This window comes from Denticeps clupeoides, chromosome 19 (genome assembly GCF_900700375.1).
Source record: "Denticeps clupeoides chromosome 19, fDenClu1.1, whole genome shotgun sequence".
In the NCBI taxonomy this organism is placed as follows: domain Eukaryota; kingdom Metazoa; phylum Chordata; class Actinopteri; order Clupeiformes; family Denticipitidae; genus Denticeps; species Denticeps clupeoides.
In genome coordinates, this window is record NC_041725.1 from 7,336,080 (window position 1) to 7,562,403 (window position 226,324).

At 44.3% G+C, this 226,324-nt stretch overlaps 14 protein-coding genes and 3 non-coding genes across 38 annotated transcripts; 4 read left to right on the plus strand and 13 right to left on the minus strand.

Moving 5' to 3' along the window:
- The first annotated feature begins 304 nt into the window (after nucleotides 1–304).
- On the plus strand, nucleotides 305–27,976 carry myo7aa (myosin VIIAa). Of its 7 annotated transcripts, none has more exons than XM_028962921.1 (48): nucleotides 305–322; nucleotides 6,319–6,432; nucleotides 7,139–7,291; nucleotides 8,565–8,749; nucleotides 9,033–9,154; nucleotides 9,242–9,384; nucleotides 9,529–9,642; nucleotides 9,731–9,884; nucleotides 9,974–10,050; nucleotides 11,842–11,961; nucleotides 12,100–12,242; nucleotides 12,515–12,725; nucleotides 13,134–13,269; nucleotides 13,364–13,470; nucleotides 13,745–13,795; nucleotides 14,305–14,442; nucleotides 14,543–14,701; nucleotides 15,439–15,531; nucleotides 16,053–16,147; nucleotides 16,376–16,460; nucleotides 16,543–16,761; nucleotides 16,949–17,266; nucleotides 17,660–17,863; nucleotides 18,020–18,196; nucleotides 18,296–18,385; nucleotides 18,590–18,717; nucleotides 18,790–18,916; nucleotides 19,035–19,154; nucleotides 19,274–19,447; nucleotides 19,588–19,815; nucleotides 20,025–20,195; nucleotides 20,315–20,432; nucleotides 20,507–20,633; nucleotides 21,060–21,229; nucleotides 21,642–21,832; nucleotides 21,933–22,057; nucleotides 22,221–22,378; nucleotides 22,619–22,772; nucleotides 23,134–23,289; nucleotides 23,576–23,681; nucleotides 23,991–24,104; nucleotides 24,311–24,398; nucleotides 24,498–24,604; nucleotides 25,141–25,326; nucleotides 25,420–25,536; nucleotides 25,798–25,881; nucleotides 25,974–26,093; nucleotides 26,606–27,976. In XM_028962921.1, exons 1-48 carry the CDS (start codon nucleotides 305–307, stop codon nucleotides 26,696–26,698), a joined length of 6,588 nt encoding a protein of 2,195 aa, XP_028818754.1. In that variant the 3' UTR covers nucleotides 26,699–27,976. The 7 variants fall into 7 exon arrangements, with proteins under 7 accessions (XP_028818754.1, XP_028818755.1, XP_028818757.1 ...); XM_028962917.1 differs by lacking the exon at nucleotides 305–322 and adding an exon at nucleotides 2,333–2,572; XM_028962918.1 differs by lacking the exon at nucleotides 305–322 and adding an exon at nucleotides 2,333–2,572 and having other exon boundaries at nucleotides 20,028–20,195.
- On the minus strand, nucleotides 27,971–47,492 carry gdpd4a (glycerophosphodiester phosphodiesterase domain containing 4a). 5 transcript variants are annotated; one of them, XM_028962927.1, is made up of 17 exons: nucleotides 47,218–47,492; nucleotides 40,140–40,231; nucleotides 38,315–38,549; nucleotides 37,570–37,673; nucleotides 36,880–36,973; nucleotides 36,498–36,557; nucleotides 36,287–36,385; nucleotides 36,112–36,205; nucleotides 34,856–35,001; nucleotides 33,890–33,972; nucleotides 32,970–33,120; nucleotides 32,167–32,391; nucleotides 31,697–31,854; nucleotides 30,511–30,658; nucleotides 30,217–30,299; nucleotides 29,930–30,009; nucleotides 29,521–29,724 (listed from the first exon to the last, which is right to left on the minus strand). In XM_028962927.1, exons 3-17 carry the CDS (start codon nucleotides 38,495–38,497, stop codon nucleotides 29,588–29,590), a joined length of 1,845 nt encoding a protein of 614 aa, XP_028818760.1. In that variant the 5' UTR covers nucleotides 38,498–38,549; nucleotides 40,140–40,231; nucleotides 47,218–47,492; the 3' UTR covers nucleotides 29,521–29,587. The 5 variants fall into 5 exon arrangements, with proteins under 5 accessions (XP_028818762.1, XP_028818760.1, XP_028818759.1 ...); XM_028962926.1 differs by lacking the exon at nucleotides 47,218–47,492 and adding an exon at nucleotides 44,201–44,232; XM_028962929.1 differs by lacking the exons at nucleotides 29,521–29,724; nucleotides 40,140–40,231; nucleotides 47,218–47,492 and adding exons at nucleotides 27,971–29,509; nucleotides 44,201–44,332.
- Nucleotides 47,493–52,100: 4,608 nt separating this feature from the next.
- pak1 (p21 protein (Cdc42/Rac)-activated kinase 1) lies at nucleotides 52,101–90,831 on the minus strand. Of its 5 annotated transcripts, none has more exons than XM_028962699.1 (17): nucleotides 90,707–90,831; nucleotides 82,442–82,501; nucleotides 67,928–68,141; nucleotides 64,683–64,777; nucleotides 63,144–63,291; nucleotides 62,998–63,035; nucleotides 61,908–62,021; nucleotides 60,104–60,287; nucleotides 59,896–59,919; nucleotides 58,872–58,935; nucleotides 58,727–58,775; nucleotides 57,852–57,964; nucleotides 57,439–57,556; nucleotides 56,416–56,515; nucleotides 55,804–56,000; nucleotides 54,560–54,697; nucleotides 52,101–53,250 (listed from the first exon to the last, which is right to left on the minus strand). In XM_028962699.1, exons 3-17 carry the CDS (start codon nucleotides 68,115–68,117, stop codon nucleotides 53,164–53,166), a joined length of 1,659 nt encoding a protein of 552 aa, XP_028818532.1. In that variant the 5' UTR covers nucleotides 68,118–68,141; nucleotides 82,442–82,501; nucleotides 90,707–90,831; the 3' UTR covers nucleotides 52,101–53,163. The 5 variants fall into 5 exon arrangements, with proteins under 5 accessions (XP_028818532.1, XP_028818530.1, XP_028818535.1 ...); XM_028962697.1 differs by having other exon boundaries at nucleotides 90,700–90,829; XM_028962702.1 differs by lacking the exon at nucleotides 59,896–59,919 and having other exon boundaries at nucleotides 90,700–90,829.
- A 1,862-nt stretch (nucleotides 90,832–92,693) lies between these two features.
- On the plus strand, nucleotides 92,694–95,657 carry aqp11 (aquaporin 11). The gene is made up of 3 exons (XM_028962201.1): nucleotides 92,694–93,436; nucleotides 93,939–94,055; nucleotides 94,583–95,657. Exons 1-3 carry the CDS (start codon nucleotides 92,842–92,844, stop codon nucleotides 94,693–94,695), a joined length of 825 nt encoding a protein of 274 aa, XP_028818034.1. The 5' UTR covers nucleotides 92,694–92,841; the 3' UTR covers nucleotides 94,696–95,657.
- A 1,796-nt stretch (nucleotides 95,658–97,453) lies between these two features.
- On the minus strand, nucleotides 97,454–101,720 carry clns1a (chloride channel, nucleotide-sensitive, 1A). Of its 2 annotated transcripts, XM_028962143.1 has the most exons (7): nucleotides 101,324–101,720; nucleotides 100,229–100,365; nucleotides 99,957–100,079; nucleotides 99,006–99,116; nucleotides 98,637–98,810; nucleotides 98,262–98,328; nucleotides 97,454–97,713 (listed from the first exon to the last, which is right to left on the minus strand). In XM_028962143.1, coding segments are annotated over exons 1-7 (732 nt in total). In that variant the 5' UTR covers nucleotides 101,443–101,720; the 3' UTR covers nucleotides 97,454–97,712. The 2 variants fall into 2 exon arrangements, with proteins under 2 accessions (XP_028817976.1, XP_028817975.1); XM_028962142.1 differs by lacking the exon at nucleotides 97,454–97,713 and having other exon boundaries at nucleotides 98,258–98,328.
- Nucleotides 101,721–103,105: 1,385 nt separating this feature from the next.
- rsf1a (remodeling and spacing factor 1a) lies at nucleotides 103,106–112,233 on the minus strand. 2 transcript variants are annotated; one of them, XM_028961829.1, is made up of 16 exons: nucleotides 112,055–112,233; nucleotides 111,091–111,182; nucleotides 110,879–110,971; nucleotides 110,244–110,449; nucleotides 110,007–110,152; nucleotides 108,149–109,911; nucleotides 107,822–108,055; nucleotides 107,532–107,636; nucleotides 107,353–107,432; nucleotides 107,179–107,233; nucleotides 106,998–107,095; nucleotides 106,178–106,245; nucleotides 105,909–106,098; nucleotides 105,369–105,631; nucleotides 105,110–105,292; nucleotides 103,106–104,792 (listed from the first exon to the last, which is right to left on the minus strand). In XM_028961829.1, exons 1-16 carry the CDS (start codon nucleotides 112,206–112,208, stop codon nucleotides 104,317–104,319), a joined length of 4,206 nt encoding a protein of 1,401 aa, XP_028817662.1. In that variant the 5' UTR covers nucleotides 112,209–112,233; the 3' UTR covers nucleotides 103,106–104,316. The 2 variants fall into 2 exon arrangements, with proteins under 2 accessions (XP_028817662.1, XP_028817661.1); XM_028961828.1 differs by having other exon boundaries at nucleotides 111,067–111,182; nucleotides 112,055–112,215.
- A 437-nt stretch (nucleotides 112,234–112,670) lies between these two features.
- On the plus strand, nucleotides 112,671–113,733 carry aamdc (adipogenesis associated, Mth938 domain containing). Its single transcript, XM_028961815.1, has 4 exons — nucleotides 112,671–112,779; nucleotides 112,986–113,137; nucleotides 113,271–113,366; nucleotides 113,467–113,733. The coding sequence occupies exons 2-4, from the start codon at nucleotides 113,006–113,008 to the stop codon at nucleotides 113,605–113,607; spliced, it is 369 nt and encodes a 122-aa protein (XP_028817648.1). The 5' UTR covers nucleotides 112,671–112,779; nucleotides 112,986–113,005; the 3' UTR covers nucleotides 113,608–113,733.
- Nucleotides 113,681–123,030, minus strand: ints4 (integrator complex subunit 4). The gene is made up of 23 exons (XM_028961814.1): nucleotides 122,881–123,030; nucleotides 121,612–121,809; nucleotides 121,411–121,528; nucleotides 120,982–121,088; nucleotides 120,355–120,555; nucleotides 120,215–120,265; nucleotides 120,018–120,106; nucleotides 119,784–119,904; nucleotides 119,633–119,704; nucleotides 119,367–119,541; nucleotides 119,067–119,272; nucleotides 118,744–118,886; nucleotides 118,544–118,659; nucleotides 118,283–118,416; nucleotides 117,944–118,110; nucleotides 117,325–117,418; nucleotides 115,490–115,570; nucleotides 115,210–115,340; nucleotides 115,038–115,097; nucleotides 114,792–114,951; nucleotides 114,545–114,688; nucleotides 114,309–114,429; nucleotides 113,681–114,070 (listed from the first exon to the last, which is right to left on the minus strand). The coding sequence occupies exons 1-23, from the start codon at nucleotides 122,932–122,934 to the stop codon at nucleotides 113,883–113,885; spliced, it is 2,931 nt and encodes a 976-aa protein (XP_028817647.1). The 5' UTR covers nucleotides 122,935–123,030; the 3' UTR covers nucleotides 113,681–113,882.
- A 745-nt stretch (nucleotides 123,031–123,775) lies between these two features.
- Nucleotides 123,776–128,341, minus strand: kctd14 (potassium channel tetramerization domain containing 14). 2 transcript variants are annotated; one of them, XM_028962425.1, is made up of 2 exons: nucleotides 128,243–128,341; nucleotides 123,776–125,355 (listed from the first exon to the last, which is right to left on the minus strand). In XM_028962425.1, exons 1-2 carry the CDS (start codon nucleotides 128,297–128,299, stop codon nucleotides 124,684–124,686), a joined length of 729 nt encoding a protein of 242 aa, XP_028818258.1. In that variant the 5' UTR covers nucleotides 128,300–128,341; the 3' UTR covers nucleotides 123,776–124,683. The 2 variants fall into 2 exon arrangements, with proteins under 2 accessions (XP_028818258.1, XP_028818257.1); XM_028962424.1 differs by lacking the exon at nucleotides 128,243–128,341 and adding an exon at nucleotides 127,305–128,069.
- Nucleotides 128,342–128,625: 284 nt separating this feature from the next.
- rps3 (ribosomal protein S3) lies at nucleotides 128,626–131,025 on the minus strand. Its single transcript, XM_028961850.1, has 7 exons — nucleotides 130,943–131,025; nucleotides 130,404–130,534; nucleotides 130,225–130,318; nucleotides 130,048–130,142; nucleotides 129,586–129,773; nucleotides 128,976–129,178; nucleotides 128,626–128,684 (listed from the first exon to the last, which is right to left on the minus strand). Exons 1-6 carry the CDS (start codon nucleotides 130,970–130,972, stop codon nucleotides 128,979–128,981), a joined length of 738 nt encoding a protein of 245 aa, XP_028817683.1. The 5' UTR covers nucleotides 130,973–131,025; the 3' UTR covers nucleotides 128,626–128,684; nucleotides 128,976–128,978.
- Nucleotides 128,762–128,905, minus strand: LOC114769801 (small nucleolar RNA SNORD15). Its single transcript, XR_003743261.1, has one exon. It is a non-coding gene; the product is annotated as a small nucleolar RNA SNORD15 (small nucleolar RNA).
- On the minus strand, nucleotides 129,258–129,407 carry LOC114769802 (small nucleolar RNA SNORD15). Its single transcript, XR_003743262.1, has one exon. It is a non-coding gene; the product is annotated as a small nucleolar RNA SNORD15 (small nucleolar RNA).
- LOC114769803 (small nucleolar RNA SNORD15) lies at nucleotides 129,845–129,996 on the minus strand. Its single transcript, XR_003743263.1, has one exon. It is a non-coding gene; the product is annotated as a small nucleolar RNA SNORD15 (small nucleolar RNA).
- A 1,220-nt stretch (nucleotides 131,026–132,245) lies between the features above and the next one.
- On the minus strand, nucleotides 132,246–139,061 carry LOC114769432 (NACHT and WD repeat domain-containing protein 2). The gene is made up of 7 exons (XM_028962438.1): nucleotides 138,701–139,061; nucleotides 138,313–138,401; nucleotides 137,758–137,865; nucleotides 137,358–137,531; nucleotides 136,680–136,788; nucleotides 136,097–136,602; nucleotides 132,246–135,979 (listed from the first exon to the last, which is right to left on the minus strand). Exons 1-7 carry the CDS (start codon nucleotides 138,738–138,740, stop codon nucleotides 132,260–132,262), a joined length of 4,746 nt encoding a protein of 1,581 aa, XP_028818271.1. The 5' UTR covers nucleotides 138,741–139,061; the 3' UTR covers nucleotides 132,246–132,259.
- Nucleotides 139,062–139,558: 497 nt separating this feature from the next.
- fchsd2 (FCH and double SH3 domains 2) lies at nucleotides 139,559–193,564 on the minus strand. Its single transcript, XM_028962029.1, is given in 21 exon segments — nucleotides 139,559–141,971; nucleotides 141,973–142,020; nucleotides 142,110–142,201; nucleotides 142,296–142,464; nucleotides 143,169–143,389; nucleotides 143,628–143,805; nucleotides 144,167–144,250; nucleotides 144,609–144,743; nucleotides 146,774–146,935; nucleotides 148,754–148,858; nucleotides 149,086–149,202; nucleotides 153,490–153,585; nucleotides 153,786–153,908; nucleotides 158,349–158,477; nucleotides 159,030–159,084; nucleotides 160,296–160,429; nucleotides 161,084–161,228; nucleotides 162,334–162,413; nucleotides 180,846–180,891; nucleotides 191,770–191,867; nucleotides 193,390–193,564. Coding segments are annotated over 21 exon segments (2,448 nt in total). The 5' UTR covers nucleotides 193,411–193,564; the 3' UTR covers nucleotides 139,559–141,761.
- A 2,229-nt stretch (nucleotides 193,565–195,793) lies between these two features.
- p2ry2.1 (purinergic receptor P2Y2, tandem duplicate 1) lies at nucleotides 195,794–203,302 on the plus strand. Of its 2 annotated transcripts, XM_028962511.1 has the most exons (3): nucleotides 195,794–195,849; nucleotides 198,956–199,773; nucleotides 203,280–203,302. In XM_028962511.1, exons 2-3 carry the CDS (start codon nucleotides 198,973–198,975, stop codon nucleotides 203,283–203,285), a joined length of 807 nt encoding a protein of 268 aa, XP_028818344.1. In that variant the 5' UTR covers nucleotides 195,794–195,849; nucleotides 198,956–198,972; the 3' UTR covers nucleotides 203,286–203,302. The 2 variants fall into 2 exon arrangements, with proteins under 2 accessions (XP_028818344.1, XP_028818343.1); XM_028962510.1 differs by lacking the exon at nucleotides 203,280–203,302 and having other exon boundaries at nucleotides 198,956–200,853.
- Nucleotides 201,079–223,690, minus strand: relt (RELT TNF receptor). Of its 4 annotated transcripts, none has more exons than XM_028962507.1 (12): nucleotides 223,494–223,690; nucleotides 214,267–214,341; nucleotides 213,540–213,632; nucleotides 212,461–212,645; nucleotides 212,174–212,226; nucleotides 211,788–212,039; nucleotides 206,983–207,063; nucleotides 206,822–206,900; nucleotides 205,585–205,821; nucleotides 204,912–205,083; nucleotides 204,092–204,142; nucleotides 201,079–203,022 (listed from the first exon to the last, which is right to left on the minus strand). In XM_028962507.1, the coding sequence occupies exons 2-11, from the start codon at nucleotides 214,309–214,311 to the stop codon at nucleotides 204,095–204,097; spliced, it is 1,245 nt and encodes a 414-aa protein (XP_028818340.1). In that variant the 5' UTR covers nucleotides 214,312–214,341; nucleotides 223,494–223,690; the 3' UTR covers nucleotides 201,079–203,022; nucleotides 204,092–204,094. The 4 variants fall into 4 exon arrangements, with proteins under 4 accessions (XP_028818340.1, XP_028818338.1, XP_028818339.1 ...); XM_028962505.1 differs by having other exon boundaries at nucleotides 201,079–203,025; XM_028962506.1 differs by lacking the exon at nucleotides 223,494–223,690 and adding an exon at nucleotides 215,757–215,886 and having other exon boundaries at nucleotides 201,079–203,025.
- Nucleotides 223,691–226,324: the final 2,634 nt, after the last annotated feature.

Here is a 226,324-nt window from a genome sequence, read left to right on the forward strand (position 1 = left end):
CAATTTTTAAGACAACAAAGGCAATGTTTTGCCATTACAAATTAATATTTATTAATCATACAAAATACACAATACACTAACATTAAATTGCAATAGTAAAATAGTGAAATACTGCAATGAATGAATGAGGAATTCAAGCTTGTTCATGATTATTTAAAGTTCCTCAATCAGAATTTCTTGGTTCACACACAAAGGCTGTATTTGTTTAAAGGCATCTTAACCGTACCTCATCTCCCTCCTCTGTGTTCCTTCAGGCCCCCTGCTGACATCTGATGACCGGGATTAAGGATCTAAAACCAGAAACATGGTCATTCTGCAGCAGGTCAGGTCAAATGTTTTTCCTTCATGCATTTTAAAAGAGTTAACAGGTACATAGTGGGATCTGCCCTGGTCCTTAAAATTGTGTTAATGGGACAGTGTGGTTTTTGTAGGGTCGTGCAGAAGGCTGTAAGTAGTCCACTCACTAGTAAACACCAACACTCTGGCCTGCTGGAGTCACCTAAACAAGGTTAGCTAATTATCATTAAGCAGATCAGAGTTCAGCCACTGACATGGTATTCTGTCTGTCCTGCTCATTAACGCTGCTGCTCCTTCACTCTCCATGTGTCCATCCGTTTCACCTATACCCTCAGGCCACTTACTTTTATATATATTGTTCAAAAAAATAAGATCTGAATAAAACATATTCTAGTTTCTTCAAAATAGACGCCCTTTGCTCTGATTACTGCTTTGCACACTCTTGAAGGAGTTTAGCACTTGTTGGCCCCTTTGCCTTCACTCTGCGGTCCAGCTCACCCCAAACCATCTGGATTGGGTTCAGGTCCGGTGACTGTGGAGTCCAGGTCTCCACTTTTTGTTAAGTACATAACTCCACGTGTTCATTCATAGTTTTGATGCCTTCAGTGAGAATCTACCAACGTAAATGGTCATGAAAATAAAGAAAACACATTGAATGAGAAGGTGTGTCCAAACTTTTGGCATGTACTCTAAATCTGGGGAACAGGCGGGCCAGTCCATAGCGCCTCCATGCTCTGGACACTATGCTGACAGACACAGCAAACTTTCTTGCCACAGCTCGCATTGATGTTCCATCCTGGAGGAGCTACACTACCTGAGCCACTTGTGTGGGTTGTAGACTCCGTCTCATTCTACCACTAGAGTGAAAGCACCAGCAGCATTCAAAAGTGACCAAAACATCAGCCAGAAAGCATAGGAACCACGCCTTTATTGGGGATGTCTTGCTAATCTATTCCATTTGCGCAACAGCATGTGAAATTTTTTGTCAATCAGTTTTGTTTTTTAAGTGAACAGTTTGATTTCACAGAAGTGTGATTGATTTGGAGTTACATTGTGTTGTTTAAGTGTTCCCTTCATTTTTGAGTAAAGGACTAAGGACTAAGTGGTTTTATAAACTCTATTTTATAAAATATCTTATTTTACCTTATTTGTATTTACTAACTCACTCATTTTATAAAACCACTTAGTCCTGTTACTCAGGATTGCACCTCTTTGAGTTCATCCCATACACTGGGTGCAAGGCGGGACTCACCCAGGATTGGGCGCCAGACCACTGCAGGGCACACACACATACACACAAATAATTTACTTAAACTCCTCACCGTCTGATCTGGATTCAAACTCACAAGCTTGTAGGTGTGAGGCCATGTTGCTAACCACAGCACCACTATGCTGGTTCTTTATTTAAAACTCATTGTGCACCTTTTTATGCTTCTGAAATGAACTGAACTGTTGTCTTGAGTCCCAGTCTCAGCCACTACACCATGGGCACCAACTGAATGCATTCGTCTTCTTCCAAGGGAACCCCTCCTGTTTCATTCAGGAACTTTGCCAGTTGTGGCTGGTTTTTAGCACAGCTGGCATTCGCCACAAAACTGTTCCAATGAAATAATTTAACCTGCATGGATTTTTTTTTTTATAATTTATAATTCATTGCTCAAACACATACGCCATTTAATCAAGGCATGGCTCTGGTGGTTCCTTTGATGAAAATGCACAAACCATGAATAGAGGGATGCAAACACACACACACTCACAAAAACTCAATCCCAGATTTGTTTCTGTGGACAAACAATAGTTGAGATTTTCCGCCTGGTCAGCCGTGTAGCTGCAACGCTGGCCTCATCAGTGTTCCCTTCATCAGCACGACACTCAGCCTGTCAGCCTTTCTAGGCATCTAATCGCCCCTGACAACAGCTCCTTTTCAGAGCAGGGCTTCTGTGTCCGGAAAGCAGACAAATTATGCTGAAGGGATGAGCCATAGGCCCATATTTTGCATCAGCTGACTTTCCAGCTTTCCATGCGTGGCCTTTCCCACCTCACAACAGCCTGAAAAGGAAACAGAAGAAGATCTGACGAGGATCTTTTGACGAGAACCGGCCCTCAGAGAGTTAAGAGAGACAGAGAGTTAAGAGACTGTAGATGTCAGATCCACATTGGGATGAGAGATGTGGGTGCTGGGACGCTGAATTTGAGTATGGGAGAACGTAGGGCATCGGACGCCTGGGAGCGTGGAGCACGCAGGCTGAGCTACAAATGCTCCATCCTCATACAGGTACAGTCTGAGCTCATATAGTGGTCCGCTCACCGGAGACCACCAGGGGTCATATGTATCTGAATTGGTACTGCGGACAAATGTAAAAAGAAAGTTTCTGGAATTAGCTCAGAATATTTTGCAGGTATTATATGCATTAAAGTAGTGTTCTTAAGATATTTACACTGTAGGCTACATATTTTTTTCAGTCAAATTCTGACAGAACCAAAATGTAGTTTAACATTGACAACAGAGTGAATAAAAAGATTGTATTTATAGTTGGTGGTCCCAGTGAACCAGAATTTATCACTTCATTGATTGTAACATGGAAGAACGTTGTAAGTCGCTCTGGATAAGTGCGTCTGCAAAATGTCTTAAATGTAAATGTAAACATCAGTGTGACCTGTTGGTGACAACAACACAATTATTGTTGCTTTATGGTGTTTTTATGACGCTGTTAGGCTGTCCTTACAGCACTGTAATCTGCTGGTCATTTCCCCATGAATCACAAGTCCCAACGATGAGGATAATTTGTCCGTTCGGTCTCGCTGGATGCACACATTCCACTGCGATCGCAGCTCTCTTCTGTCCCAGTTTGGAGCAGGACATCTTCATCGTTCTTGTTTTAAATTGTCTCAAGTAGCAAAAGAGAGCCTGTTAGGATAGGATCAGTTTAAACCCAGTTGCAGACCAGTATTCAGTTCACCTGATTCTGATATTTACTGCCAACAATATTAAGTCTTATTTACTGTCAGTATTTTGAATGCAATGTTTTGTAATACAGCAGTATGCAGCAATATGGAAATATGTAAAATCCATATTTTAAACAGACACAGGAGGTGGGATTGTAAAGCAGCCAGTGATAAAATGGAATAGATCCATTGATCCAAAGTCATAAAATCAGTGATGCAGACATGTTTACTGCGAGGGAGTGGTTGGTTGTCAGATGTCATCTCAATCAGCCAGATTCTTACCCTGATGATGACCTTTCAGTCTATCTAAATGCTAATCAGAAGTGTCTCCATACCAGCCCCTCCTACTATACACACAATGCAAATTATTTCTTTTATTTTACTTTTTATTAATGTCAGGTTGCCTTCCTAATCGAATGTTCAGTGTCTATATGTCAGTATTGATGTTGGATTGATGGTATATTTACATTTAAATTTACAGCAATTGCCAGACACCCTTATCCAGAGCGACTTACAATCACTAGTTACAGGGATGGTAGTAATGGTAGTTACAATGGTAGTAAGTGGGGCTTGAACCTGGGTCTTCTCGTTCTTAGTATATATGTGAAAAGTGTCCAACATCAATAATAATCTTCAAATACTCGTGGAAATATATTTTGTAGTTTAGTGTTCCTTATAATATAAATAATTTTGTGGTTATGTTGCCATACTTTCTTTTACATCTTTAACAATCACTTCACTTTACACTTTACTTTCTTTTATTTGAATATGTATGTATCAGGCTGAAGTAGTTCTTAAAGTGGAACACTTTCACAGCAGTTTTTTTGGAAGGTGACATTTTTTGGCCTTAGGGACAAATACGTCAGGATATTAAGGGAAATTAAAGGAAACGTCGTATCAGCCTAGTGGGTAAGACACTCGCCTATGAACCAGAAGACCCAGGTTCAAATCCCACTTACTACCACTGTGTCCCTGAGCAAGACACTTAACCCTGAGTGTCTCCAGTGGGACTGTCCCTGTAACTACTGACTGTAAGTAACTCTGGATAAGGGCGTCTGATAAATGCTGTAAATGTGAATGTATCAATCGTCGCGGCCACGCAGCGCCGTGCCAGCATGGGGGTGGAATAGCAGCGGTCTGCCGGCAGGGGGCGTCACGTCACCGCCGCTTGACCCCACGGCCGTGAAGCGCCTGGGGTGATTCGTGACGTCAGCTGAGACACCGGTGCTTGTCAGAATTAAACCTCGATGGCCTGTGAACGTGCTAATTGTTCCCTGTTTTTGTCTTTTTGGATGGCCTTCTTAATGGCGTGGGACCAAACAGATCACCATTATCGTGCAGAGTCCGTTTAAAAGCGTACGCTGTGATGGTTAGTGGTGACGTTTGACCCGCATGGTCACGTGAATAACAGGGTCGCTTTGCGCCTGTTGGTTGTCATGTGAAACCGCAATATTTCTGGACCGGCGCAAACCGAGACGCGCGGCGCGCTGAATAATTGAGTGGGGCGGACACGAGCTCGCGTGGCCGCCAGACTGCACGCGAGATCCGTCTCGTCTCCCCCGCGGGACTCGTGCGTTGTCGTCAGCGCCGCCGTTCGTAAAGCCAGCGGCCAACGGCGGCTCTGGACCCGGGCGTGTTGGTGCGTGGATCCACGGGCCCCTCAGTCTTTATGGTTCTTCCATAGGGTGGTAGTGGCCTAGTGGGTAACACACTCGCCTATGAACCAGAAGACCCAGGTTGAAATCCCACTTACTACCATTGTGTCCCTGAGCAAGACACTTAACCCTCAGTGTCTCCGGGGGGGACTGTCCCTGTGATTATAAGTCGCTCTGGATAAGGGCGTCTGGTAAAAGATTCCATGTAAATGTCTTGTTTTAATAGAGTGGGTGTGTGGGGTTGGTACAGTGGACATATGGTGCCCAGCGCGTAATTGAAATTACTGCCTTACTGACCTCACTGCACACACAGTAGGGTCATGTCAGGTTTTCCCTGCTCTTGTAAACGTGACAGATATGTCTTGTGTGATTTGTGTGACAGAATAACTGGGTAAAGGGGGGGAGATGCGGTCTTTGGATGAATAATTGAGAAGGTGGTTGGTAATGTTGCTGGCCGATGTCTCATTTGGACGTGACAGCTGTGCCGTTGTGGTGTAGGGTTCACCCCATCTCTTCATTGATTAAGCAGTCAAGATATCTAGCTAATTAAAAAGCAGTAAATTTGAAGGGGATCCCCAGTGACCTCGGACCTTGAGTCTGAGCAGGTCTTGGAAAAGGGGATGGACGGGACGGCTGGGAAGCACAGAGCCAGAGGACAGATAGAGGGATTGTGAGGTGAGACTGTCCCCGGGAATGAAGCGCAGTGCATGCTGGGTGCAGGAAGCAATATACGGCCAGCTACCCAACCCAGGCCCTGAGATTTGGTTTCCTCCGGCTGCAGCCAAGGAAGGGGAGGGATGTGAATTGGTTCCCAGGTCTGGTTTCATCACGTAGGACAACGTGAGCCTGAGGACTTCGTCCAGACAGATCAGACCAGAGCTCAGGTTCTGTTTGCCTTTAATCCCATTGGAGGACTTCTGGGAATAGCAGCATTCTGCATGGAAAGCGTTCAGAAACACACCAGCTGAAGGACCAAGGAGGGAGTGAGTAGCTGTGGGGTAGAGGCGCGTTGTGTGTATGGACAAGAGGTCCCTCGATGCAGGATGTACAAACGACGGGATTATGTGGAGCTCTATGAGAAGGACCAGGCAAAATGGGTCCTTCTGAGGAACGTCAACACGGTTTTCAAGCAGTCCACGCTCCTGCCGGTACGTGCGTGTCTGTGTTACTCGGTACATTTGATTTCCTAAATAAATGGGCATGTTCTCTTCATATATTGTTTGTTGAGCTGTGTCTGCAGACATGGCTTTCCAGTATTGCTTTTCGCCTGTTTATATTCACAGTGTATTGTCTCAGCCTGTGGGACGCTTTTGTCTTACATTGTGTGTGTTGTTGCTATCCATGTTTTTTTTTCCAGCATTGTTCAGCACACATTCGGTACATCTGGCATTTTTCATGTGAAATAGTTTTTTTCCACCAGGGGGACTATGTCTGGTTGGATCTTAAATCCGGTCGGGAGTTTGAGGTTCCGATTGGTGCTGTGGTCAAGCTGTGTGACTCAGGACAGATCCAGGTGCTGGACGATGAAGGCAATGTAAGTTGAAAGGCAAAATTGCCAGCTTTGTGTGAATAAGGGAATTGACTACATGTGTGTTTTGGATTATGCAATAGGTGCATTTCATTCAAACACAGTAGCGTACAGTGCATGTTAAAATGTATTTTTTAACATCACACATGTCGTTTATTTTCCAAAACTAGCAGTTCACAACTTAATGCTTAATAGAGTGATGGTCTTATTAGTACAGTATTTTTATAAGCACAACAGGTTGTCCTGTATCTATATTTAGCAGACTCTCTTGTCCAGAGTTCTTTGTAGCCTATATCTGATCTTCATACCTACAGAAGTTACATAACACCACGAGACCTATTAAAGCCCAAACCAAATCCAAATCTAATGAAGTTAAAAGAGACAAAGTGAGAGCAGTTGCAGAACTTTCCTGCACAATATTTTTCTTTACCATTGTCAGGACATAGCCAACATGCACATCACAGAAACATGCCACGAATGCCTCGAGAAGTGCTTCAGTCGTAAAGAATGTCAGCCTGTGCTTAATGACAGTATCTTACTGAGGAGCCCGTAAAGTAATGTCCCAGGGGGACATTGGATCAATAAAAAAGCAAGACGAACAGTGTAGTAATTATTACTGTTTTTAGTAACTGGCTGCTGGCCTGATGGCGTGTACTTGTTCATGGTTTACTTCTATTTTCCAAATTTCTCCATCACCCTTCCTCCACTGCAGGAGCACTGGATCTCACCACAAAATGCAACCAACATCAAACCCATGCACCCAACATCCATCCATGGGGTGGAGGACATGATTCGCCTGGGAGATCTGAATGAAGCTGGAATCCTCCGAAACTTGCTCATCCGCTACCGGGAGCATCTTATCTATGTGAGTTGGACGTTCAATTGGTGGGACAGATTTTGTATGTTGCGATTTTACCTAGCTTGTTTTATTTCCTGTATAGATCAGTAGAACTGATGAATTGGAGATTTTGTTCGTTGTGTTCGATTGGATGAAAGTAAATACTATGAACAGATAATATTGTATCAGAACCAGAAAACTTTATTAATCCCGAAGCGAATTGCTTATGCTATAACTGCACAGAGGGAAAAGATAACAATTACCTACAATTGTTTCGTCTACAGTTACCATGGCATTTACACTGTTTCACCACAATGTTTGTAACCAGTTGAACATTTTCCTATTGAACATTTTGCGCAGTATCCGTTACTAAGACGTTAGCAGCAGATCTGTTAAATCCTTACGGTTAAAGCCTCCTTCGCCTTGACTTGTTTTCTTGAAGAACACCATACTTCTGGGCTATTTTTGCATTATGTATTCATTATGTATTAAGGATATTAAAGCGGTCACTGGCATCAAGGAATGGCTGTGAAGGGCTGTGCTTGTTCAGCAACAGCGGGTGGTCCCACAGTGCCTTGATAAGCAATGCACACACATCCAACCATCCATATGATGTAAAGGAAAACAGGATTTGTCAGACCAGGCCACATTTGTAGTGGTGGACACAGGTCAACATGAGCACCGTGACTGTGGTGGTGCAGCTCCATACACAAAAGGTGTTTAACGATTAACGTTTCGAGTGACACTGACCACTGCAGATCATGTAATGCATCTAATTAGTCATCCTGGAGAAGAAATCCAACAAAATGTGATAGTGCTTTTGAATGCCAGTTGGCACTGATGTACAGGACTTCTGTCCTTTTTCAATCGGACTCCTTATTCTATTTCATCTTCTTTATTGCTCTTAATGAACATCATCCCCTCTTCTCTTTCTGTCTCTTTGTCAAGACTAACTGTGGAGGAAGGGTAAGTATGTGGACTATATGCATGGTTGGGCTCCATCCATCTCCTCCTTATACGCATTTGTGTGTGTTAGCTACTCCATTTCAACATGGCCGCTGTGAGTACAGTATCAGGACACTGATACACCCAAGCCATTGTCACAAAAACATCTGAAAAGTGAGAACACGCTTCTGTCACGGCCCTGTAAAAGCTCCACCCCTGCACCCCTCTTTCATCATCTCCATCATCATGAGCTGTTGTCATAACCAGCATAGCGCAATGAAAGGCACGCAAATGGAAACAAGATGGCCTCCCCTTCCGTACATTGTAATTTTGATACTGTCTTCAAATCCCTCAGACCTACACAGGGTCCATCCTGGTCGCTGTGAACCCGTACCAGCTGCTGCCCATCTACACAGCAGACCAGATCCGCCTCTACACCAACAAGAAGATAGGCGAGATGCCGCCTCACATCTTTGCCATTGCAGACAACTGTTACTTCAACATGCAGCGCAACAACAGAGACCAGTGCTGCATTATCAGGTAGAGCCATGGGCCGCGCGTGTATCTGTTGCTGGGAAATGAATGTGTGAGAAGTCTTATGAAAATGTGGCTGCTGAGGAATGTGTCGCTCGGTGCGTCAGCTCATACGGTGAGTTCCGTTTACGTACCAGTCCTGTTTCATGCAATCTAGACTTTTCATTAAATGGATCGGCGTGTTTTTACTGAGCTCCATATTTTTGTGTCTTGCTGAATATACAGTATGTACAGTAATATCTCATCAGGAATTGGCCCCTTTCCCTCTGTCTCAATTTTGTTGATGCAGTGGGGAGTCAGGGGCAGGGAAGACAGAGAGTACCAAGCTGATCCTGCAGTTCCTGGCGGCCATTAGCGGCCAGCACTCCTGGATCGAGCAGCAAGTGCTGGAGGCCAACCCCATTCTGGAGGGTAAGGGATTCCCAGCAGTCTCCCCGGTGAGAGGAGAGAGGCAGATTAAAGCCTGATCCAATTTTCTGTTTTCTATTGGTCCTCCAGCTTTTGGTAATGCCAAGACCATCAGGAATGACAACTCCAGTCGCTTTGGAAAATACATTGACATCCATTTTAATAAGAGGGGTGCTATTGAGGGCGCCAAAATCGAACAGTACCTGCTGGAGAAGTCCAGGGTATGCCGCCAGGTAAAACGGTTTTATACCGTCAATCAGTCGCTGTTTTATTATATTTTTGAGACTCATTTACAATGTACTGCATGTGTTCCTGACCATTTCTTCTTGATGCATTTGCCCCTTTCCCTTCCTTTCCCCTTCTCTCTCCACTGTTAGGCTCAGGACGAGAGAAACTACCACATCTTCTACTGCATGTTGAAAGGCATGACTCCAGACCAGAAGAAGAAGCTTGGCCTGGGCAAAGCCACAGACTACACCTATCTCACAATTGTAAGATGAAGTTGCATTCGTCCCTACAACAGAAACATGACTGGACTCCACTCAGACACTGTGATTAAAGGTTTTGTCTTTCACACAGGGAAAGTGCACCGTGTGTGACGGACGAGACGACCAGAAGGAGTATTCCAACATCCGCTCTGCCATGAAGGTGCTCATGTTTACAGACACAGAGAACTGGGAGATCTCCAAACTGCTCGCTGCCATTCTGCACCTGGGCAACCTGCGGTACGAGGGTGAGCCAGCCAGAGAACTGTCTCCATTCTCTATATCCCGTCAGCGGTCCGGTCATGATGTCGTGACGTTTGGCCCATCTGTCACACAGCACGCACCTATGACAACCTGGATGCATGTGAAGTGGTGCGATGTCCTGACCTGACCACTGCAGCAGTGTTGCTGGAGGTAAGCAAAGCCACGTCATTTGCGAGTAATTTTAATGATCAGAAATGATAATAACAACCTCATTATGCATCAAAAACAACAGGATAGGCCTATTAAACGAATTACTAAAAAGCATGCAAGGCAATAGGATAGTCAGTAGAAATAATCTACTAATATAATGCTACACTTTTTGTGTATCTGTGTTTTGTACCACTCATTGTTCATTGTACATTCTGAATGTTATGCTTAGTCCATTGAATGTTCACCGGTACAAATGCCCTGTTGGTGTAACACGGGATCCAGAGACCTTGTAGAACCAGATTCATCCATAATTATGTAGTGAACCCAAAGATTATTCTGCTTTCTCTTTATTGCAATATGGTGTACTATTAATTCTAGACTATAGAGTGCACTTGTATGTAGGCAGCACCTACTAAATTTTAAAAGAAAAAACAAGTTGTACATAAATAAGCCACACTTGTCTATATGCCATATGTGTCGAAACATGAGATTTTAACAAGAGAATTAGAGGAATGTTACAGGAAAGAGTTGCGAGTAATGAATCCACAACTACATACATACCGCAAATGCTTTTTTAAAAAACATTTTAACAGTACTAAAGTTGTCTACTTCGGAATTGAACAGCCTGAATGTATGCCATTACTTTGTCACACACTTTCTCTGTGAGAATACAGGAAAAGCAAAAGCTGTTGATCATTATCGCCATCGTCTTCCTGTGCACTCAAGCTTACATGCAGCAGCTCTGGTTTCTTCTTCGACAGCCAGACTGATTGCTTTTAACTTGAAAGTTGCATCATATGCATTTCTTTCTACAGGGTGGGCCATTTCTATGGATACACCTTAATAAAATGGTAATGGTTGGTGATATTAACGTCCTGTTTGTGGCACATTAGTATATGTGAGGGGGCAAACTTTACAAGATGGGTGGTGACCATAGTGGCCATTTTGAAGTCGGCCATTGGATCCAACTTTTGTTTTTTCAATAGGATGAGGCTCATGTGACATCAAATTATTGGTAATTTCACAAGAAAAACAAGGGTGTGCTTTAACGTAACTTTATTCTTTCATGAGTTATTTACAAGTTTCTGACCACTTATAAAATGTGTTCAATGTCACCAACCATTCCCATTTTATTAAGGTGTATCCATATAAATGGCCCACCCTGTATATTGTCCATGATAATGGTCTATGCATGAAGCACAAAATGGCTGATCTGAAGAATTAAGTGTGAGTGAGTTTGCCAAAACACTGTTCAATAATTTCATTAGTTTGATATGGTTAACGTGTTAGTGGCAGGAAGCTAGTTATCCTATAAACATCCATAAATTAGGTGTGTCGTTGAAAAAGCTGCAGTTTTCAAATCGGCTTAAATGCCATAATTTAGGATAATTTATGTTAACTTATTCATTAATTTGTGCTGAAATATGTGAAATGTGAGATATGTGAAATTTGAGATCATACCAAAAACATGCTTTTCTATTTTATCAGATTTCTGTCAAAATGTAGTTATCTATTCAAAACTGATGCTAGTTTATGGCCAGTTCAGACTCATAGGCTTCTTCTGTTTTGTATGGTTGCTGGTGCCCTCTGGGAAGCACCATGACCATCTTCCTCCCTGCCTGTCATCTATTTTGAAGGGATTGTGCTCATGCTATCTGTCAAATGGTAGTGCCCCCTAGTGACTCTCTGCAGAATTGGCAGAACACGTTTAGCATCATGAATCGAGTACAAATCAGCTTTGTTTTATTCATGCGTTCCACTGGATGCATTAACATGTTTGCCATTGACAAGGTGGATCCCAAGGATTTAATGAACTGCCTGACCAGTCGTACCATCATCACCCGAGGTGAAACTGTGTCCACCCCTCTCAGCATGGAGCAGGCTCTGGATGTGCGAGATGCTTTTGTAAAGGTGAAAAAGAGAAATTTCACTGGCCATTTTTTTTGTCACTGTCTATATCATGGTTTGTCATATCTGGCCAAATCCTCGTACCTCGTCTGTTTTCCCCCTACGCAGAATGTTAATAAACATGTTGTATGTGTGATGCAGGGAATATACGGGCGGCTGTTTGTGTGGATTGTGGAGAAAATTAATGCTGCCATCTACAAGCCCCCGTCCAGCCAGCCCAAATCAGTGCGCAGATCCATCGGTCTTCTTGACATATTTGGATTTGAGAACTTCTCAGTCAACAGGTGAGGCATATTAATAAAATTTACATTTACGGCATTTATCAGACGCCCTTATCCAGAACTACTTACAGTCAGTAGTTACAGGGACAGTCCCCCCCCGGAGACAGTCAGGGTTAAGTGTCTTGCTCAGGGACACAATGGTAGTAAGTGGGGTTTGAACCTGTGACTTTGTGGCGAGTGTGTTACCCACTAGGCTACTAATTACAATTTCAGAAATGGGGCATTACACAGTTTCACGGCTTGGATGAATAAGGCTTTCCTTCCTCCGTTGGCAGCTTTGAGCAGCTGTGCATCAACTTTGCCAACGAGAACCTGCAGCAGTTCTTCGTGCGCCACGTCTTCAAGCTGGAGCAGGAGGAATACAACCTGGAGAACATCAACTGGCAGCACATCGAGTTCACCGACAACCAGGACGCTCTGGACATGATCGCCATCAAACCCATGAACATCATCTCACTTATTGATGAAGAGAGCAAGTTCCCTAAGGTAAAGTGAAAGTCCCAAAAAGAGAGTACAAAACCTGGACTGCCATTTACATTTACATTTTACATTTATGGCATTTGGCAGACGCCCTTATCCAGAGCGACTTACAACGTGCTTTCATGTTACCATCGATGAAGAGATCAATTCCGGTTCACTAGGACCCCAACTATGAATACATCTATTTTATTCACTCTGTTGTAGATTCTGTACACAAAGTTCGACAACAAGAAAATTACAATTTAATCTAAATATGCCATGAATTCATTGGTACAATCTGAGTTCTTTTTAAGGTTCTCTTATTGTACGCACTCCCTGGACAGGAAATGTTTGACATTTCGTGCAGATTTCAGCCATGCGCTGAGTACCTGCAGTAGAAGTCGTGACTCATGCGGCGTCACCTCTTTCCTTCAGGGCACAGACACCACCATGTTGAATAAGCTGAATTCTCAACACAAGCTCAACACCAATTACATCCCGCCGAAGAACACCTACGAGACGCAGTTTGGTATCCAGCACTTTGCTGGCGTGGTCTACTATGAAACAAGGGGTCAGCTATCGAATGCTTATTAAGTATTTCTATTATAAAAATGAATAAGATGCAGAAACGTTTCCTTTTATTAATAACAGACGACTGTCCACAGGCTTTCTTGAAAAGAACAGAGACACTCTCCACGGTGACATCATCCAGCTGGTCCATTCTTCTAAGAACAAGTTCATTAAGCAAATCTTCCAGGCTGACGTTGCTATGGTAACACCCTCACGACAAAAGCAATCTTTCACCTTCGGCATTAATGGAATAGCTTGTCTATTTTTAACACATACCTGACTAAAATGTTCTCAGATCAACAATACTTATCTTTTAATAATACATGACAATGGTAGCAATTCACCGTTATTTACTGATCAGAATTGACCAAGCACTCATTAATGATTTTTTTATTAGCTTTAGGAACATTGGGCGTGGCATCTGTTTTATTTGACGGTGTGTGTGTTTCCTGTCTCTCTCTGTGTGACGTACGTAGTTTCTGAGTGGCTATGGCATTCTTGGCCAGCCAGGCACACCCCCACCCAAGGTAAAACAAAACCAAAAGCCAATAGCATTATCATCAGTGTACCACCCGTACCACCCTGTGTGCCCATGTGTCATGCTGTCTGTGTCTCATGCACCGTGTGTCACCATCTAAACAAACAGTGTCACTCGTGTCTGGTCTGGCGCTCGCTCTTTGACCTCTGTGCTGTGCAGGATGCCAGGGATGAATGAAGCCATGTCTCCTCGCTTCTGTCCTTTTTTTTTTATGAGATTTATGAGGACAAAAATGTTTTTGGGGCCTCGAAGTCCTTTGTCCTCCATTGGAGACCTTAACTGTTTTATGAATACTTTTGTCCACCACGGCTGTAATCAAAGCGTTTCCTGTTTAATGAATAAAAAGGCGGCTCAAATGAAAAGGGGGAAAAGGAAGAGGGAGAAAGTGGAATTACAAAGCAAGACTTAGGCAACTAAGGATAGCTGGCAGGAAGTAAAAGAGGGGATCCTCTTAACCTCCTGCTTCCTCCTGTTCCTGGCGGCTGTGCCGGCACCCAGGGGGCGGAGACGAGGAAGCGCTCCCCGACGCTGAGCAGCCAGTTCAAGCGCTCGCTGGAGCTCCTGATGAGGACGCTCAGCGTGTGCCAGCCGTTCTTCGTCCGCTGCATCAAGCCCAATGAATGCAAGAAGCCCATGGTGAGTGGAATCGACTGGGGCCCGGTGGACCTGCCGACCAAGATCATTTGAGAAAACCGGAGAGTCTAGAACAACGCCGTGCCTCTGTCGCCTTCTGTAGCTGTTTGACAGGGAGCTGTGCGTCCGGCAACTCCGCTACTCGGGAATGATGGAGACCATTCGGATCCGCCGTGCAGGATATCCCATCCGCTACACCTTTGTGGAGTTTGTGGATCGGTACCGTGTCCTAATGCCAGGCGTCAAACCGGCCTATAAACAGGTGAGGCAGAGCGTGGTTTTTATAATACGGCATAGACGCTACCAGGTTATGGGGTTTTGGTGATTTACATTTACATTTTACAGCATTTATCAGACGCCCTTATCCAGAGCGACTTACAATCAGTAGTTACAGGGACAGTCCCCCCTGGAGCAACTCAGGGTTAAGTGTCTTGCTCAGGGACACAATGGTAGTGAGTGGGATTCGAACCTGGGTCTTCTGGTTCATAGGCGAGTGTGTTACCCACTAGGCTACTACCACCACTGATAAAAACTGTTTCATGTTTGAGACTCCTCAAAGCAGCAAACTTTGACTGTGATGTCAGTATCTGACAGTCATCCATCTTCAATTTCCAACAATCCTCAAAGGGTTTCTGTGTTGAGCTCCTGTTGGCCGCTTTTTGTTCCCTGGTTGATGAGCTTCTAATGTAGCTCCTTGTGATGATGAGAAGTCATGAGCAGTCATGAAGGTAAAAAGAGGCGACTCCTGTTTTTTATGTCCTTCAAATTGTCACAGTCTCCATGCCGCCATAGAGTAGGTGTGCCAAAGCTGAATTATGTCCAGAACCACTGGTCTTATTGAGCAGCTTGTATAGTGGAACAAATCACTGGCTCTGGCAGATATATTGATTTGTGTAATGAATTACTTCAGATTGATACTGATAAACAGACCTGCTGCCTCGCTTCATTTTGTTTGATTTGTGATTTGTTTCTGACATTAATTTTGTCCCTGCTTCTCAGGAGGACCTGAGAGGAACTTGTCAACGGATCGCAGAAGCAGTTCTGGGACGTGACGATGATTGGCAGATGGGCAAAACTAAAATCTTCCTCAAGGCGAGTACATTCTGGATCTTCGTTTGTATTATGAAACAATACGCAACTATGGGAGATCAGTGACCTCCTTGCCTGGAAAAGCTGTGGTGCAGTGTGATAATGACCAGACAACATGATCACTGTTATTCTATCCAGTTGGTCACTAGTCAGCTTGTTGCTCTTGGTCATCATGGATTGAAAAGGTCTGTTTTGATTCGCTGGTCAGCGGAAAGACAGCCTGGAGGCAAAGGTTAGAGGGCCGTGTCCATCAGTGGTTGTCCACCATGCAAGGCTTATCACAACATCCAGCCCCTGGAACAGGAAGCAAGGGCAGTGACAACACATCCCAACAGGAAGTGACTCCAAGAGTAAAGAGCATGTGGAGATGTCATGAAAAACTGTTGCTGCCTTTTTTTTAGAATCTACATTTGATGAGCGCTTTTGATATGTAACATGGTCAATCTGCACAGCTAATGTCCCGTTTTTCAGTTCAGGGACAGAGGTCGACCATCTAAAACTATTTGCAACGTCTTATTTTTCAGGACCACCATGACATGTTGCTGGAGATCGAGAGAGACAAGGCCATTACTGATAAGGTCATTCTTATCCAAAAGGTCGTCCGAGGATTCAAAGATCGGTATGAAGAACACATATAAACATGTAAAACATACTGTAAAACTTTCTCTCTTTTTCATTACAATGTTACCCAGATTCAGAATACAGCTGCCGCGGTATAAAAATGTATATAAAACCTGGACCACAAGATCACTGTAATTTAAATGTTCAAAATCATCATCCTTTACATCATATCCGACAGTGTGCTTTTTGACATCTGGAGAGTTGATTTTTCCTGCCTTTTCCTCAGATCCAACTTTTTGAAGATGAGGAAATCAGCCGTGCTCATCCAGAAGACATGGAGGGGTTACCACTGCCGTAAAAACTACGATGCAGTATGTCCACTCTTTCAAACAGCCTCATTAGTAATCACAGTACCTACAGGAGTTTTATTCTGAAACGCTGCTCTCTCTGCAGATGCGTGCAGGCTTCTCACGTCTCCAGGCTCTGTATCGCTCTCGGAAGCTCTACCAGACCTATCACGTGGCCCGCCAGCGCATCACCCACTTCCAGGCACGTTGCCGGGGTCACCTGGTGCGAAGGGCTTTCAGACACCGCCTCTGGGCCGTCATCACCATCCAGGCCTATACCAGGGGCATGATCGCCCGCCGGCTTTACAAGCGACTCCAAGGAGAGGTCAGGTTTTATCTCACTCTGCCAAGTTCTCAGTTCCTTCCTCAGGCTTTTAAGTGTAAGTGTCTGATTATGACTGGAATTGAATTCTGTCCTAATATAAACCACACCCTTGTACATTGAGATCCAGCAGAAAGCAAACTTGCCAGATCTCCATTGACTGAATTTATTTTTCTCTGCACTTCTTCAGTATCGACGAAGGCTGGAGGCAGAGAAGATGCGCCTGGCTGAAGAGGAGAAGCTGAGGAACCAGATGAGTGCCAAGAAAGCTAAAGCCGAAGCTGAGAAGATGCACCAGGAGCGTCTGGCCAAGTTGGCGCGAGAGGATGCCGAGCGGGAGAAGAAGGAACGTGAGGAGGTGCGCAAGAAGAAGGAGATGGTGGAGCAGATGGAACGAGCACGACAGGAGCCCGTCAATGACTCTGACATGGTGGACAAGATGTTTGGATTCCTGGGCACCACCAGCTCTTTCCCAGGCCAGGAAGGACAGGCTCCAGCTGGGTTCGAGGTAGGTGTGCAGCGACAGCCTTCCATTCCATCCAGTAATTCATTCAGTGAAGTTCAGTGGACTTGAGTGTCACAGTGTCACTTCGACCAAAAACTGCTGCGTTAGTTCTGACTACTGCATGCCACACAAATAATATCTGACTTCATTTAAACCTAGTCTTGCCATAGCTAATTTAAATATTATGCATAAGTGTGGTTATATTTATATCAATAGATCGATTATGAGACATGATATATCGTATCATTTCTCATGGTGGACAAAATACAAAGTGTGACACCTTCCTTACTTCAGGGACATTTTGCAGTTGTGTACTCCATAGTGCTATGATACAATTGCAGATAATTGTGAGAATTTATATGAGTGTGTGTGTGTGTGTGTGTGTGTGTGTGTTAGGACTTGGAGCGGACTCAGAAGGAGCTTGAGGAGGAAGACCTGGACGAAGCCCTTCCTCTTCCTGAGGAAGAGGAGGAGGATTTGTCTGAATACAAGTTTGCCAAGTTTGCTGCCACTTACTTCCAGGGCACCACAACTCACACTTATGTGCGCCGGCCACTCAAACAGCCCCTGTTGTTCCATGACGATGAAGGCGATCAGCTGGTATGAGCTAATGAATCCACTTCAGTCCCAGAAATGACCTGTTCATAAATATTTCATGCAGATTTCAACCCGATCCTGAATTCCCACTTCATTTCACAATCTGTAATGACTGATGTCATTTTGTTTTTTCTGTCACTCTGTCCACCGGGTCTCTAGGCAGCATTAGCTGTCTGGATCACAGTGCTGAGGTTCATGGGAGATCTTCCTGAGCCAAAGTATCACACGGCCATCAGCGATGGTAGTGAGAAGATCCCAGTGATGACCAAGATCTATGAGACACTGGGAAAGAAGACATACAAGCGAGAGCTACAAGCCCTGCAGGGGGAAGGCGAGGTGAGTCACATTTGGCACTGTTGCTAGAACATGTAAGGGTGGTTTTCTGGTGTAATTCAACAATCACAAAGGTGTCTCTATCTCATGTTGCTCCTGCAGAATTCTCATTCTGACAGTAACAAGAAGAGTAGCGTCCGTCACAAGCTGGTGTCCCTCACGCTGAAGAAAAAGTCAAAGATCACTGAGGAGGTGAGCTGAATAATGTAGTGTTGTGAAAATAGTAGTAGCAGAAAATTATAAAGACTTTTACTACTGATTTCAACCTTGTGAATTCTTCACTTGGCACAAAGTTCTTTTTCAGTCATCAACCCACTATTGGGTTTTTGGGATTTACATGTCCCATTGCTTAGACTTCGGGTCCTTGTATTATGAATATGACTGATTTCCTTGCAGGTGACCAAGCGTCTGAATGATGGGGAATATTCCCTGCATGGTAACAGTATGCTAGAGGACCGGCCCACCTCTAACTTGGAGAAGCTACACTTCATCATCGGAAACGGCATCCTGCGACCCGGCCTCAGGTCTGAAGCGTCAGGCCACTGCTTACCTTACACACCACAACCCACTGAACACGCTGGGTCTTTTGTCCACAGAGATGAGATCTATTGCCAGATCTGTAAGCAGCTCAACCAAAACCCATCTAAGAGCAGCCATGCCCGTGGGTGGATCCTCATGTCGCTCTGCGTTGGTTGCTTCGCTCCTTCAGAGAAGTTTGTCAAAGTGAGGCGATCCTTCTACTAAAACATGTGTATCAGGTTTATCAGTTTTCCCATTAAAACCAGTTTTAAATGTTCTTTATAATGTTTTTATTCCAATAAATCCTGTCATCTTCCTGCAGTACTTGAGGAACTTCATCAGCGGGGGTCCACCAGGCTACGCACCATATTGTGAGGAGCGGCTCAGAAGAACTTTTGGAAATGGGACAAGGACTCAGCCGCCCTCCTGGCTGGAGCTGCAGGTAACCAGTCTCAGCATTTTCCCACGAGGGGATGTCTGGACCATCAACTGGAGCCTTACTTTTCTGATTAACCTTTTATTAATCTCATGTCAGTTCCCATGCCAAATTTCTCCACACAGGCCACCAAGTCTAAAAAACCCATCATGCTTCCTGTGACGTTCATGGATGGAACCACTAAGACCCTGCTGACGGACTCGGCCACCACAGCCAAGGAGCTATGCAATGCGCTGGCCGATAAGATCAGCCTCAGAGATAGATTTGGCTTCTCACTCTACATTGCCCTGTTTGACAAGGTCTGGTAACTTGACATGTTCATGCGTCATGCTGTAGCTCGATGGATGTGTTGACTTGTCTACTTTTTGAGGTAGTATGACCAAAACAAATTTCTCTTCAGACTGTTCAGCCATATGCCCCCCTTCCTTCCAATCAACAGGTGTCGTCTCTGGGCAGCGGGAACGACCACGTGATGGACGCCGTGTCTCAGTGTGAGCAGTACGCCAAGGAACAAGGGGCCCAGGAGCGCAACGCCCCATGGAGGCTGTTCTTCAGGAAGGAGATCTTCACACCCTGGCACAATCCCTCCGACGACAACGTGGCCACCAACCTCATCTACCAGCAGATCGTGCGAGGGGTGAAATTTGGGGAGTACCGCTGTGATAGGGTAAGAGCCATATGGCCTCACTGTATATTAATATATTTCTGGCTGCTGGAGACTATACTGTTTCATACAGTAACTAGTACTAGACATTTTGCAATTTTAAGGAGGGAAAATCTTTCTCTCTTTCTCTGACTTTTCTGTCACTTTCTGTCTTTTGCCGCTGCTTTTCTTTTTCTACTGTCCTTTCCCATGCTCACTTTCTCACCCCGGAGGAGGATGACTTGGCAGAGCTGGCATCTCAGCAGTACTACGTCGACTACGGGTCTGAAATCCTCGTGGAGCGCCTGTTCAGCCTCATTCCATCCTACATCCCAGATCGTGAGATCAGCACAGCCAAAACGGTGGAGAAATGGGTCCAGTTCATCATGGCTGCCCATAAAAAGGTGAAATGCTCTTCGGATAGACCACATATATGCATCCTAATTTGCTGCATGTATGTTTTTGTTGAGCTATTCCTTTTCGGCATAAAAATATAGAAATAACAAATGTTTTTGACACACAGGGTATTTACGCTCAAAACAGGATGGACCCACAGAAGGTCAAAGAAGAAGTTGTGGATTTTGCACGATATAAGTGGCCTTTGTTATTCTCAAGATTCTATGAAGCCTTCAAATTCTCAGGCATATATATTTTACATTCATTTTTTTTTTCCAAATGTGAAAAACAAGAATGATTAAAAACTTTCTAAATTCAGGCCCCAGTCTACCGAAGAACGATGTGATCGTGGCCGTGAACTGGACGGGCGTGTACTTTGTGGACGAGCAAGAGCAAGTTCTTCTGGAGCTTTCTTTCCCAGAAATCACTGCGGTTTCCAGCAGCAGGTAACATCAGTCGTAGACCTGCCAGTAGTTTGCGGTTGTTTATTAGGATGGCAACTTATGACGACTCCCACAGGTCATTATTTTCCTGCCTGTTTTCCTCCTCAGTAGCTGGCAATAGTAGAGCCTGTTCCCACAGAAATGCTAGAACTTTCATTTCTAAAGCGGCTGAATTTATTAATATTCATTTTGTTCTGGCATGACTGCAGAAATGCATTAAGAGGATGCCTCATCATGAATATGTTAGAATGCAATAAAAATGATGGGGACTGTATTAGTTATGCATGAGTTACTTGTGTGGAACGGTATTTGAGAAAGTCCTCCTGAGGTCAAACTCAAAATAAGAAAATGAGTAAATATTCAAAAGCTTGATAAATAACTATGATTATATTTCATCTGCTCTCAAACTGCATTTTAATCCGTTTTCAGAGGAGGAAAACTCCAGGCTCAGAGTTTCACCTTAGCAACCATAAAGGGGGACGAGTACACATTCACCTCCAGCAACTCCGAGGACATCCGAGACCTGGTGGTCACCTTCCTGGAGGGTCTCAGAAGCAGGTCAAAGTTTGTGGTGGCCCTACAGGACAACCCAAATCCTGGTGAGTTGGACAGACTGTGAAATCAGTTTTATCTTTAATGTAAAAATCATACAGTATAAATACTTTCCCATTCATTAGTACCGGGTTGTTTAATGCACAGCTCTCAAGGTCCAATACTGCTGTTTTCTATGCCTTATTATGTCAGTTAGAATCATGACATGGCCTGTATTTGGTGTCAAAACTGACATTTAGAAAATTATTTTTGGGTCAGTATTCTGATTGTAAACACCTATGCCTGCACATGACTGTAGTAATGCATCTAGAAACTAGAATGACTAATGATATAATTAAAAAGGTCTTCTGCTCTGAACCCCTCCAATTATAGTTTTGTTTATTTACTTCCCATCATGTTCAGAGACAGTTTAAAAATCGAATGTTCTGGTTATTTTTCGATATTTGTGGTTTATTTTAGTTGCCGATGACTCCACCTTCCTGAGCTTCATCAAAGGTGACCTGATTGTCCTGGACCAGGACACAGGGGAGCAGGTGATGACTTCAGGGTGGGCGCATGGCATCAACGACAGGACCAAGCAGAGGGGCGACTTCCCAGCCGACTGCGTCTACGTTCTGCCCACCGTCACCAGGCCCCTGCCAGACATTGTGGTCAGACTTCATCCTGATTTCTAAAGAAATGATGTTCCTGACTCAAGCCAACTCTGTCTCACTCTCTCTTTCTCTCTCCTGCTCCTGCTGTACGACTCAGGCTTTGGTTACGATGACACCGGACCAGCGGCAGGAGTCCATGCGGCTGTCCCACAGTGTCCTGGTGGAGAGTGAGGAGCGGGTGAAGCCGTACACACTGGAGGAGTTCTCCTACGACTACTTCAGGTGACCAGACCCTCTATCCAGAACTGAATTTGCTCTACCCTCTTTTGAAGGGTGTTGTGATACCACCGTGAGGGGAAATATTGTAAAATTAATTAAACCAATAACATTCATGCAATAAAAAATTTAAAATGTAAATGTAATTATGTCATATTTCTCTGGCCAGACCTCCCCCAAAACACACCCTGAGCAGGGTGATGATCACCAAGAACAGAGGTAAGGACAAGATGTGGAGCTGCACCAGGGAGCCCATGAAACAGCCTCTGCTCAAGAAGGTGTTGGGCCATGAGGAGCTCTCTCAGGAGGCCTGCATGGCCTTCATCGATATCCTTTCTACTTCATCAGAACATCAGGGCCTTGGGACTGGTTGATCATGCTTAGGTAAAGCAGGCATTTTAAGTGTGAGCTGTAAACTCCCCATCAGTGGTTCTGTCCTGCAGATGGAGCCCCATAACGTAGCAGTGTATGCTGGAAACATCAAAATGTCCACATCCTCAGGCAATTCTTCAAAGGACAACATGAGACCGCAGCTCCTGAATCATTTTTACCTTAACCTGTGTGCACCAATAATGAAGTACATGGGCGACTACCCATCCAAACGAACTCGTTCTGTTAATGAGCTCACTGACCAGATCTTTGAAGGAGCACTGAAGGCGGAGCCTCTCAAGGATGAGATCTACTGTCAGATTATCAAACAGCTGACAGACAACCATGTCAAGTAAGAAATGCACACCAGAGCACATGACCACACTCCCAGTAAAGTCACATCAAACTAAACTGAGGCCATTGGAGAAGAACAGAGTCGTTTTTTGGACACATTCTATAGGACTCTTTAAAAACAACCACATGTAAAAACGGAATGGTGGTAATCTAGTATGTAACACAATCACCTATGAACAATAAGAACACAGTCACATGTTCAAATCCCACTTTCTACCATTGCGTCCCTGAGCAAGACACTTAACCCTGAGTGTCTCCAGGGGGACTGTCTCTGTCACTACTCATTGTAAGTTGCTATGGACAAGTAAATGTAAATGTGACTTGACTGCGAATTCTGCTGAACTGCCTTGTTTCTGCAGGTACAGTGAGGAGAAAGGCTGGGAGCTGCTCTGGCTCTGCACCGGCCTCTTCCCTCCCAGCAACATCCTGCTGCCCCACGTCCAGAGGTTCCTGCAGTCCAAAAGACACCACTCGCTGTCTCAGGACTGCATGCAGAGGCTGCAGAAAGCTTTACGGTGCTTGTCACCCTTCTCTTCCCTCTCCGTCACCGCTGTCCTCCACACAGTCCTCCATAGCCAAGCTCACATGCACAGTGAAGCCATTTGCCTGATTCACTGGCCTCAGTAAAGCTGTCTGATGCCACAGCATGACTTATTTTTTTGTCCCTTTTGTACAAAGGCTCACCTCATTTTGTTTCTCTCCCTTTCACTTCTTCAGCTCAGCATCTATTCTTGTGGTAATTGATTCCTCTGGTTGATACGGACTGATTACCCGTGTTACTGTATTGTCTTGGTGAGACAGGAATGGCTCCAGGAAGTACCCCCCTCATCTGGTAGAGGTGGAGGCCATCCAGCACAAGACCACCCAGATCTTTCACAAGGTCTACTTCCCAGATGACACAGATGAGGTGTGAGGACCTATACACTTTTTTCTAATGTTTCTACAGTTTCAATACAATACAATCATTTGGTATATGATAAGGAATGAAACACACTCCTTTTATATTTTGCATTTTATTTCTGCAAGATTAGTTATAAATTGTAAAAGAAAACTATGAAATTGTGAGCTGTTATATAACCATGCACCATGGTTACATAAAAGAATGCAATCCAGTGCACTGTAAGATGAATTGTGTCCAGGTGTCCGGGTCAGGTGCTCCAGTCAAGTTACATAACACACTTTTGTCAGTGATACAGTGTCTTGTTTTGTCCTCAAGGCTTTTGAAGTGGAGTCGAGCACCAAGGCCAAGGATTTCTGCTTGAACATCTCCACCAGACTGCTGCTCAAGTCACCTGAAGGCTTCAGCCTATTCGTCAAAATCTCAGACAAGGTGCGAAATCACCTTTAAACCCTGGCTCTGATCTGCCTGTGCCTGGAGAGCAGGTCTACTATAGGAGAATCCCAGTGCCCCATCAGGTCTTGTTAATTAGCACATGAGAAGATATGGTGGGCTAATGACGCATAATTAACCTGGAACAACGATGGTAATTCGGTTCATGTCAGAGGGGCAGGAAGTTAGATCATTTTCTTTTTCAGGTGATAAGCGTGCCTGAAGGTGACTTTTTCTTCGACTTTGTAAGACATCTCACTGACTGGATCAAGAAAGCCAGGCCTGCTAAGGATGGTAAGTCGTAATGGCTGAAGCTCAGTGCTCTGTTTAGTTATTACATTAAAGCGTACCTCAATTTTGTGATTTGTAGGTGATATTACATCTTTCTTTCAGGAATTGTACCTTCCCTGACCTACCAGGTGTTCTTCATGAAGAAACTGTGGACCAACACGATCCCGGGAAAAGATTCCTTTGCAGACTCTATTTTCCACTACTATCAGGTGAGCAGGGGACGACTTATTTTAGCCTTTTATGGGGGTGTGTTGCACTGAATGGATGGACGCATGGGTATAGGTGTATATTTACAAGGGCCTGCACTTTAGTTGACAAGGTGTGGATGGTGGAGGAAACGCGGTTCTTACTGCAGCCGCAGTGCAGCTCCAGCACATCACAGGGGTTACCAGAATGACACAAGCATGGATTTTAATGCAGCTAAAATATATTTAGAATAAATGGGAACTTTACCAAAAATTGCATTACAAGCATGGACAGTATTTTGATTAAGCTGCGTGTTGAGAACTTTCTAACATCCAACCCAGAGGCTCAGGATCTACAATGATGCTGCTGACAGTCTTTGTATGATTTATTGCCTTAAAATGCGGTTTAATAGGAGTTACATAAAGTATGTGTTGGCATGTTTATTGACACACATTGTTGCAGTTACATGACACTTGGTGCTGTAAAAAGATTTGACTGAAATAACCAAAATATGTTTTTTCTTAAGCTAAGTAACAGTATTTTCCTGTTTTGGCCTTAGGAGCTTCCGAAGTATCTCCGTGGGTACCACAAATGTTCCCGTGAGGAGGTCTTCCAGTTGGGGGCACTAATCTACAGAGTGAAATTCGAGGACGACAAGTCCCATTTCCCCAGCATCCCTAAGATACTGAAAGAATTAGTTCCCCAGGACCTGATTCGCCAGCTCTCACCTGATGACTGGAAACGGGTAACAACTCCACCAAATGTAGATTTTGTTCCTATGTGGTTCCAGTGTGGTACAGTGAACTTACAGTGAAGTTTTTTTCTCTGCTCTTTGTAGTCTGTTGTAGCCTATTTCAACAAGCATGCTGGGAAGACGAGAGAGGAAGCGAAGCTGATCTTCCTGAAGATCATTTTCAAATGGCCCACGTTTGGTTCAGCCTTTTTTGAAGTGAAGGTGAAACATTATCTACAGTCAAATATATTTTAGTTTGATTATAAAATCACAGTTTTGCATGCTGCATTGCAGTTTTCTGAACCAACTTGGTATTTATGGAAAATGCTCAAGGGATTTTATGTACAAAAACACAGCACAGATGACCCAGGATGATCCAAATTTTTTTGACAAATGACTGTGCCTGGGCTGCTCCTTCGGGAGCTGAGTGGGAAGATCTGCAGGAATCGGATATCATTTATTTTCATTGCTTTTTCTCCCCAGCAAACCACTGAGCCCAACTTCCCAGAGATCCTTCTCATAGCAATCAACAAGCATGGAGTCAGTCTGATAGACCCTAAAACAAAGGTGAGAGTTCTTATAAGGCTGTGGGTTCAATATTTGTATCCTGTCCTGAAGATGCATCCGAGTAATTTCCTTTCTGTAATCTCACCCACCAGGACATTCTAACCACACACCCATTCACAAAGATCTCTAATTGGAGCAGTGGGAACACCTACTTCCACATCACCATCGGCAACCTGGTGCGAGGAAGCAAACTGCTGTGCGAGACGTCATTGGTGAGGAACATGAGACAAACTAATCTTTCACCATTTTCTGTAATGCACACAGAAAAAAAACAAGTATGTATGAGACAGAACCCCAATTACTCCAAAAGTGTGGTCCGATTGTCCACTTTTTAACATGCTTTTCTGTGGTTTGAGGCCACTCATTGTGCTCATCAGTAATTTTTTCAGCTTGGAAATATATGTGTGGATTTTAAGGTTTAAGCAAACAGATAACAATACCTGATAATTCTGACCTGGCATTGTGATTGGCTGAGAAGCATATTTGGAACCATTCCTCTTATCCCTCATCCCTCTCCCACATATTCATATATATATATACACACAAACACACACCATGGCACCATAAGAAGTCTAATTTCTGCAACAAACTTCACTGCTGACAGCTTTGTTGTAGATTAATTCTCTTTTCATTTGTATGCTTATTATCACAACAGTATATAAAATGTACATCTTTGTGTTTAATAGGATATTGTGAAATATTGTGCACTGTATCTGTAACACAGGGCTACAAAATGGACGACCTGCTGACCTCTTACATCAGTCAGATGTTGACCACCATGACCAAGCAGCGCAGCTCAAGGGGCCAGAGCAAGTGAACGTCTTACTGGCAGGAGGCGGCAGAGCTGCTGCGCCTCCTCCGCCCCATGGGCCAGCCCTGCAGCTGGAGCCGCACCTTCGCCTCCCACGTGTGGAGGATGAGCCGGACCCCGTCCACCAGCACCGTCTGCTCCGAGTACCCCGGCGACGATGTCTCGTCCCCCTCCAGCGAAGATGACTACCTCTGAAAGCCACCCCTCCCCAGCCCAGATACTAACCTCTCTTCAAGCATCCGGGCACACGGGTGCCTTGGTGCATTTCCTCCCCCAATATAACATAGATCTGGGGAAATTACTTGTGACATCTCCTGTGGTTTTGTGAAAAGTGGCTTTGGATGGACATTTACAAAATCCGTTGTTAACTTTTTTTGCATTGTTTTTGAATAGAATTGTAAAAAGCTTTAATAAGTTGTTTTTATTGTGTATCTGTTTTCTTGTGTTGTCATCTGTTGAATGGCATTTCCAGAGTTCTGCTGAAAGCCTTAAAGTAGATTTTCTTGTATAATCACCCATTTTTACGGTCTGACATTCGGCATGATTTCGTTTTTTGTGGCACTGCCTTTGGAGTCTTTGAGACTGTTGAAATGGAGACACTGATGCTCCTGCTGGCCTTAATTTCGACTGGCATCTAATTTCACAGTTAACAGTGTGATGTATTCATGGAATATTGGGGCGCTCACTGACCTATTTGTGGGGAGCCATGTTTGTTCTGTTTTTATAATCTGTGTGGTACTGTGTCCCTATGCATTGCTGTAGGTCATCTTATGTTGCCAGCACAACAATAACAAAAAGCTGGAGTAGAAAATTCATTGCAAAGGCACGCTATGGGAACAATGAAGGAAAAGAAATCTGAACCTATATATGAATTATATATATTCCACTGGTTGATGATGTTTCTGAAGGGACCCTGATTTATTTTCCCATGCCTCTCATTTTCTGTACGTGAACCAGAGGCCAAAAGTGAATTTTTGCGAATCTTAGTTTTCCATGAAAAATTATGTTCATTCTGTAGGTATGTTCATGTATTGCTATTTTAATAACGGATGTTAGAACTACATTAAAAACTGTAAATATTGTTAAGACAATTGTAACATATGGTCTTGGATCAGAATTTGAAGTGTGTTTCATGAATGGGAAGTTAAAACCCCAAAACGTACTTAAAAGAGATTTTGGTGAGAAATCTTTTTGTCACCTACTGAAAGAAATTAAACAAAGATGGTGTGAATTACTGAAAATAATATGCATTTTTGAAGTAAAATACCAGTGGTCTGCTTCAAATGAACTTGTTTTATATATCAGTTCATAATAAAGCACAGTCATAAAATAGTTACAGGAAAAGAACATTAAGACAAATAATAAATAAACTGCCCGCTATGTTTCGCACAGTCAGCAATGCTAGAGAAAAACAACATGGGCACTGAACAGAGGCAAAAGTAACAAGTCGGAACTATGACAACTGTATCTGATTTCAGGTTTAGCAGCTTAATAGTAGAAAGTGCCTTCGGTGCAGCAATACTCCTGCAGGAAACGACCCCACGACCACACTGCACGGCTGCTTGCATTTTAGTCTGTGAGTGTAGTCATTATTAAAACGCCAGTAGCTCACCTTTTTTTTCCACAGCATGGACAGGTTAGCACACTGCACAGTCGGAAAGGACAGCATGGACATTTTCAAATAAAAACTCAACGTAAACACTTCACTTCACAAGGGCTGCATCCATAATGCAAACGTCTTTGTACTGAAACTGCAGTATAATGCATTGCTGGAAATGCTCATATGAATTATAAATCGTACTAGCCAATAAAAAAAAAAACATTACAAGCACTATCGTCGCAACACAGACAATTGTGTTGCATTATATTTTCATTGCACAATGCTTATAACAATCATTTAGTGAAGTGTTTGTGAGAAAGTGCTGGCAGTTGCTTGTCTTCTGTCAAAATGCCACGATTGTCCTCTTGTTCGGCTCGCGGCTCCATCCATGCGTGCGGTGGCTACACCATATCTAGTCTCTTCATGAGGAAAATCTTCGGATATCCTTCAGTTCGGGGTAACATTTAAGCTGGGATTTTGGCCCCAGCCAGCCATCTGATTGTAGCAGAAGCATCATATAAGGTCTTGTGAGACCACTGGTTTCATATGGCACTTTGTTCTCAAAGATAATGGCATTTATACTTAAAATTGTGCATTTTCAACTCTAATTAAAGGTGCAAATGAATTCAGAGTAGTTGGAGCAGGAGGTTCCACATGTTGAATGTACATTCATAAGAAATGCGAATTACTTCTCTATAAAACTGGTCACTGCCAGCTCAGTTGCACATAAAATATTGTCTCTCTCTTGTGCACGTACATGATAAAAGTCTGAATATGCAGAAGAAAAATAGATGTTTATGTCCAGTCTTTTAAAATTCCTTTTCAGCTGCAGTGCGCCGTGCAGTCTGTTAAAGAGTAAGAGCTCTGAACCTCCTATCTGGCCAAACATCGAGGCCCGAGAGCTCAGTGGGCTAAAAATGACCCCTTTAGTTCCACAAAAAAAGAGGGAAAGGGCATCCGAAGCTTGTGCAAAATAAATAAATAAATCATGAAAATGTGCTCCTCACAGTCCTTCAGATACACACGTGTAACACCACACCTTCAGGCCACACCAGTAAACAGCTGAACATGGGAGCGCAGCCTGTTAGAAGGCGGAGCCCCACGAGATCATCAGTCCTGGGGCTCCTCTGTGATGGTGGGCAGGTTGGGTGTGGCGGGCAGGTTGTGAGCCTCTCCCCGGACGCTGACGCTGGAGACGGACCACACGTCACTCAGCTCTGCCGGGAGGGAGGAGGAGGAGTAAAGGAGTCAGTTAAAGAAAGTGCGCATGAGGCAAGGCGAGGGGAGAGCAAAGGTCACACAAGCACAGGGTAGCCATGCAGGGGCGGAGCATGCAGGTGGAGGGGTGGGCCCAGGGGCATGGACATAAGAGCAGGAGTGGGCGAGTCAGGGGACAAGGGACTCCAGCGAATCCCACAAACCTCTGACTTATCTGAGTACAGAAACAGAACACACTTTTAAGCATGCAAATCACTCCCCACTGTTTCCATTTTCTGACTTCTTCATAACGTTGCAATAAATTATTATTGATTTTAGTAAGGGCATGCAGTAACTTCTGTAATGAATTTGAGCAAGCAGGGAAAGCATACGGGCAAAACCACTGAAACATGCCGCAACACCTCTACAGATCTACTCACCAGTCCTAAACTTGCTGTAAAGGCCGTTCTCATGGGCCTGCCTGCCTCCCGACCAGAAAGGCAAGCCTGTCTCTCGCCACCTGAGGACAAATTGGTTTTCTTTTTTACATTGAAAGCACCCAGAATGCCACTTCTGCCTCACTGTGTATGACGTTATTGCAGTAGTACCGCAGGCAAAATGTATGCAGGAGAACCACAGGATTACAGTTCTGCAATGCTGCGCATTATCTGTGGCAGTAGAGCTTTTATGTTAAATGATTTATGAAGAGATCTTAAGGAACACTCACCAGTGGAACACGAAGACCACGGTAATGAGGACGGCCGAAATCACATCAGTTAACATCCACATTAGGCCGTACTCTTCTGGGGTCTGGAACAGAGGAATTAGAGACAGAAATATCATGTTCTGGCCACACAGTACGAACCGCCTTTGCCCTGTAACCTCAAATTAAGGCCACAACTTTGAGTTCATTGGGTGTTACATGCTACATGAAAGAATTCAATAAAATGTCACCAGTGTGGGAACATTTACTACCATCTCTCAACTACTCGACTCTCACTCATCACATGCTCTCACTCACCATGAGGAACAGGGGGCGCTGAAGGTTCCTCAGGATGTGCAGGGCATTGGTGGTGACCGACTGAGCCCCAGCACACCAGGCCAGAGAGTACAGCCACGGCTGGCTGATCACATACAGGTTGGTGGAGATGTTCACAGACGCGTACTTTCTGAAACGACAACACACATGATGATAACAAAGAGCCTCTGCAATAGTGCGTATGCATGAGATACTTAAAAAGCACTTCCTTCTATAAAGTTAATGAGCTTCTGCCACAGCAGCTCATAATTTGACTGAGGAGGCTCCCCAGCAAACTCTCAACACAGATGGAAAGCTCAGGGAGCAAGAAACCAATCACCGGAGCACCCTGGCAGACTCCACTTTATAGCTCAGCATAAATTTCCAGGCCATTTGGGTCTTTGATAATGTTCCAGGGGGGTGGGGGTAAGGGCGTGATCAAGATGAAAGGCAATGAAAGAAAAAAGCTTTTTATTATCACCACACAAGCACTGGTGAACTAACGCCCAACACTTCCAGCAGTGAGGTGGTGAGGAGACCCGGGTTTGGTTCCAGCAGGACTGGGCTCGGCATCATATAGAGTAAAGAAAAACGTGGGTCGGACCGGAGAATAGCGGTGGTGCAGGGACCATTTCGCCTTCATTCGGAGAGGCTCTCAGTGTGATCCTCCACACCGGGGGGACATAATTACACATGGCACGTCCTCGTGTTTGTGAGTGGGTCTACGTGCTAATTGCTCCCGATGCACTGTTGTTGCCGTGATTGCCATAATAATTGGGATTATGCAACTCCTCATTCTGTTCTGCCCCTGTGTAGCCCCTCCCTCGCCCAGCTCAGCTTCTCAGCTGTTCTCTTCTTTTTGTTCCAGATCCTCTGTGAACCCATTCTTGTTATGGTTCAGTCTGAGAAGGGGAAACCTGAGGAAGTCACCATGGACGAGCTGCCATCTGAACCGACCCTTACACAACACCAGAGAGAGTGAAAGAGCGAGAAAGTGTTCCTCAGTTCCACACTTTTCATCCATATCATTTAATACTGGTGCCGAGCAGGACATGCACAATAACATCCAAGTGCCTAATGGAAGGCAGGTAGAGCTGGAGAGCTTGGAAATTTCAATGAGCAAAGTGCCTGTTCTTCTACAACAACCAAAATGACAAAGATTGATTTGACTGTGCAAGAATGAGCTAACCTGATCTGCCCTTGGGACATGGAGCTGTAGTGAAGATTGAGTCTGACAATACGATCTTCCTGCAGATTTTCAATGGAGTCCCGGCTCCCTGACGTCTGCTGCAGATCTGGGTCCTGCTCCTGCACCTGGTCTCTCTGGTATGAAGGCAACCAGAGGACCTGCAGAGAAACAGAAAATTTACAGCGTTTCATTCATCAGACGTTTCTCAATGATTTAATACAGGTTCAGCCGATATAGAAAACATTGTGAGTTAAGTATGAGTTGGAGGGGGTGGAAGACAGCATCTGCCAAATGCCATGAATGTAAATGTTTATTGATTACTGGGGTTCTAATACCCTCACATGTCAATAACCAGTTTGTAAGCAATAAATGAGAATAAGATCTCCAACTAGTCCCAAGCCTGTAAAATTAGATCAAACATGGACAAATGAAATGACCAATTTGACTCTGATTGGTCTTGATAAGAGTACCTGGCTCGAGTTGATGGAGGACTCGTTGTGGAGAACCTCCAGGATGCGTTGGATCCATGTGTACCGGTAAGGGTGACCTACTGGAGGCTGCCGCAGGTCAAAGATCACCAGCTGATCATGCCGGGCAGCCAGGTCCAGGAAGTCCTTCAGGGTGGGCACTGTCTGGTTCCTCATCTGCACCTGTTCTTCTGGAGGCAGTGAAGAAGCCATACCGAATGGATCCCTCTACGAGTATAACCAGACAAAGGAAAAGTTCATATGCAGGATATTTTAGCTCAGATATGACTCAGAGTACAATTAAAGTAGACTTGAAGATATGTCTACACGTAATGGAGTTTAGATATGTCCCCCATTATCTCTGTGTCTTCAAGCACAAACAAATATCCAGTTAAATCTCTTAATCCATATTGATTACCACCAACAGACTTCATATGGATTTCCAGAATTTATTATATATGTATTTGAAAGCACTGGGGCTACAGTTGTCATACAGGCCATGAAGAGTCAACATTCCAGTCAAGAGCTTCTCAAAGACAATTATTATACATTATAATTATTCATTTATAATACATAATACATGAATTGTCTAAAGATTAAAAAACTAAATCACTACTGTTTTTTTTATAAAAAGTGGTATAGATGAGTCTATATTTATACTGGAAATTATTAACATAATGTTTTGTCCCTAAGGGTCATGAGTCTTGTCTTCACATGTCTTTGGATGATGAGTGGATAATGGAGAAGTATTGTGGCTATTTTCACCATTTTCCCCATTGGGGAAATGAAATGTTTTTTTTTTTCACCTGCAGGAACCAGGATCCAGCGTTCAGCATCTCCAGCTCAGACCAGCTAAACATGTCAGCCAGCATGTTGGTCCGGTTGGGGAACACGTCCCGCACATTAGTGGTCCTGTGGAGGGTGCTGTCATGCATGAGGAATGGGACCCCGTCATAGCTGAGGGAGGTAACCAGACGGAGAAAAATGGGATTGTTAAAGTGACAGACTGTCAGAGAATGTTGATAAGCAACATGTACTCCAACATAAATCTACTGTACTAGAGACCTGAAAGTCCAATCTAAAATAGTTTCCAGCCTTATTAATCTAAGCAACCAATCTATAATTTTATTGTGCTCATGCACATCACACAAATCATCCCGGCAAGGTTTTGGTGTACTGATGAAAGCAGGGTCACACGGGTCACATGCCTCTTTCCGCAAAGTCATGCTGTTTTGAACGTCTGCGTAATGCTGTGGACAAGTATAGGATGCCTCGCTCTGGCCTGAGCTTCTTCTGCAGAGATGAGGTCGCTAACAGGATTAGCCTGTTCATAATCACCTTAGCTGGACAGGGATGAAGCTGCGGAGGAGCGGGAGATGCTAACGTCTGATTTCTATAAATAAGAGGCCCCACTGCCTGGTAACGGGCTCGGACCCAACTTCATGCCCAATGCCCAATGAGCACTGGGCTCGGACAAATCAAAAGGATCAAAAGCAGCTTATGTCCAGGACACGTACTGGAACAACTGCATCAGTGGAGCACACAGCAAGGCGACTGAGGCGATAACAATATCCATCAGGCCTCTCTCTTCTAATCTCAAAAGATGTTACATTTTAAAACTAAATAATTGATGATTTGATAACCGACATGCTATTTTTAATTTAATAATAAAAACAGAATAGAATAATAAGTGGAAAGAATAGGCCAGGATCATCTGCCAGGTTACCTTATTGTAACATCTGTTTCCAGGCCTTCTGCCCCATCTTCCACGGCTTTCTCAAAAGACATCTGAGTGTTTTCTGGAGCAAGCTAGTTTCAGAAAAATAAAAAAAATTCTAAGTGAAAGTGAAGTGATTGTCATTGTGGAACACTGTGTACATAACAAAATGTGTCCTCTGCATTTAACCATCACCCTTAGTGAGCAGTGAGCTACCATGAAAGGTGCCTGGGTATCAGTGTGTGGGGATGGTGCATTGCGTAACAGGACCTCAGTAGCACCTGGGGATTTGAACTGGCAAACTTCTGATTACGGGTTCGCTTCCTTACCTGCTAGGCCACAACTGTCCCTGGAATATCTGATTGTATTTTACACACAGCCCAAAGTAATGGGACACCTTTACACACACACACACACACACACACACACACACACACATATATATATATATATATATAAAAAAACTTTGATTGCATCCCACTCTTAATCCGTAGGATTGAATATGGAGTTGGTCTGGTTTTTACAGCTAAAACAACTTCAACTTTTCTGGGAAGGCTTTCCACAAGGGTTAGGAGTGTGTTTATGAACTTGGCTTTTTGCACCGGTGCGCAGTCATGTTGAAATGGGAGGGGCCGTTCCCAAACTGGTCCCACAAAGTCTTGCATGCTGAGATCCTTTCACTGAAACTAAGGGGCCAAACTCACACTATATGTCCCCTTCTCCAAACTCCAAGTACGGTTTGCCTGTGTGAGTGGGTCACGTGTGAGCAAACATTTAACAAACGTTTGTCAGTCTGCATGCCTAGGTGCTTGATTTTACACATACGCGACCATTAAGTAATTGGAATACATAAATTCAATGATTTGGCAATACTTTTGGCAACATAGTGTTTATATGATCGTTATTCTCTGTGTCATTACTAGTATTTCAGTATAGACTTGTTGAATGAAATTGAATGGTAATTGTCAGACCTACCATCGGGGCACCTCTGTGTCCAATGAGGGCTGGTGCTGGGCCCAGTGTGCCCTCCTCTTTGATGCAGGGGGAGTACATGCCCAGGGGCACCAGGTACAGAGCAAAAAGCACCGCCAGGTACAGCCCTAGGATTGCTACCTGCCTCACTGCAACACAAACAGAGGAATACAAATCGCAGGTCACCAATACAACAGAAGCCATGTGGGAGTAAGCTTGTGAACCTGCGATCTTATCTGCAGCCATCTTGGGAATGAGGCACAGTCATTGCGGTGGACTGTAGGTGGGACACGTTTGACTATGAGGAATTGATCTTATGTAAGAGACATTTATGAAACCGTGCTGTTTCTTTCGAGGTGGTCAGAGAAGCACTGGGAACGAACCGCGCATTAAAAGGAATCCCAGCGTGAGGCCAAGGTTCAGCTAGAGGTCGGTCAGTCTTTTGTACCTGCAGCACGGCCATCGCATTCTCTCTGTGGCATGTGCTAACAGTTGCATAACCGAGACAGCTGGGAAAACTGCCAATATTTATTTACAAGCTTCTCTCCTCACATTGTGTTCACAGAAAGCAACACCTCGACTGGAGAGATCTGACACTCTGAAATTACTATGTAAAATAACTATAAACTGTTAACCCAAAAATGTATTTGGCAAGAGTTTTTGCTCTGTTACTACACGACATGTGAAAACTCTGTATGAGGGCATCTGCCAAGGTTTGTGTGTGGTGGGTCATAATTATGACCCATAGTCTCCTGGAACACTGTAGCACAAGACTGTGTTTGTGTGAGGTGTTCATGGACAACAGCTGTGTGTTTGTATAGAGACGGGTGTCAAACGCAGCTGGTCGGGACTGGGGGAGGTCACCCCTATCCCTGCCTCTCACTCACTCTCATGACTCAGCCTCTCTCTCTCTCGCCAACACCACCACCGGCCAACACCAGTGACCACAGCAATGAGAGAGAGAGAGAGCATGTTGGGCCATGGGAATGAGGAAAGAAATGCAGAAACAAAAGGCATTATGGGAGATACAGAACGAGAGAAAGATGTGATGCTTTGTTGAAAGACGAGTCACGCGGGGTGTAATAAACGTGCAACCCAGTGACTTCACACTAAATGAACTGCACAGAGCCTGACAAAGCACTCATTATGGCCTCGTTACAAGCAGGATATTAAATAAGAACACTATGAATCATCACATCAGTCTTAGGAGATATTAGCTACAAAATATTGGCAATGTTTATATATATGTAAAGACTCACCTCTCTTATTCATGCGAAAGAAGTGCAACGCCACCGGCCATGACAGGAGAGTCAGGAGAGAAACTCCGCCAACGTGCAGAAATGGTGCCGTGACCTGAAAGGAAATGGAAAAGTCATAAATTCAAGACTCACAATAACCATAGCACAATAGGAAAACTTTCCATGAGAAACTAACCTGTAAGGAGAGCAGGAGCGTTTTCCACTCTTTGCTCCAGAGGTCAGACAGCACAGCTGTGGCGCTGATAGAGAACGCGAGGGTCACCAGGATGCCAATCTGTCACCCGAGCAACAAAAACAGATGTTTACAGTGCAGCTGACTGACTTTTCTCTAAAGGTTCTGCACATGACAAGACACAGCTGATGTTGGGGCAGGTGGAGATTTTTACCTTGTGGCTCCAGTGAAGGTAGAGCCTCTGTCCTTCTGAGAGCAGACACACTGCCAGCAGCTGCACACACACACACACACACACACACACACGCACACACAAGTGGTTATCAAAGGATAAAGAGATAAAAACTTGTCAAGATCAGCACACAATCATGACCAGCACCACAGAGCAGCAGGCACCCCAGATAGTACATTATGTCATGTCATTTACTTGACTAATTTATCCATCTCATATAAATTTAAGTTACAAAATATGGAATAGTTAAATCTATGAGAATACAATATTCTGATCAGTTGTGTGGGTTATGGCAGCATGTCTTCAAATATGAGGAAGTCATGCAAATAGAAACACAATGCAAATTCACATCAGAAGAGCTCACCAGTAAAAGAGCGATGTAGGTGAAGAGGGCTGCAGCCACCACCAGCAGCACCACCGACCAGGGGAACCAGAAGCCCAAGTTCCCAAAGTTAAACCTGGTGAGAGGAGATGGTCAGGACTTTATTTTAGAGCTAGAGAATTGCTATTAATTAGACTTTACTAACACCACATCAGATCTCACTGTGGTCCTCTGTAGAGCAATCTTGTTAACAAGAAAAGTAATTACAGAAAGGTTGTTCTTCTGCCTTTCCAGTACCACTAACTACCAAGCCCAACCTTGTTTCCATTTATTCCTGAATACCCAGAAGACATTATAATGACAATAGTAAACCTGCCAACTTGCTTTTGTAAGTTGGAACAAAAATCTTTTGACAGCAACACCAATTTGCTTTAAAACCGAAGTATTAATTGTGGAATTGTGCGATTTTAAACCTAAATTAAACAATACTGTTTTATTTAGGGGGATGTTTTAGTGATGCTATATAATGCTAAACATTATAAAACATAATCAAGTTCAAAAAGGACTATGTGAGTACTTTCCTGTCAAATATACTGATAACTAACCATAATTTCTTGTTACATTTAATATTTTATTTATTAACATTTAACTGGTTAACATTTAATATATCATATAAATCTCAGACATACAGGACACTGACTGTGTGTCAATTCCAGTTCAGCAGGAACCTACCAATCAAAATCATTGTAATCGTTCTGAGCCTCGCTCCAGAAGTACAGGAACACCAAGGACAGGAAGAACGTCACTATCAGGACACCAAAGCTGCCACACTCCAACTGGAAGTCAAGAGAAAATGGGGAGCATCAGCACACAGTTGAGGTTGCGCCATAACTCAGCAAGGGGGAGAACAACCCAAGGAACTGTCTCCAACGTAGATCTAATCAATAGGATGTGTCAGGCGCACGGTGCAGAGCGGGAGAAGGGGAATGACTTATGTCCCCGCTGATGTAACGACTGCGTAAATCTGTACGCTGGGAGGCTATGGAAAAAAAAAAAAAGAGACCTTCGCTTTAGTAAGCAACCATTCAGAGTTTACTTGTCCCGTCAAGGCGGGCCTGATGGGCTTTGCCCTGCTTTTCCCACTGCGCCTCTGAAGTCAGCACCACAAGGCGGAAATCAATGCGCCGGTCAGCTGACATCCATGCAGTCAATTCAGCAAAAGCAGGAAAAAAGTGATCCCGGATTTTGTTCGCGATGGGTCAGCTTGGGTGCGTAAAAGAAAAAAAATACGCCTGTGGCTATGAAAAATACTGAGCGTAAATGTGCTAATGCATGAATGCAGTGCCAAATGGCATTTCTGTGTGAATGTGAGAGCCTGTGTGTGTGAGAGATGTCGTTTTAGTGAGCTCTGTGTATGAATCTTGCGTATGTGTCTGCATGAAGCGGCGGAGATGGAGTTTAGCGAGCGCGTGGTTACCCTGCTGCAGCAGCACTCTCCTGGCTGGGCTCTGGCCCGCTGGTAGCGCCGCCACTGGCAGCCGTAGAGGCCGGCCAGGCAGGAGACAAACGGCTGGTGCTCATAGCGCTGCAGCAGCTGCCGCCGCACCACCTTCAGCTTCCCCAGCTTCAGTCTGGACAGGGTCACGGGCGATGGCCCCATGGGTCAGTCGCACAGCAGCATCACAGACAGAGTAATCGCTCAACACGATAACCTACGGAGACAGAGAGAGACGGACAAATGTCCGCCAGTCAGTCAGTCTAATTACCTTAGGCTACCTGTTCATAACTAAGTTAAGATACTGTACTCCATATTCATGTATACAGCTGTATACTCTTGTATACAGTGGAGAGGACGCTTATAGGTGTGTATAAATATTTATTTGCATATAAGACATGCATATGCAATATTTATATGTTTGTTTGATGAGAGCCAGTGTGTCATTTCCCTCGATAATACGACCTTGAGGCAGTGCCGTACAGTCTGCACTCTCCGTTTTTTTAGATTTCTCAGAGCGGCAGCCTGCAGTGTGGCCTGACGTCAATGCTGAACTCTTTGGTCTTTGTTTTTTTTTCTTTAGGTGGGTGTACCACAGTCCCTGTTCTGCAGAAGACATGGTGGATTCTTCTGTATCTGGTTTCAAATGATATTGCAGCGCGTGACTCAGATGCACCAGTTAACACCAGAGTTACGTATAACAACATTTGCAGATCTGGTTCACGAGCAGTGTTCAAGCTTTAGCTTTCCCCTCACACCTGGACTTCTCTTGCAGACCCCAGAGATAGGAGGAGCCGCACTGCCCCCACCTTCCTCTGACAGAATGAGGCCTGGGTACAAATGCTTCCGTGCTCCTGCGGAATAAACAGCCTATTTCCCTCCCTCCCACCGCCGGCTCTTCCCCTGCACACACTTCCCCGGAGACCGCAGTTTACCACCTGTACCTTCACACACACACACACACACACACACACACAATCACGGTTCATTATCCTTTCTATCACCGAGAGAGGGAGGAGAAATGTGTGTGCTGCAGGAGTAGGAGACCCAATTTCCTTCCCTGAGGTCACAGATCTGCTGCCTCAGCAGGGAGGGGAGAGCTCGTCTGTGTGTGTTGTTAAAGGATTCCAGAGTTGTGTGAGAATGTGTGTGTTGTCTCAGGCCAGGTTCCAACCCTCCACAGCAATTAATACACAGCAAAATATCATGATTAGTATTAAAACCTAATGAGACGAGAGCTAGCAGAGCGTGTCGCAATCATGCAGGCCTTCATGCCGTATCAAAGTACTGCCAGTCATCTGTTTGTGGGTTTATGTGTGAAATAAGCACTCTCATTCATTATCCATTACCAATATTATCAATATAGTATATTGAGTATCCCTACTGTGAACAGACATAAAGAATCAAATATACATATATCTTGATGATCAATACTACTGATCATCTACCCAACTCTACCAGAACCAGCATAATGTCCCTCTGACTGCATACTTTACAGGCAGGACAGAGGGTCTGTTCTGCTAATGAGGGTACTGATACAGAAATCGATCTCAGATGCAAAACGGTGAGCCAATCCTCTCACTGCCTTTATCGTGAACAGCAGCTACATGCTAGAGCAAACCCTGAGTAACAAGTAACTGCCGCGGTTGGGGACGTTACACAGCAGCTGCTTCCCACAGCAGAGGAGACAAAGGGAGGTGAGCGAGGAGGGTAGGAACTATGAGGGGGGGCAGGGGGGGTCGTCTGGTTTATTAATTAGCAATCATTCAGGGATTAAAGTCCCAGCAAAAGAGTAAGGTGATCTCACCAAGGGACAGACACCAAATGGCGCGACGGGCAGCCAGTAACATGAAGGGCAGGAGTCAGCGATGGCCAGACATTCACAAAATGTCTCTGTTTCTACAACACATAAACAAGAGGAGTCGAAGCGTCAAGTTCCCTTACTCTCAAATTACAGACACACATAATAATCTACAATACTCCACCCTGAACAATATACAAACAATAACAATATACTATATATACATACACACACACACACACATATACAGAACAGACCAAAAGTTTGGACACCTTCTCATTCAATGTATTTTCTTTATTTTCATGACCATTTACATGGTAGATTCTCACTGAAGGCATCAAAACTATGAATGAACACGTGGAGTTATGTACTTAACAAAAAGTGGAGACCTGACCTCCACAGTCACCGGACCTGAACCCAATCGAGATGGTTTGGGGTGAGCTGGACCACAGAGTGAAGGTAAAGGGGCCAACAAGTGCTAAACACCTCTGGGAACTCCTTCAAGACTGTTGGAAAAGCATTTCAGGTGACGACCTCTTGAAGCTCATCGAGAGAATGCCAAGAGTGTCCAAAGCAGTAATCAGAGCAAAGAAACTAGAATATAAAACATGTTTTCAGTTATTTCACCTTTTTTTGTTAAGTACATAACTCCACATGTGTTCATTCATAGTTTTGATACCATCAGTGAGAATCTACCAACGTAAATGGTCATGAAAATAAAGAAAACACATTGAATGAGAAGGTGTCCAAACTTTTGGCCTGTACTGTATACACACACACACACACACACTTTTTATATATATATATATAGAGTCAGCTGTATGCTTATATAAGAAAAAGATGCAGGGAGGGACCACTAGTAAGTCTGAGGATGACCACTCAGGCCCACGAGGAGGCTGGCACCACACGGCTAAAATGGCCATGGAGGGTTTTACAGGCAGGAGATTACGATATAAATAGGAATCTTTTTTTTCTCCACGCATAGCATGGCACCTACAGAGCACCGTGAGGCTAATGGTCTGTGGTGCATCTAAGGAAGTGATGATGACAGGACACAGATGAGCTGAGGCCAACTTCATAAAGCAGAAAAGAAGAACACCATATGCTCCGAATGGAGAATCGCTGTGGCTGGGAGATAATTAACAGTTCAAAAACACTGAGATCTGCGACAGTGAAAATGCACTCTGTGCATTGAAAATATAAGTATCAGACCTCAAAAAATAATAATAATGCACAATGTGAAAATGTGAAATATGTGCTTTAAAATGGGCTGATTCTTTTCCTTCATTTATAAGTGTGTCCAAAATCCTGATCATTCAGCAATAATAACAAGTTTAAGAATCAGGGTTATACTGTTATTCCTACATATTGATGCAGAAATAACATCAAATAAACACATTGGAATGGGCGTGATCCTTTCTGGAATAAAAGGTTGATCAGTAAGATTGGACGGACTTGGCATCGCTGTTAATCCAGGCATTTAGCTGCGGTCATATTTTAGAGACAGAGTGACCGCGGCTCATGTGCCCACGTTCATATATGGCTAAATGGATTTTGTCATTGATACACAGCAAGTGCAGCACACAATGAAATGTGTCCTCTGCATTTAACCCTCATCTTTAGTGAGCAGTGTGTTGGGATTAGGGGTGTTAAATATCAATACAGCAATATGTTGTGATATTCTATTCTATATTGTATCAATACAGTGACATCAAACATTTATACAAACATACAAACATGTATACAAATTTTGTCCAAAAGGCTGAATTATTAGTATATCAGCTCAGTTTTTTACATTTTTACAACTTTAGAATATCACAATATGTACAATATCACAGTATATTGTGATATAATTGCATGGTGACCCATGTATCATGACACGTATGGTACGCGAGATCCACACCCCGAGTGGGGATGGTACCTTGCACAAGGGGACCTTAGTGGCACCTTGACAGCCACAACGGCCCTGATGAGTCTGGTTAGTTTAACGATAATCGAAATATAAAGCCTTTAATTTTGTACAAGATGGAACCCGCCATGGTGAAAGGACTGTGGATTGCTCCCAGGCTGCGTGAGAGCTTTTACCAGAAGAGAGAGCTACAGAATAAGAACGTGAGATGTGTTTTTTTTGTTTTAACCAAGGAGCTCTGAACACATCACTTCATGCTGCAGACACTCTGGCTTCCCATCAAGGTCACCCTCATCACCCAGTGCGCCAAACAACAATCATCATAAGCACAGCATTTAGAAAAAGAACGAACTAGAATAGAATAATAGAATTATACGAGGAAAGAAATAACCTTCTGACACCTAATACAGCCCATATCATATTTTGAAATGTAAAAAACCTGAAAACAATAAGTAAAAATTCATTCCCATGGATTATTTCCCATGGATTGAGGTCATAGGTCAACAAAATTAAAGGTTGAATTTTAACTTTCTACCATTGTGCCAAGACGGTGGTAGTGGTGGTAGTAGTGGGTAACACACTCGCCTATGAACCAGAAGACACAGGTTCAAATCCCATTTACTACCATTGTGTCCCTGAGCAAGACACTTAACCCCGAGTGTCTCCAGGGGGGGACTGTCCCTGTAACTACTGATTGTAAGTCGCTCTGGATAAGGGTGTCTAATAAATGCTGTAATTGTAAATGTAAGATATTTAATTAGTGATTAGTAAAATGTAACTAATGGAAATTCTAAGCTAAGGGCTGTTGGCCGATGGCAAGATATATGTGGTACCAAAACCCACTGTCTGACCCACTGAGGCTTGTTTTTAACTTCAGACTGGTTCCCAGTCACGTTCTGTCTGTTTTTTTGTTTTCTGGGCCACGCTAAGAAGAATTAAGAGGTGCCACGGGGTTTAGCCCAGCTTTAGTGCTGGCGCTCTCTGATTACTCATTAGCTAAGAGAATATGCCACTGAACCACCTTCATGTTGTCAGGCGACTGCAGATTTCTAAAGCTCCTTCTGCTCCACTGACCTAGGAGTGGTCCCTATGTCAAACTTTACTCACGGGAACGCGGTTCTGAGCCCAAATAATCACGCAAACGTAACCTGCCGACTGTGCTACATGCCAGTGTGGTTTTAATACAGTTACCCGATAACGAAGTAGAACAAGCGGCATCACGTGGCTGTAACACAAATATTCCTGCTGCTGATGAGGTGTGATGTGTGGGGCAAATTATGAAGCAGGAGTTGGGACCTTTGCTCCTCTGTAACCTCAATAAACCAATAAACCCCGTCAATGAGACGCCAGAAATGCAGAAGGAGACGTCACAGGAGGCAAGACCTTCCGGTGCATTATCTGCTTGCGCGTCTCATGATTGCACAGGTCAGCTCCTCCACGGCGGGTCCACAAATATCAGCCAACAGCATCACATCAAGGGCAATAAAATGTTTCACACCATGTTAGCTCCTCCAGTGATACCATTAATGGAGAACCAATCAGACAGCAGTTACGTTAACAAAACATCTGCAGTACGCCAACAGTAAACCCGACCTGCTTTAGAGAACGCGTGTCTCGGCCAGACCAGGATCCGAGCCGGCAAATGCCGGACACCCAGGGGAGTCAGGGGTGGGTGGTGGACAGAGAAATACATTCTGGCCACAATGGATCACTGTGCTGGGAACTCTCTGTTGTTCATTCATTCTCCCCGCATTACAGGGCTGCTGCAGGAATCAGGACTCGACCAGAGGCCCTCCTGATCTCCAGCATGTCCCCCCTGTCCCCTCACGTCACTCTGCGTGAGCAGCATCTCACTCCTGGTCGAGTCTCACGGTGTCTCGTATCTGAAACGCATCCGTCAACATACCGAAACAACAGAACGGAACACAACACGTCCAGCCGCACAAAAAAGAACAGCGACGACGGCGACAAACGCGACAACAGCAACAGCCTGTGTCGCCGCTGTTACCCCGTAGTTCCAGAATGGTCCTACTGAAGCGGAGCAAGACCCGGCTCTTCCACTACAACTATTTACATATATTAATATATCTATATATATATATATATATATTTAAAATAAACGTAGAAACACCGAGTGAAGCTGTTAAACAACACGCACCTTGTGGCGGCTGCGGACGTCGTGGCTGCGGCGCGGACCGAGTGCGGGGGCGCGCAGCGCGAGGCGCGCGCTTTATACAGGTGAGGCGGCGCGCGCTCCCGCGTCCGCGCGCGCCCGCGCTCCCGCCCCGAGCCCCCACCTGTTGCTGCCTCTCTCTCTCCCCCTCTCTCTCTCTCTGGGAGCTCCCACAAACACGACAATTCCGAGGCAGCTTCAAAGCCACAACAACCCGTCGTTCGGGGGACTCTCGTTTTACATTCACGAAGACATTTCGATGTTATTATCGTTAAGGGTGACATGCTTCGGATCTGGGACTAGGCGACTAGGTGGTGGATTTGAATGCAGGGATGAAAGGGGCGAGGCTAGACAGGCAAATCACAACCATCAAATCTCTGGACATTCAAGCTGAGCCGTGTTGTTTGGTACAGGCTTCCATGGCACACACATTTCAGGGTCACGTTGAGTGTGTTGTCGGACATTGGGGACCAGTGGTGTCCAGACTGCGATGTGACGCAACCTGCCCTGTTTTCACCCATTTCAGGGTTAAGGTTGGTCTGTGGTAACACCGAGTTATGGCACCAGACAGCTTAGGTCAGCCACCAGTCACACTAGTTTGCACTGGCTGATACATTTCTGCTGTGTCTGACCCGTCTGGGTCAGCTGCGAGGAAAGTGCACAGGCTTATAGCTTACGTGTACGTATCTTCAATATATGATTCAATATATTCACTATATATATGTATATGGTTAGATACAGTCTTAAAAAGTAGTTTTAAAATAAGACCTGAATATGTTTAACAAGGCATTCATCCATTCATTGCTTTAAACATTATCAATATTTATATTTATTTCCCAAACTTTATTATATTATATTATATGTTTGTATAGACAAGTGCCATACTGAATGGTTTCTGACAACACATGCACATTAAAACCTTCACACTGCCCCCTAATGGTGGGCGCATTTTCATAACATTGGAAAGTGCAGCAGTATCAGGAGGTCAAGCGTTGAAAATACACTTTCACAAGCCTCTTAACTCGGACTGCAAGGACCGTTGAGCCTTTTATTGTGGGCAGACATCACACAGTCTGCTCCACTTCCCATGTCTGTCTACATTGTTCAGTACATTATCGCATTGCTCAGAAAAATCAAAATGACTCCCACTTGTCTAAAGCACAGGACTGTGTATAGTTTCTTCAACCCATTGGGAACCCAGATCCCTATAAGAAGGGCCAGTATTGGTTGTTTCATCAATGTTGCATTCTGCGTACTCGGACCCTTCATACAGGCCAAAGGGCCTGGTAGAGGAACAACTTCAAGAAGACCCAACATGGTGGGAACGCTTGGGACGTCCTTGACAATTGCAGTTGGGTAAACAGCTGCACAATTGTTGACAGATAGCTTATTCCCAATTAAACGCTGTCAGTTAGGTAGAGATAATTAATGGGCATACACAACCGAAAACCAATTTATGCTGACAATTACATTCACTAAGCACACGCACAAACATTTCTTCTTTTGGGTCAGATTTCATATGTGTATCTATGAGCAGTAAAGGCCTGCATGGCAACCTCTGTGTTTTGGTCACCTTGAGAATATTAGTGGCCAACCTAATGAGTGATGGACTTGTGCACTGGGCAAATCAATTCTTGAAATATTGGGAGAATGCCCACTGTACGGTAAACCTGCGCTAATTAATATTATATTTAAGGTCCAGGCTGGGTCGAGTGAATTCCCTGCAGAATTCCCGATTAAAGATGCTTGCTGCACTCTTTTGACTCCGGTTATTTTATGACTTAGTCTACTATCTCAAACATTTCTCAGAATTTGAGCACTTAGTTTCTCCTCAACACTACCTAGGTCTGAGAAATACTCAAGTAATACACAGAGGAAAAGTAAGTCTGGGAGCGCTGAGGTGAGATCACTTGTGTGAAAATGAATGCACAATGTGCAAGAAAACACCTACTACTGGAGTTGTTCACGGACCAGGCCAATCGATCACATATGCCATTGGAGAACGAGGGTTACATAACACAGGCTCCAGCAAGGGCACACGTGCTCTTTCCCAGTTTCACCGTAAACCTTATATGTATGTAATGAAAAGAGCAACCTAGATAGATAGACACTTGTATTGGTGCATGAAAGTAGCCTAAAATGAAGATATCAGTCTTAGGAAGGAGGCATTAGGGGACCTAACAGGATGCAAAAGTGTATGGAGGTGCTTTCCCGCAGCTATTTTTCATGTCCTTCAAGTGTCTAAGAATACAAACGATCTGGGCCCAGCCGAACAGCATCATTTGTCAAATCATTCAGCTCTCAGCTCTGGACTGTCTCCCTGGAACGGTGCAGCTTTTTTGCCTCTGCAACCTTGACCTGTGCCCAACAGGACACGTCGCCTGCCTGACACATACTGTATTTAACATCTTTATTTGCCTTTATTCAGGGTTCCAAATGACTTTTTTTTTATTCTGAATAACCAAAATGTCATAGCTATGGATATAATATATAAGCAGTGCCTTACCATATAGCTGGATCAGAATTATTACTAATATAACTACTAATATTTTCTGAATATGTATCACCATATTATGTTACATATTGTACTATACACACACACACACACACACACACTCATCACAATTGCCACCAAATATAGAATAAGAAACATTAAATGCAGGTTTATATATTGGTGATATAACCATAACATACATATTCAGAAAATATAAGTGCCTTCTTCTGTGTTCATTTCACCGTAGATTGTTCAGTACATTATAGACAAATCCTTACTGTATTCAGAATAATATATTGTTTTTGTCCTGTAGAGGAATACATTTCTGAATACATTTATTGAACGTTATCCAGTATTCAGACATCACGACTTTTCCAAGTGTGTTGCCTGGTCCTGCTATTTATTAGAATTTAGTTGCGCTATGCACTTCATTAACATGATCTTTTCTAATGCAGCAGATCTCCACACACACACACACACACACACTTGCGTGAAAAACAGCTCTCACCTCCGATCCCGCGTGTGTGTGGATTGTACACGACGTCCCGCCGTCAGCTCTGCCGGGTCTCGGCGCTGCAGGGAACGCGCACCGGTACACGCGGTACACACACAGACACACACACACACACACACACACACACACACCATGTACCGTCACATACAGACCGGAGAGGAGAGGCGATTCTGAGCGCGTCCTGCGCTGCGGGGAGGAGGCGCGTCGGATCGATCGCGTTACGTAATTTCTCGCTGAACTTCGATCGAAGACGGTTATTAATCTGCACCCCGCATGCAAACGTTGAAGTACGCCAGTGGTGATGCGAGGTAGCTATAAAATGTAGCCGATGCTGGTTATAGACTGCCAGCCCCACTCTGCCCCTATTCTTCAGTGGTTTCTGACCAGTGGATCCTTGTTGGCAGGATGTGGGGGTCAGGACCTTCATACATCAGTCTCATCATCCTCAATCGGCAACCAAGCATGAAAGTACAGCTGCTGCAAAATCCGTTAAACATGCTCCACAATCAATGAGGTTTCTGATAAATAAAATTCAACAGATTGCAAAAGCTGCTTTAGCTGCTTTTTCATTGAAAGGAGCAATCCTGCAGTGATGCAGTGACGCACCTGTTTCAACCTCAAAAAGAGGGATGAGGGATGTGGCGCCCACCACGCTCAGCATTAATAAACAGATCATAACCAGGTTCTAATCTGCTGTAGTCCATCAATCTGACAACAACCTTGTGTCCAGACAGGGATATTTGGCCTAAACTCGTGTCAGATAAAGGGATTTGTCCAGGGGCAAGGATCAAAAGCACTCAGAACATCTCATTACAGAAGTGTTAAGCGGAGATTTGTTGCCACTGGAGAACCTTTGGTTCTGGTCTGTTCGCACAAAGGATGAATCGCTGTGAGTTGAACTTGTCACCCCAATCACCCTGAGTGCAGCGTCTGCACTAGTTCAGGCTGGAAAAAGGAAAGGGGTGGAGATGCAATCCGTGGTGCAAAGGTCCCTCTCCGACGCCACGACACTCTCAAACCATGACTCGCTGGTGGCAACGCTGTCTCCGAAATAGTGTTCCTTGTAGAATCTCAGACAGTCAGAAATAGAGACGCTTTCTGAACCGGCATTTCGAAGACAGCCGCAGTCTGTCACTGCACAAAATTGGCCACTTTGCAAGTCGTGGCGGTGCCGTGTGGATGTGCTGGTGTCGTAAATTAAATGTTGACCTTTAAAACGACGATGAGACGTCTTTCTACCGAGGATCATCAAATATTGTTGCAAAACTGTTCCGGCGACGAGCAGCCGTCTCACCCCGGTTATTAAACCAGGGCTTTATAATCAGGGCTACATAATAATAATGTTCATTCAGTCCATTTGCTCTCAACTTGGTTTGGTGTGTTCGTGACATTAAACATTTTTTTTTTTAAGGAAAAGAAAACGAAATTCCAGCACCCCTTTTCCCATCATCAGGAATCAATGGGTTTTCATTTCGAGATGACTGACTAGAAACCCAGACTATTTTGCCATTTTGTGTTCGAGTCATTTCCAACATTTGATGTATAAAGTTCTATGCATTATACATCAAATGTACTTCTAGACCAAAAGTCAAGTCAGTTTTAAAACATATTAAGACAAATAACACATGACCTTTTTCTTCAGCATGAAACACATCTTGGTAAAAACCTCAATGCATTGAATCGTCTGGTTTTGTAGCATTTTCCTTGACGGTTTCCCCTTTCATGATCAGCCCACCTCGGATAGATTCTCCAATATGGGCACAAACAACAGAAGGGTACCTTGAGCAGCACCTGGGTTTCCCATGGCAACAGTGACATCACAGCCCTGCAGACCTGAAACACAATGCCTGACAGCCAACCACACAAGGATGACCGAAAGGCATGCAGTTGGCAAATGACGACAGCAACACTTGCAATAATGGCCAAATAATTCATAAAAATACAGAAAATTTTTTTTTTATGAAGACGGAATAATTTACACTATTCATCCAGGGGTTTTCTCAGGCTTCTCTGCTGCATGAAGGCTGCAGTAAGAAGGCTTTGTGCTTCTTATTTCCCCAGCCAGCCATTCCAAGACGTTTTATGGGTTGCAAAGGGCTGGAAGAGGCCCAAATAACACAGCAATGGAGATAAGCAGGTCCCGCCACGGTGTTTTATGCAGGGGGACATCCCTTCTCTCCTGTTAACGGCGGGGCGGGGGAATGCGGCGTCTCATTCCTGCTTCGCACATTCATCCTTGCCAGCGGGTCACGCCTTGGACAACATCCACAACACTGGCAAAGCCTCTCCAGTGCTGAGTCGGCAGGATTTCCACTTTGGAATTCATCACCCGGACAGGCAGTGAGGAGACAAAGATGGAAAGCTTCATTATACAAAACCCGGCAGCCGCGGGGAATAAAAAAAACATGCACGTCATTATTTTCCAAATCTTTTATTCATCACCATGGATAAATACCAGCTGACAGGCTTCCAAATGGGAAAGCGATGTAACAGAATAATTGCACTTAATGAGCAAAAGAAAATGTACGTGCATTAATACAGAACGGCCATAATATTAAGATGTGAATGGTGAAGTGAATGTTGTCCTGTAGGTAACCTTGCTGAAAATAGCTCATGCTGGGTTCATGCTGTGGCCAGGGTTCCCAGTGGTGGCCTGGCGAATAAGGAAACGAACCTCTAATCACAAGGCTGCCAGTTCAAATCCCGAACCGCCAAGGTACAACTAAGGATCCCGGACGGCTGTCATGGCTGCCCACTGCTCACTAAGGATTACTGGTTAAATGCAGAGGACACATTTCATTGTGTGCTGTGCTGAATCATGTCCACCTCCAGAGGTCTCCAATGGTCACTTGAGCATCAGAATACAACCACTGAACAATCCAAGAAAGTGAGTGAATGGATCATGCTGCCCTTTACATCACGTGGATGACCTGGCGTGTGTGGTTTGTTTACCTGGGCAAGACTCCAGGATGCATTATGGGAATAAGCCAGGCTGGTAATGTTTTGCTGAGGAAACTTGTGCCCTGTTTCAGCAGGATAACTGTTTTTAAATAGTTCACAACTTACAGGAATAGCGTCTGGTGCCAGATACAACAGCACGTCACCACTGGGTGGCAATAGGGAAACCTATACAAGGTGGCTGGTGCTAATGTTATGGCTGATCAGTAATTGGACACGAAAGAATGGCTGCCTGATCTCCAGGAGTCTCAGTTGCACAAACAAATCATTTCTATCAACTCAGAAATTACATAACTGCATTGTTATTATGATTCTGTATATGTAAAATCAGAACAAGGCTTCGTATGTGTGTGTGTTTGAAGCGGCATGGGTTAGAAGAAAGATTACAAATATTATTTGTGGGGTGCGCGATGGGGAAAACAAATCATGCTGGTCTGGCAGGACACCCGGGAGGGTCTGGCTGTGCATCTGCAGGATTCGTTCAGGGGATGCATTTGCAATTTCAGCACCTTCCCAGACAAACAAGTAAAGCAATCTGCTGCATTACATAAGGAAGAGTCAACACGGGGGGGGGATTTTGTTTGTCAGATCCCTTCCCCACCCCCTTCCCCAATCCATTACTCCACAAAAAATCTAATCCCCTGCCTCAAAACCAGCTTATTTGTCTGGGGGGCTTTAATCAGCTTAATTATTTGAATAAGAAAAAATGAATCTAATTTCACTGGCGAGAAAAAATGAGATGAGAAAAACGAAACCAAAAAAAAAAACAGCAGAGCTTGCCATGTTCAAGGACATTTGGAGGCAATATTTTGCAGCAGAGTGAACATTTCATTTGAGGCAGAAGCTGTTCAAGCCATAGCTGGACCATCATAATAAAATCTTGAAATGAATTGGTTGTATTATGAGTAAGATAGAAAAAACTTCACATCCTGTTTTTTTTTAATCTGATCCACATTCATTGTGAGTTTCTGTCACACTTCACATATAACAGCTCTTCAAGCCATGCTCCACAAGGTGATTTATCTGCCTTCCTTTGCCTGTTGGGTTCATTGTGAAGCCTCAGTAAATAATCAGTCAGAACTGTGTGAAATTTTAAGGAACTTGTTTGACCGTGGTAATTCAAAGCATTCCAAATGTTCATGAAAAAAGCCCATTTTTACTCCTAATGTACCGACTTTCAATGTATAGCATCTGTGGTGCTCCATTTTCCATCTGAAAAACACATTATGAAAATTGCTCTGTCATTATCCTGACCTAAGAAATGAGTAAGAACAAGACCCGGTGAGCCAGTGGGTTCATGACAGAAGGCGCAAGAAGCTCCATAAAAGGAAAAAAATGAAAGAAATGAAGTATAGTGAAGTGGCCTGAGTCACAGATTGCTCGACTGTCACCTCAGAAAAGGTCGACATGGGCATGAGCTAATATAGCTCCTCACACGTTAAATGTCACTGGTGAATAAAAATCTGCTAGGGCACCATGTCAGTCAGGCATGGCAATGCAGGGTGCAGGAAGACGTACGGTTAGATTAGAAAATATGTGAGTGTGTATTTGAAGCACACTGTAGTGGGTAAACAGAAACAATGCACATAACCAGACAAAGTGATGACTATACCAAGTGTAATGAGGTGAGGACAACGGCACACGAACATATTTCGGCTCTCTGATGGGCTGGAGGGAACGAGGTGGTCGGCCAGCTGAGCCTCTCCCTGCTGCTTCAGCCGACATACCGTGAGTGCGATGGAGGCGAGAGGAGCATAACTAATTTGCTCGAGTCGCCAGAGGGATTGGTGACCTTAAACAGAGGGAGCAATGACATAATGACAACATTTGCATCGCAAAAGTCACAATTCGGTGAATCCCTAATGAAGAAAAGCACGAAACCGAGGCACAGCAGTGAGTAAAGTTCAAAAAAGCACAGGGAGGCTTCCAGGGACTTTATTCATACCATTTTTGGAGAATTTATTTTCCTTTTTCTTAATCAAAATGACTTAGAAACAGATTTTATGGCTCAAGAACACAGGATAGACAAGACCATTTATCACAGGATGTCCATCAAACTCCAACCTCCGACCCCACCCCATCAGAGTAAACTGAAGGAGACAGAAGGCAGCAGCCTGTGCATTTACTGTAATAAATAAAGTCTTGCACCCGTGAAACAGTTTTAAGGCCAAAAGGTACACTGATGCTACATAAAAAAAGAAGGTGTTTAAAGCGTTTAGATCAGAAAACAAAAAAAAATTGATTTAAATTTACACTCATACACACACACACAGACATACACACACGCATACCCACATACACATTCAGACATATTAGAATTGTGATTTTTTTTGTTGTTGTTTTGAGCCTTTTTCTTTTTTCGGAGGGGAATGGGACGGTCCAGGCAGTACATGAAAAACATTGCATTAATGGACTCTGTACACAGCCATCTTTCACGTTTTATCATCATCCTAAGTTAACATTTTTTATAAAAACACATGCGTATCACTTTTCAAAGCAGTACCAGCATCATTCCCTAAATTTGCCTTATTTTTATTGTCTTAGAACAGTACCAGAATTTATATTTCCTCATCTACTAATCTACAGCTGAACCCAGCAAAAATATTATTATTCTTTCTTTAATAGCTGTAAAACAAACTAACAAATGTACCTTCAACACAGTACATAAAAACAGACTAACCATGTACAATGAGACATTCAGGCATACAGAGGAATAAAAACCAACAACTTCAACAATTTCAATTTCCGGAAAGTCAGCAACAGAGCAACATAAAGGCGTGGGGCCCAGGTGATCCTGTCTGGACTACTGTTCACACCTCAGACAGGTCTTTGGTGACCTCTGTGACGTCAAGGGCATTGCTTGGACCCAAGGCTCAGTCAGTAAAAAAAACAAAACAAAAAGAAAGAATGAAAGAAAATGCGGGGTTCTGCTGAACCAGAGGTGGTAGGGAAGAAGCAGGATGAAGGAGGACTCCTGGGCGATTAGCGATTGTTCTTGGCTGCCTCTTTTGCTGCCAGAATAAGGGGGGTGAGGCTGGACAGAGGTTTGGCCACCTTCAAGAATTGGTGCTGAGAAAAAGACAGAGAGAACAAAAAAATATATAACATCTTCCATTTAAAAAACAACCCTATTACCAATAATGCAATATGTTAATAAGGACAAGTTAAGCCGTAAGTGACCATAATTCTTAACTGTAATTTAATTTGAATAAACTTTTTATTGGTGGGCGAAAATGCGCAAATCATGAAAATGCACAAATCACGGCTGCCCTCCTTCTTCACAGAAGATGAATTAAAAAACGATATAGCGCAAGTACAGTCCGTCTGGCTTTACCTTGGAAATAATTCACCTTCCTTTGAAAAGCCTTCTTCCTCTTCCCCAGTACTGCAGTAATACATCACTGACCTTGGCATTAGTGCCACCCACACGATCTGTTCCCTCCCTCCCTCCAGCCCGACTCCTACACAGCAGAGCCCCATTACGCCCGCGCCCATTTAGTGACATTATTCAGTTTCTTCACAAGCCACTGCTACCTGGCTCTGCAGTGTCCACTTTATATTAAAATCCATTCTACTCGGATCCTTCAGTACATCTTTCATTCACGGCCCTGTTCGTCTACAAGCTGTTATTGTAGAAACATCAGGATCTACCGTCTTCTGATTACTATGGTGTGCAGGAGACGAGACCAAAAGCTGTGGCCAGACAGAAAATCTGTTTGAAAATGTAGTGCACTAATGTCTTCATTTTAATTATGGGGATCCCATGCTTTGAGGGTCTGCATTAAGTATTCTGAATCAACTTGTTAAAACAAAAACAAAAAATTGATATTCAGTGGAAGGGCGAGGTTTGAGAAACGGTCCGAGACTCCTGATCTGAGTCCTTGAACTAAGTCATGACTGAACCAAATAGCAAAATATCAGACAAATTTCATTACACGCTTTCTGGGGGAAGAGTAAAAAAAAAATCTAATTTTCAGCTGAAGTCATGCATATTCATTGCAAAATTACAATGCTGAACATGACTGATTTTCCAAAACAGTTTGTCTCATCTCATTTTCTCACACTTGATCGAATCTGAGCAGCAACAATTAATGGGACCCCAAATCACTGTGACACGGCTTTCAGCTGAAGATCTACATTATTTTCATTGCTTTTGGGTTTAGGGTCTTGATGAATGACGATTGGTAAAAGCAACCGACACATGAACTTGAATCATGGGTCATGATGTCAAATGATGCTCTGCATGATGAGTGACATTTACATAAAAAAGGCTAAAAAGGTTTATAAAATAAAAGACATGTGTTGATTAAATCCACATTTAACATTTTAACACAGGTTTTGTATTATATGTAAGAAGCCTTGTTTTGCCAGCAGCTACCTGTAGAAGCTCTTTGGCTGAGCCTCTCTTCTCCACATCCATCTCCAGACAGCGGTTCAGGAAGTCCCGGAATACTGATGACAACTTCTCAGGGTTTTGCAGTTCTGGGGTGCCATTGGTTGCAATGAGATATAAAGCCTAGAATGCAAAATTACATCAAAAGTGAGGAACTGTAGCGGAAAACTAAGTAAACTACAAAAGTAAAAAGTTAAACTAAAGGTCGACTTATAAACTCTAATGTATACATTATAAAGAAGTCAAGACTAGTTGGTGGTTTTAAGTCTTGGTTCAATTGGTTCAATTGCTTTAAACTGATGTTATGAACCATCTACACAATCAGTCAAAAGTTTGGATGAGCATGAAACATATTTAATGTTTTTTTGGTATCAGGAGAAAGTGAAATATGTTTGAAAAATCTGTTTTTTCAGAGTCGCCTCTTTTTACCTTCATGGCTTTATTGTCAATTCTGCCACATGTACAGGACATACAGAGAATTGAAATTACGTTACTCTCAGACCCATGGTGCTTACAAGTAACATTAAATACAAAACAGTAACATTGAATACAAAGGTATAAATACTATTTTAAAAACCACAATATACAATTTTAAAAACACCATATTCAAATAAGGGCACATGGTGGAGAGTGCAAAACCATGTACACGTGAGGTAGTTGGCAGACCAAAGCTGCACAGAGTGACTGGTGCACGGTCAGTTTGTGCACCAGTGAGTGAATGATAAGAATGTGTTCAGCATAAACCTTCAGGACTGTTGTCTAACTTAAGTTGGTGGAGAGAAGCCATGTGGTACTGTATTATCATGTATCCATATCTATGGAGCAGGGAAATGTACAGTGGACTTGCCTTTCGATTCAGGTTCTTCCCACCATCAAGCCAGTTTCTGCTTCTTTTAATGTTTTTGTTAAATCACAAGTGATTTGACTGATAATGCAAGATCACATAATAATGCAATTCCCTTTAATAAATGCTCAATCCCTTTCAGAAAGGTTTTTCAAGGATGGAAACATGTTTTTTAAAATTCAGAAGTAATTAAGATTATATATACTTTGCCCAACTTATGTCATGTATAGACAGCATATTCTGAGCAACATCAGACGTTAATTTCAGACCACAAAAGCCCTATCACCCCATTACAAATAAATGCAGAGTTTCTTTGGTCATGAACACAAAAACTGATTATTCTGACAACAGCATCTGTTATGAGGCAAATAAAACAAGCTCTCACCCTCAGAGGGTTCTCGTTGAGGTAAGGTGGCTCCCCCTCAATCATTTCAATCGCCATAATACCCAGGGACCAGATGTCTACTTTGGGGCCATACGCCTTCCGGGTCACCACCTCTGGAGCCATCCAGTATGGTGTTCCGACCATGGTGCTCCGTTTACTCTGCTCTGGAGTGATCTGGGCGCAGAACCCAAAATCAGCTGTGGGGCAAAGACAGGAGTGTCCATGTTAGCCTAGATCAATGGTTCCCAAACTTTCTCTGCGGGGACATCCTATTCTTAAGCAGAACATTTTTGCGCTCCCAAGTGGGCATGGTTTGTCCTGCAAATCCCATTGGTGCGCCCCTCTGCAACACCTCTAGTTTGGGAAGAGCTGGACTACAGTATGTTCATTAAAAGAAGGATATGAAAGGACATTAAGTACACTTGTATATATTTAGGTATGGGCAATAATGGCAGAAAAAACATCATAAACACATTTATGATATTGTTTTTTAAACATGACGCACACACTGGGTGTCAAACTAAATGGAGCTACATCGCCATCTACTGGTACAAAGCATGCATCACACTATGATTCACACAGATTGCCTTACTTCATACTGAAGACACTTACTGAGCTTGACAGAGCCATCCATTCCCAGGAGGATGTTATCACTCTTTATGTCTCTGTGAATAACCTGGTTTGAGTGTAGGAACTCCAGTGCTTGTAGACACTGAGAAGAAAGAGATGGTTCAAGGTCAGCGCAAGATGCAATTTATTAGTTCATTTGAATAATTATTATAGGCAATGTTTCTGTGCAAAATAACTGCATACATGTCAAACGTACATTCATAGATATTCCATTTACATGATTAATATGCCATTACATTTTTATTAATGACACATTAAATGAATACAGTTTAACACAAAATGTTCCTGATGTAAAGCCTCACCATTTGTACCAGCTTGTGTGCATGTGTATCATTCTACACTAAACATGATTTAATGATCTGTATTCTTAGTTGTTGTTTTTGACTGATTGTAATTTGTCCCCTAAAACATTAAGGATCTACACCTTGGATGACTCATATTTATTAATGCAGTGACTATAGACTGTGATGGGGATCCCTAACCGGGTATTTCTGTCATCCAACCAGTTGAATGAGTCATGAGTCAAGTGCTTTAACTGATTCAAAAGTCTGGATTCAAAAATCTGCCCAAAACTGATTACAGAAAACATAAAATGGGAGTTTGTACCCCCTTACCTCGCGGAACTTTTAGCACCTTAACCCACAAATCCAGAATTAACAAATTCTGGAAACGAGGCAAACAATCAAGTATGAAAGGTAATGGTAAATTAGTCAATTAAAATGTAAATTAGTAACCCAGATGTGGATCACACGATTAATGAATGGTGAGTCTAATACAAAGTAACATATAAGCATTACATTCATTATTCATTTAATAATTTATTTCAATATTTTAAATTCATTATAAAATTGAGCACAAAATATCAAAATCAATCATATAAATTATTTGCAGCTTGTGTTCTCCACACCTTACTTCCAATCATGCAGACTGTAATGATGAAGATAATGATTGCTATTGCCTGCTAGACATTTTTGTTACTACAAATGAGAGAGCCCTTTCACTCACTTCCCGACAGACAGCGGCGATCTGGGCCTCGTCCATACACGTCTCCGTCACCACGTCGGTCAGAGACCCTCCGGCGAGGTACTCCATGACCACCCACAGCTCATCTCCCACGAGGTAACTGCAGCAAGCAGACAGCCACATTCACACATGATGGACTGCTACTGGAGGAGAGGGAGTAGCTATGGCAACCAGACAAATCCTGCGCTTGCGTTACTGAAGAGCAAAAGCAAGTAACTACGGACACAAAACAAAGCCCAAAAAAAAAAATCTCCCAGATGTAACATCGTGGATCGGGCGAGGGGGTAGCTATGGTAACAAGAGAGACTCCCAGCAGACTCATGCATGCATAATACATTTACCTTTTGTGCAAATGATGCAGCTGTGACAGGTTATGTGGGTACAAGTAAACTCACCTGTCCAGGTAATTGACTATGTTTGGATTCTTGTTTTCCCTCATCACTAAAATCTCATTAATGATCAACTCCTTCTTAGGCTGCTGCTGTAAATTCATCTGTTTGATGGCGACCTGGAAGGACAAAAGATGTGACCAGATTAGAATTGTGTGTAATCACTCAACTAAACAAAATTACAGAGTTACACGGTAAACCTGCTTTTTTATTCCATATACACACCTGGAAATTTACCAACCAAAATTGTCTTCAAGGCATACTTCTCATTATATAATATGATAAAAACCTTGACTCTCCTGATTTTAAATGGTGGGAAGCTTGATGTAAGCTCTTTTAATTTTCCTAATCCATTTGTTAAGCATGCATTTCCTTGTACTTGTATTGCACGTGTATTGTTACACTGTCTTTTTGCTAAGAGAAAGTTGCTTAGCAACAACACCAACTGCTGGATCCACATGAAAAATAATAAAGCAATATTAGATTACAGGGCATGTTTTTACATAGGATTTTAGCACTGGTGTGTTGTACTAGGTTACTCCCTCTTGTTTAAATATTCGGCAGAAATCGGTAAAAGGATTTCAAAACAGCTTCACTTCAAGCAAGCGGCCCTTTAACCCAAGACACTAATCACAGTTTATGATGAAAAGCCCAGGTCAGAGCTTGATCAGACAATCAAACTGTGTGCCTGCCCACTCTGATCCTGCAGATTCATGCAGCTCCATATAAAGTATCCGTCAGACTGCCAATCTAAGACATCTGCGGCTAAGTGGGTCAATATCTCCCTCACAGTTTGCTAATAGAAGCCTTGGAGGGCTACAGGGTTTTGCGGTCCACTGACTGCTTCTGCTGCTGAGACAGATAATGTTTCAGAATCTTACTTCCTGGCCTGTGGCGATGTCTATTGCTGTGTAAACAGTTCCAGATGCTCTAAGAGAGAAAATACAGGGGGTGGATTAGCATGAGTTTAAAATTATTTAACAGCAACTTGAAAAGCTTCTAAAATTTGTATAGTTGAAAACATACCCTTGACCAATCTTCTCAAAACGTGTGTATTTCTTCTTGGGATCACCCACACTAACAATGCTCCCTGAGAGAGAGAGAGAGAGAGAGAGAGAGAGAGAAAAATAGATGATAATAGAAATGGAAATGAGGGCAATGAATGGCTATGAAGTGATCACACTGGCCAGGACCAGACTCTACTGACTACATCCAACCTCAATGCCACTCAGCCAATCAATAATATCCGCTGCTCTGAAAGTGTCTGCCATTTAGAAAACCAAAATAATGGGCTCTTTGCATAAATGATAAATTATTATCATTTTAAATGATTGAAATTATATCCTGACAATGGGACAAATATGCACCACAGATATAATGCCTCACAGGGATGGGGAAATTCGGGGTAATAGACAGTAATCGTAAAAGGGCGGTTTCCACAAAATTTAAAGTGATCTCACAAAAAAGATCCCACTGCCAAAACTCATACAACTGAGCAAATATATCGTTTTAAGTTGATGTGTTTTAATTGTATAACCGAAGGGGCCCCATAAAATGTTCCAAAAAAACAGACTTGTGTTAAATGGATCATAAAAAATATCTCAGTGGTATGGGTCATGTAGTGTGCGGATATCTGAGACTGTAAACTCGTTCATGAGAATCACCCAATGTGACACGGAAACAGGGCATATCAATAGATAAAGGAGGCATCTACTCTGCCCAGCACAAACAAAAATCTGTCAGATCAGGAGCATGCAAACTGTGGAAAATAGCACAAATTTTTTAAGACGGTCAAAAATAAATGTAAATTAATGAGAGGAACTGTGGGAAAAATGTGGTATTTGTAAGACCCCATTTTCAAAAGAAAGCCACAGAAGGAGAAGTCAATGCAGGAAGGTTCTCGGTTCAAACGGGTCACTTGGCAACCGCTGACAGGTGGAAAAATTTGGTAGGGGCATGACCAATCAGGACAAGAGAAACAGAAAGAGCAGAGTCGGGGTGGAAGGGGCGCTGAATGCCTGCTATGGGGCAGACAGGATCCCGTTCTTACCAGTAGAGGGCGACCTGAGCACGTCTGGAGCATGAAGCATTTGACAAAAATACAGTTTCTTAACAAGCCGGTTTTCAGGAGATCCTCAGGCTTGTTTAAAAATGTCTTATTAGAGGATTATTGACAAAATGTATGTAATGCAGTGAGGGGGTATTAAATTGGTCAGCGAGAGACAAGGTGCCATTGAGGCTCAGAGGACAGAACATACTCAGTTTCTCCAGAATCTCTTCATCGGACATCTTCTTCTTGCGGGTTTTGTCTGCGCTGCGGGGGACCGTGCTCGAGGGTGTGGGAGTGGGGCTGCCACTCTCAGCTGCAGGTGGGGAGATGGGAGAAGTGGCGGCATCTTTGGTGGGAGGAGGAAGGGGTTCGATCACAGAACGTGTGTATATCTGAGGGAACATAATTCAACACATACGTGCTATTTATTACATATATGTACAATATATGTAATTTATATCACTTGATCATTACACCCCCAGTGCATTTTGGGAAGGAACATGTGTCAAAACTGTCTATGGTAGTCTCCCACTTTATAAAGTTTTTTTCAATTATATTACCACAGTGCGTTGCATCTATAGTCTGGCGTAACTGAGTGGTGTTCATTACAATGCTGTCTGCTGAGCCGCAGTGTCAAGGCCTTAATTTCCCTCTCTTGGATCACTGAATTTCCCTCAGCGGCTCAGTCGGTACCAGATATCCGGCCGTCTGGAGGTGCTGGTTCTGCTGTTTGCTGCTCTGACGGTCACTCTGCATGGCTTTCCCCTTACGGCGCTCCACTCAGGTATTCAGACTAACTCCCTGTGGCACAGAGAGCTCCAAACAGAAGCGGCCCTTCCATGTGACCGCATTAGAGCAGCACAATGAACAAAAAATAGCCTCCAGAATTTCAGAGAGGGCAAACAGTGTTCAGTCATGTTGCAGCTATTTCATCTCATAACATAAACCCATAAGCAAAGTAACCCAGGTTTTTAAAAAATGTGGTGGGTATTTAAGACTCCCAACCCCATTCTTGACACTTATGACAAATACAGGTACAGATTTTGTACTATTTTACGTGTTAACAGCTATCTGTGGAATGTCATGTTCTGGCCTATTCTGCAAACTGTAGAAATGCAGAAACACACAATAGAGCCTTATGTGCCGAGCTGAGGGAAATGTTTATGAGCTGAATTTACAGTAGAGGATAAAAATATCTGGCTGCAAGCTGGAAAATCTTCCTGCATTCTTTAAAAAAATGAACAAAACTGCTGGCAGTTCATTGTTCTGTGACCACACACTGCATTGCTCTATTAGCTGGGACGAAGGGTAAAATATTACCCACGAGTCTGCTGTGGTGCTGTGGGTGCTGTTCGGGTAGAAAGAAGGCGACAGATCACCTCAGTCCCAGCAGGTCAGCCAGCCCCAGTGACAGGGCTTCACACGACACACTAATGAGTGTGAACCTACCTCACGCACGTCCAACCCTGCCCCTCACCCACCCCAAACATCAAGAGCCACCTCGGCTCCGGCTCGAAAGCCACACCTGTCAGCCGCAGACACTACAAAAAGCACCTTGTTGATGTGGCGGGAACGTCAGTGGAACGTCTGCTGTTCCGTATCCCTCCTGCCACTCACCATGCAGATGAAGCAGAAAACCCAGACATCCCCCTCATCCTGTTAGAAAAGAAGCTCCTTCATCAGTGGGTGTTTGAACCCACTGATGCCTGCATTCGATTCAGGGTGGCTCTAGGCTTCTCACCGACTCATTAAAACAGAGAACTATCAGAATTCACATACCGGTAGGAAAATGAGACAGGATTTTTACCCACATGCCTCCAAAACTGGGCGCTATTTTCAAACTGGCACTAAACACAGAGCTACGCACTAAGAATGCTGTGTGTTGGCCAGTTTAAAAACACTGGCCAACCGTATTTAAAAGAATGTAGCATACTGCATATGGTTTCAATAAAAAAAGTTGTGAAACAGAAGTCCTGAAATATTTTTTTAATATTTCGAGAGAGATCACTCACAGATTTTGTGTGCTCGGGTCGGGGAGCGATCATGGGTGGCGGCGTGGCCTCATCTTCGTCGTCGTCTTCAGACACAGTCGCCACAGCAGGGGTCTCCGATACGGTTTTAGAGTTCTGCAGATCGCCGTAAAGAAGGCAAAAAGAAGATATATATTATCTTCATCGGTTTCTCTACAAGCTACATTTAAATTTGATCTACCAGGCATTTACAGTTGCCGTACAAAAAACACTACACCAAACGTCCTCTACGTGGTGCATTTCAAGGGAATTAGAAATATTAGAATTGTGTTATTCTACAGTTATGCACAGTAATGAGAATTTCAGCTCCAGATTAAATTCAGCCAAACAGAATATTATGTAGAGGTGGAATATCAATGATTTTATACAAAAAGTTGTTTTTTGATCTGTTCATTGTAGCTTGTTATGCAATCTTAAAAAGCTAACTACTATAACATTAATTATTTGCTACGTTTTTAATGAATCCAGTTCATGACGTTCAACATGAATTCATTGTCATTAACAACCAAAATAGAAATAAATCCTGTAACTATTTTTATTCAGATTTTTTGATATATTCAGCCAAAAAAATTTTTAGCAGCTATCTTTCTACTGCATCTCTACTCTTCGCCCAAACCAAACACTGTCCACATTAGGTAATAGTCATTGGCCAGTTACACAGAAATGCAAAAAAGATGCTGATTCACAAAGCCGTGAATGGAAAGTCAGAGCCGCCTAAAAAGAAACAGGACTGTCTCAGGGACTGGCAGGAGAGACGACGCCACTGGCACCCCTCTCAGTTCCTGGCATCAGGCCTGTCCTCCTGTCATTCTGCCAGCGGGAGGTCACCACAACAAAATTCACCCTCAACCTCTCTACTCTGCCTCCAACAGCGTACTGCAACTTCATTCTTGAGGTTACATGCTATTTCCTTCTTCTGGCTTGACGGCCGTGCTGTTGTTCCCATCTGTCTTTGGTTGGGGAGTTTCTCAGTTCCTCATCTACTCAGCATCAACCCCAAGCCTTCATCGCCATACCCCACTTTCTGTCTCCTTCTCAAATTCAACAAAACGCTACATGAACGGTTCCTTACCCCGACAACCGAGGAGTTGTAATTGTCTGAGTTCTTATCTGAAATGGAAAGAGAGGCAGCTGTTTTCAACATTTGTGTTGAATGGGAAAAAAGATTTTTAAAAAATCAAATCCTGGTGTAGGTCTGGCTGCCACAGCGCAAATCACCTGTGAAGCTCATGTACTTCTGACTGTTGCCCGTCTCTTTAGAATCATAGAACTTGAGGACGTCGAGAACCGCCTGAGGGTTCTTCTTCTGCTCCAGTTTGGTGATGTTGGAAGTCTGGAGGAGCCGTGCCCATTGTTCTGGCATACCCTATAGAGAAACACACACACACAGTCAGGACGATGAGAAATAATGAGGGCTGATGTCTGTAAACGAAGTGGGTCAGAGCTCTCGTCCTCGTTCAACATGCTACCATGCTCTATTTTTTTTGCTGTATGTTTTTTGATTAATTTATATCTGTGGTCTCCAACCTTTTTTATGACAGATGACTTTCAGCGGACAATTTCCCACAGACTCAACACTACCGATCCCTGTTCTCTTGCTCGGTCCAGTATGCGGGCATCAAGTGTGGGAAAAAGTCACCCAACTGGGAGTGACTGGGAGATGATCTGGCTGTTTACACCACAGGTTTACAAGAACATGTTCTCACGTTAAATGTTTTTGCTTTCTGACATGGAAAGGTTCTAAGATAAATGTGTCCTTAGATAAATAAGTGGAGAGCGTGTGTTGTAGGTTAGCTGTGCTTAGATGGGCTAATTCATTTAAGTCCTGTTCTGCAGGCTGGTGCTCCTCTCTGATCTGCAGTGAAATGGTTCCAACCGCCTCATTTGCGCTCATTACCCTTGGTGCCAGAATGGCACCACACCTTAATTTTATCCAGAATGGCCTTTTGGACAGAGGAGTCTCACAGAAGACCTGGCACAGTTGCTACTGTTTCGAATCCAGGCAGTACAGACAATGATACTTTTTGTTATTAGATAACTTTGTTACATCTTAAACCTTTGCCAAAGTTTTTGACTCTCATTGGATGTGAAGAACCTAACTTTACATCACTTAGGCAAAGAAGAGAATTAAACCTGTTTTTTCCAAACATGGAAAAAATAGTGATAATTAGTGGAAAGCAGCACAAAGTCTGACTGCCTAAGATCATTTACTGTAGAGACCCTCATGCTGTACCACTGTACCACGTAAATTATCAGAAAAACCTACGTGATTTGTGCTAAGAGCAGGGTTCACATAAGCAGTGGTGGCCTAGTGGGTTAGGAAGCGGACCTGAAATTACATGGTGCCACTGAGGTGCCCACTCAGGGTATGGGTTAAAAGCAGAGACCACATTTCACTCTGTGTACTGGGTGCACTGGGTGCTGTGCTGTGGTGTGTCACATGGGATGAATAATCAATTTCACTGTAAAAAACAGTGAAATGTCACTACAGTGTGTTTCGTTTCTCTAACTCTACTCTACAAATCTGTTGGTACGTCATTCTTGACAGATAAAACCCCTGGTAGAGTGAGACTTCACTTTATTCCAGTGTAAACAAACAGCAATATAGTGGAAAAAGAGAGGAAGCCTCAAACCATGATCTTCGGGGTTCCAAACCCACAACTTCACACTAGCTGGAATAAGAAAGTGACCCCAATGCGACCCCAAATGCCTTGGCCTGTCTTCATGAAATGGTTAAAAGCAGGATTTTTTTCTTACCGTAAATTCCCCAGTGACAGCGTCGAAGCCAACATGGATAGTGTGTTCAAAGTCTGAAGGGAGAGAGATCTCTGGACGCTCCTTTTTCAGTTTGGCTATATGAGACAGAGAGAGGGTAGGTTATGAACATAAAAACATCAACTGTGACTCAACTACCACACATAAATAACCGAAACCATACACAAGAGTGAGCAAAAGGCTGCAGTCACCACGCATTGTTAAGTGAGACGGTCTAGTCTACGGATTGGGTAAAGCGAGACCCGAGTCCAATTCTCTGTGATGCATCAGTGATGCATCATTACTTTTGTGTAATGACAAATATGCGTACCAAACCAGCCAGCAATTCATTAAATCTGTTCTGGCCCAGTAGCACACATAGTAAACAGGCATAAGATATAATGTAGCCAAACGTGTGGATGAACAGCGAGTGGCCTACCAGAGAAAGCATGGTCCACAACAACCACAGTTTAACTGGTTTCTAATTCCCCTTCATTTACTCTTAATCTCCATTCTAATTATTTAGCCACAATGAGCTCCCAGGATGAGTTACGGAGAAGCCAGTCTCCTTTCTGACTCACTGGTGCTCTAAGGCCCCATGTTGGGCATAGTAATGAGCTGATAATCAACAACAAAATATAAGCTCTTAATACAAACCGTCCCCACAGAGAACTCGGGCAGGGAGCGAAGCCAACTCAGAAGCAGTTACTCATACTGAACTTAAACATTCTTCTTCAATTAACAAGAAGCATACATCTGTAAATCCCAAACCGCCGTTTCTCTGTCATTATATCAACGCGGTGATCAGGAAGCACACGTGCGGAAGCAGAAGGACGAGGTGGCATGGCCAGAGGGTACAGTGAGGATGTTTGCCTTGGCTTGGAGTGCAGAAGAGCAGTAGCAGCTGAGAGAGGTGTGTGGCAGCGCGGGGCTTGGTGGAAAGTGGCTCCACAGTGGGAGACAAAGCACACGTTGAGACTGAGAGAGCTAGATTTATCGTGGCGTAGTTGTACTGGAAAGTAGCGGGTTGGACAAGTTGAGGGTATTTCACATGGATTGTGCATTACAGGACAGGACGTTTTCAGCAACAGGGATGGCACAGTGTTTCAGACGAGCCTGATCGGAGAAGCACGGTCGAGAAACTGGCAGTCATACACAAAAGTCAGGAGCAAGGGTATCAGGACAGAAAGGCTATCAGCAGCGAGGGATAAACCAACGATGAGCAGGCAGCATCTAAGCTGACAGCTGGTTCTTAGTTGTGGTCTCCTCCTCTTCCGGTTCTGCGATTTGACTGTTGTTGCGAATGAAATTACCCCACTGGAGGACGGTGCTGGTGGTCCATTGGATCTAGGGTTCATGGAGAGTCAGTCAGGGGTCATGATGGTGACTGAGAGGTACAACAACACCATCTCCTCGTGGTCATTTCCAATGCTTAACTGCAGAGGCTGGGTCTGGAAAACCTGAGAGAGCGTCCATCCAAACCAATCACTGCGCAAGGAAAGTCAGGAGGGTGATAGGCAGGAGAAAGCAGGTTGCCACGCAATCAGATTCATAACTGCACCGGAATCCACCAGAGCTCTCCCTGGTATTGGCCAGTGGTAGACCATCTGAGGGTGACTGCTAGAGAGCAACTGGTGGCAGAGCAAGGGAAGGGTTCAAGACTTCCCCACTGGCGTGGGTTTGGGTCGCCGATTCGGGCAGTTGAGCTGAAGTGGTTATGGTCACTACAGTAGTAGCAGAGACCATGTTCTTTGCATTGTTGTCTCGTTGAGTGAGAGGACGGGCTCTGCCAAGCTGCATGGGTTCTGCAGGCATCGGAGGCTGTGAGGACTGGGGTGTCTCTGGGGCCCACTATGGGGCAAGGTGGTGGTGCTTGTTGTTGCTGTTGGCGGTCCATGATGCATTGGTCAATGGAAATAGCCACTGTGCCGCCTGTTGGCCGGCTCGTACTGTCAATACCGTGATCAGGAAGCATATACCGTGCTGACACAGAAGAACAAGGCGGCATGGACGGAGGATATGGCAAGGATGTTTGCCTTCGCTTTGAACACAGAAGATCAGCAGCAGGTGAGCGACAGCACAGTAGAGGTGAAGGGCGCATGGCAGCATGGGGCATGGTGGGGGGTGCCTCCACAGCGGCAGACAAAGCACACGGTGAGACAGAGAGAGCTGGATTTACCGTGGCGTAGTTGTAGTGGAAGGTAGCGGGTTGGACAAGTTGTGGGTGAAGTGGGTCACTCACATTCGACTCAGTAAAGAGCAGACGAGGCTGATCCGGGAAGCGTGGTCGAGAAACTGGTGGTCGTACACAAACATCAGGAGCAAGGGTAACAGGACAGAAAGGTTAGCAGCAGTGAGGGATAAACCAACGCTAAGCAGGCAGTGTCTAAGCTGACTGCTGGTTCTTTTATGCTGGGTCTTGTTTCTGGTCTCCTCCTCTTCGGGTTCTGGGTGGGCTCCCTCTGAGATGTCCACGCCCCCCATGGGGGCCTGGCAATGCGGTGGTGGCTGTGATACAGTAGATGTGTGCCATATGTATACATATATACTAAAATCATTTGGCGATCCTTTTTCTTGTTTTTACTATGATCAATGGCTCTTTACTGTACACATTAAATAGTTACAATACTTCAGGTTTCCATATTCAGCTACGCTTGCGTAAATGTGTACAGTCAGCTCGCCAAGGACCCCTGCTGACCAGATGTTGTTTGGGGACTCCTGTCAACACTGCAGTGACATATACCTGTTATGTTGGTAGGAGTGGATGAGGCACATCAGAAGGATCTGTTCTGTGGTCATATGCATAGCACTATTGAAGGCCTAGAACAATCTGGGCCTTGCATCCACTCCAATGTACAAAGCATTAAAGGCATTAGGTGCCTGATCAATTGTGGCAAAATTGTGGCTAGGACTGCAATTTTTTCATAATTTGTCACCAAAATTGTTTACAAAGCATTTCCATTCCAGGCTTCTCCACTTGTAATGTGCTAGGGTGGTAGTAGCCTAGTTGGTAAACACACTTGCCAATGAACCAGAAGACCCAGGTTCAAATCCCGCTTACTACCATTGTGTCCCTCAGCAAGACACTTAACTCTAAGTTGCTCCAGGGGGGGACTGTAACTACTGATTGAAAGTCGCTCTGGATAAGGGCGTCTGATAAATGCTGTAAATGTAAATGTGCCTTTGTTGGACAAGAGAGCCCTTTCCACCCCCATAATCCCCATCTCAAATTCCCATCTTTCACTCACTTTTGTCCCCCCCGCCAGTGAGGATGGACCGGATGGAGCGGTCTTTCTTCTTCTTGTCCTCAGGGTTGGGGGGCAGCGGCTTGGAGCCGTGGTTGAGGGGGGTGTCTTTACTGCAGGCTCCGATCATGGTGCTGGTGTTTCTCATTGGTGGTGCGGGCGGCTTGTCCTCCACTTCTCCATTATCAGACATCTTCAGCTGTGGCAGCTTCTACTGCTGCAAAAACCAAGGACAAAACAAGATAAAAAATGTATCTTAAAATTTGCAAAATAACTTTTTTTACAACAGATAACAGCTAAACCCAGAAGTGAACACAATTCCTTAAACCAATTATGTGAAGGACCAATCTGAAAATTGTGTGCCACAGACTTTATACCAAGAAGACCAGCAGAGGATTACACTATGATGGGCTGAGAAGTAATATTTTTGTTCTCAAAAGGAAAGTATTAGGACAGCACCAGATGGCATCCCTTCATGGCCTCCAAAGAAACATGCTGAGCGTCCTCAGCCCCCGTCCACCCTCATCTCCTCACACATGTAGCTACAGCAAAATGCAACAATCCCATCCAAACTGTGCGGGACTAAAATCATGGGGGGTTTAGGCTAACAGTTCACACCTAAACTAACAGGGACAAATTAGAAAGCAACAAAACAGAAAAAGAGGAAGATGAGTGACTATAAGGTCAATATTTTGTGACTGTGCAGTATTACTAGGACAGTCTGTGCAATCTTCCATTAGATGACATAATTGAAAAATATTTGATGTTGTACTGAGTTAAAGTCCTATTTTTCAACTGTCTATCCATATAAATGTCAGATTAAACAAGATCACAGTACGGTACAGAGTTTTAGTGGATGGCAGTTCAGATAAGGCCTTTGATGTTATGTTACAATGTCACAGAGGTTTTCTGAGCTCACTTCAGAGCTCGCAAACAAAAAGACACAGATAACACACGGGCCCTCGCGGAAGTGTTTCTTATTGAAGACTATGCTCTCTTTTGATGAAAAAGAGGGCAGTGGTTTAACATATGACAACAAATGTGTGTATTTTTAAAAAGAGAGGTGTGCCACCAGGAAAAATGTGCACTCCACAACATTAAACTCTGGCTGATGGTTCTGGTGGCCCTGACGTGTCTTCTCTGACCTCCAGATCAGATCGGATCAGGGTCAGAGGCACATTCTGGGTGGATAGACTCAAGTGCTGCATGAAGATTAAGAATGAGGGCAGCAATAGAAGCAATTCCCCCCATTTACAACGAGGAATAGTACCAATAATGAATATAATCAAAGAAACAATTTTGAATAAATAAGATATGAGGTAGGTGAACATAATAATAAAAACAATAATTACGCCAACCATGAAGCGTCAGGCACTAGCTACCAGTGTCTACATGAAAGAAGGAAAGAGAGTATTATGAGCCACTCCCTTCATCCCCTGCTCCTGAGCCCGTATATGGACAGCAAACAGTAGCAGGTCACTGTGAAGTTGTTCTGTTCTCGCCTGGATCCCAACGTCAACATTTAAGGATTCAGCAGGTGGCAGTGTAACTACCCCTCAATGCGTAATTGAGGATCGATCACATGAGCAACAAAATTTCACAGAGAGTTGTGAATCATAAATGAGGATTATCACCAAAAAAAGGATTTCCGAGTCCTGAACACATTTTAAATTTGAATCCAAGGAACAACAACAAAAAATAATGCATATAAACTGTAAACAATTTGGATCAATGCTGCCGAAAATTTGATTTGTCTCATTTTTCTGTATCACCAGCAGAAAACTGAATTTTACAATTTTCTCGCCCCTGTGTGGAGAGGCGTGGGCTGCAGTGGTGCACTGATAACACTGGAGCTGGATGAGCGGCCACTTCAATCAGAGACAAACACTCAGATGAGCAGAGAGATGCCAATGCTTCCATACTCTCAGTCATGCATGCCAACACACACACACACACACACACACACACACACACACACCTGAACACCAGACAAATGAGGAACTGTGACAAATATAAAACTGATATCTGTGTCTTTGATTAAAGGTCACTGACCAACCCATTCTGTTCTCAGGTCAGTGTCTTACAATAAAATAGGCCAGAAAGGCCCCAACGTGGCAGGCTCCAAATTACCTTAGCAGACGCTGGTCGACATGGTACCAGGAAGTCTGTTGCTTTGCTGAAACTTGTCTGATGATACCGTTCCTCACAGACTGAAGTGTGTGTGACTACGTGTGTAAAGACCCGACCTTATAAAGCAAATGGGCCGTCCCAGACACATAGTCACAGGAGTCATTCACTCCCCCGTTCACTCTATCACACTTACAGACACATGCTTTTCACAGAGGCCATCTATATTTACACAGTAAGGATGAACACACACACACACATGCACACACACACATCTGGAGTGACAAAGGGCAGCAGCTGGCCACACTGTGTGACTTCTGTTGGTGTGTAAGTGTGAGAGGTGTGGTGCTGCATTCACACTCAACTTCACCCTCATTAACACACATCTCCTCTCAGCCCTTTCTACAGAGTGCAAAGACACACACACATACACACAAACAACGGCACTACAGCTGAGCACCCCAGACAGAGCAGAGGCTCACATTTCAGACACCAACGTCACTTTTAGCAGAGGCCTGTCACCACACAGACACACTCACACACCTGGGTCCTTACATAAAATACACCCACACACCCCACAGACACAGTACTTTCCACCGACAAGAAAGCTGACATGGTTCACATTCTGTACAAGTACTATTGTATTTATACAGGACATTCATGAACAATATTTAACATTCCCAGTACTTAATATTATTTAACAAAGAAAGTAAAATACATCTCCATTCTACACTGAGCATTCTACACATGATGAACTGACTGAACTGTATTGGAATGTCCCACTGTGTTTTGACAATGAGAGCAAAATACTTTTTACATTGCCTTGTCCTATACTACAAAAGCATGGCATGACACACACACACCTTACTTCTCAAGAGTAATAAGCGGAGTGAATCAGCAGACCCGGTCTTGAGTACAGAGACCAACAAACCCCACAGACACACCTCTGGAGATACTGGATATGTGTCCATACACACTTCCTTCTGTGAACGACAAAGCCTGTGCTCATGTCCGAAACAGGAAGCCGCAGCGCCACATCACAGGCGGGGCCAGACGCCGTCACTCAGCATCTGTCTGCCGTCTCTCATTACCCCTTCAGCACTTCCCAACACACACAATTACTGTTTACTCCGGATTGTCTTCTGTTCTGCTCAGCACTCACATCAGGAAGCACCACTTCAGCGTTCCTCTACCTGTTTCATGCTTGAGACAGTGTTGAATCCAATGGCTTAAGGCTTTCCAGAGTTCTGCTGCAGCAGCTGGAGAGCTGACTGGTACCACTGCTGGTTTGTGGGCGGAGCAGTGGCGCAGCGTTCCTTCTCTTCCTTTCTCTCCCTCTGGAGAACATCTGACTGATGTGGACGCCGGCAGGGAGCTTATGGTTATCTGGTGCTGAGTCATTTGTTGCTCACGCTCTTTAGGGGAGTGCTTCTGCGCCCACAGTCCATCCCCGGGCGCTCGATGTGACTCAACAACGACCCTCCATAAAAATACTTGCATCTGTTCTCCTCCAGCACGCTACTCAGACATCACTTTCTCCCTTGGATTCTTCAGCCTCTGATTCTTGTCCCTCCAGTCATTTGAACGATGGTATCCAGTGGTGGCTGGCCAGGTTGGGGTTCCCTAGACAAATGTAAGCTGAAAGAACAGAGACTTCTTTTGTAGGAGAAAGCGTCACCCTAGTTTGTGCTCAGCAGGGTGTTGGCGTGGGTGACCACATGGGCCCCTGATTCCAAACCAAAGACGACTGGAATTTATTTTTATGTCTTTATTGAGTTTAAATGCTTAAGGAAGATTAAAGTGATTTGAATCACATGACAGCTCAGTTGGCTGGTTGCAGTCTCCTGTGGTGATTCGCTGATTACACGACTGAATGAACCCTGTTTCGACAGTCACAATCTCACAATAACATATTGGTTCAAGTAACATATTTCATCAATATTAATAGTGAAAATGAGATCATACAATATCATTTTACATCATCTGATAAATGGAACTTAGTTTCTGCAACACAATTGAATGCAACTCATACATTATAATCTGATTTTCAATCAATGTGAGTTCTCACTTTAGGTCATTTTGCACATTCTCACAAGCCGGTGGGTCCCTGGGGGAAACTCGACTAAGTACACTTGCTAGTTTCTCAAGTCAGTGTCAAGCACTAAGCACAGTCCAGATGCTGCTTCATCATGATATTGAACCAAAACACAGCACAGCATGATTTCTTAATGTCCGAAAATGATGCATATCATTACAGAGAGCGCAGTGAGGCACACGGCCTCAGACGCTGCTTCACACGCCACGAGTGAGAACGTATAAGAGTGCCACACGCAGGCTATTTTCAGCTATGACGCAGTCTAAAATCACATTGCTCTCCATCACATGCAGTGATATTACACAGATAGAAACACCCTACGCTCCCACCCCATAAAAAGCAGGACTGCCGCAGCGGGCCTGATGTGGAGATGTGCAGCGATTGCCCCGCGTCGCCCTACCCATCCCCCACTGCCCTGCATCTCTCCACATTATAATCCTCCTCTCCATCCCAGTCCCAGTCCATTCCTCCCCAGTGCGCTGAGAGAAACAAGATACCGTGCAACTATAGCACGGCTCTAAGAAGGAAATAACATTTCTTCTGATGGCGGGTTGGAAGTCTAAAGCTGTGTACGGCCAGGGGGATGGGCTGCGAGAGTAATGGCTGCGTTCTGCGTCAGCGCTCACTCCACTGTGGAAAATGCCACAACAACAACAACAGAAGGAAAACTTACTGTCATCTTACAGTGGTTCTATTTACTGGCTGGTCACTAGTGGGTACAAGTTGCTAGTCGCCACTTAAACGATTGGGGAACATGTCCTACAGTCAAGAAGTTACCTTGATCACCCAGCAACTTGCTTGCACGCTCACAGTCAGGCAGCTATTTGTGGTGCTTCCTTATTTAACACATTTAACACTGAATAGTCAGGGCACTAGAGTTAGGCAAGTCTGTGTACTTCTATTTTTTATAACTTTAGATGAATTAATAGTCTGTCTATTAATCTTGGTATTTTCACTTGTAATCATATGCATAAGCATAATGTATACTCAATTTTCATAAATTTCCCTTTGGAATTAATAATGTATATACCTACATTATATCAAAACATGATTGATAGTACAAAATTAGCAATCCATTAGCAATCCAACACACAATCAAACAGCAGTTTTATGGAAAAGAGAGCAGCTTTCTTAGATGGAAGACTGAATGCCTGCAGCCTTCAGGCATGAAAGTAGTTTCTCCAGCAGTGTGGAATGATAAAAAATTCAGTCGCAATAATCTGGTGACTCAAAATAGATGGAGATGGAGCTGACTGCAGAGCTAAATAGAGCAGGCATTTACAAAAAAGGTACCCTACACTCAGTGTTTGGGAGTAACAAGTTAAATGTAATTTACTGGAGTTAATGGAGAAAATTGTGTAATTTAAGTATAGTTACTTATTGAAAGATTCATGTTTACTGATTATGAAAATTGTTAACAGTTAAGAATATTCACTCATAATTTACAAAAGTAATTAAATGTCATTTGTATAAATAAAATGTGTATCAAATACATTTCCAATGTAATCTTCCCTAAATGGCATACACACTTACTCAGACTTATATTCATTTACCAATTTATTGTGGTGCAGAAATCATATTGATTATAATTCATTATGGCCTTGAAATACTTGTTCATGGTAAAAGCCAAAAGCAAGGATAAAAAAATCATTAACATTCATGAATAACATTCATTATTCTATTTTGTTTATCAGATTGTTATATAGATCCATTTGTGCAGTTTGAGATTTTGAGCTTAAACCAATTACAACTTACATTTATATTTATGGCATTTATCAGACACCCTTATCCAGAGAACCTTACAATCAGTAGTCACAGGGACAGACCTCTGGAGATACTCAGGATTAAGTGTCTTCAGAATCAGAATCAGAATTGGCCATGAATGTGATCGAACACATACAAGGAATTAGATTTCCAGACGATGGTGTCTCTCAAGCACAGTGGAATAAACAATGACAATATACAATATAAAGATTATAAAATAAAAAATACAAAGATTACAGTTTGCTGATATAATACAGGTGTACATAAAGTGCAATAGTAAATAGTTCCTTATAAAATTGTTCCTGTTTTGGCTGATCCTGGTCTGAAGACATCTGTACTGTCTGCCAGAGGGCATCTGACATCTTAACATCTCAGGTAGAAATTGGGGTTTGAACCAGTGACTTCTGGTTCATATGCGAGTGTGTGTTACTAGACCCATGGTCTTGTTTTGTTTTGCCCCATAGGAATGAACACAGTTCCTCAATTGGACACACCCACCCCCACCCATGTTCCACACAGCCATTCATCATGAAGCACACAAATTTTCCACACTGGTGCAGAAGTCACACTGGCATTTTTCTTGCTACACATAGAGACCCCCTGGAGGGTCACTGGTAGTCCACAAGCTGTGGACCCCCAAATCAAGCTGTGGACCCCTAAACTCACCAGTATGCACTGTGCTGGGCTGGCTGAGGCCCGTCATGAGATCATGCGGCTGTCAGAGCAGTTCATTAGACTGTGGCCCTCTCATCCCTATCTTCAGAGGATGGCAGAGAGAGATGCAGAATAGACAGCATAAAAGAGACTGATGGGCTGATATAAAAGATCACATTTATATCACTATAACACAGATGGAGAGGACAAGGGGTCCAGAACCCATCTTTCTGTCGTCCTGCCAGCCTGTCTGCCAGTGTGTCTGCCTGTCCGTCTCTTCCAAACACACATAGACGAAATCTATCCTCTGCTTCATCTCTAAAGCACTTACGACTGTACAGAGGCATGCCAGCATGCTGCCCGACTCCCACAGACAACATTCACTACACAGAAACAGAAATAACACACACACACACAAAATGAGGTCCACTGCCTGCTATTCCAGGAAGAAGCCCCAGTGGACGCTTGTTTGGTGTTTGGGTTACTGGCACAACCCCAGCAGTCCCAATCCACACAGACAAGGAATACCAGAGAGAGAGAAAGATGAACGGCACAAAGATCCCACAATGTCAAGTTTATTTACACATCAAATGTGTCATGAATGAAATTTTAAGACCTTTGCATGAAAACAGGGACCCCAATTTCCCACAGCCATGCCAATGTTGCCCCCTCCACACACACACACACACGCACACACACACTTACAGACAAAGGCACACACAGACACACACAAAAACCAGCCAAATGCCCATAAGGCAATTTTCTCTACTTTATGGTAATATCTGTACTTGAAATAAATCACCAAAAGAATGACAGAAGGAGAAAACAAGAGAAAAGAAAGAAGTGAAAAATCACCACCAGCAGCGGGAGGGATGATTACTACTGATGGAAAAAGTGTTGCGCTATTATGTTCATGATAATGAATCTGCCATGAGGGGGAGATGGAGAGAAACTTCAAATGTATATTTTATCATATTTTTGGGCTACAGCAGTCTGCCTTCTTGCAAAAAATGTCAACCTAAATTCATCTAAGAGCACACACACACACACACACACACACACACACAGTTTTCTCTGTTTATGCTACAATGTAATTTAATATGTATTTAAAAATATAATGCACAGCCACAGAGAATTTAATGAAGCAGAGGAATAATCTGATGTCTCTGATATGAGTTGATGTGACAGCATGACAAACAAAAAACCTCCCAATAAATGTCAAACCCCTCAGCTACACAAATCCACATTACACAGTGTATCTGTTGTTTTAAAATGTAGAGTTTTCTAGAACGTACTGAGCAGAAAACTCAGTAAAAGCCACCAAAAATGAACATACTGGTCAATTCAGCACAGATGTGGCTTATTTAATTATTATTAGACATTAACGTTACAGGAACGTTTGTGTGTGAGGGAGAAAGAGACCGAATGAGAGAAAGAAAGGGATGGCAGAGAGGGGTCCCAGGGGTCCTGCGTCACCGCAGAGCAGATGGCGCAGATGTTGGCACTGCCAATTTACATTCGAATGCAGCGGGCAGGACAGGAATGGAAAGTTCACACACACGTATATATAAAAATTAAGAAAAAAAATTTGCCCATTGAGTATAAAGTGGTGTATGATATAATATTGGGATATAGCCTCTTGTGAAGCAAGTATACTGGTATCCAGTACAAATATTTATGGAAGTTTTGATTAAATGAGTTTTTATTGTGAAAAAAAGTGAAAGTGAAATAGATTTCTTTTCTCTACACAGACTAAATGTTAAAATAAGGATCCAGTGCATTTGTGATTATCATAAATCACTGTATTTTCATACTAATGTTCTGAATTTAAACAACAAAAACTACTAGTCAAAAGTTTGGATGCACCTACTCTGTGGCAGTTGTACAGACTCATTTGCAAATACCATTAAGTACCACAATTTTTTAAAGGTGTTTTTTCCTGCAATACTGAATCGGAAGTGTGGTGATATCATCATCATCATCATGGGCCAATGACAATAGGGCAGGCCAGAAATATAGTTATAAAAGCTGAAGAGTAAGCTCACTCTATCTCCGCACCCAACTGATTCAGCTGAATGCCTGAAGCTGCAACTTTGCACTCTGCTGCAGATTGGACAGATGGATCAAGCTATTTCCACCAACACCAACACGACCACGGCCAGGAGCGCCACAGGGGACTGCGCAGACCTGCCGCATCTCGTCAGCACGATCAACGGGAGCGTGGTCACGCTTCGCACTGGACACACACTCTATCACACAAGCACGGGGACAGACATCGGAATACATGGAAATACATATCTGTGTTATGTGGTAGTAGCCTAGTGGGTAACACACATTTTCCCATGAACCAGAAGACCCAGGTTCAAATCCCACTTACTGCCATTGTGTCTCTGAACAAGACACTTAACCCTGAGTGTCTCCAGGGGTTAGGGTCCCGGTAACTACTGACTGTAAGTCGCTCTGGATAAGAGCGTCTGATAAATGCTATAAATGTTAATGTTAAATATTAAAAAAGTGCAAGGTAAGGCCAGGGTTAACTGTTGCAACAGGGGCTAAGCTGAACCAGAATGCCTCTATTCAGTCCAAAATAGCCCTGGATGAGATCACCACCTCACCCACTCACACAAACACCACCAGTCCGGTGTCTAGGTTCCCCTTCCTGCTGTCGGCATGCAGTTTAACTAATGGATGCTGACGGCTCTGATCACAGGAGAAGCAGAAGCCTTTAATCTACCAGCTACTCGTTACACACCACACACACAGCAACGGCTAACACACGGGCATCATTCAGACAAAAGACAAAGACAAAACACACTGATCTCCGACCTCACCTTCCCTACACACTCTTACAGGCAGGAGCCCAGTTCTCACACAGAGACACGCCTCTTTCATCAGCTAACACCAAATCCACCCAAACCAGCTCCACCCTCAGACGTGGAGAGCCAGCGGCTAGGACCTCCGTCCCACTGCACCTAGAACCCATCAACCATTCATTCGTGCTCACTTGCTTGCTCGCTTCCTGGGGGACGGGTGGGTGTTTCCCTGGGCTGAAGGGAAGAGACAGAGGGAGGGTGGAGCTCTGTAACAGACAGCAGAAGAGCTTCCATGGTTGTCATGACCTAAATGAACATCTCAATTAGATCAGGTCTTCTATGCTTCATTCAGGTCTACCACTGGCATTAGCATTAGGTCAGCTGTGTTAGCGTGCCAGGCTGGGTTGTAACCCCTCGCACCCGGGGTGCTTACTCCCAGGGGCTTTTATTGGGCCGGTGTTCATTGGTTGTACTATGAGGGTTTAACCTGAAGTCTTCCTGTCTGGAGGCTCTTAAAGTCTCTAATATACAGAGGTACACTGTGTACACACACACACACACACACAGAACATCTATTACATGAAATCATGGCCTGCAGCGATGAGATTACTGCTAATCAGAAAAGTTTGAGAACAGAAATTATGCATGAAAAGAGCTTCAGCAGCATTTCAGGAATATGCTGTGTGCTGCACCTCTTGTTAACCCCCCACTGGCCACCTTGATGTACATTCTTGTCCGCTAACCTTCCTTTTGGAACGATTTTTGCACACGTTAGGGCATATTTTACAGTGATTAGTGTCTTGTTTAATTAATTAAATGTCTTTAAATGTTTAATACACGGCTTTTTGCAACACCACACTCAGGGAACTCCTGCAGGAAGAGCTGATGTTATTTAGGGCAGGAATCATTTCAACAGAGGTCAAATGACCTAATGGGATCTGAACTAGGAGTGACTTTCACTAGAACATACTTTCAATTCCATCGGGAGTCATATAACCATGGTAATGGATGTTCTTTTTTTTTTTATCCTTTCCAGACGCAAGATAAATGTTCTGGTTTGTCGATAGACTGTAGTAGAGACACAATCCAGAGTCTCCCATTAATGTTCAGATGGGTTAGGATCTGGTGACTGAAGGTCCTATTGTGTGGTTTACATAATTTTCATACCCATCAACCACTGAGTGATGCTTGTCTGCAGTGGGTGGGGGCATCATGTTTCATCGTAGCATCAATCTGTATTGGTCTGTATTGATCTTTAGTCTACAGATTCAAGGTCTACCAAATGTCCCCCACAAATCTGCATTCATTTATTCAGATTTATCCCTTCAATTTGTCACCTGTATCTATTGATCTAAACTGTTTAAATATGGTACAGAAATCATGACCTTTAGAACCCCCTTAATTTGACAGGAAAGTACTTGGGTGTTTCTAGTACCCCCTATCAAGCGTCTGCTTCCACCCCAGACATGTAAATGATGCCTGCAGTTCACGCTGGACAAGTGCAGCTCTGACAATGATTACTTCGCTTCAGGAATTCCCACATGTGCCAATTAGTCCAGCGCTGACGATGATCCACCATGATCTAAACAAACCTGACATCTCCCAGCACAGCAGGGACAGTTCCAGGCTCTGCACCCCAAAATATTAAATCTCACAGGGTTTTGTACTTTCTCTCCTGTGGACATTGGTAAATGTTGTTTAGCACGAACACACACGCCACAATAAATCAATCAATCTGTGACCCTCAACTAGTCCCCAGTGAGCCCAACTCTTCTGCAGGAAATTGGGGAGTGTGTTACCTCCATAAACCTCAATCTGCAGAATAGAATGTTCAAGAGCAAACTCGCAATTAAAGAGAAATTAAAACTATATAGTGCAATGTGAAAAATAATGTCAGGAAGGGAAACAAGAAAGGGGTGAGGGGGGGTCTACTGCTTCTAATTTCATATCGCTCTCTCTCCTCATCGCTCAGTCGCTCAGACATTAATGTCTTCAACAATTCCCTACTTCATAGCAGCCCAGGCACAGAAACGGGAGCTTCATTTCATTTAATGAGCTAAGCCTAATGCAAACTTAAGAGTGTAGCAGGATAAATCACAGCATCTGCTGGAGTCAGGCAATTTCAGTAATGCCTCTGTGTACATGCAGGCGCCTGCGGGTGTGCACACACACACACACACACACACACGCATACACACCAATTCATAGACTGCCCCCTAAAAGGCTGTAAATAAAAAAAAATGAACCGGCCTTCCTGTCAGGCATGCATTGTGCCTTCCATGCATTGTGACTGGAATAACCACAATAATGCACTCGTTCATGGATTAAGCCTATCCATCCATTCTGTATGAAACATTCCCAACAGTCCTTGGGTGCAAGGCAGGAACAAGCCTGGTCTGAGGGTCCATCCACCTTACTACGTTCTCAGAAGCATCCTCTTCATCCTCTTTGTTATTCTCTTTGGATAGAAGCATCTGTCAGATGAATCAATGTAAATGTAAATTTAAACTGTATGGTCACACAGATTCCCAGAACTATAAAAGCCCTGATTAATCCCTGCAGAAACTTTTAATGTGTCAAGCCATTTAAACATCATCTCTATTGTCCCATCAGTGGCAATGTCGGGAATAATGGGAGGAAAACAAAACAAAATCTACTTCTATGGTTGCCTATTCTTTTATATCAAAGCAAAAAACAAAGGACTGCAAACATCTTTTCTTTTTTTTATGTGTGTGTGCATGAAAGAGAGAAAGAAAGCAGGGCTGAGAGAAAATAAAAGAAACAGGCCTCTCCATTATTCATTTGGCCATTTGGGGCCTTATGCAGTCGTGATTATCAGGTAGAGCTGTGTGTGTGTGTGTGTGTGTGTGTGTGGTGTGTGTGTGTTAGATGGAGGAAAGAGATTGAGGAAAGATAGAAATAGCCAGAAAGGGTGGGTTAGACATGTCATCATGTGTTAACCTAACCCAAAAACAATCATCCCCTTCAGACTAGAGCTATGTGTAGACATACACAGACACAAAGTGACGAGATTATACGTCAGATGAGGATGTTCTGGGAAGGAAGGCATCCTACTAGAAACCTTTAACAATCATATTGTACTCCAGTAATATTATTTTTTATTTAAGAATCCACCCCACTCGGTTGGATAAATGAACCCTCCCCACCTACTAGTCTGTGGGGTTGGCAGTATCTAGGAGATCTAGAGCTTCAAGGAATGAAGGCGATGCATTAAGAGATGCTAACTCAGAGGGGGAGGGACGGGGGTAGAGAGAGTCTTTTATTTGATGGATAAATAAGTTTTCCCACAATGCAGTAGGGTGCTCCATCGTGCTTAAGAGGAGGCCTATGTGTGAAACAAAGGAAAAAGAAAAGGGAAGGAGGGGTAAAGAGACAAGGGGTGAAACGGTGCATAATAGAGAAACAGGGATACGGAGAGAAAGAGAGAATGCAGAAGGAATGCTGGCTGTCTCCCTGATAGATAGAGTACCTCAGCGAGGAGTGGTGTGTGTGTGTGTGTGTGTGTGTGTGTGTGACTGCTGTTGGCACTGACAAACATGTTCTGCATTTATCAAAGCCAATATCAGACTGGAACTAGCCCCCTCCCCCGACCTGATCCATGCACCTGCCCACCCCACATCCCAGTTGCCCTGAACCAAGTTTGGGCCTGCAAGTCTCCAACCTTCCATTCCTTCCCACCTTTCACCTCAGCCCCTCAAAGTGCTAACTGTGGGCTGGCTGACGGGTACATAACATCATCACCAATGAAAGCTATTATATGAATTGTGCATCCTGGCCACAATGGAAATTAAGGCCATTGTGAAATTTTAGCTCACAACTATCGGTCCTCCAAATATCGGCAATTAACTATTCAATTGTTTTTGTACATTTTGTCATCATTTTGGGGAATGCCTCATCGGTTCAATAATACCTTACCTATTTATTTGCAGTGAGAACTGTTTTGCCTTTTGATTCACAGGTGTGTCTCATACTGCTGTGCTGTTTGGCTTTGCAATGAAATTATCCACGATTCTACAATTGTACAATACAAATGGAGTAGTGCTACGAAATGTCTTCATGAAACAAACACCTGTCAAATTATATTACATATATAATGTTGAATATATGAAATAAAAATTATAATATTATTTTTCTGTTTGTAGACTACATAATAAGTGCAAGAGCGCTATAATAAAAGCTACAATTATATTATGTTAACATTCAAATGAGTTTGAATCCCGGCTCAGGAATCTCCATGCCCTTCATGTTGGTGCAGGTTTCCTCCTCCCACCGTCCAAAGGCATGTACACTAGGTGGATTGTGACAGAATGGTGTGTGTGTCCTGCGTTGGGCTGGCACCCCATCCTGCACCCAATGGGGATGGGCTAGAAACACACACCGAAGTTCCCAGACCTCCTATAAGCAATGACACAATGGCAGATGCACACAAACCACCTCCACACCTACAAATAAATCAGCAGGTTTTAGTAGCCTAGTAGGTATCAAATCCGCCTATGAGCCAGATGATCACAAAGTCCCAGGTTATCACTGTGTCCCTGAGCAAGAGTCTTAAGCCTAAAGGTCTCCTGGGGGACTGTCCCTGTATCTACTGAGTGTAAGTCAATCTGGATAAATGCTGTAAATGTAAATGTAAGCATGCAAACACACATTCACATAGACACAAAAGGCCCTTCTCAAGCCCTCAGTCCAGAGTAAAGGGAATGTCTGCTGCTGACATCATGACTGAACGGCATACTGGGGCCACGTCTTCACAGAGAGATGGGACAGTAATGAAGTGACATCTCCCCTGAAAGAACTTCCACAGGCACAGCAGGGGGGCAAGACACCGTCCCCATCCACCAGCTGTCAGGCTACGCCCCATGGGCATGTGCACTCAAGCAGCCCTGATCAGCAGAGCAAACACACTAAATAATGTACAGCGCTGAGCAGGCTGGACACCCCCCAGTCAACGTGTCCCACGGAACTCTGATTTATTCTGCTTTTCTCAACCATGCGAAGCTTGACCATCACCTCAACAGAATCTAGAACACAGATTCGCCTTACCTCTTTCTCTCTCTCTCACTCTTCTGTCAGGGTGCTGCACTGGGATCCAATCGAGACAACCTGCAGAACACAAGGGACAAGCGGGGTCTAGTTTTATTTTCAACATCAGATTAGGTGTGGCCTGTGAGCAACAGCCAATCAGCTTCCACCCCACATTTATGAAGCCCTATACCTACATTGTTACACATACTAATAAATAGATATGTTGACGTACAAAGGGACATGGGAGGAGAATTTCACAGATTACAAAATATTTTATACACTGACAGTACTAAATATCACGATGATTTTGATCAAGTTTTCTGAAAGCTGGTGCTAAACATCTACATTTTTCCCTGTTTTCTTAGTACTCTTAACACAAACCAGTGCTGCTTTAAACGATTATCTGTTTAATACCTCATGAATCAGTACCTCTCGAGATTACCACAGTGTAGCAGCTGTACCTGGATAAAAGAGCCCCCATTCATTTCCTCCTGGCCACTAAATTGGTTTAGAAACGGCACATAAAAAGCTGCTACCCCAGATGGTAACATAAACCCAGATGAGTCACAGAAGCTTGGACAATGGGGACTGTTGTCCCTCTGTGGGCAGGGTCATGTAGGAGGGGTGGTACATAACCTGGCAATAACTGAACTGGGACTCCCTTAGGAGTAATGGGGTCGGATGCCTGCCCTCCTGCTTTGCCTCGGAACCCTAGTCGGATGTGTGGAACACCCCGCATCTAGATGACATCTAGAATAATGTCATCATGAAATTATGGCTACAGAATGACAAATATGAAACCCTGGGCAAAGAAAAAAAGATATATTAAAGAATACCATTATTGTACAATGAACATTCCTTTTTTCTAACACTTCATATCTAACTGCAGACGTTGCAATCATACATGTAACAGCTATTCATTGGAGAAGAAATTGCAGTCTACTGACAGTTTTATTTTTTATGTCATATTTATTAATATGCCACTTCACATTGGCATTTTTTAAACAATTCTTCTGACCCACCCACCATGCTTTAATTAACAACACTCATTACAGATCGGAGCAGTTGTAAAATGCTAGATTTAAAAGAGGATGTAAAAAAGGTCATGTGGTCTTAAAAATTAATGGTAAACAATCATTAAGCATCATTAGGCTATTATGCTGACAGCACCACAAGTCCCATTTTGCCAACTTATTGTCCAGACAGAAATGATAAACTGCATGCCCTGTCATTTGGTCCTCCACTTAATTATGCTTCGATGCAAAACAAGGTGCAGACATTATATCACTATTTTAAACATGAACTTTGTTCTAAAGTAGTAGTCTGGAAACGATATGTATATGAACAAGGTGGGTGGATACCAAGTCCATGTGAACTACCATATGATTAGTCAGTCTCTTTCTAGTCCAGCACATCACAAACGGTATTGCAAACTGAGTCTTTCAATCAGTGAAACAAACAATCAGTCAAAAGAATTGAACTACAGGGAGTGCAGAATTATTAGGCAAATGAGAATTTTGTCCACATCATCCTCTTCATGCATGTTGTCTTACTCCAAGCTGTATTTGCTCGAAAGCCTACTACCAATTAAGCATATTAGGTGATGTGCATCATAGTAATGAGAAGGGGTGTGGTCTAATGACATCAACACCCTATATCAGGTGTGGATAATTATTAGGCAAGTTCCTTTCCTTTGGCAAAATGGGTCAAAAGAAGGACTTGACAGGCTCAAAAAAGTCAAAAATAGTGAGATATCTTGCAGAGGGATGCAGCACTCTTAAAATTGCAAAGCTTCTGAAGCGTGATCATCGAACAATCAAGCGTTTCATTCAAAATAGTCAACAGGGTCGCAAGAAGCGTTTGGAAAAACCAAGGCGCAAAATAACTGCCCATGAACTGAGAAAAGTCAAGCGTGCAGCTGCCAAGATGCCACTTGCCACCAGTTTGGCCATATTTCAGAGCTGCAACATCACTGGAGTGCCCAAAACAACAAGGTGTGCAATACTCAGAGACATGGCCAAGGTAAGAAATGCTGAAAGACGACCACCACTGAACAAGACACACAAGCTGAAACGTCAAGACTGGGCCAAGAAATATCTCAAGACTGATTTTTCTAAGGTTTTATGGACTGATGAAATGAGTGAGTCTTGATTGGCCAGATGGGTGGGCCCGTGGCTGGATTGGTAAAGGGCAGAGAGCTCCAGTCCGACTCAGACGCCAGCAAGGTGGAGGTGGAGTACTGGTTTGGGCTGGTATCATCAAAGATGAGCTTGTTGGGCCTTTTCGGGTTGAGGATGGAGTCAAGCTCAACTCCCAGTCCTACTGCCAGTTTCTGGAAGACACCTTCTTCAAGCAGTGGTACAGAAGAAGTCTGCATCCTTCAAGAAAAACATGGTTTTCATGCAGGACAATGCTCCATCACACGCGTCCAAGTACTCCACAGCATGGCTGGCAAGAAAGGGTATAAAAGAAGAAAAACTAATGACATGGCCTCCTTGTTCAGCTGATCTGAACCCCATTGAGAACCTGTGGTCCATCATCAAATGTGAGATTTACAAGGAGGGAAAACAGTACACCTCTCTGAACAGTGTCTGGGAGGCTGTGGTTGCTGCTGCACGCAATGTTGATGGTGAACAGATCAAAACACTGACAGAATCCATGGATTGCAGGCTTTTGAGTGTCCTTGCAAAGAAAGGTGGCTATATTGGTCGCTGATTTGTTTTTGTTTTGTTTTTGAATGTCAGAAATGTATATTTGTGAATGTGGAGATGTTATATTGGTTTCACTGGTAAAATAAATAATTAAAATAGGTATATATTTGTTTTTTGTTAAGTTGCCTAATAATTATGCACAGTAATAGTCACCTGCACACACAGATATCCCCCTAAAATAGCTTCCAAAAACATTCAGCTTTGATATTAATGAGTTTTTTGGGTTCATTGAGAACATGGTTGTTGTTCAATAATAAAATTATTCCTCAAAAATACAACTTGCCTAATAATTCTGCACTCCCTGTATTGAGCCGAGCAGAGGAACCTTTCCATTTTTCCAGTAGTTAGTAAAATCAAAAGTATTTCCCCGACCTTCAACTTGGTGGCGGCCATAATCCAGTCTGACTACCCACTGTAGTGCACAAGGTGCAGGACTACCAGCTACCAGTCACATAAGGACCAGACATAGCATGAACATTCTTATTCCATGGAAAAGCATGTGAAAACTGGGAAGGATTTTTTTTTTTTTATAAATTTGAAAATTGTGGTTTTGAAGTAGACTTTTCCTCATAATATTTATTCCGTTTTTATTTAAATGAATCTTCTGTTTAAACAATGACAGCCCACATAACTTAATTTATGAAAAATCTCATATTATCATATAATATTATAAGAGAGACATTTTACTGATGCATGTTCAGTCTCAAATGCATTTTCTTTCCCGTTTTTGTGAAAATGTCCTCTCATTGTGGGAGAAGAAGGCCAGAGGAGAAGAAGGTGTAAGTAAAGCTGTTCACGCAATCACTCACGAATGTGATTTCATCTCAGTACAGCAGCTCAGTACCACCCACAGGCACATAAAGATCTGAAGAGCAATGGAAAACACACAAACGCATGCACGCACACACACACACACACAGTACATCACCCCACGATGAACCTCCACACACCCTCCTCATAATAGCTTGGCTACACAATGCATGTATTACCTCACAGCATAACAGTTCAGTTAGCGAGCGACTTAAGCCTTGACCCAAATGTTTCTGTGGTGCGTTTGGATGCCTCAGTCAAACGACCCCGCCCCCACAGAGCCACCGTGTGGCACGCCCAATCAACATAGCCTACTGGGAACACTCTGGGGTGTTGTGCAAAGGATTTTTGGCAGGTTTGGGATTTGTATCTGTGAGATGCTTAGAAATGTTTTAACACCAGAGATTAGGGCTAATGCAGGGATCACTGTCACTCTAAGAGAGGAGCTCTGCACTCTTTACGGCTCAAATGATCAATGGTCTAAGCTACTGTTTATACCAGCTGGATGAAATGAAGCATCACAGCGCCCCTGGCCATCACACATATATAAATAATATCTATATTATGTGTATGGGTTATATGTGTAAACTGGTCCAGTGTCCAGTTTGGACATTCCTTTTTTTACATTATAGATCAAAGACACAGAACACAATAAATAAATAAATAAATAACAAAGTGAGGTTATGTAAAACGAACAAACATCCTTCACTTTCTCCTGATCCTAAATATGTTTTTACATCAGATTTTTCAAAATGGCTCCATCTTAGTCTCCATAACCACCACAGAGTAGGTGTGTCCAAACTTTTGACTGGTAGTGCAGATGTTCAGTGGATTTCTGACCTAAACCTAGTTTGGTCACTACTTTTGAAAGTGAAAGTGATTGTCATTGCAATACACTGCAGCACAGCACACAGTGACACAACAAAATGTGTCCTCTGCATTTAACCCTCACCCTTAGTGAGCAGTGGGCAGCCATGACAGGTGCCGGTGCTTTGCTTAGTAGCACCTTGGTGGACCAGGATTTGAACCGGTAACCTTCTGATTACGGAGCCACTTCCTTGACCGCTAAGCCACCACTGCCAGAAAGAGGTCTGTTTCTGCTCGGCATCGAACCGAGCACCTTTCGTGTGTTAGGCAAACGTGAGAACCACTACATTACAGAAACTGTAGTGTTTCTGGTCACTACATGTACTTTTACCGCTGGGTTTAGGCAAAGTGATGACAAATAAATGAATCAAATAAATGAATTTTAAGATTAATCTTAAAGTCATAAAGTCTTGCAGAGGCAACACTTCAAAAGCCGGGGGGCACGGCAGAATGAGCAGAACAAAATGAAGACACACAGTGGTATTTAAGGTTAACAGTGTTGCTGACGCTTGGCTGGACACGTTAACAATGATGACAGAGCCTGCTCCACTTGGTGAGGGGACAGCAATGCAGGAACTGGAGGAAGACCAACGAGAGGAAGACTTGCTTCGGCGCATCGCTTCCGAAGATGTATAGAGATGGTGCAGAGTCAGAGGCGATGATGTGGAGTGACACGTGTTGCGTAAGGCAGACCGAGAGAGGTGAGGAGGAACTGAGCAACATAAATATTCATCCAACTGAATAATACACCGTTACATCACACTGGAACAAACACAAATGAACTAGGCAGGACATGCATTAAACCTTTTTACCAATATAGTTCTTTAAAAAATGCTTGGACATCATTTATCATCTTTTGGTCTGGTCATCCAGTCACGAGGAAAAGAACATGGGACAAAATACATACGGTGGGGAAAAAACAGAAATGCACAGTTCAGCTCGAGAGGCTGATTACGGAGACAAGACAAATGAGAAGAGGAACCGTTTCCTGTGTGGTGCCTGCAGCCATGGAGAAAGCTTTGTAGTCCACACCCCGCCACCCGCACTCAGGCCGTGTACTCTGCAGGCATCGTTAGAAGCTTTCACTGCTGAACAATGTGCAGTGTATTTGTGCAAGGTGAGCCAAAGCAGTGTAGAGCACAGAAAGGTTTGTGAATGAATGCATAATTCTAAATTTGCACAGTTCTTACCCTTATATATAAAAAATACATTAACAGAACCCATTGAAATGTTTTTGTCTATAACTCTACTATATAAGTTAGCAAAATACAAACAGCAAATTCTGTTAATATATAGTAATTACAGTTCAGAAAAAGTACAAATGTATTAACATCCCCTTCTGGGTTAGATACAGTACGACACAAATGCACAGATTCAGCAGGGGAAAAAAATGTAATTACCCACAGATATGAAACAGAACCAGAATTACCCAAGTTGTCAGTAAATATTTTGAACTTGCATGACCTCCTCACACACCCACCCATTACACTCTCTACAGAGCAGCGTTTTGGATCTGGATAAAGGTGGATCGCTTTACACACTTCATATCTCATTTTTACCTTGATTCAAATTCAAAAAACACCCCAGTTGCTGAAAGCCCATCCTGCTCTCTGGGCCAAGAACACATCTGGAGGGTGTGCGTGAGTTAGTGAGTGTGTGTGTGTGTGTGTGTGTGTGTGTGTGTGTGTATGAGTGGGTCAGGGAGTGTGTGTATGTGTGTGAGTGAGTGAGTGAGTGAGTGTGTATGAGTGAGTGGGTGTGTATGAGTGTGTGTGTGTGTGCGCGAGTGGGTGTGTGTGAGTTAGTGAGTGTTTGTGTGTGTGTGTGTGTATGAGTGGGTCAGGGAGTGTGTGTATGTGTGTGAGTGAGTGAGTGAGTGAGTGAGTGGGTGTGTATGAGTGGGTGTGTGTGTGTGTGCGCGAGTGGGTGTGTGTGAGTTAGTGAGTGTTTGTGTGTGTGTGTGTGTGTGTGTGTGTGTATGAGTGGGTCAGGGAGTGTGTGTATGTGTGTGAGTGAGTGTGTATGAGTGAGTGGGTGTGTATGAGTGGGTGGGTGTGTATGAGTGGGTGTGTGTGTGTGCGTGAGTGTGAGTGTGTGTGTGTGTGTGTGTATGAGTAGTTCAGGGAGTGTGTGTATGTGTGTGAGTGAGTGTGTGTGTGTGAGTGAGCATGTGTGCATGTGTGCATGTGTGCATGTGTGCATGTGTGTGTATGTGTATGAGTGGGTGTGTGTGTGTATGAGTGGGTTGGTTGGATCGGTCAGCTGCTCTGCCGCTTGTGCTGCTGTTATGACCATATGGTGGAATTATGGCCCTTTGGGCTTCTCACTTCCAATCCCTGACCCGCCTGAGCCCCCTGGGCAGCGTTTTGTCACTTTGGAAGGTGATGCCACCATGTCAACATTGAAGTGACTACTGGACTACATAATATATGATAAGCGCATATGCTTTCTAAATCAGTATAAAATACACTCCCCTGGATGCTCACATTACAAAAATTCAATAGAAAATTGGGGAAAAGCAAGTTCCTCAGACATTACTGGCCGGCTAATCCATTACAGATTATAATTTCTATTCTGGAAATAAACTGAATGGTGCTTAGAGATCAAAGGTCACTGTTTGCCAACTTTACTGCCCTGGTAGATGAACAGGAAGTCTGACGAGACATGGGAAAACCAGAAAATAAGTAAATGTCCTCTTGGTCAAATGATGACTTTTAAAAACAAATGCCCTTAGCAAGACTGTATGATTATTTACCACCATGTGAAATGTTCACAGTTGACTCCATTAAAATCATTAATCTTTTGCTGTCGTAATGGATCGAGGAACCAGTCGCTTACTCGGTAACAATAATTAAGGTAATCATATTCACACACGGGGTTGTATTATAAGGGCGCAATGCACGGCATGAAAGAAGTCTTGCTCCACAGATATACTTGAAACCATTTCAGTGTCCAGCCCTATGCCAAGCTTGACTAATTTACCATTAAATACCGCAGCGTAAGAGGATAGCAGCAGGCCCTCCAGCACCGGTGCAATCCGGTGACCGCGGCGGCGTGCCCCGAAAATCGCAGTTTATCTTCCACGCCACCACAGAACGACAAAAGTCCACAAGCACACCAGCGGACAGCAGTACGGTACAAACGCCGGCCGCATGACCCCAGGTCTCTGATGATACATTTTGGAGGGTAATTTGATAAAAAAAAACAGAGAGCCAAAGAAAATATATCTAGGAACAAGCAGACGGTTCTCAGGGCCGACAAAAAATATTCAAAATATTGTTAAAATACACAACTGTATTATTTTTATGGTTTTTAATTTTTTTGAGTTAACTTTAATATATGTGTGTGTGTGTGTGTGTGTGTATTTCATACATGCATGACGTGTTTATTATCATATACACACAAACATACCATATAAGAAGAATAAAACACAGATAATAATTCAATTAATTGGGTATCTCATGAAGAAATGTAATAAAAAATAATAATAAATAACAATTGCGGGGGGTCAAAATATAATCAGCTAAGACTGAGACGTCCACGGCTGAATGAACACTTCCCAGCCCGGGAAGGGAAGCCGGGAAAAAAGCCCGAACCGCGTTCCAGGTCCGGCGGGCCACCCTGACACGCGTTCATTCAACACGTCGATGAAAGAATATACATTTTCATTATGATGTGGGGGGGAACTGCATTAATAATACGCGCTCTAATTTTAAACCCGGGCTAAGCAGTGATATCCAGGGGCTAGACAGGTCTGACTCGGCTCTTCTTACCGCATGGACGTGCTGGCTCTACTTCGTTAACATTTAAGGGGCAAGGCAGTGAGGTCTTTCTGACAGAAATTTTTTTTTTATATTTATTTTTAATTAATATTATTAATTCGCTCACCTTTTACCTTGTCGCTGCAGAAAAATTCCCGGCTGAGATTCCCTTTCCCCGCTCCCGCATGCGCTCATCCGTCCCGCTGGCGCTGTCTGCAGCTCTATTCTTCTGCCGCTGACTTGCCCGTCTTGCCCAGCTATTGTGAGCCTCACCCCACCGTGCTGCTGATCAACGCCCGCCCTGCCCGCGTACCATTGGCCACTTCCGAGTCTGACACGCCCGTAATTGGTCCAAGCGTCCGTCCGTCGCGCCGGGGGGCGGGGCTTCGAGTCACCGCTTCATTTTTTTCTGAATAGGTAGCGGATTCCGCGGTGACGTTATGTGGTCGGTGTCACTTACACAGCAGTCGTACAAATTACACTTAGTCCGAGCAAAAAACGTTGAAATATGACAATGTCGCGATCATTTACACATCAGTACAATTCACTTCTTCAGATTTAATCAATGTATTAACTGTACGCGTAATCTGTGCAATTTTATCCATTCAAACTAGTTTTCAATCTATCCAGCCCGACACAAACCTGCCATCATGCTGCCACCTGAAAACGACAATGGCGACCTCTGGCGGACAATAGGACGTACCGACCGATTCGAATGGTTGTAAATTTCTCATTTGCATAATCCATTTGCTTAACTGCATAATAATAATAATAATACATTTATATATATATATATATATATAGTTAGACATTTTATCATGTAATGAAAATTTGTTTTTTTCTCTGACAGAAACCTACCAATAAACTATTCTGATCAATTCAAGATCACTGACTAAGGTAAGAACAACGAGTTTACAATTACGTTTTCAGCAATTGAAGGGATTTAAAGCCCGTGACCGAACTCGATTTGACAGGTTTCAGCTCCAAACTGCAGCCTGTAATTGTATGAATGCTTGTGTAACAAGAGCCGAAGTAAAAAGAACCGAGTTCATATGAATTTGCTGTCATTGCAGGAATAAAGCCACAGAGATGGAGAGAGGCAGGCAGAGGGAGTTCTTTGTGAGTTCTTTGTTTTTGCTGGTAATAAGAGTCCAATGCAACATCAGCCTCAGTCTTCAGCTGGTGAATTTTACAGATTTTATGAAGGGCTCCTCGCCTGAAGCCATTAAACGAAATTTTATTGATTTAAATCAGACACAACTGAAAGGTGCACTTTTAAAAATGTACAAAACACTAAATGGTTATTACAACAATAATAAAAGGAAACAAGTACAGTTACGGTTATATAGCTGTAGTACCTTCCTGAATGTCAATTTAGTTTCAGAAGACGTTTTATGAGGATTGCATTGGGTGATCAGCATGCAGCAAGATACATAAAGGAAATATTAAAAGTCGTTCAAGTATTGCAAAATATTTATTTATAACATACATTCAATAATGACATACAGTACAGGCCAAAAGTTTGGACACACCTTCTCATTTAATGTGTTTTATTTATTTTCATGACCATTTACATTTGTAGATTCTCACTGAAAGCATCAAAACTATGAATGAACTCACAAAGTGGAGATCTGGCCTCCACAGTCACCGGACCTGAACCCAATCGAGATGGTTTGGGGTGAGCTGGACCACAGAGTGAAGGCAAAGGAGCCAACAAGTGCTAAACACCTCTGGGAACTCCTTCAAGACTGTTGGAGACCCATTTCAGGTGACGACCTCTTGAAGCTCATCGAGAGAATACCAAGAGTGCAAAGCAGTAATCAGAGCAAAGAAATTAGAATAGAATTTTTTTTTCAGTTATTTCACCTTTTTTTGTTAAGTACAAAACTCCACATGTGTTCATTCATAGTTTTGATGCCTTCAGTGAGAATCTACCCATGTAAATGGTCATGAAAATAAAGAAAACCTGAATGAGGTTCTCACTGAATGAGAAGGTGTGTCCAAACTTTTGGCCTGTACTGTATATTCAAAAACCATTCGAAATTAGTCACTTATAAGCGTACTAAAGAAGATCTGTTCTTTTTTAAAGAGTCGTTCAAAGGAGTCGTTCGGAAAGAATCGTTCTTTCACGCGGTGGGACAATCTCCGCCTGTGGACTTCCGCGTCACATGGGATCCCCCACGGAGAGCGGCTCGCTGCGGCTGAGCCGGTCAGACACGTTACCCTCGAATCAGATGAGGACCTGAGGGAGGGGAACGTTGCCTCCGGGATGGAAGACCTGGTCGTGTCGCTGTCGCTGCTGGCGGGAATCGTCCTTTTGTGCGAGGCGAGCCGGAGGGCGGCCACGAGACTCCTGGCCAGATCGGATTATTGCGCGTACGCGGTGGAAACCATCTCGACCTTCCAGCTGTGCGCCTGCACGCACGAGCTGAAGCTGCTGGGCGACGTGGGCCACGTCGGGCCGCGGGTCGGCCTGACCCTCACCTACCTCATCACGGTGGTCCACGCCCTGACCTTCCACGGGGCCGTCGGCAACCCGTCCGGCGCCCTGGAGCGCGCCTACCGGGGCTCGCTCACCGGCGGGCGCGCGCTGGCGCGGATCTGCTGCCAGCTCGCCGCCGCCGCGGCCGCGCGCGCCGCGCTCCCGTGCGTGTGGGCGGCGGCGGCGTCCGACCTGCACCTCCGGCACAAGGCGCAGGGCTTCCGGTGCGCCAGCCCCGTCCGCGCCGCCCTGCTGCGCGCCGCCGCCGTGGAGCTGGGCTGCGCGTTCACCGTGCACGCCGCCGCGGCGCGCGCCCAGGCGCTGCAGGAGAAGTACCGGATCCACGCCGTCGCCGCGGTCATCACGCTGCTGGTCTATGCAGGTCAGACCTCTCATGCTGTTCTAATCAATGCAGATGCATTGATTCATTGATCTTGTTCGATTCGTGTGTCATCTTAAGAGTTGTGGGCTGTGTGTATGGTTTTTGCAAACCTTTTTACGACTTTTACCAGACGCCCTCATCCAGAGCGCCTTACAATCAGTGGTGACAGGGACAGTCCCCCTGGAGACACTCAGGGATAAGTGTCCTGCTCAGGGACACAGTGGTAAAGTGAAGTGATTGTGATACACAGCACAGCATATGGAGGCTTGGGATTCAAACCGGCAACCTTCTGATTAAGGGGCCGCTTCCTTAACTGCCCCTAGTAAGTAGGTAGTAAGTGGCACCTAGTTTATAGGTGAGTGTGTTACACACTAGGCCAGTTCCACGCAGGTCACTTCTGATTGTTGCTGTGTGGGTGAAGGGTGACAGCGTTGGGTGTGACTCTGTGTTCTGCCACATTAGGTGTTTGCAGTATGAACTAACCGCAGCGTTGACGTTACAGGTGGGAGTGTCACTGGTGCCGTCTTCAATCCAGCACTGGCGTTTTCCACCCAGTTCCCGTGCAGCGGCAACACCTTTGCCGAGTATGTAGTCGTGTACTGGCTGGGCCCCGTGTTAGGTGAGACCGGTTTATTCCAATGTCCATTTGGAAGTTGCCTCACCGCTGTCACGTTGTGTCTCTCCACTGAAAGTCCCCTGTGTTATCAGACAGCAGGGCAAACATCTAAGTGCAGTTACCGTACTATTTGTGTGCACATCAATTTACAATGCAAATATAATTTAATCATGAGCATTAAAGTAGTATCTGTCCGGCCTGTCAGTTCCAAGGTTTGTATTTCAGATCTCATCTGGGTGGACTGGAGAACTGTGAAATTTCAGTGTAGGCTAAAGGTCCCAGACAAGTTGTCTTTCAAGGGGCATACCTTGCCATGGCCAGTGTCCCTTAAAAAGTTGAAACCATTTCAACTATGACACTTAAGTTCAGTCGTTTTCAGAAATGAAATTTCTGAAATAATGTATGAGTTTGAGAATGGTACCCATGATTCATTGCAATGCCAAAATGATCACAGCAAATCATTTATAAGTCTGACAGTGAATATTATGTTTTATTTGTGCAACTTTCCCCCATCCCTATTTTCTTCATAGGGATGATGGGCTCAGTTGTGCTCTTTGACAAAGTCCTCCCCTCGCTGTCAGGAAAAAGCACATTCCGAAAGGACCTGAACTTCAATGCTGTGCAGAAAAAGAAGATGAAGTGAGATCGAGCTGGGCAAGTCTCACAAAGTCTAATGACCTTCCAACAGGGACCAAAATCTTCAAGATGTAGGTTGCAGCAATGCAATTACAGAAGGCAGCATCGTGCAGCTCCAGTCCTGGGATCTGCTGTCCGGCAGGGTCTCAGGTTTTAATTCAGCCCAGGATGGATTAGAAGATGATCTGATGAGCTGGACCTGATTTGTTTGGGAAGTGAGAACCTGAAACTGTACTGGACAGAGGGTCCCCAGGACCAGACCTCTTCCGTTATATTTTTCCCCCACTTTTTACTATGTGGATCTAACCAGTGAATTCCTTTTTTTAAATGGGGGCTGCTTTAATAGTCTTATAGTATTAAAATGTCTTAAAATACCACATTTGTCACTGTTAAGGTACCAAGAGATTAATGTGTTATTGAATGTATTCATGAAGCTCTTTTGCTGACACATTGCCAGCAGTTGAATGTGAAAACTGGAGTCATATGTCCGTTTTAAATTCCGACAGAAATGAACTGTTCATACTTTGTTGCAATAATTATAATTATTTTATTTGCAAGTTGCTCTTTTAATTGCTAATGTTGTTTGTAAATGTGCATGGACCATTTCTCCTTTAAAAACACATAGAACTGCACATTATTGTATGAACCTATAATAGATAATTGTTAAAATAAATCAAAGTGATTGCATTAAAGCACAGTATTAAATGTGTGCCTTTGGATCAAGTCTCAGGAAAAGCTGACCAGGAACAAACCTGTGATAAAGCGTGGCACATCTGGGTCAGAAGGCAATCCAAAGGTTTTTTTTTTTTTTTTTTTTTTGAGACTGTGAATATTAAACAGAGGCCAGGACCCAAGCACAGAGTACATATGCACAATGTTTAAGTGATTTTGAGCTAACTGTTAACATTCTATACTGGTTACACTGGACCATGCTTATTGACATTGAAATAAATACTTAGTCCTGAAGTGCATTAAGTTTCTTAATTCTATTTTTTCATATAGAATATCCCAAAATGCTACTGTGTGTATGGATATATACAGTACAGGCCAAGCGTTTGGACACACCTTCTCATTCAATGTGTTTTCTTTATTTTGATGACCATTTACGTTGGTAGATTCTCACTGAGGGCATCAAAACTATGAATGAACACATGTGGAGTTATGTACTTAACAAAAAAGGTGAAATAACTGAAAACATGTTTGATATTCTAGTTTCTTCAAAATAGCCGCCCTTTGCTCTGATTACTGCTTTGTACACTCTTGGCATTCTCTCGATGAGCTTCAAGAGGTCGTCACCTGAAATGGTTTTCCAACAGTCTTGAAGGAGTTCCCAGAGGTGTTTAGCACTTGTTGTCCCCTTTACCTTCACTCTGCGGTCCAACTCACCCCAAACCATCTGGATTGGGTTCAGGTCCGGTGACTGTGGAGGACAGGTCTTTGGAGGCCAGTGTCCAAACTTTTGGCCTGTACTGTACATAAAATTTTAGGTTACCATTTGCTTGATTTTAATGCCTTTGTGCAAAATGATCTTAAAGACATAAAAAAAATGTATTGGCTGAAGTGTTGTGTTTGTTTTTAAAATCTGAAATCGCATAAAAGCCCTTTAAAAATTGAGTAAAACCTGATGTGGATGAATTTCTGAAATAATTTAGCATTATAATAATATACTCTGTTTTCTTCACTCTGGAATCTGCACGGCCAGAGAGAGAAAGGGCGTATTTATTTTAGCAGGCGCTGAACTGAAATTACAAGTAATCCTTTGAGGGACAAAAATAACTCGCCCTCTGCCCACGCTGTTCGTGTAACAGACACACTGCTGGTCTTGGCACGATTAAGCAGCCGCGGCACGATCTGCTTTCCCTGCCAGGACCTGACAACTCATCATTTAACGAGTATTCAGCTCAGGATGGAAATGTAATGAATACATTTACACCAAGTCTATGTTCAGTATGACGTTGCAGTCCATTATCTCAACTATGTGGGATTGTTTTTTTTTTTTTTTTTTTTTAAATCCTACACATGATGAAATGATTTCCAATCCAAACAGTACAATGCAACTAGATTCATTATTTGTATGTTTAACAGAAGTTTTCTCATGCAGAGTTCCTAAACAAACAGCTTTTTTTGGCTCAACTTCAAATTTGAATTTATCTCCATTGAGCCTTCCTGCACACGACCTATTTCCAAATGCAGTAAAGGGACAAGGACAGGGGGATCCTAGGTGAGGTGATATTGCCACATCAAAGTTCTTCAGCCGTGTTCCTAGATCGCACTTGTGTAAAGTTCATGTGACAAACACCAATGACCAGAAGATTTGCAGGTCTCCTGGAACAGGGTTGAGAACTCCTGATTCACATTAGCTGGAGTAGAGTGTGAACACACTGGAGCATTTCACAACTGAAACCAGCTTGTCCGAATCCTTGTCCATTTCCAATTGTTGTGGCTGAACAACAAAAGGAAAAAAACACTCTTTAGTAGTCAGGATCTCATGATGCCCACGGTGTGCTCTAATGAGTCATCCAAAGGCACACGGCAGCATATAACGGGGCAACCTTCCAGTTACAAGTCCACTAGGCCACCACAGTATCAATGCATTAATTACAAGGACCTCATCCTTGTTATAGAATAAAATGGCATTTAGCATCAACTAGCCTGTTTGAACAGTCAGTTTTACCGACAGGACACATATTTGTGTGTGTGGGAATATACTCGCGCGCGCACACACACACAAAAAATTTTTGTAAAAAAAAAAAAAAGTACACATATTTGCTTTGTACAAAACTATGTATTTATTTAATTGTCCAATGGAAAACGTAGGACACTTGACCGTTGGGCAAAATACAAAAACACAGAGGACAAATGTGGTCAACACCAAAACAGTGGCAGTGCCGAGATCAGGCTGTACAAAGCTCTGCGATGGGGAAGAAAGCTCACACATGAAGGGTGGAGGGCATAAGAGCTTTAAGAGGTGGGCGGGGTCTCCAGTTCCTTTAAACCCACAAGTGCATCCATTAGCCGTTGGAATCTATAAATACAAGCAAGTGTACAAGTTATTCAGCGCAATTCACTTTCCCCCTCTAATGCTAAGTGTCATGCTTCACAAACAGTACATGTGCACTTTATCTACATGTTCTACAACAAATCATAATTTATAGAACATACATTTAAAAAGCATGCTATCAGATACCACAAATTATCACCAGAAGTACCTCACAAGCACAAGTACACTGGTTCCTTAGTGTGGATGAAAACTGCATTATACAATGACACCACCATGTAAAATGTCAATTACAAAAAAGCTAGAATTAATTAAACAGGACCAAAAGTGAAAACTTAATCGGGTCAGGACCTTTTAATCCTTTTCACTTTTGGTCCTGTTTAATTAATTCTAGCTTTTTATTATTATAGTATGATTATTATAAAATTAATCATACTGATTAACAGAAAAGTAAACATTATTTAATTTACACAAATGCCAGAATTGTGTGACCATATTACATATATGGTTTTGTGAGCAATGAAAATTATGATTTGAATACCCATCTTAAAGAAGAAAATATACAAACTGCTTACCAGTGATCTACATCAGCATCCTCAAACTGGCCAGCAACCGCTGAACCGGTGTCTACGTCCATACCATCTGGAGAAATGAAATGAAAATATAATACAGATCCTCACGAAATCAAGAAATCATCCCACAGCCATAAGCCAAATAAGAATAAATTATATTCAAGCATAAACAATACTACACTAGATGAACTAGAATGATAAATAATTTAAAAGATTGTGTGTGTGTTTATCTGCAAACATATAACTGGCACTAATATCCTGATGGATCGTCTGTGGTGACTCAGCCAGCCAAGTATGTGCAACAAACCTGACAACATCTATCCACATGCATTTACCTGCAGCAACCAAAGCACACCAGCACCTCAGCTGCTTCTTTACCTTCGAAATCTGCAGAAGCCTCTTCAGTCCGAACCCCGGCCATGTGGAACTGCTGGGCGACCGACTGGGCCAGCATCCCCTCCAGCCTCTCGAGGGTGGCCTGGCCTTCGGCGGTCAACTGTGACAGTCCCTCTTCATACGTACAGAACGTGGTCACTTCCGGCTGGGCTTGCTCTGAGAAGAAGGACTGAGTCAGGAAACATTCGTAGCTCAGATACTCAAGAGAAGCTGGGAGTAAGAAATCCCACTGCTGGAGAGTACATTAAAACGCACCCTGTTTTAAATGTAAAATGGCCTTTAAATACACAGAGCAGAAGGCAGCGCTAAAAGGAAGTTTCACGAATAAACATATAAACGTTCTTCACTCACCAGCTTCCTCCAAGTCATACTCCTCCCCTTCAAAATCATTGTCAGAGTCACTGTCCTCAGGGTCGGGGTGAAGGGCTTGACATTCACACATAGCTGAGAACATGCACTCCACTATAGAAAATGCAGAACGTAGTTGGCGTTATAGGTCAGACATGGCACAGATTTTCACAAGTTTATTCATGGAGAAGAATCGGCCAAAAAGCAACTTTTACAACGGATTCAAATGAAAGCTGGACAAGATGTATTACAAGTTCCATTCAAATATTTTGCTTATTTTAATAGTTCAAGTGAAAACATCACATTTTAGGATAATTTCAGATGGATTCCCATTCCAATAGTTAAAATTACTTTTCAGTTCTTCTTTCTATGTTCAACTTTTGACTGCTCCCGTTAGCGGGCGCCACAGTGGATCAGTCGTCCCCATTTCCCCCTGCATCTCTCTATCTCACTCCAACCATCTACATGTCCTCTCATCACTTCCTCTTTTCCTCTTGCCTGGTGGCTGCATCCTCAGCTTCCTTCTCCTTCCTACTCAGCATCTCTCCTCTGTTTCCAAACCAACGCAGTCTCCAAAACATCCAACCCTTACTGTTCCTTTAATGCATTTATTCCTATTCCTGTCTATCCTCGTCACACCAAACATAAATCTCAGCACCTCTGGCCCAGCCATCGTCGTCTCCAACCCATATAACATTGCTGGTCTCACTATGGTCTTGTAAACCCTCCCACAAATCACCCCTTCCACTCTTCTCTACCCTGTCTGCACTCTATTCTTCACCTCTTTCACACTTCCTCTTGTTCTGGACTGTTGAACCCACGTATAAATACCACTGTGTCAGCATAATTGATTTGGTTAAAGGTTTTAGACTGGATGACGTAACCCTCCCCATTTACTTACTAGTAGCTGGTGGGGCTTGCTTCCTGTCTACAGTGTTGATATTCAAAACTCACATGCAGCCTTATCACTGGGCACAAAGCGAATCTCCGTAATAGCCCCCTCCCCGTCACTGTCCTCTTCATCATCTTCGTCATCCTCTCCACTGGCTCTGTCATGCATCTCTTCATCCTTTTCTTCTGCGATAGAAAAGATTACAAACATTTTGGACAAAACCAGATGAAAATGCCGGATTGAAATGAAAAAGGGACCGGACCTGCCAAATCAAATTAAAATCCTGAAAGTAGAAGGCCATCAAATACAGGCCATGAATTGTCCTGTGTCTCACCATTCAGGTTGCCGTTGACCATCACGTACAAGTGCTCCTGTGGGTAAGCGCTCAGGTCTTTAGAGATGGCATGCAGGCTGATGGTTTGGTATTCCAGATCAAATCCCAACCCAGATCCGTCAAACCAAGACAAACGCCTGGAAAGCAGGGATACTGAAATCAACGGCAATATTAACGTCATAACAGCAACATCCGCATCTGTACCACAGATCCATGGGAATAATGAGGTAAGTTGTAGCCAATCATAATCAATTCATATCTGAGAGAACCTAGAACCAGAACTGGGCTTCAGAAGGAAAACTTTTCACAAAATGCTCATAAAAGATAGGACATCTTCTCATTCAATGTGTTTATTTTCATGACCATTTACATTGGTAGATTCTCACTGAAGGCATCAAAACTATGAATGAACACGTGTGGAGTTATGTACTTAACAAAAAGTGGAGACCTGGCCTCCACAGTCACCGGACCTGAACCCAGTCGAGATGGTTTGGGGTGAGCTGGACGCAGAGTGAAGGCAAAGGGACCAACAAGTGCTAAACACCTCTTGAAGCTCATCGAGAGAATGCTAAGAGTGTGTAAAGCAGTAATGAGAGCAAAGGGCGGCTATTTGGAAGAAACAAGAATATAAAACATGTTTTCAGTTATTTCACCTTTTTTTGTTAAGTACGTAACTCCACATGTGTTCATTCATAGTTTTGATGCCCTCAGTGAGAATCTACCATGTAAATGGTCATGAAAATAAAACATTAAACCTTTGGCCTGTACTGTATATCAGGATTTTTAAACACTACCACCCAAATGTTCGGGGCATTAAAATGGAAAATATGCATGTTTGAAAGCTTTACTGTTTTTTAGAAGACATTTAAACCATTTTTGTTCAGCTGAAAACAAGCCACAAATTCACACTTGTACAGAATCTAGTGACGATATGGGTTTGGATACATAAATCACCCCTTTGTCAGCTATCACTATTATTTTTGTGTTTTTTCTCCCAATTCAATCCTTTGTCATAGGAAATTCCTAAATAACCACCTATTTTTGAAGCGAACATATTACACGCGTTTTCAAAGCAGCGGAAAGACGTGAGCTCACGATTCGGCGACGTAGAGCGTCCCGCGGCCCAGAGTCCTGCCGCCCAGCACGGCCGTGGTCTCCGCCTGCTCCAGTCGGACTCCCTCGCTCGGAGGAGGGACGCTCTTCAGCAGGACCATTCTTTTTATGCAGATTTACTAATGTTTGTGACACCAGAGACGCCGAGGCTCTAAATTCAGCCCGAATCCCCGCCGCATGTGGCGCTGGCCCTAATTCTATCCGCTAATTCACCCAGACAGAAAGAATCAAATGAGTGAGCTTAGCAGCGTCACTAATAAACCTTAAATCCAGCGTGAATAGCGTAACTAAATATCGTCCAAGTTCCACCAAACGCGTCAATACTCGACAGGCACGTCGTGCGTCGCTGCCATTCCGCGTCTCTGCCGCCAGCAGCAGCGAGAGGGACAAGCAAGAGGGCAGAGCGAGGAGCGCGGGGTTCCGCCAAACACTCGCGCCCCCTGCTGGTCGGAGGCCGTGTCCGTCACGGTCAAGAACGGCCATACAATTTAACATTTACATTAAAAGGCAGACGCCCTTATCCAGAGCGACGTACAACGTGCTTTCATGTTACCATTGATGAAGTGATTCTGGTTCACCAGGACCCACAACTATTAATCTTTTTATTCACTCTGTTGTAGTTTCGAAACAAAAGTCAGAAAACAAGAAGGTTATAAGTTAATCTAAATATTCTCTAATAGGTCTTGAGCTGCCGTTTGAAAATGTGACTGTGCTGTTCTGACCTCGAGGGGAAGTTCATTCCACCACCGAGGGGCAAAGACGGAGAAGAGTCTAGATGAGTGTCTTCCTCGTACCTTCAGAGATGGAGGGACCAGGCGAGCAGTACTGGAGGCTCGGAGTATACGAGGTGCAACCACATAACAACCACATACTCTAAAATAGAGAGGTCTTCTTTCCGCCATCGTCCATGAACTGGAGAAAATTGAGTGTGGAATAAAGAGGACAATGACACCTGTATTGGGAGGCTGGAATTGGCATACTTGTTGCTCTAGGTTTGATTAATTAAATAATTAACACATGTAACATACAATAAAAAGACACCCCATTTGTGTACAACCCCACCTTTGCACACAAAATGATGTTTCTTTGGGCTAGAATGGTCACCATTTTTTCTGCTCTCCACTCTGACTTTATCAGTCAGCTGTTAAGTGAAGTTTCATATTTTCAAACAATTAACGCAAATTGAGCTCCAGCTTTGGCCAAAAATTTCCTTTGCAGGGTTACTTTTTACTTCATGGAAAAAAACAAGGAAATTCCTACATGACCACTAACTTTTGAAGCAAACATATAACGTGCATTTTCATTTGCTTTTTGGTGTTTTTTTGCCACCCATCGATCCTTGTCTCAGTCGAAACAGAAGCAATCTTCATCATACTTCACAGATGACCACTCAAAATAGCCCCCAAACACTCTAACAACAAGGCCTGCACCATTCTTAATAAATCCCATTCCCCAGATCTCTGTAGATCCACATGTCACTTCCTCCTGGATGAACATCCATGAACTGGGCAGCTCCCATACAGCAATGAACTTCTTGCAGTCACCTCTGGCCACCTGGATGTCAGGGGACCAGCTCGTCCTTCTTGGCATGTTTCTTCTCATCTTTCTCGCAGTTTGTCATAATTGCATCAGTGCATCACACTATTATCCCACTTACACGTAACGTCTTCGTCCATAACATCATTTTTTTCAAGTCAGATTGCATATATAGCAAAGTCAGACAAAAATACAGGATTACACACACACAGACACACAACTCAAGACGGCAATTTGATGTTTAATTACAGTTTGAACACATTATTGTACATTTGAAAGGAATGCACATTATTAGTGGCATGAGCGGATTATATATGAACTAAATTCAGTCGTATTCCCCAAACATGTTAGTACATAACAGTAGACAAAGGCTACCTTCATAGCAAGGCATGCAGATGTGCCACCTGCAACTGTATTTTTGTAATATTTCATGGACATAAGGGTCCGGGGTGTAATGGGGGGGCTTTCTGTGCTTTTTTCCACGACACCAAAGGTGCTTGAACAAAAGTGCAGTGATGGTGAAGGGCTTTTCAGATTCCGTTCCGGTCTTGGTTCAGCGCTCTCTCGCCTCGTGAGTATTTTCTGCTGAGGGTTAGATCTGAAATGCAAGTTTGATTTGCGAGAACGGTGGGTCTCGCATGGCGGGATATACTCATGTGTCATTCATGCACACATTACGGAAAGTTGTTTTTGGAAAGTGTACTAAAAACTGCCTTCAATACTACAGAATCACAAAAGTTAATGAGCCTAATGAACTGCCATTTTTAGTTACAATAAAATTTGTATAAAAAAAATTACCAAACTAAATCAAGCTTTAGACGACTATAGTTGCTTTATCTAAAATATGCATCTTTCACCCACACCATTCTGGTGTACTAAAAGTTTGATCTGATTAAGTCAATCACTTCCATGATGGATCGTCTCCTTCAGCATGACGACACCACTGGGAGGTTAACAAGAAGCGATTTGATTTCAGGTCAGTAATTCTTCAAACATCTCTCATATAAAGTATAAAATTTTTACAAGGACAAAAAAAAAGAAGAAGAAATCAGAACCATGACTTGCTTTAACACAATACGACACAAGCAGAGTACGTACAGCATAAAGAACCTGCAACAGGACAACATTGGTCTTTTGCAACACAGAAGCCGAAGGACTGGCACTAAATAACCAAGTGCTTTGATATGAGGGAGGCTGCTAGTTCTTGCCGTGTCACAAAATCTGAGGAACGCCACTGAACATGCATGCATTTTACGGGGGTTATGCTGAGGAGAGGCCATGTGCATTTGTACATCACTTTAAAAGACCAACTTTTAAAGCACTCACACACATAAAACGAGTGTTTTGGTCCAGTATAGTTAAACCAGAAAACCTGATGTCAACAAACGTGGTACGGCCAGTTGAGATGGAGCGACAGCACATGAGAACTTCAGACACGTTCACTTCTTGAACACTAATTTCACAATGTCAGTGACCCCAAAGAAGTCATCATCGTCCTCCTCCTGAGAAGAAGCCCTCTGGGGGGCCAGGCCATTGGGCCTGCTGGCGGTGGTGAAGCGATGCTTCGAACCAAACGGCTCCGGGCCCGAAGGGTTGCTATGTCTGTTTGATGAGAGCAGAACTGGGCCAGAACTGGCTCGCTTCCCCTGTGCATTGGTGGGCTGTTTTTTCATTTTCATATCAGCTTGCTCTTCCTCCTCCTCCTCCTCCTCATCCTCCTCGTCAGTCTCAATGCGATTCAACCTTTTGCGAATGGGGCGCTCTTCTTCGGACTCTTCTGAGCAGCTTATTTCACTGTCTTCCTCTGTCGAGTCCCTCTGCCTCTTCAAATTAAGTCTCCTAGAGATCTCCCTTGAAGACTCCCTTGGCTTTTCCCTTAGTTTCTTCACCTCAACTTCCTCCTCTTCTGAATCTTCTAATAGGACAATTAATTTAAATTATTAAAATTATTCAGAATAATACATAAGCAATATTATCACATTTTTTAAGACAGTTATTCGCGTGCAGAAAGAATAACTTTTGCAGGCATTGTAAGTAAGATTAGAAAGAACCCATGAATAATTATCAAATTTTCAAATGATCCCAACCCCTGTCTAACTTTAAATTTTACTGCCATTACTAAATATGCAGAGTATACATTAATCAGGAGGGTGGGATAAAAACATCTAAAGTGAGAAGCATGACAGTGCTAATAATATCCAGCCAGGCAGAGAGAATGCGCTAAGGACATACCTTCACTGTTCGAGGTGGACAGTCGTCGGCGATGGGGGAGGGACTTCGGCCTTTTGGGGGTCCTCTGGGAACCTTCAGACTCCGACGTCTCGCAGTAGTTCACCGGCAGCTTGTGGCTCCGCCGTGAGCGCTGCCTCCGTGCGTCAACTTCAACACCACCGACGTCACTGGATCCGTCAGATTCTGCAGACAAGTAATGCTACAGCATGAGGGGGGGAAATGTTATAAACTGTGCAATGTATTTGCTGTTAAAACAAACCCATGTCCTCCTCTTCTTCTTCCTCCTCTTCCGTTTCGGGTTCTTCGTCGTCCTCTTCATCTGAAGAACCCCTCCGTCGCTGCATGGGTCTGCCGCGGCTTCTCCTGGCCCCTGGTCTCTGGGCCGGTCTCCTCCCCGGCCTCCTGGAACCCGGCTGCTCTGGCCCACTGGTGCTGCTGCCCCAGTCACTGCACTCATTCGAGCCTCCATCACCTTCACTGCCTGCTTCATCTCCTGACACCACAAAATCTTCTTCTTCAGTGCTGGGTAAGGCAAAAGACAGCGCGCATCATTTTCAGATGCTGACTCAGGGTGATGGGTTAAATGCAGAGGACAAATTTCACTGTGTGCACCGTGCGCTGTGCTGCTGTGTATCACATGTGACAATCATTTCACTTTCTTCACTGCTCACTCAGGGTGATGGGATAAATGCAGAGGACAAATTTCACTGTGTGCACTGTGTGCTGTGCTGCTGCGTATCACATGTGACAATCACTTCACTTATAATATGATCTATTTAACCACTTGTAACTCATATACCTGCTGCTAAGGTGAAACTCATCTTCACTCTCTTCTTCATCAGCTGTGCTGTCACTGTCCAGGTCATTGAGTCGCCGACGCTTCTTCTTGTGAAGAGCTGGTGCTGGTTTGGCTGGTCGGCGGTTCTGCGGGCCCTCTTGCTTCTTGTGATTGCCCGTGATGGTTGCCATGTCTTTACCCCGGCCTGTGCCTGGAGACAGTGCAACAAGGCTACATTACATTGGCCACGGAACAAATAAGAAAGAATCGTGTCATAAATTGGTGCTCACCTCCACATTCTGTCTCCCTGACATCTTCTTCTATAGCTTCATCAATGGCTTCATCAAAGTCATCAAATCTAACGTGAAACAAACAGCCATATCCAAATGACACTTAGGAACAGAAACTGTTGCCTAGCTGTTGCCTTTATGGTATCTTCTACCCCTTTACTACTGAACATCTTGCATGCTGCCATCACATTAGCATCACTGCCGTTCTGAAAATGGCACCACACTAAAATAACTTACGGTGAGTTGGGTCACAAAATGAACACTGTTTAAAGAGACAGTGAGCTGCTGACACTAAATACGGCCTCAGAATCGGAGCACAGTCTATAAGATTTTACATTGTTTACACAAGAAGCTTATTGCCGATGCAAAAGTGCAACGGGATGAGTGAGCTTATAATGTCTTATGAAGGGTATGAAGTACAATAATATATTATACAAGATTGTAAAAATCAAATATGTTCAGAGCATAAAGAATAACCTCCATGTTATTATTTAGTCTCTGAACATATTAGATTTTTAACAATCCAGTATTTTCCAATCCTCCTGGGTGTTGGAAGCACATTGCCCAAACAAATTATTACACTTTGGGGTGACGAGAACAAAATGGAATTAATAAATTCATTTTTTCCATGTAATAAAAAAAAAAAAAAAAGTGTTAATAAATAATTAATCACCCAATGCAATTACATAATTATTATTTAATTAATTAATTGACTGACTGACTGGGCCACCTGAACCATGGTAAATGATCCTGGCATTGTAGTCAAAGTGAAGAGTAAACATCTCACAGTTCATATTTCAACAGTGCATGTTGTACTCACCTATAACTTATGCACTTCCTAGTCCGTGTTGATCTCCTTTCCAGGTTTTTATTCTTTTTAGTGTCTTTCTTCTTTTCTGACTTTGATTCCTCTCCATCCTGTAGTTGTGTATGAAGTTGTGAGTAAACTTAAACAAGCCCAACGCAGATGCAATGCAATGCACATTCACATCAATACTTACAGGAGTGGGAATGATGTTCTCCACACTGATCCCAACATAAACAAGACGCTCACGCCTACAGACCAAGGAAACAAAAAAAATGCAATTAAACCAATGCTCATAATTAACAATTCATCAAAACTCATGATGTTCCACACAGTTAACATTTGGTCAACAGCTTGGTCAGAGAGATACCTTCTCTCTGCCCGTTCCCTCTTCTTCAGAGCTGTGTCGAGATTCTGCAGCTGTTCTTCTAGCTTCTCACATAAGAGCTTCTAAAGCAGAACATTTTTGCAACACAAAGAAGTAAAATGAGGACATGAAAGTCAACAGCAATACACGTAAAAGGTTATTTATTAAAAGGAGGTTCATACATGTTGGCAAGGAGGACAGAACCACTCCCCATCAGGGATAATCATAAGAGGAGGCCTCAGGCAAGCTGTGTGGTAGCCACTGTCACAAAGGTCACATAGGAGGATCTGTATTTAAAAAGAGGAAAGAGAAACAAAAAAATATATAAATATATTGTAAAAATATTGAATATTTTACCAACTTTTGCGTTTATTGCCATTTTTTTATTAAGATCAGTACACCACAAGTTCACCATCTGCACGGCCAAGTACACATGAAGATTCTCTCGAAAAACCTGAAGTGACTGACTTACTAGTTCTGGGTGATTTGGAAGACCACAGTGTCTGCAGGGGTCATCATTTGGTGTTTCATCTGACTGTAGCGATTCTGATCTGCTCTCATCATTTTCCTTCTCAGATCTGTAATCCTCATTGGCATCTTTGACCTTTGTTTCACCCTGCAATTCCTCAACTTCACAAATGCCCTTGGTTTTACGGCCCTTGGTACGATTGTTGGTCCATCGAGGTCGCCGATGCCGTCTTCTCATCTGGAACAGGAAAATAAGACATATGCTTATGAGCCAAATTAGAAAAAATGCAGGTGGAAAAAAAAAAAAAAAAAAAAAGTGTTTTATTGTTACCTTTGAAGATTTATGTGATCCCTCAGAGTCCACCTTCCATGAATGATCTTTCCTTTGAGAAGATTTTTTCTCTTCTTCTCCATGCTCCTCATCCTCCCGAAAAGCTGTAGGCTTCCTCTCTTGTCTCCTATCTTGGATCTCTGCAAGTTTTGGACTAGGTCTGCAGATTCTAGCAGATCTCCGCAGAGAGCGTCCGTCACAACAGTCCTCTGGTTCTTCCCTTTCCCTTTGGAACTCTGGTGTTCTCCGGTGCAGCGGAATCTTAATCTTTAGTCGAATGCCTTCTTTCTGGATCTCTGAAGAAACCTCATCACTGCTGTCAGGTTCCATGTGGTCATTACCGCTGCTTTTCTTCTCGAGCTCTTTGTCGGCTCCTCTGGATCTTGGCTCTGTGTCTTGGTTGCCTTTCCTAAAAGATCGGTTTCCGAGTTTACTCGGTCCCTTTGTTACGGTCATGTTCACAGTCACGTCTTCTTCCTCTTCTGTTCCAGTGCACAGCAATTCTGCAGGACCATCATCACCCTCGCTGCTTGTTTTTTCCTCTTTAACATTATACTGCTCCTCCGTGGCCATCTTGTCCACGTCGCTACAAGAATTTACCATCTTTTGGCGATCCTGTTCCTCAGCCAAATGATCTGCCTCAATCTGCCGGCTTTCTCCAGCATCTTGGGTTCTGTTACGTGGGGCCACGCCTTTGGATTGAAGTGCATCAGATTCTTCAGTCACTTCTGTATGAGAGACGTCCCCTCGTGCATTACGCTTGCTATTAGGTTGTCCAGACACTTGTTCATCAGTACTCAAGGGACATGTGGTGTCTGTGTCATCTGAGACACCGGCTTTTCTGACTAGGACTGACTGACGAACATTCCCCGCGACAGAACGCCGCTCGTGTTGAGCAGAACACTTCTCTGTGGAAGTCTTCATATAATTACTTGGCAACCCATTTTTGTCCTCAGAGACAAAAACATTTTGCTCTGCTAAAGGCCTCTTTCTTTCAAGGGGACCCATAATCACGCCAACATTGACATACTGATCCCTAACATGTGGGTTTGGGTTGTTCGTAGGTGCAATCTCGCTGTTCTTTGCATCACATTTCATCTCTCTTTTCATCCCTGCGGTCACCAAGCCAACCGGAGGCATCCCTCTCTTTTCTTCCTCCTTGTTCGGGACGTTTTCCCCGGAAGGCCAGGGTCCGTTTGGAGGCATTACAGTGGGATTGCGTACAATTATTCCTGTGCTCATGGTGCCATTCGCATTCAAGTTGTTGCCGAAGCCTTCGCTTAGTTTTAGCTCTCTCTTTTTCAGTGGAATCTTGGCTTGTTGGTCATTTTTTAAAGCCCTCTCCACTTCCTCTACTTTCCTTTCACTTGTCTCTTCTCTTATCTCCGGCTTAGTAAGAGCTTCCTGTTTAACTGACCCTGGTGCCATGACCACTGAGACGGCATTCCATGCCACATCCATGTCCTTCGATTCCTCCTTGACCAAGGTCATTATTGTACTGACCCTGTTGTCAATAACGGGTTTTTCCTCAGACGTAGCCTCCGTCTTGCTCACCTCTGACTTCATGTCCGCTTTATTTATAACCTTTACCTCTAGGTCGATACTTTCGGTTTGGCAGCGGCCGGCTTTATCCATCAGTCCATCTTTTCCATGCTTCTCAGATGACACTCCTCTGTGTTTTACACTGATAGTGGAACACTTAGCTTTTTCAGTAGGTTCTTCCTCAAAGTTCTTAAGTTTCTCTGCTTTCTTCAGGATACCAGCTAAGAAGAATAATGAGACAAATCAACAAATCACTAAGCGAATTTGTGATATTAAGCTGAAATCGAAAAAACTGCATTTGATTTTTAAAATAAACCTTTTTCTTCATCCTTGTGGTTATCATCCTCTTCAGGTCTTGGGCTCGTACAGGTTGAGCCATTATGTTGATCCTTGTTGGTATTAAGTACCGGGTCAATCTGAGCTCTCAGCAGCTCCAGAATTTCAGCCAAGTCATTTCGAGTTCTAGAACAGCGTCACGAAATACGCATTTGCATTTAATGACAAAGATTATGGACTGCTTTTGACTACAATTACACACTATACCGTGCCTCACCTGGCAACACACTTCCAGGACACACCATCTAGATCATCCTGCTCCTCCACATACATACGAACATTCTGCTCTTGGTCCACCTGAAACCAGTACAGCAGGCCTTCTTTGTCTTTCCCAATTGGCTGTAGACGCATCCCATCTGGGTCCTCCTCATTGATGGTTGTCTTAAATTTGATGTTGTCATCAAACTGGCTCTCACATAAGTACTGAAGATTAAAGTAGATGAGAGAGATGTGAGGAGGTAGTGCAGCCTTTTACAGGGGCCACCTTGAAACCCAATATCTAGAATTACTTTTATAATAGAAGCAAAAACAACTCTCACTACATCCTCGCCAACACAGATTTGACTGTGATAGAGGGGTGGTAGTAGCCAGGGGTAACACACTCGCCTATGAACCAGAAGACCCAGGTTCAAACCCCACTTACTACCAATGTGTCCCTGAGCAAGCCACTTAACTAAGTTGCTCCGGGGGGGGGGACTCTGGATAAGGGCGTCTGATAAATGCTGTAAATGTAAATGACTGCAGGAGCATATGTTAAATTTAATACAATGTTAAGTCAAGAGTTGTTCATGGTCTGAACTGCCAAAAACTTGGCAGTTCAACACACTTGCATAATTTCACACAAACAATTACCTTCAGGACACCAGTCTTGAATTCCACGGTCATCTCTGCATAGCCCTTTCTCTCAAGTTCCCATGCCCAGGTACTGTTAAAATCCTGGCACGCCTTATCAAAGCAGGGACACAACATGTCAGAACAAACAGCGCACACGTCATAGAGGTCATTATATTTACAGTAAGAAAATGGTGAACAATATTTACGGTAAGAAATGTGTCATTTCTTGCCTTAACTAGGTACTTTTCCCACCGATCTGCAGAGACCGACTTGCCAATCTTCCTTAAAAGTTTAACATGGAGCTCAATGAGAGGTTTTGGAACTGGACAAGGAAAAATAAAAGACATTATGGCGTTAATTTCACGTCAACTTTAGATCTGTAGGTATTCTCTTTTGACAGGTGAGCCGGTTCTTCAGTGCATGGGTGAGATTACAGCAACTGTGACAGCTTCCAGAATGACTGCATCGGTCTTCTGGCTGCGATCTGCACCCATAACTCAGTTAGTCCATCACCCAAAAGTAGGAGCAAGCAGCCGCGAAGTCTCAATCACGAATCTGTCTGCTCTTTTTATTCAGGAAACGCTCGACGCAGCCATCGGCATTCACAGCCGACATCGTTTCATTTCGGCGGCAGGTTTCGGGGCGTGGGGGTAACGCCGTGGAGGTGCGGGTCGTATCGCGTCAGCAGGACTCCCAACAGGAAGTTTGTCGCGCCGCTCTGCGCATGCGCGCTGCCGAAGGCGAACCTCTATTTGTCAAAATATTACCCAACTGTACGGCAAATATTAGAATATTCCAACAACCGTTACGACCTGCTCGGTGTTCGCAGAGAAACGTCAACACAGAGATATTGTGAACGGAAGTAGGACGGGAGCGGTGATGAATGTTATCCCCCGCCTCACTCACACTGTAATACTGTTTATTTGATCCACGAGTGTTGAGGTGAAAAACACGCTACAGTGGAAAATTACACCTGACAGAATGGCGAACACGCCGATTCGCGGCGGTGGCCGCGGCCGCGTCTCTTCGCCGCCTCCGTCCACGCAGGGGGTGTTTTAAAAAGGCGCCCGCTTACAGACCGTGGGAGGAAAACGTCCCCCGGCCGCGGCTAGCTCGCTACATCACGGCGTGATGGGGATGGAGAGAGCCCCCCCCTTTCCCCAGCGTCGCAGATCTGTCACTCGAGTTCGTTACCTGTCGCGGTCTCCTGCAGGTATCGCTCCATCTGGGGGAACGTCAGCTCCGGCAGGTCCAGCGCGGCGCCGTAGCGCTCCAGGAACGAGCAGACGACCGCGAAGCTCGGCCAGAGGGCAGGAGAGGAGCCCGCCGCTGCCACCGGAGCAGCCATTTTTCCAGTGGGGTACTCGGCAGGATGAAACAGAAGTTGAGAGGACCGAGAACTGCCCACAATTCAGTGCGCCAGCACAGCATCACTCGCCAGCGGGCTCAGAGCGTCCCCGCCGCTTCAAGTTTTTAATAATTGGTGAATAATAGGGAAATAGGCCCACGCCCCCAAACAAAATTGTTTTAATGCTTTGAACAACAAAAAGTATGAGAAAATGGGTCACCATGTGGACACGGGTTTATTGCTGTTGGACAGTCCGCGGTGTAAACAAATATAACTTAATGTGTATTAAAAGCACTGGCCATCACGGTTTCTATTGACAGTACCGCAGATGATAAAAAAAAAATCCATGCTGACTCCCACAGGCAGTGGCGGCGTTAGGCCGGCAAGACCGAATCTGATTGGTCGGCGACTCTGACGTAGGACGATGGGCGTGTCCCAGACGCGGAACCTTGCCCGGTCACGTGACTACGGGGAGCAGAAGGATCGGGTTCTTGAGCTCGACTGCCAGAACCCCAACGCTCCTGCTGAATATAGCAACTGTCCTGGAACTTTTTTTTTTTTTTTTTGCGAGGTACGATACAGTGTGACAAATGAACAACAAGTTTACCAGAAGATTTATGCAATAATTCATCATGTAAACAACGGGCTGCGCGCGCAGTGGACAGCCAATGGCAACAGCCAAGACGGCAAAATCAAATCTGGACTTCACGAAAAGATAAGCAGGCAATACAATTATTTAAAACGTTTCTTCTTTTTTTTGTACACTTGTGCTTTTAGGTGTACAGAGGCATCCTTGAATGAACTCTCCGGAGATCGCGTCTCTCTCCTGGGGCCACATGAAAGTTAAGGGCTGCTCTTCTCCCTACAAAGACTGTAAAGTTTGGCCTGGAGGCAGCCGTGCATGGGACTGGAGGGAGACTGGGACAGATGCAAGTAGAATTGTTTGCATTTTTTGAAAATACACAAATTTAGAAATGCCTGCTTAGTATTGATGACTGTATTAGCGTCATTATGTACGTACATAAAAGGTCATCTAAAAAGATTCAAATTAAACCCCCACAGCACCGCCCAGGGGTGCAACCTGCTGATCTGGAGGAGATCCTGAAGAAGGGGGTGGAGACTTTAGTAATTGGCAGGGGCATGAGTGAAGCACTTCAGGTACTGAGAGGCATTGGCCAAGGATGGCATTTCTACTGAGCCTGTTTAGCCAGGATGGAGAATATAGTTAAATCACAAGTCAAACTGTGATCCACTGCAGGTGCCACCTGCCACCCTGGACTACGTGAAAGGGAAAGGCGTGGATGTGAGGGTGTTGCAAACAGAACAGGCCGTGAAGGAGTACAACATCCTGGCAGGACAAGGTGCTAAAGTGGGCGGAGTCTTTCACTCCACCTGCTGATGTCATCCTATCCTCAGGTCAAACAAGATTTCAAAATTTGGAAAGAGAGTTGGGAATTATAAAGACAGCCATGTTGGTTTGTAAAAAGAATTTACTAAATTAACAAATAAAATGATATTGCGAGTCGTTTTCTGACTGTTGCCTGAAAAAAAGCTACAGACACAAATAATTAAATATAAACTTGAGTGAAAGCCGAAGAGAACAGCCAACTCTACTGGATGCGGCTGCCTTTGACAGAGTTTAGTCAGTCCTCTGGATGCCTCCTGGAACCCAGTTCAACGTCGCGCTGGTTTTGGCATGATGAACACCTTGACAGGCTTGCTGAGCGGGATGGTGCCCTCGATGGATGTCTCGACCTGTGGAAAGCCCTCTGTGCCTTCATTCCATGTGGGCTTTGAGCTGGTGAGCTTGGTAGCGCTAGAACTATAGGCCAACAGCAACCTGACTTCTATCTGACAAGGCTCTGTATGTAGAGAGAGATCAATTAATATGAAAAGTGAACAGGAATAAATAAAATTTTCAGTCACAGTGACTGAAATTTAACAGCAGTTTAAAGTTGGCAATAACAATGGAGTAACCTGACATCTTGTCTACTTTATTTTTAGGTTGATATCTGTATCTCTGTGCTCTATGTATTATTTACACATTATTAATTGTCATCAGAAAGGTGTACATTGCAATAATATTTTATTGAGCCTTACCCGTCCAAGCGGAATGGGAGAGGTACACCTGCGTGATGAGGCGGACTCGCCCAGGTCCAGGGATCCTGAAGTCAGCAGGCTTGGGATGAATTATATGAGCCTGCCCATCCGGATACAATACCTTCAGAGAGATAGAGTCCAAAGTGATTACTGATGTGACTTACACACTTTATACTATTTCTATGTACATTTGGACAAAATCATATCATTGGATTAGTGAAGTGTGTAGTGCTAACCTGAACTTTGACAGTTGTCTGTGGGTCCTGTACATGTTCCAGAGTGGCATCAATGTCCAGGGCCACCACCAGACCAGAGGTGAAGCGCAGGGGATTGTCTGACTCACCTGTCGGCTCAATGATGGTAGCAGAAGCACGATGGATCTAATGAACGTCACAGAAGAAATGTCATAAGTAAACTTAATAAAGAACAAAAGACCATTTCTGCTGAGTTTTAATAACAGTATTGTTGTTAAAGATGGAATACCTGCTCGGGGAGTTTGAGGTGAAGGAAACCACTCTGCCTGAGGGTGGTCTGCAGGATCTTCACAAGGTCCATAGGCTTACAGGCCACGAGTCTGGGCATCAGCTCTAGCAATTTCTCAACAAAACTGTCTTGAAAGTGTGGTAGCTCTGTCATGAAGAGCCTATTAAAAGAAAAATGAAAAGATTTTTTCAGAAGAAATTACTTTGTCAGGACTACTATTTCCAAATGATACAGTTAGTAAAAGACCTCTGGAAAGATCCTAAATCTTGAAGAAACTTTTCAGAAGCGCTGATGAGAGGTTCAACCCTGCAGTTAAAGGGAATAATAAAGCCGTAGTTGTAATAATTATAAAAAAAGTCTAGTATGCAATATGAATGAATGATTTAAAAGCAGATGGGTACATTTGAGCAGTGCTTACCCCCTTTTGGTGCGAGCAGCCAGCACCAGCTGTAGCGCCTTGGCCTGTAAGCGGACATGGTGAACTGTGGCCACCTGTCGAGTCTCCAGACCGCTGTATAGGAACTCTAGCTTATACGTCTCCTCCAGGATCTGTGCAATGAGAATTAAAATTAATAATTAACTAAATCTGCCCATATTCATTAAATAAACCAAATGCTTCAGTACTGGTTGCATTACCATTATTCTTTATAATTATGATGACCTGCACAGCACAGGCGGTACAGATATGTATAACTTACCTGTTTGACAGCAGCTGATGCCATGGCATTCTGTTTAAGACACAGGGGCACAGCCATGTTCCACAGCTTCTCCTGAAGAGCCTGAAACGAAAAAGCTCAGGGTGTCACACATCTTCAAGCTAATAACGGCTCAATCTCATCTGGCCACGTACCATCCGCCTTCAAAACAGCCAGGGTTCTTCCAATCCTAAAGAAACCCACTGCTGATCCTACAGACATTAACAATTACAGACCAGTTTCTCTCCTCTCATTTCTATCCAAAATCCTTGAGCGCTGTGTCTACAACCAGCTATCACTCCATTTATCACAGAACAACCTCCTGGATCCTAACCAGTCTGGCTTCAGAACAGCTCATTCCACCGAGACTGCCCTTTTGGCGGTTACCGAGCAGCTACATGCAGCCAGATTGGCAAAACTGTCATCAGTTCTTATTCTCCTTGACCTATCTGCTGCATTTGACACCGTTAACCACAAGACTCTCTTGTCAATCCTGAAGAGGCTTGGAATTCGGGGCTCAGCATGGCAGTGATTTGCTTCCTACCTTGATGAGCGATCTTACGAAGTGACTTGGAAAGGATCCACCTCTACCTCACGTAGACTCTCCACTGGTGTCCCTCAAGGCTCGGTGCTAGGTCCTCTCCTTTTCTCCCTCTACACGAGATCACTTGGTGAGGTCATTTCCTCACATGGATTATCCTACCACTGCTATGCTGACGACACACAACTCCTCTTCTCCTTTCCTCCCTCTGATCTTCATGCTGCTTCCAAAATCTCTGCATGTCTAACAGACATCTCGTCTTGGATGGCAGCCCATCACCTCCAACTCAATCCCACCAAAACTGAACTAATATTCATTCCAGCAGATTCTTCACCACATCAGGATCTTGCTATTTACCTAGACAACTCGCAGCTCTCTCCTTCTGCAACAGCCCGCAACCTTGGCGTAACAATAGACAACCAACTCTCCTTCTCAACTCACATCAGCAATCTTTCCCGCTCATGTAGATTCCTTCTCTACAATATCAGACGAATCCGCCCTTATCTGTCAACCCAGGCCACCCAACTACTGGTTCAGTCCTTAGTAATCTCACGACTGGACTACTGCAACTCCCTTCTAGCTGGTCTACCACTATGTACCATCCGACCTCTACAACTCATACAAAATGCAGCAGCACGACTGATCTTCAACCTTCCCAAATTCTCCCATACCACCCCTCTGCTACGTTCCCTTCACTGGCTCCCAGTAGCTGCACGCATCAGGTTCAAAATACTGATGCTGGCCTACAAAGCCAAACATGGAGCAGCACCATCCTACCTCACAGCCCTTATTACACCCCGCACTGCACCTCGTCTACTCCGAGCCTCCAGTACTGCTCGCCTGGTCCTCCATCTCTGAAGGTAAAAGGAAAACATTCATCTAGACTCTTCTCCGTCTTGGCCCCTCGGTGGTGGAATGAACTTCCCCTCGAGGTCAGAACAGCTCAGTCACTGAGCACCTTCAAACGACAGCTCAAGACCTTCCTCTTTAAAGAATATTTAGATTAAATTGTAATTTTCTTGTCAAACTTTGTGTACAGAATCTACAACAGAGTGAATTAAATAGATGTATTCATAGTTGGGGTCCTAGTGAACCGGAATTGATCTCTTCATCGATGGTAACTTGAAAGCACGTTGTAAGTCGCTCTGGATAAGGGCGTCTGCCAAATGCCGTAAATGTAAATGTAAATGTAAGCCCCCTTCCCTGACCATCAGCTATTAAAAAACAACTGAACATCACTTAAACGTAGACTTTTTTTGTTGTTGTTGTTGAACGTGAACTGACAGAATTCACTCACCTTCATTAGCAGGAGTTGGCATCGCAGGTAGGTGGCGCAGAAGTCAGCAGAGCCAGCCAGTTCAGTCTCCAGCTCCCCTAACCTCTGCAGGTCTCTGAAGAGGGGTGGAGGAAAAAAATTGCTGCTCACTATTTGAACGAAATCTGTCATCTATGTGATGGTCTTCTGGTGCCCATAGAAAGTATGCTCCAACATGTCATTTTGGTTAGCAGCAGTGGTGGTGTTCTAGAGTTATGATGGGTTCTATTACTTTAGTGGGTAACACACCTATGAACCAGAATACCCAGGTTCAAATCCCACTTACTACCATTGTGTCCCTGAGCAGGACACTTAACCCTGAGTGTCTCCAGGGGGACGGTCCCTGTAATTACTAATTGCAAGTATCTCTGGATAAGGGCTTCTGATCATTAAAATTTTCATTTACAGTATTTATGTCAATATAAAATACATGCAATTGGTACTGGACTGAAAACAATCCCTTGAATAAATCATTAAATGTATTTAACAAGGTTGACCCTGCTGTTAACCTACATACTGTAGCCCTCCCAAAGAACCAGGCGGAGTGAACAGGGCCACAAAACTAGGAAAAAGTCTGCAGATTAGCACTAGTAAGACAGACCTGATGGTGAATTCCAGCAGGTCTTGAGCTCCAGGTGACTCCAGGCTGTGGAGTGTGTTGACACGGGCCAGGCTCTCCTGCAGAAAGAGATGAGCAGACTCCACACTGCCTGAGCCAAAACCGGATGCCTCACAGCTCAGCCCTGAGCTCAACTTTCTGCCTGGAAGCTAGACAGAGGAAGGAAAAATTGAGAACAGATAATGCCACTTTTAAATGTAAATTTAATTAAACTTAGTTAAAGGTCCCCTGACATGAATTTCAGCCTTGGTGCATAATCTGTGAAACTTTCATGATGGGGGACCTTTAAATGAACACCACCACAGTGAAACCCCTACTTACCCGCAGCTGTGGCACCAGGTGCGAGAGGCTGTCCCGCAGGTAGGCATAGTGGCGAAAGGTGTGGTCAGAAAACAATGCTGTTATGGTGGGGCAGGACTGAGCAGCATTAAAGACCAGGACAAGAACAGCAATATCTGATCATATTAGGTTAGGGAAGTCTGCTGGTGTTTTATCCACTGCTGCCAATTGAACTATTTTACTGAAACAAAAATCTAGTTTTTTTCCACACCAATTCTAGAAGACAAACTACAACAAGGATACAGGCTGGATCGTCCATATCAGGCTCCGGTGTGTCAAAGTATGGATGCAGGCTCATAAGCTCAGGCACAATAGGGAGTACAAGTGTCGGGTGCCGAGAACCAAGGAACTTCAAACATCTTAACATGAAGACAGAGCAGAAATGAGAGGAAAGGCACATGGCAGATGCATGGGAACATGAAAACGTCACACCTCACACTCACTTCCACACAGAATTGCGGTCTGTGGGATATTTGGTCAGATTCTTCAGCAGCTCCAGCAGAGCAAGCTGGATGCACTCCTTGGTGGAGACATTGGTATAGCACAGCAGTTCGTGCAGGGCTTCACGGATGTCCCTAGAGGAGTCCTGCATTCAGTGTTCAAAAAACAGTCACATTCTTATAAAGACACCTATAATAATGGAAAACCATGATTATTAGTGGCCAAAGTCAGAAATAAAGTGTTTCTTATAAGAAGGCTGTGTTACTCCAGACTGCCTTGCCGCCACTTCCCATCTGCACTAAACCTAGGATGAGCTTCGACTTACCTCAAGCACAGCGAGTACTGTGTCGAGCTGGTCCTCGCGGAGTGTGATGTTTCTGGAGATCTGCCGGAGCACGTGGATCGACTGCAGGCGCACCTCCTCGATTTCATCATTGAACATGTCCACCAGGAAGTCCAGGCATTTTTCTGCAAAGCTGGGAGAGGACTGGGCCAGGGAACAGAGGGCCTCCACTGCAGCTATCCTCACCTCTGAGGAGATCATAATAATCATCAAGATGCTCATAATAAAAAAATACTATTACACTGCCCCCCCACCAAAAAAAACAAAAAACCCTCAACTCACCATACATCTCATCCTCCAGTCCATGTACAAATGCTCCACAAGCCCCTGAATCGATCAGGTTCACCCCAGATGTGTCTACTCTCTCTTTTGGGGCATCGTCCGCCCACCTCCGACCGGAAGAAAACTCACCCGAGGCATAGAGCTCCTTGGCCCGCTCGTGAGCTGTGCGCTTTCGCTGAGGGAAGATTAAGAGCATTTACAGCACTTTACAAAGCATGTAACAAAAAAAATTACTTTTTGAATATTGATTACCCATAAGAATTTACCCTGAGGTCTGACATCAGTTTCTTGTCAAGCGTCTGCTCCAGGAAGTGAGGGCTGACCTGAAGCATAGAACCCTGAAAGACCAATTGGGATTAAATCAGTTACATAAAAAAATTCATCCATCCCATCATAAAGGAACGTTGTTGTTCTCACCAGACGCTTAGCGGCCTGGACCCGTACCACCCACGATCCATCACTGATCATGTGACTAATCTTTCCAAATGAGTCATCCACCAGTCGGATCTCCTCGTTGGAGGAGGGGATGGGGACAATGCTGCACACAGGGAGCACAGGAGAAAGCGGTGGAAGATTTAGACGTATAAAAAATTTTATAACTTTCCATAAGCAACCAAACAACACAAAGCTGCAAAATGTGTTTAAAAGCACCTCTCTGGGTAAAGCTGGCTCAGGACCCACACCATCTGTACCGCCGCAGAGCGGACCTGCTCATAGTCATCAGTTAGCAGCCTGCAGGCCTGGGACAAGAGAACAATAATTCAGCATTTAAACTGGTTACATAGAGAGTGCAAAATACCAGAAACACCATGCAACAAAGATCTCCACTTACGAAACTGAAATGTTACCTGGTTATAGATTGTCTGCTGAAGTTTCATGCCTCGCTCGTGAAGCTGTAACTGAACGTATAAAAAAAAATACAAAAGTACTTTAATAGTGGGCTTTTTTATAAAAACAGCCTGTTATGCTCAAACCATAGCTTTTATACCATAGCTTTTATAGCGGCAGTGCGGACTCTCGGATCCTGGTCCGCAAAGTAATCGCTAATGACACTCTGGACATCTCTCAGAGCCCCTGCTGAGGTCCCAGGCGCCTCGCTGTCTTTAGTCAGGGGCTTGTCTATGGTGCCCAAGCAGCCGAGGAGTTGCAGGCATTTGTTTCTCACCCCAAAATAAGTGTCAGACAGGTGCTGTTGCAGACAGAAAGTTACCAAAATGATTACCAAGTGAACGATTTCACACGAGGCCGGACATGTTATTACTGGTATTAACACTGGCTACTAACAATCAAAATGAATAACTGACACATAACTTGATTAAATATACTCCGATTAACTTAACAACCTTTATTAATGATATAATGATTGAAATAAAATGATTTTTCATCTGCAGAAATTTGCTTATAGGAATCTATTTTTATAGCCTGTATTTTCTGTCATAGATATCATCAATGTTTCTGGTTTTTGGTTTTCATACATCCTACACAGACAGACTGTGATGACCAGTTCACTTGAAACTACATATATCTGCAATCAAAATAATTTTTGATTTCACATGTGGGTTTCGGTGTCTGCAATACAGTATACTCAGAAAGGGGCGGGTTTTCTATGGATTACCTTGCATGCCACCTCGATCAGCCTCTGAGTGATGGACACGCTGTCTAAGAGCTGACTGCCGATCACCAGTAGTGTGTCCAGAAGCTGGGCCAGGACCTGATGGGACTCTGTGCAGTAAATGTATAAGGAAGTCACATGATGACAAGTGTAAAAACCATTGAAAGTGAAGTGATTGTCATTGTGAAACACAGCGCAGCACACGGCGCACACAAGGAAGTGTGTGCTCTACTTTTAACCATCACCCTTGGTGAGCAGTGGGCAGCCATGACAGGCGCCTGGGGAGCAGTGTGTGGGGACGGTGCTTTGCTCAGTGGCACCTTGGTGGTTCGGGATTCGAACTGACAAACTGCCGATTACTGGGCTGTTCCCTTACCCGCTAGGCCACCACTGCCCATGATCTATGCAGCATGTTATTCTCCATAAACTCACTCTCATTGTTGAGTGTGTTGGTAACATCATCCACTACGCAGTCTGGGGAAAATCCTTGTGTTTTGGTCAGAAGCCCAAGAAGAGAAGCAATCTTCAGCCGAACTGAGTTATCAGTCTCCTGCTCACACACATAGAAGCAAATTTACAGCACTGATTACTTACTATTCGTACATTTAAATGCATTTATCTAAATACCTTTACCTTGTAGTAGTGCTCCAAAAGGATGCGCACAACCCCCTCTACACTCTCCACCTCGACTGGCTTGCGTGCAAACTGCAGAAGGTACTGCAGGGCATCTGTAGGGTTGCTGGCTTTGCAGAGATCTATGTGCAGAGCAGCCGACTTGCTCGGCTTGGTCAACCTAAGCTTCTTCGCAGGAACCTCTTCAAGTGGATGTTGCTAAGAATACATAGTAGATCAAGACATGTTGCGGCAACCTATTCTTTGTTCAGAAATTAGGAATTGGTGCGAGAAACTCGTCTTGGTCACAGAAAAAAAAAAAAAGAGATCTAACATAATCTGGACCTCAATATGGTTTGGGCTGATTGTGATTGGCCACTGAGGCTTCATACCTGACAGGAAGGCAAGAAGACCCCTGATACAGCAAATCTGTCCACTATATAGTGAGACATATATCATGAATATTGCAAAATTTTGAACGAAAGGGTGCTTTGGACAGTGCAAGGAAAATTATAGATTGTTCAAAGTTTATTGTGCATGCCAATTACATTTACAGCATTCAGACGCCCTTATCCAGAGCGACTTGCAATCAGTAGTTACAGGGACAGTCTCCCTGGAGCAATTTAGGGTTAAGTGTCTTGCTCAGGGACACAATGGTAGTAAGTGGGGTTTGAACCTGGGTCTTCTGGTTCACAGGCGAGTGTGTTACCCACTAGTAACACCAATTTAGATTATTATATAATATAAGTACCCCCGTATTTCCAGTACTTGTATCGCTAAAAGTACCTTTTCTTATGTTTTGACTTGTATGATGTCAAGATTATTTATGCTTAGATGCGGCTTGAGAAACTGGAACAGATCGTTCATTTCAGAAATTCCATTTACTACCATTGTGTCCCTGTGCAAGACACTTAACCCTAGGTTGTTCCAGGGGGGGACTGTCCCAGTAACTACTGATTGTAAGTCGCTCTGGATAAGGGCGTCTGATAAATGCTGTAAATGCAATTGAAAAAAATGCTATTCATTTCCTCTGCCCTAAACTGGTTCAATTAATTGAAAGACAAAACATAATAATTAACCTGCGTGTTTTTATGTAGATCACAGCACAGGTTTTTTTACGATTCCGGACTCACTGTGAACTAAGCTAAACGTACAGCATCGAGCTGTTAATTCGTTTTAGTCTCTGTATTTGCTGGCATCTTGTTTAGCGTCAGTCGAGGTTTGCTGGCGTAGCGTCGCTGAGACGAGAAGTTCTTTTCAAAACCGGACAAAATCACTGCCGAGACCAACCTGCACAACTTTAGAAAATTCCTCGTAGACTCGTTTCTTTAGGTGGGCTGCCATTTTATGAAAGCGAACACTACGTAATTTAAGGCGGAGTAAATGTTATTTGTTATACACGCTAATTGTCCTATGCGCCTCTCCGTAGTTTCCTCTTCGTGTCCCTCCTGAGTGGAATTATGAATGAATTGTGCAATACCGCCACCTAGCGTACTGGAAGGCATGTTAAAATGTAGTTCGATGTCATGGTACGGCAAGGTCTCTTAAAAATTTTAGAAAAAAATATTACGAAGCATTGCAAAAAAAAAATCTATGCCAATATGAACCTTGTTCACATGTGTCTAGATAATATTTGTTGTAGTAGTAGAAAAAAACTCTGCACAGTTACATGCAGGATAAATGCGCACAATATACAGTGGCAATTTCTGAGAAATTCACAAATTGCAATGCAATTTAAAGAAATTATTACAAATAAATGGGTCATGAACAACAAAACCTACACTTTTGCATGATATTTGTAAAAATCCCAGGGCACATTGCGCAAATCATAAAAACACAGATCATTAAGAAAGGAATTGTGTGACCTTAGTGTTAGTAACAGTGTTCCTATTTCTTAAGTTAATGTACATAAATATTTGAAATGTAAAGAAACTTTGATACAGATGTAGAAAGCCTACAGCATTTTTTTTTTTATTTTGAAGAACAAATTTGTGCAAAACATGTTACTCTAAACAGAAGGCACTGATCATGACCAAGTAGTTCATTTATTATCCATGTACATTTACATTTACATTTACAGCATTTATCAGACGCCCTTATCCAGAGCGACTTACAATCAGTATTACAGGGACAGTCTCCCTGGAGCAATTTAGGGTTAAGTGTCTTGCTCAGGGACACAGTGGTGGTTAGTGGGATTCGAACCCGGGTCTTCGGGTTCATAGGCGAGTGTGTTACCCACTAGGCTACTACCACCCTAAATTTCATAATCATCAAAAAGCAACCTTATTAGATATTTCACCAAAATTATACTTGGCATGACTAAATAAGAAACCATTATGTCAATGTTTGATGTGATATGGCCAGAAATAACACAGTAGATTAAACATTAATATTATTTGTATCATTCCCCAGGACATTTTGTGCCATTCATTTTTGTTTAAGCCATTCTAGCTGTGTTGAATGAATGTGGGTCGAATTTGCAAGATGATATTCATTAAAAAAAAAACGACATGTTGTTGTCTCAGTTCCTTAAAAGAGCCTAAAAATATCTGGAGTTATGGAACCAAGCGGGCTTTAAAGGGATAAAAACTTAAATACTCATATACTCAACTTTATAATACTCATTGAATATAAATGTTTCAGGCTGAAGTAGTTCATAACAACTGACTCCTTTCAAAAAGAAAAAAAGTATTAACAGCAGTTTTTTTTACGTGGGTTGTAGTGAGACGAGAGAACAGTATACAGACACCGAATCCATCCTCACTTAGGCCACCAATATTTTAACAGTGTTCACTATGTACAAAGTGAGGACACTAAGAAATGTTTAGTCCAGTTTACAATGTATTTAAACACTTAGCCCATGTACGGAACGCATCTGCAATCTAAAGTCAATATTAAACAAAGGTGGCTCGGACACACCGTTACGCAACATGATATGGGCGTACCGTACTCCGTGTAAAAACCACGTGCAATACAGAACGTTTGTTCAGTGTGGTATATGAAGAGGAACCTTAAAGAAACTTCCAAATCCAAACTAGATCAACCACATCCTGTCGCCATGAGAAAATAACAATTATTATTATTCCAGGCCAGTCACCACCACGTGAAGGTGAGTTTGAAGAAGAAGTCGTAGCTTTTGAACAAGAATCCCTTCTCTACGCTGTATGGCTGGAAGCTGACTTTGTAGCCCTTGGCTTCAATGTCCATTTTGATGGAATCCAGCAGGTCGACAGCCGTGGGCGTACCCTTCCACGGGCCGAAGCTCACCATCGACTCCCTCTCGGCGATAAGGCCGCTGACGGCGTCATTGTACCGCGCCAGGTCTTCCTCGGACCTCAGCACGCACACTACGATGGTGGAGTGGCGGGCTGCGATGGCCTCTGCCCGGGCCACTCGAATGATGACTTCCAGGTTTTCCTGGTAGTGGGGAACTCGGGACAGGAACTGCTGCCTTCCCACCGTTTCGCCGAAAAACCGAGGCGTCTCCTCGATGAGCTTCACAAGAGGCCTGATGTCGTAAAACACGGCTTCCCGGTACACCTCCTGCAGGTGGTCTGTGGGGGCGCGCTGCACGCGCAGGTATTCCAGGACCTGCCCGAAATGGGTACCATCGCGGTCGACGAAGTAGCGGCCCTCCGCATCGCTCCGCAGTTTGGGGGGGCCGTTGAACATGTCGGCCAGCTTGGAATTGGGGAATTTCTTGAGGGTGCCCAGCGTCGTGCAGTAAATGTGGCCGCCTACGTTCAGCTGCACAACTGGTGAATGCTGAAAAGGAGGAAAAAGCCGTTCGTTATTATTAAGCCATGAAACTGTTAAGATGCAAACTTTATAAACTTTTCTCTGTCTGTATGAGTTCTAAACGTGGGTTCTGCACAGTTTTTTTTTTTAACGATTCCGGACTCGCTGTGAACGATATTTACTAAGCTAAACGTACAGCATCGTACATCCCCGTACAGCATCGGTTATCGGTGTGGCTGCGGTTATGAAAGTTTAATACAGAAGATGTTCCCAGTTTCATCTCACACTGAACCGAGAATGAGAATTACTAATCTGGCCAATCCACCACAAGCAGGTACAACTACCGTAAACTACGCCACAACCAAAACCACAACGGAACTGTCAAGCAGTCAACACAAGATTTTTATTCCTTGAAAAATACAGACCGGTGACGACATCGGACGTATTTATTGACCCCACACACACTTAAATATTCAAGGTCATTTAGAATTAATGTTTGGTGCATTAAAGTCATCAAGTGACTGAAAACCCCCGTCCAGACGGCGCTGATGTCGGTATATCTGCATGCATGCGAAGAGCAACTTTACCAGCAGCAGTTAGTGGAATGTTCGTAAGTCTCACTGCTTGGATTATGATCTAAGGGGAGCTCAGTTGCCCTGAAGATAAGCAGGGGGGAAGAACGTCTCTCCTGAGATATTTCAAAAGTTGTTTTTTTCCTGTACAGGCTCCTGAAACGAAGCAGATAACTCCGTCCATTCTCTGGTCTACATGAACAGTACTCCCTGCTCCAAAAGATGGAACCATCCCGGACAACCACGCCCTGCCACGCCCGTCACCAGTACGGGATACAGGAGCTCGGAAACCTATTTAATGCTCAAGCTCACACTTCTCACTGACCTGAGGTCGTCTGGCCATGGAAGGTGTTCCACCCTGCCAGGGACAAAATATTACTAAACAGACACTACTTTCCTTGGAGTATTCCTTTAATCCCTGAAACGTTCTGTTAAAATTTCCTCCCCGATAAGTATGAAGCAAAGTGAGCCGTGATCCGCATTTAGCCAAGACTTATAAAAACAGAACTTTTACGAGTACATCATGAGCTTTTCCATTCGTTTTACTGGGCAAACATGGTCCATCACACAGCCTTTAAGCATTGCACAATATTTCAAAAATATTTCTATAAGATATATTACAACAGGTGGAAGATTAAATGAAGCACAATGTTGTTTGAGATTACAGGGTCACAGTACCATTTTATCACGATATATTGTAATACTGTAGATATTGCGATATTCTACAGTTCACTGAAAATGTAAAAACCGAACTGATACACAAGCGGTACAGCGCCAACTACAGGAGTGGAGGTCGCATTCACACGCCGATTCTCACCTCTGCTGAGGACTTAATTTATATCCAAAAATATCGATGTTTGATGCCCCTTTATCGATACAATGTCAACACGTAAAATATAGATATATACTGCTATATCGATTATACATATGTATAATTTGATGCCTTGATAAAAACCACTCGGTTTACAAAGTTTACATATATCTGGAATTGCTTAGGTCATCCGAAGTCAGGTGTAAATATTTGTTACCCAGGAAACGACGCTGCGTCCCCAGGGTGTCCCGGATGGACAGACTTACGGTGGTTCTCTGCGTCAAGCAGAAAGTAAAATTCAGGTACTGACACATTATACAAAAAAACTAAGTCGAACTAAAAAGTGTGTGTCCCGCGGCACCACGAGAGGGATGATCGTCTTGTGTACTGAGCTGCAGGGGGCGGGACTGGCACCACCCCTTTCTCTGACGTCACCACGTCACGTTGACGCGTGGGGAGCAGTGTTTCTACCGGCACGTTTACTTCTAGTCGGAACGTGGTACAGAAACAGAGGAGCGAAAACCTCGACCCCAATTGCCGATACCAACGTGGTATCGATATTTCGGATCGATCCGCACATCCCCGCCACTTACGTCCTGTACGTGGCTCGGGAGCGCGTCCGTCCCCTTCGTCTCGGAGATCTCCACCGCTCGCCTGTGGGCCAGGCTGTCCCGGTGCTTGTAAATCTTCTTCCGCAGGTTGTTCTGCGTCTCGCTGCAGATGTCCCCGTTCATCCATTTCTCGGACAGATGGCCGGCGGTGGACCACTCGTCCAGCAGCAGACTCTTCGCCCTCATGCACACGGTGCAGCCGAGCTTCTGGTTTTTGGCGAAGAGCCACGAGTTCCTGTTCTTCCACTCGCTCCACTGCTTCCTGGTCCAGTTGAACGGCAGCGTGGAATCGCCGGGCTCCGGGCCGGCATCCCTCCCCGCGACCCCGGCTGCAGCCGGGGCACCGTCGTCGCCGCTGGCGGACGCGGTTCTGTTCGGTCCGGGTTTTCCCGGCGCGCCGGGCTGCTTCCGTTTTGACATTCCGATTCGCTATCCCCTTTAAAATGTCGCCGAATCACGACTCCTGTTCAAATACCGCGCCAACTCGGTGCTTGTTCATGGGACCCGCGGCTCGTACCTGCAGCAGCGGCCCGATGCGTGTGCGCATGCGCAGACTTCACGGCGCATACAAGGAATAGTGGAGATAACTTTCATCTTGCTATAAATCAGCGAATAAAACGATATTTAAAGTACGTAGTTTTTTTTTTTATTTCAATAACCAGCCAAGACGCCACTTAGGTCCACACACCGCCATTGATTTCGTGTACAGACTAACGGGTCGTAATATTAGAAGTGAATAACACAAGAGTGAAGTTATTTTTGTTGAAATTAGGGAAAAAAAAAAAAAAAAAAGGCCAGATGTTAAATACCTGGGTCTGGACTCACGCTAATCATTGAGTGTTTCTAAACCGCGATGCCCTTCTTCCTCTACCTGAACTCGGGCGCGGAATAGAAGTACCGGAGCTCCGACGCCCGCTCACCTGCTGCGCCGCGGGGGAGGGCTGCTTCCCGGGAGACTTGTAGTCCGGCAGGCTCATTCTGTCGCTGGTCTGGAGGAGCTCCGGACACCTGTCGGGTACTACGTGGTGCGAGTGGCAGGTGACCGCGCCCTGCGTCGGGATTCGACGCGGACTGACCACGCCCACCGACTGACCCCGCCCACGAGTGTAAAACTTTAACTGCAATGTTAAAGTTTAAACAGGCTACTCTGAACATAACATTACGTTTAAATCGGTACACTATTAAAGTATTGTTTTCACTTAGTACATGCTGCCTGAGATCTTCACGACCTTCTGGGTAAAATCCTTTTGGCCGTCGTGCAAGTTGTGAACTGGGATCCAAATAAATAAATGCATACAAAACATGTATTTAATCTTTTATTTTGTACAGAAATTTCCAAAGGACTTATCCAGTCACAAAAACCTACAAAAACAAAACAAACAAGACTTAATACAATACATAGTCCTAAGACTAAATAAGAATAATACACTGACTCTGTTCCTTCTCAGACAAATGCCTCTATGTCTTCAACCAAAGAGGACACCACTCTGGGCAACCGAAGTCAGGGGCACAGAACGTGACCCTGACACGGCGCCCAGAGACACGGCGCACTTATCCGACTCGTCATCGTATCGTCACGGAAGGGAGGATGCTATCACACACCCAGCGCTGAAATGTAGCAAGTACCCCTTAATATAGTGACCAGAAACATACCTTCTAGGCGGTGGACATGGGGGCACCCTGTGGCATGACGGGGGCATCAGGCTTGGCACCTTTCTGCTCAGACACTGGGGTGGTGGGCAGGACCTCATCCTTGGGCTCCACAATGCTCACATGGTCAGGGAGGGGCTTCTTGGGGCCAATTTTGCCACTCGGATCCCAAGGCAGCATGATCTTTACTTTGATGCCAAGCACTCCTACAATCAGGAGACACAGAGTAGATCACACGTTGCTCAGACGTTACAAATATCATTCCATAGTGGACCAAGATCACACCCTTCTCAGACAAATGCCTCTATGTCTTCAACTGGTTAAGACCACCCACTCTTTGGGGCAAGAACCAGGGTCACAAAACATGACCCTGATCCAGTGACCCCAGAGGCAGGAAGGGCCTTATTCCGACTCGTCATCGTATCATCACTGAAGGGATCGTTATTAAAATGTGATTCTCTTTGGACCGAACTAAAAACTAAAACTGCGCCTTTTCAATTAAAAAGATGACAGGTTCAAACGTTTGAAAATTAAATAAAAATCCATAAATTGAATTAAAAACCCTAAAAGAATAATTTTACCTCCGAACCCCCGGGCATTTGAATGAACTCACCCTGCCGGAGCAGGACGTGGCGGACCGCGGTGTCAACGTAGTAGTTCACCGGGTCTCCACTGTGGATCATCAGGCCGTCCACAAACTTCATGGACTTGGCTCTCTGGCCCCTGAGCTTCCCGGACACCACCACCTCGCAGCCCTTCGCCCCGCTCTCCATGATGAAGCGCAGGACACCGTAGCAGGCCCTGAAAAAGTCACAGCACGTCAACCGGAGGATTCAGAAGTTACGCCATTACCGCACCGGCCACTTTCAAATCCTTCTCAGACAAATGCCTCTAATGTCTTCAACCAAATAGAACAATCTGCTCCGCGCAACCGAACTCAGGAGTCACAGAACGTGACCCGGAGCCAGTCGGCACGTAAGAAGAAGCTGTCCACTTCCGACTCGTCATCGTATCGTCACTGAAGCATCGGGCAGCCGCGTCAAACCGCGATCGGCGGAGGAACGTGGAGTCTCACCTACGGACCGCCAGGCCTCCCAGCAGCTTGTACCGCAGAGACTCCGCCTGGGCGATGGCACACAGACCCCTGGTGGCAACCTTCTCAGCGTAGAGCTGCGACGGTACAGAGGACAGGGGACCGTGAAACGCCGACATTACACACTTCACACACACCAGCACAGGACAGAACTTTCACCTCCACGCTGCCCTCCGGGAAGCCGAACCTCTTCTGAACCACGGCGGTGAGCTCCCGGATGCGCCGGCCCTTCTCTCCCAGGACATTCTGGGTCCTGCGCAGGTCGGAAGAGACAAGCAGGTCACCACACTGGCCAGCACGGCGTCCCACAACACTCCACCCCGGCAAACGGTCCTTACCTGGTGGCCAGAATGATGATCTCGGTCCTGGTGGGGGTCACACGGACCTCCACCCCGGAGTAGCCATCCTCGGCCAGCTCCCGGGTCAGGAACTCGTTCAGCTCGGCTTTGAAAATGCCGTCAGAGACGAACTGAGTAGAGAAACGAAGGAGGGGAATCAATCATCTCGTCAGTTCACTCCAGTACCCACATAAAACCAATTAAAACCCCCAGCCAACATGGCGCTAACTGCGGCCTGTTCCGGGGACGTTCAGCCACACGCGGAGCGAGTTGAAAACCGGACCACCGGCCGTTTACAGGCTCCAGCGACCGCAGATCAGGGCTACTAAGTTGAACACGCGGGAGGAGGCGCTCGGCGTGCGGCTCCATCGGCGGGGTCGGCGCACGGCGGAGATCCGGCCGCTATCCGCAACAATCCCGCCGCGGAAAGCGCTCCGGGGCCCAGCGGAGGGCGAGAGAACGTCGGGCGGCTTGTAACGACCGCGCGGAAACGACGATTTCGCGACAGACGCGCACATTTTCGCAGATGCAACACAAACCTTTCTCTTCTTGGATATCTGCACCGCCATCTTGCAGGAGGCCGCGCGCAGGAAAGGAAGGAGACGCGGAGCGGAAGTGGCTTTTATGAGACGCGCGCCACTTCCGTTTGAGGAACGTTGGTCATTGTAGTCCACCGGCATCTTTTATTAAAATTATGTGCATTTATTAAAAGAACATGTACACGTTGGGATTGTGTGGTGCGGGTAATTATCTTTTAATGTTTAACCAGGAGCTACATTCATGGACTAGATTTGAAAGCCAATACTAACCGCACAGTGCATTAAAATTGTGAGCAAAAGCGTGTACTTTTCTCTTGATTCTATTATTTACATCAAACTATGACCACAGCTGCGCTTTTATTGCGTAATGCCACCTTGTGTACCACAAGATTCTCTTGAATCATCTTTCAACCTCAAGTTTTGAGGCTTGCTTGGAGTGAGATTTTTTATTTATTTATTTGTTTGTTTTGAACATTTAAACCAGATTTTCAATATGAACTATAAAGCACTGAAGTATAAAATGACTGATCTGTAGTTACTTTTTAGAATCTCAGTTCAGGCGCTTTCGGCCCCTGATAGAATCCCAGAAATCAGTTCCTCTCAAGTTGTAAGCTGTGAAACAAATTAAATGGAAATAAAACTAAATAACAAAATAAAAATAAAACCGAAAATGTCTGATAAAATTAGTATTCTGCAGAGCTCTGTTGTGTAAGAATCTCACCAGAATCTAAATACTTTAAACTGCCCAGTTAATTTTTTGATCACTAATTTACATCATTATCACTAATCATTTAATTTTCTGCAGTCTGAACACCAAGATGGCCTGGTCCAGTTTAAATATCATTGACAGAATGTCCAGGAGAAAGACACAAAATTACATAAAGAACAAACTCATGCAAATATGGCACATTTTATATTGATATATGTATTTTTTTTTGCTGGATATCAGTGTACAGGTGTAAACATATTATACACAATGAAAGACACACATAAAAACATCTTTAAATGCTACCTGTAAAAGTCAATACAATATTTAATATTTTAATGAAGGAAAATGTATGGGATATTAATCTAACAAAAATAAACAACTGTCTCATACAAAGCCAGTTAATGTCAACAGTCAAGTGTTAAAACTCTAAAGCTAAACGTCTCATAGGTTGTTCTATTTTTGTGTTGTGAAAGAACAATTTATTCAAGCTTTGATAAAACTTGATCATGGTATTGTGGTAACTGCATAACCTTTGCACAGCTATGTAAAATAGTGAATACACATTTCTAAACAACAAAAAAAAAAATCCTCGCAACAGACCATTTCAGTTAAGTAGAGTTAACCCATGTGATTGTGGGTGCTGCCAGTGGTAACCAAGAAACCGGCTCTTCGCACGAATCTGGCTGTTCCTCGCCAACACGGGCGAAGCCGGTCCTGCTGGTCGTGATGCCCTCATCTGCATCTGTGATGGCATAAATTCCAACAGAGCCGTCATTATATACTACATACACATGCATGTTCTCCATGATGCTCAGTCCCGAGGGTCCCTTCAGAAGAGGTAATCTTGCTACGGTCTTGCCATTTGATACCCGCACCGCAACTAAAACAAATCTTGCCTGGAGTTTGCAGGAGCAGCCGAGATGTGTGATGGGAAGATCGCTGATGTAGACTGCATATTTACCAGAAACATGCAAGCACACATGCTTAATTTGTCCTTCGCCTTCCACAGAGCAGAGTTTATGCTGGGATAAGTCCAGAATGCTGATGCTGGATGCCACACTGGACAGTATTGCATAATTTCCATCTAACGACACCTGAAAAATCCCTGGGTGGCAAAGAAATGGGTCTGAAGTTTGGAATTGTAGGCAAACCGAGTCATCCGACAACCTCCATGAGCAGAGAGTCCCCGATGAGGTGACCACAATAACATAGTCTGGGTATTCCAGGAGGGGAGAAAACGCCAGCACAGGTGACCGATCGAAGCTAGCAAAGCTTTTGCTAACGTAGCCAGACCAGAGGTTAACTGCCATCAGGATTCCCCGTTGCAGGCCCAGAAGAAAGGTGCTCTCGGGCGAGACCACTGCCTGTCTGAGGCGCGGTGATATACAGCACACCACATTCCCACTCACGAGCTTCCATACCCTGGAGAGGCCTTGTTCTGACAGCGACACTCCAAAGCTCCCGTTCGGAGTGATGAGCACCCGCGATGCTCGGCTGCCGCAGATCCGGTGCAGGTTCGCGCCGGTTTTGCTCTGCCAGACGAAGATGTCACCCGATGCCAGCGCCACGACGTACTCACCATTCGGAGACACGGCCAAGGCCTCCACCGGACCGTGGTGTACAAAGTGGCTAGTCACCTTACCACTATGTGCATCCCACCTCCAAACAACCCCTGTGCCATCGGTTGTGTAGAAGTGATCTACAAGCGCCTCCACCATCACCACCTTCGTCTCTTTCACGCCCGTTTTAGAGATGGAGGCTGCTACCGAGATAAGATCCAGGTCCCAAGTGTTTAAACCTTTAGCTGTAACTTCAGTGAGATGAGTGTCGTTCATTTTTATGAGCTTTAAGACTTGAGTGCAGCCAGCGCTAAGGGTCAAAACACATTGTCCTGAGGACCACTTCCACACCAGAAGAAAAGAGCAGCCTTCAAGCAGAGCAAAGATGAAATGAGAGTCTTGGCTGAGTAATGCTTGGACAAAATTACTGCCCTGAGGAGCATTACACCGATCCTCCACATAATACCGGTTCATGTCCCAAAAAAGGATTTGACTCTTTTTACAGACCAGGAGCACATCGTTACCTTCAGATAGGTCCATATTTAATACATCCCCAGAATGATCAGCGCTCAGATGCTCCTCCACACACATTGGGTCGAAACTGGACTGAGTGTCCCAGACAAACAGACTCCCAGACATATCAATGCACACCATCGTCCCACTGTCCCCCTCACAGAAGTGTAAAGCAATCAGTGATGCAGCAGTAGGGCAGATGCATGTTGCCAGTGGACGGCTACTGTGGATATCAAATATAGACACGGCACCCTTCTCCTGCCCACAGTACACGCTGTTCCTGGTGCATGATACACACGTCACAATGTTGGGACACTGTAGTTGGAGGATTTTTAAGGTGTTATCTGTGTCACACATGTGGGCATAATGTTCTCCTCTGTACCACCAGAACATCTTTTCCCTGGAGACAAGAAAGCCTTCCACAGAAAGGTGGTCCTTTTGGTTGCTTTCCGATCTCAGAACTGTAATCTCCTCAAAACAAGCCATTTGGTTCATATCCCATAGAAAAAGTCTGTTGCACTGGGTGGACAGAAGGAGGATGTTCCCCATGCTTTTGACTCCAGTAAATTTTATCTTATGACTGGGAGAGATCTGGAAACTCTCATGCGTTTTCACATTCCACGTCCAGCCGGAACCATCATTTAAAATGACTACCGCAGTTTCACCCTGAGCTACTGACACCTCTGTAATGGAGGCTGGTGACGCTGCTGGTGCCCAGTGAGAAGAAGGTACTGGTGGAGTAGGAGACAGCACCACGGCGACTCCTGTTCCCTGTCCGTTGCATTCCTTACATATCTGCTTCGCATATTCATCCAACTCTGGAAAGAGCTGCAGGAAAGGGAGGAGGGCTGACAGCATCATCAGTGGTAGATTGGCAGGAGAGCCCTGCAGTGAACAGAGGGACTGTTTTAGGATGGAAGCAAGGACACCAAGCTCCCGTTGGTATACTACTAGCCGGGAAGTTTCTTCTAGCCATGATACCAGCTCATGCCCCAGCCTCATGTCTAGCATGGCCTGCTGGAAGCCTAGGGACATCATCACATCCCTACTAAGTTCTTCAAACCGATTGCTCTGCAGTAAGTGGAAGGGAAGCTCTAGAACCTTTCGGACATTGAAGAGAAATCTCTTCATGGTACAGATTGAAGTTGAATTTGAATTGAAAGCTCCTAAGACCCACGGTTGCCCGGGGGAGAGTCTGTCGATATACATTTTTGTTGGTGTGACAGATGAGGTAGCGTCAGGGTCCCATGCAGCAGTCAGTGGCTTTGCTCTTCCATAGGCCCACTGGCCCTTGAAGTAGTCGGCTAGAGTGTGGTGTAATTCACATGCTAAGCTCTTGGAGCTTAAGTATCTCTCATAGACAACTAACTTGAAGTGTCTGCTGACCCAGAAAAGCACATCAGCACCATATAGACATCTTGTCACCAAAAAGCCTTTGAGGCTCAGCAGAAGGCTTTCCGTCACAGCTTCTGGGAACCGTAACTTGTATGGTGGGAAGTTTTCTGGTTGAAGGAACTTTGAAGCATTATCATCATCACAGGACAGAATATCTGTCAGCTCAGTGGCTGTGATGCCATACCTGGAGAGTGTCACTAGACTCAGACTTCTGGTGACAAGGGCCTGTCCATACTCATCTTCAAGCTTCTCAAAGAACCTAGCGATATTGTCATGGACACATTTTGCAAGAGAGTCTTCTGTGGCCTCTAATTCAGAGCTCCAAGACCGTACCTGTCTGAAAACAAGCTCCACATGCAGAGGAAGAGTACACTGCTTAAGAGACTCATTCACATACATTTGCTGGCCTGAGGTGATCCTTCTTTGAGAGGATTGCAGGAGGTATCTCAGCATCTGGCTGCAGCTTTTCTTGTCCATTGGCTTCATCTCTATGAACAGATTGGAATCAAAGTATCGTGCCTTGAGGGTTGAGAGGGTTCTAGATTTTGAGGGTGTGGTGGAGATGACTAGCTTCACATTGGACGGCAATGACGCAGGCAGCCAGGTGAAGTCCACTAGTCCAGTCTGGTCTGACAACTGGTCAAGGCCATCTAAAATGAGGACTAAAGGATGCTGGGATGATGATGCTAGCTTCAGGATGTCAGGAAACACCTCTTTCATTTTGGCAATGTCTTCCAGACAGGGGTCCCAAGGATGATTAAGGCTTGAGGCTATCTGGTGACTTACACTAATAAGAAGTTGGCTTAGTGAGATGTTTGCAAAGTTCGTAATCACCACAGGACTGTTCAGCCATGTTTTAACCTGAAACATTAGAGGATAAAACACATTGATTATTTTAGTCTGTGGCTATATCAAGCATTTATTGTAAAATATGTAAAAACGTTTGTGTCTTTCATACGTATGTAAACCAACAGATACCTGATTTGCGCAATGACCCAAGAGCACAGTTTTGCCAGAACATGGCTGGCCAATAACCACAAGGGGATATTTGGTGTCCTTTTGCTGAAGGTAATTTTTGATGTGTTGGACCTCCACACATTCAGTCCTGTAGAGCTGAGAGTAGATTTGGCCAAAGGTGTCACCAGCATGAGCGGTCTCCTTTCTGACTGTGCGGTCGATGGCATTGGAAAAGTCTGAGTAAACCTGCTCACAGAGACCCTCTGTGTACTTCTGCCTCATGGCTGCCGTGTAACCAAATTGCCGGTCGCACTCTGAAGTTGTTGTGAAAACCGCCATGCAACCAGAAGAAACAGTGCTGGGCAAGAAGCGCTCAGCAAGTTCAGCAAGCCTCTCATCAGACAGAGCTTCTTCTTCAGGAACTCGTTTGTCCCGATTGATGATCTTATGAACGTAGCAGAAGCACCTTGCAGTCTCATCATCACTTGTGGATTTTTCCACGGCAAAGCGGAGCTCATTTTCAAGTCCTTAAAATTCAGTAGAAACCATCTGTTAGCATCAATTCATCATTCCTTATTCAGCCACTGGTCATTCCTCATCTTACCTGATCTAAAATACTTCTGTGCCTTTTCTGACGAAAGTCTTCCCTCGAAGACACACTGTGGTAAAACTGCATGTAAGATCTCCCTGAGAGCCTCAGTGGTGGCTTCTCTCTAGAAGGCAAACAAAATCATTGCCAGTTGTCACTAATTATTTATTGAGTAAGTAAAGCTATTATGTAAGTAAAGCTTTATTGTCATCCCAGCCACATACATATAGTACACAGTGGAAAGAAATATCTTAGGTGGGCCACCATACAACACAACTGAACAGCAGCATTCAGACAAAACAACAGTGAGGGTAAAAATTGGGGATTACAGTATAAATATATATAAGTGTGCAATGGTTCAGTTAAAGAGTAAAATACTATAAAAACACAAAAGGGAAGAGTAGAAACACTCTTCTCAATGTACTGAACAGTACAAATGTACTGAATCCTATTTTCAATGTAAACCAAATTTTTTTAAAACTTACCAAGGTTCTGTACATTCTGAAAATAACAGTGAAATAGTCTAAAAATATTAATGACGTATGAGCAACATCACAATCCAATAGAGACGACAATAAGAACACTATGTTATCAACAAACCTATGTCGAAAAAGTAAAAAGGAAATAGTGTGAAAAACATTTATTGAGAAGTAGTTAAGCCAGGTCAATATAACCATGCTTATATGCCAATACCTGGCGGCGTAGACAGAAGGAGGCTGGTACAGCATTCTCGTCTCTCTGGTAGCTTTTCTCCAGGGTCTCAGGGCTCAGACCCATGGCCTGGCACATCAGCAGAATCTCTTGAAACTCTGATACCTCTACCTGCTCAGGTACGCTTACAGCGCCATACTGCCCTCCAACTAGTCCCTGATGCAAAAAAAAAATGGATACCCAGTAAATCCCAGAGCAAGTGCACATTTATAAGATGAGGAGTTCTAAATATAACATTAGAAATAATGAGGATTATTATGACCTGCGCTAGCTTTGGATTGTATTATCATTGTATTTTCCAAGGGCACTATACAAATGCTACTTTTTTTATTAATACTGGATTAATAAAGAAGGCCAGTACTGATAATACGGTTCGAATCACCATGAAGAATGGGCCTGCTGAGCTCCCTCTACACTCTTGCAGCAGCTGCATTCGGACCTGCTGGCTGGGCCACTGCTGCGGGTTGGGCACCTCGTAGGGGTCGATGACCTGCCGAAGTTGAAGGTTTAATTACATGTCCGCCAATCACATGATGTGAATAACAGCCATTCATGCTATTTTATGTTTAAACCCATTGGCTATTTACCCAAGCTGTTGAACAAATGTAGGTTATTCATGCTTCAGGAACAAAAGATGACAAAGAACCTCCTCAACATGCTGACATGTGTCTGACATGGTAGATTATTTATTTACAATCACAAATTGCAACTGGAGAACGATCAGCTTTATTGCCCAAGTCTCCAGCCCTGGTGGAGCTACCAAATTTCACCATTTAATCAGGGGTGACTTGTCAGCTAGATTTAAAAATATAAGCCATGACTGATCACTTGAAAGGTTCTTTAATTTAATTCTTACTGGACAGGAATGACCTCTGAGAAATCTTGATTAGTGCGACCCCAGAGACAGAACTAGTTTGGGTCGGAGGGGGGGTCTCACCCTGAAGTCCAGTCCATGTCTGCGTCTGCAGTAATCCCTCAGCCTGGGGAACACGGTCTCCCTCAGAGCTCGTCTTTCTTCAGCAGAGTCTAAGAGCACAAATAAAGCCAGCTCAGCATAGACAGACCCTCATTCTGAAATGGCAATACAAGCTAAACAAAAAAAAGTATTTTCATCCAAGCAATATTTGATGCGCAGTAAGATTTCTTCATTCAACCTCCAAAGTAAGCAAACTTTTTAAAAAGTGAAAGAAGCCCAAATGTTTGAATCTCCTGTTCTTCAATAATTTGCATGCCTTACCCTTGGCATCTCCTCCGTCCTCTCAGGTGTCATTTTAGATTGGATAGGATTTTTGCAATTTGCGTTGGATATGCAAGTGTACACATACCTTCAGGGTTGGAGCACAGGTACACTTTCACACAGGGCATCGGGACGTCTTTTATGTTATTTACCTTCCACTCACTTCAGTTATACATGGAAGCAAAACGGCACAAGAAAGAAGTAATCAGAGACTAGATCCGTGATGGGTCTGCATGCCCGGGTGATCAGAGTAGATCCGTGATGGGTCTGCATGCCCGGGTGATCAGAGTAGATCCGTGATGGGTCTGCATGCCCGGGTGATCAGAGTAGATCCGTGATGGGTCTGTATTCCCGGGTGATCAGAGTAGATCCGTGATTGGTCTCTATGCCCGGGTGATCAGAGTAGATCCGTGATTGGTCTCTATGCCCGGAGTGCAGTCAGACTTAAACCAGACTAATTACAACCCTGATCCAGCCCTGCTGTCCTGCTTCCGTTTTACACAGAATCCTGGGAACGCCCCTGGACTAACAGATGCTGTCAGCGCTTTGTTTGAGACTAAAGAGGGCTCATTAGAAAACAATCCAATTACACACACACTTTCCCTTCCTCTTTAACACACAAAACACTAAATTACATACAAATATACACACATTCTCCATATTCCTACTATACTATAAATTAACTATAAATAATAAGTGAAAGTGAAGTGATTGTCATTGAGATGCACTGCAGCAAAATGTGTCCTCTGTGTTTAATCATCACCCTTGGTGAGCAGTGGGCAGCCATGACAGGCGCCCAGGGAGCAGTGTGTGGGGACGGTACTTTGCTCAGTGGCACCTTGGTGGCTCGGGATTCGAACCGGCAACCTTGTGAATATGGGGCTGCTTCCTTAACTGCTATGCCACCACGGCCCCAATAATAAAATGAATAAGAGGACAAAGGGTATATTTTCACATTTGTTTTTATTATTTAACATTTGTACACAATAAATACAAATTATTTCTTTTTTTTCAGGTAATAGTATGCAGAAAGAATTTTGCACCTCTTTTCTCTGATATTGTCACTGCGGCAACAGTCTGAAGAGAAGGCCTGTAATGGTAACAAGATTTTCCTTTTTTTCTTTTTTTTTTTTAGCAGCTCTTTAACATCTTCTAAAATCCACAAAATAGAAAAAGCAAGATGCCTAAAATGGATAATGATGAGTTTTGTGTTTTTAACATGAGACAATTATTCTGATGAAACTGCCACTTCTGGGGTGACTACAGATTTCCAAACTTGGACAGCTGTAAACCATAAACTTCAAAACAAGTTCAATAACATTCAAAAGATCTCAATGAGATCGACAAGAAAAGAGGTTGTGATGGAGAGCGAACACACACACACACACACACACATACACACACACACACACACACACACACACACACACACACACACACACACACACACAGGAGCAGATATTCCAATACATCGGACTCTGCTGCAGAACACACGCAACTTTTAATGCCCCTTCTCTCCACATTGCCATGCCTGACACACACCGTCTCAGCCTGTTATTGAGTCCTGCGCTCTTGCAGTCAAACAAATAAAGAGAAGGCTTCCCTTTTTTTTTTTTTTTTTTTTTTACAAAATGGGAGAAGAAACACAAAACACCTCACAAAAACAAAGGTGATAAGACAACTAGACAACTAAAATATAGGCAAGGGGCAGCCATTAAAGAAAGAAATACTGATATCCCTAACTTTGAGAATTAACCTAAGCAAAAAAAAGTGCTGCAGAATACTGTATAACTGTAAATGCTCCTTTTAATAATCAAGATTTTAAAGTTTAAAGATAATATTCATCATTTTGATGCATAAATTTTCATGGTGTCCTTATGTTTATTAGAAAGTATGTACAGGGGAAAATAAAGATCACCTTTCCCAGTGACAAGATGGTCAAATAATGTGATGCCTCTCTGCTCCGGAGTGATGGATATCACATTATTCGACCAGAGAGGTCCAGAGAGGGAGAAAAAAAAAATGAAAAGTACATTCTAGTTTACACTCTACACACCACGGCTGCCCCTTTAATGTCCTCTTCCTGCCACTGGAGATTAATAATGACTTTTATATTTTCCCCCGCAATCCAGCCAACCAATCTCACTTTGTCATCAACAGTGTTACACAATAATAGAGTGAAAATAAGATAAAACTGTAAAATAATGCACTTCAGATAAATGCTCTGATATCGAGTTGCGTATATTAAAAAAAAAAAAAAGGTCAGGTCAGAGGACTGCTAGAAAGACAGAGAGAGAGAAAAGGAAATAAAATTAGCAGAGAGCCTCTGAAATCAGCTCTCCGGCTCACATTTTGTTTTGCGGAGATGTCTCAACACCTACTCTGATGCACTTCCATTTTAGAGGACTAAATATTAGCAATACGTAGAGACGGTCTTCATAGTGAAAAACTAGGATATATTCACATAGTACGTACTGATCATGACAGACGGCCACAAGACCGGAGGAGGTGTGGAGTCAGGAAGGAGGGAAGAAGGGCAGAAACGAGAAGGATCCAGCCTTTACTTGCTCCTCTCGCCTCCTCTTCTCTCCGTTCCCATGTCCTTTTCTTTGTCCTCCCCCCCCCTTCTTCTCTTAATCGTGTGCTGTACACTTCCTTCCTCCTTGAGATGACAGGTTCACTACGCATCAAATAAAGTGTCCACTCGGTTATGCTATAGGAAGAAATGCTGCACAGACTGGAAACATTCCTATGACAACAGTAATGTACTGTACTAATGCACATTAAATACGTATGATATGACTACATGTGTCTGAAGCCCCCGGCACACTGAACTGCATTTCCCAGAATCCAAATGCTCATTCAGGACCGATACGTGTGCCCCCCACCCCGCATACCTGTTCCACGTAGGTGCCGATACCGCCAGTTTACAGTCCTCCGAACGAATCGCGGGCTGCGGCCGCGGGTTTCTAGGATTCACCTATTTTGTAACATCTACTTATTATAAACATGATCTTAGTTTTTTTGAACGTCAACGCCACAATATCTAAATGTACGCACTCCAACCATGCCACTGGCTACTCCCAGTTATTGCATAACACTATACACGAATGTACCCCATCCACTCTCCAGAGAACATGTGGTGACAATTACAGGGATTTGCGTTTGGCATTAAAGCGGTTTAAGGCACCAAACAGTCTTTGACACAGAGGGAGCATCTGCAGGTGTGGGAGGGCGTGGCTTTGGAGAAAGAAGTTCCCTCGAAAGCGCACCATCCCTTGGCGGAAGAGGCGTAGCGGTCCTCTGGCCATCGGGGCAGTGCTGCTACACCAATGTGATCTCCACCTCCTCCGTCTTTTCTGCTGGTCTTCGATGGTGCTGCTTGGGGGGTGGAGGGGCTGCACGAACCTGGAGGGGCGGAGAGAACATATCGCGTTCACCAATCACACAGAGAAATACCTCATCTCAATTCAGGTTAATGCCGCGATGGTGCTTACAGGACGGAGCTTGCTGGCTCCTGCTCCATCTGCAGTGAACCTCGAGGGGTGGGCGAAGCCCGGATTCTCCGAGGTTAAGGCTGAGTTATGATCTTAACGACAAGAGCAGAACACATATTTTCAGGGCTGCTTCAATTTAGGCAAATTATGAAGCCAACATGACTGATTTTTTTTGCATGAACATACTGAGGATGGGGGCTTTCTGGGAGGTGGGGGTCAGCTTGTGCTCGCCGTTTACAGATGGCGAGCGGGGTAGGAGTGAGGTGGCGTCCGGGCTGGTGAAGGGACTACAGGGCGGCTGTTCGTACAGCGGTAGAGGCGGCAGTGAGGAATGCAGTTTCTGTGATGGAGACACCTGGTGGAAAGAAGCAGTAAGTACAAGATTAAAAAAAGACCTTAATTTAACTTAACAGTTAATGTAATCTTTACCTTTAAATTAAAAATAAATTCGGAGTTATGTTGAAACACAGCATCTTGTCTTTCAGCTCTGTTGTTACATTTTCACTACACTAGAATGCCGCATTATATCGTGTATATAAGCATATCGTGACCAATGTATCACGATCCATATTGTATTACGAGGTCCTGGCCAATACCCACCCCTACAGCGCACACAGGCGTGTTTAAATTTCGCCCTTTTTTGGTGTAAGAATGAAAAACAAGTTCATGAACAATGGAGATCTGATCAAAGTGTACTGATTAGCAGTCCATACTTAATTACAACTTCCTACAACAGTTGGTAAACATGGTAATTACAGGAAGGATATGTGGTCCCTCTTATCGTATATCAGTCTGCATCAATAGCCTGGCCAAAGAAGTGTGTGTGAGAGAGAGTGAGGGTGGCTGAGGGATGAAAGTTTAAGTTTCATTAATAACCAGCACAGGTCTGTAACAAAGGGACCAATCTGGATTGTAGTTTAGTTGCTATAGGACTGTAACTAGTTCCTGATTACGTTTTATTATCAGGGCAATTTACCCAACATTTCTTAAATGCTCTGTTGTATATATCAAGTGTTGTGTGACAGTGGAGTCTGTAAAAACCGCCGTTAGAACCCTGACCTGGGCATCCTGGCCCCAGTGTGCGTCTCCGTTCTCAGAGCTGTTCAGGTCCTCCACCAGCACTGAGGGGAACACGCCCACCCTGCCATTAAACTCGCCCTCCCAGAAGCCATCGTCCTCCTGGTTGTCCTTGTTGAGGATGCGGATAATTGCTCCCTCTGGGAAAGATAGCTCATCGTCCGTCTGCGCCTCGTAGTCATAAATGGCCTTCACAAAACTCACTGTGTGTGAGAGAGAGAGAGAGAGAGAGAGAGAGAGAGGGGTGATTTTTCCCCATCACAAGTGGTAAGTTACCCAATTACTGTTGAGCCACAGTTCTGATAGAGCACATCTTTTCTCATGAACCTTGTATACTGCAGGACGTGCTCATTCAATCAGCTTCTGTTCAAACTCTAACGTAACCCAAGGAACTGTTAAAGCCCACCTTCACATTACTGCAAAAGACAAAGACAGACTCACTGTTTGCATCTCCATTCATGCTGCCGGAGGCCAGCTCAGGCTCGGTGGAGTTGCTGGAGGTGTGTGAGCGTGCATCGAGTGCCGCCAGAGACTGCAGCATGCTCTGCAGGCTGTTGGACGTGGGGAACTGCAGGTACTTTTCGGGGACATAGCCCACGTGGCCAGTCTTATTTCGTGCCTAAAAATCAGCAAACCAAACCGTGTCAGAAGCCTGTAAAATATTCCCCATTGACTTCATCTGTCCATGTGATTTGTAAGGAGCAACATGCCAATGGCCAGTTTCTGCCTGGAAATGTCATATCTGTGTGGAAAAATGCTCCATCCAAAGCAACACAGACATCCCACTATTACATCAGGGGTATTGTTGTGTTGAGATAAATAATATTTGTTGTCCAGACCACTGATGAATGCACATCCTTAAAGTGTGTCAATAAGGCACACACAATAAGGCCACTTTGAGGCACTGATAATGAAATCACATTTTAAAAACAGATACTGCTACTTTTCATGATTATTGAACACGAGGCCTTCATGTGTACCTTCACCCAGTCTTCCATGTCTCCATCCTCAATCACCTCCAGTATCTCCTGCTCATCGATGGTCAACTCATCTGGCTGTGAGGCCTGGGGAACACACAGAAGGAACACACTTCATTATTCAATACACACACACACACACACACACACACACACACACACACACATAACCTGTGCAACATCAATGCACTTGGGTCACCTTCCCCACCATGTAATCTTGAGTTTTAATTGTTTTTGTGTTGAAGGTCAGATTGCAGCTTTATGTAAACAATGGAATTACATTTTCATAACACAAGCAATTATGTCATTATTTCTTGAATGTTTTCATAACTGTTTAGTTCATTTGTAAAGGAAACGGGATTTAATGACTTCACAGCCTTGTCTGACTGACTAACTTGGGGTCCATTTTCTGTTGCGTGTGTTTTACGAGATGGTGTCCGGTTACCTTGTATGAGTAGAGCACCTTGCAGGTCAGGGGGTAGTTCCTCAGGGTTCCTGAGGGGCTGGAGCTGCTGTCATCAAAAACCTCCATGTTCTCCTCAAACTCCTCTCCCTCGTCTCGCTCCAGGTCAACCGTGGTCTGCAGAGACAGAGGAACGGCTCACCAACATGGACATGCGCTAGTCCACAGCTCTGCTGATAATCAAGGTGTAAGTGAGAACTGCTGAGGGGGAGGGGGAGGATCTCACGTGTTCTGTGAAACACACCTACAGTTTTCTACACCTTTACATGCACAGACCTCTTCCTTTCAAGACCATTGCACGTCCCCGATGGTCTCTTTTTGCTAGTTTGCAGGGCAGTGCTGTGGGACTATTTCATTTGTTAATTGTTGTAAAATGCTAAATGTGGAACACAGCTGCCCAAATGAAACTCAATTCAGAGAATGAGAGAGGATACTGGCAACTAATACATATCAATGACACAGTTTATTATAATTAATTCAATTTGTCCCCAGTTATCACCACATGAGACACTGTGGTAAAATGTTGATTGTTGGCAGCAACACAATTAAGGCGTTTTAAAATATATCTACACTCTAGACTAGCGATAGCTTTTAATCCCAGGAATCAGTAATAAGAGCTGTATGCAGTAGTGCTGCTGTGTACTGGCAGTGACTTCATTATAAAATATGCAGTACAGCGATCATAATACCATACTGCATCATTCTAATCATGATACCTTAATGCATCATTATCACAACAGAAAAAAAAATGAAAATGTACCCCGGGATTGATGTATTGGCACAGATTGAGAATCAGTGTGCATTATGTATGGTTAATACAGACTGGAACGTCTATAATAGAGGAGTAGGCTTGTTGCTACCAATCACCCAGACTGGTTTCTGAGAAACGGGTAACGGATCCTTGCCACCCGAGCTGCCTTATCTGGGTTACAGCGTTTCCAGCATTATTCCTCTCCAGGCTGAACAAAAACCCGAGATGAAGACAACAAAAGCAGGTATTTGTGTAATCAGAGGTGTTCCTCACGTCAGCCAGGAAGTTTTCTATTCCTCAGGCTGAGGTAAACACCATAGATTTTTTTTATTGAGGTTCCTGACTGCTTCTATCTCTTTCTAACGCTCATATTTGACGATAATTCATATTGACAATATATTCATATTTGACGACATAAGTAAAATCTTAAATAAAAAAACTTAAAACATTGCTTATGTGGGGTGGGTTATATCGCACTTATTTCATTATATTTTTCGCTGCAGTTTTCCTGTCTGGCCAGAAGATGTCACTCTAGCACAGCAGCCTTTTACAAACAGATAATAATAATTATATTGATCTACATGATTAACAGCAATGATGACAAACCACAAACACAAACAGACTGTCGCACGTCAGAGGACAGTTCAACAAGAAAACCTTGATGAAACTGTATATATTGTGGAGCGTTCACCACGCACATCTCGTCCTGAACAGACAGGCCAGCCTTTTGTGTACGGCAGCTGACATAACCATGATAATGATTCTTTTGCCTCATTGATCTAACCGCTCACTGCTGTCGTCGCTGGCTAAGCGGGCGGCTGAAGGTCAGCACTCCGCCTCACTCATCAGTCATCACCCCGACCAAACACAGACATAGACCAGCGCAGCAGAGAAGGACTTTCAGTGCTCTGGCAGAGACGACTCAAGGCCATCAACGCTGCCCTCCATCTCCTCTGTCTGGGGGTGCGGGCTGCTTGCCGGCCGCACAGCGGCAGACATAGGACACAGCGAGGGAGGGAGTCACCATCATGAGAACGATGACAGGCAAGCGCTGCTGTGTTTGCATTGGGAAGAGGGAAACAATGGGCTAGACTGGAGAGTAAATATTCCCTCCTGCTGGAATAACACCGTAGACCACTGCACCACCTCATATCAGCACTGATGCCTGATGCAAGGCTGTTAACGGAAGTGTCGTTTTTTGTGGAGGATCCCAGGAGAGACTGGGCATTCCTAACTCATCTAAACTGGTGTAATCCAGATATTTAGGATAAAACTGAGAAATGAGGACAATGAAAAAGGGAAGAATATTGTTCTGGATATTTGAAATATGTAAAAAAAAACAAAAACAAAATTGACGAATGGACAAAACTGACAGTCAGACAACAGCAGCGCTCACCGAAAGTGATGGATCGTGGGTAGTGAGCGTGGGCAGGGAGGCCCAGCGCTCATTCTCCAGCTCCTCCATCACCTGATTCATGGCGCTCTTCAGCCAGGTGTCCACAGACACGCCCACCTGCCTGAGCAGGTCCAGCCGAGCCTCAGCCTTCAGCTTCACCGTCTGCGGGAGGAGGACAGAAAGAGAGAAAAGTTTCACAATTGCGCATCATCGCTCAACCCAAGATTTCCCTCCTTAATTTGTGTCAACAGCAACACTAATTTAGAGTAATCACTTCTGTTATAGCATGGAGAGAGAGAGCTGACTATAGAGAATCTTAGTTCAGGTCCAGATGAATGCTGATAAGACAAAAGTGCTGTTAAAGTTCCACTTCAGTCTTTCAGCCATGATGGAGCGACGTGGCTGCTGATGTTACACATCCACACTATTCACTTCATCCAGAGCTGCCTGCAGTCCTGATTACAGCCTCAGTCCCTACAGGGTTAAGTGAGACGACGTGGTAGAAGTAGAGGTTGCAGGTGGAGGTGATGGAGAGACAGGTCCGCTGATGAAAATGAAGTGATTGTCATTGTGATACACTGCAGCACAGCACACGGTGACACAACGAAATGTGTCCTCTGCTTCTTAACAATCACCCTTGGTAAGCAGGGGGCAGTCATGACAGGCGCCTGGGGAGCAGTGTGTGGGGACGGTGCCTTGCTCAGTGGCACCTTGGCAACCTTCTGATTATGGGGCAGATTCCTTAACCGCTAGGCCACCGCTGCAATTGATGGCACCTTCACACACACCACGCACCAACCTCCAGCAGCTTCCGGATCAGGTGACCCATCTGGTGTGGGGGTGCAGCAATAACCTAATTAGAGCCTCATCAAAGCCCCGAATGCCTTCAGGATGCAGCGCAGTATTCCCTTAACAGAATAATTTCACCTTCAGATGGAACACAAAAATCAGCCCTCACACAGCCCTTCAAACCTAATCAATTTGGTGGCATGACAGTAGGTGCAAAGACACCACAGATGTACATTTACATGAAAAAAAACTGACCAGCAGCCTGCAGACTAATTGTGCTTTGGGCATATTTTCTCATATTTTATTGGGTTTTGGTATATAAACATGCAACTTGAGGCGCCTTTATGGTGCCCAAAGCAACAGACCTATACTGAGCACCTGTGTACAGCAGCAGATGGGCTCCAGACAGTAACTCAGACTCCTGTATTGCAGGTACACCTAATAAATTACACATGAACAAGGCAGGTATGTTGGCTAGCATTTAAGTGGGTGTTAAGCATTGTGTACATAAACCCCTCGAACAGTCAAATGTTCAGTTCTTTCTGGAAAGGAAACTGGCGCTTTATTAATTGACAGCGAGTCCACTTCCCGTCAGGTACAGGCTGTTTTTATTGCACCGAACAAATCTTGTTCAGTCTTCAAAACAAAACAAAAAAAAACCCTGACACTCAAATTTACTGTTTTGTTTCCCTCTCTCTCTTCCATTAGCTCACTTAATAGGATGATTAAAAATTAACAGCCTTAAATAAAGTAATGGAGCGTACAAAGAGAAAAAGAAGCCTGGGGGGAAAACATCACTAAAGGGCTATGAACAGAAATAAAGCATTTCTAAGATTACAGTGTTAAATAGTTTTAATATCTTTGGTGAGGTCGATAATGAGGTCTTGATCATTAGCAGAGAATCGGCGGCCACTAGGTGGAGCCACAGTAACTGACATCACATAATGGAAACCACGAATGTGGAGGGTAAAACTGATGTATTGATCCCCTTCAGGATTTGCCAGCAAGGCTGCTCTCTGTGAAGATCAATGGGGAAAAGAGAGAACAGAACACTGGGGACGGCATGACAGCAGCACAAAGGTCAACAGACCATAATACAGGCAAACTGTCGGTAAAGACACATCTACCCACTGGCCTTTCATAAAGCTTTCTGGAACCTGATTGATTCACCTCACTCTCTCCCACACACACCTCAGCTTTACGGATGTTTTCTTTGGTCTCCTCAATCTTCAGTTCCAGGTCACTTCGACTCTGCTCTGTTGGTGGAACACCAAGACTCTCAAACTCCTCCAGCGCCTGCACAACACAAAATCAACCAACCAATCACATCAACACAATATATTTTGGCTCTTATGTCACAGATATATACAGTATAAACCAATGACAAAAATCAAGATTTTTAAGTTCAAGTGATGAGTAGATTGAAAAAAAAGTAAATAAAAGTAAAAACAAATAAGATAATATTGTAGTGACAATTTTACACTTGGGAAATATGTGAGAGTGTGTGTATAGGGGCTTCTTACCCTCTTGTAGTGAATGATGTTCTTGTGCTCCCGGGCGATGCGTGTTGCCCACTTGCGGGCCTCCTTGTTCAGGCTGTGCTCCTCTGTGGTTCCCGTCTCAGACTCCAGCTGCCGGCTCTGTAATGAACAACAACTTTTAGGAACAGTGGGATTAAAACAGACCTCCCAGTCAGAAGCTCTGTACGGACCCTTCAACTTGCTCTAAAAAAACGCTCTTAACTGACCACCCACCCTCTTCTCCCAAGATGGAGGTTGACACAGTGGCAGGTTTTGGTATAGCCTCTGAAATTTGCATCCCAGATTATATTAAATGGCCATCATATACAGTGGGATAGAGGTGTGTGTGTGTGTGTGTGTGTGTGTGAGAGAGAGATCCCAGAGAGAACAGGATCGAGCACAAACACATATTCACATTGGCTAAAAGCAACCAGGCCGTCTGTGTATTAGTAAAAAGGGGGGATGTGTATCCATACAGCATGTGCTGTAATTTGATCGCGCTACACACAGCCAGAATAAGTTATACGATGGGGCCATGCATCAACGTCACATCAAGTACACACTGCGTCTTCTGTGTGACTGGAAACGAACACAAGCGCACAGGAAACTGCTGTTTGGGCAGTCAGCTGTACCTTTGGTTTCCCTTCCCCTGCCCACTAAAGCTAACCAGGAGCAAGCAGCGTTCTCTTCACTTCTACTCGTATCCGAATGCCCAGAAGGTATCATTTATATAATTTTGGCGAGGGGGCTCTGAGCCCCCTATTTGTGGGACACATTCACGTATTTGTGGGACACATTCAGCCCGTTAATCATGCTGCACAGTCCCACAGACCACGGAGGAGCGAGAAATGGAGGGATTGTCCTTTTCCTGTGAGGAAAAATGCACATTTGCATGTCTTCCCTGCAGTATGTGGCTCAGTTCATTGGAGGGGCCGCAGAGGAAGTGTGATGAAAAACACATGATTGTCTGCTGAAACCCACCAGCTTCAGACCTAATCACTACCATCTGCATACTGTTGCTCAACCAGCAGGGAGCGATGCATTCTGGGAAAGAAGAGACTGCTATTTATGTATATGTGTGTGGTTAATAATTAGTGCTATAGAGGCTCATTAATGTGCTGTAAAACTTTACACAACTTTATTAAAAACATAACACAGTTGAACATCCCCTAACCTCCCTTACAGACAGAATGGACCTGAACCAGCTGTCAAAACGCCACACGTGAAATGCACAATGAACTGCTAGTTAGGTCCGAACGATATATCGAGATTGAACCGAAATTGCAATTTGATTAAAAAATAAAAAAAATAAACTGTTTTGCAACCCCAGACCTTGCTCCATGGGATAATGTCAGGGTTGCTGCAGTGAGACGCGCGCGTAAACACGCTGGACTGGCAGGAGACAGCCAGTGAGCGAGAGGCTGGAGCGTTGGTGAGCCCCTGGGGATGCAGGCAGAAGAGACAGGGACAATGGGCCCGGGACGAATGGAACACGCCATGCGCTGCACTTGCTGCAAGGTTTGTGCCTCCTCTCAAAAAACAGCCTGTAGGGCTCAGTGCAAAAAACAGGCATGGTTTCCTAAACTCTTGGTAAGATGATAATGTCGTGTTGTAGATCTCTGTACACTCAAGAGACTGATAAGACCAGCTTTACCTTTATTCCCTTTTTGTGTGTGTTTCGAAGGGGAAGACCGAACACTAGCCTGCTTCGAAGCTTTCACCGTATTGGTCCCGTGAAAATGCGCCGCAGCGATCAAAGTTCAACAAAACAGTCCCCGAAACTCTAACACTAATCATTGCACATGCATGAGTGGAACCGATTGGGCAAGGGGTACGGATCCAGTGCTGACAATCACTCTTGCGGCATGAAAGCAATAGAAAATAATGGGTTTCATGTCGCATTCGGCCTAAAAGGGATGAACTCGCCGGGTGTGAGGGCACAGGTGCCACCCACCCCGCATTGGTGGCGGTGTCCAATATAATTCACCAATACAACAAAAAATACAACTTTGGAGGTAGGTAGTCATCAAGGTTTAGAAATACAGAGACTTAGAAGCAAATCATTTTTTTTAGACGAGTAATGAAGCAAAAAGATATGGTCATAAATGATTAACTGAGATACAGAAATGGGGCAGATTTTTGGAGATGTAGAGATGGTCACAATCACATCATCAGGCACCACTGACACAGATGAGAAAACAGCCAACTGCCCTGCAGGACTATGGGAAATATACCCTTTCACACACCAGTGGGGACACAGGCATGCAACAGTGATTGGCGACGATGAGCTTCACTCAGCAGGAAAGGATTATGGGATGTATCTGAACAAGGGCTCTCTACCTGGGCCAGGGTCATTCTCATGGCACTGACTGGCGATGGCTCTATGTCCACCAGCTGCTGGATGGAGTTTAGAGTCTGAATGTGGTCAGACACGAGGTGAGAGAGACGGTCAGAGAGCAGAAGGGGAGAGCAGATACGGTTAGTGCAGAGACAAGAGAAATAAAGTCAATTAGACAAGAGTCGCTATACACACAGGCTGGGAAAGAAGAGAAGAGCAAGTCACTAATCCAGAGATGTTCTCACTACCGCTAGCGTGAGAGAGTTTAAAGACAGCGAGAAGAAGAGGGAATAAGATTATTTTGAAGGGTTAAAGCTATCTGGGCTATGGACTGATTTAACACCAGAACTATTTTGTGCCGTTACATTCACGACCTGGAGAATGATCAGTTTAGCCAGTTTCAAATCTTTCACAGTGCAGCGATGCCAATGCAACGCTGTTACAGTCGCCACTTCAGAACTTTTTATAGGAGTTCTATGTTTAAAAGGGAAAGCCCCACCATCCTAAAATCAAATTAAAAGACAATAAGCTGTGTGCATCAGAATATGTGCCATATCACATATTCATCTTTTTAATTCGCACAATGTAAGCATCTTAGAACCTAGCATCCTCGTGTTCTTCCACTTCAGTCTTATGGTAATCTTGTGATAAGTGGATGTTAATAAATCCATGATAGGTGGCTTCATTGCCTCTTAACCTGTAATTATATTGCCCTGTGACTGTTACGCACATTATGAGTGGGAGTCAGACAGGCCACAGGAAGAGATACATGAAAGCAGGATTCAGCAAAAACAGCATGTTCAGACCAACATTACAGCAGATGACAAACACAGTTAAAATGACAGACAGCTCAATCAGAGACAGGAAATCTGCAGAAAGAAGAGAACAGAGTGGGAAGACACAGAAAAGATATGAAACAGCGGAGCAGAGCAGAGTGTTAATTAGCGAGACAGAAGGCCCTGATGTGTGGTGATGTGGGGGCGTGGGAGTCTGTTCACTTGCGAGAATGCTGTCGGACTGCGAGGGTCATGTGACATGAGGTGCAGCACGACCCCAGAGTGTGGAAGCGGAGAGCCTTATATATTAAACCGTGTCACAGGGTGAATGTAAATAAATTCTGTGCCTAAAAAAAAATACCTTACCATAACACCTTTACAAACTGGTTGAATATCCGTGTGGATTCACTCATTTATGCTGTTGTGAGAATTCATAGTTTCATATTCTAATTCTTAGAATTAAAGGTCCCCTGACATGAAAATATCACCGTATGAGATTATTTAACACTAATACAAGCTCCCCTAGCCTGACTATGGTTCTGCAGTGGCTGGAAATGACGATAGGTGTAAAGAGTCACACAAAGCTATACTGATCACAATTATTATAGTCTGCATGCTTATATCATGCCTGAATCCTATATTCCAATATTAAGTACAGGTAGTTGAAATTATTTTTATGATCGATGACACATTACCTAATCTGCACTCTGTCCATAATCAATTAGTAATTAGTAATTAGGGAAGGACACGTCCTATCAAGGAAGAGCCTCTGTGCATCTGGCTGTTGGAAATGTAACTCTGAAAGGGGATGTTATAAATTTTCAGCAGTCATTGTGATTGCTGAAACACATCGCCTTAAGCAGATCAGGTCATTTACAGACAATGTAATTAGCAGCCAACCAACTCCCAAAATTTGAATTACAGCCCCCGACCCTCATCATCCTCTTCCCCATCTGTTGGAGAAGAAGTGACAGAAGTGTCTCTGGTAATGACCTGAGAGCTGCGCTGAAACCCTTTTAGGATGTGATGGAGCGGTTTCTGATGGAGTCGCGTTTATTCCAGTGCAGCATCATTCACTCTGTGCTGCGTAACAGAGTTCAGAGTGCCGGGGGTGTGTGGCCATTAGTATATTTGGCTGTGACCATCTGTGGAGGACGGCAATTATTTAAAAAGCTGAGACCATGTGGGCTGAGTGTGTGTAAAAATGTATTCCTTCACTGATGGATGAGCCTTATCGTGGCGGAGCAGTATCGCGTTTGCGCGTGTTTTTTGTTTTTAGTGTGTGTAACTTACTGTGTCACTGTCACAGGGCTGAAACTCGAAGTCGTGTGCTTTATGGAAAACCGGGTTCTCCTGCATGAAGAGCTGCTGGTTGAAGTCCTGCATCACCTGCACACACACACAGAGCAAGTATGAACACACTTCCTGAAACACTGCACATGAGGTCTTAATGGCCGTGTACTGACACATTCTAAACACTTTGGAAGAGCAAGAAAACGTGTTACACTCAAATGAGAGGTTTTTATTTTTCTGGGAAGTTGAGTTAAAAGGAGAAAGACGTGTAAGAGGGAGGTGGAGGGATGACTCACTCGGCTAGACTTCTCCAAGAGGAACTGGAAGGTGTTGTGGATGGCCTGGAACGCCTCCAGCTCAGTCCGGCAGAAGGATATCAAGTAATCCTTCACATGATCGTACACGTTACCATCCAGCGCCTGAGAGAGCGAGGGAGACAGAGCAAGAGAGAAAGTGTGTGGGAGAAAATGAGGGCTAATGTTTTTGTTGTCATTGGCCCTTTGCAATCTTTGGATGGACCTGAGCGTTCAAACAGCAGCAGCTGGGAAAGGTTGTTAGGTTCAGATTCCCGGATTTCAAGTGCTGGCCACTGCCTCGATAAAAACAAAAACTCCCTTAGCCTCCCTGAGCTCAGTGTTCACCCACACTACATTTCACAACTCCAGGAAATACACTCACTGCATGACTATCAGAACGCCAACAGGAGATTCTAAAGCCTCCTGAAATTAAGTTTGTACTGTGGAAAAAAAAACAACCAAATTGGTGAATGCAAAAATTTGAGTTTGTTTGAAATAATGAATTTAAAGTGAGAATAAAAACAGTGGTGGCCTAGTAAGTAAGGAAGCCTCAAACAAATTGTTTACAGGTTGCACTTATTGGTCAGATTTGCAGTAAAGTCACAGTGTTCATGAACCATGCAGGATTCATTGAGATTGCTTGAATTGGCACTGCAAAAATCCTAAACGCATTGATTTATTTTCTACACAAATGGCGACAAGGTCATATAAAAACTAGGGACAAAAAGCTACAGTTGCAGACATAATAAAACATCCAAAATCCTATTTTTTGTGCTTTTGTATTTGCAGTTTTCCAAATCACGACACCTTTTCACCAATCACACGTAGCCATTCTGTCACATGACCACACATGAACTGGGGAGGTATTGACAGGCACTTTTCATACAGCACAGAATGTATAAAGGAAAAAAGTTTATAAAAAGAATACAGAATTCCAGTCTTTCGTGTAGAACCTTTAGTTAAATGAGCTAGATTTTCTGTAGAGGAAGGAATTAGCATTTCAATATATCAATAAATCAACACATTTTAGCATACATAAGATAAGATTTAGTTAATGAATTACTACAAATTATACTTTGTGTTATTAATATTATTATTATTATTATTATTATGAAATACCAGAATAATCACAATTATATTTGTTTAAAAAAAAACAAAAAAAAAAAACACTTGAGTTGTCATATCACTAACTACATTTGAACTCTCTCGAGTGATTCTTTGGATGATTACCTTTTATTTTTTGGAGTAATGCTACACCTACTTGAGTAACATTTTTGGCTACTCTACCCACATCTGTTAGTATATGAAGTAAATGTGTGTCTGGGGAAGAAAGGACAGAAAAAGTGCAGGCACCAGGAGGCCCTGTGAAAAAGAGACGTGGCCAACTGTGTTACTCTCTTACTAGCAAATGAAAAATGTGTGCGCCAGTCTGACTTATGTACGTCTGCACGCTCGTGGGCACAAACAGGCATGCTTCCTGTTTGATATGGTCCACGGTGGGGGACCTCAGCCGCTATGTCTCCTGAAACCAGAGGAACCTGGGCTTCCTGTCATTGTCACAGAAATAACCAAAACAAACGAATGAAATAATGAACAGCGAGGGCAGACACCCACACACCTTTGTTCAGACCACAGGAATAAATATGTATAATATGTATTATAAATGTCTAAGAAGGATCGAATAAAACAAACATAAAATCACAGATGGATTGTAAAAATGTTCAAATAACCAAAATAATGCTAAATAAATAATTACCAGTTGTAATTGTATTATAACACAACAGAAGGACAATATAACACCCCAGAAGGACAATATCTCACAAAACATATATATATTTTTTTTGCATCATTACATTGTTGTGACCATAAACATCACCTGACCAGCATGTTGCTTAGCAACAGCTGGATAGGAGATGGAACAATTTCGTCACAGAAGCTGAACCTAAAATTTCTTTACCGTAACAGCCATGGATAAATATTAAACTGTAAATTGTGGTATGATCACAATAAAACATCAAGATTTACTCGGCAACTGCAGCAGACCAGTGCCAATATCGCGGGGTGCAGCACACCAATCTCATGCATTATTGCTTAATTCATTATTATAAATGAAGGCATGAATAATAAATTGTATTGGAGTCAAATTTTCTAAAGGGGCCAAAATTCAATACTGGGATATTTTACACATTTGTGCCTGTTTATTAGCTGCGAGACCAACAACTACCAGCCTTGTACCACATCAGACACAAACCAAGCCACACCTGAGCCCAGGCGATAATGACTGCACACACACCACTGAACATGCTGCAGGTGCGCACACACAGACAAACAAAAAAGGTTTATGACAAATTGAGGGAAATTGAATTGAAGGGGGATTTCAGTTCCTAAAGTGGAGTCGCCTAATTCAGACACTATCAGAAGTAAAAACATTACCAGCCACAAAGACACGTCTGCTGTCACCCAGATGCCCAGATCCCAAGGAAGTGTGTTGCAGACAGGCTGCTGTTGGTATGCTCCAAAATTAGACACAGGTTATAAGGCATAGAGCTCTGCTAAGGGAACCGCAGAAAAAAAAAAAAAGACAGCAGGGGGAGCCGATGAGCAGATCAATTCCCTTTACTTGAGAAGCACAAAGACGGAGTGACGAAAACAAAAAGAGACTGGATCTCAAATTTGATGTTTTTTGGATGTTTGTTTTAATACTAACAAATATGTTTGCATAACGAAATAATGCTATTTTAACTTGCTCTATAGTAATTGTTAGGGTATTTTATAGACACTTAGCATATGAAAAAACACATTTTTAACACATTATAGCCTTAAATCCCAAGATACTGTGACCCTCTGCAGTACGTGACTTTGAGGCTTCGGACATGCCGCCCTGCTATTGGCCACCTGGCCGGCCGGAGCTCAGTTGCTAAGCCTAAACGTCCACAATCAATTATTAAACGTCAGAAACCCTCGCCACCCTGCCGTCCGCAGCCCTCAGTCTTCCTGTCTGCTCTCTGAAACCCAAACTCAACGCAGAATCTGATTCCTGTTCAGCAGGTACGCCAGTCTTGCCTCCACACTTCTCCTGCTGTTCCCAGTCCCTGGAGAACCGGCAGAGAACCACTCATTCATGCTAACTCTGCTTTAATGGCGGACCGCTCCCAGCGCAGGTAACTGTGGGCTGCAGAGGCAGGGCAAGTGTGTTTGTGTGTGATGCTGGATTGCAAACACTCAATTGGCAGGATTCCTTGTTTTCGTCTGGTCATATGTTCAGCACTCTGCGGCACTCTGGAATTTACTTTGCTCACGTGTGCGTGTGTGAGACAGAGGACGAGATCCTGCAGCCCACCAGCCAGCAACCTGCTCTCCTGGCAGCTCCAGTTGCCCCGTAACCGATTGGCTGTCCAACGCACCTCCTACGCTCATCACTCAAGTCTGATTGACTGGTCCGCTGGCCTCTCTCTCCGGGATTGATCACCACCTGTCTGGCCATGAGGAGCTGTGGAACGGTGGCTCTGCTGGAAAGGGCCGCTGATGAAGCGTGAGGAGAGTGGGAGGACAGAGTGTCTGGCGCTGCGCAGCTTTCGCACCAACTTACAGTACACTGTGCACAGCTGCACAGGCATCTGGAATAAACATGGCCGCATGCAGATATAATACAGATCGGAGCTGGCAGCGGAGCGCTACTGACCTACAAACACGACCCTGAAGAGAGTTCAGCATTTCAGCATGAGTGGGAACAGCACGTTACCTCGAGCTGGAGCCGAATGACGGCAGCAGCGCAACATTAGCATGAACTTGGCCAAAGGAGAGCAGGGTTGGACGGAAAGGGTGATTTTTTTTTTTTTTCAGGGTTCCCTGGGGAGAACAGGGCTGGGAAGTGACCCCTGAGAACTGCACATACCAGACATACTTCAGTCACTCACTCACACACAGCAAAGCAGCAAGTTCTGTGACTGGACAAATGTAATAAAACCCCCTGTCTGAGCCCCTCGTGCTGTATCAGACCTCCAGTGGACGTTTAGTGAAACTTTGTCTAGAAAAGCTATATGCAGAAAAACATGAATTAAAGCAGAATGAAAAGGTAGAGAACCGTTCCTCTTCTGTAGCTCTGTTTCAGTTTTGTGTGTATGTGGCACTGTACTATACATGCCCATCCTGTTACTACCTGTTAATAGTTATGTACACAAGTGTTTTTTCAGAAACTATAATGATATCATGAAAGGTGACCAATGACGCTAAGACAATAAAGTGTATTAAACTGCAAGTCTCTCTCTTTCTAGGCCGTGTGATTGTGTGTGTGAGTGTGCATGTACACACACATCAGTCACTTGATGCGTGTTCAGTCAGGCTGTTTCTAATCACATGTAAGAGCTCCTTGACTAATAAAACAAAGACCACGCAAGTGCTGACATGTGATTCTGTGTGTGTGTGTGTACACACCCATCTTTTAGTGTGTATTTTAAGTCCTGTACATATTTTGGATGATTGAGGGAGCAGCACAAAGTCCTGTTAGTTTGAGTCAGATGTCAGGGAGACGAGAGGACAGGACACCTCCTCCTTCAGTCTCACCTTGATGCAGTTGATCAGGTCTGTCTGATAGTAGCGGTTGTGGTGGGCGTTGGCCGCCGCCAGCGTGAGCAAGTACTCGTTCCGTGCATGAGTCGCTTTGGAGTTACAGTCATTCCTCTTCGCTTTCAACTGACGGGGGAAAACGAACAGAGACAGAGAGTTTTCATACTCTGCACCCAACATAAAGAACAAAAAGGGTCATGGATACAGAACCACCAAAGCAGAAATCTAATGTCAAATAAGGAACCTGCTCTGTGTTTGATTGAGCCTTGGTCCTAGAGAGTAGTAATCAAATCCCAAATCAGAAAAAAACTTTATTTGCGATAAAAGGATCCATGTTACTGATAAAGTGTGCAATACATTTAAAAGCAGCAGAAATATCACAGATCACAAACTTCGCCACAACCTTCTCCATTCTATTGTGGTGGTAAATGGCCAGTTTCACGTGTGGTCAGTGGTTTTTGGTGAAAAACACCCTTGGCATTCCTGTGAACTGTCACAGATGTGACTGGACTGTTGCTACGTCTGGTATATATGAGCTCAGAACACACGGGCAACAGCACAATCTGTGCTGTGTAAATTCCTCTGTTGGGTTGGTGAGCACAACTGAGGAAGATTTGGATTGGATTTTTTCCCAACATGGCATTCATTTCGAGTGAAGGGGAAAAATACAGGTCTTACCTTCACACTGGCCTTCTGTAAACTTATCCTGGACTGAAAGAGCCCCAGCTTTGACCTGTTTGAGAGAGATCAGGCATTATAAATCAAACTCAGATCACTGTTGAATTGCTGTGAGCAGCCAAACAGCCCTTATAAATAAAACCCAGAGTACTTCTCCAGTCTCGTAAGGAGTCATCCTGTGTTACGGAGGTGCAAGTTGTTTGTTGTGAAATACCTTACAGTACATTCACATGCAACACATACTGTATCACGCCTAGGAGAACTCTTATGAAAAGGCATCAAGTGAATCCCTGCAGTGTTGGCCTAGCGTCTAAGGAAGCGGACTGGTGATCGAAGGGTTTCATGTTCAAATATAAAGGTAATGTCCCCACACACTGCTCCCCATGTGCCTTTCATGGCTGCCCACTTCTCCACAAGGCTGATTAATTAAAAGCTGTGTATCATAATGACAAAAACAATCGCTTTCACTGCCTGAAAAGGAAGGTAAGCTGTATTTCTGCATTTTTGGCCACATGCCTGCTTTTTATTATTTCTAAATCTTGACCAATGCACAAAATTCAGACTGTTGGCTTAAGGAGTTTAAGCTATGTGTACGTGTGTGATGAAGGAGGCCCGGAATGACAAAAAAAACTCCCAAGTGTCTCCTCTTAATGAAAGAGCCACCAGTTTCCTCTTGCTGTCAACACCTCTCCCCATTCCAACCTCACCCCTCCCACTCGACAGTAATAAAAAAGAACAACTATGCCAATTGTCCGATCGATGCGGCCTTCCTCAGCCAAAGCACCGCCGGGCCAAACCTCCCTCCCTCTCTCACTGTCCTCCTCCACAAACACCTTTTTTTTCTGGCATGCCCTTTGAAATGGCTACTCTACTGCAGGTGCAAATGGTGCTAGTGTGTGTTCAACAAATTCTGTGTTGGGTTCAAACGAGCAGACGCTTCCAAGAAATGGACTTCAAATTCCAGATTTCAGATGTGGATGCCAAGCGGAATTTCGGCTGTGCAAGCGCAGACCGGATTTCTGAGCAGACCTACGGTGGGTCTCCTTTTCTGGCAAACATCCAGACTGCTTTCCTCACCAACTTAAGAGCTCAATATGCATTAATCATGAAAGCAGAGGACAAGCTTTACATTAGTAGACCATCTCCCTGGGATTGGCCAATAAATGACATGGAACATCTAACAACTCAACACAGCCAGCTAATTGGGGCAGCTCTGGGGGACACGTTTGCCGTCTGCTATTTAGTGGCTTCGGGTGTAGCACCTACTTGGCCTCGATGTCTGCTTTCTCCCTGATGGCCTGGGCCATCTGCTCCAGCTCGAAGTACTTTTTCTTGGACTTGGCCAGGTCCTTCACTGAGTCCTGCAGCTCCATCTGGATCCGACTCAACTGCTCGATGCACTGCACACAGAAGGCATGGGGGGGCGCTGTTAGAAACGCAAGTCTCCGACGTACTCCTGACGTAACTTACTACTTCACACGTACTTAAGTATACACACAGATGCACCAGGGGGAAAGAAAGCGAGCGAGAGTGAAAAAAAGTACAGTACTTCTCTATTCTGGAAGGTATTTCACACTCGCGTTTACTTCTCATTTCACACATACACAGGTGAACACACCCACTCCACTTCTGTTTTTCTGATACAGAGCAGACTTGGGCAGAATATAATTGATATCTTGTTATGCAGGGTTTTATTGTTGAAATTACTTGTAAATTAAAATGTTTTAATACTACAGAATCATCACATATTAATAAAAAATAAAATTCACTGTGTAGAAAGGAATATAGAGTAAACTAAAATTTGTAATAAAAAAATAAATTTAATTCTAAGTTCAGGATCTGTGATACTAGTCATACAACGATACTGCAATAGTGCTAGAGCAATAGGATACAATTTCTGCTTACATATGTCATGTCATTACATAAACAAAAGGCCTGAATGTGGAACCATTTTCCATTTTTAAAAATGCAACTAATTGATTTCATTAAAATATTTCAAAGAACATTTCTAAACAAAAGAACAATCTCTACTTCTCTCTCAACAACTGTGGTACCTTCTTCAGCTGCTGCTCTTTGTATAGCCGTACAGTCTTGGCGGGGTCTGAGATCTCGTTCTTGTAGTTGTCAGACACGTTGATGCGCGTCTGGGTCACCTGCACTGTGCCCTCGAGATACGCCCGCCACACCGCATACACATTCCTGCAGGAGAAAGGGGTGTCAGGAAGCAGAAGGAGTAGAGGCAGATATCAGTGCGCTATTACTTTATCCTTAGAAGCCGGAGCTGGAAACAGTCACAAGCAGTATGCACCAGGTTATTAAAAACGTCTTATCAATGAAGTTAAAAGTCAATGCCGTCTTCGCATCCACAATCCCAACTGTCAACTTTGCATTTTACGTGCGGTATACATCACTTCCTTCTATTTAGTGTACTTTCATTTGCCACCGATTCCTTGGCAAATAAAACTGCATGAGGCGGGGTTCAGCTGCACAATCTTCTGAGAGGGGTTACTCACACTCATAGTCAACAAGTCATCAACTATAATAGATCAGTTAAATATAGAATAAAGACAAGAAAGATACTTTACTTAAAAACATATATTAATCCATTTTTGCCAAGGACAGGCAAGGGGGCTTTTGCAGGTTGGGATGTCTGTGTATTGGTGAACTCTATTGGAAGGCAGCAGTAATGCACAGGTAGAAAGAAAGAACATGTCTGAAGCCGCTTACAGAACAAACGCGGCAAGTGAGCTGCTGCAGAGATCGCGGCGTGGTCAAAGCTGAATGTTGAGGAACTTTGGCCTCTGTGCATTGTGACGCATTGATGTGCGACCAATAAAAACAAAGCAGAGGCAGCCTCTCAATCCAAAATGGAAGAGAGTTTGATTATTGTGATTTAATTCAACCGTATGATCTTATGTGACACTGCAAGGACTGTGAGGAAGACAGCATGTTGAAAGGTATAATTGTAAAACGCATAACGTTTTCGAAAACGCAGTGAAAGTGACATTGGACATGACTTGGAGATCTCCTCTGAAGCTGATGTCTTTGCTGACCAAAAACAACTTATTGTTTCTATTAGGTAGCCAAATATCTCACATAAATATGACTTAAGTGATGGGGCATCTTGTATGCTTATTTCAGAAGTCATGCTGACTGCTGCTGCTTTGAGAGAAAACAAGAATTATTGTTTCTCTTTGATATCTCAAGGTCAGACAGGAACAGACAGGAGTGCTAAAACACAGCCCAAAAAATGTATGGAGCAGCCATATTGGATTTAAGCACTAGGACACTAGAATAAACTCGCCTGTAATCTGTACGCTGGTCGTCCGGTTTGATTCCAGGCCAGTCCCTCTTCAGGTACTGACTGGCCAGCTTCTGCAGAGCCTACAGAAGACAGAAAATAGCACAGGATTTAGACGTGGGGAACACAGCTCTGATTAAAGCAAGATTGAAATAGAAACAGAGAATGAACGACAACGTAAGAAACAGGAAAAAAATATGTTATTTTGTTTTTCTACATTACTTCACATTCCGTTTTCTAACAGTGAGATGAATGTTTAGGCCTCTTTCACATGGACCTCTGTGGCTTCAGACACAGACCATTTTTCTGCTTATTGGAGCAAATCCAAGCGTTCACGTGGGCGCTCATCACCAGCACGTTCGGATGGCGTCTAATAAATCCTGCATGCAACTACGTGAAATTCCAATGAGTGTTAAATTGCATCAAGTGCATTGTGACGCATTGTGCAGCTACAAAGCGTGTGGTGTTCAGATGGCAGTTTGAATGTCCGTGTAGATGTATAGATGAGGCGCTGTGCTCAGATCAGGCAGCCACAGCCACTAATAGCACTACTTTTTCACTAGATTTGTTATACCAAGGCCAGAAAATCACCAAGCAATATCCATACCAAGCATTAATGGGTTATGTTCAGTACTGCATCAATGCAGAATCGTCCATGTCTGCATCTCAATGCATTGATAATAACATTAATTTCAACACCCATACTTCATTGACTCCTATCAGCCAATAAAAAGCAATAATTAAGTGAAACGTGCTCATAAAATGCTTTGAGAAGCCAGATGATGTCACACCTATACATATGCAAACATATTCTAAATCTGTGTAGGTAATGCAGGGTAAACATAACTTATACCATGAACACCTTGCAACACACACACACACACACACACACACACACACACAAAGAGTGGATTAGAATCAGAAACAAAGAGAACACAAAGAGATTTGACCAATTAAAGAATCCGAATATTACTCAAATGTACACACACACAAAATCGGACCAACACAAAGCACACAAGGCCTTTGCCCCAGCCCTGCAAATGTATTTTGTTGTTTTTATGACCTCCTAATATTCTCTATGATCTTGACAGCAATCAGTTTGAATATAAAACCAAAGATAAGAAGAATGAGTTCAGAGGTCAGTAATGTTTGTGTTTCCAGCATTTTTCATAACATGCACAGGCACAGGCACAGAGATAGTGAGTAAAGGCTAAAGAATTCAGTACAGAAAATGTGTGTGTTCATCCAAATACAAAAATGTTTATTTCCAGGTGATCTGACCTGAAGATATGAATGAATGAAAAGATCAACTTTAGTGGAAGAACATATAGATCGTTCGCTCATTCAACTAAAATGTTGCACTACGTCTTCAAAAAAACAAAAAAAAATCTTCACAAATGTAAAAGCAATTCTCTGTGTGCATGATTCGGAGAGAGAGGGTCTTTCAGCAGAGCTCAAACACGCAGTGATCACCTGAGCTGACGCCTTCTGTTTACATTTCTCCTCCTCTTCCTCCACACTCACACTCAAAATAACTCTTGAGAGAGATACACACACACACACACACACACACACACACACACACACACACACACACACACACACACACACACACACACACACACACACACACACACACACACACACAGAGAGAGAGAGCAGAATGCAAAAATTGAAAGAAATATGACCACGAAAGGGGAGAATAAAAGGAGGGAAGATCAGTCTGTCAGCCTGCAGGCCTGTCTACCTCAGCGACTTTCGCTTTCCACCCTCCACCCCCTCATCAGCCGCCACAGTGGGAGTCTGACAGCTCACTGCTAAAGCAGCACACATCTGAATGCAGCCAGCCCACAGGACACCAGTGCTGCCCGCAATGGATTTTTATTATTATATATTAATACTATATATACTATATATACTATATATATATATATATATATATATATATATACACACACACACACACACACACTTTTTTCTCGTTAATGACTTATCATACAGTATGGATATATACACACCTTCTACTTACCACTGGGCCACCACTGCCCCACATAGGGCAATCCCTATCCGCCGAGGTGCCACTGAGGTCCACATACACTGCTCCCCGGGAGCCTGTCATGGCTGCCCACTGCTCCAAGGGTGATTGTTAAAAGCAGGGGACACATTTCCTTGTTTCACCATTTATTTGGTCCCAACCACTACACAAATAATGCACGCACACACACACACACACACACACAATCAGTGGTCCCAAGCATGCGCTACACCCTATACAGTATGAATGAACAAGAACGATTCTGTCTCTAAGCCGATGAAAACTGAACTCTCTTTGTGGAACAAAGCTTTGAGCCGAGCCTGAGCTCAGCTTCCACTGAAAACCCTTCAATGAGCTACAGATGAGAAAACGCAGAGCGAGTGGCTTAAAAGGCAAAAAAAAAAAAAAAAAAACAAATTGGTGGAGCGGAGCGCTGATGTTGAGAAAGGAATGTGTGAGAGGAACAGACAGGCCTGATCGCCTCTGACAAATGACAGGGCGCACGCAAGCAAGACCCGCCAAAAAAAGAAAGGAAAGAAACTGCCAACTAGAACTCATGTCTTGCAAATAGAGTTTTACAGTGAGGGACACTGGTGTGAAACGGGAAGCCAAACTACTACACCTCATTCCAAAAAAGCACAACTTTCTGTCAAGTGAAAAAAGCTGCATCTGAGGGTGAAATAGTGCCAAGTGCTAAAAAAAAAACCAAGGAGCACTAGGGTGGTGAGACATAAACTCAGTGAACAAAGCGTCCTCCAATCACTACATTTACAGCATTGATCATACGCCCTTAACCAGACCACCTTTCAATCAGTAGCTACAGAGACAGTCCCCCTGGAGACACTCAGCGTTAAGTGTCTTGCTCAGGGACACGATGGTAGTAAGTCGGGCTTGAACCCGGGTGTTTCGGTTTCCTGGTGAGTGTGTTACCCATAGGGGTGTTGAAATCCCGCAGCACATTCGGTCTGAAAGCGGCTTTAGATTTTCTCCAATGAGCAGAGAAATGCTCTGTGTTCAGTCCACTCTCACCTGATGCCACGGACATCTGAACTTTTTATGGAATTTGTGGCGTCAGGGGAGCGCGGACTGAACACAGAGTGTTTTTCTGGTTTTAGGTCCTGTAATCAAAAGGTTGCCGATTCGAATCCCGAACCACCAAGGTGCCACTGAGTAAAGCACCGTCACCACACACTGCTCCTGCGGTGCATCACCAAGGGTGATGGTAAAAAGCAGAGGACACATTTCATTGCGCCATGTGCTGTGCTGCAGTGTTTCACATGGACAATCACTTCACTTTCACATCCCTTCATTGATAAGCACACTGACCCACAATTCCTGTGTTTGGTTTCACAACAAATGTTCATGCACACCCCTATTGGTCAGCTAAGATAAATCACAGTGGCAATGAACGACCACCTGGTGTGTGTGTTTGTGTGTGTGTGTGTGTGTGTGTGGGGTGGGTGCATGTGCATATGTTTGTCCTTCCTGTGTGGTCCCTGAATAACCCCTTCTTTAAAATCACACCCAGAAAACATAGAGCTCCCAGAGACAGGAAGAAGCGGAGTGTGACAGCATAAACAGAGACCTGTGCTCGGGGAAGAAGAACGGTCCTAGAACATTCCATCGTTAGTGCTCACGGCACGGTGAATATACCACCTCCTCGAGTGTGACTTTTTAAATCCATCAACAACTCACAAAAACAAATAGCACATGCTCTGCTGACCACTGAAGATGGAGGCTACAGGATGTCATTAGCATGTCTCTTTACATTTAGATTCAATAATTACATGTATTTGAAGGGTGTTAAATCTTGAGGATCTCAAAGTCATAGAGGAGCCGTGCTACTCTTACTATGGATTTCCTGTTTGAACTAGCTAACAAACTAACTAATAAATGTGACTATCTAAAACCGTGATCAGTCTTGCAGAATTGCTTAGAAACAACATTAAAACCACCGGTACCCAGACAGCTGCTTTTTGAAATCATCCTGTAGTATTTGGAACTTTCCTGTAAGTCTCCATGCACAGTGCCAGTTTTGGCAATATTGATACGAGAGGGTTATACAGGTTCTGACACTGATCAGCCGGCACATTACAACCAGTGAGAAACGCTGATTATAATCAAACACAGCCTAGATGCTAAATGCTAATTCCCTGGCTTTACATTTCAAAAGCCCTCTTTCAAGCAGACCCCATCTCTTCAGCACATCACCTCAGACAACCTCAGGCCGGAAGATAGACAGCCTCTGATCCTCCACAAACAGGAAGTTACAAGAAATTAGGATGTTTTGTCAGACAGGAGGCGGGGTACGATATGCTGCAGCCAGTCGCTCCATATATGGGTCAGAATGACAGACTTTAACCAAACAAAAGATTTTTGGGTGTTATTTATAGAGGAGATTACAGAAGTTAATCTGCTGCTGCCCACTGTGGGTGAAGAGCGGTTGGCAAGATAAAAGAAGAAAAAAGAAATTCAAATACCATACCAGTTGGGTAAACAGTTGGCCGTCCTGGCAAGAACAGTTTAGAATTTAGAGCAGTAAACATTCAATCCAAATGAACAAATAATCAGGAGAAAAATCTGGATACAACCCAAATAGAACTGCTCACCGATATCCAGCCTACCTCTGATTGGTCACCGTAAAGAGCAGCCACAATGACAATCAACATTATAATGTTTTTAGTTGGTCAGCTAATGAAGACACACACACACACACACACACACACTTATATATATATATGTGAAAAGCTCATCTACTATACACACACTTTTTTGATAAAACAATATGAGCATTTTATTGTGATAAATGAAAAAACAATGCTGCTTATAGTCTGCTATTTCCAGGCAACACTGTAAATTTTGAAGTTATTCATGGAGCCTTATAAGGCACACAAGTAAAGAATGACAAAAGCGTGACTGAGGTAGAAAATGACGGAATCTTCCTGTCCTTGTTGAGCCAGAAGACCGTAGAAACATTTCAGCAGCAGGATATCCTGTGGAGACGGGCAAGGCATACAAAGTCTGGTTCCCAACAAGAAAAGTCTAAAGGGTGACAATGCATCAAGATCTACAACCCGCCCCAACCTTCACAGGCTTGACAGGGGAGATATGAAGTGGGTTTATGTGAACAGTCTGTACTTGAAAAGTCCAGGAACAAACCAATCCCTGTCTATAAAGCCCATCATAATTTTCTCTCTGGGCGGCCTCCTCACAGTCCACGTACAACTCGACCACCAAAATCCTATCTGTCTAAGATAAGATAAGATGATCCTTTATTAGACCCACAAGTGGGAAACTTACATTGTCATGGCAGGAGGTGGACAGTCTTGTCTTGGTTAATTTGTCTCTCTTTTCCTCTGTCACGTGCAATTGCTCACTCTTTCCGAGCATCGCTTTATATCTAAGTGCTTTATATCTAAGTCAGTAGGGCAGTCAGGCACCAGGGAAATGTTTGTTGGATGTGTGTGACTAAAATGCATATTGACATCAGGCCCTCCAATTATGCAGCATCAGCAAAGCCTATAGGAACAATGGGGAGAGAGAGCAAGACGGGAGAGAAAACGGAGGTTTTCACTAGATCAGCATTTTACCGAGATGATTAAAACAGGACCTTAGTCTCTCCTCTGTACCAGGCTAATGGCTGGAGCCTCTGTGTGTGTGTGTGTGTGTGTGTGTGTGTGTGTGTGCGTCTGAGAAAGAGAGAAGTACAGAAATTAGAGGTGAGTCTACATCAGCATGTAGAGCACAGATAAGAGAATCAAAATGGGAGTAAAATTGAGCTCAACACAGAAAACAGGCCTGTGTGTGGGTCCTAACAAATAGAATTTTTCAATAAAAGTGAGAACGGGAAAAGACTGTGATTTGTTTTCAGCTTCTGACATTGAATTTCAGGGGAAATGGTTAGTTTTAGAAACTAAGGTCACATGAGTATATACACGTTTGTATAAATGTGTGAGTGTGTCTTCATTAGTTCTGGGTGGCGTTCAGCAGCGCTGGCGGACCACTCCAGACCAGACGTGACCTCGCCACTCTGCCACAGCCTGCCCTTTGTGCTCAGCTTCCTCTGTGGGTCAGTTTCCAGAACCCACCCTGCACTCCTCACACAGGCACAATGAGGGCATTGAGTGGGCAGCACCATTAGCAAAGCTTCCAGAAGCCCCGCCCCTGCCTTCTACTTAGCCATTCAGAGCGTCTCTGCCCTCCACCTGTCCCAGAGGGCCTGCTGCCTTGGGAGTGTGGCTTAGAACACCCTCCTCACATTCAGTCTACAGAGGAACAAATGTGTAGCCGTATAAATAATATAAAATGGAAAGAGTGAGACAGGGTGAACATGTAGATCAGTCAGGAAAAAAAAAAGTAACATTAAAATAATTAAAAAGAATCTCCAATTATGGTAGAACAGCGCCTGCTTTTCAGCTCTGTGTCCCATTAGTGGAGGACTGGGATCCGACTGCGGCAGTGCTTCACTCTTGAGTTGATATGGACCCCATTTTAACCAACGTCCAGCTCTATTCTCCCCCAAGGCCTGCTTCATGCGGTCTTGGTACAGCTACCAAAAGCTGGTGGGAAAGAGACAGATGCACAGATGATAGTCGGCCTGTTAGTCTACAGCCTGTTGGTGATAAGCCCATTAAACTGCCTGATATAGTTTACGAGCCTCAGTGCCACTCAGACCTGGCCTCAATTTTGACAACCGCTCCACTCTAAAAGCAGATCTGGTTACACAGACGTCCATCTTTGGGTTTGTGGAGGGGAAAGTTCTTCCGGCACAATGAGACCTGCCATCATCTCATGCATTATAAATCGGATATAAGAAAAGGGCGATTGGGTGGTCTTTGGCTCTCTCTCACCCCTGAAGGCTCTGCTCACCATATGCCTCCCGCTCGACTCTCGTGTTTCTCATGGGGAAGGGGCTGGAATGAGGTCTGCAGGGACAGAAGCCCTTTATGGTTACAGAGAGGCTCAGGTAGGAAGAGGGTGTGCGTACATGTGTACATGTGAAAAATCAGAGCTTGGGTTTGGAGTTTAGAGAGGAGCAAATCTGGAGAATGGGCATAAATCCCAATGAAACTGCCAACGTTAACCACAGGGCCACCATTCTTATAACAAGGATTATTTAATACTGAAAAAGGACATTCACTGTGTATGCTTTGTATGATAATTAGCATTTATTAACCGTTTGGCTCATACTGGGAACAAGATCCATAAACCACTATTGCTTATTACTCCAAATTAAATGGACCACATAAACACTGAGAAAACACCATCGAATCTACCTTCCAGATATTATATCAGCAACAAGAGCTTATGATGTTCTCAAAATATTTTCAGATGAGGATTTCATATCATCACCGAATTCCAGCAAAAACTTCTGGTGCATTCTTCACATCTCAGGGACAGGTGGCACACGCATGAGGAATGAAGTGAAGCCCCTCGGTGTGTGATGAGTGGGCCCTGGGGGACCCGGTTAATCAATACTGACCATAACTAACAATGTTCCAAAAAATGGGGCAGTGGTGGCCTAGTGGTTAAGGAAGCGGCCCCGTAATCGTAAGGTTGCCGTTTCGAATCCCGATCCGCTACGGTGCCACTGAGCAAAGCACCGTCCCCACACACTGCTCCCCGGGCGCCTGTCACAGCTGCCCACTGCTCACCGAGGGTGATGGTTAAAAGCAGAGGACACATTTCGTTGTGTCACCGTGTGCTGTGTTTCACATTGATATTCACTTCACTTTCATAACACATGGACGTTAACGGTCACGTCCATGAAGGCATGACTGACAGGCCGAGAGATACCCACAAACACATGGTGGAGGATGGATCATTAGCCTGGGCACCTGGAATGTTTTTTGTTAAGAGCCGGATGACTGCTATAGATTTTGAAAAAAAAAAAAAATTCCCTGAGGGACAAATCGCAACCTTTTTGAAATCTAAATTTGATATTGCTTGATCAAATAAATTTGTTTATCAAGAACCATGGGACCCTAAAAAGGATAAAAAGCATTAAATAAGATTTTTTTTCACCTCTGAATTAAAATCATTATCTTGCCACAAAAATGCTAATATGATTCATATAGAATATCCTTAAAAAAATGTTGTTCAGATCTGTCTCTTGGAGATTAAGATACGACCATTTAGAGAGAGAGAGATCAATCATCTTCACACAGTATCTTCAGGTCATTACGCCATTAGTGCCTCCACTCTATAAAGCCTCAGTCTTTCATTGATTTGTTCTATTTCACATCAGTTACTCAACACATAAGCCATTACAGGCCTCAAACTCTTCAATAAGTGTGTAATTTATCAAGGTCTAGTGGAGTACACAAACAATGAAACTCATTCTCTTTGTGCACCACGTGGACAGCATGGTAGATGTCCCTATTCCATACAGAAGACGAAAACAAGGACACAAACCCTCACCCAGTCCACAATCTACTGACCTTTGCTCCCAATCTCACCTTATGTTCAACACTTTCACCTGATTATTGTTATATGTTCATCAACCAGTGAGTTACACAGGTAACAAGGGAGAAGCAAAATTAATAATAATAATAAAATCCAAAATAATAAAATAATAAGTATAATAACATCGTAACACATTCTGCCCACATCCTGTACACCAAACCTGTGGCCTAAAACAGACTCGTAATCAGAAGGTTGCTGGTTTGAATCCAGAGCCGCCAAGGTGCCACTGAGCAAAGCACTGTCCGCACACACTGCTCCCCGGGCGCCTGTCATGGCTGCCCACTGCTCACCAAGGGTTATGGTTAAAAGCAGAGGGCACCACCATGTGCTGTGCTTCACAATGACGATCACTTCACTTTTCACATACATTTTATATATATGTATAAAAAATATAAATGTATAGAGTGCACACTGCTATATTTTATTTTACATTGATTTCATGATTCAACTTATCTGCCCATGCTGTTCAGGAAAACTCCTTTTTACCTATCTGTGAAAAATGAAATAAACTTGGCCCAACATCTTGTTAAAAGCATTTAAACATCTACACAGCACAGTCTGATAGTGAATAACGCCTCCAATAGTGCACCTCAAGAATCAAATTTCAGATCTTCATCATGCATGTGCGCGCACACACACACACACACACACACACACAAAGCCAATTTTAGCTCTCTATGTTCCCACCTCCTCCTCACTTCATTTCAGTTTCTCACCTCTCTGCTCCATCACCTGCTCTACTGTGCATCTCCAACTTTCCCTTCGTTTCAAACCTATCAAGAATTTCTATGATGACAATGATTATAATAATTCCCAATGCACCAGTCACTAATCTTTATCATTCTCAGCATATTTTATTTTCACATTATCACTACTACGTACTAGCTCTGTCTTAATTACTTGTAATCTTGCATAATGCTTTCCTACAATCTAAGTAAGACATATCTTAAAATCTCACTATGATAGCCAAGGTTGTCTCAATTAAGGGTACTTATTCATAATCTTTCACCCATTCAGTGTAAGTAAATCTGCATGGACAGCAGAAGCATCCATGACGCAGTATCCTACTAAATGGCTCTTTTTTGTCTGCTTTTGTGACTGACGGTACCCAGATTTTGGGTGGCCCGGGACACATCACCCATGCCCAGGGCTCAAAATGACATCATCTCCCTGCATCTCTCTGGTCTCCACCCCTCCTTTCACACCGCCTCAGGCAAACTCCAGCAGAGCAATTTCACACCCTCTCTGATAAACCAGCACAAGCGGCCATGGCTCAGGTTCAACTGAGGTTAAATGGGAGCAGATGCTGTGTATGAGTCTCAGTGTGGCTGAGTTTAATCACGGCACACACTTACAGATCAAGGAAGCCAACACCACCTCAAAACAGTATTCAAGGTGCGAGATGCCTCCGTTTAACCTGGACTCAGGATGTCACCTAAGTTCCCAACCAGAATCAATAAGGTGAAAAGCAAACCAGGCCAGAAGGTGAAGAACCTGCTTAAACGAATCACTGCTTTTTCCCGGCCCATCAAAACCAGAGTGAGCTGCATTTCTAGGAATTCGGCATCAAACTGAGGCTCAAAAACACGTGTTGGATTTAGAAAGGGGCAGATTATGCTATGTTACAGGCTGTGTCATTAACACACTGACAGATGCCCGACCCCACAGAGTTCACACACTCACACACCAAAAACACCTTTATGTGAACCAGCAGAGGGGGGGAGGGGGGATTTTATATCAAATTCTAATAGGAAAGAAGGGGCTATAAAGCACCATGACATGGTCAGTCAGGGCTGCAAAGTGTGTGTGAGTGTGTGTGTGTGATGTGCTTGACATGCAGTTTGCACACATGGAGGCTGTATGTACGTGGTTTTCACTATTTTAAAGTGTTGATCTGGCCAGACTATGACAACACACAATCCCAAGGTTAAAGTGCAATGAACAGACAAGAAATTAACCGCTCACACACACACACACACACACACATCATACAGCTCAGTGTTCAGTGTATGTGTGTGTGCGATTGCACACTGCACGGATAACTGTCCCTGTGTATTAAGAGCATGATGGATATTCACGTCCATTTAAATCATATTTAATTCATTCATTCATTACGGCCTGAGTGTGAGAGTGAGTGTGCATGTGTGTGAGAATGGGAGCGGGCGGCGCCCCCCTCCTCGCTCTGATTTGTTCTGGACAGGTGGCCAGGCTGGCGGTGGCCAGGGCAGGGAGGCCCCGCCCACGATGGCAGTAAAGACGATTATGCAAATTGCAGAGCTCTCCCAGCATTTTCCCAGCAAAGGGGAGGAGGAGAGAGGGAGCTGGGAGGGCGGGGGAAGGGGGCAGAGCAGGATGGACAGTACAGGGAGGAAGCAGGGGACAGCGTGTGTGTTTGTTTGCTGGAGGAGCTGAAGATGTAGCGTCATCAGCATTTACAGTCAGTCATGCACTTTCCATCAGACCTTCTGACTGTGGCAGGATGGAACCGCTTCCTTTCAGATCTTATCAGTCAAACCTTAACTTCTGCTGGTCTGGTCTGGTCTGGTCTTACACAAGTGACATGTGTAAAAGTTCACCAGGTGCATTGTTCATATTAATTATAAATATTTAATCCAAACGCGATAAATGATTTAACTCAATGCAATTTTATTACATTCTTACACAGTGATATGTAAATACTGGGGCAGTGGTGGCCTAAATATTGGGGCAGTGGTGGCCTAGCGGTTAAGGAAGCGGCCCTGTAATCAGAAGGTTGCCGGTTCCAATCCCGATCCGCCAAGGTGCCACTGAGCAAAGCACCGTCCCCCCCACACTGCTCCCCGGGCGCCTTTCATGGCTGCCCACTGCTCACTCAGGGTGATGGGTCAAATGCAGAGGACACATTTCAATGGTGCACTGTGCGCTGTGTATCACGTGTGACAATCACTTCACATTCACTTCACTTCACTTCATACTATACTGTTTCAGTATAAGTTCATAAGCTCAGTTTTGATATTGTGTTAAATTCTATTGGACATTTCATTAAAAATAATGTCATAACTGCCAAATGGGTTGATAGTGGGTTAATAAGAACTATGTCCAGATGTCCAATTAGAAAGACACAAAGAGCAATTACAACAATTCAGACCAGACTGTGAGACCTGAGCCTGGATCAGATCAGGGTCTTATGGGACTGTATGAAGTATAAAGGCCAGAGTGCAGCAGTGGGCATTCTGGGTAAACATCCACACTGCACCTAACGGCTTAGTCACTTCTGTGATGAGAATGATGACTTCATACACGGTCACATGTTTTCTAGCAGAGTGTCCTGGAAGAGCGTCCAATAACTCCTCCTTATTCCCAACAGGGCCACATGAGAGCAACAGGGAAATAATGGCCCTTCAAGGGCCATCCAAGGATGCGAAGGTTACGCATTATTACTCATGTTACTCATCATTAACTGATGAGGGTTAATGAGTGCTTTGTCTAGACACAGATGAGCAGTGCCTCAGTAGTGGTTCAGGTCAAAGGTCATGGGGGGGTGCCCCAGTTAACACATCGAAACTCACAGATGATATCTACAGCAAACCAGCTCACTTAGACTAAATGTCAGAGAGAGCCCTTCCCTCTCTCTATCTCTAACACACACCACAAATGTGTTACAAAGCATAGACGCTGTCTAATTACACTGGAAGCAGGTTGCACTAATGCAACTCCATAACTTAGAGCGAGAGAGAGTGGTAAAAAGATAGAGATGAGAGCAACAAAAGAAGGGGTGGAGGAGAGAGCTGCAAGTCAAAATAAATTAGCGGTGTGTTTAATGAAACGGCTTGAAGGATCATGTCTGACCAATGTGTTTGTGTGTGCACATCTTTGTAGTCTTATGTATATAATTTTCTAAAAGGTATTAACATTATGCAAAAAGTGTGTTTGCATTGTCATCTCATTTCTCTTACAAGCCACTCTCTCGCCTTCTCTCTCCCTCTCTCTCACACACACAAAGTGATGGGGCAGTGGTGGCCTAGCGGTTAAGGAAGCAGAGCACCATCCCCACACACTGCTCCCTGGGCGCCTGTCATGGCTGCCCACTGCTCACCAAGGGTGATGGGTTAAATGCAGAGGACACATTTCACTGTGTGCACTGTGTGCTGCTGTGTATCACAATGACAATTATCCAACCTTATTGCTGAACAATTCATGGAGGGACGATCGAGAATTAAGCATATACAACTCCCGCTCACATACAATAATTGTGTAAACAGTGTCATTTCCACTCATACTTTGACTCAATATAATATCACAACCGCAGGTGTAAACTTCAGTGAGTAATGTTGTGTGACATTAATAAAATGTAAATAAACTATAAAATGATCAAAAGTAGTGCTGCAGGATTAATCTAATCGCAATCGTAATCGTGATGTCAGTCTGTGCGATTACTTGAACGCAAAAAGCTGCGATTTAAATTATTAGTACATGGATTGGATCGGATATGTTGCCGATCCATTCTTTCATTCTCTCAAAGTTGGCGAGCTGACTGAAGTCTCACATCTCACGTCTCACATCTCAGTCGGATGTGACTTGTTTGGTCACATGACTTTCGATTCGGAGACATATGGGTAGACGGCGCATGACGAGCTGCATTGTGCGTCAACGTCGCCGCCATATTGCGAGAGGTTCTGCTGTGGCGTGAAGCATATACATGTCTATGGAGAGAAGTGCATAAAAATGCCTCACTCTTGTGCTGCTTGGGGCTGTACAAACCGCTGTACGCTCCAAACCAGATCCCGGGGGATTTCATAGGTAAAGCGGGACAATTGTTTTGAATATATTTGGCCATTATAAAATCCCGTTTTATAAGTCTTAACCTTAGCTAAGCTAGGCTAAGCTAGCGAAGCTATGCATTCCTGTGTTCAAGTCAGCCTCCAAACAACGTTTTGGCTAAACGTAGGCATTAACTATTAAGACTGTTCTTAGCTGTTTGGTTAACTTTTCTCAAACTTTGAAGGTTTCCTAAAGAAATTCACCTCAGTTTACAAATCTTAACCTTAGCTAAGCTAGCAAAGCTATGTATCCCTGTGTTCAAGTCAGCCTCCAAACAACTTTTTTGCGACTTTTCATTGAAATACAAGCAAGTGTCCTTTATCTTATCGCAATCGCATATCGCAATATTGATCTCAATAATCGCAATATGTCTTTTTCCCCAAATCGTGCAGACCTAATCAAAAGACTAATTTTGAGGGAATGAAAGTCACCTTCTCCTCCATCCTTTAACAGATGGCTGACTGAAATGATCATACCTACACAAATGGAAGGTTCAACTAGAAAAAATTCTGCTATTGTAATAATTTTTTTGCTTGGTTTGAAGAGAGCAATTCATTCGCCCAGTCATCCCGTTCCCGGTTTAGGCTGATGAATCCCTTTTATTAAAATTTTTTAATTAACGTAGGCTAAAATGTTGTCTCCAAATTGCTAAAGAATCAATGAGTAAAACCACACACACACACACACACACACACACACACACACACACACACACACACACACACACACACACACACACACACGGGTAGGCAGAGATAACAGGAGTATCTTATAAATGAGGCTGGATGCTGAAACCCCCCCATACCCCCACCCCTTCCTGCAGGTGTTGCTGGGAGCCCCAAGGCATGATGGGAATGATGGATGGCCAACTGGGGTTTGCTCAACACTCCACTTCCCTCTTTCTCTGAGAGTACAAGCAACCCCTCCCTAGTCCCCCTTTCCCCCCAAAAAACACAAGCGTTTCTCTGTTTGTTGGGGCCGTGGCTGTAAAACAATGTTTATTTGTGTGGACAGCTGTGCAGCGCAGGGAACTCGTGCAGGAGAGAGGGAGAGATGGAGATGCTGAGCCAAAAAGACTGATGAAAGGAAGGATCCAAGAGGCGGCAAAAGACCCCGAGCTCACTGAGGAGCCTATTGCAATAAACCTCACTTCAGAGGGAGAGAGGGAGGGATGGATCGAGTGAGCGAGAGAGAGAGAGTGGGATAAAGCAGCCTGTGGAGTGGAGGAGACTCAGCTGACAAAGCTAAAGGAAACTGTCAGCTGGGCTCCCACAGCCAGCCCTGTGTGTGCGTATGTGAATCCAGAAAGAAAGACTGTGTTGCCATGGTGATGGTGAATTCCGAGTCTGGATCCCGGATCCTTACCATTGAAGTCACCTGCCCTTACAGTTTCAGTGGACGCTTGCATGCAGACACACAGACACCCCCACGCAAAAAGAAGACCCAGCGCTCCTCATTCAGAGAGCAGTAGAAAAAAACATCCCTTACTAATGCCTACAAAGAGACAGAATGGGAGAGATGTTCTGAAGACCAGATGCCAAAAGTCTAACAGACTCTACAAATGATTCTAGTTGAAAGGTCATGACCCATAAAAGAGGGTCTGTCACCACAGGAAAACAGGAACGGGCTGTTTACAGCCAAATACATGCTCCTAATCCCCAAACATCCTTAATTATGAAGCCCCATGACAGCCCGACTCTAATCACACCTTAAATCCCCCAAACTGCACTCAACGCAGATGGTCGAGGACAAATCAGGACAAACCATCCATCTGATGGAGGGTATGTGTGCGTGTGTCTGAGTTCCAATATTGGGCAACACAAGCAGTAAAACCGAATAACATTACAGCATTGGAATAATTTGGGCTATTAAGGAAGCATTTTATACAGCTCAGTTAGTTACAGCATTTTAATTGGTGGAGAGGAAGCCTGGGAGTTACAATACTTTGCGATAATGGCACTCTGTGGCATCATTCTGCCATACCACGCTGTTGACACTTGCAATGTCATGTAACCAGCTGCTGCCTGAACCAGAGATGAACTATTTCATCATGGAAGCTAAATGTAAATCGAACAAACATTTAAAAAGACCATAACAATATCAATATCACCATCATTGTGAATAACAGCAAGCACACTGCACAGAACGAAATGTCTCCTCTGCTTTTAACCATCCCCCTTGGTGAGCAGTGGGCAGCCATGACAGGCGCCCGGGGAGCAGCGTGTGCGGACGGTGCTTTGCTCAGTGGCACCTTGATGGCTCGGAATTCGAACCGGCAACCTTCTGATGACAGGTCCACTTCCTGGCCTGCTAGGCCACCACTTCCTTACCCGCTAGGACTGTTGACATGGCATAAAATTCATATTGCTGATTAATTTGAACCATTGACTGCATACACTGCGGTACATAATTTGATTTGTACATTTCAGCAATAATGACAATAAAATAGGCATTGCCACAGAACGTTGTAGAAAAACATAACACAGAACATATATTGTTCAAATCAACTACAAGTCCGCAGCAGTGGCATAATGTTTGATGCCACAGAGATCGATATATACTTGCTCACTGACATTTTCATGCCGTGCAGGTACCCCACATCAGAAACCAAGGACTTTAATCATGCGTTTAAAGCCGCTTCTCCACTGTATGAAAAGGCAACATGTCCCCACTGTTGTGTTGACGTGTTTAGCTTAGCCTAGCTTAGCTAAGGTTAAGACTTATAAAACGGGATTTTATAATGGCCAAATATATTCAAAACAATTGTCCCACTTTACCTATGAAATCCCCTGGGATCTGGTTTGGAGGTGACCATCCTCTTTTCACAGGACATGTCCTCTTATTGAGACATGTAAGGTGCGCCCGGCTAGGTTTGTAGAATTGTAGCAACCCACAAGCTATTGCTAGCTTCCTTCCTCGCACTAGTGGAATTATCGCCTTGCAACACCACGACTCAAAACAAATGCAACGTGATGCAGGTAGGTGTGGTTTCATGCATTCGACAACTTTATTACGTTACTTTCGCAGACAAGGAGATACCTCTGATAGGGGGTATCATCCAAATGTCTCTCTGGTGAAATTTATACCATTTATACTGCACAGTTCTAGTCAAAATATCATGTTGGATGACACATTGCAGATTCTGTAACAATTTTATCAACTTATTGCACAGCACTGTACCCTGAGTCAACATACACTTCTGGGGGTACAGAAACAAACAACAACGCTATAATCCCATGAGATTATAATTTCCGGGTGAGATTTGCAGATCCTCCTGCCACTCTGCTGGCAGAATGTGTATCAGTCCACTCCTACAAAACCACCGTATTCCTAACTATCTGTCCCTTCACAGTCACGGTCAGGATCGGCAGGGGTGGCTTCCACTGCACAGCTCCCTCAGTAATCTCCTCGCACGTCATGCGAAATTGGGCTGTGCCATGAGCACCCATACAAACACGAACAGTCATGCTGACCAACATCAGCCATTGGTGCACATCCATCTGAACCACAAAACATATTCTGAATGCGACTGGCCGGCTTCATGACAGACACGAGATGCAGAATTTAAGTTGTAAAATTATCTTTCTTTGCCACCACCCTAAACTGGTGAGGAGAAGCTGCATTATTTATGCATTATTACATTTTCAACCAATCATGAACACAACTGTGCATAATCAGAGCATCTCTTACTTGTCATCCGTTCATTTTTATCAATGCGTAACATTTGTACGAGAATTTATAATTTTTTTAAACCATTATGGTGTAAAATATCACAGCTGGCAAACAGCCAGCATGTCTGTGTGTGTACATATATTACACACACACCATTATCACACTACCAGATACAACAAAGTGTGTAAGTATGCATAGTAGGGCTGGGTGATGTAACGATAAAGATAATAATCACAAAATAGCTTTTCCTCAATAGGAAAAGTAGATATAGTTGATATAAATTTGTTCATTCAATAAGGTAACGATAATGAAAACAGCACCTTGCTGAACCATTTATGTTGTTGCCTTTCTCGCCCCATGGTGCTGTACAGGCTATTACAGCTCGTGGTGCGCGGCAACTACACAGCTCCAGCAAAAAAATGAGTTTCTACCCAACCAAAGACTTTCGAACAGATGAGATCTGCCAGCACAATTCCAAAAGAAGACCCTTCTTCCTTTCTAGGCAAGACACGTCGACTTGTCCCGCCCCCAAATCACCTCAATCTCCCACAATTCTCCCTCCCTTATGGCAAAAGACGTGATGCCAATAAGCAAGGTTGAAACTCACTTTTTATCCGACTGATTATAATGTTTGACTCTTGTTACCATCTCCCTGGCCGGAGATGGTAAATTAGTATTTTTTTACTCTAGTGATTCAACTTTTAACAATAAATAATATTTTAACTAAAATGAATGCTATGTCTTCACATCTCTGTTCCATATCCCCTAGTCCTAATGTATGGTTAGCCAAAAACAAACCTGTAATGTTGCTGCTAAAATAAATTAATAAAATCACCGCAACAACAACCCAAATAATCTCCCTGGCATTTTAGAACACCATTTATCTAAGGTCAAAAGTCATTAGTCTACCTATCATCTGCCACCCAGCTGATCAAATCTAAAAGTCGTTCATAGTTGCTTCCTTAATAGTAATCACAGGTCATCGCTGAACTACAGGCTTCTTGTCAGAATAAGGTCAAAGGTTAAATACAACTTCCTGGTTGTGCCAGTCACATAATTCTTTCATTATAGCAATAAAAAGCCCAATAAACAGCAGTTACTGTCAAGGTACCAATAAACAATTCAGAATCACAAAGGCCATAAAGCCCAGCAGCTGCTAAATAACCGTCAATAAGCTCTTCACTTCTCTTCCGTCTGCCACCTAACGTCAGAAGGCCACGCTTCCCTCTGCAAGGCCCCTTTATTTCCAACACAATGTGGCATGAGACGCTGTACGTGAGATGCCGCCAGGTACCACCCAGTCCGCCCACTCTGGCCTGCCAACGGCGGCCCGGGATAATGGGCAGGCGGGACGCGACCACAGTGATCCTGGTCAACAGCCGCCGTGTCTCGGAAACCGCAGTCAGAACACGGTTTCACTCGGGTTTACGCCCGGACACCGCTTCTATATTTATCTATTCTGGATACGCGTTAATAATGCAGCATACACACACACAGATGCCATTTTTCAAAGACACACACACACACACATCTGTGGCCTTACCTGGGCGTAGTCTCTCTCCAGAGTAGCTTTCTTCTGACTGTATGTTCTGTAGGAGGAAGAGAGGAAAATATCAGCATGTAGTAAAATTAACTAAATTACTGCACCATTAAGCACACGGACACACAAACAGCATAGTTACAAAGGTGTGATGGGAGATGTCCAGTGGGTAACACACTCGCCTATGAACCAGAAGACCCAGGTTCAAATCCCACTTACTACCATTGTGTCCCTGAGCAAGACACTTAACCCTGAGTGTCACCAGGGGGGACTGTCCCTGTAACTACTGAAAAGGGCGTCCAGTAAGGGCCTAAAAGTAACGTAAATGTAACAATTTATATATTTATGTTAATCCTAATCTAATCTCATAGACCAATATTTTAGTTCTATTTTTCCACTGACATTTCACACACAGAACTAGACCGTCACTGCATTTCCCACTACAGTCATTTCATTAGCAGTGGTGACCTCACACCGTGAAGCAGCCAGGGTGACACGTCGGAGCAATCAGTAAAGTGTTTTAGTACGTTCTGAAACATGTTCTTCATGCTTACTCGTCACCAGGCATCACACAGTAAGAAGCTTGGGGGATGGGTGGTGTAGGATATTGTGTGTCTGTGTGTGTGTTTTTTTTAAGTCATGTTATTCCCCTTGGATTATCAAAGTGATAATCCAAGCATTCTTGATTGTGGAGCTCACTTAAAATGGGGTTGGGGGGAGCAGTGTCAGGTTCCAAACCATGTGTGTGTTTGTGAAAATGCAGATGTGTTACGCAACACAGGAATTTCTGCATCCCCCATGCCCAGTGCACACACACAAAATCCAAGAGGAGGAAGAAGAAAAAGAAGACGCTGGAGCCGCTTACCAGCATCCCACACTGACACACAGAATGAGTTTTTACTCCCTGACTGCTGGGCCCCTCAGGACCCCCTACTGCGGCTCTATCCTGCACTCTTATCTGTTCACTGCGGCTCTATGCTACTCCCCACAGAGACCTTATCGTGCCGAGTCTTAAGTTATGCGCACCATGGAGACAGTATGTGCTGACTCCCCTTCCAGAAAGTTTTATATATATATAAATAATTATATATATACATAATTTCATAATACTGCCACCATTACAAAGTAAGGTGGCAGTAGTGATGAAATAGATTTTTCTTTGACTCCAAATAGAGAATCCCAAATGATGCATATAAGAAAGGAGCCAGAATGTTTCTCCACAGCACTTCACCACTGGGCTATTTTTTATTCAACTCCTGTAATACCTATTTCTGAATGCACCAATGCCAATTCTATCGATCTAATTAAAACCAGGTAAAGCCTTCTTTCAGAACCTGGGATAACACAGGGGAGGGATGAGACACACACAGACATACACACACGTCAATATGTAATGTATTATTTCTATCCAAAATTTACTGTGGTTGTGCTTGCCTATTTTACATCAGTGCAGGGAACTGATGATAAGTCAAAATGCAACCCATGTATCAAAACATAAATCTTAGTAATGATGGTGACAACAGCTCTTTAACCCTGAGACAGGGCGACCTGTAGGTCTGAACTGGTGTTTATCTGTGAATCTGTCTTACAAACCGGCTAACAGCAATAACCAGGTGACAATTTGATCAATACCCCTAAATGTTCAATACATAATTCAATTACTGAACACTAATGTTTCTAAAACTTTTGAAATGACATAACCTGACATATAACATGACTACCATTAGCATAATGAGTCCAAACAACAGCATAGAATAGTTGTGTGTATTTAAATAGGATAATTTAAAAGTTACAAATGGGATAAATTAAAAGTTACAATACACATCCAATAAACAGACTAATAAAGGAGTGTGTGTGTGTGTGTGTGTGATTGTATGTGTGCGGCAGTCCTCTGGATTTCCCCTTCTGTGTTTAGAGAGAACCAAAACTCATCCCTCTGTGCCCCTCTGAGGTAAATCCGACAAAGTCGGAGAGCCAGACAAAAATGCGGCACTCTCAAAATAAGCACCGTCCCTCTCCATACGTCCTCCAACCACATCCGTAAATAGCCCCCTGGGTGGTGCTCTTCACTGGAGTGCAGAGAAAGTTGATCCCATGGTGCCTCTGGCGACCCCTTTTACTGATTACGAGATGCGGGGATGTACTGAAATATGGTTGTTCTGGGATTTTCTGCGTGAAGGCAGAAAGGCTGTAGACCTGTAGAGCACAGGTCTTCAAATTGATAATTAATATATAATCATTTCCAGCAGAGTACGTCTTGCCTTACATCAGTTCACACACACTCATTTATTAGTCTTTTTTATTTTTTCGAAACGATCTCCAGTCAACAGAGGCCATTCGATCAAAAAGTACCCTAAGAAATTGCAGAATGTCAAAAGTGATCAAGAGGGGCTTTTTTATTACTTTCACTGACAAAGTTTGAAATAATCTACTTGAGCCCACCATCGCAGATTACTCAACTAGTCTGAAGGTCATTTTTTAAGGTCATTGGAAAAGGGCTTTCTAATAAATCAATGAAACGACTTGCATTAGTGAGCACAGCATTACATTGGAAATCGAGACTAATTGCTGCTGATAATGGGCCCTCCGCATTCATGCGCTAGCAGTCATTTAGACATTTTGGTAATTTTCGGAAGTCTGATGTTATTTTAATGAGCACATTTCAAAATGATCCAAAAAAAAAAAAAAAAAAACATAACCTAGAGGAAAAATAAAAGGTGGGGATATCTAAGCCTAAAAAGGTACTGTCTCTGCAACTCGGTGGGAGTCGGGTTTTACATGAGCTGCAGTTGCACAGGAGGTCAGTTTTTACACAGAAAACCTGGAGCCGGGCCCAGTTCCACTTCTGCATTGAGTTACTGCAGTGTGTGTGTGTGTGTGTGTGTGTGTGTGTGTGTGTGTACTACAGTAAAAACCCTCATAACAAAACAAAATAAAACCTGCAGCAATAACCCATATAGTGCACCATCGATGGGGAAAAAACCCACACAGCTTACACATCTCACATGTGAAGTGAGTGACAAAGGCAACAATGGAGTTACAGGATGTTGATGACTTTGCTAGTGATGGGTCATGATCAGGTCCTGATGGAAAAGAGTTGCAGAGAACATCACTCCATACACATCAGAAATTCACGTTCTGTGAGTGAGAGAACTGTTTTGCTCTATACACTTAGCATACTAATTAAACGACTAATTATTAATTTACAAATATTAAAAGACAAGTTATCCTATTACAAAACATGACAGGCAAATAACAATGCAGTAGAACCAGACAAGTGCCGTTACAATGCATAAGTTGCTTACACTAAGATAGAAAAACAAATGTATGTGTGAGTACTAGACCTGTGACTTGAACCAACCTCACACACGCAGAAAGCCCACAGGTCAGAGGTTAAGTATCTGCAGCTGAGGTTCAGAGCAAGCAGACTCTTCTACTCACTTTGGTCTTTTCATTTTCGGTTCTCTCTCTCACTCTCATACACACACACAATACTTCATAAGACACTGAAGGAAGGGGTGAGATACAGATAAATAAGAGCAGATAAAACCAGGCTGAAGAACATGATGGTGAGGGAGGAAGCGAGGATGAGAAGAGTGAAGAACAGGGAGGAAGCAGGGGGGAGGCTATACTTGAAGCCAATAATTACCCTGAGAACTTCACAGAGACTAATTACAGCACAGAGCAGAGACCTGAGGGAGAGTCCTGCTTAACACTCACTCAGAGGACGTCCCACACACATATACCAAGAAACAGTAGACATACGTGCAGCCAACCCCCCCCCCACACACACACACGCACATGCACACGCGCACACACACACACACACACACGCTGGCACCACAGGTCAGCATGAAGGGGATGGAGTGAAAGATCAGGTTCTGAGGTCTTCGTGGGAGGGAGGACACTGAGGTACCTTTCACAGTCTCTGTGGGGACCACTGCAGTAACTATGAAGCACTTAGCAGTTGTGACAGATTTACAGTGTATGTAAAAAGACTACTCGATACCTAATATCACTAACTTAGCAGCAGCTAACCAAAGCAAATACTTGCTTAACTGTTTTTTCCCCTCACACACATACACACACACACACACAAACCTCCCAAGAGTTGTGGAATTTGAATGTTCAGAGTCGAGCCATAAAACCAGCCTGAATAATCTGTTTAAAGCTCTGTGAGAGTCTAACTTTCTTTTCTGTCTCGCTCATACACGCAATTGGCTTGTATGCGGTATTGTCTGTACCACGAGGTAGAGTTTACATCGTACCTGCAAAGTGCAGTTAACTCATTTGTGTGTGTGTGTGTGTGTGTGTGTGAGACAGCGTGAGAGATGCCAGATGTGATGTTTTGTTGAAAGAAGGCCACTGTAAGACAATGGCCATCATCAAGCTGAAAGTGGGTCAGTGGGGACGGGAGGAAGGGATACCGTCTGCGCCTGGATATCGTGACACCGCAAAGCTAATCCGCTAAACCCCGAGGCTACGCTACCACATCCGCACAAAAACTCCAGCTCCATTTATCATATTCTGACACAAACACAATGAGTCAAGTTCTCTCACCTCACACCGCTTTTGACCTGAGGACAGGTTCAAAACTCTCCCTTTCTTACGCGCCTATGCTAACTCCACAGCAGAGAGATGCTATTAGAGTGTTAGCACCTCACAACAGGCCATTTAAACGCTGAGACCCCGAACGCACACATACGGCTCCAGATAGAAAACATTTCATAAGGCATTTTGGCAGCTTAAGAACCATCTTCACTTGACCAATTTACATAAGTTTTTGTCTAGAAACGTCCGATAGCTAACTGGGCTACATTGAGCCTCTTCGAAAACATACGGCCCGAACTCATTTCAGCTAATTCTACTCAAACCTCAAATAATGCAGGTGGCTGGTAGTAGCCTAACGTGTACCAAGCTTGCCTTTGGTACCAGAAGACAACAAAGTCACAGGTTCAAACCCCACTCACTACCATCGACTCCCGGAGACTCCAGGGTGACATCCCCTGAAACTGATTTTATGATGCTCGAGATGAGGACTTAAGGAAGGACGAATCCCATAAAAGTAAACGTATGTATAAAACCGCAGCATAACAGAATAAAAGCATGTCAATCGCAAGTTTAAAAAGTGAGCTTTTAAATGTTAAGGAGCCATGAAGGGAGACTGCATGCCCTCAGTTAAGAGATTCTGTACTGAGGACAGCAGTGGTAGGGAGGGACACAGTGGAGTTAGAAAAGACGCAACAAAGAACAATGTTTTCATTAGGCTGCTTTCAAATGATAAATGATAGTTAACATAAGCCGTGCAGTTCTCCATACGAGCTCTGTCTGCAAGGAGAAGTGCACCTTATCTGTAAAGTATGGCACCGAATGGCCTTGTGTTGCAAAGTAAGAAAACTGTAAGCATATATTTATATTTGAAATGGTTTTGTGTGCGTTTGGGTAATTTGCTGGGCCCGATGCCATCTGCTGTATCTCGTCACAGGCCGGGACTGCATGACGAACGGTGGCCGCCGGCCTGCCATCTATATTGAGTTAAACAGGAGTGATGGGGGGCAGACTGCGCTTCCCTATTCATTAAAGTGTCAAAAGTGGAGGGGTGCTACTTCAGCAGTGTGCAAATGCTGGCAGTGACCTGGAGGGAGGTGCTCTCATCTACGGAGTCAGCCAGAGGGCAGAAGGACTCATACAGAGACCGGGAAGAGGAAGTGCATCCAACAAACACTTTCATGTCCTGACCCCAGATGACCCCACATACACAAAAGGTCAAGTTGAGCCATGTCCACGGAGGAGAGGCGGGGGGGTGGGGGCAAATGGGGAAGACAGAGGTGGGATAAAGTCCTGTCTCAGCACAGATGCTGGAACTGATTAAGACCATGAACGAACACAAAGAGGCTCCTTCAGAAAGAAAACAACCCCCCCCCCCCCTGTTTTTCTCTGCCCAACTTTGTTCTTTCCATCTTCTTTCCTTCACCCCTCGCTCTTTTTGAAATAACAACACTTCTCTTTCAAGTGCCTGAGGTCAGAAAGAGCTCAGCAATGTCCCACAATCCTCTGCTGCATCCTCCTGTTGCCTTCCTGTTGGCCCAGACAGAAAGTGCTCAGTATCTCCACATCAAGGCATCTGGGCTCAACACCACCCCAAACACACACCCATCACAGAGCGCCCAGCAGGACAAACACGTCAAAACAAACTGTACTAAAAACAATGCCACAGCGTTCAGGCTTTTCAACACTAAATTTGGTACTAAAACGAATGCTAAATGCGCAGTGAATATGCAGTTCCTGTGGTATTTATAGCTTAACCATCATTCTGGGTAGAATGCAAGATGGCTTGTTCCCCTTGAAATGCATTTGTGGTGTCATCTTACATTCAAGGTCTTGACAGAATAATTCATACAAAACATTGTGCTTTATGGGGGAGGGGGAGGTTATATTTGGTTTATTTTCATATACAGCTTGTACTGAATGCTGTTAATTACATAATTCTATGAAGACATTTGTCTGTTGTAGACATCTTGTATGTCTACTTGACTCTCCAAAACTGATAATAATACGTCATTTGACACGTTTTACTCTTTTTACTACTGATAAAGTGTATGCATTTGAAACATGGACTGTTTGGCCCGGTGCTTTAAGCAGTTAACATTAATGGGGAAAGAAAACCTATTTCCCCACTGGCCTACTTTGCTGTGAGCAGTGGTGGGTATGTGGCACTGCCTGAAATGCAGACGAGCAAGCAGGACGCTTCCAACTGGACCAATTCATCCTCTTGTTACTGTTGTAGAGGAGGTGAACATCAGGCTACAGTACAGGGTACGTAGCTGAGCGTTAATTCATTCTATAAAACCAGTGAACTTCTAGAAATAAAATGGACCAGGGGCTCAAAGGGCCTGAAGTCTGTTGACCACCCGGTTCCTACCAGAGTCTAGGAATTCTGCTCAGCCGCCCAGACACAGTTCAGGGTTCCATGGTGAATCAACATTGCGCTGGTATGCAGAGAACCACGTCAGGGGGCCAAAATAAACGAACACCTCACGCCCCCTCACACCATCACCACGCGACTGAATGAGAGAGTAGGACGGGGCGTGTGCGACTGTGAGATCATAAGATCATGAACTGTCTGACTAAATTACAGCACTGAAAATAATGCCTGACTTCTTGTGTCATGGGGTCAATTGGGTGATGACATCACAAGCATAGCTCTCGCTGGTGTTCTTTTCACAACACTGACCAATGCCAATAAGGCGCTTACAAGCCCAAAATACAGAGCAATTAAATGCCTTCTAATTAATAAACGCCTCTAGCCTGCACCACTGCAGGATGAAGAAATTGATCGTCGCTTTATTCAACATTACAATAAAGCCCTCAAGCTCGGCTGGAATATAGGATCACCGGTCGTTGCAGAGAGAAGGGGGTAGAAGATGAAGAAGAAGGGGGGGGATCAATGGAAAGTCTGCACCCGGTTCTAACATCAATACAAGACCACCACGTGCAGGAGGAGTTCAAAAAGGGCATGAATATGTGTGTGTGTGTGTGTGTGTGTGTCCCTACAGGCTGAAGACGAGAGAGGAAAAAAAAAACAACAACAATAAAACAAATGCCCAATCAGTAGGGGAAGAGATCCGTCTTCCTGCCGGCCACCATTGTCCCGCAGACAGAGACACATTCATCTGCATGAGATATGCAGCGTCTTAGCGCCATGATAGGAGAGAAAGACAGGGGCTGATGGAGGGCAGACAAAGGAGAACCAGAGGGATAAAAAACGCACGTCTCAAAAACAATCCTTTTCAAACGATGCCACGTTAAAAACCGTCAAGGCTTGTGTAACGGAGACCTGAAGACCTCCCGGTGCAGGATAGCAGGGCGGTAATGTTGGCAGGGAAAATGACACAAAGTGGATGGCAACTGGAGGCAGATTCCATTTATTAAATTATATTTGACAAAAAAAACTTCAATAAACACAGTTTTAAATATATAAATAAAACGTATAAAACGTAAGTCAACCTTTAAAAATCGGCAAATAAAATTCCTCCCTCTTCATCTCAATCTTCTCTCTATTTCATTCGGCTCACTAAAAACTTGGGACAGTCTTTATAGACCTGGACCCACCCACTTATCAGACAAACAATAAATTAATTACCTCTACACCAACATTAATAAATGATATTGTGAATGAATCAAATAATAAACATTTGAATTGCACAAGCATGGATTTATAAATCATTTGACATCTTTACTTATAACCCAAATTCAAATTTTATTTGTCACATGCAGTCATACACAGTATGATATGCGGTGAAATGCTTTAACGACTGCTACAGACCACAGTATTGCAAACATTGCAAGTATACAGTGAACCAATATGCAAATCTTGCAAACATAACCAAATATTCCACTTTTATGTTTTTAACATAAAATATGTGTAACAGGTAGGGTGAAGGTGTGCAAATGAGTAGAGTGAAAGTAAACAATTTGTGCAAGATTCTGCACAACCCCCCTCTGCCACAACGTCACCTTGGTACGTTCTTAGCTCCGCCCTTCCCCAGCTCCCGGGCAACGATTAAAACTCCCCACAGTCCGTTACTCGGACTGAGCAACCTGGTTAGAGCGAGAACTAAACATCAATGGTTACCATCACTCGGCTGTTCAGCGTGCCGTTCCAGGTAACAGACTCCGGTAGCTGAAAAACAGACTACTGCCACCGAGGAAAAGGTCAAAGGGCATACAGACGTGGGCTGCACAATTTGGCCTAAAAACCATATTGTGATATTTTTGACCTATATTGCAACGCATATGGCTGGACCGGAGAGCTGTAGAGAAGCGGCTCACATTTGTTAACTGGTTCGCCACCTTTTCTCACCGAAATGGGGTGGTAGTAGCCCAGTGGGTAACACACTCGCCAATGACTCAGAAGACCCAGGTTCAAATCCCGCTTACTACCATTGTGTCCCTGAGCAAGACACTTAACCCCTTAGTTGCTCCAGGGAGACTGTCCCCTGTAACTACTGATTGTAAGTCGCTCTGGATAAGGGCATCTTATAAATGCCGTAAATGTAAATAAATGTAAATGTACAACTTGGGCGGCACAAAGTTGTGAGCAGATCGTCAATACTTTGGGTCAAGTGTCCTTTTGATATTTTTGAAAATAGGCTTTTCCACGGATATTTTTGCGATATCCAAACCACTGGCAAATAGAAACAGGGTTCTAATGCGCCAAAACCAGGACAATTCGAAAAACCTGGCCATACAACTTCCAGGTAATAATAATAGGAAAAATTTCAGATGTATGTGGCAGTGCGTTGGGAGCGTTCGTGAGATTTACTAGTTTTGCCAAATCGGAAGTCTTGAACGAAAGTGCTGACAGGAGGATGGAGGGGGTGGGACCTTTTCTACTTGTGCTTGTGGGACGTACGGATAAGATTGGCTTTAAATATTGGTTTACGGTCACATTCACTTTTGCGCTGTGAGGGAGAAGTGGTCAAGATGGGTACGCTGAAAACGGCAGGATTACCTCCTCCAGGCTAAAAGTCACAAGAAGTTGGGGGTCACTAGAACGTGAAGCTCCGGCTCCTGATTCACTCTGTGCCAGGTGACCGGCTAGCAGTATAGCAGAAGACGAGGAGGAGGAGGAGGGACAGGCGATAAACGTCACCGCAGTCGCGTCTCAGATTTACGGCCTGTGAGAAGTCAAGCTGCTGGCCGCTGCTCAGCTGTACTGATTTAAATAAAGACGGGGGGTGGGGGGGTGTCAATTAGATTTAATGAACGCAGAGCGGCTTTGTGGACTAAGGAGTTAAACGCCAACGTCCGGCTGGGGCGAAAGAAAGCCGTCGCCCCGTCTTTAATCTCCCTTTTCTGCAGCGCATTGGCCGGTGTGCAACTGGAAATCTACATACAGGGCAGCACAATGCGCCATCTCTTTCTTAGCCGAGACCCGAGAGCCTGATTCGCACACCCAAAACTATGCAACGTACATAAACACGCGATCTCACTCACTTCCCATGAGCACTTGTTCATAGTTATTATTCTGGACGTTTCTGTTTAACTACGTAAACTTGTCAGGCGGGCAATGGTGCACCGGACGTCGGTACACAAATCCCACAGCAAGCAGCACATTTGTCCGGAAAGTTTGTGCAAAATCCAGATATTTATATATATATTAACTATATATTAATTTGTTAATATTTTCTACCTTTCTGTGGAGAGAGAACTTTTATGAACGTTTGACTGACGTCACCATATTAAAGGTTGACGTGCAGGTCCGGGGTCAGACTGAGTCAACGTGCCACATTAGCGGGCATTAAAAGTGCTACAACATGGCTGCGGAATTGTGGGCGCAGGTTCTCTTCGGCTCCGTGACACGGGGAGACTCGCCGCACGCTACCCGGAGCGCTTTAATAAACCACGACTGCTCCGGGGGGGGGGGAGAGGCGGGGCGCGAGTGTGATCTGGCGGCAGACGACATGGAGCCACCGTTACTGACCTGAGTCAACACACACACACACACACACACACACACACACTCACACAAGGTCTGTACAAGTCATGCATACACAGCCTCTGTAGATTCTGATCGCACAGCAATTTCCCCACTTTAACTCCCCCGGGTGGGCGCTGCACACACACACTCCACATCCCACAATCCCCCTGCTCGCAGTCACTTTTCTTGGTGGTAGAGAGAGAGAGAGAGAGAGAGAGGGAGGGAGAGGGAGAGGGAGAGAGAGAGAGAGGGGAGGGGGTGGTCCGCAGTTATGACTTCCAGCTGTTGGAACGCAGGGCCCAGAAGAGAGGAAATGCCTCCGTCACATCCCCAAGTCCCGCGATCGCGCCCGCCCCTCCCGCTCGCCCGTCATTCCATTCCCGGCTCTTTCGTAACCGGGTGTTTTTCCCGTTTTTTTTTTTGTGGGTGGGGGCGGGTCCTCACCTCATGTCTTCCAGCAGATCACACTCGGTCTGGTGTTTGACGTGCAGCCGGGTCATCTGCTCCGTGTGAGCGATCTTCAGCTCCTGAGTCACTTTTACCTGCGGCAGAGAAGACGGTGGCGGCGACATGTTTAACACACACACACACACACACACACACACACACACACACAGCACTACAATACACAGCATGTGGCACAGAAAACACACGCGGTCACGTCGCACGCGAGACAATTATCCGACTTCCAGAGAGATCCGGTGGAAAAGCCAGCTGTGATGCCGGCACAGCCGCGTCATTATTCCGGTGAATACGCCAGAACCATGTGACCCCCTCATTACCGAAGGTTCCGGTACGTTACAACTAGAAACCAGGTTCCTACGCCGGGCAGGTGACCCTGGGTGAACCGGGGTCGCCTCTTTCAAACCGGCTTCACCGCCCGGCGACTTCCCAGCATTCATTCACCTGGGAGTCGGGCGTGACGCGCCGTCACTACACCAGCAACCCGAACCTGGATCCGGCGTTGGGGCGTACAGCCTGGAGAAGAACTCACCGCCGCAGGATCAGCCACGTACAAACCGCGGCCGGCGGCCATACGGATTTTTTTAAAGATTGCATAACACGGCAGACGCCGATGTACCGCAGACTTTTCAGATTTCATGGCCAAATCACCGAGATCATTCGCGACCGCACATTCCTACGTGCAGAAGAGGAAGAACGGCGCGGCCCCTCTTCACCGCCGGCAGGTAGCTGGTCCACCGCGAAATATTATCAGAGCTACGGGGCCTATAAATAAAAGTTCCCACTATAAATACCGTGAAGTCTCACGTGGAGAGTGCAGGCCATGCGTGCACAAAACAACACGTTTAATTACGAAAAATCATAAAATGCACATTTTTATTCGTGGTGAAGCCTCGGTGTCTCGTCATTGGATCTTGGCAGCTACTTGGAAGAAAATGGAATTGTCAGAAATTCCATTTGTTAGTGGTTGGAATTAAAGGGTCTGAGAAAATTCCCTGGACCTAAGCGTGAAGGGAAGGGTCAGTCTGGACCAACCACCTTCTCACTCACTCACACACACACACACGCAACACAACAACAACACACTCCCAGATGCTGATATGGACAAAATACGATCTTGACCGGTGGTCTGACAAAAGGAAGACACGCCACGCCGCCCTGCCCGCCGCGGCGGATTCCACGATCGAGGTTCGTGGGGTCTGACGTTGCCAGATGGTTCGCATTGTGCGATAATAAAAAAAAAAGAAAAAGAAAAGGGAACGTTCCTGGATCCGAACCGGCGGACAAAACCGTTCCAAACAAAACACGTCACAGTCGATCGCTTGTTTTTGACCGAGCGTGTTGGGCTTCCACACACACACACACACACACACACACGCTTTTTCCCCTTCGTAACCGCGTCAGACGTCAGACACGCGTCGCCGTTCGCGGTTATTTATTCCCCGTTAGATCCGGGGAACTTGTTGGCGGCCCGCGCGACGCTCCTCTGACGTTTCCGCCATCAAAGTTTTCGATGCTCGGGGCGATTTGGGGCTTTTTTTCTGCCCGCAGGACGGGTTTTTTGTTCGGGGAGGGAGAACGGGAGCAGCGCTCTTTACTCACCTTTCTCGGCGGGGGCTGCATGTTCGAGGCTGGACATGAATGAGAGATTCCCCAGACAGAAAAAATCCCAGAATAAAAGAAATGTCCGGGAAGGCGGGAGCGCGTGGAAGCCCCCCGTGCGCGGCGGGACGGGTGGACGAATTCACCACCTTCACCCCCCTCCAAAAAAAAAAAAAAAAAAGAAGCGGGAGCGGAACAGGGCGCTCGGATTCGGGGCTCAGGCGGCCATGATCCGCCACCGACTCCGCTCTCGCAGACTGGGAGCAAACACTGCGGACGGCAGCCCAGCGCTGGCGGGGGAACGGGAGGGGGGACGCGGCGGAGAACCAGCGCGGCTCCTCGGGCGCCCAAAGCTCGAGTGCGACGCGCGGAGGCGGAGCGCCGCACGGCGGAGTGGGCGCGACGGGACGCAGCGCCCCCCGGTGGCCAGTGGACGCGTCGCGCCCCGCGCCTCCTGCTCAGCAACAAGGATCGCCAGTCGAACCGGAGAAGATCGATCGAGGCGGAGCACAGACGCCGTCGATCGCACTGTGGCCACCCACCAAATTGTTGCCGCCGACCAAGTATGGTCCAAGGATGGTGGTCAGAGAGTCCTGGGTTCAAACCACAGTGGGGCAGTGGTGGCCTAGCGGTTAAGGAAGGTTGCCGGTTCGAATCCCGTTCCACCAAGGTGCCACTGAGGTGCCACCGAGCAAAGCACCATCCCCCACACACTGCTCCCCGGGTGTTCAGAGTGATGGGTTAAATGTAGAGGACAAATTTCTCTGTGTGCACCGTGTGCTGTGCTGCTGTGTATCACCCATCAGGCTGTCAACTCCCTCCCGGCTCTGCCCCCACTGCCACAAACTTTCTGAACCCTAACACACACACAGACCGTGCACCAGTCACTCTGTGCAGCTTTGGTCTGCCAACTACCTCACTTGTCACTTTTAAACTTACCTCTGTTGCACTACATGGTTTTGCACTCTCCACCATGTGCCCTTATTTGTAATTGTATATTGTGGTTTTTAAAATTGTATTTATACCTTTGTATTCAATGTTACTGTTTTGTATTTAATGTTACTTGTAAGCACCATGGGTCTGAGAGTAACGTAATTTCAATTCTCTGTATGTCCTGTACATGTGGCAGAACTGAAAATAAAGCTGAATTTGACTTTGACTAACAATCCCTTCACTTATTTCCATCGTAACCCTGAGTGTGTCCAGGGGGGGACTGTCCCTGTAACTACTGAGTGTAAATGTAAATGACAGTGATCTCAAGTTTTGAAGACAGGTTCGAGTGGCTTTCCACTAAATGGGTCAAATGGGGCACAAAATCGGGGTGCTAACTAATAATCATATTATTAGTGTTGTTGTTATTAATTGCTCAAAATTTGATGCATGCCACCATAAAACCATTTAGCCTGTTTGGAGAGAGATATGAATATAATGTGAGAATGTCAGTCGTCCTGTTATAATGAAATATGGCCGAGACTACTTGTTCTGAACAGGTGTTGTCAGTGAACAGGCTGTAAAAAGTTTAGGCTACAGATGCTCGGTGTTATCCGGGCAACTTTCTCTAACAGCAGTCAAGTTGTCATTGTTTGCGTTGAACAAGTTGTGAATTTTAAAACAGAAGATGACTTACTCTGTGCTTGCAGTGATGCACGGAGCTCCACTGTTGGGGTCGACAGAACATTCAGAAGATTTCATTACAAGTAGCAGAATAACGTGAAGAATTCCAGGATGCCTTTTCACTGCATTTTTGCGAAATACAATGTGTGGCTGGAGTGCGTGACTGTCAAGCTCAATGCACTTGAGAGCCCCGAAATGATGAACGTGCTTTTTTCCACCAGGATACACTGCAAAAAAGAAGAGTGGTTTGAGGAATATAAATTTGAGGCGTTGACTTGGCCTCCAAATTTTCTAGATCTCAGTCTAATTAAGCATCTGTGGAATGTCTTGGAAAAGAGAGTCCATGGATGCACCACTTGGCATTTAAGAGGACTACCAGACATCTACTGGTGGTGTCTTATTTGATGGTTTACCTGCTTAATGGATTTTTTGTTTAGGGGGGCTACTCAGTATCTCTGTGATATATTTGGACGACAGAAAATGAAAATGGCAATTTCACGTGTTTCCAAAAAAAAAAAAAAAAAAATGGAGTGAATTTATTACAGGTGACATTCGCTGTAAAACATGGTAACAGTGTGTGTAATGGCCACCCACCTTCCTCTGTAGCCAGCAGCTGGTTAGTCATGCGGCTGTTCTACGGTGGTGTGGCGGTGGGTGCGTGGAGGTTGGCCCAGAGGCCGGTGAGAGCACTGGGCCCGTGTGTAATCATTAATGCACTTTTTTTTTTTTCGGGCGAAAGTAAGACATTAATTGGACGCCCTCACTTTGGCTGCCGCTGCCATGGACGGCAGCTCCGGCTTCGACACAGATCTGTGTTCACGTCCAGCCTCTGCTTGCTGGGTCTCAGTGAGTACACACCATAAAGAGTCAGATAAGGTGTTTGTGTGTCTCTGTTTGTGCAGATTGCATATCCGTGTGGCATTTAGTGAATTACCATCTTGATAGATATCTATAGTGTTCTCTTTTTTTCCTTCATGTTTGTGTGTGAGCTTGTGACTGGCTGCAATGTCTACAGGCATTGTAGAACCCAAGAATTTTAAATACGTTCTTCCAAATGAAGACTTGCATGGATGAGACCTGGTAAAAAGTGAAGTGAAAGTGAAGTGATTGTCATTGTGATACATGTGTCCTCTGCTTTTAACCATCACCCTTGGTGAGCAGTGGGCAGCCATGACAGGTGCCCAGGGAGCAGTGTGTGGGGATGGTGCTTTGCTCAGTGGCACCTTGGCGGATCGGGATTCGAACCGGCAACCTTCTGATTACAGGGCCGCCTCTTTAAACGCTAGGCCCATCACATCCTGGACAGATTTAAAATTACCATTTAATGTGAAATAGATGAGGCATTTGTGCAAAGTATGACCAGTATGAAGACAAATCCTCAACACTGCATTATATAAGTGAAAGAATGTGTTGTAATTCCAGTGGATCCTCCCAGGTTTGCTGGAACTGGGTGACTTCAGTAATTCTTTAACAGCCAACACCATTCATTCACTGGTTTATTGAAGATGCAAGTTGTCACATGTCGACTTGTTCCAGATGCGCTGCAGACTCTTCTGGGCTCATCTTAGACAGACAATAGCACCATGGTCTTGTGTTTTATGGTCTTTTAATAAGACAGTATGAGCATCACCATCAGCTCCAGAGTCTGCATGTTTGTGTTGGTGCATGAGCAACAGAATCTTGGAACAATTGTGAACTTTAAAGCAAGCAAGAAACAACAGTTGGTTGCCGCTCCTGCGGTCCCTGCGGGACTGTTTCAGCCCACCATGCACCAAAACAAATACTAGTACCTCAGTACCTATTCACAAAAAAAGATTTTTCCTGGAATATGAATCTCCCAATCTGGCAACAGATTGATGGCTAGGAAATATTTCCTACCTTCGGGCCATCATGGACCCTAGTAAAGAACTAGTCAATCTTACATTCACAAATATGCACAATGTGCTACAGATTACATAGCATGATGAAAATATCTTAACTATAAGTAAATATTTTTTGAGGAATGAATGATGCAATGACCCATATTTTCTCACACCACCCCACTGCTGTGCTCGCTCCATTGGCTCCCAGTAGATGCCCACATCAGATTTAAAATAATGATTCTGGTCTACAAAACCAAACGTGGGGTTTCACCATCCTACCTCAGAGCCCGTATTATGCCTCGCTGTGCACCTCTCACTCTCCAACCCTCCAGTGGAATAAACTTCCCCTTGAGGTCTGAGTATCTTCAAATGGCAGATTAAGGGTCCCATGACATGAAATTTTCATTTTGTGAGATTATTTAACATTAATACGACTTCCCCTAGCCTGTCTATGGTCCTGAAGTGGTCAGAAAGGATGATAGGCGCTTTGGCCATTCTGCTTTGCCGTTCAGAGAGCGGCAGCTCAGACGGTCGGCTCTGGAATTTGTCCCCTCATGACATCATAAGGGGAATGGTTTCCTCCCATTTCTCATGCTTTGACTCCCTATAGAATTTCCCACCCCTCCCCTAAAAAAGTAGCGCTAGCAACAGTCACACGAGCCTCTGAAGAACCAGAGGCTAAATTGAATTCTATGTCCATTTCATGTCCACATATGTCCATTTTATTGTGCGACTACCACCCCCTCTACACAAACCCTTCTAAATGAATACCAGAGCATATGACATTACTCTGGGGCAGTACAGTTACTCTCGTGCCTCGAGGAGTTGGGCTCTATTATTCATGATTAACATGCCACAGTCTCCTGGGCCAGAATACCCACAGTCCACCCCTCGTCCACGCACACCATAGCCGCAGGCCCTGAAATCTGTCAGCCATTACAAAATAACTTAGACTAGACGCAGTACATTGAACAGTCGATGACCTAGACGAATTGTTTACCATCCAGCGATTTTAATAAACCCTGTCATATGACATAATTTAAAACGTTTTATGGATTCCATGTCGTTTTAGGCCCCTCAGACATGCAAGACTGACATTGCACTCGAATGAGTGGATGATGCTTTAGTGGAGTGGGCTGGGGCTTGCCAGACAGCCAGGTGACGCCCACTCGTGGTTTACGTGGTTGTTAGGTGAAGGGATTCGTGCTCCAGAACCGGGCCGGTATGCGGGGGAAAAGGACAGACTGGACGGGAAAACGGTAGCGCTGTGAGTACGAGCGATGGAGATGGACTTGCCGGAGAAATGGGTTTTGCATGCAGACGTTTGTAATTTGCAGATGGGATGTGATACAGCGTGCCTTGGATTGCACACTATCCAAATGATCGGAGCACACAGTGCCAAAGGTTTCTGAATGAAAACCAGAAAGCAGGATGATGATCAGAGAACATGTTTTGAAGAACATTGATCAGTTTGTCTGTTTTAACGTTAGGATGAGGCACAAACAGCAAATATGTTTCTGTAAAATTTACACAAAAGGAACAACCTGCATTCTCAATGACTTAATGAGTTAAAAATCGATGTAAGTGCATATATTGATACACATTTTTCATATTTTGTGTCTGGTCCTTGTTTGGTTCTTCATACACAGAACCCATTTGAAAGGAAATGTTCATTGATCTGACCCAACGTAGCCAAAGGATCTTGGCTAAAAGAGTGTTCTCTGTACGAATGCCGGGAAACAGCATTTATTATTATTCACAAATATAAGTACATTTTTATGGGGGGAGGGGGGGTCCTTAGTTGGTGCTCCGTAGATAGAACATGTTTAGAGCTTCAGTTTATATTGTATTGATTTTTTTCTTCCTTTCATGATCAAATTGGCTGGATCCCTCTTCTGGCTCTGGCCTGATTTGCAAAGGTTTGAAATGTCCATGCATGAACTTCTCCAAAGGTCACCCTGCTGGCTATTCCGCGCTTGTTGGTGTGAGTGGATGCGCTCGCTTGGTATTTGGAAGGCAGCTCAGACGCATCTGTTAAATGGCCACATGTAAATGTGTGCAAATACATTACACCTGTTTCATGTTTCCAGGTCCCACAGAAGCCAACATGAACAGCACTGCCGCCAGCAATGCCAGTGGCCTGTACCGCTGCCAGTTCAGCGAGGACTTCAAGTACATCCTGCTTCCGGTGTGTTACGGACTGGTGTTTCTGGTGGGCCTGGTGCTCAACAGCATGGTGTTGTACAACATGCTGTTTCGCACCAAGCGCTGGAAGCCCACCACCATCTACATGGTGAACCTGACGCTGTGCGACACCCTGTACATCTTCACGCTGCCCTTCCTCATCTACTACTACACCGCCGCCAACAACTGGCCTTTCGGCGAGCCGGTCTGCAAGCTCATCCGCTTCCTGTTCTACACCAACCTCTACGGCTCCATCCTCTTCCTCTGCTGCATCAGTCTGCACCGCTTCCTGGGCATCTGCTTCCCGCTGCGATCCCTGAGCTGGGTGAGCAGCCGACGAGCCCGCCTGGTGTCCGCCTGCGTGTGGACCGTTGTCCTGGTCGTCCAGTCGCCCGTCCTCTACTTCTCACGCATGAACGTCTCGGGCGTGGCCCGCACCTGCTACGACACCACCAGCGAGGACCTGTTCAACGACTTCATGGTGTACAGCACAATTGTGATGGTGCTGCTGTTCGCCCTGCCCTTCCTGGTGGTGATGGCGTGCTACAGCCTCATGGTGCGGAAGCTCCTGGAGCCGGGAGACGCGGCTTCGGCGCGCTTCAAGCAGAAATCTGTGAAGATGATCGTCATCGTCTTGGCCACCTTCATGCTCTGCTTCCTGCCCTTCCACCTCACGCGCACCGTATACTACAGCTTCCGCTTCACGCAGGTCAACTGCACACAGGTACAGGTGTCCAGCATCACCTACAAGGTGACCCGGCCCCTGGCCAGCGCCAACAGCTGCCTGGACCCGATACTTTACTTCATGGCAGGCCAGGGTTTCCGTAGCAACCCCACCAAAAAAGGCCAAACAAAGCCAAAGGACCAAGTCTTAACATTGTCAGCGTCTCTATGATGGAAAATGGCGGAAAGGTCATTCTGGTGTGAGAGGGACGGGAAAGGTGTCAGTCCTCTGGTGGCAGAACCAGGGCACACTCTGAATATACACTACAGGCCAGTTTGGTCCCGTTGTCCAGTGTTTTAAAAAAAACTTGGACTGTAATGTTGTAATGTTATGTAACAGCAATCGGAAATTGAAGGTACAATTTTCATCAAAGTAACCACCTCTTGTCCTTATCACAGCAGCACAGATACACAGCACGGATTTTTCCCACACGGATTTTTTTACGGAATGTAAAGTGAATGGCAATGTATGTGTTCTGTTCAGAACCAAAAGTTTATGCTTTTGTTGGTAAAATAATGTGCTGCTGTACACAGTCAAATATTGAAAGCCATTTAGTTGCGTTTGAATAGTGTTAGTGTCTTCCTGAAATAAAAGGACCACAATCTGGGTCCAGAAGTCTGGCCGGTATTTTCTTTAAAAAAGCCAGAAGAGACAGTGAGCCTAGGGGTTGTTCTCACATTGTGTGCCACCATATCCTTTCTGGAAGACACAACTGAGACTTTGTCCCAGAGGACATTTATTTTATGATGATGATGTTTTGTGTTGTTAAAAATATGTAAAAAAGTACTTTGTTTTGGAGGGGAAATGTGCCTGTATAAAATAAGCACTTACATTTTTTTAATACGAATCATGCCAACCCCAAAATACCTCCATATGACTTCTTTTCCACTTTCACTAAAATACTTCAGAGTACAAGATTCCATTAGAATTACATGCTTATATTTAAATTTAGAGAATGCATGGAAGGAAACTAAGCATGAAGTGCAGAGACTAACAACATGAACACATGGCCAGGGTGGCCATGTGGTAGTAGCCTAGTGGGTAACACACTCGCATATGAACCAGAAGACCCAGGTTCGAATCCCACCTACTACCATTGTGTCCCTGAGCAAGACACTTAACCCTAAGTTGCTCCAGGGGGGAACTGTTTGTACCGATTGTAAGTCGCTCTGGATAAGGGCGTCTGATAAATGCTTTAAATGTAAATGTAAATGCCACAAGGTGGCGCGCACACACACACATTAGACCGCATTTTCATTTAAAGAGTCCAAATATGGAATAAATGCAATAAATACAAAACAACTGTTCCAGAGAGATAGATGTTTTTTTATTTCTCCCCACACCTGCAGTTAAAACAGGTAACAAACATCAGATGAGACAAATAATAAATATGGTCTAAGCAATAATCATTCAGAACCAATAAAATACAAAATACAAAAGTTGCAAAAATTCCACGCTGTATAAAATGTGCATGTAAGTGACTAAAAGAAAGTCTTTCTGTCACTGTCTTTTTTTCCTATTTAAATAATATTCATAAGGATTTTAAAAAATACTTAAAACATTACGGAAGGAATGAGATGATATGGTCAGTCTTCATTTCATTACCTAAGAAATCCACTGAAACACTTTCCTTTGACCATGACAAACTATTTTCCAACTGACATTTCGATTCCAAATAACAGAAAGGTAAGTACCGGATTAAAAAGAAAATAAAATGGAGTGTGTTTCATGCTTTTTATGTGAGCGTGGTGCGCGTGTTTGAAAAGTGAAGATTGCACCATGTTCACTGTACTGTCTTAAGCTCTGGTTACAGACCCCGTCTCATCCAGGGTTCAGGGTAACCTTCAGTAAGTGCTCGCACAAAAGGGGCTCCCCGTTCTGTGAGGATAAGCTTTATAAAATGCAGAAAGAAAGAAAAAAAAGCACATCTAAGCCCGGCCCTGTAGAGGAGGTAGGTTTGGTGACATTCTGCAGGGTCACAGTGCTGTAGATGGTTTCTTACATTGTTGTAATACGAGAAAGAAAACGCCCGCATGTGAGATCGCAGCTCGGCGGGGATGTATGGAGACCTCCAGGCCAACACTGATACTGCTTTGTGACAGTGCCATGCATGACAGTAACAGTGTTTGTTCTGCCTGCGAGGGTCCTTGTGACTTGTTGGAATGCGGTCTGAATATCTCCAGGCCCTGGAGGGACATGCTGTCACCATGGTCCAAACATTGTTAGTCATGTTTGAATGGGCCTGTCAATCAAATATGTTGAAAGACTGTGATGAGTGACGAGAGTTGGGTCCTTTGTTTCCCAAGCTAGAACAACACTACCCGTTTCAAGTGGGTCCCGAGAACTGGGCAAAATGAGAATTAGTGAATGAATAAAGATTTGATGAGCAGCAAAATAAGCGACTACCCACAGGAGAGGATCTTTCAGGCTCAGAAGTGGGTCTATGACCCACTACTAAATGCATATAATGGTCTGAAAAAAAATATAAAAGAGACACAAGACTGACATATGTGCATCATTGTGATTGACACAGCAGCGCTAGTATGGTCAAATTTCCATTTTTTTTCTCCGTTATTTTACAACAGATACCGCTCTGAAAAAAATGGGAAATACAGGCCTCCCTATTCACACTGATCTGTACATATATACACACACAACCATTTTCAGGATTATTGTGCATCAAAAGCTATTCTGATGCAAGATTTCATTAAAAAATTAAAATCAATAGCAGCCTTCTAGCACTGAAAGCCATCCCAAGAGTAGTTAATAGCTAAGATATTTATCATAGTGTTGAGTTGTTTTATGATCAATCAAACATTCAGCATCAATGAATGTCTAAAACCACTGTCTGTAGAGTCACCAAGAAGAACTTCCTAATAATACTTAATGTTCCCTGGTTTAGAACGTGTGCTTGTGCGTGTGTGTGTGTGTGTGTGTGTGTGTACATGTGCAACTGAGCCGTGCATGTTTCCATTATAATGCACACTGCAGCAAGGCTGCGGCACTTCAGCCACCTCATCCAGACAGAATACTGTCGCTTCCTCCTAAGCAGTCTGCTCACCAAAGAGCTAAAAATATTGTAGTTTAAGATAAAATCATTTTTTGTGATAAACATAGAGGTCGTCTCAAGTCTGAATGCCCGGTGAAGACACCTTCTTTTCAGATGATTGTGCCCATGGTCTTCTTGTTGCCTGATGCTGGCTGGTGTCTTCAGAAAAGAAATTATCTGCCGTTTATCCTTCAAACATGCTTCTGAAAGAAAGGAGAAAAAAAAATCATATGGGATAAAATAACTGCCACTCTGCACCAACGCTATATTTAGCATTTCTTTTTGGCGGAATATAATTGTAATATTTTAAAGATATTTCTGTATACTTCTACACAGTAATATAACATATATAGTATTGTGAATATATCACACTAATATTATGTTTACATATTATTTAATAACATAGCTATGTGCAATTAACAAATGTGATTACTAAATACTGTATTTTTTGTTTTAGTTTTGAGTTCCAACTATGACACCAGCAGAGGGCGCCAAAGCACAGCTCAGCTCCCAGCCACACAGTGCTTACTCATCTCACCGCAGGCAGGAAGGTAAGATGCTCCTCTAAAGCAACAGACTGAAGATTGGGCTACGTGAGTTTAATCTATGCTGTGAAAGAGTATGAATATCTATACAGAATATGATTCAGGTGAGCTCTCAAAAAAAAAGGTAATTGTACTCTGGTACAGTATGTGAGTTATGCAATAGGAACTTCACGTTCATTCATTCTGAGGTCCTTGTGACGATTTCTACTGTAGACACACTGTGCATGGATTAGTGAGTTTCTGTGCTCACATAATAAGCATGCGTGCGTCTTTGTGTGAATTGGGGAGTGGCCTCTCGGGTGTGTGCATGTTTATTCATAGCATCACTGGTAGCTGTTGGCAAAGCTAGGAAAATGCGTGAGAGGAATAGGGAAAATAGGTGCAGATTAACAGGAAATGGCTTCTGGGTCTAACTCCTCTCTGGCAGGAAGAGAGGCTGACAGGAAGTGTCTGTGTGTCACATCCTGATGCAGTGGAATGCCTGAGCCTATGAATGTTTAATCATGAAACAGAACTCTGTGATGCGTGAGAAGCCCATCCGAAAACCTGACAGGGCATGTGAGTGCAAGAAGAAGAAGAAGAAGAAGAAAACACTACAATGCACCAACCACCAGAGAGTGCACTATGTTCCATCAGCCGAGAAGCACAAAGCATGTAGATGAGCAAGCATCTTGTCTTTGCAGCGACCTCCCACCACCAGCGCCGTCGAAAACATCTCATTTACCTGTCAGAATACCAGGCTTTTTTCTCCGAACCTAATGACCAGTCTTCGATCCTGAAATAGCCAAGTTTGAAGACCAGCTGTCAGTCACAAACTTCTAGGTATTGCCGCAAACCTGATAACCTCCTCTGGGGCTAACGGCGCCCGGTTGAGTAACAACCGCAAAAGCCACAAATTCTGATGACAGGGAGAGTTGCTGGACTGGTTTAAAATAGCGCCGCTTAAATAGCAGCAGCGTTCTGAGAAATAATTCATTGTGTTCTACAAGGATGATTGAGTTTCCGGTTCACATGAAGAGAAGCATTGGCGGGTCACTTGGACTCACACCCAGAGTTCACTTAGGAGTAGAGTAAGGAAGAGGACCTGTTGGAAAAGGTGAAGGGAGGAAGAAGGAAGCGCCTCTCCAGAAACAATCACACAAACAGGGACTCCAGGCCTGTGAGACCTGGGATCAATAAAGGTCTTTAAACGAATGCTGTAATCATTTTCTAGCACCAAAAATTCTAACCAGACACAAAAAATACTTATATTTAACAATGCTTTTCTTCGCTCACTGATGGTCATTCATATCGACTGAAACCAAAAGGCTTTTCATAAAACACTGCAGCCCATGAAAGAACGTCTCTACCACCATCATCGTTGCATACAAATATAAACCATCATCAATGCTCATCATGTTTAAAAAAGGGGGAAAGGACTCTCAGAAGTTGGCAGTTCCTGCTCTGGGCGAGACCGGTCGAAACAGGGCTCAGATATTAAGAAACAGAAGAGTGAGGAAGACAGAGAGAGACAGCCTACAAATATCCCGTTCAGAGCGACTCACCTCCTGCCGGCTCCTGGAAGATGAGGAGACAGAGGTGGAGGGAACCCCCAGCAGGGATTTCTCGTCAGCCGGCTCGGTGTGCGACGTGTCCACTGAATCCGTGTCGCTGGACTCGGCAGGGGTCGTCTCTGCCGAGCCCGAATTCTGCTCCAGGATCTGGGCCACCTGGAACCTGTTGAGATTCGGGGGACGATTGGCTGAGCTTTAACGATCTCACACAGGCCCACGCAATTATTGCTAAGCCCCCTCCTTCATCGTGTAAATCTTTATGAGGCTTGTTATGGTGGAACCTAAAGACATGGAGTTACGCTGTGCGGGTGAGAGTGGGTTTTCCACCATCTTCTCACACTTAGCCGGACAGCCAGGTTCCCTCAAGGCAAACAGTTCTAAATAGTTTGGCTTGTAGCTCTCTGCTGCAGAACAGGCTGATCTGGTTCTGCCTTATGTGGCGTTATTATTTTTTAACTACACAGTAAAAGTCTGTGTTACTTATTTTTGATGTCAACAATTTTTTATTTCGAGCATTTTATAGCCAACGTGTAAAATAAAATGAGGTTTTGCACATTTCTCATGCATCCAGCCTAATGATTTTACAGAATCTACAGGAACCATACCCCTTGAGCAACACAGGGTTCAGTGAGCTGGTCTGGGCCAAACATTTTGGAGCTCTCACCTCCCAACCGAGAGGACCGTGACCTCCCCAGGAGGCAAGGCCTTTGTGGGGGTGCTGGAGGTCTTGTGCGTGTCGATAGTCGGAGGCAGCAGCAGCTCGGGCCATTTCTTCTGACTGCAGCGGGAGCAGCAGATGCCGGAGCGCAGGGACAGTCCGTTTATGGTGTGCAGATGGTGCGTGTGGGGGCACAGTCGTGGCAGAGAGCGGAACTGCGCCAAGTGAGGAAGAACAGGAAACCTGGAGGCAGAGGGAGAGTAAAATAAATAATCGCTTTACCTGTCCAGCAAATCTCTAACTATGCTAACCCCCACCGTTTACAGTGGCGTATTGTTCCGAGGCGGCGAGGCTGATGAGCCGCTGGCCGACGTCAGCAGGAACTCTCTGCCACTTTGGGCCCACAGAAAAGGCGCGGAATGAAAAGATTTCTAGAACTGCCAGCCAACGTGTGTGCGCTAGACGGCCTTTCACTGACACATTGATGAGGATGCAAAAAAAATGGAATGGTACAGTGCTTTTCCAGTGTGCCACTCTGTGGTTTTTGCACGTGATGACAAGTCGTGGCAGACCTGCGAGCGGCAGCTGTCTTCAGTACCGCGGGAGGATGAGTCAGATTTAACCTCCGTGGTACGGCTGCTCACTCTGCGGGACCTTCATAGCATAAACAGGACGTGCGGTGTCTGTAGATCTAATCTGAAGAGGACAGTGGCCTGTGTTATTTTGTATTCTCATAAGCCATCTACACCTGTCTCTCCCTATTCTGCTTTTCTAGAAAAAGAAAAAACAAAATGGCGCCTGAAATGTAAAACTACAAATCATTGAAAGAACAAGGCAGAGCTGCAAATGTATATTTCAGCCTCCGGCCCCATTTTCTGCCTGGGTAGAGTGAGAGGCTATCCTCCACTTAAAAAGTAGCCCGCTTTACACAGACAGGTGCGTGGCCAGTCTGACCTTCGCAAAGTCACAAAGGACCACCAGTGATATCAGCACTTCTGCAGGTCTGTATAAATGTAAAGCAATGTGTGTGAAGAGGGATACAATAACACAAGTAGTTCAAATGTTTTGCAAAAATCTCAGAATATTAGAGCAAACAAGCAAAAAAAGAAAAAGCCTTGAAAGCAACAGAATGATACTTGTGCAGAAACCTCATGTCACAGAGAAGGCTTTGTTACTACATTATGGGACAAGTATTCGAGGGTTCCAAACAATGACAGTACGCCCAAGGTGGGATTGTGCTCACTTGATGGATGAGGCCTTGCTGGCAGCCGTCTGCTTGTTCTCGTACTCCAGCAGAAGCTCCTCCAAGGCAGCAGCATTTTCTGGAAGACACACACTTTTAGCCCCGACACAGAGCAAGAGGCGCTGTTTAAGGGGTGTTAGTCTCCGGGTGAGGGAGCGTACCTTTCTTTTCTGTGATCAGACGCACCAGAACGCTGATGGTGTCTTCGTTGGGGTCGTCTAAGATGAAAGGGCCCATGCTACCTGCCGAGGGACAGGGAGGCGGCATTAGTCATGACCCTAGAATACAACTTGCACTCTGGGTTACAATGACAAGCCATGAAAACAAGTTTTACATTTCTGCAATGAGGCCTGGGACCGACACTCATAATACCTCAATCCTCGCAATGTTAGTTAGTTTATTTTAAAATCAATTTCACTGCATTTCAGTGTTATATAATGGAACGAACGGTCTGTGCCCTTCATTTTCTAAATTTACATTGTTTATACTTGTTATTAATACATTGGTCAGGAGTCTTTTTTTTTTTTTTTAGCCTGTAGCCTCTGACTTTGCAAGAGGTCCCCAGTGAGCTGAATATGTCCAAAGGACACGGGTTGGGGTCTGTGTCTCATAGTTCCCCATCAGAGCGGCATGGAACCTAAGAATAGCTTCGAGCGGCTCATTCAGGCAGGGTAACAGCAGCACTATCACAGCAGTTTTATTTCCATCGGCCCAGTCCACAGTTTCTCTGGGCTTGTTCACATTGGCCGGCACTGATGCACCCGTGTACTGACTCCTTTCTTGCCCCATGGGACATGGGCATGACACGGGCACGGTACGGACTTGTGATGGATTGCAACAGCAGTAACAACTGACAGCTCTCACTTGGCAGCCATCTTCTCCATATCTCTGTGCCCAAGGCAACAAAACAACCTGAAAATCAACTTGAACAGTGCTGCTGATGCTCAAGTGCAAAAGACAAAAAGCATGTAGGCACTCTCTCTGGCGCCTTTTCTGGCGTGTCATTATATCTGTGGTCCAGTACAGGTTTAACTGTTCAGCTGAGTTATTCAGATAAAGAATTATGTTATTACATCATGTTTACATCATATACCTGCATAACATCAGGTACCTCTTGTTCCAGCATAAGAGATATGAGGCCTTTTCCACAAAATCTCAGACCTCCAACTGGTCAAAGTTCAGAACTCTAAAGAATGATCCATGTGGGATTGTCCTTCTAAAGTGCAGTAATTCCTGTGTAGCAGGCTGGACTTTTTAGAGTTCATGTTGCCTGTCTCTTGATCAAATGTTGCTGTTTGATTCTTTCGTTATTACCAAGTTATTTGTCTATTTTAGAGAATAAAACAAGTTTCCCAGTTGTTTTGTCGAGTAAAAGAAGTCTTGGTAAAGATTTCTGTACAGCACACACAGATACAGATGGTTAGGTTCATGGGATGAAGCAAAAACAGACACACACACATATGTGTGCGTGTGTGTGTTTATATATCTCACATTAATCATTTATTGCTTCAGCCATGCAGCACTTGTTCACATCGTGTCCTACATTGCACTGCTGAGCTAATACTGGCTCCTCCTATTCAACAGCTGCTGAGGCCTTTTTCTCTCGAAAGAGGCGGAGCCTTTAGCACAGGAAAACAAACTTGTGCTAACAAACTTTTCTCCAATTGCAGTGTGAGTGGTATGACTTCACACCCAATTATGATGCAGTTATACATACATTTAGTAGGCATACAATAACAAACAATTAAGCATATTGAATATTTTAGTGAGTGAAAACCAGTAGCATTGAAAGAACAATTAAGGTAGCACGAGTGGCGCATTTGTTTATCGTAAAATTCACAATGAACAGTTTTTCAACAGTAATTTAAACAAAAATGTCTACATTCTGTATGGATTATGAATAGTTAGTGTGGGTATTTTTTTACCCAGGCAGTGTGTAGTAGTTAATTTGGTCATATACGGAAACTCCGTGAGAATGAGGGTCTGGGGTAAAACAACTCTTACGCAAACGGAAGGAAAAGTCAGCAGTTACATAAGCTGTGAGAAAGAGAGGATAAGAGATAAAGCAAAATGGACTGAGAAGTGTTGCAGTAAAACTCACAGGGAGGGGTCGAAACTCTAGTTACTTTTCCCTGGAAAGCATGGGGTTCTTCTCAGCAAATGACCTCATCGTTCTGAGAAGGTGATGGATATGATGAAGTGATCACAAGAATGAAAAAAATTGAAAATAAAAGTCTGAGGGATGGAACAAGACTTTGTTGTCTCTTAAAACCTTAAAATTGTTCTCTTGTGATGTTTAGCTGCATGTGATGTTACATTCTGGTCGCAGTGATGCTCAGATTCCGTACGTGTTTTTTACAGGTTTATACCGGATGATAATGACTTGCTCTCTGCTGCAGACTCACCCCACCCCTCTCCTCTCGCTGAGTTCATCACTGCGGGTAGCACTGCAGAGGCTCATCACGAAGTCCCTGACCCATCCAGAACTCCAGAGAGCTTTGGCTCCGGGCCAGTCACGGCCTACGGGTTCTGCAAGACTGCTCAGAGTCTTAAAAAACCCACCTCCCATTCTGAATCGGTTCTCTTAACAACCTTCTACCTCAGTCTATCGGAAAATAAATGTCCTTAAGTAAGATAGGAACTAGCCAAAGTTAGTCCAAAGTTCTAGCTCTTTTTCCATGTATCCCTGGAAACAGGGTGATAGCATTAGCTCTTAGTTCTTCAAATTTTAATTAGCAGTCACCCTCTGATGAAAACTTTCTCTTATCAATGGCTGATCTGTGTTGTGAGTGTGTGTATATGCCATCTTGCCAGACCCACCCCCTAATGCCTTTGGTACAATTTGCACCAAAGCTGAACATGTACAAACACGAGTCGTAACTGGAGCTGCTGGTACTGACTGGACCACAAAAGGGATCTACAGTGGAAAATCGCCCGTGATTTTCTGCTCAGTCTACATTGGCATGTGTCATTAGAATGGAAACAAACCCCAGGGAGAGGATCCTGGGTTTTTCACCAGTGGCGCTGTAACTGTAAAACCGGCACACATGCAACGTGCAATCAGAGAGACCTCTCCCGTAACCGCAGGAGCTTTGGAAAAGCCCTTAGCTGGCTCTATGTGCTGCCTCCCAGCACATAAACTCTGCATACCTGCAGTCTAACCACAGAACGGCCCAAGCAGAGCAAACTGCCTGGGAGTCAAAGGCCCAATTGAATTATTGATCTGCGTAAGGAGATACGGAACGAGTGTTGAGTTCCCCAACGTGAGGAAGATCGGGGTAAGTAAGGGGTCAGGTGGGACGGCTAACCCAACAGGGTGAGATTTCAAAACAGTGGTCACCAGAGACACAGTGATACACACAAAAAAAACACAGATCCAGTATGATCTTCATCAGTGATTTGGAAGCATTAATCCAAAATGAAACAAGGTGCACTGACAGTTCTTTCGATGGCATACGGTGAGACCAGATGTCCCAGACACACCTGCTGGGAAACCAGTTCTGATTCCAGGGCCTTTTATATCCTACCATCCGATTTCAACCACAGCAATGATCTGAATGAACTCCTTTCTTTCCCAGCAAAACATTGCTCTTCCTCTTCTGTGCCTTCAGGTCTGGACTGAAACTAGACCTTTGTGAAATGGTTCCTGGTTATCCTGCATCGGATCACTGTTATTATGACCCAAGTGATTAAATATTCCCATTGAGGACAAAGAGTCTGAATAATGACAGTACGTCACAGGGTCCTTGCTTGTTTTTTCCCCCCCGTTTTTTCAGCTCAGTCAACCATGATGCCTCTTTTGTGAGCTGGCTCTGTTTTTCGGCATTGTTGACTTTTAAGCATTTGATGCGTTTGTTTGTCCTTGCACTTTCTGTACAAAATGTTGCCAATTGTGTTTTCAAAAGCCATACAGAGCTGCTGCTGTCAGAGTTTTCACTGCTTATTCGTTTATTACTTTTAAAATACTGTTTTCATCTGTACTCTTCCAAATAAATGCAAAAAAAATATATATATTTTTTCATGGTACATTACTATATACCTACTATAGTCTCTTAAAAAGTCAGGTCTCACTGCAGAGAACATGTTGAGCTAACACCCTCTAATCACTTGTCACCATTCCTCTTCTGAAGAAGCAACCAATCACAGCCCTCCATAGGCGAGAACAGCTGCGATTCAAACGCGGCTATGTATAACACGCCAGTGCCAGCTGCTGTACCGTCTGTATTACTGTACAGACCTCAGGCGGGGAGGTGAAATGATATTAAAGTGTCCTTGTATAATTCCACATCATCTGTAGAACTGCTTGTCCTTCACACTATAATGTTAAAAGGATGTCTCGTCTCGGAACACTTGGTATAGTAGTAGTGGGGTGGTAGTAGCCTAGTGGGTAACACACTCGCCTATGAACCAGAAGACCCGGGTTCGAATCCCACTACTACCATTGTGTCCCTGAGCAAGACACTTAACCCTAAGTTGCTCCAGGGGGAGACTGTCCCTGTAAATACTGATTGTAAGTCGCTCTGGATAAGGGCGTCTGATAAATGCTGTAAATGTAAATGTAGTAGTTTCATTCTTGCAATATGGCTTTCAACCTGTGCCAGACCATGACTTGAGACTAAATTATTTACATTATTAACAATGTACAGTAGTATAGTGCAGTGTTTCCCATCCCTGGTCCTGGAGGAACATCTGCCAGTAACCCACATGGCTTCACAAGCTGCCACCCTCATTATTAAGCCATTAAGAAACACCTGAGCCTAATTAATATAGGGCTGGAGTGAAGACGTTCCTCCAGGACCAGGGTTGGGAGACACTGGTATAGAGTATAATATTAGTTTGTTTTTGTAGATGTTTAATACATCAGTCCCTTGTTTTAGGCCTATAATTGTGATGGTCAAGAGTGGATAGTAGTTTGCTTTTTTCCAAATTCTGCTACAATCATTGTGGCCCAGGCCGAGACACGTACCTTCTTTCTGGGGGGTGGGGGCTTCCTCGTCGCCACCTTCCTTCTCAGCAGTGCAGCGATAGCCCTTCTTCTTCAGGATGTTGCAGATGAGGATTCCCAGCAGGCCCATGACACAGAATATGGGCACCAGGGCGAACACTGCGTACTCTGTGCTCTTCTCCTCAGGGTTGTGCATGTTCGTGCCGTTTGCCGCTGCCAACCCGGCGCCCTGGGGAGCACCATTTCCCACAGTCCGCTGCACTCGAATTGACTCTAGTATAGAAATATTATGATTTTGATTAATTTGCATCAATATTGATGTTCAAATAAAAGGGTGATAATGATGCTTACAGCCTTGGAATAAGAGTAAAACGTTGTAAAAACACATGCTGAACATAAACACTTACTCTTCACACAGGCATGTGGGGAGGAGGCCGTCTGTGTAGCAGCAGGGTGGAACCTGCACAATCAAACATAAACAAATCAGACCCTCACCCACCACTGCACCCAAAACCACATGTCATTATGCAATAACATTCAACATCACCAGTTAATGACACTTCAGTTATGAAACTGAGTTGGAGAATTGTCATCTAAGTGAAAAATAACATTTTCTGTAATAGGGTCAGCAAGCAGATTTATGTAGAACTAATTAACAGGTAATAAACAGACAAGCAATCAATAAAGCCCATACCCAGACAGACAGCCTCCGCAGACCGTGTCCGTGCGTGAAGTGCCGGGGGTCATGACCTTACGATTCAGGATCCTGCAGGGACTGTGAGGGCGGCACTGTTGGGCATCGTGGGCAGCGGAAAAAGTGGCCGCTGGGCAGGCCTGGCACCCCACCACCACGTCAGGCTCCTGCCCTTCTCCACAAGCCTGACAACAACAATTCATAGTTCAAACAGCGAAATCAAAAGCCTGCATGCAGTTATATGGATAATAACAAACAGTGTCAGGCTTCCAAAGACACAAAAAACAAACCGCAAAGCTGGAAACAACTTAAAATGAATTATTTTTGTGTTTGTCAACGTATGCAAAAAAAAAAAAAATGCCACTTTGGTTTGGGATGTGTCCACATGGACAGAACAGCATCAGGCTGGGACTAAAATGATGGACAGACAGACATCACAATGGCTTCCAGACATCTGAGCCATACTTGTACTTTAGTAAGGGGGTAAGGAGCATTTATATTTACATTTATGGCATTTGGCAGACGTCCTTATCACGTGCTGACTTACAACGTGCTTTCATGTTACCATCAGTAACAGTTCTGGTTCACGAGGACTCAAACCATGAATACAATTATTTTATTCACTCTGTTTTTCCTGCATAAGTCAGACAATAAGGTTACAAGTTAATCTTCCTCTAAAGAGGAAGGTCTTAAGCGGCCATTTGAAAGTACTCAGTGACTGTGCTGTTCTGACCTCGAGGGGAAGTTCATTCCACCACCGAGGGGCCAAGACAAAGAAGAGTCTAGATGAGTGTCTCCCTCGTACCTTCAGAGATGGAGGGACCAGACGAGCAGTACTGGAGGCTCGGAGTATACGAGGTGCAGTGCGAGGTGTAATAAGGGCTGTGAGGTAGGATGGTGAAACCCCATGTCTGGCTTTGAGGGCCAGCATCAGTATTTTGAACCTGATTGCGGGGGGAACAGCTACTGGGAGCCAGTGGAGGGAGCGTAGCAGTGGGGTGGTGTGGGAGGATTTGGGAATTCGTGCTGCTGCATTTTGGAGCACATAGGTTGTAGGGTGTTTGCGGGCGTGGTCTCACCGTGGTGGGCTCCTCTCCTGCCGCGCATTCCTGGCACACGCAGCCCTCTCCCGGTGCACACTGCGCCGCTAGTGCCCCGCACGGACAGAGCAGCTGACGGGGCAACACAACGCACAAGAATACTGTATGTTCATGAAAAACCGCATTTACAAATCTCACATACACATAAACATTCATATATGGAAATATGATTCCAAATAGAACCCACACACGCAGTGCACAGTGGTGCTAATGAAAGCATGTAGTCATAAATACTGTCATGAACGGACCAACCCACACACACAGTAAGCCCCAGTCGCTGCTGGGCTGCAGAGCCTGAATGAGACAGTCTCTGGCGCTCCGTTGGGACTATGAAGGCCTCTGTTGCTTCACCGCAGAGGACCGTGGGGTTGTCTTATTGAGACCGGGTGCCTACAGAACCCCACATTCCTGCAGTCAGCTGCGCGAGGAGGGTCATTTTACCCGCCTGACAACGCTTCCTTCCTCATGTAACTTTTAAACGGGCCGACCTCATTCATTACTACACAGCGGGCAGCTTCACTCAGCAATCGCTCAGTGTTTTACTGCTGGGTCACGGTTCTAATCTCAGCTAAATGGTTATTTGTCCCAATCTGGCGCTGGACATTATTGTGCCGGAGGTAATGACACAGCATGGCTGCCTGCGGCTTCTATGCTCAGAGGACATTTCTTCTTTTTTTTTTATGTGGGTCGGGGTGCACACACTTACGATGAGAAGGAAAGACGCCAAGCAGCAGAGGTGGTTCCTCATCATCTTCAAGATATTCTTCTATAAACATATGACCTGGAAGAGACAGGAAGAATAACGGGGGTTTTTACATCGGACACACCATCCTGCTCCAGATGATGAAGCGCTGACGCCATTTTCGTGTGGCACAGTCTTACACACCGAGAAGCTCCTGCGGCACAGAGGCCCTGATTCACCACCACAGGGCAGAACGCTAATGACAGACGGGGCTGGCAGGGCTACAGTAAATAATGTTTAGAGTAAAGTCCCCGTGCTAGAACAGTGTGCTGCGCTGCAAGGTTAGTGCTCGTGCGAAGCCAGAACTGCGGTTTTGGGGTTGCATAAATAGCCCTTCGGTTGCTAAAACTGGACATTTGGTTTGGGAGCAGCTCTCCTGCTTGCCTAATTTTAGCAGCGTTTTTAGTGCCCTGACACTGCTGACATAAGAAGGATGACACAAGCGCAGTGGGTGGAGAGGAGCAGTCGCACGTCATTACGGTCGAACTGAGTTGAAGTTCATTTCATGTGTCCTTTTTACGAGTAGACACGTGGTTTTTCATCTGCTTTAGAGAGACCCACACGCTGACACTCGGTCGGGGCTTCACGACACCCTTGGTCAAAATAAAACACCTTGAGCACAAAAGCATGTACAGAACTCCATGTCTGGCCGCCACGTGCTGAATGGCAAAGGCTACGTGAGGGTGGCCTGTAAGAAAAAAAAAAAACGAACCCCAATAAACACCCCCCCTTTGATCTCTACGCTCATGCCAGCCTGCTGGGCCTAGTGTGGGTGAAGATAGATCTCCAGCTGCGTGTATTATTATCATCTCTTCATTGTTTATTCTTATCGCAAGAATAGCAACACACACATGCAAGATAGGTCCATATTTTTCGTCAAATTTCATTATTATTTTTTTTGCGCCCTCATAACGGAAAAACATTTGGACATGGCATCGTGTCCTGGCCGCTGGACAGAGTTGTCAGCAATTATGGTTCGCGTTACACGCAATTGGTTCTATTTATAGAAGGAGCGCATTACGCGACAAGATTGCACCCCTTGTTCGACACAACCGGTCCAAAACAATCACTGGGAACATGATAATGCTTACACAAAGCAGAGTAAGGTTTTTTTGTAGGGTTTTAGAAAAAAAAAAAGCAAACGGCAATTAAATAAAGTATGTAATAAAGGACAATTGTATACGGGGGAATAATTAAGAAATCCCTGCATCAAAAGACATTTTGCAGTATAGGTGTAATTAAATCCTAACCACGGGTTACGCAAAGTATCGCCTCGGATTTTTAAAAAAATGCAAACGGTAACACTTCATATAGAGACATGTTCCTACAGCAACCCTCCCTTCCTAACACAGCAAAACAGACGAATATACGACTTACTCCGAATATGGGGAGTTCAGGTGAACACCCCAACATGCTGAGCCTACGAGCCTCCAAACTTGCCGAGAGCCACTTACCCCAGAGCGGCGTCAGCCTCAGGTGGGGTTGCCCCGGCAACAGAGCAAGGATGCTGTGAAGTCAGAGCGGAGAGTCGCCCAGGCAGCGGGTGCAGCAGTGGGAGGCTACAGCACTGTACCTGCCCAGGGCCGGCACACATCCCTTATACCGCCACTCGGTAACCACAGCTCCGCCCCCTCCCACTGAATCCTGGCTGATTCTCCACCCACCGCAAGCCTCTGTCCACTCCCAGTACAGGACACCCTCGCGCTGGGAAGCAGGGATGGTGCTGGGGGTGAAGGTGGTGGGTGGGTGTGGGGGGGGGTGTTTACAGGGTGGAGCAGGACTTTGGTCACTCGCGGTAATCAGTCAAGGGGTCTGAGGTTTGTGCTTTTAAAGACTTTAAGAAGAATTGTGAACAATTACAGCCTGTCTAGATGATGAATAAAAGTTACACACCACGTACCGTGCCGCACAAAATCTTGATATTCGGGTTGATGTAAAATTGTAGATGGAAGTTCTGGGAGCGGATGCTGATATACTTGATCAGGACTTGTGTCAGGTGTCCTCCCGAACTCCATGGCACCGCAGGGCTCGGCCTGTCCGCAACCACCAGGAGCCGGCGGGCGCCCATACGCACGCCCGGGCCAAAATAGCTTAACACGGGTCTGGAGGACGACCTGACACATTCCGGCCCTGAAATGAGAGGATTCCAGGCTCTGAGGTTCTGGGCTGTGCCAGGATCAACTCTGGCAGATTGCTATGTGCAGACGGGTCAAAGTGGTAGAGCGCCTCAAAAAAAAAAAAAAATAACCAGCTCACACAAATGAGTTGATGGCTTCGGCGGGCGACCTGAAACATGCCCTCCGAGTGGAAATGACAGGGCTCAGGAGGATAATGTGCACTTGCTGTAATTTCAGGGATGGAGAAAAATGAAAGTGTCCGCAACACCCCCCCCCCACCCCCCGCCTCCCCTCGTCCGACTGCCATTCAGAAAAGTAAGAAGCGCTTGGCCCGTCACTCCCCTCTCTCTGTCTTCCACCGAGTTTTTATGGATCAGCATTTGAACGTGCATGCCTTAAATTGAGCCCCTTCATTAAAAAGCTATAAAGAGTAATTACAGCTCTATCTCCGTAGCCGTTCAGCTTCACTCTGCGGCTTTTGGGATTCTTGGGGGAAAAAAGGACAACGTAAATAAAACAAACACACACGAAAAAGAAAAAAAAATAAGCGATCGGCCAGAATTAAGACCTGCTATTTTGGAACCTGTCAAGTAACAAATTGGAGAGGTCCAGAGAGGGTGCCCTGGCTTAGCTTTTGCAAGCGTGGCACATTGGACGCGAACATCTGACCTCCTCACAGTTCTCCGATAGTACTTGGGCGGCCAAACCAAAACTAGGGAGCATGACTTTGTATCCAGGCCTACTTGAGGTCACCAGTGATAACAGACAAGCCTGAGGATGTCCCCGGATCTTCTGAGGGTAAGAGCACGTTTCTGGATCGGGGGAGCTGCATGGAGGACAATCTTCCTTCAGGGAATCCGGGAATGGAGGAGGGCCAGCGCGTCAGCAGGAAAACTCTTAATTACTTGGCCAATTAGGGCAGCTCCTTAATTAGTGGCTCACCTAAAGTTCATTCCAAACCTGCCAACACCCACAGCTCTGATGAGACGCCCTATGAACTTGAGTCTCAGGTCAGTTAAATGAAATATCAGAGGCAAGTTATTCCTAAATATTATTGGTTAATACACTGCAGAGGAATCAGGAACTCTTGGAACAATTGTTCAGTGGGGGAAGAACCTGCTTCACAACCTAGATGGATTTTTTCCCCCTATTTTAACAAATCTTTACGAACTGTACAAATAATTGTGGCGGGCACTATATATTCCATTGTACATAAACATCTGTCACTTTCTTCATATTTAACAATAAAGATGTTTTTCATGATACTCACTGAATAATTGAAGGTTATACAGGTGTAACGCAGAGGGTATAGATATAGCCCTTGAGTCCCGTCCCTCGTGCATGTCTTCATCACAGGTTCGCGCGGCTGCCCCGCGGCTCGGCTCCGATCCCAACACTCACCACACTCCAGACGGGAGAACGCTGCACGTGCCGCCGCCCTCCTGTAATTCCCCGCCATTGCCAGCCTTCACCATGGCTTTTCCAAAATAGACAGAAATGTTAATGGGCCTGACACGTTCTCCTCTGACCTCCCCCCCATCCCACTGTGTCGCCATTGCTCCGCCGACCATCCGGTCAACGGCTGCAGTTTTATTGTTCCCTATTTTAATTTTTCAGATCCTCCTCGTTTCTTGCCCTGTGCCAACCACGTGTCCTCTGACGGTCACATGGAACACGTCAAGACCAGGATGGAAACCCGTGCGAAATTAACACATCCGGACAAACATGAAATAATAAAGCAAAAACCTCGACGGGGGCACTAACCAAGGCCTGGAAAACCACTTCCGACCCGAGTTCTTTCATGTGTCTCACAACAGCCAAACTCTGAACGCTAACCCGCGCAAAAACAACCCAAACAACAACAGAGCTCCTCAGACTGCTGGCTAAGCGTGAGGTAACAATTATCCATTTTTGACGAACACCTCATCCTTTGCTATGATTCCAAAACATGACGATGAAAAAAAAGAAACCAGCGGGTTAGGAGTATTTTTCACGTTTTGTTTGTCAGCGGTCTCTTAAATGAGGCCTTGGAAAGCAAAAACAGGATTAAGTGCCGTGTACATCAGACCGTGGCGGTTTCAGGAACAGAGGGAAGAACTGAAGAATCCACAGTAGGATCTACAGAAGTGCCTACGGTCTTTATTTGAGACTCTTGATGTCATCTTGTAAGAACTAAGCAAAGCCTCTAGACAAGGGAGTAACCACAATAGGAGGAAAAGAAGAAAAAAAAACCCACTAGAAGACAACTAAGCAGTATGGCTTGGTGATAAGGCCAACAAAACGATATCACCATATTTCCCCTGGTCTTCTAACGTATGAATAGTGAATAACACAATCCTGTCACATTTCTTTTTTACTACTACAAAACAATTTTGTTTCATCGTTCATTTTCATATGGAATTGTATAAAATAGATGATGGATAATTTATATATATATTTTAGTGGAAGTGGCCCCGTAATCAGAATCCCGATCACTTCACTTTCATATATTTATTGCAATTATTAGATCAGAAATCAGTGTTTATTCATTGCTGAATGAAATTTATTTACTGCTTCATGGGGGTTCGAATCCCGATCACTTCACTTTCATATATTTATTGCAATTATTAGATCAGAAATTAACATTTATTCATTGCTGAATGAAATGTATTTAATGCTTCATGGGGGTTGGTGAGATTGTGTGGGGCTGTCTGTGTAAAAATAGAGGATGCTGGGTAAATGGGTGGGTAGGTGGGATTATACATGTGCTTCCGACACGGAACTCCATCTTTTCTGTTTGTTATAGTTTCCTTTGTGATGACACGAGAATATAGTCCATGCTTTTGGTAACACATTACTGTTCCTAGTCAACACTTCTCAAACTCATACTTCATGTCATTGAAACATGGCACACGGGACAACTGGGGCAGTGGTGGCCTAGTGGGGGGCAGTGGTGGCCTAGTGATTAAGGAAGCGGCCCCGTAATCAGAGGGTTGCCCGTTCGAATCCCGATCCGCCAAGGTGCCACTGAGCAAAGCACACTGTTCCCCGGGCGCCTGTCATGGCTGCCCACTGCTCACCAAGGGTGATGGGTTTAATGCAGAGGACAAATTTCACTGTGTGCACCGTGTGCTGTGCTGCTGTGTATCACATGTGACAATCACTTCACTTTAACTGCAATTACTTTGTGTTTTTTTTCTTCTGTTGGCAACACACACTGTCTCAACACCTCCGACCAGATCCATTGTACTGGATGACACAGTAGACAAGCATGTCATGGGTGTACAGTTGCACTGGAAAGATGATCGGAATGACATCATCGGCTCACAAGGGGCAAGTGAGCAGGACGAGGCAGCCTGGAGTGAGACGGCAACATGGGAACAGACCTGGCCGTCGCAAATGCAGCAAAGACAGGGTCACGTTTCCTGTATCATTACTGCACTGATCATTCAAAAGGTGATCGTGTTCTGCAAAGAATCGTTCTTTTGTAAAGCAGCACGGAGACTATTACAGCAGACAGCTATTTATAAATGTATATATGCATGGCCAGTCTCTATCAAATACCTACGCATTTACATCCGTATAAAAATGAAAATTGCATCCTTATGTTGTGATTACGGAGCCAAACATGTGAGAGGCCCGAGATCATTCCGTAAAGACCGAAATGACCTTCCCGTGACTCTGCGACAGAGCAACCATGTCAGACAACTAATGGTGATGGAAACCAAAATGATCAAACAGACAAAACAACAACAGAAGAAACCATGATGACACCAGAAGCCCAAAAGAAGCACCTCACAAGGGGAATGCTAATGTGCATGCTGTATAATGTGTCTGGAATGTTAAACATACCCGTACGGCCCGAGGAACCAAGAGGGGAAAAAAAAAAAAGCGGATTTTTTATATTTCTGAATAGCTGGGTTTGTAGTTCATTTCTTTGTTGTGTATATTTCATTGCTGTGAGAGCGTTCGTGTGTGGTTGAGCAATATTGAAGGTTTACAAAGGAGCCAATAAACCTAGAACGGAGCAGTCAAAGCCATCATGTAAGCAGCTATGTGTTATTATCCTGTCCTCAGCTTAATTACTAAAAAAAACTGGGTGGTAATTGATGAATGAGAGCTGCCGGTGACAGACTGGCTGGATATGCACCTCTCGGGGAAACCAACCAGCGGTTGAGGGTTTACTTCCTGTTGACTGACCGACAGAGGATTCACCAACCTGTCTGTCTACGGTTTAAACATCACTTCACCAAAACCTTAAAAATGCCAGGTAATTAAATGGCAGACATAATGAGTAACACAATGGAATTTTGAGCCCAGATTATGCTGCGATCCACAGAAAACTGCGTCTACTATTAAATATTCAACAGATGTTTCAAAAATTCATTTATCAAGGTGCAATGTCAGGCGTATTCTGATGCACACTCAAGATAGCAGAGGGAAGGGGAAGTAGTTGTTATGAGCAAGAGGAAGTAGTTCACCAGCCAGGGGAAATACTGAGAACTACCAAAAATACGACGCTGTTATGAGGATATGCAGCACAGAGGCTGCAGCAAACTGCACTCAGGTCACTGGAATCAGGTTCAGAGGAGTTAAAAAAAAAAAAAAAAAAAAAAAACAGCCTGTCGGGTAAACGTCCCAAAATCTGCACTCTAATTAAAATATGGATCTCTTCCCCCTGAGGCTTTTCTTTTTTTTCTGGGGTGAAAAAGCAGACATTCTTACTCTCTCCCAGTACCACACGAGGGAAAACCTACCAAGGAAATTCCCACTTCAAAATCAAGCGCTGTTTGGCATGGACCTGTAGTTCATTTAATTAAAGATAAGTGGCCTAAGAACAGCAAAAGCCAGAATGCAATTTTGCCTTCCTGTGTCAAATCCCCGCATTGGAACGGAGCAGGCGACCCTGACAAACTCTGGGCATGCCACACAGAGACTGCTTTCCAGAGGATGCTCAGAATAAACGGCATCAGAACTCGTGTAACCCTACTTGAAAACCAGCGAGCAAGTCCAAAAATACAGGCCATAGATAGAACACACACATTACATTTTCCTCTGGAAGGTGGACCACGTTCTGTCTAGAATGAGTTGGTTTGGGTGGATTCAGGTGGTGCCAAAAACGTTCACATTGAAAAATGGATGTGAGCAATCTTGGCAGCAGTGGAACAATGGACTGAACAATTTCATCGGTGAACGTGTTTGACATATTAGTGTAGGTTAAATAGGACTGACATGGCTGCTAAGCCACATGTGCTTCAGGCCAAGTAAAATAAGCAGATAAAGGACTTCTTAAAATATCCAGTGATGAACAATTTCTAATAGAAATTTCAATTTCTAATGCACAGCACACGGTGCATACAACAAAATGTGCCCCTGCTTTTAACCATCACCCTTGGTGAGCAGTGGGCAGCCATGACAGGCGCCCGGGGACGGTGCTTTGTGTGGGGATGGTGCTTTGCTCAGTGGCACCTCAGTGGCACCTTGGCGGTTTGGGATTTGAACCGTCACCCTTCCGATTATGGGTTGCCCTATGTACTCTATACTGACTCACTCAAGTCTGGGTCATTTTTATTCCCCTTGTTGTCATTGCACCACTCTGACTAATATTATTCTAATTACCAGTGAGGTAATTAGTTACCAGATGAGGCCAGTTTCTCGTTTCTGCCTGTATCCTTAGTAGAACATTTGAAGAAATACTTTTTAATTGTGAAAACTCCCAATAAACCACTGTTTCCCAGTCCTGTCTCTGGAGCAGCCACAGATTTTTAACCCCAAACCACACCTACCACATTTTTATACTATTATTCATCAGTATGAAAACCAATGATGGGTGCCACAGGAACATGAACGAGACATACCGTTCAACCACAACATAGTTCCACAGCTTTTTTGTTTTGTAGGTTTCATAGCATTTTCATGCATTTATTTTAGCATGGTATATAGGAAGGTAAGGAAGCGGACCCGTAATCAGAAGGTTGCCGGTTCAATTCCCTGAACTGCCAAGGTGCCACTGAGCAAAGTACTGTCCCCACACACTGATCCCCAGGTGCCTGTAATGGCTGCCCACTGCTCAGCAAGGGTGATGGTTAAAAGCAGAGGACACATTTCGTTGTGTCACCGTGTGCAGTTTCACTTCACTTTCACTTTTCAAAATGCTGACTTAATTTAATGCCTTTTCTAAAATATCCAAATTTGATGATCTGACACATTACCCTCTGTCTATCTAAAATATGACACTGAAAGTGTGTTGAAATGCACAAATAAAACAGTAATTAATTATATTATTGTGGTCTAAGCCAATATTAATGAGTAAAACCATGTGAATGAAACGAATCGCTAATGAACGCACGATGCATGACATTTCATGATTCATGATCCTTTAAAAAAAATTTTGGAAAGACGATCCAACTGTTTAAAATGGTACGGTCCACGCTTACCCGATGGTACAGTCCGCGGCTCATAAAACTCTGCGATGGCGCAGCAGTCCGCCAGTGGCGCCGGCGCGGTACATGCGTGCCGGTACTATTTTTTCCCTACCCCGTCATTTCCGAAAAGCCGGTTCTCTGAACAAATATTCGCCCTATTAAACATACACACACATATATATATATATACATATATTAACGAACACATTAATAAAGACCAGTCTGTGTTGATGTTGAAGTCCATGTTTTAACAAGGTTGCCATTTTTAGATAGCAGACCGTGTACATCTCAGTAGAAAATTTGAAGCATAACCTGTACAACTGTAAAAACATACAGTCTTAAATATACCCACATTTGGGATTTAGGGCAAAATGAAGCAAGTAAAGTTTTTTTTCTTCCGTTCATCAACTAGAACGGTAACAACGATGGCAATGACAGAAAGGCAACTGTGCTGAAAACGGGCAGAGGATACAGCGACAGCCACGCCGGGCTAAGGCGCATGAAACGGATGAAATAAAGTGTGGAAAAGTTTCGTGTCAAGAGAGCTCAGCGCGAAGCGGGGTGTCCCGGTGATGTCGAGCGCACACGGCAGGCAGCCAGTCCTGCCCCCGTCACAGACAAAGGCGACGCGCCACAGCATCCATTACGACGGCAAAAGTGCTAAACTTACCTGCTTTGTGGGTAGGCGGGTCAAAATCATCGGTTGGATATAGTCACGGTATTTAAATACGTGTTTAGTATATAAATAAATGAACCGCATGGAAGGAGGTGTGGGGGGTGCCGGTAGGAAGAGCCCTCGCCGGGTCCCCGCGTCGTAATCCAAAATTTAAATAGCGTCAGATCGGTGGTTAGCTCCACGAGCGCTACGTCAACGAGTGAAGCCGGAGCGACGCGGGCTCCGCCCCCAGGGGGAGGGGCGCAGAGGCCCCGCCCACCGCTCGCACGGGGGTCAATGCGGGGAATGCGAGGCGCACATTCCGAACTTGTTCATGTGTAATCAGGATATCGGATTCCCTTTACTTTTCGAGGAGAGGATTTGTTTTTCCAGGACATGGACGTAAAATACTATACAGCAAACTGCAAACGAGCTTACAATTCCTCAAAGGAAGAAGTACATTGATTTATTACATCAGTAATTATTTTGTAACAACTCATTTTAGGTGAAAACTATTTTATGAAGTAGTCAGACACTGACAGAATTTAATAAATTTTCGAAAATATCCAAATTTGATGATCTTTCACATTACCCTCTGTATGTATATATATTTATCAACACACACACACACAGTGTTCACACACACACACACACACACACACACACACACACACACACACACATTCATGTATCCACTCTGTACATATAATCATACATATACCCATTGTACATGTGTTGATAAATAAATATACTTAAGTTTACATCTACATATATATTTTCCAATACATTTATCCATATTTTGGTTCTAGAGTGAAGTGTACATTTTATACTTCATTGTTGTATTTTTTGTTGTGGTTTTTATTCTTTGTTCTATGTTCTTTGTCACAGCACAGCATCCAGTGCACAGAGTGAAATGTGTCCTCTGCATTTAACCCATCCCCTTAGTGAGCAGTGGGCAGCCATGAAAGGTGCCCGGGGAGCAGTGTGTGGGGACGGTGCTTTGTAGTGGCACCTTGATGGCACGGGATTTCCTTACAACCACTGCCCTAGTTCACATAATTAGCTGAGAGGGCATTATCTGTGTGTGAAAGGCTGTAATCGTTGGAATGTTGGTTAGTCGCGTTTGGCAGCTGCTGCCTCCACCTGTTTCTATAAGAACACAGAGGTCATGAGGCCTGGTGACCGCAGGTGCATTCTGGGTTCAGGGACGAGGGGGGGTCAGGGCAAAACTCATTTGTACAAGTCTGAACAAAGACAACAATATTTAAAAATAATGTTAAACAGAAAACGAAATAAATTGAATATGAGGGCTTTTTACACCACTAGTCGTCATCTCCCATTGGCTAGTACTTGCTGTAGAGAGATGTAGTAAGAGTGTAATTTACATGAAAAAGTGTGGAAGGTGTGAGCAAAGAATTGGGGTGAGTTTAAAAACAAAATTTCATACAGTCATTTATAAACAATGTATGATTATGGTTTTTAAAACAATAAATGAATGCAGAAACAGCTGTGAATGATAAAACAGCGATCAAGCTTAATAAGGTACTCAAACACACCAATCAAACAGAGCAAAACACTCTTGAATGAAGTAATGAAGTAATTCAGAGGCTGGGAACTCTTTTGACTCTTCTTGCAATAATAACACTCATAATATGCTTAATTCTTATTTTTGCAATGGGATATGCACATGGAAAGACATTACACAACCCACACTCCTCCGTGATAAGTGCAACTAAGACCATTTCTAACTTACTATGGCTTTCACAATCCTACGTTCCCACCGGAGACGCACTGAAAACAAAGCAAAAAGGTCAGGCGTCCTCTATTTCAGGTGGGAAGGCCACTCGCAGGAAATTCACTTCATAACTGTCATGCTTTGAGAAGGTGGCCCCATGAGGATGCCCTGCAGGGCGTAGGTAACCGTACACAGCGCAAAAGCAAGAGACTCGTTTCACACAGAGAACGTGACCCCCACACTACCCACAAGCCAACAAAAACCCACAGAGGCATGTTATGTTGAAGAACAGCAGGGGCTTTGTTGACCCGAGTCTCGGCCAGACTGCTCTTCATTGCCTTTCCCTGACAACTCCTACACTCCCGAGTCAAGCGCTCGGCTCAAGTCGGCTTATAAAGGCAGGGCACATGCCGTTTGTATCACTGGGGACAAAGAGCAGCTTTATCTCCTGTTTTAAACTGGTTATGCCGTAACCCCGCCAGGTCAAATTCTAGATTTTGTTCGTAAAAAAAATTCGGTTCAACGAGCCACATGGTGGGCCTGAACAATTTTATGATAGCACTGCTCAGTTTCAGCGATTCCTCAGAGCAGGCCACCCTCTTCCAGAGCGTCAAGGTTCACGTGCTCGTATACCCGTTTCGGCAGTAGATCAAAGGACCATTGAGAGACGCTGTCTGCCTGTTGTTGTCTGCAGCCATGCAGCCCCATGTGCAAAAAGCAATTTGTGCTACAGCAGCTCTTCTGTGGGATCAGACCACACAGGATAGCCTTTTACTCCCCGTGACCAGTAACAAGCTTTGGGCATCAACATCCCTATAGTGGGATTACCAGCTGGCCTTTGTTGGATCGCTTTTGTCCCAGCCACTGCGGAATCACCCGAACCATTTCATACGTTTCAAGAACTGACTGTTCTTAACATCTCCCCAGCCCTCAGCAGGCTCCACTGTAACATTAGATAATGCATGTTATTCACCTGTCGGTGGTCTTAATGTTGTGGTTGATTGCTGTATGCGTTGATGTGCACAAGGCAGTCAGTCGTTCATCTGTCCTAAGGCACATAAATATATGAGGAAGATTGAATTAATCTGGAAGTGGCCAGATTAATAGCCAG

Bases quoted from the DNA above. Each gene is read 5' to 3' on its own strand.
- rps3 (XM_028961850.1), bottom strand. From the start codon at position 130,972: ATGGCGGTGCAGATATCCAAGAAGAGAAAG. The intron at 130,143-130,224 runs GTGAAAGTTCTG...GTACCGTCGCAG, and splicing joins TCCCGGAGGGCAGCGTGGAG to CTCTACGCTGAGAAGGTTGC. The intron at 129,774-130,047 runs GTGAGACTCCAC...TGACTTTTTCAG, and splicing joins GGAGGCCTGGCGGTCCGTAG to GGCCTGCTACGGTGTCCTGC.
- gdpd4a (XM_028962928.1), bottom strand. From the start codon at position 38,497: ATGGGGCCATCGCCCGTGACCCTGTCCAGACTGAAGCTGGGGAAGCTG. The intron at 36,558-36,879 runs GTGAGCTCTTCT...GTGTGTGTGCAG, and splicing joins CCTACATCGCTCTTTTACTG to CTGCTGGCAGTGTGTCTGCT. The intron at 35,002-36,111 runs GTGAGTCTTTAC...TTTGTGTTGCAG, and splicing joins CTTTCGCATGAATAAGAGAG to TGAGGCAGGTAGCAATCCTA.
- rsf1a (XM_028961828.1), bottom strand. From the start codon at position 112,208: ATGGCTGCTCCGGTGGCAGCGGCGGGCTCCTCTCCTGCCCTCTGGCCG. The intron at 107,433-107,531 runs GTATGAACCTCC...GTTCTGCTTTAG, and splicing joins TCTGTCCTCCTTGCCAACAT to AAGCTCTTATGTGAGAAGCT. The intron at 107,234-107,352 runs GTATCTCTCTGA...CTTGGTCTGTAG, and splicing joins AGGGAACGGGCAGAGAGAAG to GCGTGAGCGTCTTGTTTATG.
- clns1a (XM_028962142.1), bottom strand. From the start codon at position 101,442: ATGGTCCTGCTGAAGAGCGTCCCTCCTCCGAGCGAGGGAGTCCGACTG. The intron at 98,811-99,005 runs GTGAGTGAAGAA...CCTTCTTCTCAG, and splicing joins GTATGACTTGGAGGAAGCTG to AGCAAGCCCAGCCGGAAGTG. The intron at 98,329-98,636 runs GTAAAGAAGCAG...TCATTTCTCCAG, and splicing joins GGCTTCTGCAGATTTCGAAG to ATGGTATGGACGTAGACACC.
- p2ry2.1 (XM_028962510.1), top strand. From the start codon at position 198,973: ATGAACAGCACTGCCGCCAGCAATGCCAGTGGCCTGTACCGCTGCCAG.
- aamdc (XM_028961815.1), top strand. From the start codon at position 113,006: ATGAACTCTCCGGAGATCGCGTCTCTCTCCTGGGGCCACATGAAAGTT. The intron at 113,138-113,270 runs GCAAGTAGAATT...AAACCCCCACAG, and splicing joins GGAGGGAGACTGGGACAGAT to CACCGCCCAGGGGTGCAACC. The intron at 113,367-113,466 runs GTACTGAGAGGC...GATCCACTGCAG, and splicing joins GCATGAGTGAAGCACTTCAG to GTGCCACCTGCCACCCTGGA.
- myo7aa (XM_028962917.1), top strand. From the start codon at position 2,459: ATGAGAGATGTGGGTGCTGGGACGCTGAATTTGAGTATGGGAGAACGT. The intron at 16,762-16,948 runs GTCAGGTTTTAT...GCACTTCTTCAG, and splicing joins ACAAGCGACTCCAAGGAGAG to TATCGACGAAGGCTGGAGGC. The intron at 22,773-23,133 runs GTAAGAAATGCA...TTGTTTCTGCAG, and splicing joins CTGACAGACAACCATGTCAA to GTACAGTGAGGAGAAAGGCT.
- aqp11 (XM_028962201.1), top strand. From the start codon at position 92,842: ATGGAAGACCTGGTCGTGTCGCTGTCGCTGCTGGCGGGAATCGTCCTT. The intron at 93,437-93,938 runs GTCAGACCTCTC...TTGACGTTACAG, and splicing joins CACGCTGCTGGTCTATGCAG to GTGGGAGTGTCACTGGTGCC. The intron at 94,056-94,582 runs GTGAGACCGGTT...TTTTCTTCATAG, and splicing joins CTGGCTGGGCCCCGTGTTAG to GGATGATGGGCTCAGTTGTG.
- pak1 (XM_028962699.1), bottom strand. From the start codon at position 68,117: ATGTCTGATAATGGAGAAGTGGAGGACAAGCCGCCCGCACCACCAATG. The intron at 58,776-58,871 runs GTATGTTTTCAA...TTTCTCTCTTAG, and splicing joins TTTGAGAAGATTGGTCAAGG to AGCATCTGGAACTGTTTACA. The intron at 56,001-56,415 runs GTAAGTGTCTTC...TTTGCCCCACAG, and splicing joins GGATGGCTCTGTCAAGCTCA to CTGATTTTGGGTTCTGCGCC.
- LOC114769432 (XM_028962438.1), bottom strand. From the start codon at position 138,740: ATGCCCTGTGTGAAAGTGTACCTGTGCTCCAACCCTGAAG. The intron at 138,402-138,700 runs GTATGTGTACAC...TTGTGCTCTTAG, and splicing joins CCTGTGCTCCAACCCTGAAG to ACTCTGCTGAAGAAAGACGA. The intron at 136,603-136,679 runs GTAAGATGAGGA...CTGAATTTTAAG, and splicing joins ACAGAAGTATTTTAGATCAG to GACTTGAAAATGAGCTCCGC.
- relt (XM_028962507.1), bottom strand. From the start codon at position 214,311: ATGATGAGGAACCACCTCTGCTGCTTGGCGTCTTTCCTTCTCATC. The intron at 206,901-206,982 runs GTACGCTCCCTC...TGTGTCTTCCAG, and splicing joins TCTGATCACAGAAAAGAAAG to AAAATGCTGCTGCCTTGGAG. The intron at 205,822-206,821 runs GTGAGCACAATC...CTCTGCCTCCAG, and splicing joins AGCAAGGCCTCATCCATCAA to GTTTCCTGTTCTTCCTCACT.
- ints4 (XM_028961814.1), bottom strand. From the start codon at position 122,934: ATGGCAGCCCACCTAAAGAAACGAGTCTACGAGGAATTTTCTAAAGTT. The intron at 118,111-118,282 runs GTAAGTAGGGGT...TCCTCTGTCTAG, and splicing joins ACCTGGTGCCACAGCTGCGG to CTTCCAGGCAGAAAGTTGAG. The intron at 114,430-114,544 runs GTTAGCACTACA...ATCTCTCTGAAG, and splicing joins AGACAACTGTCAAAGTTCAG to GTATTGTATCCGGATGGGCA.
- kctd14 (XM_028962424.1), bottom strand. From the start codon at position 127,742: ATGTCAAAACGGAAGCAGCCCGGCGCGCCGGGAAAACCCGGACCGAAC. The intron at 125,356-127,304 runs GTAAGTGGCGGG...CCTCCTTTTCAG, and splicing joins TCCCGAGCCACGTACAGGAC to CATTCACCAGTTGTGCAGCT.